The sequence below is a fragment of the Canis lupus genome, chromosome 9 (assembly GCF_011100685.1).
Source record: "Canis lupus familiaris isolate Mischka breed German Shepherd chromosome 9, alternate assembly UU_Cfam_GSD_1.0, whole genome shotgun sequence".
In the NCBI taxonomy this organism is placed as follows: Eukaryota; Metazoa; Chordata; class Mammalia; order Carnivora; family Canidae; genus Canis; species Canis lupus.
Window position 1 is genome coordinate 49,805,236 of NC_049230.1, and position 251,451 is coordinate 50,056,686.

Here is a 251,451-nt window from a genome sequence, read left to right on the forward strand (position 1 = left end):
ATCATCTCCATGCGGTGCATGGACACCTCCTGCCAGCTCAGGGCGCCGGGAACCTTGAGGACCTCCACCCTGCGGCCCTCCCTGAGGGGCACGTGGGGCACATCGGCCGGCCGGTCGGTGAAGACGTAGTAGGTGACCCTGTGTCCCACCATGAAGTACTTCTCTGCCGTCTGCAGGAACAGCTCCAGGAAGACCATGTATCTGCAGGGCGGGAGGACGGTCACTGCCAGGGGCCAGGAGCCGTGGACGTGGGGACCTTCTTCAACCCTGGGCTGCTTTAAAGCAACAGCTCCTCTCCTGGCCTGTCCTGAGCGATCTGCCACCAGGGCCTCCCTGATTCTACTCCCAGAGATGGGGTCATCGGCACCTCACAAAGGGGAGCCTGAGGCTTAGGAGGCTGGACACACCACCGCCCCACACTCAGCCTCCTGGAGCCAGGAACACCTCCAACCCTGGTGCTCAGCTCCCGGGCAGACCCTGAAGGTGCCCTCCCTGGCCAACCACCCTGCCCATCCTGTCCCCACCTGCCATGAGCTCCTTGGGGCACAGCCTTCCTTTCTATGCCCCACGGATGGGGTGGGACAGCAGGGCCACCTGTCCCACGCTGCTCTGAGTGGGCTTTCTCCAGCCCACAAACTATCTCCACCCCTGAGGTCCTCCCTGGAAGCCTACTGGGCATCTTGTTGACAAGGCCCCCAGTAAACCACTGGTGTGCCTTGGAGCAGTCACCCTTGGACTCTCCCAGATCGGGGACTCAGATCCAGCACACGGGTAGGGAAGGCAAAGAGGACCCTTGGAATAAGAGGGGGCTTGCTTGGGCCTCAGCCTTGGATCCCAGGGTGTAAGCATCTGGGTCCAGCCCCAAGAGGTTGGAAGCCTTGTCCAACAGCCTCCCACAGGTGGGCCCCCTTAGAGGGGGCAATCTGCTCCCCACTGTAGGGACACCAGCTCCCCCATCCTCAGGCAAGGGCGCTGAGCCTTCCTGAGGCTCAGAGACACCAAGCCACCCAGCATGTTCACCGATCCCCTGACCCTGATGTCCCAGGCCTCGCTGGTCGGCTCCCTCTCGGGCTCTGGGTCTGGCACTGAGCGCTGGGCCTGGCCTGGCTGTCCCCCTCAGGATCCTCATCTTACAAATGACACACAGGAGGAGCCAGCTCTACAGGCGATGCCTTTGTCGCAATCCAGGAGGCACGCGTGTTTCCCCCCTTCCACTTCTCAGGGTGGGCGAGGGCTTCCCGGTGGTCAGGATGTAGGGGTGCTCTGCCCCTGGGCTTAGCAGGGGAGCGGCCTGGGGTCAGTGCTGTGTCTGCCCTGAGGGGGGCAGTGGGCTGGAGGTGCTGTCCTCAGTGATGGGCAGCCTCCTGAGAGGGAGCCAGATGGTGTCCACTCACTGGGGGCCCGAGAGCCCAGGACAACTGCTGAATGCAGGCACTTTAGCATTAATCCCTGGGATGGGCTGGGGGGCAGGGGTCCCCACCCACCCTGTGTGAAACATACACATGCCTCATGTCCCCTCACAAAGGGGACATGTGAGATGTCTCATGTCTCACGTAAGATGGTAACCTTACTTTCTGATAGCAAACACGGTGAGTCCGATGGTGGCGTTCCAGAGCCGGAACTGCTCGTTCAGGACATCAGTGTTGAAGGTCCCTTCCCAGACAACGGGCGCCAGCCACGGGGTCAGGACCAACACATCGCTCCTGCTGCACCACAGAGATCCACACGGCAACATGTGAGCCGGTGGGGAGGGAGGTGACACTGCCAGGGCCCCGGGGCTTACCACCCTAGCTGGGCCCTCCCTGGCCCCAACTCCATCCCTCCAGGGACTCCCAGGCCTGACCCTCCTTCCAGAAGGACTTCACACTTCCAAGGAGCCCCTGAGATGCAGATCCACACTCAACCTTGTGCATGTCACGTGCAGCTCTTACCACACATCGGAGCCCCCTGGGCCTCAGGGTGGGAACTGGGATTCACCAGCAAGGAGAGGGGGCCTCCCCGGGGAGGGAACAAGGAAGCACCCCTCACAAGTTCCCCAGTGGGCAAGACACACAGTAGGAAATGCAGGCTACAGAGGAGAAAGGATGGAGAAGAGTGTGTGGGCTCCATGCTCAGATCTCAGAAGGACAGGGAGGAACAGAACCAGGCCAAGCAAGCACCAGCTGAGCTCTCAGTGAAACTGCCCTTCCCTGTCTACCTCAAATTTCACTAAGTTTGGGGATGCAGGGAGGGAGGGGCAGGGGGAAGTGGGGATAGGAAGGGAGGGGAGTGTGGGGGGGGGGGAGGAGGGGAGGACAGGGGAGCAGAGGGAGAAGGAAAGAGGAAGGGGAAGGAGGAGGAAGGGAGGGAAGGGAGAGGGAGGGAGGGAGGCAGTAGTGGAGAGGGAGGGGGATGGGCAGAAGGAGGGGAGTAGAGGGGGGGAGGGAGGGGAGGGGCTGGAAGGGGAAGTTTCAATAGATTTACTTACCAGGGTGTTAGCACCTTGGGCTGTCCATAAACCATCCTGAAAAAAACACCCTGCGATGTGAGTTTGCAAGAAGCTGGCAGGCTGTGCCCAGTCCCTGGGGCTGGGGAGTCGCTGCAGGTGACAGAGCTTCTGGGTCCTTCCAGGAGGACCCACCCCACCAGCTGCACTGGGGCTGCTGCATGATCTTCTCCAACACAGTCCCAGGGCCTGGAGGGGGGCTGAGCCTCTGTGACTCAGCTTCCCCTCAGGTGAGTGGCCTCCCTCATGATTTAAAGGACAGCCCTCAGGGGCGGTGCTCTAATTCACAGTGGTGGAAAGGGCTGGAAGTGGCCACTGTCCCCGGCATTTCACCCAAGGAAAGGGCCTGGTCAGGGGCACCGCAGTCAGACCCACAAGGTCCCCCGGGGCCTGCCCCTGCCTGGCTGCTCCCAGGCAGGGTGATGCCACAGCTCTGAAGCTCCTGGAACCCAGGCTTCTGTCTGCAAATGCAGAGGGAGGTGGGCCTCACTGGGTGTCTCAGGCCCCACCCCATAGTGCCCTGCGCTCCGGGGAACATGCGCCCTACGACCCTGTCCCAGCAGAAGGATCCTGAAGCCCCAGGAGCAAAGAGCCAGCGGGCATCGGCCAGGGTGCATGCTGCCTGTGCCCGCCTCCTGGGTGGCATCCCAGGGTAGGGCATCTGCCTGGAAAAGGCAGGAGACAGCAGCAGCGACCCCTGATGAGCCTGCAGACAGAAGCCAGGTGCAATAGGACAAAGCCTAGGATTCCACTTGCACAGGGAGCCGGAGGCAGCAGTGGAAGACGGGCACCAGCGCTGGGAGGGGTGGGGGTTAGTGTTTCCCAGCCACAGGGTCCCCTTTGGGAAGTGGAGACAGAGACAGACCTGGGGATGGGTGCACCACACAGTGAAGGCCCCCTGCCCTGAGTTGTACACCTAACGATGCTGGAGATGGTAACCTTTAGGGTGCAGGTATTTGGCACGATTAAGAATTGGAGGAAAAGAAAACTCGGGCACCACCAGCCAGGTTGCCTGACCTTCCAGATCTCGACTCCTTTAAAGACCCGTTTCCCAGGAACCCCCTGAGTCCAGAGGAGCCAGGCCAGTTGGCGACCCTCACTGAGAACCACATGCTGGGCAGTGGGTCCAAACAGAAGCACCAGGTCCACCCAGATCTTTCTGAGGCTGCAGGAGGAAGGGCAAGTTCGCCCTGGGGCTCAGGAAGAAAGGCTGTCCCTGTATGAGGCCCAGGAGGAAAGGGAGCCATCCAGGCAGCTCCCCTGTGCCCTGGGCTGGCGGGCAGAGATAAGAGGCAGAGGTACCGGGAAGACGTCCTACCTGGAAGGTTCCACGGCCTGCAGGCCATCCAGTTCCCCCCTCTTGCTGTGAATGAGAACACACAAGAGGGCTTTAGCAGGAGGGTTCAGGGCACAAGGTCAGGGATCCTGCCTCGGGTCCTGGAGAAGGGACAGTGGTGGCCTGGAGAGTGAAGACGGAGTCTGTCTGAGACTTGCTACAATAGCCGTCACTGTGGGCAATGGGCCTGGAGCTGGCCCGTGTCCCTGCACGTCCCAAAAGGGGACTTCAGACACAGTGGTGGCAAGTTTGCCCTCCGCTCAGCCACAGCCCCTGTGCTCTCCACATGCTCCGGAGCTGACACCAAGCAGCTGGTGGTTTCAAACCGTGTCTGTATCCTGAGGCCACTGCCCTTGGGAAGGGGTCCGTCCCCAGCTCTGCACACAGCGGGCCTTGGTCTCGGGGTTCTAACTAATCTAGTGCCACCAGCTGGTGCCATGGGTCTTCTGAAACCATGCCGTCCAGGGCTACACACCTCTGTCTGTCCTGGAGACACTGATCCTGAGCCTCTGAACTCGCTGAGAAGGGGGGCCGAGGGGATGCCCAAGTAGTGTCTCAGGCCAGAGCCAGCAGCGACCCCACAAATGGGAGGAGGCCGTCAACGGCTCGGCCCAGCCTCCATATGTCTACACTCTCAGGACAGACCGGGGCCTGAATGCCCAGCTGGGGCCAGTCAACCCCAGGATCCGGTGAGATGTGGGGTAAGTGACTGTGATGATTCATACTGCAAACCAGGGGGTGTTTCTCAGCAGCAGGTGCCTGATCCAAGGGGAACAAGCCAGACATGAAGCAAAAGGAGAGAAGAGGAGTCCTGGCAGAGGGCACAGCACGGGCAGAGGCTTGCAATCAGGCCTATGGGGCACGTGCAGGATGAGCACAGACCCCTGTGCTCACAGACCTCAGAACACAGAGAAAGGGGCCGTGGGAGGAGAGGTGAGGCCGGAGAGGACAGGCAGGCAGAAAGCAGACCACAGAGGGGCTTATTGATTATGTTCTGGAAAGATCACTCTGGCTATCAGAGGAGAATGGGTTCTGTGGAGTGGGGGATGGGAGACAGCATGGAAGCTGCTGGAAAGATGAGAGGCCCTCACAGAGAGTGGGGCTGGGAGTGCAGAGAGAAGCATGTGAACAGAAAAGTACCTAGAGGCAGGACTGGCAGGCTTGTTGTGAGCAGGGTAGGGGTGAGGAGGAAGAGGCAGGTATGATCCCCAGGCTTCCACCTTGGGCTGGGGGAGTTGAGGCCATTCACTAAATCAGGGACTTGAGAGCAGGAGTGGCAGGAGCAGGGGGTCACTGGTGGGACACACAGGTGACTCCAGAGGCAGGAGATGGGAGGTCAGAAGAGAGGTTGAGGCTGAAGCTGGACAGGTGGGGGTCAGTCCTGCCCACATAGGGGTCAGTGCTGCCCAGATGACCTGACAAGGCCATGGAAGTGGCCTGGCTGCTCTGGGCAGAGCAGAGGGGAACGGGGGTGAGGCCCAGGTCACCGATGCATCAGCCCAGGTGCAGAGTGAGCCCGTGAAGCAGCCATGTCTGCCACCCAGCACACAGCCCATCCCCAAGGCTGTCAGGCACTGGGACCCTGCCTTCACCCGACTTACCCTACCCCTGCTTGCCTGCTCCCTAGCATCGAGTTTCCCAGGATCCGGAAACCAGTGCTGTGGAAAGAGCCACCAAAGTCACTGTTGAGGAGGGTCACCTGGGCTGGCTGTCCATCCATCCCTGGGAAAACAGGAGCTGGAGCCCATATGGGGAGCTCAGAGCTCCCTGGCACTGCTGCAGGGGCTTGGGCGGGGCCAGGAACAATTTTCCCCAAAGCACGGGTGACACATCACAACCTGTGAGGTGGCAGGAGGGCCGTCATTGTGGACATTGCTCGCATCTGAGCTCCTTCCTACGGCAGCCAGAGTGGGTCCCTGTGTGTGGACAGCACAGCCCTGAGGCTGCCCCAGGGAGCAAATCCTGGCCGTGTCCCCAACCCCCAGGAGGGCAGCCATGGGCCTTTGCTCCTACTTCTAGAATCTTCTCTATCTGGAAGCTAATAGCACAGCTCCCCTGCTGGCCATCCCTACTCCCCAGCCACGTGACTCCCAGTCGGGGCAGGGGGGAGACAGCTCACTGGCAAGGCAGGGTTCAGTGGGAGGGTGTGTGTGGAGGGGCAGCGTATCATGCCTGTCGTTATGGCGATGGTGCTGGGGTGGGGGCTGCTGCTGGTGCTGTCTGGAAGGTCTGGATGGGGTGCATGTTTCTTACCCAGAAAGGACCAAGAAGAGCGTTACTAGGAGGAAGGTCACCGTGTGAAGTGAGCAGCATTTTGTTTTCCCTGGAAAACAGCAGTGGGACCCCAATCACTCCTTCCTGCTCCTCCCATCCTGCCCACATCCCTCAAGTGTGATTCAGATCAGCTCCCCTGGTGGCTGCCTCCCCTCTGCAGGTGGTTTGATCATTCCACTAACTTCTGGAAGACTGCATCGGAGACTGGCTTCTCTCTCATTCACAGAGAGGGAAGTGGGTGGTTCCTCCCAGCACATCACCCAGGGGTCCCCTTGGATCCCAGAGCTATGCAGGCCGCTCTAGGTAGGGCCTCTTTCCACCAAGCACCTCCTTTCCTCGGAGTCTGAAATGAGCACGAGATGAATGCTGAAGATACGACAAACACAAACCTGCACACACCTAACAACCTAGCCCCAAAACACACGAGGCAAACACAGACACGATGGGAGGGAGAAATGCTCCATTCGACAATTGTAGTTGGAGATTTCAAAATCCTGCTCCACCACCAACAGTGGATGGATATTTAGACAAGCCCAGGTACAGAAGGCTTGGGCCACACAGCAAACCAATGAGACCTGACAGCACCGAACAACACCCGGCCCCCAACAGCAAAATGCACACTATCCTCAGGGGAACACGAAACATTCTGCAAGATGCACCCAGAGCTGGGTCACAAAACAAGCTGGGATACCTTTAAGAGGATTGTTCTCACACAAGCATGCACTCTGACCACAGCAGGCCGGCCAGAGATTAGAAGGGCAATGACAAAGGCACCTTGGGAATCCCACAAACATGCACAAATGAAACAGACTGCCCCTAAATAACCCACGGGGCAAGGAGGAAAAGCGAAAGACATTCTGAAGCTGAAGGAAAAGGAAAGCACAGTGTGCCCACATTCATGGGATGGAGCCAAAGCCACTTTTCGAGGGAAATGGATAGCTGTAAATGCCTAGCATAGAGAAGAAAAGTCCCAGCTCCATGCTTAGGTTTTGACCCTAAGGAACTACAAGAAACAGAAAGGGGAGAAAACAATGATACTGAACCCTAGTTCTTTGCAAAGAGCAAAGACAAAGTTGTAGCTGACTGGCAAAATTTGGGGGATGGGGACAGAGCGGGTTGGGGGACACACAAATGACTATAAAATTAGGAAGGGAAGAGGAGGCACCGACACCAGGATATTACTGAGAATATAAGCGTTTTAAGGGAACACTATTAACTACTGCTTGCTGACAACTGAGACAGCTTGGATAAGATAAGATGCACACATCCTTGAAAGACACAAACTAGAAAACTTTAATTTTTCAAAAAGATTTTATTTATCTGAGAGAGAGAGAGAGAAAGAGAGAAAGAACAGGAACAGGCAGAGCAACAGAGGCAGAGGGAGAAGCAGACTCCCCACTGAGTAGGGAGCCCAGTGAGGGGCTCGATCCCAGGATCCCAAGATCATGACCTGACCCAAAGGCAGACACTTCACCACCAGAGCCCCCCATGCATCCCTGGACTACACCTTTGTGACATTCGGTCAAGCAGAGATTTCTTACCTATGACAACAAAAGTACAAACAATTAAGAAAAAAACTACGTGGAGTTCATCACAATTAAAACTTGTGCATTCAAAACACCATGAAGAAAGTGAAAAGACAAGCCATAGGGGAGAAAAAATATTTGCAAATCATATATCTGATAAAGACCAGGTATCCCCGATTAAAGAACTCTTAATACTCAACAAAGGAGACAAATACTCCAATTTCTTAAAAGACAAACATTTTTTTTACTAACCTTTCACCAAAGACACCCAAATGACTAATAAGCACACGGAAAGGTGTTCAATGTCATTAGCCATCAGCTGAAGCAAATCAGAACCTTGGGGAGACACCATGATCTCTCCCCAGGTTTGGCTGGAACAAGTGCTGGTGAGGATGCGGAGAACGGGGAGCCCTCTACACTGCAGGCAGGGGCGTCAGGTGGCAAAACCACTTTGGAAGACAATTGGGCAGTTTCTGAAAATGTGAAACACATGTTTACCTTATGAACCAGCCAGGCCACCGCTAGGTGTCCCCCCAGAGAGCCATGAACACCTACGCCCCCACAAAGACTTGTAGGCAATATTCAGTGCAGTGTGGTTCCCAGAACTACAGAGTGGAACCAACCACAATGTCCATCCACTGAAGAGTGGGGAAACACACCATGGAGCGGCCCCCAGCGGAAGGCCCCAGCAGGAAATCAGATAAAACACTGACCAACAGGCTCCAGCGTGGATGACCCTTGAAAACATTTACTTAAAGGGAAAGGAGCTCCAGGCAAGAGATCTTATAAGACTCCGACTCTATGGAAGTCCAGAAAAGGGAAAGCTACAGAGAGATGGTGGTTGCCTGGGGTGGACAGGAACAGAGAGGGGTGGCAGGTGGGCCCCAGGGGATTCTGGGGCAAGTGCCAAAGTCTCTGACACACCTCTGCAAGCTGATGAAAGACCTTTGAGGGGCACACTTAGAAAAGGTGACTGTCGCGGTCTGTAGGTGGTACTGAACTAAGCTGCTGAAGACGTGGTGGCCCGGGGCGCAGACACAGACTGTCCTGGAGTTAGAGTCCCCGGTGCTGCGGGCCACTCCCCGCCCCCGCCCCCGGGGCCACAGCCCCTGGGAGCACCCCCTCCCGCCGCGCCTACCTTCCGGCTGCCCCCCCAACCCAGTGCAGGGAGAGGCCGCAGCGGGGCAGGGGGGCGCGCGCCAACCCCGAGGCCGCGGGCGTGTCCTCTAGGTCCCCGCCCTCCGCGGGACCAGACCACCGACCCCGGGGGACGCCGGCCGGCCTGCTGGGTCCCAGCTCCAGGGGGGCAGGAGGCTCCCGCCGCGTGGCGGCCCGGGGCTGGCGGCGCCCTGCGGGCCCTATAGGGCTCCCCTGTGGCCCCTCCCGCCAGGGCCCGGGACCGCCACGCACCCGCCTGCGCCCGCCGCATCCCGGCCATGGCCCCGCGTCCCACCGCGGCCTGCCCTGCGCGTCCCCTGGGCGCTGCCGACGCGCCACCCCCTCCGCGACCTTCCCGCGCGGCCGCCCGGCTTCCCGGGGGCGGGCTGGGCTGCTCCTCCCCTCGAGCCCCGACCGCGCCAGGGGAGCGAGGAGCGGGGGCCCTGGGGGGCGATCTCGGGTCGGGCCCCCCGAGGACCCTGGCCGGGTGGGCGCCAGCTGACCCAGACCTACACCAGCCGGGCGCCCCGCGCCCCCCGCCCCCCCCCCCCCCGCCCGCTCGGCCTTGGCCCCGCCCCCCGCCCCGCCCCCGAGCACCGGCCCAGGACCCCTCTGGGCCCTCTAACCTTCTGGACAGAAGGGGCCTGGGCAGACCTGACCCCTGCCCCGCGGAGCGCGCCCCCCCCCCCGGCGACCCCGCCCAACGTCCGGTTTCCATGCCCCCCAGGACCACCCCGACCCCGGGGCCCCTTAGCGTCCACGGATGCTGGCTGAGCGCCCCTCAGTGCCACCCAAGCTGCGCCCCAGGAAGGCTCACCAGGACCCCGTGTCCCCATCACGGGGGCTGGAAGGGCCATCCTGAGGGTGGGCGGGTCACCACGATAGGACACTGGTCTCCAGCTAGTCCGAGCCGGGTGCTGTTCTAGAGGCTTCTTTCTAGTGTCCTTCCCTCACCCCAAACATGTCCTGGTGCCCTCCTGATCCTCCTTTTACAGGAGAGGAGCCGAGGCCCAGGGAGGGAAGCGGGCCTGAGGGTGGACTCCCAGGCCCTGCTGCTCCGCTCAGTCCTGGATCGCATGGCCCCACGCCCCTGGCCCCTATCAGGTAGCCAGATCCTTTCCTGTCAGTTTCCCCTTTGCTTTGCCTGTCAGGGAGCAGCGCCGCCAGAAACCCAGTGGCCTGGGCTCTATGCTCGGGTTTCTCACCATTAGGTGCCTCCATCAGCCCCTCACCCCTTCTCTGCCTCCAGGCAGATGGGGACATCGCCCCTGGCCAGGCCCACCCTGGAGGGGCGGCACATCGCTGAAGCTCCAGTACTGCAGAGAGCCCTGCACACGGCCTTGGGTGACCTCTGCTGTGCCCTCAGCCCCTCTGGCTACAGAGCAAGGAGGGAAAATACAACCCAGTGGGCTCAAGCAGTGGCTCCCTGGGGAGACTGAGACACCAGGACACCTCAGACACAGTGGGACAGGGTCACTGGTCACCTGGAGGATATGGCGGCAAGCAGAAGCTGTGGACAGGGTGGCCCGAGGCTGATGACAGCCTTGCACACACCAGCCCAGGCTGTAGAGACAGCTGACAAGCTAGACACAGCAAAGGGAATACAAGTCCATTCCAGAGCAGTGTCTCGGACATGCATGGAAGACAAGTTCACCACAACCAGGGGTTGGGTGAGGCACTGAAATACCTGAACCATGCCAAAGGGTGATCCCAGACCTGGAAACAAAGACCCCAAGTCCCTTTGCACAGTGAATACATGAGGAGAAAAAGCAGGAAACAGAAGAGATGTAGGCCGTGATTAAATTAGCGATGTAGGGGCCAAGAGACAGTCACCATGAGTGCAGGAGAAGAGGCTAAGGGTCACGGCAGAACCATTAGGATGACAAACCAGAGAGCTCAATAGTTACTGCTAAACAGAAAACAGGATATGGGCTGGCAAGAATTAGCCCAAAACACACTGAGGATCATGGCATGAAGAGAGTAAGTTCCCCTGGTGAAAGATAAAGATGCACAGACTGTGTGACGTGCTTTTTAGAAGAGAAATGACTACATGACAGCTTGAAAAACATTAGCAAGGAACCAAAATATTATAGGAGAATGTCAATCAAAAAGAGCAGGTGTGGAGGCACCTGGGTGGCTCAGTGGGTTAAGTGTCCAACTCTTGATTTCCGCTCAGGTCATGATCTGAGATGGAGCTCAGCGCAGAGTGCGCTTAAAATTCTCTCTCTCTCCCTCTGCCCCTTCTCCACAAATAAATAAAATCCTATATATATAAAAAAAAAGCCTACCTCCTATATGATCTCAAGTCTGTGGCATTCTGGAAAAGGCAGAGCTGCGGCGATGTGAACAGAGTGGTGATTCCTCAGGCTGGGTGCGGAGGAGGGATGAAGGAACGGAACACAGTAGATTTTTAGGTATTTTTAGTTAGGGAAACCACTCTGTGTGATGCTATAATGGCAGGTGCATGTCATTCTATATTTTCCCAAACCCATGGAATGTCTAACACCAAGAGTGATCCCTAATTTAAGCTGTGGACTTCATTTAACATGAATGAAACAATATTGTCTTATACATCACATATAAGTGTACCACCCAAAGGCAAGATGACAGCACTAGGGAAGGTGTGCAGGGGAGAGAGGGAGACAATTCTTCTGTGTGCCTCAAACTGCTCAAAAAAAAAAAAAACCTATTGGGGTGCATGCGTGGCTCCGTCAGTGAAGTGTCTGCCTTTGGCTCAGGTCATGATCCTGGGGTCCTGGGATCGAGCCCCCAGGTCGGGCTTCCTGCTCATAAGGGACCCTGCTTCTCCCTCTCCCTCTGTTTTTCCTTCTTCCTCTCCTGCTCCCCCTGCTTGTGCTCTCTCTTTCCCTCTCTCTCTCTCTCAGAAATAAATATCTTTACCAAAAAATAAAACCTATTAATTAAAACAAAGGAGGCAGTAGACATATACAGCATTTGAACAGAAGGCTGATTTAATCCATGGTTTGGGTAGAATTGTGTCCCCTCCACTACTATAGGGTGAAATCCTAACCCCTAGGGCGTGTGAATGTAACTTGATTTGGAATAAGGTATTTGCAGGTACAATTAAGATACAAATTAAAGTGAGGTCTTAGCAGAGTAGAGTGGACCTTTTATCCACTTGGTTGATGGCCTCACACAGAGAATGGAGGAGCAGAGGGATGGGCCACGTAGACACAGAGAGGAGAGACAAGCCTGTGCCAGGCAGAGGCAGGGACGGGATGGGGAAGTTGCAAGCCAAGGAAGGCCAAGGGTGCATGGTCACCACTGGACGCTGGAAGGGGCAGGATTCTTCTACCCAGCATTTCAGAAGGAGCGCAGCCCTGCCGACACGTACATCTCACACTTCCAGCCTCCAGGACTGGGAGACGACAAATTTCTGTTGTCACCCACTCAGTTTGTGGTACTTGGTTATGTATGACAATCCTCAGACACTAATCAAATTCCAATATTTGGAATACTATAACTGACAGCAGGGAGAGTCCTGGTCTTCTTAATTGGTAAATCATCTACATACAATAAATCCACGAAAAATATTCAGCAATTGCAATACACTCTGAATCACCTATAATAGGGCACCTCCTGCTTCTTTTCCAGACAACTACCACCACCTAGCTCTGTGGCACCCGCTCAGTCCCCATAGAGAGCTATTGCCCCTGCTTGGATATGACACACGGAACCGGACAGCCTGTGTGCCCTTGTGTCTGGTGTCTGGCCCAGCGTGATGTTTTGGAGACTCATTCACATTCCTCCTGCATCAACAGTCCATTTCTTTCCTGTGCTGAGAATTTGTCCATTCTGTGAATGTTCCTTCCACTTTGCTTGTCTGCTCTTCTGCTGGTGGACATCTGTTCTCTTGGACAGATACCAGGGAGTAGAACCAAAGGTTTATACAGTAGGTAGATATGAACTTGACAAGAAATTGCCAGACACTCTCCAAAGTGTTTGTACTATTTTGTGTACATTGTTTGCAACTGCCCATAACAATTTTTTGAATGACGCATCAGTAAGCCATTAAAGAAGATCAACCAATTCCCCAGAGTTAAAATTGTGCACTCATCTTATTCTTGCTATAAAACTATACATCCAGAAAGAAACAGCTAAAGGATAGCCACAGGAATCACAACCTACACTTTGGTGTTTTAAGATTTCTTCTAAATAATGTTGAGTTAAAGAAGAAATAAAAGCAGAGTATTTAGGAAGGAGTGACAGTGTGCACACTGGTTATAAGCGCCCAGGGCCACAACCTACTTACGCTGTACTCAAAGGGAAGGTCCCAGCCACATGCTGTTCTTAGGAACAAGTAGCATTCCAAACAAATGACCCTGTTAACTAAGCATTCCACTCAAGAATGCTAGAAAAGAATAGACCAAACTAAAATTAAAGGAATACACTAATAAATATAAAGCAGAAACCACCATTTAATAGACAAACCAACAATAGGCTAGACGCTTCTTTCAAAAAATAAAGTGGATTGTCTTCATTACTCGCATAAGATCAGAAAGAGGGATGCCTGGGTGGCTCAGCAGGTTAAGCATCTGACTTGGGCTCAGGTCATGATCTCAGAGTCCTGGAACTGCGCCCCGTGTGGAACCCCATGTGAAGCCCTGGGTGGAGCCCCAAACCAGCCTTGTGAAGGGCTCCCTGCTCAGTGGGGAGACTGCTTGTCCCTCTGCTCCTCCCCCATTCATGCTCTCTCTCTCTCATTCTCAAGTTAAAAAAATAAAATCTTGAAAAAAAGATCAGAAAGAAGGAGAAAGAAAGCACAAATAAACAGCATTAGCACTAAGACAGTATGATTTTAGGTTCTAGAGATTTAAAGTCACTGTAAGCCTAAAATGCTGTTCTTTTTCCAACAAATTTGAAAATCAATATAAAGTGGAAGCTTTTCCAAGAGAACGTAAATGATCAAAATTGATTCAAGTAGAAAACTTGAGGGGCGCCTGAGTGGCTCAGTTGGTGAAGCATTTGCCTTTGGCTCAGGTCATGATCCTGGGGTCCTGGGATCGAGTCCCGCATTGTTGGGCTCCTTGCTCAGCGGGGAGCCTGCTTCTCCCTCTCCCTCTGCTTCTCCTTCCTGCTCGTTCTCTCTCTCTCTCTCTCACACACACACACACACACAAATAAAATAATAAAATATCTACCAAAAAAGTAGAAAACTTGAATGTGACTCTGATCTACATTCCTATCATCGAAGGAACAAGAAGACCCCACCAGGTGTTTACCGCCATAAATGTCAGTAGGCTCCAGGCGTTTTGAGCAAAAACAATCCTGAGATGACTCAAATATCCCAGGGCATAGAAGATAAGGTTCTGAATCCAATCTCCCAGACTATCTGGACCATGATGCCAACGTCTCCCGGAAAGATCCCAAACGGGCGCCATAGATGGGTCTTCCTGGTGAATACGGACAAAAGAAAGAATAAACCAATATGCCAGAGTAATATGCCCTGACCAGGTAGGGTCAATTCAGATTTGTGAGGGTAGGAAACCCAGATATAAGGACTTGGCATTTACAAGTCACTTCTATTAACAGGAGGAGAGAGATTATATGATCCTCACGGTCGACTACAAGTTTTAACCAAACTCAAAATCCACTCCTGATTTAAGGGGAAAAACTACAGTTCTCATTAAGCAAGAAGAGAGGGAAACATTCTCACTGTAACAAGAGAGGTCACCAGGCCGCAACCATGGGCACAGTTGTGGAGGCCGAGAAAAATTAAGGCCATCCCACCTAAAGTTTAGCATTAGCACAAGTACAGCCATCTTAGGTCCCTGAGAATAAGAGCTGAACTTTAAGGGGAAAAACTGCAGAATGTCCTCAATGTCCTCGGCAGATAATCCCATATCAGAAAGACAACAGAGCCCATGCCCATGGTAGAAAGTCCCATCTTAGAATCCTTCCATCCCTTCTGGAAATCCCCTAGACCAGCCTATAAAAAAACCCAGCTGTAACCCACTTCGGGGTCCAAGTCCCTGCTCCGCTGTGTCGGGTATACTTGGACCCAAGCTCGAGCTTGCTAATAAACCCTCGTGTGCTTGCATCGGTGTCGGCTCCTTGGTGGTTTCTCGGATTCGCGATCTTGGGCACAACACAGTTTCCTGCACTGACTCCCCAGAGACGTTTCACTGAAAGTCAGAAAGGCAGCGGGGGTGCCCTGGGCCGGCTGGGAAGCACTGTCCGGGGGTGACTCCGGCTGGACGCCACTTGGGGAGCTGATCTTGAATCGTCATTCCACTTAAGATCAAGGGAGTGTAAACAGTCTACACCAGAGGACTGGGGATCCTCAGGGCAGCGTGCTCCAAGGCATGAGAGCACTGGACAAGAAGTGGGAGAGAGAAAGTGAAAAGAAAATGAAACGCTCAAGCTTGGATTGGTTTTCAATTCCAAGAGTGATTTGTTCATCAAGCGATTTTTGCGGGAAGTGTCAGGACTAGTTGGACAGCTAGGTAGTCAGGACAGGAGTCCCCAACGAGAACATATGGCCTCAGGACAGCTAAGATAAAACAGCACTGACTTTGTCCCTATCACAGGTAAGGGGCAGTGTAGACATAAGCCCCCAGGTGTCAGCAAAAGACCATTGACATGTTGACATTAACCTAACAGACAGATGCGTGACCAAAGCTCTGATTGCTTAGTTAAGATAGTTCTGCAAAAGAGCTCATAAAAACCTCTAAACTTAGAAACTCTGGGGGCAACCCTCTCGGGACTGTGGGACCCAGGAAATTGAACAAAATCCCCTACCCCTGGACAAGCAGAGCAGGACTATTTTGGGCTGCACCTGCCGTGCTGACCTGCTTATTACTTAGGGCACTGCCCCGCCCTAGTCAGAGACCAGGACACACCCTAATAGGAAATCCAGCTCAGGGGACCACCATGACTGTGCAACTTTCTGTGTATCCCATTGGCCACTGGCCCCTATAAAGTTGCTAAGCCTCTTAGGCTCGGGGTCCAAGTCCCTGCTCCACTGTGACCGGTATACTTGGATCCAGGCTCGAGCTTGTAAATCGTGTGATTGCATCGGTGTCGGCTCTTGGGCACAACATTGACCCCTCCCTCTCTGGGAGCCTTATACTCTTGTTCAATAAACTTTCTTTGCTGCCCACCACTCTTCACCTGGTCTATCTCTTCATTCTTCAAAGCAGCATGACCAAGAATTACAGCACTAAAGGCAGAGAATCCCTGCAACAGAAGGATCTCGTGTGTTGTGTTCTGTGAACTCTCACCTGTTTGGGAAGGGCCAGACACGCACACAGGGAGGATGGTGTACAGAGATGCGGGCAGACTTAGAGGTGGCACCCCGACACCTGAAGAGCACCCAGGGATGCCAGCTGACCCCGGGGCTGAGGGAGAGGAAGCGGTGGTCTCCCTCCCAGCCTCAAGAGGACCCAGCCCTGGCTTGTGAGCCTTCTGGCAGAGGGGAGGGGCACCTCCAGCAGCCACTGATCAGCTCGGCTCTACTGGTCACAATTCTGATGAAAACTTCAGCCAGGGGCACCTGGGAGGGGCAGCCGATAAGAGTCTGACTCCTGATTTTGGCTCAAGTCATGATCTCAGGGTTGTGAGATCGAGCTCCTAGTGGGTCTCTGCACTGGGCGTGGGGTCTGCTTAAGAGTCTCTCCCTCTGCCTCTGTCCCTTGCCCACCACTCATCTGCATTCTATCTCTCTCTCCAAAAAAAATAAATAAAATAAAAAAATAAAATAAAATAAAATAAAATAAAATAAAATAAAATAAAATAAAAAACTGCAGCAGGCTCCTTTGTGCAATTTGACGGAAGATATAAAAGTCAGATGGAAATGCAACAGGTCAAGAGCAATAAAACTACTTTTAAAGAATCAGCGGAGAGGACTTGCCAGGCCAGATACCAAAATTTGATTATGGGGCTAGAGTAACTAAGATGATGTGTTATTGCCACAGGGACAGACCAATAGACCAACAGAACAGAACAGAGAGCTCCAAACAGATTAGGCACATGGGGACAATTGACAGTATGAGGCCCATAATATTCCAAGTCAGGAAAAGAACTTTCTGGGTAAGACTGCAACAGCATTTTAATAGGTGGTGCTAAGATAATGGTTATCTAGAGAAAGGAAAACTAAATCAGATCCTTACATTAAAAGCAAACACAAGTCAGTATGAGTGGATTAAAGACTTAAGTGTGAGGCAAAAACAAAGCTTCTGGAAGATAACATAAAACACCATCTTCATGATTTCAAGGCAAGGGATGAGTTGTTAAATTTACCTGCATTATGGGACAGCCCGGGTGGCTCAGTGGTTTAGCGCCACCTTCAGCCCAGGGTGTGATCCTGGAGACCCAGGATTGAGTCCCCAGTCGGGCTCCCTGCATGGAGCCTGCTTCTCCCTCTGCCTGTGTCTCTGCCTCTCTCTCTCTCTCTCTCTCCTCTCTGTGTATTCTCATGAATAAATAAAATCTTAAAAAAAATAAAATAAAAATAAATAAATAAATTTACCTGAATTAAATGAGTTGAAGTGACAACATAAAACTGAAAAGAGATTTTTAACATGTGTCTGAGGAAAGTACTAACAGCCAAAACACATAACAAACTCCCACAAATCCGTGAGGAAAAGACAACCCAAAGCAACAAGATACCAATATGCACAAACGAAATCAGGAAAAGTCTTGTAGGCTGGGCAACCCTCCCCTTGCCTGTGTGCACGGTTCACTAGGTTTTTATGGATCACTTAGGCTCAAATGGGAACAGGTTTTGAGAGTCTCTGGGCATAAGGCACCATGGTAGGTACTGCCTCTGCCCTCGGGAGCTCATACTTAATGGGCATGGCCAACAGGGAATGTGAGCAGAATGGCAGCACAGCTCACCCAGGGATTACACCAAGTGCTACATAGATGCAGAGTGAAGCACGGTGTGTTTCCACAGCAAGAGAAAGGGACAATCAAAGCCCTTCCTGGAGAAGGTGACCTTATGGGCAGCATGAAGGATGAGCCCAGCTTTAATACAAGGATGAGTGATGGGCACCTCTCCAGGAGAGGACACTGAGGCCCAGGGACTCAGCCACACCATCCAATCTTTGGCAGATCCCTTGCCCGGGGAAGACCCGCTAAGGAGGCAGCCTGAACAGAGACCTCCCCGGGGCTCCACGCTTGTCACTGCCGGATTTCTGCAGGATTCTTGGGCACTGCCACGTAGCGCAGTTTCCTGAGGAAAGGTGGCCTCTGCTGCATCTGTTCGTCCCACAGGTACTCCGGGGACAGCACCTTGGTGGGCTTGTGGTCCAGCAGGTACCTGTTCAGGTGGCTCTCATCGGGTCACACGGCCTCGAGCCCGTTGGCCTGGTCCACCACCATCGCCTGGTGACAAGCTGTGGTCAGCTGGAGAACCTCGACCATCGACCCCCCGAAAAAGCCCCCTGCATAGTAAAAGTCACCCTCATCTCTCGGAATGTAGGCCTGGGACTGCGGCCGGCGCTCATAGGTGAAGGCCTCGCGGGCCGCCCCGTAGAAACCGGGGTGCAGGGTGCCGAAGAGGGGGGACAGGATCTCCACGCCCACGTGATCGCAGAACTTCATGTCCACATCCATACACACCAGGTAGTCCACCTCACGGAGGAAGCGCTGCTGTGAGAAATTGCTGATCATCTCCATGCGGTGCATGGACACCTCCTGCCAGCGGGCATAGTTTCGCACCTCGAGGACCACGATCTGCCTCCCTTCCGCAAGGGGCACACGGGGCACATCGGCGCCGGTCAGTAAAGACGTAGTAGATGACCCTGTGTCCCACCATGAAGTGCTTCTCTGCCGTCTGCAGGAACAGCTCCAGGAAGACCACGTATCTAAGACCAACGACAGGCACCCCAGAACAGAGACGGTGGGTGTTAAACAGATCAAACAGCAGCAAACAGACTAGGGCATAGACAGCTTATGACCCCATAGTCACACCTGGAGGATGTTGTACTGAGTGAAATAAGCCGATTGCAAAAGTCAAGCACTGTCTGATTCCACTTAAAGGGAGTATCTAGAATGCGCGAATTCCTAGAAAGAGACAGAAGGGTGGGTGCCAGAGGCCGGGGAGTGGGGAGCTTGTGTTCAGTGGGCACAGAGCTTCAGTTTTGTGAGGAAAACGCTTGTGAAGATGCGCGGCCCTCTGGTGGCACCGAAACACAAATCTAACACTACCGAACTATGGTGTTTAAACACAGCTAAGATGATAAATGCTATGTGCATTTTAACACAATTAAAAATCAAAAACCAAAAATAAAAACCATAGCCAATCTACTAGCTAAAGACAGTGAATCAACTGTAGAGTAGCAGAGGCCTTCAGATTGGTATTGAGAGCGTGTAGCCTCAACCATAACGTATTTTCTTAATCCATGATGTTGATAAAAATCAAATGATGGATAATGTCTAAATGATAGCTCTCTCCCAACTCATGACCCTCTGATGGCTTCTCATCTTTAAAAAAAAGAAAAAGGTAAATCCAGATCCTACAGTGGTCTACCAGAGCCTACAAGATCTGCCTCTGACCTGGTCTCCTCCCCTCTCTCCTTCTTTCTGTGTGGGCAGGCCGTCTCCTTGATGTTCCTGACACATGCCTGCCATGCTCCTATGGGCCTTTGTGCTTCCTCCTCCCTCAGGCTGGGAGCACCGGGAGCCCGACGTGGGATTCGATCCCGGGTCTCCAGGATCGTGCCCTGGGCCAAAGGCAGGCGCCAAACCGCTGCGCCACCCAGGGATCCCCCGAAAATACCAATTTTTATAATCCTTCCAGAGGGCATATGAGAAAATCCATAAAAACTTTAAAGATTATAGTTTTTTATTTATTTGAGAGATGGGGGTGGGGAGAGGGAGAGAGACAAGCAGACACCATGCTGACTACAGAGCCTGATGCAGGGCTCAATGCCTGCAGGCAAAGATCATGACCGGAGCTGAACTCAAGAGTTGGACACCCTACTGACTGAGCCACCAATATATCAAAACTTTAAATTTCACTTCCAGGACTCTACCACACAGGTCGACTCATAGGTGTGTATAAAGACCCAAGTATAAAAGTTTACAAAAGTTATCAAGGATTTACTGAAAAGTGATTCACGAGCCACGAAATCCACACCAGCCCCCTGCCGGTCTTGTGCGTCTGCAGTGGTTCTGCTGCTGGCAGGTATGCGTGGACTTCCACCACCTCACTGGGCATCTTCCATAGCCTCGCTGAGTCCTAGCTTCTATCCCTCCTCATCTCCTGCCTTCTCCTGGACTGACACCCTCCCACCCACCCCGCCTCTCCCTTCCTCCCAGCGTCCTGTATACTGTGCCCATCTTCCAGAAGACAACTTCCCCCTCCCAGAAAATGTATTTATTTTAAAATGAGAGACAGCAAGAGCAGGAAAAGCAAGAAGGAGAGTAAAAGAATTTCAAACAGATTCCAAACTGAGGATAGAGCCAGACATGGGGCTCAATCTGAGGATCCTGAGATCAGGACCTGAGCCAAAATCAGGAGTCAGGCCCACTTAACTGAGTCCCTCAGGCACCCCCCACCCCCAACCCAGCAGGCACCTGAACATTTTTCATGCACATGTTTACCCTTAAGCTCTAATTCTTGCTCCTCTTACAAGTCAGCTCAGGATGATTCCCTCCCAGTCTCAGCCAAGGTCAGCTCCACCCTCTGCCAGTCCCGAGGCCCATTCCACCTCTGCCTCAGGGTACAGCAGTTCTGAGTTTCCTCCCTTCCAGGTGAGTTTTGGACTGACATGGGCAGTTCCAAAGGCCATTCTTTCCCAGCTTATGCCAACACGGTGGGGAAGAAGGGCCAGTGACATGCCCCCCAGAGCCCTTGCAGCCTCCATTCATCCCTCACCCTGCAAACGTCCGGGGAGCTTTACAACCTCCTAAGAGAAGGCTGGACCCCGGGCCCAGTCACAGCTTTCTGGGCTCTGGAGGATCCAGGCCTCCATTGTCAGCAGCACTCCTCCTTTGACACATTCGAGCTGAGCCCTGAGAACCCACTGGCAAGGTGAGCCCACGGAGCCTCCTGCTGGCCAGGAGCTCCTGCTCAGTGTCCCAGGATGTGGGAGGGCAGTCCCAGGTCAGGGGCGTGGTCTGGGTACCCGGGCTGCAGGCCCTCACGCCAGGCCAGCCCGCTCCAGGTCCTGGGGAAGGATGCGGCCCTTCCTGTGGGCCTTCTCCAGGCGCTGCTCTGCCCGGGCCGCCTTTTTCTTGCGCAGGTTCTGCCGCCGCTTATCCTGCCGCCGCTGCATCTTCTCGACCACGTGGGCGGTGCGCTTCTCCCACTTGCGCTTGCGCTGGGCGCGCCGCTTCTCCTTGCGCTTCAGGGCCTCCTGCAGCAGGTGCTCATTGTCTCGGATGCGCACGCCCTCGGCCTTGTACAGCAGGTTGGTCCACTTCATCTTACTCTCGAGCTCCCGGGCCTTCCCTTCGTCCTGGTCCCGCAGCTCGTCCAGCTGAGCCTGCCGTGCCTGAAGGCGCTCCAGCAGCTGCCGGTAGTTCTTGCCCGTCAGCGGCGTCAGGTTCCCCTTCAGCTTCTGCCTCTTCTCCTTCCGGCGCTGGGCCTTGCTGCTGGCTTGCTCCTCAGTCACCTCCACCTCAGGAAGAAGGGTTGCAACCCCAGTGAATTACAGCTTTTCGGAACCTTTCCCATGAATGCTCCCGAGCACCCCTGTGGGCAGGCACTGCTGCCACTCCACTTTGCAGATGGGCAACCACAGGCTAGAACCACATGGCCAGCTAGGGGAAAGCCAGAGTCCCCCATGCCCCTCACACCTTGTTGAAGAGCAGCCCTGACTGTGCCTCCTCAGGAGGTGGCTCGTGGGGCTCATGGGGCAGCTCAGCAACCTCCGCAGCCTGTGCCACCTTCTCCTTTGCCCTCAGCTCCTTTCGCTTTCTCTTTTTCCTGTCCCGCTCCTGTTTCCTCCGCCGTCTCTTCTCCAAGGCGGCAGGAGACAGCTCGGTGGTGCGGCCCTGGAGAGGAAGAAAGGAAGAACTCAAGCCTAAGGTCCTCCCAACTTGGGGCCCCCGAATCTGGGATGAGGAATCAGGGCAGAAAAGCAGGTAGGAGATTGCTGTGCAGGACACAGTGCCCACTGACTTCAGTGCTCGCCTGTGAAATCATCTACTGCCCAGAATGCAAAGGACCCACGAATAAGAACCACAGCTTTCAGTTCCTAGGGACTTATATACCCTAGGACACTTTACAAGCATAGCGACTGTAACTTCCTAAAGCTCCAACAGATGACATATCCTGCATCATTCTGTAGATGAAAAGCACAGGCTTAGCAAAGGCCACCAACTGGAATGTAGCATCAGGTCAGAATGACTCAGTGCCCGTGCTGACCACAGCAGCGTTCTGCTAGTGACATGTCTGACCTCTGCTCTGTCACTGATGGCCTTTTCTTCTGGAGGCAAACAAGAAAACCCTGGACCAAGGTGACCCAGACCTGTGTGTAGGAAGGCCAGGCTTGGAGCCTGGACTACCCCTTGGGAACGACCTCCTAGCTTGACCCATGGCAGTACACAAAGAAGGTAGGGGACCGTCCCCACACAGCCAGAGGCTCAGGGGACATCCCCTGGGAAAAGGCAGGTGATGGCTGACCAGGAGGACTACACCACTAGCGGAAAAGGCCCAGGCTGGTTCAGGTCTGTGCTCCCCGTGGAGGTCTTCTCTCCAGCCCTCGCCTACCTCACAAGGCTGTCATGACACTTCTGGGGACCCAAGGGCTGCCCGGTGGGGTGTTCAGCAAAGGGAGCTTCCCACTTCCCAGGGAGAGGAGGCTGAGCCTCTCTCCAAGGGCACAAGGAATCTGCAGCTCAGCACAGATCATACAAGGCGGGTAAACCTGGGAACACAGGCCCCCGTGAGATGCCGCAAACCATACCTTATCTCCTGCTGATCAAAGCTGCTAAGGCCCTGGCAGGACCCACTATAGGGGTGGCAGTGGCAGCTGAGGCCTCTCCCACCAGCCCCACAATGGCTGGCGGAGCTGGGAACCAACCCCACAGAGAGCAGCAAGGCACCTTCTCCAAACAGAGCAGGGAAACCACCCTAATAAACCACACTGCTCCCCACAACCGAGAGGCTCCCGGGTCACCTGATGCCGGGCCTCCTGAATTTTTTCATGTAGCCGCTGTCGCACAACCTCCAAGGCAAAGAGAGAGTCAGGCTCTGTAACCAGGGCATCTACAAGGAAGAAAATAGACAGCTGAGAAGACACCCCCTCCTTGCCTCCTGTCCCTCTTCCTAAGGCCCAGCTTCAAAGCCTGAACCTCCCACCACTACCACCACCAGGTGGCCACTCATAGATCTGTACGGCAGCCTCAGTAAGTTCTACTCCACCTCTTCAAGCTGGACTGGCCCCCAGGACAGCCTCCAGAACAGAACACCCCCGTGCGGTATGACAAGGCACTTCCTATGGGGCAAACCAAACCCATCTCTCATTTCTTCCAACTTCTGCAACCTGGGTTTCCCTACATCTCCCCACAGGTCAGCTCTCACGAATTCCCTTCAGACATGTGCAGGCAGTGAGGTTCCTCAGGGAAAACTGCTCCAGGTCCTCAGGGGGACATGACCTTGCCCCCCACCAGACCCAGTTGCCAAATGGCCTGGAACCATCCACCCTCAGAGCCCCTGGGGTCTGTCCCTGGAAAGCTCACTCTCTGGGAAATCTCAAGCTACCCTAGTGTGCCTGGCACAGTGTTTTCTTATGATCGCGAGGACCACATTTTCACCTGATCTCAGCTGGCCCTGCCCGACATCCCCACCTGCTGGGGATCCCGTGGAGCTGAAGGCCTCTTCCTCCTTGGCTACTGCTGGCTTTCCAGCCCTGGAAGCTGGGGGAGACTTCTCCAGGGCCTGGGACTTAGGCTCCACAGCCTTCTCCTCCCGCCTCTGGGATTTCTTCTGCGCCGTCTTCCTCTTCTTTTTGGGAGGCCCAGCAGCTTCAGAGCTTCGAGCTTTACTGGCTGAAATACAAAATTAGAAAGAGCTGCTGTCCCAAGTTTTGTGACCCATTTAACTGGCCAAAAAAAAAAAAGAAAATCTTGTAAAAGCTCAAGTCCCCAGAATAGGCTGAGAATGAATCAGGAAGGAGGACCCAGAGACCCGTATCCATAGAGCTCAGACCCACAAACCCTAGAAGACTGGCCACACATATCAAAACCCTGAAAAATCAACATCCACATGACCCAGCAGTCTGCTTGTGAGAATCCATCCGTGGTGTGCATGAAGCCGTGGCCTCAGGTATTTTTATTACAACGTTTTCTGAGGGAAAAACTAGGCAAACCCAAGAAAACCTAAATACCCACCTACAAGAGCAGCGTAAGGCACTGCTACCTGGCAAAGTGCTGTGCGCCCGTAAAAAAAGAATGACACCAGCTTTCGTTCTAACAGGTTAAGTAACATTTATGTTTAAGGAGGCAAACGAGCACACAAAAGACGTTTTCAAACGTAAAATACGCTTGTAGGAAAAATACAAACCTAAATGATTACCAATTGCTTAAATAACTCGCTCAATTTTTGAACTCCGTCTAAGGATTACGTCCGCTTTTTGCGTGAAAACAGGAGTCCGTCCTCTCCCGCCGCTGCCCCCGCGCCCCCTCCCGCCCAGGCGGCACCCACACGTCCCAGCCCCGGGGGCCGCTTCCGTCCCACCTGCTCGCGGGCCGGCCTCCCGGGCTCCCGGGCTCCCTGCCCCGCAAGCACCCGCGTCCCCGGCAGGAGGCACCGCGTTCCCCGCCGCTCCCCCCGCTGCCCGCTCCACGGGGTCCCCTCCTCGAGCCCGCAGGCGCTGCCGGCCGGGGAGCAGTCCGCGGCGACTCTCTCCGTCCCTCGTAGGTGCCCCCAAGCAGGAGGCTGCGGGGGCGGGGGGGGGCGTCCGGGCGCCGCAGCCGGGGTAGCGCCCGCCCCCCGAAGCCCTCCCAGGCCCGACCGCGACCGCGGGCTGCGCGTTACCGGACGTGCGCTTCTGCGGCTCCAGGCTGGGCTGGGAGCAGATCTTCCTGGCCAGGCCCTGCAGGTAGGCGTCCTTGGCGAGCAGCGAAGACATGCCGGCGGGTCCGGAGACGCGACCAGGGACCGCGCCGCCCTCGCCCCTCCGGCCGCGCGGGAAGACGCACGTGCGCAGGCGCCGCCGGCCGAGCGCCGAGCCGCCGGCGCGTGGTGCTCGACTAGTCCGGCCTGGCTCCGCCGGAAGAGGCGCGCGGGCCAGGCGCAAAGCGTTGTGGGAGGGAGCGGGGGTCCCGCCCCTGCCCGCCGCGCCCGGCGCGGTGCCGCGTATGCAGTCGGCGCTCGGGACGACCGGCTGCGCTTCCAGGGGCTCGGGCCCTGCGGAATCTGGCGAGGGCGTGTCGGCGCGTAGGGGACCGCGCGGGTGTCGTCAGCGGAGCGCGGCACGGCCTGGGCGAGTCGGACAGTGCGCAGGGGGAAGGGTGGGAGGTGCCGGGAGGGACCGGGACCCGCCCGTGCCCCGGCGCTGCCCTCGCCCTCCCCGCCCCTCGCCCTCCCCGCCCCGCCCCGAGGGTCGGGCGGCCCCGCACGCCGGCGCCCTGCTGCGTGGCGGTGACGGGCTCCGACGCCTTCGGGGCCTTCCGAGGGTCGCCTGGGAGACCGCGACGTTCGTGGAGGGCGACGGGGGCCCGGTCTGGGTGACAGGGTTGCTGGGAGGTCATGCCTGAAGCACCGGCTTGGCTGCGCGGCCCAGCCTCCGCTGTGGGGTGGCGCTTGGAGGAGACGGTGGCCCCCGTCTTCCCGCACGGTTCCAGCGCCCCAGCCCCAGCCCGACCTCTGGAGCAAACCCCTGGGCCAGAGCGCGCCCTCTCCGGCTCTGTCAGTTCCAACCGTCAAAGCCAGGGGCGCCGAGGGACCGCGATGCATGCGGGAAGGTACAGCAATGCCGGGCCCTCTTGGGCCCTCTTTCGGGGCGACTCTGGCCCGCACCGCAAGGCAGGCTTCCCCGTCCTGCGTCACCACCTCCAGGGAGGCCTTTGCTGACGGGGTGACACGTGCCCGCAGAACTGCCGCAGGGAGGGAAAAGTGGAGTAGGGCCCGGCGGCCCGGCCCGGCCCGTATTAAGTCCCCTCTTCTGTGAGAGTTGCCTGGAGGGTCTAACCAGCTGATCCTACCTCCTCCCTGAAATCCTGTTCCCAGAGGACTCCAGGGACCCCAAAGGACAGGCCTTCCTCCTTCCCCCGTCTCTCTTCTTTGAGCCTCACTTGCTTTTTCTGTCAACTCAGTGCGGTGACCCCCTTCAGGGCCTGTGACCTGGTGCTGATGATTCCCCCGAACTCCACGCATCTCCGTGGGTATGTAGAGAAGAGAGGTCTGCCCCCCCCCCCCCCCACACACACACACACACACACCGGGCCTCCTGCCACTGCCTCCCATGTGTCAGTTAAGGCCGCCATATGCTTGGAGGCACACAGGTCAGACCTGGAAGCCACCTTGCCTCCTCCTCTCATTCCCCACATCTAGTCCTTGAGCAAATCCTGTTGGCTCTCCCTTAAAAGTATATGCAGGGGGCGTCTGATTTTTAGTTTCGGCTCAGATCATGATCTCGGGGTCTGAAGACCTAATCCCACATCAGGTACCTGCTCAGGGAGAAATCAGCTTCCTCTCTCTGCCCCTCCCCCTGCTCATGCAGTCTCTCTCTCTCTCCCCCTCTCTCTAAAATGAGTGAATAAATCTTTTTATAAAATAAAATAAAATTTTATTTTTAAATAAAAATAAAACCCCAAAAGTATATCTGGGACTAACTCTAGATCTAGCCCAGACCACCACCTTGATCCTGTTCTAAATTTCAAGAGACTATAAGAAATAATAAGCAAATGCAATGCAAAATAAAAATAAGTATAAAAGAAAACAGCTGGAGAACTGGGTAAGTTAGAATGTGTCATGATCCTAGAGAATATTATGGAGCAATTGGTCATTTTGGGCCTGATGCTGACATCGGGCCATGAAGAAGGTTGGTCTTCTTACACAAGCTGGCAGGTATTTAGAGGTGAGGTGTTATGAGGCATGCGGCTGACGTTCAGGTGGTTTTTAGAAGTGAGAGCAAGTAAAGATGCAAAAGATGAATCCAGAAAAGTGTCTCTGTGGGTGTTCTTTATGCAACCTTTATGCCTTCGCCAGGGGTTTGGATGGTCTCAGAATAAAACACTTGGGATACAAAGGGTATGACTGAGGACCACTCATGGTTTAGCGACATGGAGGCCACTGGGTACCTTAATACGTGTAGCTCGGCCAGAGTCCTGGAGACCAAACCTGCCGGAAGCAGGCTCAAGGAAGAGTTGAAAATGGTCCGTGAGTCCAGTAGGTTCTGCTTCCAGGGACATGGGCTGGAGAGGAGGAGGTGCAAAGAGCTACCTTGCTTTAGGATGAGGAAAACCATTTCATTTTCCAATGGGAACAGTATCCCGAGCCCAGGAGAGCGTCACACCGATGGTCCAGAGATCTTGCCCCTCAGGTGTTTAGAAATTGAAAACAGTAGAAACCCCATCAGGTTTGGTCCAGTCCTTCCAGACTTTTCCTCACAAGGGCTTCCACTGGTTGCATTTCCTTTTAATTTGTTAGCAATTAAGGTTTGTCGGAAAGAGATCACCTGTTTTCTCGACGGAAAAACAACTTCCCCAGGCCGCCCCAGAAAACCAGAGCCAGGGCCGGGCTCCATGTTCCCACCTGTGGGATGCCTCTGCCTGGCTGTAGGGGGTGGGGGATCTGTGGGACCCAGCATAACTCAGCTTGTGTCCCTCCCTGCCCTTGAGGCTGGATTGTGGGCTGGCCCCCCCTCCCCCACATAGCCACTGAGAGAAGGCATGCCAGTGATGGCACAGGGTTGAAGTCCCAGTTCTGCTGGTGTTGGCACCGCAGCACCTGGCCTAGCACCCCCTATAGGTCGAGTCCTGACTTCTGCTGCTTCATCTCCCAGCTGGGTGACTGCGGACACAACACTTCAAGCCCTTCCCAGCCTGTGGCCACTCCTCCCAACAGTGCAGGGGACTCCAGGGGCAGTGAGGGCTCGCTGGGACCACAGGTACAGGCACCTGGATCTTTTAATGTGAAGGAGAGGCAGCCGTTTTTCACTTGCCAGATATTCAAGACCTAAGTCCCAGGCAGTTCTAGGCAATGGCAATGCAGCCACAACCCCAAACTGGCCAAGTCCCTGCTCACCCAGAGCCCCTACGGGGGGGCAGGCTTCCCTGGAGCCCAAGGCTGTCCAGGCTGAGCCTGAAAGCTGCTCTCCCGACAGTCACTAGGAAACCAAGGGTGGTCCAAGAGACCCAGGACTAGGAAGAAAGAGCCAACCAACACAAAAGGGCAGTGCTGCTTTTATTCAACGGTCTCATCACAAAGGTACCAGAACATATACGGCAGAATTAGAAGGTCCCTGTCCTAGCTTCTGTGAGAAGGGCAGCATCCCTCTCCCTGTCACAGCCCCCACAGGGACAGTCCGCTTGTGTAGGGACCCTTGGGACAAGGCAGCAGGTGGGGCTTTGCATGGGAGGCCTGCCCTAGACAGGGAGTCTGGAGTTGGCTAATACTGTCCACTCAGAGCACCAACTGCAGCTTTTAAAACAGCAGGACATCCTCCTGCCCCACTACTAGGGCCTCCCAGGACACACTGGCCGGGAAGCTTCTGCCCAGCAGGCCAGGAGAGCTGTGAACAGAGGTGACCACTCAGGGTGGTGGGCCACCTTGGCAACGGCCCTGGGGGGACTCATCCTTTGTCCCTGGGCTAAAGTCCCCAAGGAGGCAGGCCACCACAGCTCCCCAAGGGAAGGCAAGGCTAAAGGGGTCACCAGCCTTCCTAAGAACCTAGGGGCATGGGGAGGGGAGCCCTGGGAGGCTCAGGCGTGCTCCGTGGGCCCGGGGCCACTGGCATGGGAGTGGACAGGGGCTGCAGCCTGCAGGGGGCCAGCGCTGGGCTCCGGGGACGCCAGCACGGGGGCCGAGAGGCCATCCGCAGAGTCTGTGTCCGGGTCCAGCCTCCAGTACGCTTCGCACAGAGGCAGGTCATTAGCTTCGCAAAGACTTGAGCTTTTCCACCACCAGAAACCCAGGGAGAGACAGGAGCAGGCAGGGCGGGGGCAGGGGCAGGGGAAGCAAGATAGAAGCAGAGTTAAGGAAACAGACCACACCCCAAACTTGCCTTCCCCTCCTCTGGGTTGGCCTGGCTGCGGGTGGGTAGGTGGGGCTGCCCTTGTTTCAGGGTCCAGGGTCCTCAAGGGGAGGCCCTTCCAGGACCAGCCACCAGCAGGCTGTGTGACCCTCCCAGCGGTCTCCTCCTGCTGACCAGCCAGGAGTACTCCCCCACTGGGGGCCACAGGGCTGAGCCCACCGAGCCGCCACCTCCCACCCCGGCTCCAGATGCTCTTGCAGGCCCCGGACACGTGTCCAGAGCTCACTAGGGTCTCTCCACAGTCACTATATTTCGCAAGGATCCCGAGAGCAGACCCGGTCTTCTTTTTGGATTCACTGGCCAGCAGGGACTCTGCCTGAATGGGGTCACAGAACCAGAAGCCCTGGCATTCCCTTCTGCACCACTGGACCAGCTGTGTGGCCTCCAGCAGGCTCAGAGGCCCCTGGAACTCAGTCTCCCCACCTCTAACATGGGGTCGGCAGTGTTGGCCTCCCTGGGCATGGGAGGAACCTGGGTGAGGATGCAGGTGAGGGGCGTGGCTCACTAGGGCCATCAAGGGGTGGCTAGAGCACAGAGGTCCCACACCTATCTGACCTGCCCCTCATCCTACCCCACCCCTCACTCCCTCCTTTGCTCCTGCCCTCAGCACTTTGGGCCCAGAGTGGCATCCCAAGGAGAGCAGAGGGCAAGAGGCAGAGAAAGAGCAAGTCGTGAGCAGAGAGCAGGCGAGCGTGGACACGGGCATGCAGGGCATGGCAGTCTGTGTCGGGGGCTTTCACGGAGGAGCACACAGCCTGCCAGCTGTGACTCAGCTGAGCCCTGGCCTTACACAGGTCTTTACCATGAGGGAGGAACTCAGCCTCCCAAGGCACCAGGGGCAGCAAGGAACCCCTTTGAATGAACCAGAGACCGACAGGGCAGGACGTGGGAAGCCTGGCACTTGGGCCCCTGGGTTCCCTGCAGTCCTGTCCAAGTGACTTTGGGCAGGTCCCTCAGGCCACCCCTAACCCAGGCCACAACGTCAAGAGGCAGGGCTGAAATGTTGTCCGTAACCACTTAGTACACAAGCCCAGCCCCGGAGGCAGCAGGAAACAAACACAGGGACGTGAGGGTACTCTGCAAAATGCAGTGGGGCTGTGAAGCCATGTCCCCGGCGACACAGACACCCCCCAACCCCCACCCCCAGGGACCCACCCAGGGCCCTTCTCTGAAGGCCTGGTGTGCATGAGGTGCTTCTGCATGTCTACTGAGCTGATAGGCACCAGGCACCAAGGGTGGCCCCAGAATTTCTGAAAAGTCTAGAACCACTCCAGTTGGAAAGTGGCACTGTCCCTTCCCACAGAGGCCAAGATAGCCAGGGACAGTGAGGGCTGGTATTGAGTACAGGGCAGGGAAACCAAGGCCCAGACCACAGACCAGCCTGGGGCAGCTGGTCTCCGTGGGGCAGAAAGGAGCATCTGAAAGCCACCACAGGAGGAACAGGTTTGTCTGGGCAAGGGCACGCGGGCCACTGACTCTGTGTGAATTGAGACTTGACTTGGGGACAGAGGTGCAAGGCCTTCTGGTCTCCAGCCTGTTCCCGCACATAAATCACACCTGGACTCTGATTCCTCTGGACTCCTTGAGATCATACAACTCCAGTTTCAGGATTCAAAGTGGTGCACATGGGCTGGGGAGACAGGTCTTGCCCGCTACCCCTGCGGCCCGGCGTGGGCCTAGTGTGTAGGAAGGCTCTGGTTTGCGAACCAGGCTGAGCTGAACAGGAACTCAGTAGTGCAGGCACTCCAGGCCCAGCTTTCGAAGCCATCCTCTGCTCTGGATCCCCCTTGCCCCCACCGCTGCAATGTGGGCCCTGACATACACTGAAGGTTTGGTGATACCCAGTTGGAACTACATCCCTAGGCAACAACTAGTGTCCTGCATATCCTGGACACGAACCCGGGCTGCCAAGAGAAGCTAGCCCAGGCCTGGCTGGAATGTTTAAATCTTGATAAAAAGCTAAGAAAAGCACACAGGCCCTGAGTGAGACAGTCAGCAGCCCCAGCAGGGAGGGATGCTGGCTCTGCGCTCCCTTCTTGGGCTCAGCCCACCCATCCCCTGAAGTTCTGTGATTTTCATCCTGCTGCCCCGGGCCTGGTAGTCGGTGTAAATTGTCCATCAATCACTCTGACCACGAGCTCTGCTCTGAAACCAGAGCAGGCGTCTGTGCTGCCACGACCAGGAAGGGTTTGCAAAAACAGGGCCTTCGGGGCTGCAGGCCGGGCCCGGGCCCACAGGTGTGCTCTGCGCAGGATCCAGCCCTATCTGTACCTGGACGAGTAATACTCCTCCTCCAGCTCGTACAGGTCGATGGAGATCTCGTCCCGCAGGGCGATGAGCTTCCGGTCACATTCCTCCTGCAGGGCTCGCAGCTGCTGGTTGCGCTGGTCGATGGCCTCATTCACCGATGGGAAGTCATTGAGGATGAGGAACTGCTTGAGGTCAGACACCAGCTTCATCAGGGACTCACCGGCTCGGACCTGCAGCCATCAGAACCAGGGCAGACGTGGGTGGGGAGCCACAGCGGCCCTGCCTCCATTTCCTTGTCTGTAAAGTGGGACTACAGCGATGACGGGGTCATTGTAGGAAATAAGAACTGAAAGTGAGCCACGGGGGACAGGGTCCATGGCACCGCCCTGACGGCATGACACGCTCCCCAGTCCCTCCCCTCACACTGGCTGCTGCTCCACGAGGCGCTGACCTCCCATTCCAGGTTATGCAGGTACATGGCCTGCTTCTCAAAGCCTCAAACCCCAAGATAAAACTACTGTCCTGCTGAACTCCTGCCCCTGCACTTCCTGGGGGCAGTGTGCAAGCCAGGTGGGCAGGATATCTCCGGGGCTTCTCCTATGCATCTTCACCCGTGGGCATTAATCTATGGCAACATTTGGCTGACGTGCCTGTTCTGTGACCTCAGAACGGATTAAACCCCACATCGTGTTTTGTTCGGCAATGTGGTTTTGTTCTCACAATGAATCTCCAGGAGCCTTCTCGTCAGCGAGACAGGATCAACCTCTTTCCAACCAGTGCACAGCACTCTCCGTGATGGATGCAGCGACAGTCTGCCACCCCTTGCACAGCTGCCAGGCAGCCCCCCGCCTGGGAGGAGTCTCCTGAGAAGTAGTTTGCCCCCCACCCAGGAAGCCCCAGTGGGACCATGAGGCTTGCACAGCTGGGGCTGTGCCCCCCACCTAGTGACTCACGATGTTGGCAGCTCGAACATGCATCTCGTAATTATCCTGCTCGCCCTGAGTGGCTCTCGACACTTGTGTCTCGTCCTCGATCTGAAGGGCGAACAAAAAAGCCCAGAATTGGCAGGTGCCCCAGCCCGCGGGTCACTGGACGGCTGCAGCACACCCACACCCGCTGCCTCTCATTCCCCTTCGCCTTCTCTGCCAGGCCCTGTTGGCCAGACCTTGGACAGCCTTCAGCCTCATGCCTTCTAGTTCTGTTCTTAGGAGCTAAGGGGCACCTTCACCAGGAAGATGGGTGTCCACGTACCCTGACTGCGGTGCCACAGCCAAGGAGGTCTAGGTCTCTTTTAGAGCCCTGTTCAGTATAAAACCAGGTCACTAACTCAGATGCTCGATAAATTACTGAACGTGTGAAGGCTCGTCGTATCTCTTTTAAGCAACCATCTATCGAGTGCCTCCAGGGTGCTGGGCACCACGGTCAGCGCTTGACTGTCATTACCTATCTCACGGGTTTGTCGCAGAAGCCTGGAGTGCCATCCCGGGTTTCCAGGGTGCAAACCTGAGTTAGGGACAGCACAGAGGGTGCACTCAAGGCATTTCCGACAGTAAACGGAGGAATCAGAAGCACTGCCTGGCCTGTCTCGTCCAAAGTGCAGGCTATTCAGGCTCCATCCAGCCCGTCCATGGGGACAGGGCTTCCACAGGGGGCCTTGCCAGGCCGGGCTGGGGGCAGGGCACTTTAAAGTGAGGAGTTGGACTTCCTGGGTTCAAATCCTGGCTCTGCTGGCTATTCGCAGAATGACCTCGGCGAATTACTAAGTCTGAGCCTCAGTTTCCACTTTTAAACACGGAGACAAGAAGTGCCTGCCCCACAGAGCTCTCGTGAAGGTTAAACGCATTAATATACGCCAGCCCTAGCCCTCACGATAGAGCTCAATGAACACATGCTTAATGCAGGCTAGCTTTCCTCATCACGGTGCTACCCGGCCTTCTGAGGTCTACCGCGGCTCAAGATCCACCCGCACCTGGTGCAGCGCAGCCCCGCAGGTTTGCCCGACCCCACCCAGACACCTGGAGGGGCCTTCCCAGCTTTTCTCCCTGATGGCACTTGGGCAAAAGGCGCCTTGGCCCGCATCAGGCCGCACGTAACCACTTTACACAAAGTCACCCAGTCACCAGAAGGGCCTTAGGATGCAGGGAAACCAAGGCACGGAGTCCACTCCCCCCCAGATCCATGCTGCTGGTAGGTGGTGCGGCCCATGGAAGCCTGGCCACCTCACCGCAGCGGGTAACCGACCGGCTGGTTCGGTCACCGGGTGACCCGTTGCCTTGGGGTGGGGGGAACAAGGCCTGGCCGCGTCGCTCACTGCTGCTCCGCACCACCGGCTCGCAGCCTCACCCCATCCCATCCCCGCCCCTGTCTCCTGTCTCGGAAGGGCAGGAGCCGGCCCACCCGCCCTACCTTGGCGGTCTTGATGATCTCGGTGAAGTTGTCCATGATGGACTTGACATCGTCCTTGAGCCGCTTGTTGTAGGACTGCAGCAGCGTCTCCTTGCTCTGCGGCAGGGCTCTCTGCTGGGCCATGGCCGGGCCTCGGGCGGCACCTGCGGGCCGGGGTCCGGCGTGAGCGGAGCCACCCCCGGCCGCCGCCCTCCGTGCCCCCGCCTCAGCAGAGCCTCGGCCTCGGGGAGCCCCGTCCCGGCCAGCACACGTGCGGCCCTGGGCACACGGACGGGCCGGCGCGCTGGGCCAGCGAGCGTCGGCCGGAGGCCCGCAGACGCCCCCCGCGCCGCCCCGGGGCCCGCTCGCTCCGCACAGGTGACCCCGCGCCCGCGCCCCCGACCCACCCAGCTCGCGGCCTGGGAGCCACCTGGCAGCGGGGCAGGGAGGGTCACACCGGGGAAGAGACGGCGACCCCGCCCCGACGCGCCGACGGCCCACCTACTCCGCGGAGCCCGGGGCGACCCGGCGGGACGCAGGCGGGAGGCGGGAGGCGGCAGGCGGCAGGCGGGAGGCGGCAGGCGGACGAGCGCGCGCCCCTCCCCGGAAGTCCCGTCCCGGCTTCCCGCCCGCTCAGACCTGCCGCGGCTACCGCGCTAGGCGCCGCCTCCTGCGGGGGCGGGGTGAGTGGGTGGGCGAGAGCGGTCCTGTCGCTTTAAATCCGAAATCCCGCGCGGGCTCCAGTTCTCGCGATCTCCAAGGTCGCCTACATATTGCCCACAATTCCCTTTTCTTTCTCTCTTCTCCGCAAGCCAAGATGGTGAGTGATGTCGGCTTTCGTCGTGCCGGCGTCGAGTCCGGCTTCTATCCGCCGCCATCCTCCTCGGGGCGTGGCCGTGCGGGGGTCCCTCCACCGCCGGGCGCTAGGGGAGCCCCCCGGGGCCTGGCAGGGAGGCGCTGGGCCGTGTGTAACCCCAGTGCTGCCCCCGGGAGTGCGGGGCGAGGGCCCGGGCGGGGAGCGCAGCGCCGCAATGCGGGGCTCCTCGGGCGCGCGCGGTTCCGAGTCCGGGGCGGCCGCGGCTGCCGGGCTCACGTCGAGGTGTTGAGCGCCTGACGGCTGGCAGCCTGCGCGGGGCCCCGCACGGCGAGGCGCGGGCCGGGGCTGACTGGGTCCCTCCCTTCTCGCCCAGCCGAAAGGGAAGAAGGCGAAGGGGAAGAAGGTGGCCCCGGCCCCTGCCGTGGTGAAGAAGCAGGAGGCCAAGAAGGTGGTCAACCCCCTGTTCGAGAAGAGGCCCAAGAACTTCGGCATCGGTGAGTGCGGCCGGGGCGGGAGGCGGCCGCCTGGAGGGCGGGGGCGGGGCGGGGCGGGGGCGCTCCCGGTGTGCGTGCAGGTGATGTGAAGGAATATTTGCTATCCGAGAGTTGGTGATGACGCTTGAAACCACCAAGATCGCTGATGCACCCGCACCCTCGGGGGCCCTACCGGCAGCGCCGCCGGAGCTTGAGCCGCGCCGACCGTGTTGCCCTCCCCTCAGGACAGGACATCCAGCCCAAGAGGGACCTCACCCGCTTTGTCAAGTGGCCGCGCTACATCCGGCTGCAGCGCCAGAGGGCCATCCTGTATAAACGTCTCAAGGTGCCTCCTGCCATTAACCAGTTCACCCAGGCCTTGGACCGCCAAACAGGTGAGCTGCTGTGGACAAAACCTCCTGGACGGGGGGCTTCCTGGGCAACGGGGTGGTGACCCGGCTGGACCCGCAGATGTTTGGGGGGCGGTGGGTGTTTTCGAGTACGTCAGGTTATCATAACGTAGGAAATCTCTAGTTCCTGGGACCCGAGGGTAGGGGGTGGTGCCGCTGAAGGGATCACTACACAGTGTGAGGGGACAGTGGCCTAGCGTGAGGTCAGGTGGCACAGACCAGAGCCTAAAACACAAGCCTAAACCGTGACTTTTCCAGCTACACAACTGCTTAAGCTGGCCCACAAGTACAGACCAGAGACCAAGCAAGAGAAGAAGCAGAGGCTGTTGGCCCGGGCCGAGAAGAAAGCTGCCGGCAAAGGGGATGTCCCCACTAAGAGGCCGCCTGTCCTTCGAGCTGGTGAGTGGGCCCCTTCTCCAGGGGTGAGTGGTGGGGCCGGCTGTTGACAATGATGCAGGAATTTCTTCACCTGGAATCTCTGTGAAGAGTAAAATCGAGCTTTTTAACCCTGAGTCACAGCCGGGCCCAGAGTAGTAGGATGGCTTTTGTGAACCTAGCAGCCCCCACGGACTGCTCAGGCTAATGGGTTCTGTGTCCTAGGGGTTAACACTGTCACCACCTTGGTGGAAAACAAGAAGGCTCAGCTGGTAGTGATAGCTCACGACGTGGATCCCATTGAGGTACGTCGAAGTATCCACTATCGAGCCTAGATTGGGTCTTTATGTTGGTATCGGGAAGGCTAAAGCTGAATGTTGTCCGGCACGTTGGGCCAAGGTGGGGTGACCGCTTTCTATTGAGGACGGTACTGACGAGGGATCCGCGTGATAGCCATTACGATGATGTGGATTTCTTACTGAATTAAACCTTGAAGTGCAAATCCAGGAGTTTAATCCTCAGCAGTTGTTACAGAGTTAGGTTTTAAGTTACCGTTTCGGTCAAAATACACTCTAGAGCTAACTCTGTCTTCCAGCTGGTTGTCTTCCTGCCTGCCCTGTGTCGTAAGATGGGGGTTCCTTACTGCATTATCAAGGGGAAGGCCAGGCTGGGGCGTCTGGTCCACAGGAAGACCTGCACCACTGTCGCCTTCACACAGGTTAACTCGTAAGTATGCAAGATGGCTCCAAACTCCCAACAGCCAGTGGAGGTCAGGGACCCCCCCATACACCCAGTTCCCTTAATTTCTTTAGGATTTTACCTTAAAGATCAAACGTCATACTTTTCTAAAGGAGCGTGTCTGTCTAAATCTTTGCCAATGATGGTTACGAATTTCTTCACCTGAACCAGCCATGTGGTCATACTGTATCTGAGGCAAAGGGCTTGTTGGGTCAGCAAGTCCTCCCTGGTTTTTGGAAGGTAACTGAGAAGAGAAGCTAATGACCCAGATTTTCCCCTGCCTTTTTAGGGAAGACAAGGGAGCTCTGGCTAAGCTGGTAGAAGCCATCCGGACCAATTACAATGACAGATACGATGAGGTAAGTCATTGGTGAGAGGACTGGCTGACTCTGCCCTCCTAAGCACTCCAGTAGAAGACCGCATGAGCTAGCATAGTGGGAGCCTCGACGGCAGATGCTGACCCCTGTGTCTTTGCAGATCCGCCGCCACTGGGGAGGCAATGTCCTGGGTCCGAAGTCAGTGGCTCGCATCGCCAAGCTGGAAAAAGCAAAGGCTAAAGAACTGGCCACCAAGCTGGGCTAAGTGGACGCTGTTGAATTTTCTGTACATAAAAGTAATAAAAGGTTCTCTTTCAGTGAGAGTGTCAGTGGGTATTTGGGGTTGAATATACTTGATCTTGTTACTTAAGTTAGAGTTGTTAAAATCCAGGATTTGGATTTGGTGCAGGGCGGGAGTTGGGGGAAGAAGACGTGCTATGTGGGGGGGTGCAAGGTGATGGTTCTGAACAAGCAGCTCACCCACACATTGGTACATGGTACTTGAACCCACTGATTATGATCAGATCGTTGCATAGGTAGAAAAGGCAGGCACGGCATGTGTACTGTATGGATTTATTCATACCACTCATACCTAACCCACGTAATCTTTAAAAAGAAAGCTTAGAAAATCTGTGACTTAGTGATTATTCAGGAGAGGAGCGGAGCTACTTCAGTAGATCATACACCAGGAGTCCGACGTAGGAATTTCTTAAACCATAGGTAGGATGTAGCTGCACAGAGGCCATACCTTGGTTGGGTTGAAGAGATGAGCAGTCAGGGTTTAGAAGGGGAAGAGGAGGGAACAGCCAGAGGCAGGGACTTACCAGGTGAGGATGTACTGCATGTGTTCATTCCTCAGAGTGACTCGCGTTTGCCCTCCAATGGGTCCCCCGGGGACTGTGCTCTCTGCAGAGACGGTGGGTTTAGTGTCCACAATCCCTAGGGCAGTTTGGCCAGCTGTCTCCATGGGGCCTTCCAGAGCTCTTTAGAGCTGTCAAATTCAGTGAGGCCTTGGACCTGTAACTAGACCCTGTGGCCTCCTTTCCTTAGTGCCCACCAGACACTCCTCCCACACGCTAAAATGCAGACAGCAGGAAGTAACGGCCATGTCCAGGGCTGAAAGAAAGGCAGGCCGCCCACAACGTACGGAAGTCTGCATCGATGAAGATGGGGTCTGCGCCTGTGAGCCTGGCCATTGCCTCCAGGTCCCGGTAATGCCAGTGGTTCCTTTCTGGGTTGTTCTCTGGGACAAAGGGCTTCCTGGTTTCTGTCAGCCTCACCATCCCAACTAGGTCCACTTCTCCCTCAACCTACAAAGGAAACCAAGACTGTTCTTCAGGGCTGGCGGTTTCTAGACAGCCCTGCTTACAAGGGAAGGTTCAGGCTCCTCACCTGGCCTCTCTGCCGTGTATCAGGATTCACTTTCTTCCTGGGGACAAACCCTCTGTTGACCAGGATGGTGACTCTGGAATAAATAGAAGTATGCTCTCAGGGCGGGAAAGGATCTTTGAATAAAGATTATCACTGGTCATCCCTATGAGAACAAGGATGGTGTCTGAGATGGTTTAAGACGAGGCTAGCCTGCAGGTACGCCACTGGGAAGGTCTTCCTTTCTCATGCAGGTGTGCCCACCCCCCATCTCCACTTCCCTGTGCCTCAGCCACTGCAACACCCAGGTTTCGGATAGCAGCTTCTCTGAAGAGCAGCTGCCTTCTGGACCTGCCTGTGGGGTCGCAGAGACCCTCCCACACCCGAAGCCAGGAAATTGCTCTGGCTGAGCTCACAGTGCCCCCTTGCTGGACAGGTTGTTTCCCTGGACTGCCCTTCCCCTCCTGACTCCATTTGTGGCCCAAGTGGTCACCTGGGAACCCTTCCCTGATTCCACCCAAGTGAGGGTTTGGTTCCTTTCCTTTCCCTTCCCTCAGTCCTCACACAAGCCCCCACCTCGTACTGCACTATGATCATTTAGTGTGTTGGCCACTACACAGTCTCCAAGGTGGCTGATTTCATTTGCTTCAGAGTTTCACACAGATGAATGACTCAGGAAGAGCTGAAATGAATGGGCTTAGCGAAGTCAAGTACTAATTCCAAACTCTTAAGGAAACTGAAACCTTCTGGGTCTCTTAGATTTCCCCAAGGTTGCTTCATCCCTGCATGTCCCACTCACCCCAGGTCAGTGCAGTGAAAGGGGGTAATGACATAGGCACCACTCTCGGGCGAGGAAGAGAGACGGCCGGCCTCCCGGGCCTCCCTGGCTGGGTCCACCATGGTCCGAGGCATCATGTACAGCTCCTTGGAGTGGTCGAAGTGCCCCCTGACCTTCACCGGCCTGTACTCCAGATTTTTCAGTTCCATTGGGCTACATGGGAGTGGGGAGAAGTGAGGCTGAGACCAAGCAAGTTTTGGCAGGACATTCAAATCCTTCCAGGCCTGCACACTATTACAAATACAGCACACACGTCTGCTCCCCTGAATGGGAAGCTCTGTGGACTGTTGCTCCAAGACAGTGCATTGAAACGAGGGGTAGACGCTGTAGAATCATTTCCAGCACTCTTTCAAGATAACGCTCTGATGTTAAGACATGACATGAGGGTACACTCTGCCCTCCTTCACCTATCAGGTAAGAGTCACTGCTATAGGGGGCCCATCAGCACTGTGGGGGATGCCTCAGGTACAATGCATCTCAAAAAAAAAAAAAAAGGTAAAATCCAGGATCAAAGATATTTTTCTAAGTTTGTCAGGACGCCCAGTAAGGTAACTTGATTTAGGGGCTCCCATGTGAGGGTCAGGACTACAAGCAGAAGCCAGGCCCCCACTGCTGACCAAGTGAGACCAGTTACAGGTGGGCAGCTGCACACTCACTCTGCTGGCAGAGGGATGGGCTCAGCCATAACTCGAGACTCCAGCTCTGCTATCAGCTGCAGCTTCCACTTTCGACGCTGGACCTGTGGGAACAGTACAAACCCGAGCAGATGGCAGCAACGGCAAAAGCTCAGAGCCTCCAGAGCTAGAAGTCAGGCTTTACCTGCCATGTCCCCAGGCCAAAGGCTGTCACAGGAATGAGAAGCAGGAACCACTGGAGGAAGGAGTCCTCTTGTGCTTCTGTGGCAGGTGCTTCAGCTGCAGAACTGCCACACCTGCTTGGCCTCCAGGCCAACCCTGGGAAGTTCAACACCACAGGCCCAGGGTCAGAAGCCCTTGACAAATAGAATGGGAGCAGCCAATCCCTCAAGGAGACGCCACCACTACTGCCAGACAGTAAACAGGCCACAGCCTGTGGCCAGCAGCCAACCAGTGACACCTGCGTCCAGCCCAGCTTCTAAACTGGGGCCACACGCTGCACACTCGGTGATGTTTACTGACTGAATAAACACGGCCTAGGGCTTAGTCCTGCTGTGCCACCAGCTGTGACCCCGGGTAACTCCTGTAACCACCTGCGCCTTTTACACAACAATTCCCTGCGCACTATGTGCACATGTATTACATTGTGCACGACATTGTGCACAACAATACATTGCACTAAGACGCACCCGCGCAGAGGCAGAACCGTGAAAACCCGGGATCGCGGCTCACGGCTCACGGCGCTCGAACACCTTCCTTTCCACTGCTCGTAAACTTAAAGCTGGAACAACGTACTCAGAAAGTATATTTTAGTTGTCGGAGCGTGAGTCTCAAGTCAGCAACACGGGCTTTGTGGACAGTTTAAAAAAAAAAAAAGGCTGCAGCGCGCTGACGAGCACCCTTCCCCCTCGCGCGGCGCCCCGCTCCCGGCTGTCGGTGCACGCGCAGCCCGCAGGCCGCGGGTCCCAGGCTCCCGGCCTTCAAACCCCATCAGGCGCTGGAAGGGGGCAGCTCCGAGCTCCCCTCAAGGCCGCGGCCCCCGGGCAGAGCGGGGGACGGGGGCGGGGACGGGGGCGGGGGCGGCTCTTCCCGGGCGCCCGGGGCACCCGCGAGCCAGTCCTCACCTGGGCGCAGGGGGACCGCAAGGACGCTCCTCCTGACCGCGCGGGGCGGGCCCTGCGGAGACCGGGACACAGGCTGAGCTCCCCAAGCCGGGACGCTGGCCCCCAGCCCGCCCGACGCGCCCGCGCCGCTCACCCGCCCCTCCGCCGCCGCCGCCGCCGCCCGCAGCCCCAGCCACCGCACGGCCGCCGCCATCGCCCGCCGGCACTTCCGGGCCGCGAGGCATCTGCTTCCGGGGCACCGCCGAGCCCCGCCCCCGGCGCACGGTCCACGCGGTGCGAGCGGCGCCCGCCTGCGGGTCTGACCATGGGCGAGCCTCCGGCCGCCGTGCGCGCCTTCCTGCGCCAGCACCCGAGTCTGCGGCTGGAGCCCGGCGCGCACAAGGTCCGCGGGCCGGGGGAGAGGCGCGGCGCCGCGCGGCCGCCCGGGCCCCCCTGACCGCCTCGCCCGCCCTCCTGCCCGCAGGTCAAGTGCGTCCTCACCGGCCACGAGCTGCCCTGCCGTCTGCCGGAGCTCGAGGTCTACACCCGCGGCAAGAAATACCGGCGGCTGGTCCGCGCCAACCCGGCCTTCGACTACGCGGAGTTCGAGCCGCACATCGTGCCCAGCACCAAGAACCCGTACGTGCGCGGGGCCGCTGCGGGCGGGCTCCGAGGGGACGTGCCCACCGTGGTGAGGTACCGACGGCAGCCGACAGCCGGGGGAGGCCGGGCCCCTCCCCGCGGCCTGTTTGCTTCTCGTGGGGCCGAGGTCTGTCCCTTCGGGTTCGGAATGGGGCCAGTTTCACATACCTAGGGAGGACTTGGGTGGAGCCGCCGCTGTTTGCGGGCAGGGGCTGACAGGAAGAGGGCGCTGGGGGCTGCTGCTTCGCGCTCGGCCGGGCCGCCGCGTCTTCCCGCATCCCTGGAGCGGGGGCGGGCCGCTGAGGCTGGCCAGGCCTGGGTTCCAGGCCAACCGCGGGAGGTCACAGCCCGGCCGGACCAGTGCTCGTCCGCCTCGGCTGCAGAGGGGACCGCCTGCTGCCCAGGCCCCATCCTAGGCCTCTGCTGTCAGGCTGGCTGAGATCCTCATGACTGTCCCTGTCCCCCAGGCACCAGCTGTTCTGCAAACTCACCCTGCGGCACATCAACAAGTCCCCAGAGCATGTGCTGAGGCACACCCAGGGCCAGCGGTACCAGAGAGCCCTGTGTGAATGTAAGTAGCCGTGGGTGGACACGGCCTGCTCTCTCCTCCAGGACAAGCGCCCTTGGAAGGCAGCAGCGGCGTCTCAGTCACCCACTGGCAGCCGCTGGTGGTGCCCTGGGCCCAGCCCTGGGGAGGCATGGGGCTGGAGGTGGGGATGAAGCAGGCGGCTGGTGACTGCTACGTGCTGTGAAGGACGGGTGCCGAGGGCTGTCTGTGGAGAGTAGAGGCAGGGATTCAGCCAAGGTCAGAAGAACGCTTGGCTGCCGCAGCTCCTGAAGGACGGCCTCCATGCCACCATGCAAGGGGAGGTCAGTCAGCAAGGGAGGTGGAGACGACCACAGGGGGTCTTGGAGGCCATGGCCTGGACCACGGGAGGTGGAGATGCATTGAAAGGACAGAAGCAGGGCTGTGGCACCACCACTGTGGGTAGGGAAGATGCGGACAGGCAGAACTGTCTGTGGCTAGAATCAGTAGGTGAGGGAATGAGGTCAGAAATCACCTGGATTCCTCAATTCCTGGCTCAAGACCGGCGGTTTGGAAAGTGGCCTCTGGATAAGAGACCCCCTGAGGAAATGAAATGTTCCTTTCAACCTGTGTCGGGGGACGGTGGCTATTGAAGTCGGGCCAGCGCTCAGAGGGTGCACATCACCGACACGGAGCGAAGGAAGAAGGGATGGGGCTGGGCCTGACCACGAAGGAGCCCAGAAGGGTGAGAAGAGCCAGGTGGAGGGGTCAGGGGCAGAAGTTTTAGGAGTGCTGGGACGACCAGGGGCTTTGGGGACAGACACAGAGACAGGATAAGGAAGAGAACTCTGAAGGCGGGGTTTCTCCCAGGAAGAAACGAGGCACAGTCTTCACCTCAGGACAGTAGTGAGGGATGCTGTGGACAGCTGAGAAGCAGGCATCCTACGCGGGTGCAGAGACTGAGGGCTGCTTGGTGTGGGCGGGAAGGAGGTCCTGGGTTTCCCCACAGGCTAGACTCATCCTATGTTGGGGTAGGTGGTTCATAGGTCCAGCGGCTGGGAGTGCAGAGAGGAGACCCGGGTGCAGAGCCCAGTGGCCACAAGGCCCTGTGGGGCAGAGGTGAGGCAGAGGATATGTCCTTGGAGGAGGGCAGAAGCAGACATCAGACCAGGGGGCCCAGTCCCCTCCCTCCTCTCTGAGGGGCCTGCATGGACAGGAGCCATGCCCACACAGGGCAGGGTTCAGAAGCCAGGCTCGTCGGTGCCACCCTGCTCCTCATCTCGGCTCAATCTGGATCTGCCACGCTGAGCTCCTGGCCTCACTGAGTCCTCTACATGGGACCTTGTGGCTCCGGCGTGAGGGCCCAGCAGCCCTCCCTGGGGCTCCTGAGGCCAGGGAAGGGCTGGGGGGTTCAGTGCTCAAGGCCCCACCCCTGCATGGCCCTACACTGGAGGACAGGGGCAGGCACAGAACCAGGCAGTGTGCTGGTCTGTCTTCCAGATGAAAAGTGTCAGAAGCAGGGTGTGGAATATGTGCCCGCCTGCCTCCTGCACAAGAGGAGGAGGAAGGAAGCCCAGATGGACGGCACTGGGCCACCTCACTCAAGAGAAGCCTTCTGGGAACCTGCATCCAGCGAGGACGATGCAGCTGCCAGTGACAGTGAGGACAGCATGACAGACCTGTACCCACGTAAGTGGGACTGCCCCCCCCACCCCACTTCCTGCAGATTTGGGTCCTGGCTGTCTGGTCTATGCCTCCGTCTGTTCCACTTCGAGTCCTGGGCCCTGGCTGGCCACCCCCTGCTCAGCCCTGTGCAGACGGTGAAGCTAAGCTGAAATTGCCCGTCCCTCCGTGCCTTCCAGCCGAGTTGTTCACCAGAAAGGACCTGGGAAGGACTGAGCCTGGCGACAGCAGCAGTGACTTTTTGACAGAAGACGAGGACGGGAAGCCAAGGCTCACACCAGGGAAGGGCCCTGGGGACAGAGAAGAGATGGAAGTGGCCCAGGCACTAGTTCACAAGCGTGGGAAGGTGAGTGTCACCTCCGGGGCTGCTGGTGTGGCAGCAGCTTCCTCTGGGGGTAGTTTTCCATTTCCTTAAAAAAAATTTTTTTAAAGAACCTTGTTCTTGCCAACAAAGTGCCAAGCTAACAGTTTGTAAGTAAAACAGGAGCCAGGGCCGCTCTGCCCTGACATGTGGGGGCTGCTTCCGCCTGAGGGAAGGACTTGTTTCCCTTTGCCATCGCCAGTGCCATCATCCCTGGTAGCTGAGCAGAGCCGGGCTCAAGGAAGTTGGGGACACGGGGGTGCCGGGAGGCCAGCAGCAGAGGAGAGCGGCCACAGAGAGCTGGCCTATCTCTGCAGCCGGGTGTCCCCATGGGGCCCTTTCCTCTCTGACGGGAAAGGCTCATGACCTGGAACCCTCTGTTCGTGTTCCAGAAGCAGTTGAGTTTGTCAAAGAAGAAGTTCAAAAGTCATCATCGTAAAGCTAAGAGCTTCAGCTCTCTTAAACACTGTGGTTAATAAACGGCTGCTGGAGAAAGCACATGTAGAGAGCCTGAGAGTCCTTCAGACACTCGACCCCGTGTTCCTCTTCATGCCGTCTGCGGTGCATCCTCTCAACTGCTGGGGTGTCCCAGGCCCTTCTCCATCCACTCCATGTTGGTGGGCTGGGGTCTGGCCCCCAGGCTCAGGGGCACACTCCCCCGTCCCCAAGAAACAGCAGGGACCCCGAGGGAAGAATTATGTCTGGACATGGCTTCTAAGTGGTCCTCAGTGAAGCCTAGGGGTCCGTCAGGCTCACTCAGCGTCTGAGGAGAGGCCTGGCGAGGCCTCACCCCAGCTGGACAACACCAGAGGACCACACTGCGTACAACAAATGCCATTATTTATTTTGATGTTTTCAAAAATCAAAACGTTTTCAAACACAACTAAGATATAAAATACAGCATAAAATGAGATTTATACCTATTTCCCACATAAAGCAAAAAAATTTTCAGAAATTGTTTTGCCAAAGCCAATTGGTAGTATTTTTTTCTCCTCCCTGCAAAGGCATCTACCCTGTCCCAGGCACCGGCCTGCGCAGGGCCCCAGGAGGCCAGAACACCCCCTAGCATTGAGGGTGTCCTCTGACCACACCCGTCAGCCTCCTGGGGTCCACCTGTTTCTACAAACTGACAAAGAAAAGGTCTTGCGAGCACAGGGTCAAGAGGGACCCGTACCGTCAAATACCGTGTCACAGAGGAACGGACCTGGCTGAGTGTCGATTGATAGGACTGTCGTGCTGTGCTGATGGGGGAGGGGGTAGGCCAACAGGTGGCCCCAGCAGGTAGAAACCCCTTTGTGTGGTAAATGTCCTAGTGTCGGGAAGTAGAAAAAGCCTCTGTCCGATAAGCCATTGCTTCATCTTCAGAAGGCCAGAGGGGCATGCAAGTGGGCCGTGGGGGAGGGTTTAGGGACATCTGGGGGTGAGCCTCCACCAGGGCGGGGGCGTCAAGAAGGTGTGCCATGTGGCCCTCAGGTTTGGTGGGTCCAGGCTATGGAGCCAGTAAAGGTTCTAGGAGCATAGGTAGGCAAAAGCGGGGCAGGTTCCCCACCTCACACTGGCTCTGGTCTGGCTGGGAAATGTGGATCCTGGCTCAGGACTGGCCCCAGCATCCCTGAGCAGGACCCTGAGGCCTGCACACCTCGCTGATGAACCAGGAGAAAAGAAAAGCTCTGATCAGTCCTCACTTGAGTTTGGTCAGCCTGCCCCCAAGAGGTTCTGGGGGAGGACTGGGGGGAAGCACAGAGATGTCCCACTCTCCCCTCGTGGTGTTCGCTACAGCCCAGGGAGCAGAGAAGAGTCACAGGCGCTCACTCCCCCAAGAAGAGAAACACAGTATAAGGCAATGTTAGAAAACTTTAAATACAGGATTAAGATCCAATCGGTAAGGCATCACAAATCGTAAAAAGTAATTTGGGCTGCATTCAGCATAGCAAATAGACACTCTGAGCAAGCGACAGCCTTGAGAAGATGGTAAGTCACGGCCACTCAGCCTGGGGAACTGCTCCCTCCCGCCAGAGAACCAGGCGGGTGCTCAGCCAGGCCAGGCCCGTGGCTCAGCAGAGGCTGTGTAAAGGTCGGGGGTGAGGTAACTGGTCTGAGAGGCCGCTTTGTTGCCGCCCTGCCCCACGCGGCTGCCACTCAGCCCATACCCCTCATGGGGGAGCCAACTTGCAGGCATGTGGCCAGGCCAGGGTTGGAGCTGGGATCCCTACGGGTTCTGGGGCGCCGGAGGACCTCGGGCCCCTCCGTCCCCACCCTGAGCCACTAAAGCTCTGGGGGGATTACTCTCTAAAAAATCTACCAATCTGAGCTGGCTTTCTGATGAGGGACTTCACCATGAGCAGCGGCCTCGGCCACCCCTTCAGTACAGCTTCCTTCTTTGGGTTTGGGTCTCGAAGTGCTGTCACTGTTCCCACAAGTAATATAACGCAAGGCAGGGACAACTTGAAGCCACGGGTGCAGTTTAAAACCGGGGCTTTGACAGTGTATTTGATGTTGGGCTGGGCCGTCCCGAATTCTTTTGTTTTGGCTAAAAACGTAAACTTAAAAAATAAGAAGAGGGAGACCACTTTGAATGATACACCAATGTATCTGCTTACGGTACAGCTTGAGGCCCCCACCCGCAAAACAAAACAGGAACTGAGGCCACAGCCCAGCCGGCCACTCACTCCGAGGCCGAGGCCTTGCCTTGGTGGGGGAGGTACTGCCGGCCAGCTGGCCAGCCCCGATGGCCGATACTAGGGTGTGGGTCCAGAGCAGATTTAACCATCAATTTTCAGGTGTCTGCAAATAAATTCTCAAAACATCTGTGCCTTTACCAAGGGAGAGAAGGGAAGAGGATACATAAATGCTGGCAGTTTTGTCGAATCCACCCCGAACCAGTCCTCGATGGCCACGGGTCTCAGCCAGGCAGGGAAGGGGTGTGTTACCACTCTTTCTTCTTTTCGTCCATGGAGACGCCCCCGGGGCCCAGGGCCACCACCAGGAGCAAGCCTCCAATCACCGACATGGTCTGGAAGAAGTCATACTTCAGGAAGTCGTGCATAGGCTTATAGACAGGAATGGTCCAGAAGGCGTTGAAATACACGTTGATGGCAAACAGCCAGACGACAAGAGTCAAAGCAGCCAACTTGGTTTTAAAACCAATGGCCACTAAAATCATCAGAGCTGTGCCCACGATGTTCTGAAGAATCTGCAAAGGTCGGAAGGCAAGAAATTCAGAAAGAGGTGAGGAAGAAAAGACATACTCATACTGTGTTTTATCAACAGGCAAATGCCAACTTCCCTTGTCAGTGTCGGGGCGATGTCACAGAAGGGCGTGCGTCCAAGTGAGAAGTAAAGACCGGTGCAGGGGGCGGTACACAGAGCAACACTCTGAACACCAACAGTCAGGAAGGGTAAAGGAAAGCCTCCACTGCACAGGCTGTGATTTACCAGGACCCTGGGAGCCTGCAAGCCATTGAGATCTTCCCCAGTACTCTCTTAGGGCTGGGCTCCCCCTCCTAGGGCGCCGGGAACCCCTCCTGGGAACCTCTCCTGGCCAGGGCGCCCAGCCGGCTCAAAAAAGGGGCACTGTAAGCTCCTAGGGACAGGACAGAACTTCAGCTCTGTAGCCGACACCTGGCGCACATAGAATGCCCTAAAGGTGGGAGCGGTGGGCAAGAAATAAAGTGAGGGTCTGTAAGGAGCCTGAGTGGGCAGCCCGGAGGCCAGCACGCTGGGTGCCTGGTCCTCCTGTAAGCTCAGGGAGACTCTAGACCTCGTGTGCCCACTCTGGGTTCACAGGACTTGACGGGTCTTCATTCCTTTTCGTAGGATCAAAGGTTTGCTTCCTTTGAGCCAACTCATTGGAACATCATTCCAACAGCCCCTCAACGAGGCTGAGTATGCAACCAGGGAAGGGGATGGGCTCCCAAAGGCCAGGAGACCTGACACATCCAAGCAAACAGGAACACTTACCGAGAAGAAGCTGGCATCAAAGTGGAGGAGGGTCATGAACATCAAGACCAGCAGAACCCGGCCTCCCAGCTGCATGTACTGCTTGGGAGAGCTCTCGCGCATGGTGGGGACCCCTGCGAACATGCTCTTCCCCTCAGAACGGGACTCCGCCAGGAGCAACAGCAAGCCTCCTCCCAGGGCCAGATTCCTGACAACAAACACCAGGTGAGTCACTAAGGCTCATCGGGCATGTGCCCCTCAGACCAGGTCACAAGGCCTTGGCGGGAACACAGAAAGGGCCCCTAGGTCCCTCTCCACACCAAGCTGGACCAGCCAGGTGACTGACTGATAGCTCCAAGGGCCTTCTGTGGCTGTTGTGCCAAATGGCGACAGGAACCTGAACACGCTCGGGACCCATCCTAGTCCTGGCCCCACTGACGACCAGTTGGGTCCCTGTGAGCTAGTGCGCTCATTCTGGCCTCCTTCCCTCCCTCATGAACACAGGGCTGGGAGAAAAGGCTGCCTTGTCCCCTGTGCTCGGGGTGGGGAGGGGGAGCCTCTGCCAACCCCCCAGACTCCAAAGCCACTCGGACCTAAAGAAGTTCACCCCGACTGCTAGTTACAGGGTCTAGAGACGTGAAAAGAAAGCTCACCATCAGGAGCACACATACCTCATCAAAAACTTCAAGTCCCATAGGATGCTGTAAGCAATGGTCTGAATGGAACAGAGAAGAGAGACAGAAGCTTAAGTCTCAGCATTTTCAAACCCATTCAGACTCCTACCGAGGCAACTTCTCTGCCATGAGTGCAAACATTAGGAGGTACAGAACAGCTTGGACCCCAGAACAGCGCCAAGTTCTACAACCTGGCTCAGCATCTCTCGGGGCATGCCGCCAGCCTGGACCTGCTTAGCACACACCTGCTCACCAGAGCTGTGCCCAAGGTGTGCTAGAACAGGTTAAGATGCACTGTGTTATGCAGCCCGCGCAGCCCACAGGCACTCCTTAGGAGATGAAATGATAAGATAATGTCCTGGCCTCAGCCAACCTTATGATTCGTCCCCCAGTCAAAGGAAACTCCGGAAGATGGCAAAAACGTGGGTACCCAGAGCTCGGGGCCTTCTCGGGGCACCATCTTCTCCAGCTCTCCTGAGCTTGCTTTGAGGAAAATCCAGTGATTTCTCAGCAAAGAAAAGGAGGTTCAGCCAGAGGCAGAAGGCTCAAAGGGGAGTGAAGCCAAATCCCCAAAAATGCCTTTTTGCAGAAGCTCAGGAAGAGAGAGACCCGGACCTCACGCCCCATGTACCTGCAGTGCTATGATTCCAAAGAGCCCAAAGCAGGCATACTGCACGAAGTTCCTGCTCAACACCAGGATGCAGCCAGCTGGAAAGGAGAAGGGCGAGGGTCAGGGGGCTGTGGGCATGTCCCAGGTAAAGGGACGCCACCGGGTACCCGGGTACCTGGCCACCTCGCCTGAGCCCTGTGCAGCAGCAGCCTAACTACCCACCCCAAGGAAAAGTGACTTCCAGGAGAACCAGTGATAGGCGCAGACCACACGCCTCAGCTGGACCTCGCTTATTGGAAACTTGGTTCTAGAAAGTAGATCCCTTACACCAGAGAAGGGGCCTCTCCCAGAGTGTGTGGTCCCTCAGAAACTCCATGGACAGACTAGAAAGCCCCACGAGGCACAGGGAGGGGGGCTGCCACCAGAAGACAGCGGTCAGCAAAGGGAGAACCCAGGCCCACGGGAGCTGAATGCCCACCTGATGCTCTTCGTCTTCTGTGTCCTTTCACTCATCTTCCCCTGACACCCAGGGTTCCAGCTCGCCCATGTGTCCCTCTCCAGGTGCTTGAGACAGGGACCATGTCATCCCCCCCAGGTCCCCCATGTGTCCCTGTCTAGGTGCTTGGGACAGGGACCGTGTCATCCCGCCCAGAGGCCTGCTGCCCGGGAAGGAGGGGAGGGGGCGCAGTGACCACCCCGGAAGACCCCCCAGGTGACACTGTCTCCAGCCCCCGAGCACGCGCTTCAAGGCCACTCACTCAGCTGTCCGAGCAGGTTGAGCAACACGAAAGCGGAGGCCAGCGCGTAGCCACAGCCCCACGTGGTGTCGATGTAGTCGCGCTGCTCGCCCCACTGGAACCACATGCGGACGCCGTCCTCCAGGAACGTGCTGATCAGGCACAGGCGCGCCACGTGTGGCAGGTACTGCTTCGTGACCCGGAGGAACTGCAGGCACAGAAACCACTGAAGTGGCTGCGGGCCTGACGTCAGAGCCCTGCTGGTGCCCCTCTCCGCCCAGCCCTGTGGGGCTGGCTCAGGCCCCTGGGCCCCGTCGTCTCACACGCGCGTGTGGGCAACGACGGTAATCAACGCGGAGCTGACTCTCAGGCTGGGGCCTTAGTGGATGAGGGTCACGGCATGAAAAGGCCCCACGAGCCCACCCAGCTGCCTCCCTGCCCACCTGTGGGCCCCTGCATTCTCTACCATGGGCCGTCCCGCCCAGAGATGGGGGTAGCATCCCTGGCCTCTGCTCACCAGATGCCATCAGCACCCGCCCCAACCGTGACTGCCAAAAATGCCTCCAGACGTTTCCATGTGTCCCAGAGGTTGGAGGGGGAAACCTCTCCCACTCCCTCGAGAACCTGTCGTTTTATAAAAGGGCAAAACCTAACCCCACACCCGGGGGGCCCACTCAGTGCTGCACCCACTGGACACTGCTGTGCCGAGGCCTGACCTGGCCTGCTGGTCACAGCCGGCCAAGCCACGGCCTTCCAGACCCAGCAACACTCAAACCCTCTCTACATGGAACAGGGCTGAGCACACTTGAAATGACAGTCCACTTGGGTGATGGCCAGGGTCCCAGGCCTAGAGGGCCTTCTGGGGGCCCTAACAGGATGCTCACGTGTCTATACTTCACTGGAACCTGCAGAGCAGCCAGGAGAGGCCAGGCCCTGGCAGCCATGCGTGCATGTCCCAGGCCCACACTGGGCAAGAGGGAGCCCGGGCAGGTGTTTGCGAGCACTGAGCACACATGTGTAACTGTGTGCCCAACAGCTGGAAAGCCCTGCGGGTCTTACAAACACACACTAACAAATGGAAGGCGCACTGTGTCAAGGGCAGTGAAATTAGAAAAGTTTCAGAACTCGCTGGCAAAGGTCAGAGAGACAAGAACAGGTGGGATGGCACGGTTAGGAAACAAGTAACTCGAGTTGAATTGAGGCACAAATGTCGCTCAGGTACCCAGCAGCCACTTTCTCTTTCCAACCTTCAAACCCAGTGCAAAGGGACACCATACCACACACAGTAACGGCGGCTGCTCGGGGAAGACAGCCCCACCCACAGGAGTGACGTGTCAGGCAGAGTCTAAAGGGCATCTGTGGGTCTAGCCCCCACAAAGGGATGGTCAAACGAACGTCACTGCTCCTCTTAGGGCCGATGAAAGCGTACTGGCACCAACGAAGGGGTGTCTAGTATCGAAGAGCATCTCTTAATTGTTGGCGTTTTGAAAAGTTGCCGTCAAGTTCTAGAAACAGCTGATGCTCGCAGCCACAGGTAACGAGCCTCTGGCTGTTTAGATCAGCCCTCAGTTGGCCAACTTTGGCTCGGTCAGCAGAGAAGCCTCCCCACCGCCTGCGCCTCCACCTGGACCGCGGCAGACAGGCTCACCTGGGAGGGAGGGAGAGCGAGCGAGGAGAGAGATTACAAGCCGAGTGTCCTTTCTCTTCAAATCTCCTGAGCCTGAGCCCCAAGGTGGCGATTCTGCACACGCTCACTCAGCCCCTGACCCTCACTGAAGCGGTGGCAGAGGTCACAGTGAGAAAACAGATGCCCAATCAACCAGGTGGATGTGGGCAGATGATGCTGTGAGTCCTGCCAGCCTGTGTACTGTGGCGGGACACGGAGGCAGGGGACAGCTGGATTAATGGCTGCTAAGATTCTTCCCAACTCCAATAAGCAGAGGAAAAGGAAGGAAAAAGACCCTTATTTAGAAAAAGAGAGGCCTCAAATGTCCCACCAACTTTGGAGTCTACATAAGAGCATGTGTAGGATGTACGCACACTCGGTGTACACACCCCGCCCCGCCCCCCCCCCCCCCCCCCCCCCCCCCGTCGGCAGATGCCACCAGCCCTGCCACTTCTGCCTCAAGGCCCCCAAATGCTTTCATAAGATCCAGCGACAGTCACTGGTGGCATCACTCCCAGTCCAGTCATAGAGACACAGAGAGCGGGGCCACGGCAGGACTCCGGGGGAAGCTGAGACCAAAAGGCCGGCAGGCAGACATTGGAGGTTTGCTGACCTGCCTCGGACCTGGAACTGAAAGGTGCTCAGTGTGCTCTGAGCCCGGGCCCTTGGGCCTCACTCTGAGCCTCCTCACCACCAAGCACCCCCGTGTAACACATGCTCAGCTCTGCCGCATGGCCCAAGAGACATAGGCAGTGTTTAAAAGCCTCTGTGCCAGTCTGTACTCCTAATTTGAGTGTCTGGGTCAAGAGGATTAAAGAGCAACAGGGAGACTCCTCCCTGCCCCATGAGACATGCTGAGGAGACAGCTCCAAGCTTGGGGGGAGGGGGGGGAATGCCAAAATTCAGGTTATCTGTGCTATGAAGTAAGCATATCTCTGATTTTCCAAGTCAGATGTCGTCTAGGCTTAGGGCCGACTGTGTTTTGTTAAGTCAGGCTGCTCCAGCGCCTTTTAAACCAGCCAGCCTCTAATAAGCACCTGTTTGGACTCAACATGGGGAAAAAAAAACAAAACAACCCTGTTTTAAACATAAGGCCAGGGGGATCCCCGGGTGGCTCAGTAGTTTAGCGCTGCCTTCCACCCAGGGCGTCATCCTGGAGTCCTGGGATCGAGTCCCACGTCAGGCTCCCTGCATGGAGCCTGCTTCTCCCTCTGCCTGTGTCTCTGCCTCTCTCTCTCTCCTCTCTCTCTCTCTCTCTCTCTCTGTCTCTCATGAATAAATAAAATCTTTAAAAACAAACAAATCAACATGAAGCCAGGCCCAATTTTACTGATTCCCTGAATGCATGTTGCTCACAGCAATTCAGATGTGGCCACTGAATCCACACCATGCATCTGCGGACAGCATGCCCTGGGCACAGCAGAGAAAAGCTCCTAAATCAGGCAGCCCAGCAGCACCCACAAGCCCAGTGGTTCCCTGGCTGGTGTGGAAGTGGTGGTGCCCAGAGCACCTGCAGGCCTTGTGGGCCTTGCGGGCCAGGTAATGCCCCCTCAGGATGCTGAGACCCAGACTGCCTCGTACGGGAGAGAATCGTGGCAGGAGAGCTGGAGACGGACACGGGGCAGGGACAGACGGCAGGAGAGGACAGTCAGCCTCTGTGGGGCCGGCTTTTCACCGGCATCTCCAAGAACCTCATAGTCAAGCCCGACATGGCTCATGAGCAGTGACAGCACCTGAAGGACTTCCAAAATATGGAAAGCAGGGATTTCTTTATGAGGGGTTATTATTCTAGAGGGGATTTAAGAAACATACCCCACCCGAAACAGAACTCTGAGCACACAGCAATCAGGTCCCAAGCCACCTGCAGCTCCCACGCAACACAGAAAAACTCACTTTCTCGGAGTATTGGGGACAGAAAGGACTGGAGGGAAACAGTCTGCAATTTTTGGTTGAGGACTTTGAGGAAGTGGAGAGGGCAAGTCAGGTCTGATCACCAGGGACTGGGGCTGCCCTTCTCAGGGGCCACCTCAAGCCTACACGTCCCAGATAATTAGAGCTTGCAGTAGGGTAACTTCCTTCTCATCAGGCTGAGTCAGGACTGGAGCAAGAGTTTGGTGACTCACACGTGTGCATCCATCATGACCCCAGAACTCCCCCAGCAAGTCTCCCGGAGTGCCACTCTGTGGGTTCAGGCTGCACCTCCAAGAACAGGAACAAGTGTCAACTGGCCCTGGAGACGACCTGGCTTTCCGTACCCAAAATCCACGTGACCAAGAGCCTAACCACAAGAGAGCAGCAACAGGCCACATGGAAGAGAACATAGCTGTGCCTCACTTTCCAGGAGAAGCCTCACTAACCACAGTTCCCCCCCGCCATGGCCCCACCCCGCTCCCCAGAAGAGGTAGGGCCCCTCTTCTTAACCTCCTAAGGCAGGCAGGTGGGGAGGAAGGAGCCCCCTCTGCCCTTTCCCCTCACTCCTGGTGGCGCAGGGCAGGCAGCCCTGGGAGGGCAGGGGTCACAGAGACACGGAAGGAAAGTGATGCTGAGACCCCATCACTGTCACCAGAGCCCCACTCACACCCAATGGCCATCCATGGCTGTGTATCCAGAGTCCTAACACCTGTGGGCCAGGTATGCCCAGTCACTGCTGTCAAGGCCATCCCAGCTACCCAACGCTTGACCAGGGGCCCAGGGGCGCTGCATGGGGCAAGAGCTCCTAGGACTGGCTCTGTCACACCCAAGATAGGTTAAAACCAAAGGCCATCATGGAGAGCAAGGCCCCATGCAGCTTATCTGTCACTCAGGTGATGAGCTGTCACACTGAACCTATTAGGTGCTAATACTCCTGCTGGCTGGCACAGATGTACTCGGGAGCTACATTCTGCTGCACGGCAGCAAGCACCAGCTGCAGGACACAACATAATTTTGGACTGCTGAGTTCACTGGTCTCTGGCTCCTTCCAACCTGGTCTCAGATGGCTTCCGAATGCCTGGCTTCTGCAGAGGGCACGCTCAGCATTTTCTCTAGCGCCTGGCTTCCTGGGAGCAGGACACTGTCCCTGGCCGCCCGGGGCGAGGAGCCTGACGCCAGAGATGCAGCTCTGAAGAGCCTGCCAGCCAGAACTAACCAGACAGCTGACCCTGTACTCTCACCTCTGCAGGCCCGAAGGAAAGGCTGCCGGACAGCCAAGAGGTGAGGAGCCCAGCCTCCGATACGAAAATGTGGATTCAGAATTCCGGCCTACCACGTGCCATACAAGACCACTGCCCCACAGCTGAAGATGGAGGTACGTGGCCGGCCTCACCCGCTCCGGAGGGTAGCACAGCGCCAAGTGTGGAGGACCTGCCCCAGAGTTAGCAGTTCAGGATTCTTGTCCTAAGTACTGGGGGAACACAGGCCTTTTTAGGTCCCCTTCGAGCAACCCAGACTTTCTGGTCAAATCCTGTCACTTGGTTTTTGCTTCTGTTCTCTGAAGACAAGGTTAGAGAAAAATGGATATGCTACCTAATATTTCCCCATTCTTTTCTTTTGAAATCATTTTCATTTTAAAAGCCTGGACTCAGGACGCCTGGGTGGCTCAGTTCGTTAAGTGTCTGCCTTGGGCCCAGGTCATGATCTCAGGGTCCTGGGAACGAGTCCCTGCTAAGCAGGGAGCCTACTCTTCCCTCTGCCCCTTCCCCTGCTCATGTTCTCTATCAAATAAATAAAAATCTTCTTAAAAAAATCAATCAATAAAAAGAAAATCCTGGATTCCCAGCACTTTTATGATTGGTTGCCTTCTTTTAATATTATGTGGATAAACGTTAAAAACAAAAATGCCACCGCGGTGTGGCCAAATTTTGTCCATGGGAAGCCGTCACTTTGGCTCTGCCCTCTTATCTGCCCACATCCTCCTGCGTCAAGCCTGCCTGTGGCAGAAGAGGCTCCTGACTTTGGTTCTGAAGAGCACGAGGGCCACTGCCCTCCCCAGTCACCCATCAGGGGGCATGGAGGGGTCTTTTGACATCTGCTACCACCACCCAGGTGGGCCTTGGTGCTGATAAACCAACAGCAGGAGCCCACACTGCCTGACAGACAGCCCTGGGCCACTTTGGATGCTGGGTTTGATGCAGCATGCCCTTTTTACAAGAAGGGGTCCTCCCCCCCACCCAATTTATGCCAGAAGAACACCAGGCCTCAGAAGCTTATGGTACGTGGCACTAGCCTTGGGGCGAGGCTGGAGTCTGGGTTTGCCCCCACGCCCAAGCCCCGGGCCAGTCCAGAAGCTCCCGCAGGCCCTGCCTGCCTTCCCAGCAGTAACTTGGTACAGGCAGACCCCGTGTGCCCTCCACAGGCCTTTCCAGTTCCACGATTCTGCTTCTTTCATTTAATACAGAATACGTGGAGGAAAAGAAGAAAAAAATTACATAAAGAGATTTTTAACTTTTATTTTTTTCCCCTGTAAGAAAGTTTATCATTTGATCGTTGGCAGCAGCTGGGGTAGAGACATTTTAGCTAGCTCCGGTTATGAAATGCACTTGCAAAATCAGGGTTCTTCAGGCTGAAGAGTGAGTGTACAGAGCTCTCCCGGTCCCCTTGGCTGAGAGGAGCCATGTTCTCAGGGAGTCGCTACTTGGGAGAAATGAAATCAGGTCACTAAAGCCATGACAGTGAAAACTGGCGGGGAAGGAAGGCCTACTGAGCTCTCGAGAGCTCTCAGCATGAATTGTTTTTGCAAAGCACACGATTTTTACACTGCATCTGTAAGCACAGAATCGTGACCTTAGGAAAAACTAGGTCTTCAAGCTGATATACTTTTTCTCCCCCGAAGCGGTCTTAAGATAGCAGCTCGCAGGAAAGTGGTGGAATGAGGACCCGATGAGCAGACCGCACGAGGCAGATTCACCCCTTGAGGGGAACAGTGGAAAATCTCGCTCACCCACGCCCAATCAGAAAACACTCATTTATCTCTCCTAAAATCGCTCAAACAGCACACAAGCCTTCTGATGAACCTTAGCTTCAGAGTTTGATCACTCAATTATCACCTCCCTAAAAATGAAAAATCTGACCTCACTGCTGTAGGCTCTGGTGGGACCACAAGCACCTTAAGTGAAATAAGGAAAGAAACTCACTTGGGTCAGACGCGGATCTGCCTGGCAAAACAGAAGGCTGTTAGTCTGTAGGCATAACGGGATACTTTCACAGGTAAAAGGCACACGAAATCCTCAAAAGCTTAATCAAAAGCGGGCGGGCGCTCTGCCCCGGCCCTTTCCGGGACCTGGTTCTGTCCATCCAGTCTGTCGCCAACCGCCCGCTCCAGGGCTTCCCTGTTGCTCAGAATGCCACCTGTGCAGTCGGCAGGGAGAGGGGAAACCCGCCCGGGAAGGGACGGGAAGGGACGGGAAGGCGAGGCAGGCTTCCCCTCCTCCAGGCCGCGGCGCGGCAGGCGCCCATTCCCGTCGGTCCGGGGCAGAGTCCAACCGGGCAGGGCAAGTGCGGGAGGTCGGAGGGACCCCCGGGCCAACACGCGCGGGACAGAGCAAAGCGCGGCGTGCGGGGGCTGCGGGCGGCCGGGGTGCCGAGCAGGGCGCCCCCTTCCCCGCGGGAGGACCCCCGGCCTGCAGCCGGACCGGCCGCTCAGGATCAGCGCTCCGCACCCCGCCCCCCGGTGCCGGTGCGAGCGGAGCGTGCGGGGACCACCCCGACTGTTCCGAGGGAGGACGCTGCGCGGCGGCGGGCGGCCCCGCGCGTCCCTCTCCCGGAGCGGCCCGGGCCGGGCGGGGGGCGCGGGGGCGCGGGGGCGGGGGTCACGGAGGGCGGGGGTCACGGAGGGCGCGGGGCGCGGGGGGCGCGGGGGGCGCGGGGGGCGCGGGGGGCACGGGGCGCGGGGCACGGCTCCCCGAGCTGGGCGCCCTGGCGGGCGGCGGCGACAGGCGCAGGCCGGGCCGGGCGCCGGCTGCGGGAGTCGGGGCCGGGAGGCGCCACGAGCCGCGGGGGGCATGCCCCGGTTGGGGGAGGGGGCGCGATCCTCGGGCGGGGGCCGCGGGAGGGGCGGGGGCCGGGGCCGGGGCCGGGGCCGGGCGGCGGGCCGCACCTGGTCGGCGAAGTCCTCGGCCGTGCCCATCAGGTCGTTCTGGCCCATGGCGGCGGCGGGAGGCCCGGCTCGCTCGGCTCGCTCGCTCGCTCGGCGCTCGGCCCTTCGGCGCCCGCGCCCGCGCCCGCTGCGGCCTCCACAGGAAGTGCCCGGCGGCCGGCCTCGCTCCTCGTCCGCGGCTCCAGCGGCTGCCACGTAGGCCAAGCCTTAAAGGGGCCGCGCCGGCGGGCCCGCCCCGGCCGCGCCTTAAAGGGGCCGCGCGCCGCACGCAGCCGCCCCGCCCGCAGGCCCGCCCGCCGCCCGCAGGCCCCGCCCCCGGGGTGGGGGCTGGGCCGCTCGGCCGGACGCGGTCTCTGCTGAGCGCGCTCAGGGGAGGGTCCGCGCGCCGGCCAGGGGGGGCGCAGCCGCGGCCCCCGCGGAGGGAGACGAGGCTGGGAGTCCCGCCCCCCCCGCTGCAGCCGCGATGGAGAAGTACCAGGTGCCAAGTTGTTCCCTGGCGGGGGGGCAGGGGCGACGAGTACGCGCCAGTTCGGTGCGAGCCAGGGACCCGGACCCCGCCACCTCCCCGCCCCCGACTGGTTTACCGGTCACAGCCGGGTCACAGCCCCACAGCCTCCCGGGGACCCGGACACACACCCCCTCCCACCTCCCCACCCGCCTACTGGTTTACCGGTCACAGCCCCTGGAGAGGGCCAGGGTCAGCCATCAGCGCGTACGGTGACCTCGGCTACCTTCGGAGGTGACCTCCCGGCTGCCCTTTGGTCTCTGAGCCTGTTTTCCCCCTCTCTAGAATGATGGATGAAATGAAGGACTGGCCATCCCCGTCTGTCTGAATAGCTGATGGAAAAGAGCTCCACCTCTCCCACTCATGGGTCCCCAGGACTCCGTAAAGCGTCCAAAATTCAGTATCAGGAGCCCCCATACTCCTAATACAGCCCATCAGTAGTCCTGGGTAGGAGGACTTTAGCCTTTTCCAGGGCCTGCGAAAATGTATGAGACTTGAAAAATTCATAAAACAAAAGGAAAGCTGCAAAATAAAAATGAATGGATGTTTAACTGCTTCTATACATAATGGCAACTTTATTAAGTGTTGTAAGATTCAGTCTTTGTAAAAATGTCATTAATTTGAAAACAATCTGTAGATTGGTTTTTTTCTCACTTTGTGAGCACTCCATTTGTGTGGGAGGACTCCCAGGAGTCAGCTGGTGGTAAAGGAGACAAGTTTCTGGGGCCCAGTGAATTGTAAAGGCAAAGTGACCTTTTCAGGAAAAAATAACGACAGACCCTATCTGAGATACAAGTGTGTTTTACTGTTTAGCCCGCCGCTTAAGAGGGCCAAGGTATGTGCATTCATAGACTGGCTTACGCTGCTCAGGACGTGGTCCCCAAAATTCCCTAAGCGGGATTCGGACTGCAGAATCCAAGACTTGCCTGGCTCTGAGAGCCCCTAGACTCCGGGTTCCATCTCCTGCGTCCACTCCCCTGTATCTTGCCAGGCTTCCTCCATCCTCCCACAGAAGTAATCCCAGCAGCCACCCCACCCCATGGCCCATGGGCTCTCTGCACAGAGTTCTGACATGGCAGCTGTCTCTCTGGGGGTTTGGTCCAAAGCACAGGCTCTGGAGTCAGACCCCAGAGTTCCAGTCCAATCCAGGCCATCTAACTTATTAGCACTAGCACCTCAGTCCCTGTGTGCCTCAGTTTCCATCTAACTTATTAGCACTAGCAACTCGGTCCCTGTGTGCCTCAGTTTCCTCGGTGTGAACAATGGCGATAGCAATAGTGCTGCTCATAGGCGGTGGCTGTAAAGTGCTTGGCCCAGTGCCAGGCCACTCATGGCTGTGACTATGCACCAATTATAGACCATTTAGTTGTTTGTTTGGATGCTCAGTTTGGAGGTGGGTGCTGGAAGCTGGGGGAATAGGGGAATAGAGTGAATAAAGCTCTGCCCCAGGGAGGTGCTGGCTCTTGGGTGCCCACTGGTCCCTGCTGCAGATTGGAGAAGGGTGTGGGGTGGAAAGAGGTCCAGAATTGGCACCCGAGAGATGGGCTTGGGTTCCTCAACCTTCTGGGCATTTCCTGCTCTGAAAAATGTGGTGGAGATGCTTGTTCTCCCGGCCTGCAGGAGAAATTGGGGCCTGAAAAGGTGTCGGGGCTAAGCATACTTTGAAAAGTCAATAGCCTGTGCGTTTCCTGAAAGCTGCTCTTTCTCTTGCTGGTAGATTTTGGGCCGGCTGAGTCCTGGGGCCTTGGGGGTGAACCTGGTGGTAGAGGAAAAAAAAAACAAAGTAAAGCACGTGATAAAGCAGGTAAGAGGTGGCTCCTGTGTGGGTGGTCCCCCCAAACATACACGCATCATCCCCATGTTAGGGAAAGGTTTCCTGACATGACAACTGGTTCCTCTCCACCAGCAGTCACAGAGGCAAATCCAGTCAAGGGTAGACATGGGGGTGGCATGAGGCTCCTCAGGCTTCCTGGCACATCTGACTCTCTCACCTGGTTGGAGAAGGAATGCTCATTTGTCCTTCAATGACAACAGCAACTATCCGTATGGTTTATTCAGTAGGTGCTTCATGCCAGGCTCATATTAATCTCCCACCAGCCCTGCAAAGCTGGGATAGGGAGACTTGGGGAGGCTGCAGGCTAGCCAATGTCACACAACTCCCAAGAGGATTTGAACTCAGGCTACCTCAGGGGGGCCACCATTTTACCAAAGGGGAGCCACGACCAGGGTGGAGGAGGGGTGGGCAGGGACTTGCCCAAGGTCACTGGACGCTAAGGGCAGGACTGGCATGGCAGGGTGGGGTACGGACCTGCAGGGGGACAGCCCTTTGTGCATCCGAGTCAGGGTGGTCCAGATGAACAGAGTGAGTGGGAGAAGAGAACTGCCATAAAAGAGTCCTTGGTATCCCCTTGTGGTGCCCGGCGCTGGCTGGTAGACCATGGGATTGGGGGTGGCTGTGCACATGGAAGAGCCTTGTTGGCATCAGCTGCTGGGGTCGCTTCTGTGCAGCCAGGCCTCTTGCCTGTGGAGCCACTCAGCAGCCTCTACCCCAGGAGGCCAGGCCCAGAGTCCTTACCTTCCTCCCACTCCATGGGCCCATGGCGGGCTGGCTGTGGGGCCGGCCCCATTGTGTCATGGGCCAGTGGGGCAGGAGCCCACTGCCTTCTGGGCAATCAAGGAGCTTTTTAAAAAGCCAGTCAGTCTTTCCTTATTAAAAAATAAATTAATTAAATAAAGATGGGGATTGGCTGCAGATAGGGATTTATGTCTCCTTCTAGTCTTTTCCCTAAGCATTTATAAACTTTGTTTTGACAAGAACACCACAGAGGTTGATAATGTACCTTTTCCCACTTAGCATATGGCAAACACCATTTCATGCCACTGACACAGCTTCCTCCTTTATTGGCTCTGGTGGCTGTGTGACCCCATCCGCTCCATATGCTGCCACTGACCCAACCATCCCCTTGTGTATGATAAGCACTTAGCCTGTTCTTGATTTTTCACTCTTTATAAACAACTCTGATAAGCAAAATTTTTGAGGATCCATTATATCCTTTGGGATAAATTCCTAGGGGTCGGGCCTGTAGGTCAAAAGATGTGACATTCTGAGGGCTTTCGGTATGTTTTGGCTAGATTCACCTATAAGCATGAGTCCTGGAACAGGAGGAAGGGAAGACAGACCCACAGTGCTGCTGTGTCTGGGGTCTGTGAGGATCTGGGAATGAGCCACCATCTCTGCATTTTCATCTACGATCACCCTCAACTACAAGAGTTCATTGTTTGGAAGTCTTATGAGCAAAAGCTCTGGGGGAGGGTCTGGTAGTAGATGTGGTGCTAAGATGCACCTGCAGTCTATGCCACCAAATATGTCAGAGACTGGATGCTTGATGCTCCCCTTCCCACCCACCACCCTTTCTCTCTCACATTCCCTCACTGCCCCACATTCAGGGACAGGGACAGTGTTCCCAATTGGGGTAAGGAATGAAGTGGTGAGGTTGATGCTTTGCCAACCAGAGCAGAGCTGTTTGGCTCTAGGGGCAACACATTTTTTTCTTTCCTGCTTTCAAGATGGTCTGAGAATGGATCCTCTAATGATTGCTCAGAGTTTACAGTTTGCTATCCCAAACTTATCCTTGCAACAGGATCAAAGATGTTCTCATTGCCCAAAGCATGGCCTCATCTGGTGCCATGTGGTAGAAGCCTGGCATCCCTGTGAATGATGGTGGTGGTGATGGTGATGGTGGTGAAGGTGATGATGATTGGTAATGATGGTGGTGAAGGTGATGATGATTAGTGGTGATGATGAAGGTGGTGGTGATTGGTAGTGATGGTGGTGAAGGTGATGATGATTGGTGGTGGTGATGAAGGTGGTGGTGATTGGTAGTGATGGTGGTGAAGGTGATGATGATGAAGGTGATGATGATTGGTGGTGATGGTGGTGAAGGTGATGATGCTGATGGAGATAGTGGTGATATTGATGGTGATGTTGATAATGGTGATTGTGGGGATGGTGATGATGGTGATGATGGTGGTGGTGGTGATGGGCAGACTACATGTTCACTGAGTTAGTGCTCTTGCACCCCTACAGGTGGAATGTATTGATGAGCATCATGCCAACAAGGCCCTGGAGGAGGTAATTCACTAGGTAGTTTCTCTCTAAAGGACATGAAGCAGAACACACAGAGATGGTCCCATCCTCTCCTGTGGGATGACTGGATAGAAGCCTTGGTGGAGGCATGGAGGGTCAGAACCAGTTCTTGCCCTATTCTATGAAGCCAGAATCCCCCAGGTCACAAAAGGAGTCTGTGCCCAAAACATTCATTTATAAATCAAGGTGCAGACAGCTTAGAATACAGGTTCTCAGAGATGATAAAGTTCCAATGCTGGCTGGATCCCCAGGCTAATCTACCACAAGCCATCTTTTAAAATATTGTTCCTTCAATTATAAAAATATTAGTCACAGCAGAAAATTTGGGAAGTACAGAATTGTCTACCAAAGAAAATGTACCTTCTTTTATATTCCTTCAATCTGCCAGTCAGAACCAACAAGAACATCCTGCTTTAGAGTAACAGCAATGCCAGCTGCGTGCACTTGGATTTGCTGGACAAAGGCTTGGAGTAGTTTTTCTTTGCTTCCTTCAAATCTCCCAGGAAGCAAACATGACCCTCCTATTTAATGGTTACTTGTTTGCCTTCTTCCCAGAATCCCCGGCTCCTGAGCTTTGCCCGCAAATGGCTGTCCGGTCCACAGTGCGACTGCTATACAGGGAGGGACCCAGGCTGCATCCTGACAAAGTGGAGAGACAGTGGGAGACTCTCCCCACTTATCACGGCTGTGTGCCTCCCTGTTCCCTTTCCCAGCCCACGAGGCGACGGGCTCTCGCAGCCAGCCTGCCCCCAGCAGTGACCGTGCCCCTGGCTCCCGGTGGCCTCTGCAGCCGTTGCTGCAGCCCGACTGTGTGCATCCTCCAAGCACCTCCAACCAGGAGCCGGGCCTGGGGCCTCAAGTGTGCGCACCCAGGAAGCCAGCTGGGCACAAGGGCACCTTCTCCAGATGCTCCTGACCATGATTTCTTTCCTCTGTGTCGGGCACTTTGCCTGCACCAGCTCCCGTTAGCCTTCTCGACTCCCCTGTGAGGCAGATACCACAGTCACTGCCATTTTCAGATGAGGCTAGAGGCTCAGAGAGGTTGAGAAGCCTCTGCTCAGTCACACAACACAGCTGGCACAGGCTGGAGAGATGGGCCCCCCGCCGGACTGTCTGGCTCTGAAGCACAAGGCTGCACGCCCTCCTCATGCTTACCCCACAGCCCTGTTCGAACAGGAGCTTGTGTTTGGGCTGGGAGGCCTGACCTAGAAGCACTAGCTGAGAAGCGGTGTTTCTGGAACATCTTCTACTTCCTCTGCTCTCTCCCCACAGCTGATGCCGCTGCTGAAGCTCCGGCACGCCCACATCTCCATATACCAGGAGCTGTTCATCATGTGGAACAGTGAGGTGGGTCAGAGCCCATGCCTTTGGGCTCGGCTGGCATTCAGTGCCCCCAGGACCAAGCGAGCTGAGCACAGGGCACCCCAGCGCTGTTAACCCCCTGAGCAGTTGTGACCGTGACTCTAAATGTGGCTGCCCCTGACTCAGCACTTCCTGGGGCCCCCGGGGGCTCTCTGGGGGTCATCTCACATGAGCCTCCAGTAGTCTCAGCCTAGGGGGGTTGGTGTACGACTTTAAAGAAGAAATAGAAGCTAAGAGAAAGATGTCCGTCCTGGTTACCCACCCAGCCCTTGGCGCAGCCAGGAGGAGAGGCCTGGCAGCCTGATGTCGGTGCCCTGTGCGTTCAGCCTCTGAGCTCATTCTGCAGCCCGAGGCTCAGGGAGTCTAGTCCGCCCTCTGAAGGTGGAGCTTTTGACTTTTGTAGAAGGAGCAGCCCTTAGGAAGCCAGTCCCCGCTTTTCCCCCTTACGTGCCATCAAATTGTCCTGGGTCCCTGGACCCCCGACTTCTGCAGCTCCCGTAGCTTATTAAGCTGCATGGTTATCCTCAGACCCCCGGGAGATCTGCAGGGTTGGAAGTACTATCCTCATTTCCCTGGGGCTCAGAGAGGTTAAGGAGCTCTCTAAGACCACACAGCCAGTGACAGCTGAGTGGGGAAAAATAACAAAACAAACAAATACAGCTAAGTGGTGGGATTCAAACCAGGATGTTGTAAAGCCCCCATGCCCTATGCTTCACCCCATAGGCTGTATGACTTGTCTTTACAGGGATCCAGAATGTAGCAAATTATTCCAAACGGGCCTGAGATGCAGGGGGAGGTCTAGCTGGGACAGTGCAGGCAGCCTAGAGGTGAAGAGAGGCGGCAGGGCTTCTTGGCCAGTGTTGGCCCATCATGGGAGCTCTACATTAGCATCCTTATCTGGGGTGCACAGCCAAGGGTTTGAGCAGGAGTGGAGGGTCCCCTCGTACACGTTCTCCCTCTTCAGCTGGACCCTAAGGAAAGCCGTAGGGAGGGGCCATCTCTGTGTGCACCCCGGGTATTTTTTGAGCACCCATAACACTCTCAAGGAGGCACAGAAAAGCCAAGAAGACATTTCACTGTGGAAGAAGCAGCAAGGTCCGCTGCGAGCCCTGAGTTGAGGCCCCTGACCTGGTCTCCTGGAATTCCATCCGGGGCCAGCGCCTCTGGGGGAGGAGACGGAACAACGCTGAGCCCTGAAGAATGAATAGTTACCCTGGGAAGCGACGGGGTCCCAGGCATGGTGGCCAGAAGCCCCGGAGGTCCAGGCTGCTCTCAGAAACGTCTGAGGGGCTTAGTGTAGACGGAGCTGGGGTGGAGGCAGAGGAGAGGACAGATGAGCCAGAGGCTGAGCACCTCAGGAGCCGCTCTTGAGGGGCGCTCCTACCTCACCGCTGGCAGTGCTTCCAGAACCACCACAGAGGGTGGCCCAGTGGAGGGAAGCCCTGGACCAGGTAACCTGGGCTTCTGGGGGCCAGGACCGCGGCATCCGGCTAAGGCTTCATGTCCCCACCAGATCTGCTCTCTGTTCCTCTGCCTGGTGATGGACTATAACGATGGAAGCTTCCAGGAGATTATCCAGAAGAAGAGGGAGACAAGGACAATCATTGACTCTGAGGTAAGACAGGCTCTCTAGGACACCAGGCCTGGGGACCACCTGGGTCTTGTATGTCCCAGGCTCACTCGGGTGCCAGGGGGGCAGAGGGCAAGGTAGACGCTACTGGAGTCTGGCTTTATTTTTTCTTATATTTACCTGTGGAGGTGTGTGCATAGTATAAAGTGCACAAGACTTAAGTGCACTGCTTGGTGCACTGTACCTGGGCATACACTCATATAACCTCCTGCAGATCGAGATGCAGAACACTCCAGAGGTCCCTGTCCATGTCTGCGGTTGGGTTTCTGCCTCCAAAGGTCCTTCTACCTGCCCTGAAGTTCCCAGCACTGGACTCACACACATGTCATCATTTGTGTCGGATTTCGTGCACGAGTGTATCAGGAAATCATCCCTGCTAGGGCTACGTGCCCCTAGTCTGTGCACAGCCTAGTGCTGTGAGCGTGCAGCCTGTTTCCGGGGACTCATGAACAGGGTTGCCATGAACACTGCTGGGTGTGCGCATCCTTTCTGGATGCATCCCTAGGTGTGCAGTTGCTGGGTCATAGAGCTGGTGTATGTGTAGCTTTAGTAGATATTCCAATTTCCAGGATCATTTAGTTCACTTGGGGTTACTCCCAGCACAATTTGTAAGCATTCCAGTTCCTATTTCCTGGCCAACACTTCAGTCTTTCTCATTTTAATTAAAAATTGCATTTTAATTTGAGTTACTTTTTACAATTTTTATTTATTTGAGAAAGACAGAGTGCGCGTGAGAAAGAGTGCAAGTGAGAAAGCACGAGCAGGGGGAGTAGCAGAGGGAGACAGAGAAGCAGGGAGCCTGATTCAGGGCTGGGTCCCAGGACCCCAGGATCATGACCTGAGCTGAAGGCGGATGGTTAACCAAGTAAGCCACGCAGGCGCCCCTTTCATTTGAATTAAATTCACCATTTAATGGTGCTTTTTAGCCATTTGGATTTTGTGTCTGTTCGAGTCTTGTGTGCATTTAAACATTGGGGTTGTCTTTTCTCACTGGTCTATAGGTTTTGTTCACATATTATGGATGCGGGCATCCAGACTGCCTTCTCCCAGACTGTGGTTTGACAGTTCATTTTTTTTTTGACAGTTCATTTTTTAAACCATATCTTGATGAAAAGAACTTCTTAATTATAACAAAGTCCGTTTAGCAATGCTTCTTTATTTGACAGCGCCTTTGACCTCATGTGAGAGCCTGTTCTATCCCAAGGTCATGAAGATATTTTCCTGTTGTCTTTTGACCTTGGTCATTTCTGCTTTCACGCTAGGCCTATGATCTACCTGCTTTTGCTCTTAGCACCCCTCTGCTGGGGTGGGGGTGGGTCTCTGTGCACCACCTTGCCCCCCTGAGGGCTTCTGAGGGGCATGCAGCTCCCCTCCCAGCGTGGACCTCAGGGTAGGCTCTCCCCTTAGTGGGGTTTCAAACTTTGTTAGTGGTAGAACCCTTACAAGCACAAAATGTTCTCAGAAACCCAGTAAGGAAGGCAAAGCTACTGTAATCAGGGGCGTGGGAGGACTAGTGGAAGGTGGAGTGGGAAGAAGCCTGGGGTCCTGTTCACTCAGCCCCTCTCTGACGTGCCTGGGTGGAATCTAGGGTTCCTAGGAACGTGGTTTGAAAATCACTGTGCTGGAAACTAGACGGATCTCATGTCTGACACAAAGTGTTTCCAGAACGTTCTTTGTCAGAGCTCTTCTCATTCTGATGACATAGAGAGGCAAGCCCAGAGTCAGCAATAAAGGCTTCGATTATCTCTGACACCCACAAGGCCCATTGGCCCCAAGGGGTGGGGCACAGGCTGGGGTGTCTCTGGCATGGAGACCAGGAGTGTGGGGTCTGGAAACTGGGGCATTGCCCTGGCTAAGATGACTGTACTGCCTGGAGAGCTGCGTACACTTTATTTAGCCTGAAGGGAACCTGAAGTACAAATGTCTTGCACTGGCTCTGAGCTTTTCTGTAGCTGTGGACCTGTTTTAAGAAGTGAGGAGAGAATGTGCTGTGACCTTGCAGGCTGCTTTGAGGGGTCACTGTCCTGCTGCTGGGAGACCCCTCGCATCCTGGCATCTCTCACTTTTTCTGCAGTGGATGCAGAACATGTTGGGCCAGGTGTTGGACGCTCTGGAATACCTGCACCAGTTAGACATCGTCCACAGGTGACCGGGGGGTGGGGTGAGCAGGCTGCTTTGGGACAGAGGGCACTGAGTCCCCTTGGTCGTCGGTACCCCCCGGGCAGGGCCGGGGGAGAGAGGTGTGGCTGGGGTCAGTGCAGCACCTTCGCAGAGCACCTCCCAGGCTTGAAGAGCATGCCACCCCCTCCACGTCACCTGCAGTGATTCACCAGCTCTGTCCAGTGTACACTGACCCGGGCAGGTGGGTTCTAAAGTGCAGGGAAAGCAGCCAGATAACAGCGCTCGGAGGAAGAGATTAGGCTGCGTGCTGTGGCCTCCGGTCTGAGCTTTAGACCCACCTGCAGCCCGGCTTCAGTCGCGCTCTGGCATCCATAGTCCAAAGGCGCTGGGAGTGGCTTTGGTTTGGGTGAGTATCAGACCTGCAGGAGGACAGAGAACCACGTGGACCATCCGGGCGAAGACAACGCTTCCAACTTAGTGTTAATGTCAGTGAACAATACAAAATGGTTGGGAACCTGGTCCCAACACAAATGCACCCCCAAGAGGTGGAAGGGAATGAAGGAGATGTTAATGGAGAAGCTGCAGGATTGGGTGTCTTCCTATTTGTAGTTGGCTTATTGTCTTGCCACTTAAAATAACCGAGTATATTTTATTTCTGTAGGAAACGCTATTTAAAAAGTGGGCTGCAAAGGGGGCGTTGTTGAGAGAGGAGCAGGGCTGGATGGGGTGGGGCACAGAGTGTGAGGATTGAGGGGTGCTGGCCCCCAGACCAAAGTCCTGCCTTTTGGTTTCAGGAATCTTAAGCCCTCCAACATAGTCCTTGTCAGCAGCAACCACTGCAAATTACAGGACCTGAGCTCCAACACAATGATGACAGACAAAGCCAAATGGAACATCCGTGCGGAGGAAGGTGGCCAGGGGTCCTCCCAGGCTGCTGGACAGCAGTGACTAGGGAACAGGGGGTGGGGAGTGGTCACCCGGGTGGGGTCAGTCACTCCTAGAGCCCAGAGGCAGTGACCCAAGCTGGAACAAGGCAACCTCAACCTCCACTTGCTCAGGAGGCCCCCACAGACCCCCATGGGCTTATGTGGGCTCCAAAGGGACCCCCTTTCCCAAGTTATAACTGAGCAGGGGGGTGGGTGCAAGTGGGGCTCAAGAGACACCCAGAAAATGTTAATCTTCATATGGAAGGAGAAGAACGGCCTCAGAAGGAGATGGGGGCTAGTGGGTGCCAGGCATTGGTAAGAGCCAGATTACCTTACTGAGTCCTAAAGGTCACCAAGGAGATGGTAGACGTGGGGCAAAGGGAGCTGGGCTTGAAGCCATACCAGCTGTCAGAAAGCAGAGAGTAACTGTCTTGAGAATTTCAGAGTCCCACGTGCACAGAATAAATGGACGGATGGATGCATGGACAGACAGACAGGTGGATGGATGGATGCACAGATGGACAGACAGGTGGACAGATGGGTGGGTGGATGGATGAATGCACAGATGGACAGACAGGTGGATGGGTGGATGCATGGATGCATGGACGGACAGACAGGTGGACGGATGGGTGGGTAGATGGATGGATGCACGGAGGGACAGATGGGTGGGTGGATGGGTATGTGGGCAGACCTCCTAGATGTGTGCGGGGGGCAGGGGTCCCTGGAATCCACCCCGTACTATTTGGCTGGGGAAGGAAGGTCCAGAGAGAGGGGGCTGCCTGAGGTCTGTCAGGCACTAACACTGATGGCCCCGCCCTTGTGGCTCGTTGTCTGGGGTTCAGGTTTAGGGACTAGGATGGGGCAGCTGGCATCTTGCCTCCGGGTTCTGGCCTTTGGAGGAGCAAGGTGTTTGAAGAGCGTAGAGGTTCCAGCCTCCCTGGCACATGCCCCTCTGGACCATGTCTGCGCCCTCCTGGGCCCATTGAAGAGTGCGTGCCCGCCCGGGCCAGCCTCACTGGCTGAAGACCTGGCCCTCTTCCTTTGACTCCATAGATAGCAGCTCCCTACTTCCCCTCGCTTGCTGAGCCACTCGCTCCCCCAGGGGCACGGGCTCACCCATCCGACACCTTCTTCTGCCCACAGACCCTTTCCAGAAGTCCTGGATGGCCCCCGAAGCCCTTGACTTCTCCTTCAGCCAGAAAGTTGATATCTGGTCCCTAGGCTGCATCATTCTTGACATGGCCAGCTGCTCCTTCATAGATGTGAGCTGCCTTCTGTCCCCCATGCACCCGGACTCCACACCCCACATCCCCAAAAGCCAGCCCTGCCTACTTTGCCTCAAAGGGGCTCACTCTCTCCACCTGCATCCTCCTGCCTTGCTCTATGCCTCCAAGGGGCTGTGAGGACCACCCCACCCCACCCCTGCACCATCCAGCTGCTGTGCAGACCCCCCCACCACATACAGCTGCTGTGCAGACCTCCTGCCCTATCCCGGCTGCTGTGTGGACCCCCTGGCCCCATCTCAGCTGCTGTGCAGACCCCCCCCCCATCCTGGCTGCTGTGTGGACAACCCCCTGTGCCCCGTCCCCACTGCTGGGGCACCCACACTCACCCTTGGCATGGTGATGACGTCCATGGTTGAGACATTTAGGCCCCAGGGCTAGCCCTCACGGGTGGGGGAGGAGGGGTCCATCCCTGTGCTCTCCCTACCTCCTTATGGGTGAGAAAGTGAGTTGAGGTGCACAGCGGCCCCGGCAGGAGGTAGGCCACGGGAAATTGCACCTCGGTGGGCCTGACCACACAGGGGCTGTTTATAGTCACCCAGGGACCCCAGGTGGCTGTGCAGCCTCCCAGCCTCCTGCCTCTGGCCGTCTTGCTGGCTCACCCTGGGGCACCATTGGGTTGGGCCAACGGGGCAGTGTTGTGTCTGTGCAGAGAGCAGAGGGCCTGCTTCTACGGAAGTCCATCAGGAGCCACCAGGACAGCCTGCAGGGCGTCCTGAAGACCATGGAGGAGAAGAAGATCCCGGATGCGAAAACCTTCGGGTCACTTTTGCCTTTGATGCTGCAGATCAACCCCTCAGAGCGAATAACAATCAGGTGAGCTCAGGGGCCAGCGGTTCTCTCTGGCCATCTCTCCGGCGGAGTACCTGCCACCTGGCATTTTAACGCCACAAACACACCGGTTCATCCGTGGACTGCCGGCTTTTCCAAGCATGGGCATCCCGAACTGCAGCTGCGGGTGACCTGGCACGCACACCTTTGAGCCCTGAAGCCAACAGAACCGATGGCTCTCCGTCGGGTATGGAGACACGGCCCTGAGGGCCAGGAAGACGTTCTAATTGTATGTTATCCTAAAATGAGAAGCAAAGAAGGAACATACGACCGTGAATCCAGCCTGGGTTGGATTCACCTTTATGCTAATAGAGTTGTACAATCTGATTTTTCAATATATTTTAGGGAGGAAGGGGCACACACGGGCAGAAGTGCAGGCGCCTCAGCCCTGCCCAACATCACCCCACCCCCGCCCTGGGGAGCAAGCCCGGGGCCCCTCCGGAGGTAGGGCTGCTGGGGTGCCAGCTGGGCGTGCTGGCAATGGTGGGAGAAAGGCTGCCTAGTGGAGGCCCAAACAGGAGGGTGACGGACCTGCATTGGCCAGCCTGCCTGCGAGGGGGCAGGGGCCCAGCAGAGCCCAGCGGCATGTCCCCTCCCCTCCAGGGAGGTGATCCACATCACCTTCGTGATCAGCAACTTCCAGTCTTCCAGCATAGCTGTGACCCTGCACCGGCAGGTGGTGCCCGCCTTCATCACTGACCTGCTGCTGGACAGCAACATCGCCAGCATTTTAGGTAATGGCGGGGATCCAACGGGGGAGGGTCTCAGCTCCGGGGGGCGGTGCTTGCCCCCCCAAACCCAGGCCCCTGGACTGCTCCTGACATGTGGCCAGGGGGTCAGAAGGCTTCCGAACTCCACTGAGGGTGCTGCCAGTGACCTGGCACCCTACTCGCTCACCACACAGCCCCATGTCTCCACTGAGTGCCCCCGCCGGGGGGTTCCTCACAGCTCCCAGCACCATGACCACACAACCGCCACTCCCCAGGTCTTGGGTCTCGGGGTGGGTCTAGAGGCCACCTTCAGGCCCGAGACCAGCTCCTTGCTCACCCCTCCTCTCCGTCTGTGGCTCCCTGCCTGGCCACCTATGACAGGGGACCCTCCCCGCATCTGCCACCTCCGCCCCCACGTCTGGGGAGGGGATGCTCACAAGGCCCTAGCTTCTGTTTCGCTGGGTCTCATGGCCAGGGCTTTGGAGGCAGGCAGGCAGCTAGGCCAGTGGAAGCTCATCACCCATGAATGAGTGGCCTTGAATGAGTCATTTGCTCATGTGGAGGAAGGAGCACCACAGGGCCCATTTGTGGGATGCTCCGAGGTGCACGATGCCCAGACATGAGTGGAGCAGGGGTTCTAAGTGGGACGAGGAAGGGATCTCCAATGTGCACAGCTGGACACTGCAGCTTGTTTTGGGGGCTGGAGTCATTTGTTATAAGTCAAAGGCCAAAGGCCCTGCAGGGAGGCTCAAGAGGAGCAGCAGAAAGAACCTGGGCTTAGGGGAGAGCTCTGGCCATCTTGAGCCTTGAGTGAGGCCCCAAGATGGGCTTGGGTTGGACTCTGGACCAGCTGCTAGGCCTGCAAAGTGGGGGTGGTAAGAGCCCCACTCACGCCCTGTCACATAGATGTGTGAGCAGTGTGGTGCCTGCAGATAGGCGCCAGGTGCCCAGCCCTCAGGAGGGTCCCTGAGCCAGCCGGGCTCCTCCCATGCTGTCCTGTCTCCTGCAGAGGTGATGCAGAGCTTCTCCAGCAGACCCGAAGTCCAGCTCAGAGCCATGAAGAGGCTCCTAAGAATGCCTGAGAATCAGCTAGGTAGAGACCCCGTGCACCCACTTTCCCCAGCTGCTCCAGGGCACACCCTGCGGGATGGCCCTTCACACCAACCTGTCCTACACCTTTGAGCCTTATGTCCCCACCTGCTTGAATGGACAACCTGGAATTCACGTCACCCCTTTTACCCAGCAAAGGGAGGATGGGGTGGCTCGGTACCGTTTGTTTGGGAGTCTCCAGGGCATCGCACACGGGCCCCCAGACTTCACATGGTTTTCACGGATTCTGAGTAAGGATCCCACATCTCCCACCATTTCTATCGATGGCTGAGTCGTTGCCAGTTGCCCGGGATTATAAATGGTACTGTACTGACCACCCCGGAGCATAGGATGTGTGCCTAGATGCTCAGGGTGTGAGCATTTCATAGTTTCACAGATACCACAGATTGCTGACCAACTTACCCACCTATCATATCAAGAGTGCAGGACACGCTGTCTTCCCCATACTGTCCAACAAGGAAAACTCCTTTCTTTTAAATTTTGCCAAAATAGGGTTTCATAAAATCTCTCCATTCAACTTGCCTCACCAGCCTGAATATTCTATTTACTCATCCATCCGTCCATCCATCCATCCATCCGTTCTCCCCATCTAACTATCTACCCATCTGTCCATCTGTCCTTCCACGGAGGGTCTACTCCTGTGGCTGGGGCATCGGAGATGGCAGAGGCGCACACTGGCCACTCGCCTTTCCCCCTTTTTCATCCTTGACCCCTCCTGGAGCTAGGCTGGGAGACTGTGCCCCAGAGCCACCATGCCCGCCCCAGCCAGCCTCGTTTGGGGGCAGGTTAGCTGAGCTGGGCCTGCAGGTGCCAGTGTCCTTGTTCTGGCTGTTCTCACTGCAAGCCTGTGATGGACGGCTTGCGCTCCCCACTCTTCCAGGGTGCAGAGACCAAGGGAGGCAAATGAAGCAGCAGTGGGGAAGGAGACAGGACCCTCAGCCAACTGCCACTGCCTCCCACCCCCTCCCCTGGGCAGTGGCAGAGGAAGGTCCGCGAGACACACAGATGCCCACACTCAGGGCAGTTAGGGCCACGGGCTTGAGGCAGACCGGCTGGGTTCAGAGCAAGTACTTTCATGTTCCTGACCCTGCTTGTTCACCTGTAAGGGGGTGATGGGAAGCTCCACCTGAGAGAGCTGCTGGAAGATGCCCGTGGCAGACACATAGTGAATGCTCATCGAGCATGTTCTTTCCTCACCTACTCATCCGTCTGGGGGCCCATGTGCAATGCCCTGGAGACGCCCGGCACTGTCAGGTTCCCTGGCCTGGTCCGTACACCCTTCCTGCCCACCCCACTCCCTAGGCCAAGGCTCACCTTGGTATCCCGCCCTGGCAGGCCTGCCGTGGCCCATGGAGGTGGTGGAGGTGCTGGTCACCATCATGAAGCAGCACGAGAGGATCCTCGACATACAGCTGTATGCCTGCTCCCTGCTGCTGCGCAGCCTGGGTCAAGGTGGGTGCCGAGCCGCGTGTTGACCCTGCATACTGTTCCCAACCCAGCTGCACAGTGCCACTTACTCACCAACTGTGTGGGCTGGGTAGATGCCTGCCCCTTCTGTCCTTCACCCTGTCACATAGCAAGCCCTTCCCGGGACCTGCTCCAGAACAAGGCTGACCTTGGCTTCCTCCGTGCCAAGTGGGGGCCCTGCCCCCCCACCAGGGAGGGAGCACACCTACAGGTTACCTGCCCCATGATCCCCAAGTTTGCGAGGTAACCTTCCCTTGGCCCGAGCAGCACTGGCGCAGGACCCGGCAGCCGAGGTGCTGAGCAACAGCTCCGTCATCTCCGTCCTTCTGAGCATCATGCAGAGCCACCCCAATTCAGAGCCGCTCCTTGTCATGGTCTACAGCCTGCTCACCATCATCTCCAGCCAGGGTGGGTGCGCCTGGCCATCCCCACTCAGCCAGGGCTAGGGCACAGTGGGGGGACTGTGTCTGCTCCCCAGATGGCACAGGTGCACTGCCTTTGGTGGGTCTGTTCCACATGCTTGCTTTTTTTTCTCTTGATGGAAAGCTTCCGTGTGACGGTCAATTGTTCTCCACAAATGTGCAGACATCAACCGGGTGCCAGGGACCAGTGTGGGCTTCACACTGCCATCTCCCGCCTTGTTCATCTCCATTTCTCAGAGCACTGGGGCTCCTGAGGCCACTGGCCTGGCAGGCAGTGGGTCGTACACAGCTTACATTGCTCCCACCCAGCTCCTCGGGCCCAGGGATACTCACCTGGAGGCCCGTGGCCAGGGAGACACCAGCACTCTGCTCCTCCCCACACCTGACAGGAGCCGACTCTGGGGGCTAAGCAGGGGCACAATGAACTGGCATGTTAGAACAGCAGGTGTAAATGAGAGCCATCAGGCAGGAGGCCCAGGCCTGCTGTGTGTGGCCCCAGCCCCATGGAGGAATGGGCAGTACTGGGACTGGTGACCCCAGGGACGGACCACATTGTCTGGCTTTGGGGCCCCACACTGGGTATGAGCCCAGAGTGGACACCCAGACACGAAGGCTGCACGGGCCTGCTGTGAGCAAGGACAACAGAGGGAGGTGATGCACAGGGAAGGCTTCCTGGAGGAGGGGGTTCTCCATGAGCCTAATTACAGGGCTCGCCCACAGAATCAGCCTCAGAGAAGCTGCAGAAGGCTGGGCTGTTTGAGCATATCCTGGAGCACCTGAGCACCTTCCCCACGAACAGGGACGTGTGCATCAATGGCCTGAGCCTGCTCTGGGCCCTGCTGGTGGATGGTGAGGGGCCCTCCTCCTGCTCTCCTGCCTGGGGCTGCTGTCCTCGCCATTCCCTCATCACCTCTGAGACTTCAGGGCCTCCACGGCCGCCCCTTCCATGCTTCAGGACCAGGGCCCACAAAAGGCTCTTCTGCGAGCCTGGAAGCAGACAAACAGCAAGGAGGGGAGGAGGGTGGGCTGCAGCCAGTGGAGCAGGGCCTCCTGCCCTGGGGGGTCCCTCTACTGCCATCCATCCTGGGGTGGCCTGGGCAGCCCCTGGTCTCTGAAGGCAGCTGGGCATTAGCATCCCTCCCAGGCTGTGCTGCATCCTCCCCTCCAGGCCCCGTCTCCCCAGCAGCCAGCTGAGCGTTTCCCCTGGGAAAGGGAGCTCCAGCCACCAAGAGCCTAGGAAACCAGAGAGTGCTGCCCACACCCAGCAGGCACAGTTCCCAAGACCCTTCCGGCCAGTAGTCTTTCCCCTCCCCCACCAACTTTGACTCTTGTTCTTGGTGGGGGAAGGAGGGGTGTGGGGCCATGTATACAGCAGGCACTTGGCAGCTAGGTGTCCCCTCCTCTCTCCCGTCCTGGTTCCAGCTATCATTGTGGACAAGACCCCTTTGGAGAAAGCTCCAGCCCTCGTTGCTGAGATGCTGGCCACCTACCCCAAGGACGTGGAGATGGCGGAAGCAGGCTGTGCAGTCTTCTGGCTGCTGTCCCTGCTAGGTGAGCAGCTGGGCTGAGAAGCGGGGCCCACCCACAAGGCCGTGACGCCTGAACGAGGCCCCCTGCAGGTTGCATAGAGGAGCACCAGTTTGAAGACGTGGTGGCACTGTTCCTGCAAAGCATCCAGCTGTGCCAGGACAGAGTCCCACTGGTAAACAACGCCTACCGGGGACTGGCCAGACTTGCAAAGATGTCAGGTGAGCCTGGTTGTGGACGGGGTACCACTAGGAGCTAGGGGCAGAGCTTGATAAAGCATGTCCAACCAACCCCAAAGCAAACACACATGTGAAAAATCAAGAAAAAGTCCCTTCATCCAGAAGTTGCCATGGAGACTCGTCATATACTTTTTTCTTAATGCTCTACTGATAGTCTTTCCCTGTTCATGAATACATATTTGGTCTGCGCAGGTAATCCTGTAAGTTTAGCTTATCAAACACCCCAAGAGACAGGTCCCACCTCCTTAACAGCTGGTTACTTGGTGCACAGCGCCTGGCACTGTGACTGCTTCATGGCACCACAACCCCTCAGAGACATTTGGGGCCTGGGCACTGGGCAGGGTTGCCAGCTGGTGTGTGAGGGGTGCTTCAGTCCCCCCAAGGTCCAGGACAGGTGTGCAGGGTGGGCCAGGCCAGGCTGGGGGCCAAGGGCCAGCCAGGCCTCTGTCCACTTCTCAACCTGAAGCTGTCTGGGCCCTAGGAAGGGAGCACAGCCACCCTCACTCCTGGGAGGGAGGTTCCAAGGAACTCGGGCAGGGTCTTCCTTCCTGGTTAGACACCCAGGGCTCCAGACCCATTCCCCAGCCTGAGGTCCTACCAATGCAGGTGTGTATCAGCTACTGAGGTCCTGAGGAACCTGGCTTAGCAATGGAGGAGGGGTGGTCAAGCCTGGGACCAGTCTGGGAAAGAATGGGCTTTGCCCCCTATTGGCTGGGACACTCAAGTTGTCCCACTTGAGCATCAGATCCCCAGGCCTCCAGCCCTCAGGAATTGGTCTAACCCTAACAGGGTGTACGTGCAGCTTTGGGGCTCCCCTGGCACCCACCCTCTAGGCACTCTCTGCAATGCGTCCCAGCACTTCTTGTGCCCACGGGCTGGGACCACCCCTCTGGCAGGAGCCTTTTGCTGGGAGAGGGAGGTGGGGACATGCTGGCCTCAGATGTCCCTAGGGGATAGGAAACTGTGGCCTCCCCTGCCAGTGGCTGAGGTCCCTGCTATCCTAAGCGTGTTGGGTTTTCTCAATGACCCTGAAAACTCGCTACCACCGTCACCCCACTTCCCTCCAGAGCTGGCAGCCTTGCACGTGGTAGCAGCAGAGGGCAGTAGCGGCCTCAACCTCATCAAGGAGACCTATGAGCTCCACAAGGATGACCCCGAGGTGGTAGAGAATGTGTGCATGCTGCTGGCCCACCTGGCTTCCTACAGTGAGAACCCCCTCTCCCCACCACCCCTCCCAGCTCTAACCGAACTGCAACATCCTGTCAAGAGAACTCACTAGGCACCAGGCACCGTGCCCACCCGCTCCTGAGCCCCCGAGACAGAGCGTGGGGCACACCGAGCCTGAGCCGGATAGGCCCAGCCTTGTCACACTGGCCTCCTCAAAGTGCCCCGGCCGGGGTTGGGGGTATCAGGTTGGCTGTGCCCTGACCTAAGGACCCTCTGCTCTGCCCACAGAGGAGATCCTGCCTGAGCTGGTGTCCAATGGGATCCAACCCCTGGTCCAGGAGATCAAGGAGCGCTTCACCTCCAGCCTGGTGAGTATCAGCAGGGACCCACAAGCCAGGGCTCCCACCTGCCCCTCAGCCAGATCCCAGGGGCACTGAATCCAGTGGCTCAGAATGAGAGATTTTGTGTAGCACAGACTCAAATCTGTATATGTGGTTTTTGATGACTCCTTCCCTAGTAGTGAGTCCATGTCTCTGACTCTGCCCAAATGCCCCAAACCTAAAGGGTGGAGACTTTCAGACCTCTCCACTGAAAGGCAGATCATCACAAAAATACCTACTCCTAGGCCCCCAGAGTGTCCACAGCAACAGTGCCTGCTGGTTGTCTCTTCCCAGGAGCTGGTTTCATACGCAGAGACGGTGCTCCTCAGCCTAGAGGCCAACACGCCACCAGGCTCCGCGGGAGGAGAGTCAGGCCTGCCGTGAGGCGGCAGGCCCCCCGAAGCCTCCCACCCCCTGCCCCTTCTCTCCTGTCCTTTCTTTCCTTGTACATCCCTGGAGCTGCCCAGTGAATGGTTTTCCTTAGGGTTGGGGGGGGAACGTCACTTCACTTTTCTTGGGGATGAGGCCCAAGGCTGGAGCCTGGTGGGGCTCTGCGGGCTCGGATTGGCAGGCGCCACACAGGCCTTGGCCCTGGCCCGCTCAGGGAGGCAGCTGGACACAGTGGGCCTTTGGGGCCATCCTAAATGAGGGAAACAGTAACCTCCACAAACTTCACCTCCAGTAAAAACCTGCATTTATGTTAAATGTCCTCAGTGGGGTTGGGCCTTCGTTGTGCAGCGGTCAGGTGGCCCAGGGTTTCATGCACCAAGTGCGACTCGTAGCCCCCCGATTGTTCTCAGAAAGACCAGCACACCTGGGGTCAAACCCATGGGATGCTCCAGCCCAACGGCTGGGGGTCGGATCGACACGTCCATCTTAGAGGGGGAGAGGCGCCACCTCTGGGAGTGACTGCTGTCACTGAGCATAGACAGCCTGAGCCTCGCCGCCACACTGTGGGCCCTGCCCTTCTGTTTAAACTTGGTAGGTCTACACACGGGCGGGTGGGGGGGGGGGTGCACGGGGGTGAGAAGGGGATGGCGCTCAAGTCCAAAGGCAGCCATAGCCGACTCCGAGACAGGGCCAGGTCCAGGAGTCCAGCAGAGTTCTTTACGTGATCGGACTCAGAGGGAAGAGGGGCCTCCTCCAAGGAAGGCGCTGCAAACCCAGGAGTGGGTACTTCCCACCCCTGGGACCAGGCAAGTCCCTGGCAAGGCTGCTGCCACACTGCAGTGGCAGCAGGTACCTCCCTCCATCAGTCCCCATCAGCCACCTCTGGCTGTGCCCAGGACAGACGCTCCTGCCCATGCTGCCCACCCTAAGTCCCGGACTACACGCCCTGCCACCAGGACAGTGAACGTGTTTCGACACAGCTGCTGCTCTGGGGAGACCCAAGCTGTCCCATGCTTGGTCACAAGCGCCTGTGGACGGAGACACTGCTGCTGTCTGGAGTGGGGGCTGTGGGGTGCCTGTCCTGGGCCGTGCTCTCCCACTCCTTCTTCACCAGGATGTACAGTCTCATTGCTGCCTGGGCATCCTGAATCTAGGGGACACAGAACATTACTGTGACTGTCTGAGCAGGTGACACGCATGGCTACAGACCACCCAACCCCACAACTGCCAGGCCCGAGGACCAGACACACACACGAAAAAGCCAAGCCAGGCAGCAGTTTAGGGACTCGATCTTGGCCAGGCTTTGGTGACCCTGGTGCCTCACTTATGGGGGAAAAAAGGAACCCAAGGAAGGGCAAGGACAGACACACGGACACGTAGGCGGGAGGACATCTCTGAGTGTAATGCCATGATGTGGGGGCTGGATTCCAGGGGCCAGCAGCCTGGCACCAGCACTCCTTAGCCCCCACACTGCAGCCTGTCACCAGGCCCAGGGACTAGCTGGGGCCATGTCACCCTAAAAGACCTTCAACCTAGGTTGGGGACTTTTTCTCCAAAAAGCTGCAATGATGGTACTTTTTTGTGTTCAAATGTTAATTAACTAAACGTAAACAAACATTCAGAATTTAAGAACGCTCTGTGAGCCTGCTGTGCCATCTCACTTTTAGGGACCAGAGGCCTCCTACAACTAAGTTATCCAGGCCCCTGACAGGGCACCTTGGCTGTATGGTCAGGGATGGCCCCTGATCCTGAGGACAGTCCCCCCAGGTCACACTTACCGAACAGTGCTCTGCCTGCTGCACCTGGATCCCCAGGATTCTCTCTGCAAGCAGCTTCAGAGATGGCCGCCCACTCTGCCAGGGGAGAGGGGAAAGCACACAGCCACACTGGGGTGCAGGCCTTTGCAGGCTCTGCCCTAGGGCTGCTGGGCACTGCACTGGGCAGGGAGTTAGGGGAGTCACCTACTGAGCCCCAACCCAGTGCCCCTCGATGTGCCTTCACCAGAGGTGCCGTGGCCTCCAGGGCTGGTGACACCTGCAGTCAGCCCGGAGAGGAGGACCCAGGCGGAGTCTGCATCTCTCTTCTAGCCTCAGGCCTCCTGCTACAGCAGATCTGAGGGCGGCAGCTCCCCTGAAATGGTGGGGGTCTTCTTGCAGAGATTGGGGCTGGAAGAATCTGCTCCTGCTCACATGGACCTCTGGGGGCAGCCCTCAGCAGAACTCTATACTTTTTTTCCTTTTAACCTTTGAGTTTCAAAACTTAAGACAACCCCAAACCAAAACCAGAACCATTACACAAACCAGGAGAACAACTGTGACGTATAGAGCCCCACTCATTGTAAGTACCTTCACTTGACTCTTGAAAGGTTTGTATTTCTGTGTGTCCCGAATCTTCTTTTTTGGGTGATCAAGAAACAGTACCTGGAAGAAGAGAAGAAGGATGGTCACTGTTGTTTGAGCGTGGTGGCGGGGCTCCCTCCTGTCAAGGTGCCTCTCAAGGGACCCTGATGCAAAACACACTCAGGTAAAAGGGGACTGATATGAACTCGGACTTGTGATAGAAAGCTATCACGCTGTCTGAAGACCATGCCCAACCCTAAGAACCCCATTAATAAAGCCTCAGTCTCAAAGCCAGGGAAACAGGAGACCAGCAGCCACCACTTGACCAGCGAGCACAGTGTTCTTGCATTGTCAGCGGGTGTCACACAGGCAGGATGTCGGGGGGATAACAGATTGTAGCAGCTCATCCTACGACCTCAGGAGAGGGCTGGACACAAGTGCGCCCACGTCACCAGAGATGGGGCAGGCACAAAGGGGCTGCAGGACCAGTAGGGAGGTGGCCACTAAGGGTCTGTAGCACCGCATTGCAGTGGGCAGAGGACCTGCCAGCAGTTTCAATACTTCAAAATTTCAAAAGGCAACACAGGCTGACATTCCAGCGTGCCTGAAATGTCTGAGAACCCCAGGGTTCCATGGAAACGCCATGCCCAGAAAGGGCAGCCTCCCACTCTGCCTGCCCTGCTGCTTTCATCTAAGGTGGCTCAGTTCCTCCCATAGCAGAGACCCTCAAGGAGCAGAGGCTGGATGTCACAGCCTCTGGGGCACCAGAAGTGGCCCCTTCTGGGGAGATAAGAGGAGCCCCAGACGGCCCAGTGGCTGTGGGGGGAGTGGCCCTAGGGGACGCTTCCCCACAGACGGCGCTCTGACCTCTGTGGAGTCCCAGGCCTGGCCAGTTGGGTGGAAGCTGCAGAGGCAGCAGCCTGGCTCCCCTCCATGTAATGTGCTTGAGCAGTGGGCATGTCGCATAACCCACAGCACCTTGCTTCCAGCGCCTACAACAGGAGCATGAAGGCCTCAGACGCCTTTTAAAGAACTGAAAAATGCCTAGCACTACTCCCAGGACGGGGGAAGAACTCGCTAAGTTGCACCTGGTACTGTGACTATGGCCTACAAGCCCCTCCACGGCATGAGGCGTGCACGCAGCAGGCGGCAGTACCTTCAGGTCGTTATGCAGCGCATGTCCGACCAGAATGCGGCCCTTCAGCATGTCTGCCACCTCCTTCTGAACGACTTCGAATTTTTCTCCTGACAAGCAGAACGAAGAAGTGGTTTTTAGCAACGTGGACGAGGGTGGGCTTTCAGAAGCACTCAGGGCCACCCAACAATAATTTTAACTGTTGAATCTTGTAAGAATCAGGCTGGGATTTCAAGCTTTCCAACTGGAAATAAAAACAAAAATGGTCCTTTACCACGGATGGTGAGGAGTGCTGCTCCAGACACTCAGCCCCACAGGGAGCAGCGTGCCTGCTCTCCTAGCAGATGCCCTTGGGGTCACCCCGCCCCCTCCTCCAAGGGAAGGGTCGGGTCACCCCGTGACCCCGCCTGTCCCCAACAGAGGAGATGAGATCAGGGGCAGCCCACCTTGAGCAGGACCTGTCAGGGCCTGGAGCTGAGGGGCTGGTCAGGCTGCAGCACCACTTGTTGGTTGGATGTACAGAGGGAACCTGAGAGCTGCAGAAAGGAGACTGCATGGGGCAGAAGGGACAGTGACCTCGATCCTGAAAGCTTCCAGGACCTCTCCAGGTCCCTAACCTCGGAGTCACCCTGGGGGCCTTTCTGTTCTTCCTCCCCCACACCCAATCCATCAGAAAACCTACAGACTCTGCCTTCAGGGTGCATCTGGGTTCGGGCCGCCCCCCCACCAGGTCACCACTAGCACATGCCTCCTCTTCCTATTTCCACCCTCATGGGCCTAGGAGTCTATTTTCGACACCACAGCCAGAAGGAACCTGCTAGAAGCTGAGCTGGGCCTCTCACTGCTCAGACCTTTGCATGGCTTCCGAAAATCCTCACAAAGACGAGACCCTGTAGGGTCTACCTGCTCTCCTGCCCCCCTCACCAGCATATACTCTCTGGGTGACACAGAGGCAGGGACACAAATGTGCCCAAGAGCCATCTGAAAATGGGTCACCCCTCGGGACTCTTGCTGTGGCGAATGCTCCCAAAAGAAAGGGGACATAGAGAAAAAGAGGGGGTACCTGGCTGGCTTGGTTGCTGGAGTGTGCAACTCGATCTTGGGTTCGTGAGTTTAAGCCCCACACTAAGTAAAGAGGTTACTTAACAAAATAAAAAGGGAGAAGGGAGGGCAGCCCGGGTGGCCCAGTGGTTTAGCGCCTGCCATCGGCCCAGGGTGTGATCCTGGAGATCCAGGGTTGAGTCCCACGTTCGGCCCCCTGCATGGAGCCTGCCCCTCTCTCTGCCTGTGTCTCTGCCTCTCTCTCTCTCTCATGAATAAATAAATAAAATCTTAAAAAAAAAAGGGAGAAGGGACTCAGGCATTGCTTCTCCTCTGTGCTCATGAGCTGGGAGGACCCACCCTGCTTGAGGTTTTCTGGCCGGATCCCGCTGACCGCCGTCCTGTAGTCCGTCACCGGCTGGGTGGGCTTGACGTACTTGTCATAAACACACTTCCCATATTGGTTCACAATAGACACTCGGGCAGCGACGCTCTCTTCCCCCTTGGGGCCCGCGCCCACCATCTCACAGTCCATGGCTAAGGCTCTCGTCAGGCTGAAAGGAACCAAAGATTCCAGTTTAACCAACACGGCAGGACCCAGCAATCGGCACCTAAAGTTCTCCGCCCCTCACCACTGCTCGAGGGACCAGCTCTCTGCGCTCAACGCTCCTCGCAGGACAGGGTGGCGCCTGCCTGATTCAAGTCGGGGAGGACAGAGCTCCTTCCCCAAACCCTTGCCCTTTTGGGCTCAGTGCTGCCAGGGGCCCCGGCCCTGTGTGCATACCCGCCGAAGGCCTGCTCCTTCACCAGCGTGGTGCTGCTCTCGCTCTGCCCCAGCTGCTGTCTTGCTATCCTGGCTGCTTCTGGGCCCATGGCTGCTTCAATATCCGCGGGGTCAACATCATCAAACCAGATGTCTTCTCTAAAAGGCAGAGAACAGGGACGTCTGGGTGGCTCAGTGGTTAAGCGTCTGCCTTTAGCTCAGGGCGTGATCCTGGAGTCCTGGGATGGAGTCCCACATCAAGCTCCCTGCAATGGAGCCTGCTTCTCCCTTTGCCTATGTCTCTGCCTCTTTCTGTGTCTCTCATGAATAAATTAATAAAATCTTTTAAAAATAAATAAATAAATAAAAAGGCAGAGAACAGGCCAGGCACGCTGGTCAGTGGAGGTGCTGGTACAGCTGGGGGTGGGGGGGGGGCACCCAACGGCCCAGCTACTCCTGCTGTTTGCCCAGCATGGCACCCTGCTTTTCTTTTTAGTTACAGGATGAGCTCATTATCCAGAAATTAAGAACTACAAGTAAACAACAAGGACGTCAATTACAAACATACAACCCAGGTATAATGAGTACTAACTTTTTTCCCCCCATGTCGAGGAAGTAGTAGGTTCATCATGGAACATTTAGTAAGGAACATTTCCAAGGAGTAGGAAATGGAAACCCAGACATCCCTGCCCAGCTCCCCCCACTTCGCCCACCAGCAACCTCTAGTGTCGTCACATCGAGGCCTCAAGGCTAGATTGCACACGCAAGGGTGACCATTCCCACCTGGGAAACTCGGTCTCTCGGGCTCAGCTAAATGCCTTTTCCTTATTAGAAATCTCTTCCTGACCCCACCTCTGGCCACGTTGCTCTGGCCCTTTGCTCCCAGAAGCTTCTCCCTCCTTGAGTTTATCCTGACCACACTTACAGAATCACTGGAGTAATTTCAGTTTGGTGGTCTCTCCTGCTTGACTGTCAGCGTCAAGGGGGAGGGCCCTGTCGCACCTGCTCCATTTCCAGGTATCCCTGGCACAGTGACACATGGCCGGCACTCAAACCCCTCCTTCCTGGAACCTTCAGCAACCCAGGCGACTCACCACCAGCCTGACTTACAACCATGCCACTTCCAGCCAAGCCACGCAGAGGCAGCCACTGCTCTTGGTCTGCCTGCCCCACGTGAGTGATCCACACAGGGTCTACTGAGTAACCACCAGGTGCTGAGCCAACACATTGCATCTCATACCCGTCCCCCACCCCCAGTATCACAGATGACCATACTGAGGTCATGGGATGTCAGGAGCTTACACCAGAGCATCTGACTTGCAAGACGCAGAAATTGGTTTGAAACTCAGGTCTTTCTGGCTGTGGCATTCATTCATCCCACATATCTTTACTGGAGGCCTACTAAGGGCCAAGCTGCTCTAGGCCCTGGAGATTCAACAGTTATCAAGCAGGGCCTTTCCTCACTATGGCTTTATCCTAGGGGAAATGAGTGATAAGCCAAGAAATAGCAGTGGGGTAAGGTGATGGAGGGAGTGCAGAAGCCACCAGCCTAGGCCTCCCTGAGGACACAGGCCCCCCCTCTGCAGCACAGGGGGGTGGAGGTGACCAGCTGGGTCACCAGAGTTTGGCCCAGGCAGACGCCACCTGTACTTACTTGGTGGGCAGGGCCGGGGTCAAGGCCACAGGCACCTCCTTAGCTTTCCATTTCCACTTTCCACACTTGATGTCTCCTCCTCTTGGAGAAATGTCACTGTTTGTCCTTTTCTTGGCTCCTTTCTCACTGTGCTCTGCTCTGCTGGCCTTTGTGGGAGGTGCTGGCACCTTCCTTTTCCCTGGAGATCCTGAAGCAAGAGAGTCACTGCCAGTGGCCCCTGGGTCTGTGGTCTTCATCTCCACCTTACTTCTCTGTGCTTTATCTAGGATCGCTTTTCTCTTTTGTTGGGTAATCCCAGGCTGCTTTTTGGAATCTGTCTGAGAGACGAGAGGCTTTTCCGGGGCTTGTGTTTTTTGTTTCAGGAGCTAATAGGACCAAAAATAAAATACAGGACACATTTAGATTTGGAAATCACAAACAAGAGATTGAAAAGCCTTACGTGTGTACATACACTCGTATGCATCAGTCACATCTACGTATGGCTGCTTCCACCATCACTGAGATGCATTTCCAAAGGGTCTGGGAAAAGCCCCTTATCACTCCCATCTGAAGTTACACACGGTGAAAGTTTCCTGGCTTATCTGACTCCAGTGCATGATTTGAAATCTGCTTCCTCGTTCCTACATTTCAAACTGTGTCTGCATCTTAAGTACCTATTGAAGGAACAGAGACTTCAGTCTGAGCCCAAGGGGACGACAAGCAACCTGTTTACAGTTACTTCTCCCACAGACCGGGCCAACCAGCTGCAGTATGGAAACCACTTCCTTAACAGGATCTCTCGGTTTGCTCTCGCCAATGGGGTCTCAGGAAGGGGAAGGGGCGTATGTTCCACAGAGAGTGTCTGTCAAACTGGGGGAGGCTGATGAGCGGCCAGCGGCCTTACTGCTGCTGTTGTGCAAGGAGGGCTCTCGGGGTTCTTCCAGCCCAACCTCCCGGCGGTGTTCCTGTCCCCAGCACGGCTGTTCTCAACCACAGCGACGCTGGTCACGTGGCAGTGCGCTGGGGCACGATGACCTGGGTGCCTACTCACTTCTACACACGTTTAGGAACGGAGGATTTACTTTCTTATAGGAAGTAGAGAAGATACGATGTTTCCCCCATAACCACCATCCTTCCCCCTCATTCAATCTTGCTTTACTTTCTTTGCAGAAAGAGAAAGGCAGAGTCACACCCCAGGAAATTGCACAGAACCCGGGGGGTTTCCTGAAGGAAGCTCATTAGGCCTGTCCCCCGAGGCAGGCGGTCGGGGCCTCCCATCCCAAGACACCGGCCGTGGAGGAGGCTCCAGAAGCCCGGAGGCTGTAGAACAGAGTCCAGGAACCCGTGGAAGGCTCTGCAGGTCACCAGTAGCGAAGCACACACGACGCCGAAGTGTGAATCTGCACCCCGGCGCCCCGTTTTCACTAGCCGATCCCTTAAGCTCCGGGCCTGTTTCCTCAGCAGCTAACTCCAAGGGCGGCCTAGCGAATTTATGACTGAACTACAAGGAACAGCACGCGGCGGAAAGGAACATCCACGGGGGAGCTGGGCCTGGATGCCCAGAGGCGGCAGGCTCGCGGGAAACGGGCACGTGCAGGGGCGAGGCCGCGGGTCCACGCCGTGCGAGGGCTGGGGGCTGGGGCCTGGGGGCACCCTCGGTACCGCGGGGATCCCGCCCGCCCGCCCGGCCGGGGCCCCACGTCGCCCTGCCCTGCCCTGCCCTGCCCTGCGCCCTCCGCCCTCCGCCCTCCGCCCGCGGGGCCGCCCAGTCGCACCTCCTGCAGCGCCCTCCAGTTTCGGGAGAAGTCCTCCGGCGCCTCTGGAGGCCGCCCCGCGACGACCCTGCGGCCGCCTCCCGCCCCCTCGCTCGCTGCTCGCCGTTTGCTCTTCCAGAGTCTCTTCTTCCTGCTTTTCTTCCGAGGCAGCTTCAGGCCGAGGCCCGGCTCAGCCTGGGGGTCGCCCGGGGCGCGCCTGGAGGTCAGCGCCTTGGCCATGCCGGGGGGGGGGGGGGGGGGGCCGGGGCCTCTCCGCCCGGGCCCGGAGCCGGGCTCTGCCCGCCGAGCGCAGGCCCGCGCCCCCGGCTCCCCGCACGCCGCCGACGCCGGCCTCCCGCACCCCGGAAGCGACCCCGCGCGCCGCGGCTCGTGCGCCCCGGGCCCCGGAAGCGCTCGTCTCTCCCCGACCCGCTGGAAACCCGGCCTCCGCCCCTGGTTCCGCAGGGCCCGGGGCGGGGCGGGGCCTCTCCGCCCTCCTGGGAGAAGGCCCACCGCCCCAGCGAGCGGCGTCCAGGCTCCACGACCGAGGGCAGGGCTCGGGGTGGCCGAGGACCTTACCGAGAGCCGGGACGGGGATGAGAAACGAGGGCGCCGGAAAGGAACTGGGGGGCCGCCGTCAGTGTAGCGCCGCGACTGGGCGGCCGAGCGCGGGGAGGGGAGGCGGACGGCCGCGAGAGGGCGCTGGCGGGCCGGACTGGCGGGCTGGGCGGGGCGGGGCCGGGGGGCGGGGCCGGGGGGCGGGGCCGGGGGCGGGGCCGGGGCGGGGCCGGGGGTGGGGCCTACCTCAGGGGGTAAACTGAGACTCGGGGCTGCCGAGGCCGCTGAGCCGCCACCGAGAGCACCGAGGATGCCTTGTAACCACGCAGTGTATGACCTTGCGGCGCCGCGGTGACTTTCAATCCCCAGCCTGGCCCCGCGGGGCCCTGGTTCATCCCGCGGAGGAGCCTCGGCTTCGAGGGCCTCCAGCTGTGTGTGCGTGCGGGGGTGGGGGCTCTCGCGGAGGGGGACGCCCGAGGTCCCGGGGACCAGGGCGGCCCTGCAGGAAGGGGACGAGGTGCGGGGGGCAGGGCCGGGGCGGGCAGACGACCTGCGGGAGGCCGGGGGAAGAACAGTTTTCCGTGTGAATGTGCCCCATTCAGTAGTTGCAACGTTTGGGACATACTGACACGAATGTCGACGGTGTTCGGTGTTTATCCGAAATTTAAAAAAATTTTAAAGGTTGTATTTATTTAGTCATGAGAGACCCAGCGAGAGAGGCAGAGACACAGGCAGAGGGAGAGGCAGGCCCCATGCAGGGAGCCCGACGTGGGACTCGATCCCGGGACTCCAGGATCACGCCCCGGGCCAAAGGGAGAAGGAACGCTCGACCCCTGAGGCACCCAGGTGACCCCCTAAATTGAAATTTAATTGAGCGCACCGATTTCTATTTCTGAATGAGCAAGTGACACGTGCGTGCACACTTGGACAGGAAACCGGGACTCAGAGGGGAGACAGCAAGACCCTTGGGGTACCTGAGGAAGAGGAAGCCAGTGTGGCTAAGTCTCTGTGTGCCAAGGGGACAGGCCTAGCTATGCGGGCAGAGCGACAGCAGGGGCCAGTCTAATCTGATTACAGAGCTTCCCAGGCTGCCGGGAAGTGTTTGGACATCTTAAGGGCAAGGGGAAGCCATCGATTGCTTTAGAGCTGGGGGGTGATGCAGTCTGACTTGAGTTCTTTAGAGAACACTGGCACTGTGAGAAGTGGAATGGGGAGGGCGTGTGAGAGAGAGAAAAAACAAGCATGCATGCAGGGAGGCCAGGCAGGAGCCAATGACCCATGCCCAGGGCCCCGGTGATGAGCTTGGATTAGGGCAATGTGTCCATCTGGGTCTCCAAGGAGCAGTCAAAGAGATGGTCAGGAACGCATGGCATAAATTGGGATGGTGTACCTGGGAAAGGTGAAGGAAGAAGTGCAGGATGGGCAGGGAGAGCCTCAGGCAATCATGAAGATCCGGCCTGAGAAAGGAAAGCAGACTGGCCCAGGATGGAATCCTGCAGCTCCCGCCCCCAGCTAACAGAGGACAAGGAGGCAGGAAACCTGCACAATCCCCCTGCCAGCTGCCAGCTGGGTTTTGGGTGAGGGGGTGTCCTGGAGGTGTAAGGGAGCATGAAGAGTGTGACCAGGAACCTTCCAGAAAGTGAAATGGGCTGCCAGGCGATCTGTGATGCTGAGGGGAGCGTGGTGCCACCTCACCTGGTTCTGTGACTGTCTTTCAGGGGAGCAGACACAGAATAGTAGCTGAGAGGAAGGAAGTAAGACAGAGGAGTGTTTGTAGGACGTGAGTATAGAGGGGGACCCAGAATCTGCACTGGGTGAGAAGGGTGAAATGAAACACAGTACTTACATCGAGGGGTTTTTAAATGGAGCCGGGAGGGGATCCCTGGGTGGCTCAGCGGTTTAGCGCCTGCCTTCAGCCCAGAGCATGATCCTGGAGTCCTGGGATCAAGTCCCACATCAGGCTCCCTGCATGGAGCCTGCAACTCTGCCTCTCTCATGAATAAATAAAGTCTTTTTAAAAAATAAATAAATGGAACTGGGAGTCCATGAAGGAGATGGGCCACATGCACATCTTCCCCATTCTCACCAGTGGAACTGTGAACTTTTGGACTGGGCCAAAGTGCAAATGCTGCAGGGACCTACAGGGACCTATCCTGACCACTTACAACCATCCTACGGTGGGTGGAAGACTGCTCACTGAGGGCCTTAGTCGAGATTTATAACATAAAGGTTTCCCATCTGTTGCCAACACCAATACAAAATCCTCTGTAAGCAGTGTACACAGCCGGCCTATTTTTGCTGTGAATGCTCCCGAGTTTTGCTCCCTAGTGGGGCACTGTTTGGATTGTGATTCAAATCTCTGTGCTCTGAACTGCAATTGTTGGATCCCAGATAAAGGTGCTTGTGTAATTGTTGCCTCCCGACAACAATTTTAGATCGACAAAGGGAATAAGTAGTGGAATGCAGGACGGATCAGGGGTGTCAGTGGAAGAGCAGTTTGTCAGAGGCTGGAATGTACAGCCTCTCAGTCAGGGGACAGTAACCCAGCCCCAGTTACAGAATCACACCTGAACTCACTTCTGCAAGATCCCTGGTCCAGCGCCGTCACCTCCTGGCCGTGCTGCCTGGCCCAGCCCCGTCGTTGGGGTAGAGGGTGGGGGTAGGATCTGGTGCTCTGGACCAAGGAGTACAAGAGCTTGCAGGCTGCCCACTCTTTGGCCCCTGCCCTGGGAGGAAGCTCCCAAGAGTAAACACAGCCTCCTCTCCCCGCCCACTGCCCCGTGGGGTCTACCACACTCCACCCCAGCCAGATTTCCAGTCAAAAGGCTCTCTCCCTCTGCTCCAGGCTGGCTTTCCTGAGGATGAGGGAGCCTCGCCCCTGGGGGAGATGTGTGGGGGCAATTCTCACATCTGTCTTCTTTCTCCTGGGCTGCTGGGGACTCTCCGATTTCCAGCAGGTGGGTGAGTCTGCAGGAGCCCTGGGGCTCTTCTGGGTGCTGAAGGAGGGTGACTGGGGAGGGAGGGGGCTGCCTAAGCAGCCTTTGGGCAGAGTGGGGGTGTTCTTCCAGCTTCGGGGTGTGCACTGGTGGGGGGAAAGATCTGAGGGGGGAAGATCTGAGCTTGGGATTCCAGGGGATGAAGTGTGCTTGCTGCTGAAGGAATGGGCTTCTCAATGTGTCCCCTGCAACCGCCATGTCAATTCCTTGCTTCTCTCGTCTGCTTGCCTTGCCTCTCTCACTCCCTCTTCCTCTCCCTCTCCCTCTTCTCTTGTCCTTTTGGTCTTGCAGCAATTTCTTCAGGCTTTGGACCCGGAGGAAGTGACTTCTTATTTTGGCCCTGAAGCTACCCTAAAAGGTACGTGTCCTAGTCTTCTTAGCAGGGGGTGCTCCCCAGAGCCTGCAGGGCATGTCCTCCTGGAGTCTGGGCTCTGCTGGGAGGAGGTCCAAGGGGCTGCCATCATTCCTGCTAATTAGCTCCCGGCTTCTGCCAAGGCCATAGAATCTGGTCCTGGTATTCTGACCCCAAGCTTCTGCTCAATATCTCAAGGAAATGGTCACTAATTAGCTGGTCCCTTTTACCCTGGGGCCTCCCGCAGGCTGGCGGAGCTGCAGGAGCTCTGGAGGTTTCTGGTCATGGATGGAAATATTTATCCCTTCTGTGAGAAACAAGATAGGCGCTGGCTCAGGCTCCAGCCAGAGCCTCTCTGTCGTTCTCGGCCCTGTCTCTGGGCTACTGTGGGGTGCCCGCCCCCTTCTCCAAGTTGGGCCACTGATCTAAAGGCTGCGGGGAACCAGAGGTGGGGGTGGGGCTCGTGATTAGGGTGGAGAGAAATAAGGGGTGTCCCGCTTGTGACTGAATTCTCTGTAGCCTGGGCCAAAGGCAAACAGAGCCCCTCTTGTGGCTGCCTAGGTGTGGAGGGTGGGGACTGGACACTGTTATCAGGACCCCAGGTCCCTGCAGCTGTGCCCTTCCTGGGGCCTGGTGTCCCTAACGCCTCCGGGGGGCTACTTAGGAGTGAGGCACATGGTGGAGAAGGATGGTGAGGCTGGCCTCGGGCGCTTGCTGTTCATAGAGGCCACAGAGGCTGTGCTCGTACCTGCTTTGCCTGTTAGGGTTCATGCCACCATTGGTGAAAGCCTGTCATGGGGTGAGGCTAGGGCACTGAACGCCGGTCTTCCCCTAGGGGTGAGGCCCAGATTGGAGAGGCAACTTGCAGTCTACCACCCTGCAAGCTGGGAGGAGTTGGATTTGAACTCAGGCTGCCCCCTCTCTCCCTGGGCTTCCAGGCCAGCCCTCATGCCCACTCACCAAAGGGGAATGAACTGGGGCCTCCTGTCCCAGGCAGGAAGACCCAGAGGGCTCAGCAGGGTTGGGCCAGGCAGCTTCCTCTCTCCTGCAGCACCCCCATTTGACGTGGCCCCGCTCAGCTGCATCTGTGAAGATGGAACCGGGGTACCTCCCTGCCGGGCCCTGAGCTGCTCCCTGCACATCTGGGGACAGCTCTTCACCATCTCCTTCCCGCCTGAATGGAGCCTCTTTACCACCTCCTTCACCAGTGAGCTCGTCCTGAACGCCTCCCTCCAGCTCCTGAGGCGGCTGCCCCATCTCTGCTTCTTGGGGGGCCGCCCCCTGCTGCCCCTGGGGGCCGCGGCCAGGGTCACTTACTGCTCAGGCCACTTGGTGAGCACCAGGGCAAGACCACACTGAGGTTGGGCTTGGTGGTTACCCCGTGGTGTGAACAGGCCCTCCATCCGAAGGTGTGAGAGGACAACAACATCAGGTCTTTGCCACATGCCAGGCCCTGCAAAGGCATGTTCCGTCGAGGCTCAGGAGAGCTGTCTGGGTTCCCCAAGACCACCGGGCTGGCAGGGGGTGCAGAGCCAGGTGCGAATACAGGGGACTATGGGATGGGAAGAACCAGGCCCTGGCAGTCATCCACATGGCCATGGACCAGTCACTCCATTGGATCTCAGGGCCTCCACTGAGAAATGACGAGCTATCCTGGGTTGTCGAGAGGACTGGTGTCAAGTGTCCATGTAAATTTGTCACCATGTATCAGTCAAGCTAGACCCATCCACGTCATTCTGGGGAAAGCCCAATGCCCCTCCGTGGTTACTGCCTTGGGTGGCCCAGCATGGGCTGGGACACGTGCTACTCGGGATCAGGCTGCCGACTGCTGTGCTGTTCATTAGCACGGGCCTCGCTAGTCCTTGAGACCCCCTCTTGTGTCTGTACACGTGGAATCCCACCGGTGTCTTTACCAGGCCTACACCTTGGGGCCCAGAGGCCAGGACGTGAGGGAGGCCTGGAGAGTGGGCAGTGGGGGGCTGGTGGCAGGTGGAAGCAGTAGGCACAGCCCCAGCAAGGCATGGATCCCTAGCTGTCCCACAGGGATGGGCCTGGGGACGTCACACTTGGAGAGAGCTCAGGGCAGGTCTGTGGGCCCAGGGCTGTCACGTCCCTGGGAGGCTCTGTCCTGAAGTGGAGCACGTGGGCTCCATGCCAGGCTGCTCTCTCTTCTCTAGGAGGGTGACATCCTGGTGGGTGCAGACCTGTTCTACATCCAGCCAGTGAAGATGCAGCACCGGGAGCTGGTGCCACCCTGGGCTCTTGCCCAGCCCCACCTGATCCACAGGCCTTTCCCCAAGGCCCCCACGGCCCCCGAGGCCCTTAACACCATCCGAGGTACAGCTCCTGGGAGAGAGAGGGTAGTGCTGCCCTTGGGGACAGCCCTGGGAGATGGCCAGCTCTCCCCAATGCCCAGGTGGCCACAATCCTGACTGAACCATCTCCTTCAGGATGCTGGGAGCGGGTAGGCCAGGGGAGCACATGGCCGGTCATCAGCCATGCCACCCACTGTCTACTTGGTGGCCAGGTAGATGTACGGACAGCTCTTCATAGTTTACAAAGCACATTCATGGACACGTGTGGTTGGCAGGAAACCGCTTATTGGCGTTAGTTACTAGTACAGATGGGACCATGGAGTGGCTGCTCAGTGCTGATATGGTGGTGCCAGGGCATGACCAGGATTGGAGCTGGTAGCTGCTGCCTCCCAGGCCCACTCGTCCAGTACCCAGGTGCAGGCAGGGTAGTGGCTTGGACTCTCCTTGTCATCTTGGAATGACCCTGTTCTGCTCTCCAGCGTGTGCCCAGAGAGATGTCAGAACCAGGGCCTGGGGCTTTGGGGAACCCAAAGGACAAAAAGGCCACCCAAGAGCTACCTCCTTGGGCCCTGCACTGCCACCTGGCCCTTCCAGATGCTCCGGAATACCTAGTCACTAATGGGATCTGGCCCTTGGGGCGGGGTGGAAACCAAGACCGGCAGCAGCTTGGACCAGCCACCACTGGTCATAAGACTCACAACAGACAATGACTTCTGGGAAAGTAAGCTTGGGACCCTCAATCCTCCTGAGGAGCCAGGAGGCCAGCTCCTGGAGGCACAGCATAGGCCCACTCACTGGGTGCTCCCCCGCCTGGGAGGCAGGTATTCCCTGCTCCCTACGTTCCGCATGAGAAAGCTGGGGATCGCGCCCCCTGACTCCCTAAACCCATGGTGGAAAATGGCAGGGACAGGACTCACATGGTGTCTCCAAGCCCAGAAAGATCTGGCCATGGGGCCAAAGCCACGGATTATCTGTTTTCTAGAAGCTTCGCTGTCAGCCCCGCTTCCTCCCTCACCAGGCCGTCCTCGGTCCCCTCGCCTCCGGAGATGGGTTGCTGAGAGTGTCTTACACCTGGAGCTGCTGGTGGCCGTGGGCCCCGACGTCTATCAGGCTCACCAGGAGGACACTGAGCGTTATGTGCTCACTAACCTCAACATGGTGAGTGTTCCTTGGGCAGGGGACTCCATGCATGGTGCTGACCATGAGGAGTAGAGTGCGGGAGCCTCTGCACATAGCACGCCACACCGGGGACTTGGGGCAGAATGGGAGTGGCCCAGCTTACGTGGTGGTTTGAACTCCTGTTGAACTCCAGTGTAAACCTAAGGCTGGGGTCATGCTTGGGGCCCAGGGCCTTGGGGTACAAGGGGTGTGGTCTGCCCTTTGGTTCCTCCTCCCCTCCCTTACTTGGAGTGGAGGTGGGTGAGGTCCCGGGTCCCCTCCTGGCTCCCTAGTGCACCCCACAGCCTCTTGCTACCTGGGTCTCTTCTCTCTGGGGGACTCTCAAGTCTGGCCTCTGTCCTGAAGTCCATTTGCTCCCCAGGAACCTCAGCCAGCACTGCCCTGGCACCAGCAGGGGTGCCCCACACTGGCCTCTCCCAGTTCCCTTTCCCTTGGGCACCCCCATTGCTGTTGGCCTCTCCTTCATTTGGCTCCTAGGGGTGAAGGTGGGATGAGAAGTATGATTCCCACTGGTGGGCATCGAGAGACAGAGTCAGCAAAGAAACAGGTGTCTCCATAATCAAATGCTCACGTGTAACATACTGTGATGTAAGGGACTACATGAGAGCCCATGCCTGCAGCTAGGCACGCACGTGTGACACGCACACACAGTGACTGCCCTAGGCTGCCAGGTAAGCTTCCACAGTGTCAGGAGCTTAATACCAACACTGCATGGAGAGTGCCACCTTCTTGGAAGCTGGCCCCGGAGGCAGGCTGCCCCCAAGAATGTGGGGTACTTAGCCCCGCATTGTGCCCAGTCTTGGGTATGTCCACCTATTTTGGGCCAAAGGAAAAGTCCCCCCAGGCTCAGAGCCCCAGGCCATCCACGCCGCCTCCCCCCCCGCCCCCCGCGTCCCTATGTGTTCTCTGGGTCCCAGGGTCATACCCACATGGTCCTGCGGCCTCTCAGACCCAGCCCAAGTCCACAATAAGCCTGCTCAGGTGTCTGCCTGCAGCCCCAGAGGTGAAACACATTTCCTTTGAGCCCCTTAAAATCTGTTTTTGAGTATTAGGGGTGCTACCACCTCCAATATGCTGACATCTCATAATGGAGCCATACTCTTCTCTGGTCATTTGATGTGTCATGTGAGGATCTAGGATGGTGGTAGATACCAGACTGGCTCCTCGGTAATGGCCGTTGTCATGACCGGACACCCACCTTTGCCAGCTGTGCTGTTCCTAAGTCTGCCAAGACCACAGGAGGCTTTCCCTCCATTTTACAGATTATGAACCTGAGCTTCCCCAGTCAGTTAGTAGGATCCTGGGCGTACAGGTGGGAAGCAGAAGAGCTGGGATTCAGGCCCACTGAGGCTGGGGACAGCAGAGTGCTCTCTTGGACACCATGTGTAATTCAGAGGACAAGCTGGTGCCAACAACCACACTACACGTTGGCCACGATTGGCATCTTGACACATGTGCCGAGAGAGAGCCAGGAGGCTCGCTGTGGGGGAGTCTTCTCTCTGGGGTCCCCAGGAAAGGCCTTGTGGAGGGCAGGGAGGCCCTCATGCTGCCTCATGGAGATGCAGAGGTGGAGAGAAGGGTGTTTTGAGTGGGTGATCAGAAATGAGAAGGGAGAGGGCAAATCTGGTGAGAGAGAAGCAATGTTGGAGTGGAATATTCTAGGCTAATAACAGTTATTTGCATCCCGTTGTTTCAGGTTTTTCTTCCTAGTGTTGGCTGGCTTTCTTGAGTCACGAGCAAGGGGAGGACCAGAGCCCATCTGCCCACCCCTGTGGCTGGCTCCCAGCCCAAGGACTAGCCTTTCCCCCCCGTGCTGATGGAGCATCTTCTGTGGGCCCAGCTCTCTCTGCCCCCCCACCCCCAGCTAGGCCACACGAGCCCACATGAGTCACCTCTCCCTCCTGCTCTCCCACAGGGGTCAGAGCTGCTGAGGGACCCATCCCTGGGGGCTCAGTTCCAAGTGCATCTGGTGAAAATGGTCATTCTGACCCAGCCCGAGGTAGGCATCAAGCTGGAAAACCCATTTCTATCCTCTTTACCTCTTCCCGTGGGTCTCCCCCTCTGTAGCATGCACAGTAACAGGGCTGTGGTAAGGACCCCGTTGGGTGCAGTTCCCATAAACATGGACTTTATACTGATCCCCAGGATGCTCCGAACATCACGGCCAACATCACGGCATCACTGCTGAGTGTCTGTGAGTGGAGCAGGACAGTCAACCCTGAGGACGACACAGATCCTGGCCATGCCGACCTGGTCCTCTACATCACCAGGTAGCTGAGCTCCCCAGTGGCCCACCAGCCTGCTGGGGGAGCTGCACCCTTTCTCTGCAGAGGCTGCCTGGCAGCAGGCAGGGACCTCAGCATCACCCAAGTGTCTGTTCTCTCTTCCCAAGATTTGACCTGGAGTTGCCTGATGGTAACCGGCAGGTTCGGGGAGTCACCCAGCTGGGGGGTGCTTGCTCATCTTCCTGGAGCTGCGTCATCACTGAGGATACTGGCTTTGACCTGGGGGTCACCATCGCTCATGAGATTGGTCACAGGTAGGCATCTTGCCCTCTAGGCTGAGGCCCAGGAGCTGACCGGGGTTCTCAGGAGGGAATGTCGAGGCTGGCAGTGGGCCCTGGAAGAGTGTGCTGGAAGGAACCTGTACCTTGGCCCCGGTGGACTTGGGGCTGGGAGTGGGGGACAAGAGCTGGGAAATCTGATACCTCTTGATTAAAAAACTTTTTCACCCTAAGATAAGCAAACTTAGCAATTAGAAAATAAGTTTTCTAGAAAATTCAGGTAAAGAAAAAGCAGGCTGTCAAAATTATCCCAGGTCCTACCGCTTAGAGGTAACATCTGTTCACAGTTTATGTTTAATTTTAGTCATTTCTTACCCACACGCATAATTTTTTATTTGTAAAATTGGGATTATACCGTAAATTGTTTTGTTACTGTTTTTTTTTTTTTTAATGGAACGCTACATCCCAAACACTTTTTCCCCGGATCTTTTATAATTTTTTGTATGAGCTGTAATTTAGTTAATCCCCTGTTGTTGGCTTTTTAGGTTGTTTACAAATCTTTCCTGTTATGAACATCCTGCATTCTGTAGGCAAATCTTTGTTCCTGTCTATTGTCATTTACCTAAAGTGGCGAGCTTCTTTTATGATTTTTAGTCTTTTCATTATGACAGTAACACCTGTTTGCTGTAGAAAGTCAGACAGCACAGAAACCCATAAAGTAAAAAGTGAGTCTATGCTCCTTGCCCAATGGCCCCCACCTGCCCCCAGGCCTTGCAGCCTTTCTGAGTTCTGCTGTGGAAGCCCCACATCCCCATCTCTGTGGGTGGCCCAGGTGCCCAGCGAGGCTGGGGTCCTCACCCCCATATCAGTTCACAACAGCTCTACATTTACAATGACTTCTGCACCTGGACATGACCCCCCGCACACAGTGCCTTCATTCGCCTGGTTTGGAGGGAAAAGAAGGTTTTGAAAACCACTGCCTTCCACTGGGATTGGAAACAATGGCCAAAGGCCTGCACATTTTCTCGATTTTTTTTGTCAACCTCTCTATACAGGCAGTGGATGAATTTTCCTACTCTGAGTGGCCACCAATCAAAAAGTCATCACTGGCAGCCCCGCCCCCCAGGGCCCCTTCTTGTAACACCACAGATTAGCTTGGTCTCAATGTTTTTAAAACGTTTCAGTATTTATTGGCCCAAAGAGGCAGGAGCTCCCTGGCTGACCCAGCGCTCTCTCCGGTGGGAAACTGAAGCAGGGCTCTCTGGTGGCAGGATCAGGATGCCCTTTGGTCCGAAAACACCCGGCCTCTCTGCCGGCCAAAGGATTAGTCAGACCTGAACTGGGTGGGGGGGCCGTGAGGAGACCCTCAGTGTTGCCTTCTGCGCACAGCCTGGGCCTGGAGCACGACGGCGCGGCTGGCAGCGGCTGCAAGCCCAGCGGCCATGTGATGGGCTCCCAGGACCGAGCGGCCGCCCGTGGGGACCTCTCGTGGTCTGCCTGCAGCCGCCAGCAACTGCTGCATCTGCTCAGGTAGCTGCATCCCTCACCCCACCCCCATCTATATCAGGGGGCACCCCTGCTTGTCCCTCAGACCCACCCTCCATCTGCCCCAGCCCTGCCCAGCCCTGCCCAGCCCTCTGTTCAGTCCCATGGTGTCCCGCGCCCCCTCCCCAGAGGCCCCCATCACTGCTCCGGGGCAGCCTCCATCCTCCCTGGTGCCCTCGCATCCACCCTTCCATCTGCCCCTCCACGTGTGCGCCCGTCCCTGCATCCATACCTCCCCACGCAGGCTCCCTGGTTCCCTCCCACCCCTACGCACCCCCTCTTCCATCCCACCCGCTTCTGTGCCCACCCCTCAATTCTACCCCATCCACGCCCATCCCTCCACCCATCCCACCCTTGCATCGACCCCTCGGCCCCACCAGCTTCCCAGTCCAACCTCTGTCAGCCGTGTCCTCCTCTGGCTGCATCGCACGGGGTCTGCTTCACCCCCACCGGCTCCGGCCCCCACCTGCTCCGCTCCCACCTCCCCTTCTCGTGGGCTCTGGCCTCAGGGCGGGTCCGCGCGCTGAGGACTCCCCTCCCCACCTGCCGGCTCCTCGTCCCACGTCCCACTCCCGCCCCGTGTCCACTGGGGGCCTGAGCAGGGGCCTTGTCACAGCGCAGGACGGTTGCGCTGCCTGGGGGACCTGCCAGAGCCACAGGCTGGGGCCTCCGGGCGCCTTCCCCAGGCACAGCCTGGCCTCCTGTACAGCACGGACGAGCAGTGCCGCGTCGCCTTCGGCGCTGGGGCAGTGGCCTGCACCTTCACCAGGGAGCATCTCGTGAGTCCCGCCCCCCCACTGTGCACAACCCTCTGACCCTGCCCTGCTCCCTCTACCTGGGCCTGTCCGCCCCGCAGTCCAGCTCATGCCCCGCTGTGCACTGAGTGAAGTGAGCACCCGCTGTGCCAGGCTGTCGGGGGCCCTTCTTCTTATATTTTTTTTGTAAGATTTTATGTATTTTTTCATGAGAGACATAGAGAGGCAGAGAAGCAGGCAGAGGCAGTCCTTCGATGGGGGACTCCATCTGAGGACCTCGAGATCATGCCCTGAGCCCAAGGCAGATGCTCAACCACTGAGCCACCCAGGTTCCCTATATATTAACGATACACATTAGAATATCTTCTTTGACCTAAAAGATATTTTTTTCTTTGGATAAAATAACTGAAACCATATTTGTGAGCCCATAAAATGACTGTGGGCCCTGGTCATGTCCCTGTTCTATGGAGTATGCCGTGCCCATTCTCCCTGGCCCCTGTGCCCACGGGACCCCGTATGTGTCACTGTGTCCTGTGGTGTGTGGGGAACCATTAAGACTGGACGCTGAACAGGCTGTCCCCCCTCCTAGGACATGTGCCAGGCTCTGTCCTGCCACACGGATCCCCTGGACCAAAGCAGCTGTAGCCGCCTCCTCATCCCTCTTCTGGATGGGACAGAGTGCGGTGTGCAGAAGGTCAGAGCAGGGAATGAAGAGATGCCAGAGTGTGTGCGTGTGTGTGTGCATGTGTGTGTGTGTGTGAGAGAGAGAGAATGAGAGAGAGAGAGTGCATGCACATGCACACGGGCAGCCTGCATTCCCAGGGCAGAGGACCTTGGTCACCTGGTCAGGAGAGATGGGCTGCAGGATGCCCTGTGTATCCGGTGACTTTTGGACGATGGGATGTGTTTTCTAGGTCCATGGGACCTACAAAAACTGACAAAGGGCTTGCTGATAACTCTGCTGAGGCGTATGGGGGGTCCAGAGCCACAGCCAGCGTGTATTGAATGCCCTGCCCCTCCCCGCACAATTGTTGAGTCTCTTTCCCCCTTTCCCTGGGTCTGGAGACGGGGCTTGTGCTGTCACCCCTGTACCACAGAGGAGATGAAGGCTTTGAGTGACAGTGATAGCCTGGCCCAGCTCCCTAACCCAGACTCCCTCTCTGGCCATACCAGGCACTCACCTCCCTCTACCCTACAGACCTAAGTGACTCCGCCTTTCCCCTCTGTGGGGCATGGCCAGACCCTTCCTGGGTCCTACAGCCTGGGCATTGTCCTCTTCCATCTAGTACTGTCTCCTGAGCAGGATGGGGGTGGGGGGTGCCTGCACATGTGCTTGCCTATGTGGGTGTGGGTGCCTTGTGTGTGTGGTACCATGTGGTTATGGGGGATGTGGGGTGCCCTGAGTATGGGATGGTGTGTCCTTCTCTTACAGTGGTGCTCCAAGGGTCACTGCCGCTCCCTGGCAGAGCTGAGCCCAGTGGGGGTGGTGCATGGGCAGTGGTCTAGCTGGGGTCCCCCCAGCCTTTGCTCCCGCTCCTGCGGAGGAGGTGTGGTCACCAGGAGGCGGCACTGCAACAACCCCAGGTACATGTGGAGGGAGCACTGCCCTTCAGGTCTGGGAGGGGATGGAGCCTGCTCCACATTCCCTGGTTGGGAGGGCAGTGGCTCACCTGTCACCCCTCATGTCTTGTGGACGTTTTCAGGCCTGCCTTTGGAGGGCGTGTGTGCGTGGGTGCTGACCTCCAGGCGGAGATGTGCAACACCCAGGTAGGCCTTCCCTTGGGGCAGGACGAGAGGCTCAGGTGGGCAGCGCTGGGCCCTGGAATCAGGAAGGATCCCAAAAGATCAGGGCAGCTGAATTTGTGGTTCACACCAGGGCACTTTTGAGATTTGGGGGTGCTGCTCCACCTCCCCTGGGACCACGGTGCGTACTCTAGGACTTCCCTCCCCTCCAGGACCTCCTGAAACCATTCTTTCAGTTCCAAATGCTGGTGAAATCTACATCATATAAAACCATTTAAAAGTATGGGATCCAGGGACATTTGGTACATTTACAGTGTGATGTGACCACCACCTCTATCAAGTTCCAGAGCATTTCCATGACCCCGAAGCAGAACCCCAGACCCATTAGCAGTCCCTGACCCTGACATCCTCCAGCTCCTGGCAACTACCGATCCCTGCCTCTGGATTTGCCTGTCCTGGACATTTCATAGACATGGAACCCCACAATATGTGGTCTTTTGTGACTGGCTTCTTTCACTCCGTGTCATGTCCTCCAGGGTCACCCGTGTCATAGCCGGTGTGAGAAGTTCACTCCTTATTAGGGCTGACTAGGGCTATATTCCATCGTATGGATGGACCACATATTATCTGTTCATCTGTTGACAGACATTTTGGGCCATCTTGACGTTTTGGGCCATCTCCACCTTTTGGTTATTGAGAATCATGCTGCTCTGAACATGTGTATATGCACACTCGAGTACCAGTTTTTATTTCCTTTGTAATGCACCTAAAAGTGGAGTCATTAGATCACATGGTATTTCTACACCCAGTCCTTTGAGGAACCTGCCAGCCATCCTTCACAGCAGCTGAGCCATTTGGCTTTCCCACCTGCAGTGTGCAAGGGTTCCACTTTCTCTCCATCCTCTCTATCCCTGTGGTCCGTGGTTTTGATCATGGCCATCGTCCTGGGCACCAACTGCTAGAATGGTGCCTGTGACACTTAGTTAAGATGTGCACCTGGTGAGAGACCTTCCCTCCCGCCTTCAGGCAGACCCAGCGCCTCCCCAGACACAGAGGGCCGAGTTCTCACCTGGAGCACAGGCTTGGGGGAGGGAATGAGCGAGTAGGGCTCTTTACCTCTTTGTTGCCGAGTGGCAGTTCCTGCCCTGTGTCCTTGCAGATTCTTCTGGATCCTCCCATCAGCAGAGGAAGGCTCTGGCCTCCCCCACTTTACAGAGCAGGGAACCGAAGTGTAGCCAGGAGCTGGGCTCCAATCCACATTTTGATCTTGTGCTGCAGGGTGCCTTGCTGTCCCCAGGGGCAGAGGCCCCTGTCCTAGGTCCCCTGCCCCCATCCCAGGGCCCCTCCTGTGCCTGTCCTCTGCCTCCTCCCGGCCAGGCCTGTGAGAAGACCCAGCTGGAGTTCATGTCTGAGCAGTGCTCGCAGACGGACAGGAAACCGCTCTACCTGACCCCGGGGAATGCCTCCTTCTACCGCTGGGGCTCCGCTGAGCAGTACAGTCAAGGTGGGACTGACCACCATTACCCCGATGCTGTAGATGGCAGGGCTGTGCTCAGGCTCTGCATCAGTCGAGTCACATCCTGGCAAGGCTCCTGGCTAACAGGCCTGAGTCTTGGTTTTCCCATCTGTAAAAATGGAAATGAGAGCAGGGCCTCCCTGCTTGGCTGTTTAGGGTTCAGTGAGATGATCCCCGGGCAGCACCAAGGGTGCTCCTTGGTTTATAACTCAGTAACAATCACTATGTCCTCAGGAGGCAGGACCCTTGCCCCCAACCCAAAGGATGAAGACAGATAGCCCTGGCAGGGAGGTGGGCCTACCTGGGTCATGCCTTGCAGGGTTGCCGCCTTCCCCCTACTCCCTGTCCCCCTCATGCCAGGGTTCCCTGTCCCTCTGCCTTCCCAGGGGATGCCCTGTGCAGACACATGTGCCGGGCCATTGGCGAGGCCTTCATTGTGAGGCGTGGGGAAAGTTTCCTAGATGGGACCCGGTGTGTGCCAAGTGGTCAGCGGGAGGACGGGACCCTGAGCTTGTGCATGTTGGGCAGCTGCAAGGTAGGTGCGTGTGGGCAGCAGAGGTGCCCTCCCATCTAGGGTGGCCCTGAGGCCAGTCACCTCAAAAGCCAGATGCTGAAGGGCTCCGAGGGGGCCAGTGTGCAGGGGCTGGCCCCCCATGAAGCTGCAGCAGTCTGCACGGGGTGATGCCAGGGTGCTGGACTGACCTTGGAGTCATCTGGGTGTTAAGACCCCTGCCATGACCTTGGGTGAGTCACACCTGCTTCCTGCATCCGTGTCAGATGCTTGTAAAATGCCTCTAATTTGTGGTGTGATTCCCAGAGCCTCAGAGCTATGGGGTGAGTGGGCCAGCACCCTCCAATGACACCTGCCTGGGTGTCACCTGCCACTGCTCTTTGCACAGACATTCGGCTGTGATGGCAGGATGGACTCCCAACAGGTGCGAGACGTGTGCCAGGTGTGCGGAGGGGACAACAGCACTTGCAGCCCACAGAACGGCTCTTTCACAGCTGGAAGGGCCAGAGGTAGGGGCTGCCCTAGGGATGGATGGCCAGGCTCCTCCCAGCCTCTAAAATCACCTGCAGCCCAGAGCCTCGACACTGAGCCCTCATGGCTCACAGTAGCTGTGATGCAGATAAAGCCCAGACACTGGGCAGTCTGCGGTCAGCTGGCCTCTCCATTCCTCCCCAAGGAATCCCATCAGAAGGGATATTATACTTCGGTAACCCTTGACTTTGATCCATTTATAAAAGAAGTCAACTCATTTGCCAAGTAGGCGCTTAGATGGTCAGCCAAGGAGTGGAGTCCCACCTGCTGAGCCCTTGGATTCAGTCCTTCCTCCTGGCCAGGGCACACCCTGGAAGCTGACCGTCCCCCCAGCTTTGATTACCCCCCACCCCCGACCCATGACAGGAGACTGTCTACTGCTCAAGGTGGTCCTGTTGTTAGCTTTTGGTGTTGAGGCACTGCTTCCTGGGCATCTGACATTTGCTCCCTTTCACTGTGATGTCAGTGATCTGAGACCACCCACCATGTCTGCTTCCATCTAGAATATGTCACGTTCTTGACAGTTACCCGCAACCTGACCAGTGTACACATCACCAACCGGAGGCCTCTCTTCACACACTTGGGTGAGCTGACCTGAGGACGCTCCCCCAGAGGTAGCCAAACTGAAGTTTATAAAGCACAGTCCCCAAGATGCCCTCACTACTGGTGCCACCTGCAGGTTTAGGGGGTTCCCAACTGCCAGGTTGGGTATGTCACTACCAGGGCCCCCAGAATGCTGAGAGCTTTTATACCCGCACTTATGGCTTATTACAGGGGAAGGAGACAATAAAACAAGCCCAAGCAGGAAATGCCTAGGGCACAGTGTGGGAGGGCTCCATGTCCACCATCCCAAGCATGGCAACGCACACAGAGTATTGCCCACCCGGGGAACTCCCTCAGGCTCAGTGTCCAGTTTTTTTTTTAATATAAAGATTTATTCACTTATTCATGAGAGACAGAGAGAGGCAGAGACATAGGCAGAGGGAGAAGCAGAGAGCCCGATGTGGGACTCGATCCCAGATCCCAGGATCATACTCTGAGCCAAAGGCAGATGCTCAACCGCTGAGCCACCGAGGCTCAGTGTCCAGTTTTGATTAGGACTTTGTTATGCAGACATGAGGCATGACTGATTGATGACTCACGTGGATGGCCTCAGTCTCTAGGTTCACAGATGAGATCAACTCAAAGCTGCTGTCCTAAATCACATATTTAGTCTTTCTGGCTTGGGAAGTCCCCACTGTAAACAAAGACACTCCTATCAAGTGTGACGTTGGTCCCAGGGCAAAGGCCACATCTGTGCTTCTTGATTTCCAGAGGGCGCCTATGCCTGTCCTCTGACTCTGGAGTGGGGGTGCTGGCCCCAGGTCCTTGAGCCCCCAAGCCTGCACATGAACACACTTGGTGAGAGGCAGGTCCACAATGCTCACTAGGTTCTGGACAGAGCCACAGAGCCACTGACATGCGGAAGCCTTCTGAGGGCAGGCGCCTGTGTGCCTATGGGAGGATGTGCCTTGCTTGTTGCGCGGATGGCCTGCGGACTGAGGTGCTAGGCAGACAGGTTCCTTGGGGAGGGCTGGGGCCTGGGGCGAGGAGATTTATCCGACTGTTGCTACCACCCCTTTCCATAAGTCAGGATCTGTTCTGGTGGGTGGCTGGTGCCCACCTGCCACAGCTGTGGAGGGGGTGCTCCCCTGCTCACAGCCTTGCCCCCCCCACAGCGGTGCGGATCCGAGGGCACTACATCGTGGCTGGGAATTCTAGCATCTCTCCCAGCACCACCTACCCCTCCCTCCTGGAGGACAGCCGTGTGGAGTACAGAGTGACCCTCACCAAGGACCGGCTGCCTCACCTGGAGGAGATCTCCATCCGGGGACCCACCCAGGAAGACATGGAGATCCAGGTGACCCAGAGGGCCTAGGGGACCCAGCAGGGCCTCCTCCTGGTATCACCCGCTTATTCATTCAGCAGCCCCTGGAGTTCTGAGGGTGGGTGTGCAGGGGTCAGGGGCTTGCCTGAGGTTGGGCTGTGTGGCTGAGGTCTGAGATGAGCTAATGCTGCTGGGCCAAGCAGGGAGTGGCGTGTGTTGAGGGAAGTGGGTGTGCACAGGGTGGGTAAGTAGGAGGGATAAGGGAAGGGGAGAAGGCTGGAGGGCTTCATGATCTCCAGGGGTTGGGGAGGGAGGCTGGTGAGGGGGCTCTGTGGAGGGTACAGGGGGGATTGGGCCTGTGTCAGCCCTGGCTGAGGGAGGGTGCGGGGAGTGAGACAGTGGGGTGCCCAGATTAGAGACTCTTGTAGCCCAGCAGCTGGAAGCAGGGAAACCCAGAGGTCAGGGGCCAAGGCCTAGAGACTCAGGTAGACTGGACTTTGAATCCTGGCTCTGCAAGAACTTGGGCAAGGGAATTGACTTTTCTGAGTCTCAGTTTTCCCATCTGCAAAATGGGGCTAAGCACACACACATTATGAAGTTATTATAAAGGTTCATTTTTTAAAGATAAGTTGCGTTAGGCATGTGGTGGTGTGTCTGGCACCCTACATGTGCAAGCACCCTGAAAGGTGGCTGCTGCGACAAAAGTCCTCGCTGGCTTAGATCTTGAAAGTACCCGACACTGAGGATGCCCCATCCTAAAGGTGGGAAAGTGAGCCCCCTCCCACCAGAAGTCCTGAGGCAAAGGGACGGGCACAGCAAGGGCCTGACCTGGAAGCTGAATGCTCTCCCAAGCCTCTCTGTCCTCTGCAGAGCATCCTAGGCTCTCAGCCTGACTCTGCCACCACCCTGGACCTCAGGCTTCCTCTGTAGAATGCGCACGAGCTGCTGGCCTGCCTGCTGGGGTTATGGGGTGCATGTGCCAGGCAGTGTTGGCAGCCATTGCTGGTACCAAGGAAACTCTGAGTGGATGTTGACTCTCACTGTTTCTTGGGGACAGAGGTACATGGGAGCACATGCTTTGGGCGCGTCATCTGCACGTGAGCTCCTCTGCACATGTCCCCATGCGTGCTTTGCTGAGGAAGGCACTTGGAGGGAGAGATGGATGTTAGCATGTGTGTAAACAGCCCTGAGGCTCTTGGGGAGGGAGCCAAGTCTCAGTGATCTCTGGTCTAGCCGCCCTAGCCTCTGCCCCCACAGCTGGAGGAGACAGTGGGGCTCCCCCAGAGTCCACCCAGGCCAAAAGGAGCCCCCTGGTGAGCCACTCACTTCTTCCCTGCCTGCCCACGCAGCCCAGTTCAACCACTTCCCTGCCCCCAGGAATGGTTCTCAGGTGGTAGCAGCCAGCTGAGCTGTCTGCATCCTTTGCAGACATGTATGTATAAAATGTATGTATTTGTATGTATAAAAATACACATTCTTGGGCCCCTCCTAGAGCCACTGAATCAGGACCTACCAGGCTGGGCCCGAGAACCCCCATTTTTACAGAGGATGGTGCTGTGTGGCTAGATGAGGCATCGTGGGGGCAGGTGCTGGAAACTTGGAGGCCTCCAGAGCTTAGCCTTCAAGCCTGGCCCCTCTCTGGGGCTGGGCTAGGGGACGGAGCCCAGTGTGACCCTCAGAGCTCCTTCACGGAGCCCACTGGACAAGGACCCGAGCTCTCTGTCTGTCTCGTGAAGGTTTACAGGCGCTACGGGGAGGAGTATGGTGACCTTGCACGCCCAGACATCACCTTCACCTACTTCGAGCCTAAGCAGCCACAGGCCTGGGCCTGGGTCGCCGTGTGGGGGTCCTGCTCGGTGAGCTGTGGGGCAGGTGAGGCCCGGGGCAGGGCTCGCCTGAAGCATGGTTTGCGCCCTGCAGGGAGGTGGCCCAGCCTCCCTCTTCCCTCCCAGGGCGGCGCTGGGTGACCTACAGCTGTCTGGACCAGGCCAGGAACGTGTGGGTGGAGGCTGCCCGGTGCGAAGGGAGCCAGCAGCCAGCAGCGTGGTCAGAGTCCTGCACCCCCAGGCCCTGCCCCCCACAGTGAGTGCTGTTGCGCTAAGCCATGGCCGCTGGGCTCTCACTGGCTACGGAGCCCATGTCACGGGCGCTCAGTGAGGCCACGTCCAGGCATGTTCTCCGTAGTCTTGGATGCTGCCCTGGGAGGTGGGTTATGTCAGTACCCCCATTTTGCAGGTGAGGACATGGAAACTCGGGCAAACACAGGTGACAGCCTAGTGTGACCCATACCTGCTGCACCTCGTCTGTGGGCACATGCTGCAAGGTGGAGGTGACCGCCCTCCCCAGAACGGTTGTGGTGAGGGTCAGAGAGGTGACGGGAAAGTACCTGGCCTGTGCAGCTGGTAGGAGTGTAACGTTAAGAACAAGACTGTCCTTGTTGAGTGCAGAGCTGATGCAGCTACCTGCCAGCACTTTAAAAAGTTGATTGATTGTAGGCTCCACACTGGCTGTGGAGCCCAACATGGGGCTTGAACTCATGACCCTGAGATCAAAACTTGAGCTAAGAGCAAGAGTCTGATGCTGAACTGACTGAGCCACCCAGGTGCCCCTTGCCAACACTTTTATACAGGTGTCCTCTGGCTCAGGTGCAGCTTGGAGATATCTGGAGGGCCCCTGGGCTGAGGTGGCTGTATGTGTGCAGTGTCCAGGCACCTGCAGGGACCTGGGGCCTGGCCCAGCACAGGGAAGTGAGTCAGTTGGATAGATCTGCCTGTCTCTCACCGCCTCCCCCAGGGGATGGAGGCCAACACTCTGTTCCCTTCCTCTGCAGCTGGGCAGCTGAGGACTTTGGTGTGTGCCGGGCCTCCCATGGGGGAGGCTTGCAGGAGAGGGTGGTGCATTGCATGGAGGCCCAGGGCAGCCTCCTGAGGACATTGCCCCCTGCTTGGTGCAGAGTACCGGCCCCACAGCCAGCAGTGCTAGAAACCTGCGACTCTCATCCCTGCCCCAGGAGATGGGTCCGGGGATGCAGGGAGGCAGTGTGCCTGGCAGGGCTTGTCCCTGCACTGAGCCCTACCCTGAGTGTCCCCTCTTCCCAGGACTCTGGCTGGGTCTGGAGTGGCCAGCTTCAGAATCACTATCCAAGAGACCCTGGGCCGGCCATTTCCCTCTCTGAACCCCCTAGTCCCTGCTTAGGAGGGGTTGTGAGGACCAAGTGAAGCCACAAATGTAAAGCAATGTGTCACTTTGCCATTGCTGTCCCCAGGGCACCTCCCATCCCTTCGGTGTCCAAGCTGACAGTGGCTTATTCTGATTTGCCACTAATTGGCTGGGTGACCGGGTCAAGTCCCTTCCCTCCCTGGGCCCCAGTGGGGAGAGGGTTGGCCTAGATCACTGGTGGCACACGCATGGCTTGGGCTCCTTGTCCCTCTCCCATCCTTGGCGGACCTGGGAATCCTCACCCTTTCCCACATAGGCCCACTCCTGCCTCAGGACCCTTCCTGCATCAGCACGGCAGGAAGCCACCACCTGTCAGGGTTGGCACACACGAAACACAGTGGCCATCCCTGATCTGGGTGATCTGATTGTGTTACAGCACCCACTTGGATGCAAGGAGTGGTGGTACTCTCTGGATGGAGGCCCACCTTCCTCTCTGGATGGCAGGAGGATCAAGGCCTGTGTCACTGTCCCTGGGGTGCTGAGTGGAGTGCTGGCAGTAGTTCATCCAGCACTTTAGGGAGCAGCCTCTGGATTTTGTTTCTTTGTGGGGCTTCTCATTGAGCTCTTGGACACCAGGGTGTAGGTTCACTGCCTCCTGTCCCAGGAGTGAAGCTGTACCTACAGCCCAATGAGAGGCAGGGCCTTATGTCTGTCCTGTGCCATCCTTAGGCAGGAGGCATCGGATGCATGCACAACAGCCTGTGGAGCAGACCTGGCATCACAGAATGTGACGTGTGTGCACAGGGTAGCTGGCCTGGAGACACTGGCCACGGCTGGACCCTGCTCCACAGATGAGAAGCTGCCTGCCCTCAAGCCCTGTGTGGCCACGGCATGTCCTCCGGGACAGGGTTATGTGAGTGTCCCGGGCATGAGGGTGACCCAGGCTATTGGGGGTATATCTGGTCAGGAGAATGGGGAGCACTGGTTACCGTAGACCTCCTGGCCAGAGCACAAAGACCGTCCTTCTGCAGTGCTACTGTGTGCAGGATCCCCCTGGTCAGAGGATGGACCTAGGGAAAAAGCACAGGGACTGCTGGGAAGCCCGCCTAGCCTTCCCTCCAGCTGGCAAGCAGGGCCAGGGACCCAGACCTTGTCAGAATGCTGCCAGTTCTCCACTACACAGAGAAACCATGCCACAGTCCCGCCTGTGTCCTGGGGCTTGCAGACAAGGGTACTGGCCAAGCCTGTGTCCTTGAGGCTGGTAGTGATTGCAGAGCCAAGTGTGCCTGCAAATCTGGCTCTTGAGCCCCAGCCTCAGCCCTGCCCCCCCAGCAATAACTCATGCCAGTACAGAGATCTAGGTGGGTAGTGGGGTGAGGACATCCTCTGGTAGCCAGAGCATGCCTCCCTGGAAAGGAGTAGCAGGGAGGGGCAGGCTTTGGGTGTTGGTGACCACATCTGCTCTCTCCTGAAGAGATTGGGTTGGAGGAGGGAGGACCAGGTGCTCAGGGATCTAGAGGGGGCAAGCCGGAATGCACCAGCTTGTTGCTTGTCCCTTGCAGCCAGACCTCCAGTCTCTGGAGGAGGAGAAGGAGGCCACATCCCCATCAGGAAGTGCTGGGCTGAGGGCTCGCACCACACACATGTGGACCCCCCTGGCAGGGCCATGCTCTGCCTCCTGTGGTCAAGGTGAGGTGCCCAGGGCTCATGAGCTCTTCCCTGTCTGCATTTTGCCTGGTTCTAAAAAGCATGTGAATTGGCTTACAGAGAATCCACACTATGGAGGAACATGATGTAATACACGAGGACGTTGGGGCAGAGTAAGGACCACCATGTAAACTTGTTCATTGCTTGGCTGAAAGATAGAAAAGATAACAAAACTCAGCTATTTGTCAAGATCTAGAAAAGCAGCAAGAGAAGGGCCCCAGTAGCTCTGAGCTTCCTGGCAGCCACACCAGAGGAATGAGATTTTTAAGATACGCTGTGTCCTTTCTTTCTTTCTTTCTTTCTTTCTTTCTTTCTTTCTTTCTTTCTTTCTTTCTTTCTTTCTTTCTTCTCTTTCTTCTCTTTCTTCTCTTTCTCTCTTTCTCTTTCTTTCTTTCTTTCTTTCTTTCTTTCTTTCTTTCTTTTCTTTCTTTCTTTCTTTTTCTTTTTTCTTTTTTTTTTTTTTTTTTTACGATTTTATTTATTCTTTTCATGAGTGACACCAAGAGAGAGAGGCAGAGACACAGGCAGGGGGAGAAGCAGGCTCCCCAGGGGGAGAAGCAGGCTCCCCGTGGGGAGCCCGATGTGGGACTCTATCCCAGGACCCCGGGATCACGCCCTGAGCCAAACGGGTCCTAGGCACGCTCAACCACTGAGTCACCCAGGTGTCCCAAAATTTGTGCATGTTTAGACTCAAGACCAGAGACTTTTTTTGAGGATACTCCTAAAGGGGAGGTTCAAGGAAACGAGCTCTAGTAGCATATTTGTTATAAACACGGTAAGATGGGATCCCTGGGTGGCGCAGCGGTTGGGCGCCTGCCTTTGGCCCAGGGCGCGATCCTGGAGACCCGGGATCAAATCCCACGTCGGGCTCCCTGCATGGAGCCTGCTTCTCCCTCTGCCTGTGTCTCTGCCTCTCTCTCTGTCTCTCTCTCTCTCTCTCTCTGTGACTATCATAAAATAAATAAATAAATTTTAAAAAAAATAAACACGGTAAGAGATTTTCACATGGCAATTCTCATAAAATAACAGTAAACAACAGCAGCTACCACTTGAGCACCTACTATGTGCCAGGTAATTTGTATCTCCATTTTAAAAATCTATATAAATATCCCTGTAAGTTAGGCACCATCGGGTGAAAAATCTGAGGCTCAGAGAGGTTAAGTCACTTGTCCAAGGTTACACAGCTGGTAAGTGGCCAAGTCAAGACTCAAACCCAAGTAGGCCTTTTCTGCTAGAGCTCTCCAGAGAGCTGGCCCCTGTAGTTCTTATTGAACCCTCCTCTTGGGGCTTGGGGGTCCCTGCTTCCTCCCTGCAGGCCTGACAGAGCTGAACTTCATGTGTATGGACTCTGCCCTGGGAACCCCTGTCCGGGAAGAGCTATGTGACCTGGAAAGCAAGCCTGGGAGCCGGCAGGAGGTCTGCCAGGCTGCCCCATGCCCGGCTTGGTGAGTGGTGGTGGTGGTGGGGAGGCTCAGTGCCTCAGTGCCGCAGGGGGCGTTGCGGCAGCTGGGTCCCCTACAGAGGAAGGACTCTTACCCTCTGATTGAGTGCTGGCCTTCTTACTGTGGGTGGGAGACCCAGGCCTTGGCGGGGGTGGGGGGGTGGGGGCAGGTGCCACTTGATGTTCACTGTGTGGGGCTGGACCACAGCCACCCCATCCCCCTGCCTCACTCCAAGAGCTGGCCGGCCCCCAGGCCCCATCCCATCAAGGACTGCAGTCCAGAGCCCTGCCCTGCCAGGTGGGCCCCTTCCCAAGGAGACAGGTAGTCCTAGGCATGCATCCTTAGAGGTGGCATCATCACCTTCCTGTAAGCTCCTGACCCCCAGTGCCCTCACCTGCAAGAGTGGGTCACACCGGTGTCCTAGAAGGCTGTGGGGGATGCTGTGGGCACACGTGGCCGATGGTTCACTTGTCATTGCTTGCTCTTTACTGAGGGCCTGCCATGCCCAGGTGCGGTTCTGGCAGTGGGGCTGCAGCAGTGAGCACCCAGCCCTACCCTCCTGGACCAGACACCAGGGGTAGTGGAGAGATGGAAGAGAAATCAAACAGACAGGGAGACAGAGTTTGACAGGTGGTGCTGGTGTGATGTGGCAAACACAGTGGGAAGGAAGATTGGGAGTGCTGGCCAGGCCCTGTCCGGGCTGGGATCCCTAGGGGAGACAGACAGCTTTGCAGTCCCCCTGGGGTGCCCTGCCTTTCCCCCGTCTGACCTTTGAAGACATCAGTTTGCCTTCAGCTTTCTGTCTGTAAAACAGGCCCTTCTGAATGTTCTCCGTCCACTGTGCCCAGCTGCTCCATGGAGATGTAAGGGTGACCCTCAGAGGAAGGACCCCTCCAGACCCTCTCCAGTATGGGGAGATGAGGGGAAGCCCTGTTCCCTTGGGTCCCCCCTGACTCCAGTTTGCCCCAGGTGGAGGTACAAGCTGGCCGCATGCAGTGTGAGCTGTGGAGGAGGGTTTGCGCAGAGGATGCTATATTGTGCACGGGCTCACGGGGAGGACGAGGACGAGGAGATCCTGCCAGATACCCAGTGCCAGGGGCTGCCTCGTCCAGAGCAGCAGGAAGCCTGCAGCCCAGAGCCCTGCCCACCCAGGTCAGCAGCCCCGAGGTGTTGGGGAAGCAGCCTGAGGTCCTGGAGTGTGCAGACACCAGGCCAGTTGCCGTGGGGCTTATTTTAGGGTGGCTCTGGCCAGGGAGGCAGTCCTTGGGAAGCAGGACTACTGGCAGGCTGTACCAAGTGTCAGAGGTGACATTCCAACAAAATGCAGGTGGCATGGCCCGCTCTGATTGGGGTGAAGGTGTGGGGAGGGCTGGAGAGCTTCCCTGGGAGAAGGCAGGGTGTCAGCGGAGCCCAAGGATGGTCCCAGCTGGGGTGTGGGACAGAAGAGCTCAAGCCAGCAAGGTCCAGAGGTGGGGTCCGAGCCTCCTAAGGAAGAGTAGACAATCACCCACCTTGTTCACAGCTCCACGGCTGCGTCCTTGTAGTTTTGCACTTTGACCAATGAAATGCCTTTCTGTATCATCGAAAGAGGCAAACAGACACCCATGTGCCACCACCAGGTTTAACAGATGTGCTTTATTGCCACATTTCCTTCATGTCCTTGGCTTTAAAAAAATACACCATTCCAGATAAGAATTCGTTTAAATTAGAAGCCTTAACTCATCTATGATATCTTTGGGGGTATGTTGCAAAGTAGGGAGCATACTTTATTTCTCCAGATTGCTAACAGAATTTCCCCCAGCCGGCTCCATTATCATGTCTTCTTAGATCCTTGTGTGTGTTGGGATCTGTGTCAGGGCTTTTGACCCGATTCTGCAGTTCGCAATCCCCCATTGATCCCCATCCCCATATCAGGCTGTTTTAAATACCGTAGCTCTGTGGTCCATTTACCACCCGCACCAGTGTCTCTTGGCTTCTTTGCTTGTGCTAAAGTCCCTTGGCCATGCAGCACATTCATTTATATGGGATTTTATCTGGGACTTGTATGGGAATTTGACATGCATAAGGTCTAGCTCCTCTCTGGATGTCACTGTAGCCGTGTCCTCCTTGATATTCTGGAACACATGCTCCTGCCTCAGGGCTCCTGCGCCTACCTTCCCATTGTGTGGATGCATCTTCTCTGGATATCCTTGCAACCAGGCTCTGCTCAAAGCACCACAGCAGCGAGGTGGGGAGTCCTGAACAGCACACCCTACTTACCTCAGGACTCTCGGCACTGCCTGACTCTACCATTTAGCATTTATTTCTCTATCTGCTGTCTCTTCCTTCGAGCCTGTGGTTTCTCCACGAGGGGTTATTCTGCCTCCCAGGGGACATGTGGCAATGTCTGGAGACATTTTAAATGTCATGACTAGGGAATGGGGGGGGGGTGTTAGTGGCCTCTGGTGAGTGGGTGGAGGCCAGGGGTGCTGCTGAACATCCTACACTGCACAGATGGCCCCCATGACAGAACCACTGGCCCCAAATGTCAGTGGTGCCGAAGTGGAGAGGCATATGTGTTCTGAAGGGTGGCGTGGGAGGCTTGGTTGGTTCACTCCATTTTCCTAGCGTCTAGAAGAGTGTCAGGCCCACGGAAGGCATGTGTTTGAGAGGTGGCATCCCAGAGCCAGGAGGTGGCACAGTGTCACCATTAGAGCCTCAGGCTCCAGCACGGGCTCCCTGGGTTCGGTCTCAGCTCTAAAAAATGTCGGCTGTTATCATTCATTGAATGATTACAAGCTAATACGGGCAGAACTGACCCACACCAAGATTTGTTTTCCCTTCTCCTGGGGCATGTTTTCCTCCATCCCTGTTACTTGGAATCACCAACCAGGAATGGTGAGCCATTGATAGGAAGGGCTCGCTCTTCCTGGGCTCAGGGCTGCACTCTGGGTCTTTTCTTCTTGCAGGTGGAAAATCATGTCCCTCGGCCCATGCTCAGCCAGCTGTGGCTTTGGCACTGCCACACGTTCTGTGGCCTGTGTGCAGCTCAGCCAAGGCCAGGACATTGAGGTGGATGGGGCAGCCTGTGCGGCTCTGGTTCGGCCTCAGGCCAGCATCCCCTGCATCCTCGCCTATTGCACCTACCGGTGGCATGTCAGCACCTGGACACAGGTAAGTTGTGTGGTTGGGGCTGGGGCTGGGGCTGGGGCTGGGGCTGGGAAGTGCATCTGCTGAGGGTCCTCACACACGGAACCCTGGGGGCTCTGATTGTGATTCCCTGAAAGGAGGGGGCTAGTGGGGTAGGAGGTCGTTGGGGCACCCAGAGATGGAAGACACAGCAGGGCCTTGAGACCCAAGGGGCAGGTCTAGCCCAAGGTCCAGAGACACCAGAAGATGAAGGGGAAGGTAACTCTGTTCCACACCTTGCTTTTCTGGTGTTGTCCTGTGTCCAGCACCTCACAAGGTACTAGAAAGACAAAGGTAAATAAGGTTAGGTCTCCTGATGGGTAAGCTCACTCATGATGTAGAGGGGGAGAAGAGGCAAAGTAGCCAGCCACCGCTGGTGTCGGTCACAGGACTCTGGGCATCCAGGTTGGGTAGAGGTGGGAGCTCAGACGAGGACAGGGTGGGAGCCTCAGTCTCCTCACCTGTGGAATGGAGAAACATGCTTGCCTCCTGGGCTGTGCAAAGATTAGATGGGATCATTCCTGGCCAGTGGTCACCGCTGCCCCCGATGCCCTCTGGCAAGGTCAGCCTCAGCTTCCTTTCCTCTTTCCTGGCAGTGCTCTGTCTCCTGCGGAGATGGCATACAGCGCAGGCGTAAGGCCTGCCTTGGACCCCAGGCCCAGGCACCTGTGCTGGCTGACTTCTGCCAGCACTTGCACAAGCCAGCCACTGTGCGGGGCTGCTGGGCCGGGCCCTGTGGTGGGCAGGTGACTCCCAGGCCAGCACCCAACGAGGAAGCCACTGCTCCAGACCAGGCCACTGCTGGTGCCTCTCCGGAGTGGCCTCAGCCCCAGGCCCACCTTCTATCCCCAGCACCCCCGCTTCAGAGGCTTCTGCCTGGGTCTCAGGAAAACCCAGCTGAGTCCAGTTATGTTCTTCAACCTTTCTGTCTGGGTGGCTGGTTGGCTGGCTGCAGGAGGGGTGGGCAAAGGCACCACCACTGGGAGAGCTGGGACTAGCTCCTTGTGGGGACCCCTGGGGCTGTCCTGCGGAGCAACCCTCAGAACCCTGGGTTGTGTGCGGCTAAACTGAAGGGATGGGCTCTGGAGGTGGTGCTCTGGGCTGGCCCTCTTCTCCCACTCTGTATCCACCAGCAGGGTGCAAACTCACTTTTATTATCATCAAGGGAAGGAAACCTGTGTTTTCAGAGAGTCGGCCCCAGGTCTGTGGGACTCAAAGCCAGGCCCTACTATATATGCTGCCTCCCTCTGTCTGGAGCATCTTGGAAGCGGCTCTGTGCCCTGGATGGTGACACTTGGACCCATGCAGCTCCCTTCTCTCCCCTCAGCATGGTCTGGCTGGGCCTAGGAGGATGCCAGCCACTCCCCTGCCTGTCTCCCACCCAGCATGGAAAACTCCAGGCCCCACCCTGCTAGGGATGCCCTGCCCACCCAGAAGCTCTGTTCACCGGGGGCCCCTGTCGCCTTTCCAGGTGCCTGTGGCCGGCAGCATCTTGAGCCAATGGGAACTATTGACATGCGAGGCCCAGGGCGGGCTGACTGTGCAGTGGCCATTGGGCGGCCCCTGGGTGAGGTGGTGACCCTCCAAGTCCTCGAGAGTTCCCTCAGCTGCAGTGCTGGTACGTCTCGGGCCGTGTGTGCAAGTGCTGCAAGTGCCAGGCCGCCAAGCACCAGTGAGCGTGAGCCCACCCCGTTCGGGGCCAGATGTGCCACGTGCATCTCCATGCATAATCCTCATGGCCATCACGCGATTGGCCTGGGACGCCCCAGATGATGAAACTGAGGTGGTGTCCAGTGACTTAGAGTCATACAGCCGGGAAGTGGGAGGGCCCTGCCCACAGCAGTGGGTCTACCCCAGGACACCTGGAGTGGGGGTGCTGGAGCCTCACTGCACTGCCGCTTCCTAGGGGATGTGTTGCTGCTTTGGGACAGGCTCACGTGGAAGAAGATGTGCGGGAAGCTATCTGGCATGACTTTTAGCTCCAAGACCAACACGCTGGTGGTGAGGCAGCGCCGCGTGCGGCTGGAAGGTGGGGTTGTGCTGCGGTACAGGAGCCGGCCTGCACCGGGAGCCCCCCACCGAGGTATGGCAAGGTGTTTGAGCCTCCCCCACATCCCTGCAGGGTGGCTGGGTAGGCGCTACTGTTAACTGGCTGGCCTGGCCAGGCAGAGAGGGCACCCATGGAGATGGAGGAAGACACCCCTGGCTCCTCGACCCCAGGATGAGGTCCCAGCATGTGTGCTGTGCCCTTCCTCGCTGGGGCCTGGCAGTGACATGGGTGGACATGAGACCTGACTTTGACCACAACACCAAACTTTCCCCCTTCACTGCTCCCCTGGTGGTCCACACCCAGTCCACATCCAGTTCATCCACCTGCTCCTCTCTACAGAGTGTGACATGCAGCTCTTCGGACCCTGGGGGGAAATCGTGAGCCCCTCCGTGGGTGCTGATGGGAGGAACTCAGGGGGCTGCCGCATCTTCATTAATGTGGCCCCACAGGCCCGAATTGCCATCCATGCCCTGGCCACTGATGGCACAGGAACCGGTGCCAGCTATGTCTTGGTAAGGCCAGGATGGGGACAGGAACAGGCGGACTTTTGCTATGAATCTAGACAGCTGTCTCTGGGGATGGGAGCCAGGAGTACTCTACTAGAGGACCCCCTGAGTTTGCTCAAAAACCCCAAAATCATTAGTGAAAGAATGAGAGAGAATTTCCTCCAGGTACATCAACAAATGTTTCTTGAGCTCCTCACAAGAGTGAAATAGGAATACACTTTTTCTGGTGTAGACTGTCAGCTAGCCCAGGACTAATGCATAATTTTAGACCCCAAAAGAACTTTTCCAGAAGAGCGGGCTCCCCCAACAAAGTTCATGGGGGACTGTCCTCTGCAAGGTGTTAGCTCCCCTGTTGTAGGCAGCCTGGCTTCTGGAATCAGACAGACCTGAGCTCTGATCCCAGCTCTAACACCCTGGCTGTGTATCCTTGGGGAAGTAGTATAACTTCTCTGAACCCTAGTTTCCTGGTAGAGTAACAGTGCCTTCCTGATAGGGCTGTTGTGTGAAGATTATATGTGATCCTGACTGTATGATCCCTTGTATATCAAAGGCTCCCCGAATGCTAGCTAGTTATCATTTGTGGCTGGCCCTCTGGGGCTGGCCCTTTCCCTTCAGATCCGGGACATCCACAGCCTGAAGACGATGACATTCCGTGGGCAGCAGGCACTCTACTGGGAGTCGGAGGGAAGCCAGGCTGAGATGGAGTTTAGCCAGGGCTTCCTGGAGGCGCATGCCAGCCTGCGAGGCCAGTACTGGACCCTCCAATCTAGAGTGCAGGAACCTGGCTGGGCTGAGCCCTAGCTTCCTCTCTGAGCACATACCTCCAGTGACCTGTGGGCACAGGGGGATGCCTCCTCCAGACCCCAGAAGAGAAAGGAAGGAGCCTGACATTTATGAGCACCTCTTAGGTGCCCGGTGAGGCCCGGAGGGTTGATTCTGGGCTCTGAATGCTCTCCAATTTGGATTCCCTCCAATCTCTATCTCCTTTAGGACTTCCTCCAACATGTCAAAGGCTGGGCGGTGGGAGGCAGGGACTGGACTCGCTGGAAAGGCAGTCTCCAGCCTCTCTACCAATAAACGGAATGTGCAGTCTGAGTAGCGTTTCCTTCCCCAAACCTGTCCAATCTGGCTTGAAAACCTATCCCAAGGCATTGCCTGGATTCCCGGGCAGCGGTCGGGCTCCAGACCCATTCTTGAGCCGCGCCATCCCAGCGGTCTTCCCCTTTGCCACCCAGGGTGGAGGAGCGGGGGGGGCTGCGGAGTCCAGAATGGGCCAGACCCAGCGCACCTGTTAATTGCGCGCGCCGCCCGGCCGGGACGCGCGTCCAGCAGGGACGATCTGAGCGCCGAGAGCGCCCGGGGCGCGCCGCCCCGCCCCCTATGCTAATGAGCACGAGCCCCTCGGGCGCACCTTGCCCCCCGCCCTGCGGGCCCCGCCCCCTATGCTAATGAGAGGCCGCCTCTCCCACAAGGCAGCGCGCCGGGCCGACGCGGCCGGCTCCGGAGCGCTTTGTGAGGGCGGCGGGCTGCGCCAGACGGCGGCACCATGAGCGGCTCGGGCGGGGCGGCGGCGGCGGCTGTCAGCTCCGCGCCGCCGGCGCAGGACGAGGGCATGACGTGGTGGTACCGCTGGCTGTGTCGCCTGTCGGGGGTACTGGGGGCCGTCTGTGAGTACCCGGCCCGGGGGAGGGGCCGGCCACGTCGCCCACCGCGCATGCGTGCCGGGTCCTGCCCCTGGGCGCGCCCCCGCGGGGAGGGGCTGGGGGCGGGGCGGGGGCTGCGGGGCGCGCGCGGGGCGCGCGCGGGGCGGACGCCCGGTGGTTGCTATGGTTACTGGCCCTGCGGCCCAGGCTGGGGCGACCCCGGGCGGGGCTGGCGGCTCTGGGGACGTTCCGGGAGGGAACGCGAGCTCCCGCGGCCCAGTCGCTGCCCCCGCCGCGTGTCCCTGCGCCCGGGGCTTGGCGGGTCCTCCCAGATGGCGCCCGGGCCGGGCGCGGCTTCGCCCGCTGACCGGGGCGTGGGTGGGGGCGGCAGCCGCCTTCACCTTTGGGCGACGGTCGTTGATCCGTGGGACGTGCCAGGGGACGGGCGGAGAGGGGTCCTCCCCGTCCATCCCTCTGCCGGCCGCTCTGCCGCTTCTCCCGCCCCGACGCAATGCCCCCAGCGCCATCCCCGACGCACATCCTGACCTCCAGTTGCGGGGACGCCGGGGCACATTCCCCCTCCCCGAAGGAACACGAATAGGAGGCAGACCTGCCACGGAAGTAAAGCAGAGATCCTACGGCGGGTTCTCCGAAGGCAGAGGCGCGTCTGAGTGGTCCGCTCTCCTCTCCTCTTCCCGTGGCCCTCAACTTTGGGAATTGCTGGAGCCGAGAGGGCACCTGGCACAGAGGGTGGGGCGGGGCAGACCCCCATCCAGTCTGCCGGGGGAACACCTTTCAGGGTCCCCTGCAGGTCCCGCAGCCCTGCCGGGTGGGTGGATGCGGGAAGTTCGGGAGTGCGAGGTGGGAGTGTGCGGCTCAGGCAGGGCGTGCCCTTATCCAGAGGTGGCCCCTGCGTCCCTGTCACTGGTGTCAGAGCAAGCACGTTTTTGCCTCCAGAGGAGAGACTGGTGGTTTGAGGTCAGGCCTTAGATAAGACCCTCTCCAGTTTGGTTAGCTATTTTCCTTGCAGATCAGAGTAGGGGGGCCTGGAGGGAGTGACAGTGGTCAGTGGGGTAGAAAGGAAGGGTTCCGACTGTGGCCTGTGGGCCGTCACCCTCCCACTGTCTTGGATTCACCGTTTCTGCTGATTTCTCTAGGTCCTCAGGCAGTTCTGTGCCTCTCAAAGTGGGGTACCTGGGTCACCCCAGGACTTCATGGTGTTGGGGCTACAGATGAAGCACCAGGAGAAGCTCATGCCATTGCTCTCAAATGTCAGTTTCACTCGAAGATTGTGAGGCAGGGGTTGTTATGTAAATACCACGTAAGGTATTTGTGTGCACGGGGTAGAGTGCAAGGCACCCAAGAGTTTTAGGGATGAGGGACACCTGGCTGGTGCAGTTGGTGGCATGTGAGACTCTTGATCTTGGGGTTATGAGTTCAAGCCCCATGTTGGGTGTAGACATCACTTAAAAACAAAATCTTTTTTTTTTAAGATTTTATTTATTCATTCATAGAGACACACACACCGAGAGAGAGAGAGAGAGAGAGAGAGAGAGAGGGAAAGAGGCAGAGACACAGGCAGAGGGAGGAGCAGGCTCCATACAGAGAGCCTGACGTGGGACTCCATCTAGGGTCTCCAGGATCCCGCACTGGGCTGCAGGTGGCGCTAAACCGCTGCGCCACCGGGGCTGCCCAAAAACAAAATTTTAAATAAAAAAAGCTTAGGGATGAAACAGGAATTCTGATAAGGGTTGCACTCTGGCTGGTCTCTTCAGTGTAGGGTTGCCCTCCTCGTCAGCAGGCGTCTTGGAGAGGCATTTATTCTGGGTCCCGACAGTCATCCAGAAGCTATAGCCTGGGATCAAAGAGGACTGTACAGGATGCCTCCCTCACTTAGCAAGAACTGGAAACTTCAGGGGGACGGACATCTTCCAGCCTAGATTGTCCTAGGACTCCTGGCTGAAGCTTCTGTCTGGGTTGAAACCTGGTTCTCCCCCAAGGTTGGCTGTTCGCAGGACGGTGGGGGGAGGGTGGGCCCTGGAGGTGAACTGCTAGCTGCCACAGGTGTAGGCCTCTGTCAGGTGAGTCCAGGCCCAGCTGAAATCAGGGCAGAAGCAGGACTGTGTTGGGGGTGCTCACATTTGTGGCCCTGGGGAACCTCGCTGCCTGAAAGCATACATGCCATGTCCAAGGGGAGTACCACCTTCTTAGTAGGCAGAACATACCTCTGTCATTCTAGGAGACCTTGGGGACACACGAGGGCAGTCCCTCTGCAGTTTGGGCTCACTTCATCTGGTTTCCTCTCCCACCACGGGTAGTCTGCATTGGGTTACCAGGGAAAACAGCCCGAGAATTCCAGGCCAGTCAGGGATCAAGTGCAGAGGAGCTGCTGCAAGTTTAATGAACTGGTTGCTAATTGCTGCCTGAGTGCCGAGCTTCCAGCCCCACCCCAGCTAAGGCCCCAGCTGGGTGCTGGGCTGGGTGCCAGGCTGGGTGCCAGCTGGGAGCCAGGGCCCAGAAGTGTCTGGCCAGCTCTGGGAGTTCTGGGTGAAGCAGGGCCCAGAGGCAGCTGGTTGTGTGCAGAGGTGGAGGCGAGTGTGGCACACCCTGCCTGTGGGGCACAGTCAGAAGCCCTGGGCTAGGCTCCACATTTGGGGCCTCAGGGCCTGATATTCCAGGGGTCTGTGGGCTGGGCTGTGGCACTTGCCTGTGTGCAGGAGAGAAAACGGACCTACAAAAGTAACAAGAACATCCCCAGGGTTCCTTAGCTGGTGTGCAGGTCACAGCCGGTGTGGTGATCCAGGTCTCCCTGATCCCAATTTCTGTTCCAAGAGAGGAAAGGCAGCCCTTGACCCAACCAAAATCCAATCCATGTTTCCTGCATCAGAGGGCTTCTTATGTGGCTAATCCTGTGAGTGGTGGTGCCTGCCTGACCTGAACCCCCTAGACTCCTCTCTCTCTTCATCCTCAATACCTTGAGGTCGGTAGGGGTTCAGCTGGGGTTCAGAGGCCAGCCCTCCCAGTGGTAGATTGGACAGAGGGTGACACGCCCTCTGAGCCCACCAGCCTCCAGCTGCACGCACACTTGCTCTGGGGCCTGGGGCAAGCTGCTTCACCTCTCTGAGCCTGCATCCTCACCTGGGGTGTGGGGCAGTTACATTGGTCCCACTTGTGTCCGCTGGCAGAGAGGAGGCTTGCGGGTTCTGCGGGGGGGAAACAAGTGCTGGGTGTCGGAAGGAATCCTTCCTGGCAGGCTCTGTCCCTTCTTCCCCGCTGATTCCTGCTCCTGTCTCGCTTCCAAGCTTGTGCCATCTCGGGCCTCTTCAACTGCGTCACTATCCACCCTCTGAACATCGCGGCCGGCGTGTGGATGATGTGAGTAGCCTTGTGACCTACTGTCTTGCCCGGTGGGGTTTGGGGCATGTGGATTTCTGGTCGCCGGGCAGGTCTTCACCTCCTTCATACCCTGCCATGTTCGGTTTTTCTGATTCTCATTAGGGCCGGGCCCTGGAAGGCTCCTACCCAGGCCTTTATTGTAGGGCCAGAGTCACAAACATTTCCCGAGTGCCCACTGAGCCAGTCTTTGCGGGCACCATGTCCACTACCATGGGCCTGGCCTCTGGGAGCTCTGGGAGCCATCAGAGCCAGTCAAGGGCTGAGTTGGAGGCTTGGTGTCTGGTGGGGTTGGAGTCAGGTGCTGGGATCAGGAGCTCCAGCTGGGAGGTGGGCAAGCCACAGACAGGGCAGGTCAGAGCTGGTGTGGGACCAGGTAGTTAGAATGCCCTAGATGAATTCCCTGCCCACCTCGTGTCAGGATACCTCGATCCCGTGGGAAGGGAACGCAGGGGTGAGCCCTGACCAGTGCAGCTCTGGCTGCATCTGACCAACCCAGCGCATGCGCCAAGTGGCTGTGCACCAAGCAGTGCCTGTGCCCGTATGGGACTTGGCCGGGGAGGGGCACAGAGATAGACGGGGGGCCCTGCCCTCAGAGAACTCAGGCCAGGGGTGAGGCTTGCTGTGGTGGGGCCCAGAGGCCTGTGCTGGCCACAGGCAGTAGGGATGGGGGTGGGTCAAGGCGCTGGGCCCAGGCGTCAGTGGGTAGAGTCAGGAGACTGGCTGGCTGGGTGTGGAAGGGCTGGGAGGACTAGGGAGAGCCAGGGCGAGTGTGGGCTGTGCAGAGTCCCTGCTTGGGGCTCAGGTGGGCACCTGGGGCACCCTCAGCTTGATTCTCTGTAGGTCATGAGGGCCCAGTGTCTGTGACGGTGACCCAGCTGTGGAGAACACGAAGACTGGAGCAGACCCTCAGTCAGTCCCCACGCCCTAGTTGTTCCCAGCCCGAATATAGGAAGGCGGGCCGGGGTAGGGGGTGGCAGGGGAAGAATACTGCACAAAAGGGCTTGCTAAGCTCCCTCCTCCCTACGTGGGCTTTGTGAGGGGCAGCCTTCAGTGACTGTGGACGGACTGACCCACTCTGGGCTGTCCCAGTGGGTGAGCCGCTGCTGCGGACAGCTTTCCCAGGGCTGATGGCCCTGTGGGTGACAGCAGTGATCATGCTAGTAGCTGAGTGGCAGTCCACGCTCTGCAAAGTGCTACTGACAGCAGTGCCATGATGGAGGGGGTCTTGTCTCCTTCAAATACAGGAGGATAAAGGGAAGACCAGAATCTCCCTCTGGAGCATTCAGTTTGGTTAGGGAGGCTGGCATGTGGGCAGCGGTTCCGCAGAGGCCCCAAGAGGAGCCGTGGGGGGCCATTGGGGACCTCCTGCTCTCCAGGCCCGTCAGCCTGCCACCCTCTCTCCCTGCCCTCCAGCATGAACGCCTTCATCCTGCTGCTCTGCGAGGCACCCTTTTGCTGCCAGTTCATTGAGTTTGCGAACACCGTGGCGGAGAAGGTGGACCGGCTGCGCTCCTGGCAGAAGGCTGTCTTCTACTGCGGGTGAGGGGCCCCAGGGGCCGGGACGGCTCGGAGGCTGACCCCCAAACTCAGGAACCCCAAGGGCAGGCGATGGGTAGCAGCCAGCATGCGGGGCTGTTGGTGAGGATGGGCCTGGGTGAGCCTGGTGCAGGGTCCTCTGCGCCACAATGGTGGCCATTGTGAAGTGGGACCAGTGGTGCAGCGGCCGGGGAGTGAGCTCAGCGCTGCAGTCACCTGCGCTGCAGATGTGAGGGGCGGGAGCCCTGCCCTGGGCTGCGTCAGAGAGAAGTGTGTGCCTGCAGCTCTGGCCCAGCCTCGAGGAGTTGTTAAGTACATCTTGGTAGGTCCACAGGACGCGTCTGTGGGCAGCCTTTGGAGAGAGTACTGTCCTTACAGGTGCCCTGACATGAGGGCAGGTTGCAGAACAGAAACCGTCACCTTCCAATAGGCTTTCCTTTGATTTTCCCACTTCTTTTTTTCCCCAAGATTTTATTTATTTACCCATGAGAGACAGAGAGAAAGAGAAGCAGGCTTCCTGTGGGGAGCCCGATACAGGACTCGATCCCAGGACCCTGGGATCATGCCCTGAGCCGAAAGCAGATGCTCAACTGCTGAACAGTTGAGGCACCCCTGATTTTCCCACTTCTGACAACAGATTTGGTACACAGCACTGCCCACCTGAGTCATGAGGTTGAACCAATTTCAAGATGTCTGGGACTCCAGGACTGTGCCCTGGGCTGAAGGCCGACGCTCAATCACTGAGCCACCCAGGGGGCCCTTGATCTTTATTTTTAAGAACTGTGTTTTAAAAATACTAACAGAGATATACATTCATTAAAAATGATTTGGAAAATATTAAAGCCCCATTGCTTGGAACGTTTAGGTCTCTGTCCACTTCTGCATGGGGAGCCTTTTAAACCTGTTTCTTGGGACACCTGGGGGGCTCAGTGGTTGAGCATCTGCCTTCAGCTCAGGTCATGATCCCAGGGTGCTGGAATCGAGTCCCACATCAGGCTCCCTGCAGGGAGCCTCCCCTTCTCCCTCTGCCTGTGTCTCTGCCTCTCTGTGTCTTTCATGAATAAATAAAATCTTAAAAAAATAAAAAATAATAAACCTGTTTCTTACACAGTTAGCTCCATCCTAAGTAAATATGTATCCTGCTTTTTTTCACTTAATATCGTGATATAAACACTCACTTTCAGTACTACCACAAAGGCTTTATAAGGTTACTTTTAATGATGGGAATACTCATTCCACTGTGGACGTCGTGCTTTTCTTAAGTTCCAAACTGTGGTGCAAATCAAATACACAGTGATGTGCCAACACGTTTTCTGTGATGCTTTCCTTGAGATATGTTTCCAGGTATGCACTTATGAAGTCAGAGAGCACAGTCATTGAAAAGGTTTCAGTACGTGACTGCTACTTTCCAAAAAGGTTTTCAGCATTTCCACCACCTCCATGGCCCAAACCCTCCCGGGGCCATGCACCGTTTTACAGTTGTGTCCGTTGTTTAGGAACTGACCTGTTCTTCCAAATGTTTTTGCTAATTGCATTTTCTTTTTTGAAAATGGTCTAATTTACTTTTTACCTATTAATGGGAGACATTCATTAATGGCATCTTACTGTTTTACGTTGCAAGTTCCTACATTTCCTGCAGTGAAGATTTTTTAATCCTTTGTTATATTTCCTGCAAATATTTTTTCAGCTGGTTTGCCTTTGTTTTGACAGAAGATTTTCCTCTGTGCTCTTCTTGTGTGTGTGTCATTTCTATTATGCTTTTACTTAGAGATTTTATAACCACAGTAAAACCTCACGATCACTTACTTGTCTGTTCTGGATAGAAAGTCAGGTGGAATTCGACTGGCCAGTCTGGTGGCCCAGTCTGACCTTCTTTGTGTACAGGGTGTGTGAGGGCAGGTGGGGCTGCTGGGGAGGCAGCCTGGCCCAGGGAAGCGACAGGACGGAGTGCTGGTCCTCTGGTTCACCCTAGCCACTGCCCCTGGTCTGGGAATCCCAGCCAGCGTGTGGAGTCAGCCCTAGAGACATTGGAGCCCGAGTGGACACCTGCCACCAAGTGGCACCAGACTGTGGTCAGGGGACAAGATGGAGCCAGGGCTGCTCCTGCTGGGAACCTTGCAACTAGGAAGCCCCACGCCTTCTGCAGCTTAAGCTCTGGGATCTTTCTTAGTGAGACGGGGCTGGCTTTTCTGCAGCATGAAGAGCTACCATATGTTTGGTGCTGATGTTGCTGATCCGGGCATTGTGTTGTGTAGTTAACAGGGAGGAGTTCAGGAACTTGCCAGTCGCTAAGCCAGTAGAGGGTGAACTGTTTTAGGAACAGGGAGGGTGGATTGTCCCAGGGTTGTTTCACCCTTTGTGTGCCACAGACCCTTTCAAAGATCTGATGAAGGCTTTATGTCCTCTCCCCAGAAAATACAGAGAATTGTGCGGACAGGTGCATGGGTGTTTCTGAAGCCTGCTGGTGAACCTATGTCCAGACTGATTTCTAGGGACCCTTCTTGTACCTGGCTGTCTGGGAAGGGGGCCGGGGTTGGTCTGGGGAGCCTGGAGGTGGGGTGGCAGCTTCAGGATGGGGGTACCCCCTTGACCTCTGCCTCTCTCCTAGGATGGCCATCATTCCCATTGTCATCAGCCTGACCCTAACCACGCTGCTGGGCAACGCCATTGCATTTGCCACCGGGGTACTGTACGGGCTGTCTGCTCTGGGCAAAAAGTACGTATGTTTTTCCCAGCCCCTGGGAGGAATCTGAAGTCTCTCAGGGAGGAAGGTCAGAGACAGGCCCCCCTTAGCCGTTTGCGGAAACTGAGGCACAGAGGTTGTCAGTGACTTTTGTCAGTGTTCCCAGGGTGTTCAGCTCTAGGGAATGAGAGCGAGAGGGTTCATGGGCTTCTGGTGGCCCGGCTGTACCTTGCCGCAGCTGATAGTGGGGATGGCAAGTCTGGCTTGGGGGAGCTTCTTCCTCTGCCCTCAGAATCAAGACTGCAACTCTCAGTCCTTCTCCACCCACCATCCCAGGCAGCCTGTGCCACTCTTAGAGGTGATATGTGTGCCATCGTAGCAACAGGGTCTCTGGGGAAACCAGAGGCCCAGTAGTCTCTTCTGCAGGTCATGCTTTGGTCACAGGCCAGGAATCTGGTGGTGGCTGGGAGGGCTGTGTGCCTGGGGTCTGTCCTCACTGTGATGTGGACTCGTTCTCTCCCAGGGGTGATGCAATCTCCTATGCCAGGATCCAGCAGCAGAAGCAGCAGGCAGATGAGGAGAAACTCACGGACACCCTGGAGGGGGAGCTGTAATGTGAGCTTCCCGCTCGCCCTCTGGTTCTGTGTGGACACATCCTGCAAGGACAAGGCCTGGAGCATTGACCCCGAAGGACAGCCTGGAAGAGGAGGAGCCCCTGCCTGGCTCCCAGCAGTCCCTGTACGCCTGTCCCTACACCTGGAGTCCTCTTCTGTCTTTTCCTCTCTATAGCTTGGTATCTCCTGGCCCTGGACCGCAGCCAGCAGCAAGGAGACTGGCAGGGACAGCAGGTAGCCTCAGGGGTGACCCAGGCCACAGGACTGGAGGAAGGGCCTGCAGTAGCTATGCAGACAGCCCATCTGGCTCCACTTCTCACAGCTGGCCTGGCTTGGCCAGAAACAGACTGCTGTGCACATTTCCAGAATTACAGCACTAGCAGAACCACCGGGGATCTGCTGAAGGCTTGGGAGGAACTTCCCCTGGAGATGCTGGGCCTGTGCTCAGATGGGAGGCACGTCAACCCGGGCCTGGGCATTGGTCAGAGGGAGCCTCCTCTTGGCTCTCCAGGCAGGAACATACCCTGTAGGTTGAGCCACCTGGGCCCCCTCTGTTCACCTGCCATTGGGACAGAGCTGTGCCCTGCTGCCCAGGGTCTCTTACCACTGCCCAGGCCCCTCCCGATCTCTCTCTTCTCTGTGGAAGCCCACAGCACTCCCAGGATGCTCCTCGAGTACCCAGAACAGCAGCTTTGGCAGCGGGTAGACAGTTGGGTACTTGTCTCAGTTCCCTGGAACCTTGGACAGGCCATTCCAGGGACTTCTCACGGGCCTGGCCCATGCTCCCAGGTTCTCCCCGTAACCCCCAGGGCCTTGGTGCTAAGCAGCTGGGGAGGGCAGGCTCTCCTCTGTCCCATGGGGCTCTTTGTCCGCCTGTCTGATGCGGTCCTGCCATGTTAGCCGTGGCCCAAACCCGGTTATTAGGGCTAAGCTTGACCCACCAGCATTCCTGCTGGCCTGCCCCCTACCGTGCCCTCGGGGAGCTTCTTGCCTTTGAGAGCTGGGCAGAGACCACAGCTGCCTCCACCACCATAAGCTGTCCCCACTGCTCCAGGTGCCAGGCCATCAGGGAACAAGGCCTATGCAGAGGGCCCAAGGAAGCAGCCCTACCCGGGATGTGCGCCATCTACCCCGGCCACCCTCCATGCCGTCATTACTTGTGTCCCCTACGTGTGTCTGCCTTAGCCCGCTGCCGTTCTGCTCCCCAGACTGGCCCCCCAGCTGCTAGGCCCATCCAACGGGGCCTGGCCTAGCCCGGGGGGCACTGGGGAGAGACGGGCTGGTGTGGACAAGTCTCCCTCTGGGGCCCAGCTCCCGCCCATTCTTCCCCTAGGACCTGGCTGTGCCTGCTCACAGCTGGAGCTCAGCCCCAGCCCTGCTTTGTTGAAACCCCCCTCAGGCTGTGTCCTGATCTTTGCTTCCCAGAGGGAGCTCTCTGGGGGCTTGTCAGTGTTGGACAGTGAGAGCAGCAGTCACTGCCCTGGGGACATGTCAGAGGGCTTCTGGTCAGCAGAGGGCCCTGCTGCCTTCCAGAGCTGGCCAGGCTGAGCCCTGTGGTGGCCGGCCAGGTGGGACACGTGCCTTCAGGTGTCCGCTGGGACCACCTTCCTCAAACAAGCACTAGGTTCAAAGGGCTGTGAGCTCTAGACTCTCCAGGCGGGCGGGAGTGTGTGTGTGTGTTCTGTGTGTGTTCTGTGTGTGCCGTGAACAAGACCTGTCTACCTCCCAAGAGGAGCACTCTTGGCTCATTCTTACCCAGGGAGTGGGACTTGGGGTCACCTGGGCCCAATCCTCCTGCTCCTTCTGCAGGAGACAGGCTGTCTGTGATCCAGGAAGGATGCACCTCCACCCTGTCAGGAAGTGGGGTGTTGAGTGGGCCCTAGAAGCAGGGGACCGGGGGGGGGGGGTGCTCCAAACCCTCCCACATGTGCCCGAGGTTCCCAGCGAGTAGAGCTAAGCAGTCCTGGAGTCGGTGACCATCCCTCGGTGTGAGGTGCTTCCCCATGAGGAACAGCCATCGGGGGCAGAGGGGCTGGGCCGCCAGGGTCCACCCTGCCCCCATGGGTCTGCACTGTCTCCTTGGGGGCCTCATGTACGCTGTGTTTAGCTTGCATTTTGAGCAATAAAGCCTGGTCGTAGTTTGTATGCTTGCTCGCATGCTCTGCCTGTTACCTTCTCCCCTGGTCTCACAGACAAGCAGGCTGGGACCCCTGGCCTGGGAGTAAGTGCCATTTTATTGAGGACATTCTGTGCTCCTGGCTCGATCCCAGTCCGGTTCATGGCATCTCAAACCAGGGAAGTGGCTTGCCCAGGTCACATAGCTGGTAAGGGCCAGGGCCTGAGGGGCAGAGCCAGGCTCTCCCTCACTGGCCACCTCGCCCCTCCTTGCTGCCTTACTGTGGACAGGAAGGGGGTGGCCACAAAGAGGGCCTTGCCTGGGGCAGCAGGCCCTGGCGGCCTTGGCCTGGAGTTTGGGTCTAGCCAAACCTGGCTGCTGGGAGGCACCCCCACCTGCAGCAGACCCCAACCTTCTACTCCAAGGCCGAGAGCCTGATTTATTTTTACAAATGGGGTGAACGTGGTTTGCAGATGGGAGCGCTGAAGAGTCCCATATTTCCAGAGGCCAAGTGGGTGCAGGAGGAAGTGTCTGTGCTGGGTCTTGTGCCCTGGCCTGGGTGGAGTCCAGAATGTTCCCCAGTGCAGCCACAAGCCTTCAGAAGTGCAGATCTGTCTTCCTTCCCGGAGTCAAGTCGTTCTGTGGTAACTCAGAGGATCAGAACAAAACGGTGTGATGATGGCCCCGTGTGCCTGCCCCACGTCTCTCCTGGTTACAGTCCTCTGTGGGGGTGTCCTCTGTGTACGAGTAAGGAACCGGGCCCCAGGTCACCCAGCAGGGCCTTGTCCTGGCCCATGGGCCGTGTGCTGCCCTGTGGCCCGTGGCTGCCTCTTCTGCCCCAGCAGGTCTTAGCAGATGAGCGGCAACACGGCAGGCCGCCTGAGCTGGGACCCAGGCTGGTAGAGGTGGTGCCTGACGGGAGCCAGAATGCACACCTGTGGGGGTCCGTCCTGCTGTTGTCCTGTCCTCCTGTGCTCCGTCTGATGGCGCGCGGCTGCCGCCTCCCGGCCTTGGTGTGCAGGCTCCTGGCCAGCGGAGAGGCCCTGCGGCCAGTGGTTTGGCCCGCTGTGGGCGGGGACCCTGACCTAGTGCAGGAAGGACCTCCTCCCGGTGCGGAAGAAGGACTCGATCTGCTCCAGCGATCGGCCCTTGGTCTCCGGCACACAGCAGCCGGTGAACACCAGGCTGGCCAAGCAGATGGCGGCAAAGAAGAAGAAAGGCACGTGGAGGCCGAAGGCATTCTGGGGACATTGAGGGGACGCCTGGTCACGTGGAGGTTCCTGGCCCTTCTAGTCCAGCTAGCCTTGGGGGCCTTCACCATATTCCTTCACTGCCTCCCACAGGAAATGCAAATGCTTTAGCATGGCCCTGAGACCCTCGAGGTCTGGAGCAGCCTCCCTGTGGCACTGGGTCCTAGGACTGCCTCCCCTAGGCAGTGGCCTGCCCTGGCGGGAGCTCGCCCTCAACTCTCTCCCTGGCTGCTTCATGCTGCCACCTGCAGGAGGCCTGCCACTACAACCCCACAGGACCAGGCTCTTGTGCTGCTAGAGCCACCCCACATGTCCTCCTGCCTGGCCCCCACCTCACCCGCGCCTCTGCTGGGGCTGGGCACACTGCGAGTTCCTCAGCCCTGCCCTGCCCCACTGGCTACACCAGGGTAGGCGCTGGCCCCAGAGGCCTGTCAGGTTTCCCTCCTGGGAGCAGGGAACACGATTCTGGCTGGCCTCAGGGCCTGCAGGGACCCCGGCTGAGAGACCCAGACAAAGGCCCAGCTGGGTGGGCAGGGTGGCCCCGTGGCTGTGCTCGTCCTGGCCCAGAGGGCCTGTGGGATACCCAGAGGACTCGGCCGAGAAGCCTAACCCTCGTTACTCACCACCACCAGCAGGAAGGACTTGGTGAGAGCAAAGGCGGTGAGCCAGCTGACTAGCACGCAGAGCCCCGAGGCCACGCCACGGGCCTGCAGGGGCAGGATCTCCGACATGAGGAGCCAGGTGATGGGCCCCCAGCCCATGGCGTAGCCTGCCAACAGAGGGGACAAGGGGCCTCTTCTGCCTCCACTGAGCTGCCGAGACTGCCCCCCTCCAAACACCCTGACAAAGCAGGACAGCAGCACCCCACCCCTGCCCTAGTGTGTCCCCCACACACCTAAGCAGCAGATAGCCCCCTGCTAGCTGGCCATCAGTCTCCCAGAGCTCCATCCCCGTGGTGGCACTGCCATACCCACCTGTGATGAAGAGCATGGTGGCCACCAGGGGCACCAGGGTGAGGTAGCTGGAGGGTGTGGCCAGGGGCTGCTCTGTGCCCCCCAGGGGTATGCTCTCTAGGCCCATGGTGCTGTTGGGGGTCAGAGGCTTCGGGCCAAAGTGGACGTACAGCCCCACCGTCAGGTTGGCAGCAAACATGATGGTGGCTGTGGACACACAGGTGGCCCTCGGGGGCCAGGACCCTCTAAGCCAGGGGCTTCCTCTGCAGAGCCCCTCAGCACCCTGCACCCTGTGGGGGCCAGCAGGTGCAGGGGACAGGCCGGTGCTCACCTGAGACGAACAGCAGAACCTTGCGGCCAGCCAGGTCCATGGTGAGGGCAGCGATCAGCACAGAGAAGAGCCTCACGGCCCCCACAATGGCTGCGTCATCCTTGGGGGGCTGCAGGGAGGAAGCCACCAGGGCTGAGGGGCTTCACCTGCTGTGCTCATCCCACCAACACGGCCCCCAACAAGGGGCCACAGGGTGCTCAGGTCCTAGGCCATGGCTGCAGCTCCTTTGGAGTGCTGGGCTGCTGAGTGCAGACCATGTGCCAGGCTTTCCTCTGGTCCCCTGGCCTCACCTGTGGGCCCTTCGGGCAGGGCACAGGTGCGGTGCCCACCATCGAGCCCAAGGCCAGCACAGAATCCAGGCGCCACAATGACTGGGACTGTGCTGTCACTAATCTTTCAATCTCCTCTCCCGCTGAGCCCGGGACTGGCCAATGGGGGCTCACCCTGTTATCTCCCTTCTACAGAGGCGGAAACTGAGTTTTGGAAGGAAGCGACTTCCCCAGTGAGTGACCGATACCCTGAACCCGGGGTCCGTGGCCCCCAAGGGCTCTGGGTTCCTCTGTGATTCTGTATATTTTCAAACACCTAAGTTTACTTACAGACGTTATTCTGAGAACAGATGCAGGGGACAGAAACAAATTTAAGAGACTCTAGGGTGCTCCCCACGGCGCATGCACCCCTGACACGTGCTCAGTGAGGGCCGGCCTCCATGGACGCTGGGGGCAGAGCTGGGGGTGTGGGGCTGGGCTCTCACCAGCAGGATGGCAGTGCTTTCGAAGATGGGCTGCAGGTAGACAAGGATGGGCGTGATGCCCATCAGCTGCTGCAGGAAGCGCATTACCAAGGCGATGAGGATGGGTCGGTACATGTGGGGGTTCCGAGCCTCAGCCCACGACATGTGCGTGCTCTAGAAACATGAAGCTGCCACTGAGGGGGCTGTGCCGGCCCCTCCAGCAGGTACCACCCTGCCCTGGGCTGTACAGGGCCGGGTCGGAGACTCCCTCCTCCCTCCCCCCCCCCCCCCCCCCCCAGGGAAAGACCCCTGCGCATGGAGGCAATGTGGGCCACAGACTGGCCCGGGGGACCTCCGCCCGACCCCAGGCACTTGGATAAGCGGGTGGGACAAGGCAGATTTCTGCTTGTCAGTATCTCTGGGTGCCCAGAATGGCGGAGCACGGAGCTCGCGCTCTGGGGCAGGTGTGGCAACATCTCCATTCCCCCTCATTCTTGGAGGGGAGAGCCGCTCTGACCCATTCCCTCCCCAGGAGAAGCAGCCAAGGCACAGACAGGCCTAGAGGCTGGCCGCAGCCATGCAGACCTGCGCACCTGCCCCCCCACACCTGTCTCCGGACGTTGTCCTGGATCTGCTCGAATTCCCAGCGGATGTCGGCGTCGGCCCCACGGAGCCAGGCCAGCGCCCGCAGTGCCTCCGTGTCCCTGCCCCGCGAGAGTAGGAAGCGGGGTGAGTTGGGCATGAAGCTGAGCAGCAGGATCATGATGAGCACAGGCCCTTCCCCGGCCACAGCCAGCCAGCGCCACGGCAGCAGGAGGCCTGGGGGCGAGGAGGGGGTTAGGAGCTGGGATCTGGGCTGGACAGAGTCCCCTCCCACGGAGCCCTCTGAGCAATGCATCTGTCCTCAAGGGCTTGTCCCAGGGCCACCTCCTAGAGGAAGTCTACCCTGGTTGCCCCAGAAGGGGCCATGGGGATTGCTAGGCCCCTAGCACAGGGCCCAGCACACAGAAGGAGGTCCTTGCAGGGTCTCAAGGGCCGTGGCGGGGTGATGGAGGGGTAGCCTGAACAGACAAGGCCCCAGGCTTCTACCTCCAAACCCCCACTCCATCTCAACCATAGGTGCTCTCATCTCCTTTCTAGATGGACTTCCCATTCGACCAGAGAGAGACAGGGTATTGCCTGGAGGTACACAGCACAGCGGTGGCTAAGCAAGTACCTTGTCTCCCAGCTCAGCGTTTGTTTTGGGGCACGTTCACTCCCCTTCCACCCCCGTCTGCTCAGTAGCGCCCTGTCACTCCCACGCCTGCAAGCAGGAGAGGCTCAGTACTCCTCTGGAGGATACTTGCCAAGTGCATACAGGGACAGAGATCCGAACACGGCCATGAGCTGGGGTGTGGCCCCCAGGGCCCCACGGACTCCTGGAAGAGCAATCTCAGACACGTATACCTGCAAGACACATCGGCCCACCCGGGCCGGGCTGAGATGGGAGAGGGGGCCCTGCTGAACCTTGGGAAGTGAGCAGTCGGGCCTCCTGGTGGCATTGTGGTCCTGATTGTGACTCAGCCCACTTCCCTGTCAGGTGGGCAGAAGCGCTTAGCTGTGAAGTAGCCTGAGGCTGGGAAGTGAGAGGCCCATGGGCACCCAACTCTACTCCTCCCAGGCATCTCTGGCCCCTGTTAGCATGTGTGTAGCTACGGGAGGAGTCCTAGGGAGGGGAGAGACTTCCCCTTCCCTCGTTGCTCAATGCAGATTTTCTCCTGTTGAGCAATGTGCCTGAGTGTCGGGAAATGGGGTAGAAACCTCAAGAAGTCCAGACTCAGGTCAGCTGGAGATGGGACAGGTCAGCCGCCCTACTGCAGGTAAGCTGAGGCTCCCGGGCACACAAATCCCCCCCGGACCAGGGGCCTAGAGGGCCAGGAGACTTTACTGCATGGTGGTCGGCATGGCACTGAGGCAGGGAGGGATGGGCAGTCCTGGCCTTACCGGGATGCAGGCCGCTGTGAGTCCCCCAGCGAAGCCTGTCAGCGTCCTCCCCAGCAGCAGCATCCAGAAGCCGTGGGCACCTGCCATGAGCGCGTAGCCAGCTGCTGACGGCACAGCTGAGAACATAATGCTGAGCTTCCGGCCCAGGAGGTCATTGAGGACCATGGCGCTGAGGCCCCCCGCTGCTGCGCCCAATGTGAACACAGACTGCAGGAAAGGGGTGCAGGGGCAGACATGTGTGGGCACCCATCACTCCTACCCACCCCGCGAGCCCAGACTCAGCTGCTTTTCCTGGTTGATCATGACATCTTTGCTTGTGGGATCAGGCCCTGAATAGTAGGGAGCCTCCTGTCTTTAGAGGTGTGCAACCATCACGTGCACAACCATTTGTTACAAATGCCACCCTGGGGAGTCTCACTCTGAGGAGTGTGTGGGGCTGTGCGTCCACAGTGATTCTGTTCAACTGAACGTTTAAATGTCTGACACTATAATAATACAGCTGTCGGGAGAATTCTGTGACCCAAAACCACTGGCATTTTTAGATTTGGGGGTTCTTGGATTCCCTGTGGAGTGTAGTGAGTAGGGTCCTGTCAGTGACTTGGGCACATCACTTGGCCTACCCAAGCCTCATTTTCTCTAGCTGTTTTATGGGGAGAGAGGAGTATTCACCTCATAGGGTTGGCCCTGGACTCAACCAGCTCCCACACCCAGTGCCCAGCTGCACCCCCGGCTCACACCGAGTGCTCAGTACACACTGGGTGTCATCTTAGCTACTCTGTTGGGTTTGTTTGTTTGAAGCCCCTAAGATCATCATTCTAGAATACTGGGACTCCTGGGGCCTCTGCTCTTCCCTTCTGTGGGCCCATGCTCTGTCCTGGAACCCTCCTTGCCCTAGCCACTGCTTCTTTCCATTGGCATCTGATGCTCCTGCCCCCCCCCCCATCATTCAGGGAGGTGCCTGCTGTGCTGTGGCTGCCCGGCTGTGCGTGTGGGGGGCCTGGGGCAGCGGGGAGGCCTGGAGGGCCACCTCTCCACTCGCTCCTTCCCATGCCTTCTTAGCTATCACTTCCTCCTTCTATTTCAGAGCAATCATTTGGCCTCACTCACCCACTGCCTGGCCTGCAGCCTGGCTGGATGGAGGAGGGGAAGGACCAGGGCCCAAGAGGGCATCCCAAGCTCAGTGGGGCCCTGTGCACCCTGCTCTGCCCGTCTCCAGCTCCAAGCGTGGCTCTTACCCCAAACCAGGATGCCTGGGCTTTGGTCAGCTTCAAGTCAGGGTCCAGGGAGTGCTCCAAGGCAGGAATGACAGGGGACGTGTAGACCAGGGCATACCCGAAGCTGAAATTGCCCAGCACGGCAGCAAAGGTGGCCAGGAACACCCTCTTGTTCTGTGGGGCCCTAGTGGGGGTGGGGAGCAGAGGGATGAGGTTTGGAGTCCCTCCTCCCCCTGCGGCTGAGAGGCTGCCTGTCCTGAGCCCAGTGGCCGCCTGGCTCAGGCTCTGAGGGCAGCGCTGGGCGGGACTGAGGGCTCCCAGGGCTTGAGTGTCCTTTCACTGGGAAAATCCCCAGGACACTTCCCAAAGCCCATTCCCATGGCTGAGACACCAGGAAGGGGTGCTTCTCTCTAGAAGAGGAGCCTGGGTTTCTGCTGCCAGCTTCGCCTCTCAGGCCAGCAAGCCCCTTGCTCTCTCTGGGCTTCCCTCTCTCACCCCACCTGAGTCATGTGGGGGCTGGGCCTGGGCAGCGGGCGAGCACGCCTTAAATAGGACTCGGGTGTCCGGGGTTAGGGGAGGCCAGCGGGCCTCTGCCGGACACTCACGGAGGTCGGAGGAGCCCCCACCCGCAGCCCGCATGCCCGGCGACTCTCACCTGACCCGCGTCCTGTCCCCCGGCGACGGGGACGACTTCTCGGGGAAGGTGTCATAATCCGGGCCCTCGGCTCCCAGCAACGGCTCCTGCATGGCCGGCCCCTGCTCGCGGTGTGTCCGTGCGGCCGCCGACGGCCCGGGTGCCGGTGCCGGGTGCCGGTGCCGGTGCCGGTGCCGGTGCCGGGGACAGCGCGGCCGGGAGACGCTCGGGGCAGCGGCGGCTCCGAGCATCCGGCGCAGGCTGAGCTCCGCCCCTCGGCCGCGATTGGCTGCGAGGCGGCCCTGCGGGGCGGGCGCCAGCCAATGGGGACGCGGCGAGCGGTGCGGATGCGGGATGCGGGATGCGGGATGCGGGATGCGGGATGCGGGCGCGGCGCGTGGCGGCCGGGGCGGGGCGGGGCGGGGCGGGGCTCGGCGTGCGGGGCGCGGGGCGGGGGGCGGGGCTCGGCCGGGCTTTCCCGGGGCGCGGGGCGCGGGGCGCGGCTCGGCCGGGCGGGGCTCGGCCGGGCGGGGCGGGGCTCGGCCGGGCTTTCCCGGGGCGCGGCGCGGGGCGGGGGACGGAGCAGGGCGCAGGCTGGGGCGCGGAGCCCTGCGGGGCTTTCCTGAGGCTCCGACTCTGGCGCCCAGCGGGCGTGCCGCGCGCCTCGTGCCCCCTGGGGACCGGTGGGCTGGCCCTTCAGAGGGGAACCCCGCGCCTGAAGTAGGAGGCGCGACGGTCACGCGGAGCACGTCCGGGTCCGGGCCGGGTCCCAGGGGGGCACCAGCAGCGGTTGCTCCTGCAGCCCCACCGCGGCCCAGCGCCTCTAGGCTGGGGGAAACCGCCCGGGGAGGCGAAGCCGACTCCCAAGGTCACACGGAGAACACGTGTCTCCCACCGAAGGAAGGCCTTGCTTCGCTTCCTGGACTCCCTCCCTGCCACATCGTGTCGCCGCTGGGCCTGCCCCCTTCCCTCCCAGGGTGACGTGAAAGCATCAGACAGCCCGAGGGTGACAGCCTGACGGGGTGTGGGCTGAAGGCCCAGGGAGGAGGGGGCGGCGGTCCCAGTGGCAGAGTTGTATTTTCCCCACTTCTGGCCCTGACTGCAGAAATAAACTGGGCTCGTTGGGAATCATCCGTGTAAGATAAAATTAAAATATAAGAAAAGCCGAAACTGAAGATTTCCTGGAGGCTGACCCTCAAACAATAACACAGTCACGGTGCCAGCTCTACTTGCGACCTTTTCAGAGAGGGGCTGCCTCACGTCCTACTGTGCTGCATGATGTGCCACACGTGCTTTGCTTTTTTAACTGATCCTTTGTTGTTGAGCATTCAGGTTATTTCCAAATTGTACCTATTAAAACAGTAAGTCGTTTGAAATATTTTTTATTTTTAGAAAAATTTATTTATTTGAGAGAGAGAATATGAGTGTGGGAGCAGGGAGAGGGGCAGAGGGAGACTCTCAAGCAGACGCCTGACGCCCCACAGGACTTGATCCTACAATCCTGAGATCAGACCTGAGCCAAAATCAACAGTCGTTTGTCCAATGGACTTGAGCCATCCAAGTGCCCTCAGTAAATTGTTTCTATTTTTATTTATTTTAAAAAAAATTTTAATTTTAATTTTATTTTTTTATTTGTGTTAGGCACACAGTGAGAGAGAGAGAGAGGCAGAGACACAGGCAGAGGGAGAAGCAGACTCCATGCAGGGAGCCCGACGTGGGACTCGATCCCGGGACTCCAGGATCCAGCCCTGGGCTGAAGGTGGCACTAAACTGCTGAGCCACCTGGGCTGCCCAGTAAATTGTTTTGAAAAGGTATTCTAGGGACACCTGGGTGGCTCTGTGGCTGAGCATCTGCCTTCGGTTCAGGTTGGGAGCTCAGGGCGTGATAGTGGGGTCCTGATATCGAGTCCCACATTGGGCTCCGCACAGAGGCTCCTCCCTCTGCCTGTGTCTCTGCCTCTCTCTCTCTCTCTCTCTGTGTCTCATGAATAAATAAATGAAATCTTTTAAAAAATGGTATTCTAGAATTCTCTTTTACTATCACAATACAACTGTCCTCCCTGGTGGCCTTCTGCATCCATGTTTTACAATGGAGAAAGCCGGTTCGGGAAGGTCTCACGTCCATTACCCTGCAGCCTTCCAGTGTCCTTCCCCACATGGGTCCCTTCTGCATATTTCCCCATTGTGTGTGTGTGGACACCACTGTGTGGCCACTTTATATCACTTCTGAGGCATTTTCTTGCTGTAAAGGACATGAGTTTTGGATCCAGGCACACCCAATAAACAGTGACTCCTAGTGCTAAGGGGGCACAATTCCTGGAACCATATTTTAACAACTGAGATATAACCTGGTCATGGGCATTACGGCTATCTCAAACATGTTTGCTTTAAAGATTATTGATTCGATGGCCATCTTTGTCCTTAAAAGATGATTTCTCTCAGCAAGGATGTGTCTCTGGTCTTCAGGTCTCTTTTATCCACTGCCTCCTACCCCCTAATTGGGTGGCTTGGGCCTTCTCTCCTGCTACCTGGGTCAGCCCCAGATGTGCTGCTTGGGAACCTGGACTCTGGAGTGGGCAGGGGCTCTCCTCTTCCCTGCCCACCTGGTGCCTGGTGCCAGAAGGCCCCTGGTCGATTTGAATTCGGAGCCCTCCCCTCTTCCTGCGGCTCTCCCGGCCCCCATCAGGGAAGCCTCTGCTTGGGAGCAGCAGAAAGCACTGGTCTGGGATTCGGGACACCTGGATCTGCTTCCCCTCTTTGCCCTGGACACACCCACAGCAGGGGCTGGGCCTCTCCTTTCCCCACCCCCCAGCTCCACTTCCTCCCAGAGGGAGGCGCCAGGGAGGGTGGGTTCTGTAGAGGAAAGGTCCCTGGTTGATCCACTGGAGCTGCAAGTGGTCTGTGTCTGCAGTGGAACCTGACAGCCCCCAGGGCGTGGCAGCTACCACCCTGCTAGAAGGTAAACATCCCACAGAGCTGCCAGGGTTGGGGAGGGGCTGGGCAGAGACCACCCCCGATGCCTGGGCTCCTGGACTGGCTCCATCCCCCCACTGATCCAGGGCACCAGAGCTTAGCAAGTGACCTGGTGCACAGTCTGCCCCCGTACAGACGAGGAGCCTGGGGACCTGGTCTCAGGCTGCTGTGACCATCTCTGCCAACCTCTGGGAATGCTCGAGAACTCTGCCCCAGGGAGTCACTTCCTTCTTTAAACCTGGGTTTTCTCAGCTGTAAAGTGGATGGAACCGGGTGCCCTCCTCCCGGGGGCCACTGTGTGGGCAGAAGGCAGCTGGCAGGCCTTGATGGAGCTGCTTCTGCAGTTTGACAAAGGTCCCTCCAGACGAGTCTGCTGAGTCTGCCAGCTTCCTAGAGTGCCCCAGGAACTGGCTGAGCTGCATTCCAGACCCCCTGGCACAAGGACAAAGTTCTTGGAGGGGGTCTGTGGCTCTGAACCTGACTTTCCAGGCCTGGTCATCTCAAGAGAGAAGGTAAGAGGGAGGGAGGAGATGCCAAGACCCTCCTATTTCATCTGGTCCCTCTCCTCCCTGGTGGCCTTCTGCATCCCTGTTTGACAGAGGAGAAAACCGAGTCTCAGGGAGTCACTGGCCAGCGTGGCCTGTGGGATACCTCCTGGCCCTGCTCCTGCTGTGTCTGGAGGGCCTCCCAAGGGAGAGGGACGGGAGGGACAGAGACCAAAGGAAACACTTCCCTTATGTCCTCCTTCTTACAGATGGGCCGACCGGAGCCCCAAGGGGAGAAGGTCTCGGACACTCAGCTGTCTGGTGCCCCTGCTGCCCTCCACCATGCCCTTGGTGATGCGATCCCTGGTCCTGAGGACTCGGACCTGGTGCCCTCCGTGACCCTGGCTGCAGCCCTGGTCCTGCTGTTCCTCCTACTCTTGGCCTGGCTGCTGTAGGACAGGCTTCCCAAGGCCCCTGCTAAGGTGGCTTCCCGGGCAGGGGGTGGGGTAGCCCTTGTCTGGGCCTGGCCCTGTGTCAGGAGTGATGCAACAGGACCAGAGCCGGGGACAGGGTTTGGGGGGTAGAGCGTGTGGGGAGGCCCCAGTGGGACCTGAGGAAGGTCCCAAGGCCCCCCGACAGTGGGGGGCAGGAGCCCAGATGGACCCTGGCCGCTGCTGGAGCCTCAGGCCTGCGGATGGCAGCAGGTGGTGGGCTGAGCCTGGGGCAGCCGCAGGTGCTCAGACCGGAGGGTTCAAATCCACCTCATGCAGGGTTGTTGCGGGGGTGGGGCCCCCATCTTGGCGCGAGCGTCCTGGGGGCTCCCCCTGGGATCTGTGGGATGAGTCAAAGTGACCGGGAAATGAGAGTTCCAGCCCAGGCCGTGTCCCTGACGGGTGGTGACGGTGGACTCTGTCCTCCGCTCTGGGCCTCAGCCTCCTCAGGCATCCAGCCAGGGTGACTGTGCAGCGTTGTGAGGCTAAGCAGCGGGCACTCTGGTCACCTGTGCAGCAGATACTTCCCCTCCCCCCGCCCCCCCCACGTCCCCCCTGTCCGGGGACCCTTGGAGGAGGCCCTAGCCCTGGAGCAGGGATTCGCTGGTCTTGGCCGCCACCTGGTGGCTGAAGTGGGAATGGCACCGCCGCGGCGGGATCCCCTCAGGCTTGGGGGGGGCGGGGGGGGGGTTGGGGGGCAGGTGAAGGTGTTTTTCTTTTTCTTTTCTTTTTTTTTTTTGTTTTCTTTTTCGAAGTGGGAACATTTGAGATTTCGGGTAAGCACAGGTCTGGTTACGTAGAGAGAACTTCTTTTAACCATTTGCTGTTTGTCGTTGTTCCCTTCATGTCTGTATCTAATACCCAAAATATTTCCTCAGGATAGGGGGTGGAGGGGAAGGAGGGGTGGGGGTGCCGATGCCGGTCACTGCCCAGGGTCATGGGTGTCCCTCTGCCCCACGGTGGTTCTGTGTGGCGCAGGGACCCATTTTATAAACATCACGGCTTCACCTCGGGGTGAGCTCCTACCTCAGCTCCCGCCTCTCCTCCCCTCTGCCTCTTCCCGGGCACACGGGTGCCCCAGGTTAGGAAAGTTCCAGGGCGGGACATTGCAAAGGGTGACAGGATGGGCCTGGGGACGTGGGCGGACGAGTCCCAGGTGGGCTGGAGGCTGGCACTGAGCTGGCTGGCAACGGGGCAGGCAGCTTGCCTGTGCACGTGTGTGAGTGTGGAAGTATGTGGGGCCACAGGCTGCTCTCTGTTTATAAAATGGGTCCCTGAGCCACACAGAACAAAACACTCCTTGCAGGTACAGGTCCTTCTGCAGTGAGCTGCATGCAGACGCCCATGCAGCCTCAGCCAGGGCAGTGGAAGCCCCATGGCATTGTCACAGGCACTGCCACGAGTGCAAACGGGCAGAGCAGGGCTGAGACCTCAGGCAAGGTCCAGAGGGGCTTCTCCCCCTAGAAGTATAAGTGTGTCCATGGGGGCACATGCGCCCATGCTCACGTGTTTAATCCACGCAGCCTCCCTACGCGAGTGCACGCACAGAGCCAGATGGGCGTCCTTCCTCGCAGCCTGGTCGTGGGCTGGTGGGAGTCTGCAAGGCCAGCTCAGGGGCCCTAGAGGGGCCGGGGAGCTTCTCTTGGCTATTGTTGAAGAGACTGGTGGGCCACAGGCTGCTCTCTGGCTGTGTCCCTGGGAGTCACACAGCCAGAGCCCCCTTCCACATCAGCCTGCAGGGACCATGGGGCAGCACTGCAGCCTCCATGCCCTTTGGCTCCTTCCTAGAAGGGTCTCAGTTTTTTGGGGGTGGCAGTGTGCGTAACCCAAGAAAACGCGGGTCCCCTGGCTGCCCTTGCAGCGAGGTGGCCGTGTGAGTCAGCTCTGATCCGGAGGTGTAGACAGAGGTGTCCAGGGAGGGCCGCACTTCCTGATGAGAGGGGTTTGGAGTCGGGCTTGGTCCGCAGGTGAGAGGCAGATGGCTCCAGGCCCCAGGAAACAGGGCAGTGGAGGGAGACCAAGCACAGGCTGGGACCACAGGGCCCTGTCCTGCCTCCTGCCCCCCGTGGGGTAAGAATGGAATAGCCTGGCAGCCTGGGTGGCTCAGCGGTTTAGCGCCACCTTCAGCCCAGGGTGTGATCTGGAGACCTGGGATCGAGTCCCTGCATGGAGCCTGCTTCTCCCTCTGCCTGTGTCTCTGCCCACCCCACCCCCTTCTCTGTGTCTCTCATGAATGAATAAATACAATTTTTTAAAAAAATTAAAAAAAAAAAAAAGAAGAACGAAATAGCGAGGCAGGGCTGGGGTCATGTGATGAGTGGAAGGGTCCCAGCCCGGTCCAAGAGACGGGACAGAGGAGCCCACAGAGGGTAGGCCAACTCATGGGCAGGTGTGCAGAGCACAGAGCATCCTTCTTCGTAACTCGGGGCAGCCAGTCCTGAGGGCCAGGCCCCAGTAGAGCCACACTAAAGGCCTGGCCAGACGTCCCCTAGGGCACATTCTTGGGTACCTTCCCTGGGTTTCAGCCACCCCACACCGTCAGGTGCCTCCTGCTTGGGGCATTGTAAGGAACAGGAAAAGGCTGTGGTGAGGCTGTCTCCTCCCTGGCCGGCAGCCCCTCTTCAGGCACTGCTGTGACCCGTGCCTCTTTTGCTCCTGGGGTCCCACCAGGGTAGACAGACAGCCTGGGGCCGAGTGCTTGCTGTGCAAGCCTGGAAAAGCACTCCCCTCCGTGAGCCTCCTTCTCCTCTTCTGGACTTGGCGGTGTGTGTGTGTGTGTGTGTGTGAGGGGGGGGATGGAAAGTTGCCTGACGCCCAGGGGCCTGGATGTCCCAGTGGCCTGGATGTTGTGGCTTGTTACCTTCGCAGGCTGCTTTCATCCCTCTTTGACAAACCAGCATCCGAGTGGGGCCTGCAGGAGGGGAGGGGGGGCATGGACGCAGGGGCATGGACCCAGGGGGATGGACGTAGAGGGATGGACCCAGGGACACGGAAACTGATCTGAGCAGGTGAAGTGAGTTCCGTCCTCGTCTAGGGCCAGGAAGGGTCAGACCCAGGTCCCCCACCCCGGCCAGACACCCTGGGATCCACGCCCCCTCCCCTGCTGGGGATCCGAGTGCCACCCAGCAGGCCTCAGCCAGCACCTACTCGGGGACCCAGCTGGCCAACTGTGGGCCACTAAGTAGCACAACATCTGCTTTGCTTGCTCAAGTATGATGTTACGTTTTTTTGCACAGCCGGACTCTTCCTGTCTTGCAGTGTGTCAGCGACAGTCTGGCTCTGTCCCGGCCGTCTCCTGTATCCCTTCGGCTTATCTCTGGCCTGTGGACTCTCTGCCAAAAGTAATGACTGAATTTTGAATCTCGTTTTGCTGACGGTTTAGAATATGTAAAAAATGTTCCACTGGGAGACCCAAGGGCACTGCGGGGGTTGGGGTTGGGGGCTTGGGAGCCGAGCCGTGGCCAGTCCCTTGCACCGCCCGGCCCAGGGTAGACCTCTTGGGGGCCTGGTGAGCTGGGGGCGGGCTGGGGCGAGTGAGGCTGTTTACTTACAGCTGTCGCTTGTTGATGCTTTCTGGAACACCAGTGTGTGTGAACGTGTCACGCAGTGACTTCGCAGGAGACGGAGCCGCTTTTACAGAGTGACCCTACTTCCTGTTGGACAGGCTGGCTTGGTCCCCATGGTCTTTGTTACGGTGCTCTCACTCCTAGGCACTCACTCCTACTTCTTGTGCTTCCCAAGCACACGCGGTCACTTGTTCCTACCAGGCGGTGGGATCGGGGCCTGCCTCCCCGCCTTGGGAGCTCCTGGTCCCCTGGGGGAGCCCAGAGCAGCAGAACTGCTCAGCAGGCAGGGGCGGGAGGGATATGCCCATGGGCTGTGGGGCACGCAGGGGAGGGCTCGGGTCCTGGCCATGGGGTGAAGCCAAGCTCAGTAAGCTCAGTGCAGAGGAACGTGGGGGGCCAGCCCAGAGGTGCAGCCGTTGGGAAGGGTAAGGTGGCTCCGAAGGCCCCAGGGTGAGAAGCAGCTTGGTGCTGGGTCTGGATGAGGCCCTAACCGGCAGGTGCGCGGCTGGAGCATGAGGCTGAGTGGGGCATCAAGGGAGAGCCGTCAGGCTTTGAAGGTTGTGGGGGGCGTCTAGCTTTGGATGCTCAGGCCTGGCCTGTGTGTGTGGTGACACCCATAGATGCCGTGTGCGTGCCCGAGGGTGTAGCTTTTGTTCCTGTGGCTACACGGCTTGGGTCTGGCTTCCAGCCAGTCCTGTCGCCCTGGACACCACATGTGTTTGCAACTATGGCTGCAATTCCAGGGGAAGGTGCTGATGGGGTGCTTGCCCTCACCACACCCCGTCTTCATCTCAGAGGTAGGTAGAATGCCTGTAGGAGGGGCTCGGCCCCCAGCAACCTATGGGACCTGGGAGGCCGGTGAAGACCTGGGGTCTCACGGGCTGCCCTTTGTGGGAACCACAGATCAGCTGCCCAAGCAAGCGGCTCTTTGGAGGCCTGGCTCCCTCTTGCCAGTAAGGTGTGGGATTTGCTTTTGCAGGCCTGGAGGGTGGACACCAGGCCCCTGTTGCCTGTAGAGGGGCTGGCTGGTGGGTGTGGACGCAAGGGAGGACTGTGGGGCTGGAGGTGAGAGCAGGCTGGAGGGTGCAAGGATCCTGCCCCCCTGGGGTTGGGACACAGAGCCCTCAGCGCTGGCCGGGGCCTCCCCGTGGCCACCAGGGGTGGTGGCAGGTGCACTACTGCTGCCTGCCTTTTCTCCTGTTGTAGCCCCCGGGGTCCTGGCTAGTGTCTCCTGGAGTCTCATGTGAGTGGGGACCCATCTGAACATAGGGTGTGGACAGAAGAATGTAGCAGCAAGGTGCCTTCTGGCCTGAGTGTGGCTCCTGCCCCGTGTAGGTGGTCTGGTGACTGGCTCTGGAGGAGGACGGCCCTCCTGCATTCAATGGGCCAGAGCTGGAAGGCTCCAGCAGCTGCAGTTACGGGGTGGGTGTGGGGGGAGTTCTCAAAGACCGTTCTGTGGCCAGTCCCAGCCTGCAGATTCGACGCTCTTCAGGGCCATGAAGCGAATGCCTCACATTGAGGACAGCTGCCTGGCTCTCTCTGCACCCTGAGCCATGTCCCCCTTTGCCGGGATTTCTGCAGGGACGACAGATTTCGTGCCCCTCTGTGTTGCCTGTTGGATGGCCTTGCCAAGTGCAACACTCCGAGGCACAGGGGCTGGTGTGCAACCCCACAGTGGGGGACCCCAGCAGGGCTCCCTGTGGCTGCCAGTTTCCTTGCTGTACCTGTGGGTCAGCCTAGGACTCCCAAGGCCCCTCCAGCTGCCATCTGCACCCAGGTTGTGCAGGGTACCCTCCAGGGCGGGGACACCCTCTCTTGCCTCAACGTTTTGCCTCTCACAGACTCGTTAGTGAGAATAAGCATTGAGTGCCTGTTGGGCCTCCGTTTCTGAGAAGCAGGCCCCCTCCCCAGACTGCCCACTCCAGCCATGGCTGTTTTCCCTCCTTCGTTTCAAAGCTCAGACCTAATGCATCCGAGTCCAGAGCTCTGAGCATGGGGTCTGGCCCCCAGAAAGGCCAGGCAGGTGGTCTTCAGTCCGGAGATGCTCTTGTATGTGCACTTGAAACCTGGGGCTTGGGGCGGGGGGGACAGCCAGCCCCACACCTGGCTCTGGCGGCTCCAGGTTATGGCCGAGGAGCCCCTTGGAGGCACAGAGGGCACGCCCCCATGCACGCAGCCTGCAGGAGCGTGGGAGCTGAGCATCCCGGGAGGATCCTGCTTCCTTCGCCCCTCCTTCCATGCTTGTTCACACCGTCCACAGGGAGGGCAGGAGGGGGTGTCACCTGCTTAGAGCTGCCCTGCTGCTTCTGTGGAAGGTCAGGGGCAGCACCCTCACTGTTAGGGGCCTCCTGACGCTCCTACCCCGTGTTGGCCAGCCTGAACTGCAGGCTTGAGGACCTGGCACAGGCCCCCCTGCCTCCGGGAAGCTGAGCTGCAGCCCACTCAGCCTTCCCTCGGGTGGGAGTTTGGATCCCTGGCTCAGCCTAGCCTGCTGGATGGAGCCGCATCCTGGCCTCTGGGAAGGGCTCCTGGGGCCCGGCCACAGACTGGGTGTGGGATCCTGCCCAACGGGGGCCCCCCCAACCTGGAGCTCCTGTCCACCCTATCTCAGCTGGGGCTGGCCTGCCGGTCTGGGATGTGACGGGTTCTGGAGAGAACCCCAGGCCCTGGTGTTTGAGAGAGATGGCACGGTGGGACGAGGATGCTGGACTGACCATTCCGGTTGAGAGACGGAGGCTGGTGCACACAGGGAGGTTGCGGTGCCGGTCTAGGGCCTGACCTGTCACTTTCCAGCTCACCCTGACCGTGGTCGTGGTGTCCACCTCCCTGCCCTTCCCTTCCCTTGGCTGGACGGTGATGGGACGGTAGCAGCACCGTGCGGGGCACCCGGAGGATGACAAAACTTCACACAGGGAGCCCAAACGGGGAGCCACAACCCCATGTTGGTGTCTGCAGAGGAAAGTGTCTTGGATTTCGGGTGGTTTAAAGGGTCTTTTTATTCATCTGCATGTTTGAATTTTTCTACAGTACATGTGAATGACCAGAGTCATTTGTGACAAAGTTAAATTTTTTTTTTTTTTTTTTTTTAACAAACTAGGCTTGTCACCTGTGTGGTAAATAAAAATTCCTATGACACTGGAAAGTTCCGCCTCAGTCACACTCTGATGGAATGGCGGCTGGCCGCGGGGCTGGGGATGCGGAGGGAAACTGAATCAGTGGGGCAGGGCGTAGTGGGGGCTCTGTCCGTTGGGGATACACATGCATGGCTGTGAGACACCTCCCAGTGGAGCGATGAACGGAGGAAGGGGTTCGTGGGAAGAGCGGGTGGGGCCCGTGGAAGGGCCAGCAGTGTCTTGGAGGGTGAGCATGATTTTAACAGGCAGGGGGCAGAGGTGAACCCAAGGGTGCTGCAGGTGTGGTAAACAGCCTGTCCCCATCCACACACGCACACGGAGCCATGAAGTATGTGCTGGGGGTGAGGGTGGCGGCTTGACAGGCCGGCAGCCTGATGCCACAGGAGGCTTTGCAGCTGAGGGTGGACGGTGACTGGGCCCCAGCCTGTCCCCAGGCAGCAGAGCTAGGAGGGCTGCAGTTTGACCCAGAGAGGTCTCCGTGCACAGTGGTCGGCATGCATGATGCCAGGGCCATGCGTCCCCAAGTCCTCCGGGCTCCGTGGTGGCTCCTGTGTAGCTGGTGAGAACCTCCGTGCAGGCTTCCAGAAGCCTTCCTCTGGGACGCCAGCACATGGCCCTACCCCGCAGAAGGCACCCAGCTTGGGAAGGCCTCCAGAGAAGAAGCTCACACATTCCTCTGGTTTGGGCTAGAGATATCTTCCCCTCCACGGGGCGGGAGCCAGGAGTGGGGGGCGGGGGGTACTGCTTTGTCAGGCTGGACGAGGGGCCAGCCAGGCCCCAGGACACGCCGTCCCCTGGCCTGGACTGGTCTCCTGGAGCAGGGCCTGTGCTGGGAATGGCGTCTGACCCTGCGTTCCAGGCGAGGCTGGGGCAGTGTCCTCAGGACACAGCTGTGCCCAGCTGTTTCCCAAATGACACTGTCCAGTGAGCCCACCCCCTCCCCAGCAGCTCTGCTGACCAAGGGACGCAGGTGTCGGGGCCCTTTTCGGGGACCTATGACCCTTGAGGTAACAGGACAGAGGCCAAGACCTGCTTGGCTTGCAGAGATGACATCCTGAGGCCTCCCAGGTGCATTGTGGGGCTAAGAAGTTTTGTCCACAGCCCAGTCCAGGGGATGCCCTCTGCTTGGCCTTGTAAAATTAGGGGAGGTGCTGTCTTCCAGTGGAAGAGCTCATAACCCACCTCGTCCAGGCCACCAGGGTCCCCTACAGAGAAAACCCACCCACTGCTGTGATCTTTGACCTGCCTAAATCCATAGGAGTTGCTCCCAGATGCTCTCACCCAAGTCCTTGTTGGGGCCTTTAGCACCAGGAGGGGAGACTGTGGGCTGGCCTTCAAACCCTGGGCTGGGCCACGGACCTCGGGCAAGTCACAAGGCTCCTCTGTGCCTTGGGGTTCCCAGGGCGGGTGGGTAGTGGGCTCGCTCCTGACTCACAGCTGCCTCCCAGAGGCATGGGCACTGGCGGGGGCAGAGGGGTCCCAGCCTTGAGGTCCGGCCTGACTGGCCAGGGCGGGCACAGGTCCCTCTGGAGACGCAGAGCCTCTGCCTGCTGCTGCTGGCCCCTGCCAATGGGGGGCCACAGGTGTCCTCTGTCTCACCTATGCCCACTCCCACCAGAGCATGGTGGGCTCCTGTGGGCAGTGGTGGCACTGGGCTCATTCACTGCTGTATTTGCAGGGCCTCAGCTCTGCCTGACACATAGAAGATGCTCAATAGATATTTGATGAATGAATGAATTCACCAATCGCTGACTTGTTTGTTGAGAATGGCAGACTTTGAGTGCACAGACCCCAGAGGCAGGTGGTCTAGGTTCTGAGGTTTGAGTCAAGTGACTTACTGGCCGTTGAGCGAGGTAATGTCCCTGTGCCTCGGTTTCCTTATCTGTAAAACAAGGGTGAGAGATTCCTGGTCTTATCAATAGGAAAAGCAGCTGCAAATTCAGGGTAGAAGAAAAGACATCCGTCTCGAGTGGTGTCTGCAGTTGGATAGGAGGTGCGGAGTCCTTGGGCCAGGGTGGGACAGGAGGGGGCCCAGAGAGGAGCGTGGCACACGAAAACTGGTTTCACTTTGAGATGTGGGGAGCTGAGGCCACCATGCTGCATCTGGAACTAAAGGCTGGATTTATTGTTTGCTAAGCCTGGGTTATATGTTGGGGCGCCCAGGTGGCTCCGTTGGTTGAGCGTCCAACTCTTGGTTTCAGCTCAGGTCATGATCACAGGGTCATGAGATTGAGCCCCCTGTTGGGCTCCACATTCAGTGGGGCGTCTGCTTCAGATTTTCTCTCTCTCTCTCCCTCTCTCTCTGTCACTCCCCCTGTGCTTTCTCTCTCTCTCTCCAAAATAAATGAATAAATCTTAAAAAAAAAAAAAAAAAAAAAAGCCAGGGGGAATGATAATTGTGACCACAGAGTTCTGTGAAGTTTGACCTCAGGCCCTGGGGTAGGGGGACAGTTTGGGGGCTGGGTGCTCTTGAGTGGAGGAAGTATAGTCCCCTGAGTGTGGCTGCTGCTGATTGGCTGCCTGAAGCAAGTCGTTGCCCAAGGTCAGGTTGGGTTTGACATTGGTTCCTGGTGTTTACCAGTTCCGATGGCCTAAGACCAGTCTGTCTGGGGAGTTGAAAGTTTCTGTTCCTGTTGGTAAATTGGAGCATCATTTTTTGGCTCCCTTTGGGGGTTAGGGACAGGGGACAAAGCACTGAGCCACGCCACTTTGGGGGTGCCACAGAAATCTACCTCCACACACACAGCATCCTCAATGGCCCCACTTCACTGCCAAGGTAAACTAGAAAATCCACCCGGACTCCAGGTATGGCATCAACAGTGCGAGCTCGAGCCCTGGTGCTGAGAGGGGGAAGGATTCTCTAGGGATTCATAATCACGAGTGGGCCTTCATGTGCATGTGCGACCTGAAGTCACAGTCCCTCAATTACCCCCAAACTTGTATCTCAGGCCTCGGAAAAACTTCCAGAAAGTTCTACTGCAAATGAGTAGTCCAGAGTAAAAATCCACTAGGTACACAAGGAAACAAGGCACCATGAACAAAAGCTGACAGAAACAACAGACGGTAGGATCGGATCAGAAAAAAAAAAAAATTGGATGTTAGAAATATGATATTTTTCTGATAAATACCATAATATTTAACATAACATAAAAGACAAAATGAACATTTATTATTATTATTATTATTATTATTATTATTATTATTATTGCAGGAGGGGCAGAGGTAGAGAGAAAGTCCTAAGCAGGCTCCACACCCAGCATGAAGCCCAGCATGGGACTCGATCTTGTGACCCTGAGATCACCACCTGAGCCGAAATCAAGAGTCAGACGCCTAACTGACTGAGCCACCCGGGCGGCCCAAGATTTTGTCTTTTTGTGTATGATCATCCCAGTGGGTGCCAAGTAGCATCCTGGTGAGCTTTGATTTTCATCTCCCCGGTGGCTCCTGTTGAGGTCTTCTCATGTGCTCCTTAGTCATTCATAAGCCTTTGGTGTAGTGTCTGCTGAAATCTTTTGCCAATTTTTTTCTTGAATTGTGTATATCATCACTGAGTTTTGAGAGTTTACTTATATGTCCCTCATACCAGTCCTTTATCACATACACGTATGTATGTTTTATAAGTATTTCCTCCCAGCTTGCTTCTTTCCTTTTTAATTTTCTTAATGGTGGCTTCTGAAGAACCAACATTTTAAATGTTGCTAAAATCCTGTTTATTAATGATCTTCTCTGACGGGTTGCCCTTTTGCTCTTCCCGCTAAGAATCTTTGCCTCATGGAAGGTCACAAGGATTTTCTCTTTATGTTTCCTGCTGGAAGCTCTCTGGGTTTAGGAGTTAATTTGGGGGTGCGGTGTGAGGGAAGGGTTGGGGTTCGTCCAGTTGGCGTGCAGACATCTGTTTTTGCTGGGGTCCTTTGCTTCAAAGGGGAGGTTTCATTACCTCTGTCTCTGTGACTAAGAGCAACCACTTAGTAGGGATACAGGAGACTGAAGCGACTCATGAGCTCGCTCGATCTGATGGATTCCTACAGAATGTGAGGAGCAAACACACTGTGCAGGCTCCCATGGGGACGCTTAGGAAAATTGACCCCACTCTGGGGCATAAAGTGTGTCTGAGCCCATTTTTATACATAGGTGTTTCATAGACTGATCTCGGTACCCATGAGAAATCGGCTATTGCTTGAAACCACCCGCACCAACTGCAAATTAAGAAAGAAGACATCATGGAAAGACTGGATGGCTCAGAAGTTGAGCATCTGCCTTCGGCTTAGGGCGTGATCCCAGGGTCCTGGGATTGGGTCCCACAGCGGACTCCCCACATGGAGCCTACTTCTCCCTCTGCCTGTGTCTCTGCCTCTCTCTCTCTGTGACTCTCATGAAGAAATAAATAAAATATATTTTTTTAAATTTTTTATGATAGTAAAAAATTCTTCACTCTCATGAAGAAATAAATAAAATATATTTTTAAAAATTTTTTATGATAGTCACAGAGAGAGAGAGAGAGGCAGAGACATAGGCAGAGGGAGAAGCAGGCTCCAAGCACCGGGAGCCCGGCGTGGGATTCAATCCCGGGTCCCTAGGATCGCACCCTGGACCAAAGGCAGGCTCCAAACCGCTGTGCCACCCAGGGATCTCAAATAAAATCTTTAAAAAGAAAAATAGAAAGAAAACATCATAATGAAGTCAGAACAAGGGCAGCCATAGCGCCTGCCTCAGAGGGCGACTGCGGAGAGGTCCGAGTGAGCACACACAGAACAGAGTAAGGAAGTGTCTGGAAGGTGCAGCGCAGGCTGGTGTCTGGCCTTTCACTCCCTCTGCCTCCTGCCTGTTGTGCTCCTTTGCTGACTCCTGCACTGGTTTATGGGCTGGTGCTGCCTGCACGGTCGGCCATGCCCCAGGCTCGGTGGGGTCCACCCAGAATTCCTATGCAGTGAGGGAGATGCCAGGTTCCCTGCATGGTCCCAGAGGGATGCAGCATGCCTGGTGGCTTGGATGGTCCACAGAGAAGATGGCATTGTGCCATCACACACAGGAGGACTAGGGGGACCCTGACAAGGGACAGTGGACAGGACTAGGAAGCCCACCCCAAGCAGGGTCAGGTCCCGGCACTGTCGGTGTGAGATCTCAGGCACCCTGACGCTTCACTGTACCCTGATCCTCAGTTTTCCAAGCTGCGCCATGAGGACAGCCCAGATGGCCAAGCTGCATTAGGATGGGGCAGTGATCACAGGTGTGAGAGCCCCTTCCTGCCTGTAATGGGGCTGATGCCACGGTTTGGAAGACCTGGGCGCCGTGGGGCCTGGTGCACAGGAGCCAGCATTTGCAGGAAGGACCAGCAGCTGGCCTCTGAATGGTCTTCTGTGTTGACATCATGGGTTCTGCCACTCGGTGAGTTCTGGAACGGGCTGGAGGCCCCCGGCCAGAATGGATCACCCCCATCCCTCAGCCCCTCCCGGCCCGGCCCTGGGAGTCAGGGCTGTTGGGCCGAGGCCGGCAGCTTCCCGGAGCCCAAGCTGGAGCCGGCAGCAGGCGCTTATCAGCTGCTGCTCTGAGGCCCGCTACTGCGGGGCAGGGGGCCCGGGGCTCTGCCAAACATCTTCCAGATGTGGCCACAGCTACCCGATAGCCTGGCTCTGGCTGGGGCCCACAGCCAGCGGTCTCCCGTTAGCCGAGCTGTTAGGAAAACAAAACCCAGTGAAGGCACGAGAGGCCCAGCTTCTCGGAAGGGAGAGAGGGGCAATTGGGCTGGACACGCAGTTCCAGGCGCTTGTTGGCCTCTTCCTTCCCTGCAGCCTTCAGGCGGGATGGCCCGGCCTGCCCAGCCGGCTCTGAACGCGAGGTGGTCCCAGCCATCGACTGGCTGCCTCCTGGGAGGGGATCATCTCAGTGTTCCCGGCCCTTGGCTCCCTGGAGGGCACCTGCTGAGCACCTGGTGGGTGATGTGGAGCTTGCGTTCCTGCTCACCCCAGCCGAGATGGCAGCTGTGCTGGTCAGACAGAGAGTCCCATGTGCCCCTGCCAGCCCTCCTGAGCCAGGACGTGTTTGGGCAGCAGTGGGGTGGGGCGTGGGAAAGGTGCCAGCCCACCCACTGCCCTGCCAGGCGGCCCCAGCAGGATAAGCAAGCATCTTGACTTCTAGAGGCGTTGGGGGAGGAAGGGAGCCCCGGGTCACACAGCTCTGGGGAGTGGGCAGCCCAGAGCCGTTTCCTTTCCAACACTTGGCCTCTCCATCCTGCTCCTGGTGTGCAGGTCAGCAAGGGGTCAAGGCCAAGGCTTCTGAGGTTACGCACTAGCTGTTTATCAAGTGCGGTCCCTTCAAGGAGCCAGGACTCTGTCCTTGCCAAGACATGGAGAAACCCGCCCATTCGTTTGTTGGGAAATATTTGTTAAGTGTGCGGAGAGTCGCCTACATCCTCCCTCGCAGCCTTGGCCCCTGGAACCCCCCCTGACCTGCCCCCTCCCCCACTCCTGGGCCACAGACGGACCCTGCTCGACCTTCACCCTCTCCTTGGACGGCTGCTCCTGGGTCCTCCAGGTGGCCAGCGACAGCTGTTCTGCAGAGCCTTCCCTAACCCCCATGCCCTCACTCAGCTCTGTCCCCGCTAGCTTATGGGGCTGGCTGGCTCCCTGCAAAGCCCCGAGGTTGGGCAAGCCACTTGGGATGGGTGACCCCCCCAGGAAAGGGGATGTTCAGGGGAGTCCAGGGCAGATATTGGGGAGATAGAGACCCTAGGGAAGAGCTGCTGACAAGAACGCCAGGGCATGGATACCCCATGGCCCCTTATCCACAAGGCTGTACCCAGCACACGCTGGCTCTGAGGTCCTGTTCACATGCTCAGGCGACTGCAAGGCCGCCCCCCTGCCCCAAGAGAGGCCAGGTGGGGAGCCCTGTGTGGCCTCCTGCCCCCTCCACCTTTGGGCCCTGAGCATGCCAGGCCCAGCCCATCCAGCTCCCTCTGGGCCTGGATCACAAGCCTGGGACAGAAGACAGGACAGTGGTTCCTTGGTTCTCTTGAGGCTTTGACAGGGAGGAGGCAGGAGGTTGGGGAGGTTCAGGGTACGGAAGGCCATCAGCTCAGAACCGTGGCTCAGTGCAGCCTGTCACAGGCGAGGCTCCGGGGCTGGGCGTCCGCAGGCTCACATGGCTCAGTCCACTTTGCTTTTCCAGTTTCAGTCTCAAACTTGCCTCTTCCAGGTAGCCTTCCTTTTTAATTATTTTTTTTAAAAGATATTATTTATTTATTCATGAGAGACACAGAGAGAGGCAGAGACACAGGCAGAGGGAGAAGCAGGCTCCATGCAGGGAGCCTGATGAGGGACTCAATCCCAGGACCCCAGTATCATGACCCGAACTGAAGGCAGACACTCAACCACTGAGCCACCCAGGTGCCCTAGCCAGGCAGGATCCTTGCTTACTTCCTTGATCCATAATTCTCAATCCACAATCCACAATTGGTTTGAAGTGTTTTGTTTCCTCAGCAAATGAGGGCATTTGGTGAATGTTCCCTGACGGTCAGGACCCCTATACTTGTTCCCCCCTACTCCCCTGCTTGCCCATGACCACGGGTAACAAAAATAATGATGCCATTTCTTAAAATGCCATTGAAACAATGCCATGCTAAGTGTTTTGTATTCAGTGACCTCATTTAATCTTGGCAACACCCGTGCGAAGTGGGCGCTAGTACAGAGGGGGACGCGGGGGCCCAGGGAGCCAGGAGGGAGCTGGGGGCCTGCCTGCAGTCACAGAGGGAGAGCTGGAGCCCGTGCCTGTTCCCTCACTTCTATACCTGACCTCCCAGCCCAGCCTCCTGCTTCCTCTCTCAGCCTGTTTTACTTTCCCGAGACCAGTCTGGCCAGACTCTGACTCAGTTTACCCCATCGGGCCTGAGTGGAGCAGTAGGTGAGGCCTCTGTTCCCAAAGGTGAGGAAGCCTGGTGTGGAGATGGGACAAAGGGGGCCCCAGGGCGCTGAGCCGGGAGGGGTCCCTGAGGCGTGTGCCCTGCAGGGCCGCTGAGCAGCGTGCTTTGGTGACCAGCTGACCCTCTCCCGGGAGGCCGTGACGCCCTGGCATTCCTGCTGCCTCTGCACAAGCACAAGTGGTCTCGCCCACATACCTGGCGCTCCTCCCTGCAGCTCCCTCCTCCCTGAAGCTCTGGGTTGCTTTCTTACGGGTCTGGGCCAAGCCCCTGTGGCCTAGCCTGGGGCGGATTCCTGCCGGTGCTGGCTTTCCCTAACTACAATCACAGCCCCGCTGAGGTAGATGGGGAGCTGTAAAGCCTTTTTAAAAGGGGCAATAAAAGTTTTGGGTTTCAGATGGTCTCACTGAAGAAGAGAGTAACAGAGACGGGAAATGTCAGTAGCAGACAAAGGCCAAAGCGCACAGGCTGGCCTCAGATGAAGCACCTCCTTCTGAGCAAACAGGCGGCGGCAGCCCTCACCCCAGCCCCAGCCCGGGAGGCAGATGGGCCCCTACAACACACATGTGTTGTCCTAAGTGTTCGTAATACTTCTCTGCTGGCCACGGAGGAGGTGTGCACTCCAGCTCCATCTGAGCCCTGCATGCGTGGTGTATGTGTGTGTGCACTTGCACGTGCATGTGTGTGCATGGGAGACGGCGAGTGCCTGGGCCTGGGGTACATGTATGTGTGTGTGTGTGTGTGCACGTGTATGTATGTGCATGGGAGACGGTGGGTGCCTGGGCCCGGGGTACACATGTGTGTGTGCATGTGTGTGTGCATATGTGTGTATGGGAGAGGGTGGGTCTCCTGGTCCTGAGGTACACGTGTATGTATATGTGTATGCGTGGAAGATGGCAGGTACCTGGGCCTGGGGTACATGTGTGTGCATGTGTGTGCATGGGAGACAGGGGTGCCTGGCCTGGGGTACACGTGTGTGTGTATGCACGTGCATGTGTGTGCATGGGAGACGGCGGGTCGCCTGCACCTGAGGTACACGTGTGTGTATGTGTGTGCATGGAAAATGGCAGGTGCCTGGGCCTGGGGTACACATGTGTGTGCATGTGTGTGCATGGGAGATGGGGGTGCCTGGCCTGGGGTACACGTGTGTGTGTGCACATGCATGTGAGTGCATGGGAGGTGGTGGGTACCTGGGCCTGGGGCACATGTGTGTGTGTGCACGTGTATGTGTGTACATGGCAGATGGTGGGTGCCTGGGCCCGGGGCACACGTGTGTGTGTGCACATGTGCATATGCATGTGTATCAATGGGAGGTGGATGATGCCTGGGCCCGGGGCACACAAATGCTCCAGCAGGGGCATCGGCTGCGTCTGCTTCTTGCTCTGCAGGGTCCAGGGAGGCCTGTGCCCAGCCCAGCCCCCAGGTCCTGGGGCGACCCAGTGGGAGGGACAACATCCTGCTTATGTGTCTTGTGCACTGCAGCCCCTCTGCCGGTGTCACTTGATGTCACTCAGGACGCCCAAACCCGCATATCAGGGAGCTGCCTGGTTCCTTTCGTTTCTGGTGGATGTGCTGTCCCAAGCCATAGACGCTAGCCATAGCCACAGGGAGAGGGTTGCCCCATAAAATCCAGGGCACCATTTCAAATACAAATTTCGGGTGAACAGTCAATACTGTTTTAGTGTAAGTATGTCTCACATAAACAGGTCCCAAATGTGTGAGAGCTGGGCAGGCAAAATCATTATTTTTTATCTGAAATTCATGTGTAACCACATGCCCTGTATTTTATCTGCAACCTTACACATGTAAACGTAAATTAATTAAAACAAACTGATATTTAGCACCTCTGTAGCACAAGCCACATTTCAGATGCTCTAGAGTATGTGCGGCTGGAGAGCAGGGTGGCCCCAAGCATCTCTCTGTCAGGAAAGCAAGTTCTGCCCACTGGCTGCTCTGGGCCTGTGGGTGACCTCTGGGGCTTGGCATTTGGCCCGCGCTGGAGGGCCAGCTCAGGGCCCCGGTTCCCTAGTCGTCATCAGGGGTGAGGTAAGTCCTGTCCAGAGCCCACGGGGGTCGGAGAGGGCCCTGGAGGTTCTTCCTGGCCCCAGGAGCCGTGACTTTCAGATTCTAGGGCAGGAAGACCCCGGCGCATCCCCCTCACCCCAGCCCTTGGCCTGAGCCCCCACGATGTCAAAGTGGGCCTGTGAACCAGAGGAAGATGGCACTAGGAGGAGAAGTAAGACGCTGGGGACAGCCACTGCCCAGCGCCTGGTGTCCAAGGGACCAGGCCCAGCCACCCGCATCCTGGCCCTCGGTGTTCTCGTCTGCACAGTGGGGTCTCCACGGTGCTGACCCTGCTTGGAGTGGCACAGCGGGCCGTGAGCCCGCGCGGCAGACGGGGCTGATGGCTGGAGCGCGCCTCCTAATTGTCCATGACTTACAGACTTGGCTGGGCTCCCAGACAGCCTCATAAATCAGCGCAGCCACAGTGAGTAGCCTGTTAGTGCGGCCCTTATGCGCTTGGCAGGCCCCTCACCTTCTCCCTGCTCGGGAGCATCCCACTGCATCCAACTTTCCATGTGCTGCTGCAGAGCTGGGAGCTGGGGATGTGCTTGCGGGGCATGGGGGGCCAGGGGGAGGGGAGGGGTGATGGGGTGGGGAGGCTGGGGAAGGAAGGGCAGAGGCTGGCCACTTTGTGGATGCCTTTTCCCCAGAGTGAGGCCCTCAGGCCCCTGGCATGGCCCCCAGAGCCTCCTCTTTCCTTCCCGCTCTGTCTCCCTCTGCAGACGTGGGAGACAGGCTGGATGAAAAGATGCTGTTTCCAGGGTGTCCTGCCTCTTTGCGGGGTGAGCATGTTCCTGTGGTGTGCACATGTGTACGGTGCGTGGTGCAGGTGTGCCTGCGTGCACATCCTCCTCCCCCCGACCAGACAAGAAGCCACTGGAAGCACATCTGCCCCTTGCTACGGCAGGGAAGGGCAGGGCCCCGTCCGTCTGGGGTGGCTGGCCCTGAACCTGTGCTCATCTGGGAAGAAGAGTGATAATGTACCCCTGCTCCCTGGGCCTGCCTGGTCGGGACTCTGAGGGGCAGTGGGGAGAACTGAGTGGCTGTTCTGGCGTCCCTGGGCTATCAGGAGAGAAAGAGGCTGAGCCAGGTGGAGGCTGTGGGGGTCCAGGCACCCAGGCTGGGGACCTCCGGATGGTCAGGAAGGCTGACAGACCTTGTCCCCGGATCTCTCCTGGCCCCCCAAGGTGAGCAAGAGGTGACTTTAGGACAAACAGCCAGCTGCCCTCCCAATGGGCTGTGGGAGTGGGCGTGCACCGCCTGGAAACACAAACAGGCCCCAGACAGGTGTAGGTAACTTCCTGCCTGACACATGTGCCCACATCATTCGGGAAGGCGGGGTGGGCCAGGCTGCTGGGGAGGCTCAGGTTTGTGAGGTGATGTCTGGGAGGCCTGCTCCCGCCACCCCTGGGGCCCAGTGCGGACAGGCTCTGTGCCAGAGCTCGCTGACCTCCCCACGCCCTGCGGCAGTCTTGCCCCATGTGCCCGGCCCGGGAGGGCCCACTGGCCTCTGCTCAGGGACCCCCTTCCCAGGAGAGAGTGCTGTGTGCTCGGCGCATTCAGGGGACCGGCCATGCGGCAGCTCCTGGACCAGCAGATGTAGGCTGGGGCCTAGCCTGGTGCTCACCTGCTTGGGGCCTCGGGCTCCTGTCTATAGGATGCAAGGATCACACTTTGCCATGGACTTGTTTTAAGAATTAGAGCAGGGGATGAGAAGACAGGGCACACAGTGGGGTCAGGTATTGAGGACCCGGCTGGAGAGGTGGCCACGCAGGCCTGGGCCAGGGACAGAGCTGCCCCGCAGACCGCGGCTTCCTGATGGGTTTGCACAGAGCCTGAGGCATGGGACAGAAGCAGCGATGCCAATTTCCAAGAGAAAACAGATGTTGTGAGGAGGGCGTGGGCAGAACCCCTCTGGCTGGGGCTTGGCCCACACTTTTGGGTGCGGAGGGAAGGGCCGATATGGGGACACGTGCTGGTTCTGGGCTTCTGCAGACACCCATTGGGCAGGACTGGTGGAGGGGGCCGGGGGAGGGAGTGCGCCTTTTTCCAGCATGGTGTTTGGCACTCGGGGGAACCCTAGGGAGTGGGCAGGGTGCTCCCCAAATCCCCAGGGACCCGTCAGGCTCAGAGGGGAGACGAAGCCCCTGGGTACTCCGGGGTCAGGAAGGGCAGGAGGCCTCTCTCTGGGGGCCTGAGATGGGGGCGGGTGGGGGGCTCACGGCGGGCAAGGGCCAGGGGGCCTTGCAAGGTCAGATGCAAGCACAGCAAAGGGTAGAGCAGTCTAGCTTGGCAGGGGGCCCCGCGCTTCCAGCCTTCTTGTTGACCTTGGGGAGCAGGAGGACGAAGGACATGGCCAGGGCACAGTGGTAGAAGCTGTGGACATAGGTGTAATCCCAGTCCTGCAGGGGCGGGGAAGGGGGATCAGTCTGCGGCCCCAGGACACCCCCCCTCGCTCTGTGCCTCTGCTGGCACGCCTGGCATGCCAGGGCACCTGCCGGTCACCCCCCCTCAGGAATCTGGCCACATGCCCTCCTCCAAGGGGCCTCTGCTCAGTGTGCAGCCCACGGGCCGTCCTCCCTGACATCAGAGCCCGGGAGCACAGAGGGTACAAGGTGGAATGTTGTAGCATTGGCATTCGCTGTTGGCAGCGAGGCTGGGGCTCCTCCTTGCCTCCCTTCTCCCCCTTCCTCCCTCTCCCTCCTCCTCCTCCTTCCTCCCTTCTCCCTTCTTCCCCTCCCTCCTCTTCCCCTCCCTCCTCTTCCCCTCCCTCCTCTTCCCTCCCTCTCCCTCCTCTCCCCTTCTTCCCTCCTTCCGCCCTCTCTCCTCCCTACCCCTCCCCTTCCTCCCTCCTCCCCACCCCTCCCCACTCCTCTCCCCCACCACCTGCAGGTACAGACTCCAGCCCCAGGCCCCACATGGGCTGTGCACCTCATCCTAGATACACGCAGACAGTGATAGCCCTGTTCCTGTGATGGACGATACTGTGGTGGGAGGGAGGCACCTCTGCACCCACAGGGAGCGACAGAGGAGGTGGGATGTAATCCTGCTGAGGCCACCCCCTAAGGAGGCCCAGGGCCCCATACCTCAAAAAAGAAGCGCAGCATAAGGGCCAGTGCCCCAAAACAGAGGCCAGGGCCTATCTGCTGGGTGTAGACACTCTTGTCCGGGTACAGACTCTTCTTCTCCTTCATCTGCTGCAGCTGCGGGGAGAGTGGTCATGCAGAGAGGTCACACAGTGGGCACTCTGTGCAGAGTTGGCTGGGGAGCTGGCCCTGGGCATGCATGCATACCTCGCTGTCCTCGGGCAGGAGGTGGGGCTCAGGGAGATGCCCACACGCCTGGTCCCGCTGCTGTAGGACCCAAGGGAGCCCCAGCCTGGATGCCTGAGCAGGACACCCCTGGGCCAGTTTGCCTCATGAGGACCCCCCACCCCTGCCTGCCTCTTTGGGACAGAACAAGACTGCCCTTGCACCTGCACCTCTGCCCACCAGCAGGGACGCCCAGGGGATCAGACACAGCCCACCACAGGGTCCACTGGGCTACCCATGGGTTGGTCCACGAGAACCTTCAGCTGCTGCTAGATAATGACCTATCCTAGCACTTATGAGACAACCTGAGCAGCTCGTGAACCTTTGCTTGCTCAGGTACCCATGTTAGTGGAAGGCTCGAGCAGGCGTGGATGAGTAAAAAGATGGGCTCAGGGGTCTCTGAGGGCACAGCCAGTTGAGCCTCTGACTCTGGGTTTGGCTTAGGTCCTGAACTCACGGATCATGGGGTCAAGCACTCAGGGGGGAGTCTGCATAAACATTCTCTTCCCCTTGCCCCTCCCCCACTCGCTGGCTCACTATCTCTAAAATAAGTAAATAAATCTTAAAAAAAAATTTAAAAATGGCTCCACATACACAGAAAACGTGCATAAATGTAGGTTCACCTCCTGGATCCCCAAAGCCCTGGGGCCAAGGTGTTTTGGGGGCACAGGACATTTAGGATGGCAGCGACAGAACAGCTGTGTGCACCATGTGCCCTGAGGCCCCCATGGGCTGGGGCACTGACCCCCACCCCGGCTGCAGAAACCCACCAGCTGGAGCACACAGAGACGGTGTATAGCCTCGTGCTGGGTCGGGGCTCGGCCACCGGAGTCTGGTGTCTAGTTTTCTGGAATTTGTTGTTGCCGATAAGACATCAGTACCTGCTCGGGCACTGTCAGCACATGGGTGCAGCTAGGGGGACCCCGGGGGCCCGGGGTCATGCCCTGCAGCCCCCACACCCACCTCTCTCTGCTTCCTCTCCCTGAGGCTACTGCTCCCCACCTCTGGCTCAAGAAGGGACGAGCCTCCGGGAGAAGAAAACCACCCTCATTCCAGGAAACAACTGCCCTTGGAAATCCAAAATAAACTCCATGTTAAATGGTCTGAAAAACACCATTTGAGCCCCAGATGCAGGGAGCCAGGCAGACCTCCTGGTTCCTGCGGCTGGATCCACAGCCCGGGGGCTGTGGCGCTTCCCAGGGACACCTGTAAGTGTCACCCCTTTGGGCTAATCACCATCCAACTCCAATTCAGACCTGCCAGGATCTGTGGGAGGAATGGACCCTCCAGCACAGACCAAGAGCCCACCCTACTTCCTGCCGGGGGTGGGGGGGGGTGGGGGGGGTTAGCACATTATCGAAGCCCAGGGCTCTGTGTTTATGCATTCCAGCGTGTTCATTAACTGGTCCTTCTCTGGGGCCGGACACAGCAGACCCCACATGCCTCCTCAGCTCTCACAGGCAGCTCCAAGGGGCCTCTTGGGTCAGCCCCGGGCCAGCCCTGCGTCCCCAAGTTGGAGTGAGGAAGAGGCTACTCTCCTTCCCTTTTCTTGAGAGAAGTCAAGGCCTGGCCTTGCCCGGTGCTGTGTGACCTCTCGTTGATTGTGACCTCTTGAGCCCTCCTTCCTTCACCAACGGAATGGCGACACAGATCCTTCACTCCCCGGCTGTAGGAGGAACAGGGCTTTCCTTTCCCTCCTGCAGCCATGCAATGGGGTGATGGGCATGTTCTGTCCTACTGGCCCAGCCTGGCTCCTCTTCCCAGAGAACTGCCTTCCTGCTCCCCCAGGTGGCCTGGCTGCGTCCCCATCCCCTGAGGCCCTACATCTTGGCCTTAATTTTGGGTCCTTGAGGGGTGTGTGGCTTGGGCAGGGTCAGACCACACCAGACTAAACCTGCTGCCAGAGCTTGGAGTTGGGACACCTCGAGATTCCAGGTGGGGCTCCAGAGGGGCGAAAATGTGGCAGAGGGATGTCACCCTCGGGGCCCAGGCTGCTGCAGGGCTGGACAATGGGCCCCGCCTCAGGCCTGCCCACAGCCCAGGCCTCTGGTCTGGTCCTTGCAAGGCTCTGCGGCTTCCCTTCTGGGGAAGGGAGTGGCCCTGGGTCCACCCTGCTCTGGCATCTCTCGTCAGCTGGGGGAGTGTAAGTGGCTTTCAGGCCCCACAGCCAGGGAGGGCCTTGATACAGGAGAGGATGCAGGGAGGCCTGGAGATCGCATTAGGGTCTAGTGTGTGCCAGGCCCCAGGGGGCCCAGGGAAGAGACGCCAGCGTTGCAAACTTTGGCCCAGGCTGCCTCAGTGCTTTGGGGCAGTTCCATCGTCCTGCCCACCGCACACCACAGCCTCCCTCCTCACCAGAACCAAACAAACTCAAGGCTCACGGCCTCCTTGAAGTCTTCCCAGATTAACCCAGGCCATTTCCAATTGCTTTTGCATCTCTGAAGCAGTCATTCTCTGCGAAGAATAATACCACTAGTAGTAATAGCTCCTAGGCACTGAGCACATTAGAAGCTAGAAAGTTCTATACTAGTACTTTTAGATGCATTAACTCAATCTTTGAACGAATCCTATGAGGTAGGGATTGGACTGTTCCTGTAACAGCCACTTTTCAGATATGGAAACTAGAGGCAGAGAAGTAGAGTCACTTGAGTTAGGTCCAGAGCTAGTGAGTAAGGATGATACGGACCATGTAGGGGGGTGGGGGGGCTGATGCTCATTGTCTCTGTTTTAGCTGCAGCCCTGAGATGGGAAGTAAAAGGGAGTCCTGGAGGTGGAGGGGTCACAGGGTACAGCTGCCCCCGTCCACTGAGGCCCACATGGTACGCACCCACTTTGTGGCGATGATGAGGACAGCCGTGCCAATGGGGCCCGAGTACACCCCGTAGCCCCAGCGGTCATGGTAGATCCGCACGGCGATGGTCAGGACGCCAAACATCACAAAAGTCGACCTCTTGGGTTCGTCGAAGTCAGCCAGTGCTGGGGTGGGAGTGGGGGTAGGGGGAGAGGAACCGGGAGTGGTGAGTGGCCTCTCTGCCCCTCCAGCTACTGCTCCCCCAGAGGCATCCCTTAAGGGCCCCAGTGCGGGGCGCCCCCAGCCTGCGACAAAACCCCATGGCCCAGCCCGGTCCCCCGAGGTCTGAGTTCCGGCTGGCTTTAAGGGACAGACATGGACAGAGTGGCCCAGGCTGCATTTGTGGGAAGCTGCTTTCATGAGTGGGTCAACGTGCACCTGCCTTGAGGGATCCCTGCGCCCAAGACAGAGACCCCTGGGCTGAAAACAGCCAGGTACGAGACAGGAACGATCTGGGTCCTTCCCAGGGCCTGGGCGAATAGCAGGGAACCCCGTGCCATGGGGACCAGGTGCCCTGGCATCGCCGCGAGATAGCGCTGAGGGAGAAAAAAGTTGCAGAAACAATGTGCTTCTGAGCGATTCCATCCTCGTAATCACCCAAGCTGACAGTGAGGTGCATGAATGCATGTATGAGCCTCTAGAAACGTCTCAGGGGCAAACCCTGACAGGTGAGCAGTGGTCTCCTGGGAGACGGGACAGAGGGGAGCCCTTCCGCTGCTTCCTCCGTGTGGCTCCACCATGTGTGTGTCCAAATGAGCCTTCATGAAGGTGAACGCAGAGAGGGTTGTGAGGATGGGGATCAGGGCACTTAGGGACTGGGCGTTCCTTTCCGTCCCTCGAAGCCCTCCTGGGCCCTCGAAGCCCAGGAGATGGGGGAGGTGCTCCAGATGGGGGATGGGGGGTGGAAGTCGGGGGGACAGGGCTGTTTTAGGGAGCCGGCAGGTGGATGGTGGGGAAATGGAGGCCCGGGGCGCAGCCACTCACCCATCAGCGAGACCCACATGCTCAGTGCCGTCCCATAGACGCTGAAGTACTCCAGGACGTCGTGGCGCATGAAGCAGAGCACCGATAGCCCGGGCCCGTTGCACGCGTGGTGGAGCTGCCAGACAAACCCACGGCCTCAGGGGATGTAGGGGATGGCACCCCAGTCATGGGCTGGCACCCCAGCACCCCAGCCCTCAGCACCCCAGCCACAGTCCTGGCCAGCCCTGGCCTGCCCACCAGCTGCGAGGCTCGAGCAGGGTCACTTCATGCCTCAGTTTCCCCACCTGAAGGACGGATGCGCTGCCCACTGCTCCCCTCCTGTGATCTTGTGGGGAATTAGAGGAAACAATCCACATGAGGTACGGGGTGGGTGGAGGCACTGGGATGCCCTCTAATGTTCTCTGATGCGACCAGGCAGAGGCCAGGCATTACTCAGGTGAAACCTGTTGAGGTGGGGAGCCCTGCACGTGCTGTCAACACCTGGGTTTGCCAACAACAGGTGCGTGTGCATCCCTTCAATGCTCGCTGGTGTGAGTGGCGCCACGGCCTATCTTTAGGATGCCAGTCGGCTCTTCAGGGGCCTGCGGGGGCCTTTTTTTTCCCCCGACTGCTGGCCCCTGTGGTGACTAGGGTACCCCCTCCTCCCCGCAGAAGTCCTCAGACCTCAGTGGGCACCAAACCCCGGGCAGGGGCTGGGGCAGGGCAGGGGGCGTGTGAAGACTCGGGTTGCTGAGCCGGCCCTGACTTGCTAACTCAGCAGGTCTGGGGTGCAGTCAGGGATTTGCATTTTTAAGAGTTTCTCAGGCTGATGGGAAGCCTGGGGGGCTCAGCAGTTGAGCCTCTGCCTCTGCCTCAGGCCCAGGTCCTGGGATCAAGTCCTGCTTCGGGCTCCCTTTGGGGAGCCTGATTCTCCCTCTGCCTGTGTCTCTGCCTCTCTCTGTGTCTCTCATGAATAAATTAATAAAATCTCAAAAAAAAAAAAAAGTTTCTCCCTGGCATCTGATCTACTCACGATTTTTAAAGCGAAACGCCCCCTGAGGAGTATTCGCCAAGTGGCCAGCCAATTCCCTCCCAGAAAACAGCAGCTCTCTCCTTGCATGCACACGTTTTATCATCTCAAGTAATAATTTAATTACGGAGCATGATCATTTTGACAAGTTCCACAGGTGATGCACGAGCTTGGGAACCTTCACAATTGACTCTGGGTGAGCCTAGCTCAGCAGGTGGGAGGAGGCAAACAGGAGAGCAGCCCTGGTCTGGAGGACCAGGGGTGTTACAGAGGGAGCAGGAGCCCTGGAGCACCCGGCGAGTCAAGCAAGTAGGGGTGGATTTAGAGCTCCTACTGGTTACAATTACAGGTGACCCACAGTTTGGGTGCACCTAGGAGGCATGAATAGAGGTATAGTGTGCAGAACAAGAGAGGTGAGTGTCCTGGTTCTCTCTGTCCTGGATCAGACCCACCTAGAGAACTGTGTTGAACTCTGGAGGGCACACCATTTGAAGTGACACAGGCAAAGAGGATAGAGGAGAGCAACTAGGCTGTGGACAGGTCTGTTTAGCTGGGGAAACAAGAGCTTCAGGTGGGGCCTGATCAAGGTGCTCAAGGCTCTGTGGGATACAGTGGGGAGAAGGACACTTGCTCCACACGGTTCTGGCAGGCAAGCCCTGTGAGTGACATGGATCTTGTCCTGCTACTTCCAGAACCCCACCTGGCCCTGGCCCCACCTCCTGGCCCCAGCATCTGCTGCATTTGCACCTGCATCTCTCCTGTGTAGCACGGATCACCAAGTATAATCTCAGACTTAGTCACTCTGAGAGCCTTGGGAGTGTCCCCCCTGGGCCCGTTAAGAACAGGAGCATCCAGTCTCCACCTGGCCGTGTGAATGCCGGCTCAGGGAGGCAGGGTTTGCCTTTGGAGGACAGCTGACCCAGGAGGGGCTGCTCCCACCTTGGCTCATCTCGGCTGAACAGGTGGGGAAGCAGACATTCAGGGCAGCGCTGCCTGCCAGGGAGGCTGGGCAGAGGGGTGGTCGGTGCCCAGCCACTGTGTCTGTGAGGCCTGCCTCCTCTCCTGTGCAGGGGTGACTTGACCCTCCCAAGGGTGCGGGCAGGGCTGGAGGGCTGCCGGGGGCTGCTGAGAGACCGCGCAGCCTCCAGGAGCCCACCTAATGGATCCTGGCTTTGTGAGCTCCAGCAAGCAGCTGACTGCCTGGGGCCTCCCCTCCGTCAGACAGGATGCTGTGGGGTGGGCCAGGGGACTCCACATGACAAAGCACATGGCACCATGTTCGGCACAGACACGGTGATTGTCATGGGAGGGTTGTGACCAGAACACAGAAGAAGCCACGTGGGCGGCAGAGGCTGCCATGGTGTTGCCTGGGGCTTGGGGGGAAAGCGGCTGAGTGTGGCTTTGAGGTCGGAGGACATTTGTCCTAGGAGGCAGCTGCCTCTGCCACTCCGGGCAGGCTAGGGTGGGACGGGGTGAGCCTCTGAGGTCAGGCTGGAGGCAGCTGGGAGCCAGCAGGGACGGGTGGCCTGGCAGTGTCTGGGCCCGGCTCCTCCTCCCAGCCCCAAGCCCTCTGTACCCAAAGAGGGGTCCCCAGTCTGCTCTGTGCCTGGGCTTCTCATCTCTCAAACTGGCTTCCTGGAACTCACCCAGACAGGGCTCCCTTCTGGAACTAATGAAACGGCATCAGACAAGATGCCTTCAATGAGCCGAGAGCCAGGGCACATCCCGTATGGACCATGTGATTCGCCTTCTGTGGGACTCGGTTTCTTCATCTGTCAAATGGGCCTGTCATAATCCCAGGCTCATGAGGAGCTGAGAAGACTACATGAGACAGTGTATGCAGAGCACCCGGCACACCCCACAGCCCGGGTGCTGGCTTGTGGCCAGCCCCACTGCAGCTAAGGTCCATCCTGTGCCCATGTGTGGAGGCTGAAGCCCTGGGCAGCCCCCAGCCGCAGGTCCCCTCGCTGCCTATGGGAACGCCAGCCCACGTGCACATGCAGCTTCTCCTGTTGCAGGTAAGCATGGGTGCGGCTAGCTAGGACATTGGCATGACAGGTGTGTGCTCACAGACCTCAGTACCCGGAGCTGCCTCAAGGACCCTGATGCTCACCCGCAGAGGCCCTGCCGCTGGGGAGCCAGGCCAGCCGGCAGCAGGAGGCATGCAATTTTTCACATGTCTGACTCTGCTGTCAGGAGGGGTCTGGGGGAACACTTGCACCCCTGGTCCTTGCTTCTCAAGGGGAGCTGGGCTCGGAGAGGGATGAGTCTGATGGGAGCGAGGGAGCGAGTCCAGCCGTGAGGGTGGGGGACTCAGAGGGATGCTGGTCGGCTCTGAGACACAGATGGGTGATGGGTGGAAGGATGGGTCATCAATTAGGAAGGTAGAGCAATGGTCGATTAGAGAGAGAGGTCCATAGGAGGGTGGGCAGACAGACAAACAGAAGCTTAGGGATGGGAGATACAGCCACAGACATATGGGGGGCCAGGGGAACCAAGCCAGACAGGGAAAGACCAGCAGGGTTGGGACAAGGGCACGTTCTATGGAGACAGAGCTCCAGAGACCAAGAAAGACCTAGACACAGACAGAGTGAAAGACAAAAAAAGGCAGATGCGGAGAAAACCAGTAGAGGAAAACACAGGGGGAGAGAGACCCCCAGGGAGGGGGAGAGGGAGGGAGACAGTCATCCAGGCATATAAACGGAGGAAGAAGGACTCAGAGAGAGACAAGCAGACATGAGCAGGCCCTCCTGAACTGGGGCCAGCTCCGGAATTCTGGAATCAGACTCACCCAGGCCCTACGCATTCCCTAAACCCCACTAACCCCCTCTGGGGCCTGGCTTGGCCCTGTCCTCCCTGCTCAGCCGCCCTGTGCTTGTGGCTGGGACGGGGTGCAGGCGGTGGGCGGCACGGGTGGCCTGGGGTCTGCAGACGGCAAGAGAGGGGGGGCCCTGGAAGCTGGAAGGGCTTGTCCCGGACTGACTCTGGCCCCTTGTGGGCTTGGTCTCGTGTATACCGATCCTGGAGTGACTTCCTGGCACAAATGGGGAAACTGAGTTCCAGAGAGGATGAGGAGGTCCCCCCACCCTCTCTCCCAGTCTCTGGGCTCTTGCTTTCGCCTCCAAATCATTTTTCTTCCTCACCAATATAGGAACGTGGTGTCTCTTCCGCCTTTGGGGAGCATGCCCCGTGTGGGTCCTCCCCCGGGCCCCAGACTTACTGCCACGAAGAACATGGTGAAGAGGTAGACCATGGCCTCCATGTGGAACCGCCGCTTGGCGGCGATGCTGACGGTGGGGAGGAAGGCCAGGCTGCTGAGGGTGGGCAGGAGCAGCTTCGCCGCGAGCGTCCCCATGGGCCAGGGAGGAAGGTGCTGGCTGGGGCTGGGGAGGACGGGAGGGTGCAGGCCTCCCGGGGCCCCAGGGCAGAGAAAACCAAAGGGAGGGGCCTGCTCCTTTCAGTAGGGGCTGCGATGGCAGCTGTGGTCTGAACGCCCTGAAGGGAGGCCGGGATGGGAGCGCACATGTTGAGAGCACATGGACGGGGTCCAACAGCTGATGTGCCATGTGATCAACACTTGTCTCTGATTTTTTTTTTTCCCTGAGGCCAGAGTTGTTGACTCAAGGAGACCCTGCTTCTTTTCTTTGAGGCAACAACTTTGGAGTAAAGTCCCGGTGTGCATAAGCCTTAGCTTCTAGCCTCTTTCCTTCCTGGTCCCCTCCCTGGGGCACTCCTGGTCCCATCCCAGGGAGCCCCTGGTCCTCTTCCCGGGGTGCTCCTGGTCCCCTCCCTGGGGTGCCCCTGGTCTTCTCCCTGAGGAGCCCTGGGTCCCCTTCCCAGAGAGCTCCTTGTCCCCTCCCCAGGGCACTCCTGGTCCTCTCCCGGGGGCGCCCCTAGTCCCCTCCCTGGGGTGTTCCTGGTCCCCTCCCCGGGGCACCCCTGGTCCCCTCCCCAGGGAGCCCCTGGTCCCCTGCCCGGGGTGTTCCTTGTCCCCTCCCTGGGGTGCCCCAGTCCTTTCCCCAGGACACTTGGGAACCCAAATTGGGCCCATCAGCAGCCTCTGCTGCTCGGGTCATGTGTCCACTGGCGACCAGGGGTGAGAGAACCCAAGGTTTAGTCAATTCCTAATCACTAAAGGACCTTGCAGACGAGCATCATGTTTTACCAGCCCACACCCATGTCCCGTTTGCCTGTGCTCCCCCCCATTGGGCTTCCTCTGCAACCGGACTAGTGAAATGGCCTTTTCTACTTGGTTACATTGTTTTGCACCTGTAGTAAACAGCAGGATGAACTTGAAAGTGCTCCCAGGATGAGGCGGAGACCTACCTTCTCCAGCATCCCTCCTCTGGCCCTTGGGAAATGACCTTCCCTTGTCCTAGGAGGTCTCAGGGGAGCCATCTGGCAGGTGCCCCCTCAATGGCCCAGGAATGACGGGAGTGGTGAGCTAGGCGGGCAGACTCTCTCTGGCCTGATGGCCTGCTTGTTTCTTGATTGATTGATTTGTTGTCGGCCAAAGAACAACCTTTACTTCCATCGATTTTTCCAACCTGATACAGTTTGCATGTGACAAAATGCACGGATCTGAGTACAGTTTGATGCATTCTGACGAGTGTGTACAGCTTGTGTGGCCACTGTGTATCCCCACCACCCCAGGGTGACCTCGTGCCCTTTGGACTGTAAGCAGGCGTTGCTCTGGCTTCATCTGCATGCCTGACTGTGCCTGTTTCTAGAATTCCTCACAGATGAGACCATGCAGTATGCAGGCTTTGGGGTCTGACTTCTTTTGCACCACCAATAAGCGAGTGGTATTCTCCTGTGTGGATGTGCTACACTGGAGTGTGGAGTGTGATCGCCCAGTGACAGCAGGAGCCCCTGGTGCTGCTGACCCATCTCAGTGTCCCCACTCTGGGCTTTCGAGACCTGCCTGCACCTCCTTTCCTTCCATAGGGGAGCAACCAGACCCCCTTCCCATAGATCTCGTTTTTGTCTTCAGCTGCCTGGACCCCAATCTCTGCCGTTTGCAGCGAGGCCTTTGGTCATGCCATTTTTCTGCTTTCATGACTTCCAAGGCACCTGCATCCTTGGGGTGAAGCGCAAGTGTTGAGGAGACCACCGGGCACACCCACCACACCCCTGGGTCTCTGCCATCTCCCCAGACCCTGTCTCTCCTCCTAGCCCCCCACCTCCCCTGCAAGAATGTGCTTCCTCCCCCTCCTCTTTATGGTTGCTGGCTAAACAGCACCGTCTGTGGGGAAGGCTGCCCCCCGGCCTGGCGCCCAGGCAAGCCGAGGTGCTCCTCCTTGGGCCCAAGCCTGGCACACGGTAGGTGTTCAACAAACACTGGCTGAATGAATGGCTTTGTTCAAGGAATGAATGAAAGTCCAAGGAGGCCAGGCTCCTGCACATTGCAGTCTGGCACTTAGGAGGCCCCTTCCCTCTCCAAATGGGAAAACCAGATCCTGCTGTGTGTGCAGCTCTAGGCAGGGCAGGAGGCAGGCGACCCCATGTGGGCTGTCACGCAGGCCGGCTCTCCCTGTCCACCTCTCCAGCCCTTGGCTCCTACTCGCACCCAGCCCCCAGCCCCAGCTCCCAGGGGGAATACATACCCTGTGGTGTGGAAATGCAAGGAGATGTCAGGTGCTCAGAGAACTCTCTGGAGCCATCAACCCTGCTCAGAAGCAGGAAAACATTCCACAGTTGGTTTTGTGCATGAGTGTGTGTGTGTTTTCTTTGCAGCTGTAAACTCCAGGGCCAGGGCTGTAAGCTTGGGGAAGGGAAAAAGAGAAGGGGGAGGTGTTGGAGGAACGCAAGGGTGGGGTTGGCTGTACATGTGTTGCAGTGATTAAGGCAGAAGGGGGCCTGAGGGGGGCTGCCCCCGAGGGGGAAGACAGGTGACCAGGCCTGGGGCAGCCTGAGGAGCCCCTGCAGACCGGCAGGAAGTCCAAGTAGAGCGGAGAGGTGGGGGCGGCCCACATGTGGCTCCCCTCCGAGACCCAGCCGCCTGGAGACCGACCAGCTGGCTCGGGGGAAGGCGTCCAGCTCTGAACAGGACTGAAATGACCCTCGGCTCTCCCTGCAGCCGGGGAAGCCACAGGCCTGGGGGCTGGGGATGGGGAGGCAGAGTGGAGGACACTGGCTAGCTGCTTTGAGGGTGGTGTCGCCCTGGGTGGTGTGCGGGCTGGGACGGGGCTGGGCTGGGAGCCCACTCAGCCTGGGGAAGACTCAACCGGGGGCCTGAGCTGCGGGTGTGCAACCTGTCCCCATCCTCCCTACTGTCCTGTGGCCTCTGCCTGCCAGCCTGCCATGGTCACCCCCTGCCCTGCCACCTGCTCATGCTTGGGCCGCACCCGAGCCCACAGGCCGCACACCCTCCTTCTGCCCGGACATCGTCATGGCTTGGGCCTTCCCCATTCGTATTGTAGCCCTCAGCCTCCCCTGACCCCCACCGGGGTGCAGTCTCTCCCTTCTAACCCCCCGCCCCCCCCCCCCCCCCCCACACTGTATGCATCTTGAAAACTGCTCGTACATACAGACGCTGCTTCAGCGCCGGCCATGTGTAGGGCTCTGTGCCAAGCACTCTTCCTACTTTGTCCTGTCGGGTCCCGTCAGCAGCCGGGGGGTGGGGGGCGCTGTCTCTGCTGCCCCTATGTCACAGGGCAGGAGACTGAGGCCCAGAGAGGAGCAGGGCCTGGCTCCTGGCACATGCTCCTGTCACCGAATGTCCCAGGATGGCCTGGCCTCCCTGCCCAGCCCCAGGCAGCATCCCCCCTCCACCCAGCAGATGGCGCCGGCCCCAGGGGGACGCTGCGGAGGTAGTGGTGGGGTGGCTGCAAGGGGAGCCCACTGCCCGCACCCCCTTCCCTCGCCCCCTTTGCTGCTGTGGAGAAGGGCCGGTTTTATAGAGGTGCTGAAATGCCTGGAATGCCACACAGCTCCCGCCTCCCGGACAGCTGTCTGTCTGCTTGGTCGGGCCCAGAGAGCCGAGCCAGCTGCTGCGCCTGCGTCCTCCAAGTTGGGAATACCCGGCCCACAGCTCTCGGGCGCCCCAGAGCACAGCAGCCCTGCACCTCGGCTCTTTGAGCAGGGCCCATTGAGGCACCCCTGCCCCTGGCGGGAGGGGGTCTGGGCTTTGACACTTTCCAGCTCGTCCCTCGGGGGCCTCCCTGCCCCCCCCGAACGCCAGGCAGGGCGTCTGCTCTGGGCACATGTCTATATGTGTCTACAACGGAGCTTGCGATGGCCATCCTGTGTTGTCCTCAGCTGCGGGCTGAGAATTAGCAGCCTCTCTGAGCACCTGCCAGGAGAGCCGAGCCGGGGCCTCCCCCCGTGCCCCACGGGGTTGCCGGAATGCTGATGAGCGTGTGGCGCTCTGAGCAGTAGCCCGTCCATCTGTCTGGCCCTGGGGCTTTGTGTCCCTGGAGCTCCAGTGGCAAGCTCACTTCCTGGCCATGGCAAGGCTTCTCGGGCCCCTGACCTTCTTCTGTATTTGGGTGGAAAGGAGCCTCTTGTGGAATCTGAGAACCAAGGAGGCCCACACGCTTCCTGGGTGCCCCTGCTTGAACTTTCAAGCTTTGGCCTAACAGAGGATGCCAGTGCTTCTGGCTGAGAAAGGACAAGGAAACAGAGAAGCCCATGTTTTGGTTCAGACTCCCACCTGCTGACCCCCAGTGGTCCAGACTCCTACCTGCTGACCCCCAATGGTCCAGACTCCCACCTGCTGACCCCCAGTGGTCCAGACTCCCACCTGCTGATCCCCAGTGGTCCAGATTCCCACCTGCTGACCCCCAGTGGTCCAGACTCCCACCTGCTGATCCCCAGTGGTCCAGACTCCCACCTGCTGACCCCCAATGGTCCAGACTCCCACCTCCCATTTCTCCCAGTGGTCTACAAGAGGAAGCTCTTCCTGAGTGTCCAGCCCCAGGGCCCAGGGCAGAGAAAGCTGTCCTCTGGGGCCAGTCCTCTTCTGGGTCTGGCCATTCACCTCCAAGCTGGCCAGATGGCCCTTCGGTGGCCCAGTGCCTGCTGGGTGGGAAAGCTCAGAAGGTACCTGGCACGCCCTGGGCCCTGGACAGAGAGCAGACAGGAGGACAGGCAGAACACTGAGGGAGATGGTGCAGGTGGGCGGCCCTCGAGACTGTGTCGGCTGGCCTCTGGGTGCCAGGGGCGAGGGGCCACCTCACACAGGCTTCTTCCCTCTACAGGACAGCACCCGGCTCCCAGGGAGACTGTTCCCCCGCCAGCACCCCAACTGGTCACCCTATGGCCCACCCGTGCCCCTCCCGGGCCCTGGATCTATTCTTTGCTCTGAGCCGCCTGTTCCTTGCTCTTCCGCCTGCTTTCCCAGGCCCTTGCCCAGCATTCAGTAGAAATGGGCCTCTTCTGTTTCCAAGCGTCTCCCAGAGATCCAGAAGGCTCTGGTGGAAAGACAGTCTCCTTCTAAAACACAGGTGTCTCCGGCACCCCTGTCCTGGGCAGGGCCCCAGGCGGCAAACTGTGTGGGTGGTGGGTGGGGACGCTGTCTGTGGCAAAGGGCTGGGTGGTGTCAGCAGGCCAGCAGGCAGCTCTGCCTCAGGACAGTGGAGGACTCCCACAGGACAAGGAGGTCCTGGCTTCAGGAGCTGCCGCATAAGCCCACCCCTTTATTTATTGAGCACCTACTACGCACGAGGCCCCACAGAGTGGCAGTGTGAACCAGGAGCAGCCCCTGCTCTGTGGGGTCCTAGCTACCAGTCAGGAAAGATCATTCTGGCCAACGTGGGAAGTCTCAACAAAGTGCTGGGGCAGAAGATCATTGGGGGGCATTGAGCATGTCCAGACGGGTACAAAAGAAGGGCCCTGAGAGTGGGGACCAGGACCCGAGGTGGGGGGCTTGGAATCACTTCTTGCAGTGACTCTCTGGGGAGCCCAGACACAGTTGGAATCACAGGAGGGACGGAGGAGGCAGTGACTCCACTAGGTGATTGTGGGGCTGGGTGCCAAGTGGAGGGACCTTTGCTCAAAATGCAGGATGGGGTTTTTCTTCCCTCTGCAGATTCTCTGGCCTGATGGTGCTATTTTTTATTCGAGGTTTAGTACCATGTTCCTTTGGGCGCAAGGATACTCCTGGGATGAGCGCTCAGTCTTACATGTAGCCAGGACCCCACCCTGAGACTCAGCCTCACCCCAGCCCCTTGGTGTGCAGAGGGCGGCTGCGGTTGCCGGGTCAGGGCTGGGGGGCCAGGGTGGGTGGTCAAGAAGAACCTGGGAGGTGGAGAGAGGCAGATGGTGCGTGAGCCGAGGCCCCATCGCTCCATCTGGTGTCACTTCCAGAACACGGACTCCAAGGTGACATTGTTCAGACTTTCACACGGTGACGGCAGAGCCTCGACCCCAAACGGGGTCCCTTGTGAGCAGGGGCTGGGCTGCGGTCCTGGTTCTGTGTGGTGCAGCCGGCTGGAAGGCTCCTCCTTTGGGCTCCTGCTCCCAGAGCCTGGCCGGGACCCTGTGAGGTGGGTCCTGGGGCACCCGATGTCGGCTGGCCCAGGAGCTCTACCCTTACCAGTTCCACACTCAGAGCACCATGAGGCCTTCAGGGAGGTGCTTCCCGCCTATGCTTTATTCATTCATTCTTCACCCCTCCCCAAATTCTTAGGGTCTCTGGGGCCCCCAGAATCTTCCCTGGCTCTTAAGGTCCCCCCCCCCCGACATCCCCACGCCACCAGCAGATCAAGCAGCAGCTGTAGCTCCCCTTGAGTCTGGAGCCTGGGGGCTCAGCAGGGTCACGAAGGGGAGAGCCTTGGCGGGTTCCTTGAGGTGGAGGGGGGTGGGGTGGAAGTGTGGGGGGCCCTGGGTCACACACCTGCAGGAGGTCACGAAGCCGGGGGTGGGGGGTGTGCGGGGAAGGGGGTGGGGTGGCAGGCCTGGCTCCCAGGCGCTGTCCTGACCGGCTAAGAGAAGGCGCAGGGGGTGTTTATGTCGGTTGGCTGTGGGGTCCCTCCCAAGGGAAACCATTAGTCACCCTGGCGCTGGCTGGATGCAGAGCCAGAAATGCCAGGAGTTTGGGGACCGTGCCAGGGGGTGCAGGGCCCTGGCGCTTGGCTGCAGGGGAGGGGATGGTGGCTGAGGCCTCCAGCAAGCACTGGTGTGGTCTGTCGCATGTCCATGAGGGGCCAGGGGCTGCGGTGGGGGGCGGGTGACAGGCCCTGCCATGTCTGTGCTTCTGTGCACCGACTGCAGGGGACAGTGTGGACCCGGGTTCAAGTCTCGATTGCACTGACTATCCCAGCAGCTCGGAGGGGAGCTGAGGTGAATAAGACCCGCCTCTCTCTGATGCTCTGGGGAGCACGCACACCTCCTAAGAACCCCACAGATGGAGAGGATATGGTCTGTAAGAGTGGTGGGGTCCCCAATGTACCGCCAACCGGACATGTGACCCGGGCTGTCACTCAATAGTCTCGGAGCCTCAGCCTCTCCATGTGCAAACCAGGGGTGGTAAGGTTGTTGGCCTCAGAGCTCTTGGTGCACAGGGAGGGTGGCGCACAGGGTAGGAGGTGGTGTGGTTTTATGCGTGTTCCGTCTCAGCTCTTCCTGTTGGTGGCCAGATGTAGATCAGAACTTCCCGGGGGGCTGGAATGGCGCGACACAGCCAAAGGGGCTCAGCACACGGTCCTGCCCCAGGGAGGACAGAGGGGAGAAGGAGGGTTTTCCAGCTGCTGCTCTGGGCCTATGACACCTGTATAGCAGAGGGGTGGTGCTCAGACGGCCTTACCCGCTGCTTTCGCCCCCACTCTGTGCTCTAGGCAGGGGGCTCGGGGCAGGGGGCTGCTGATGCACAAGGGGAGGGTGCCGGACCTTGCTGCGGTGTACGGCTCGCCAGGACTGGGGTCTGCTGGGCTCCTGGGCGGCTAGAGCGCGTGCTGCTTGCTCCGTCCTCGGCTCCGTCCTCGGCTCCACGCTCTGACTCAGCAGGAACACAGGCCCGGAGCACCACGTCTGGCCCGCCTGGGGCTGCCCAACTGGCCTGGGCCCAGCCAGGCCGCTGTGCCCTGCCAAGCTGGTGCTGAACATCTGCGCAGAGTTCCCCATGTGCCCCCCCACCCCCACAGGCCGTGGCCACTCTGGCTGTCTGGTCAGTAAGCCATGGGCACTTCTGTGCCTTCCCTGGAGCCCCAGGCTGAGCCCTCCCTGGATCCCCCTTCATGCCTCCACCTTCATGCCCCTCTCAGGGGAACCTTTCTGAGGCCGCCTGGGTGACCCAGATGTCACCTTTCCCATCTGTGAAATGGGGCGATCAGATTGGACATGGCACATGGCCCGGGACTCCATTCTCGGGCGGGCCAGAGACTGGGGGGTGCCCTTCTTGAGGCAGAAATCAGGCAGGCCTGGGCTGGGGCCTTGGCACCCCCAGTCTCCGCTGTGACCCCGGGCCCCCAGCTGCTCTGTCTGGACACCCCAGCACACAGCTCCCGGCGGGAGACCCGGGAAGGCGGCCTCCCCGCTTGTTGCTCTGGGCCGCCGCCGAGGCAGCAGTCAGCAGGCAGCTGGCCGGCCTGGCCGGGCTCCAGAGGCGCGGAGCGGGTTAAAGTGTGCGCCAGGCCGGCCGCGGCGGGCGGGGGAGCAGCCTGGTGGGAAGTGTGAGTTCCTCCCTGTCTGCCTGACAGCTATAAAGGCCGCCCCGCTGCAGAGCCGCCACTGGGCTGCGCGCCTCCCTGGGAACCCCCTCTCGTGGGTGCTCTTTGAAGTGGAGCAGGGAGGCGGCGACGGGGAGGAGGAGGAGGAGGAGGAGGAGGAGGAAGGGAGTGAGGCCGAGCCCACGGCTCCCTGCACTCTGAGCCTCCCCCTGCTCCGAGCACCTGGCGCTGCCTGCCCACAGCAGCTCTGCCCCCTTCCCCAGGAGGACAACCTGCTGACCCCGGGGCCAGGTAGGCCGCCCGACCTTCCCACCTCCCACCACAGCCCTCCCCGGGCATGGGGGCAGCTCGGCGTGGGCCGGCAGGGAGGGGGGGCGCAGAGCATCCCCCGGCCCCCTCGGGGGAGCTGTTACATAACAGGAGGAGGGCTCCCAGGGAGGGGTCGCGACGGGCAGAGCACGGCGAGGGTGGCCCCTCAGCCCCCAGCCTCGGGCGCCTGAAGCTCTTAGCGAGGCGAGCCTCTCCTGCTGGCCGGTGTCTGTTTTTGGACCCCAGGGAGGGATGGATCCCGCGTGAGCCGGGCCTGGCCCAGGGCCAGCGGTGTCTGGGAGTCTTAATGAAAACCAAGTGTGGGGCCGGCTCAGCACCTGTCTTTAGCCCGGCAGGCAGGAGCTGGGGCACCGATTAGCCAATGGGACCGCTGAGGGGGGCTCCAGGCTTGTGCGAAGCTGGCGGGGGCTGCAGATGGGGGCCCGCGGGGGAGGGGTGGCAGACGGGGCGGGAGGTGGCAGCAGGCGGCTGGCGAGGTGGGGGTCTCAAGGACGCTGGCTCCAAACTCGAACTGAGGGTGTCCTGCTGCCTCGTCCTGGCACAGACATTCTGAAGACGAGTGGAAGTTGCTGGCACAGCTCCTGGAGATCTGCAGGTGCTTGACCTGCAAGGGCTGATGGAGGGGACAGGGGGCAGATTTGGAGGTGGCCTGGGGCTGGCGGGCCTGGCGGGCGGGGGTGGGGGACCTTCACACCTCCTTCCTTGGAATTAGCTGGGCCTACGTTTCCTTGGGTCTGGCAACTACTCAGGCCACTTTGCTGCGTGGCTTGGGGCAGGTTGGCTTCCTCCTCTCGTGCCTGACCACCAGGGGACGGGCTGGGTGGCTTCTGAAGCCCCTTCTTGTGCCTTGCTGGCAGGTGACACTCCAGACATGAGACAAGTCCTGGACAGAGGCTTGCTGGGGCCCTCGTGCCTCCCTTCTAGGAGGCAGACGTCCACACAGGGAAAGCAGATGGGCAAGGCTGAGAGGCCAGGAGGCTGGAGAGTCCCCTTGATCTGACCCCTGGTGGCTGGGGGGTGGTGACAGTGCCCGTGCATTGGGACACAGCCCTGCAACCCCTGGCTGCCCCCTGGCTCCACACTCTGGGGGCACGAGCTGTGCATCTTGGTTAGGGTGTGAGAGGCCCAGACGCTCAGCTCCCTCAAGGGCAGGGGTAGCGGTGGCCAGGGTGGGGAAGGGCCTGGCGGAGTGGGTGGTGTCCGCGGCCCTTCCAGCAGCCCCACGTGGCTGGCAGGGTATCACTCTCCCACGTGGGTGGCAAGCGCCCAGCAGTGAGAATCCTCAAGAGCTCTTGCTCTGGCCAGTTCACCCGCTGAGGTGGTAGCCCGAGCTCTGGTGCTTGGCTCCTTCACCCGATGGGTGTGGCCGGGGCCCACAGCTGGATTCCTCCATAGGCACTCACTCCCTGGGCAGCTTGGCGGTCGGGCGAGCACCCCTGCCCGTCCTTAGGTGGGGGTGGGTGGGGAAGACAAGGCTCAGCAAACACACCACCACCTGTGGCTCTCGTGCCCATGGCAGGCATCTCTAATCACTCACCGAACTCTCCCATGGGACCACCAAGCAGCCACTAACCATCAATCCCAGATAGCCCCAAGGGCTCTTCCCTAAAGTGGACCCTCGTCGGCTGTCAGAGGAGCTGGGCTTGGCCTCGCAGCAACAGCGGCCTTGCTTCCTAGGATGGATGGTCAACGGCAGCCTTCGCGCTGGGTCTGGGCCCTGCTGGCGGTGGTACTTCTGGCGGGGGGTGTGGCATCTACTGGGGCCACGGTGAGTGGGGAGCAGGGTCCCTCACCCAGAGGGGGTGAGGTCGGAGGGGGTGTGGCCGGTTCAGGGCACGTGTCCAGGGAGCCCCGCATGCATTCCCAGGCCCCGCTCAGGTCCCAGGAGCATGTCTCACAAGCCAGTCCTACCGGCCCCTATGCGGGGACCCTGGCCACTCCAGATCCCTTGCTGACATGCAGGATGAGGTCGGAGGGGTCTGAGTACCTCCTTCTGAGCAAAGGCCTGGAGCGAGGGGTGTGGGTGGTTCTGTAGGACCCAGGACCCAGGCTGCTTGGGAGCAAGGACGTTAGGTGCAGCCTCAGACACCCCCTCTTGCCCCCAGAATGCTCCAGATCTCAAGGTTGGGAGGACCCAAGGCCCACGAATTCTGGGGAGCTCCCTCCAAGACCACCCTGGAGATCTGGGCCAGGGTGTGGAGCAACCCAGCCGGCGAGCGTCCATGGGCCGTGTCCTTCTGACCAGGGCACAGGGGTGGCAGGCCAGTCCTTCCCCAGGGCTCAGCCTTCTTCCAACCCATCTGTGGGGAATTTCACCCAGGACAACAGCCCAACCTCCAACAGCCTGGAGGGGGGCACTGACGCCACTGCCTACTGGTGGGGAGAGTGGACCAAGTGGACGGCGTGCTCCCGCAGCTGTGGGGCCGGGGTGACATCCCAGGAGCGGCACTGCCTGCAGCAGAGGTGCGGGCCTGGGGCAGCAGGTGATGGGGTGAGGGGGTTCCAGGCTGGGAGAGGTCTTCCTTTGGAGGCAGCACAGGCCAGGTGAGCGACAGTCTTTTCACTGGCCTGTCAGGGCCAAGGTTCCTCATGGGTCCTGGGTGATGGTGACCTGGGTTTCATCCTGCTCCAGGGTGCTGGGGACAGCTCTTTCATGAGAGACCAGGATCCTTTTCTTTTCTTTTCTTTTCTTTTTTTTTCTTTTCTTTTCTTTTCTTTTCTTTTTTCTTTTCTTTTTTCTTTTCTTTTCTCTTTCCTTCCTTCCTTCCTTCCTTCCTTCCTTCCTTCCTTCCTTCCTTCCTTCCTTCCTTCCTTCCTTCCTTCCTTCCTTCCTTCCTTTCTCTCTTTCTCTCTTTCAACAAGCCCTAGACCCAATGTGGGGTTTGAACCCATGACCCTGAGATCCAGAGTGACATGCTCTACTGACTGAGCCAGCCAGGTGCCCTTTCTTGGGATTTTTTCAATGAAGGGTGAGGTCCTCCCTGGCCTTCTCTTCTGAGGACTTGAGTTGAATAAACACGGAGAAAAACATGATACAGTGGTTACCATTGGACACACCTGGGTTCAAGTCTTGCCTCTGTTGCTCCCTAGCTGTGTGACCTTGGGCAAGCCCCTGAATTTCTCAGAACATAGTTTCCTCAGCTGTGGAGTGGAGATGAGGCTGACCTGCCAGTTTGGGGCTGGGACATAGTAAATGTTGTTGGTATCTGTGTATAAAGACCTTGTGCCTTGTGCCAGGGATACAGAGGTGAATTGGATATCTTCCCTCCCCTGGGCTGTGGTGGAGCAGTGGGGGTCAGGAGAATTTTTTCAGGAGGTCAGGAGGGGGGCTTCTGGGGACCCCAGAGACCATTTGGAGGAGGAACATGGTTGGTGCCTGCAGCTTGTGGCTCCCACCCCCAGCCCAGCCCGTGTCTTCCCACAGGAGGACATCTGTCATGGGTGCTGGGAACAGGACCTGCACAGGCACGTCCAAGCGGTACCAGCTGTGCAGAGTGCAGGTGAGGCCCCACCTGGGGGGGATGGCGAGCCTCCCCCCAAGCTCCTGAGGGATCTTTTTGGGGCCTCCCAGGCCTTCCAGACACTCTGTTCTGGGCCTCCCCCTTATTTCCTGTCGAAGAGAAGGATGGTGAGGGGTCCTGTGCTCAGAGCTCCCCTTATGCCTCAGATCAGATCTGTCCTGCCCTCATCGCCCCCCTCCCCCGTGTGTGCCACACATGCAGGGGTAAGGACTTGTCTTTATAGCCTCAAGGTGTGAGAACTCTGGCTGCAACCCCCACTCTGCTCACAAGTCCTGTGCCAGATGCTCACCGGAACATTGACAGTCACCAGGCATTCCCGTCCCCACCTGTGAGAAGTCCCACTGTGGCCCACTCCAGCTCCCCAGGCACTGGTACCCCCAGCCCTGGCAGGATGGGGCAGCAGACAGTGGCTCTAGCTCTCAGTGGGGCCCAGGCCAGTCTGCACCCTGACTCCCAGGCATGGGACAGAAAGACAGCAAGCCACTGGGGTCTTTATGTCCCTCTGACCCTGCGCCCACGTGGCTATGTCTGCACACGCACAGGTAGTTAGGGCCTGTGTTGGCGTCACTGGATGCTAGTGAGCTCGGGAGGGAGACATAGTGAGGTTATGGCCCAGCGTGACCAGCTGTGCCCCACTGCCAGGCCTCTCCCCTCCACCCCAGGGGTCCCTCTTCTATGAACTCAAGCTCACCTTCAGTCAATGGGCTGTGTTCCAGACACACGCACAGGTGGGCCTCAGCCCAAGGATGCAGGGTGAGCACCGCTGAGGCCGGGTGCCCCCTTCTCTGCCCCCCAGTACGTCTGGGGAGAAGGCTGGGCTGGAGGCAGCATGAAAGGATCCTGCCTGGGGCCCAAGGATGGCCAGTGCATGGAGGTCCTTGAGGGATGATAGCTGCCCTTCTGCATGTCCTTGCTCCTTCCAGAGAGCGAGTGGCCCTCAGGGAGAGCGAGAGGCCGCCGCATGGGCCCCAGCCGGGCCATCCCGGCTGCAGCCACTTCCTGCTCAGCCTGGACAAAAATGCCTTTGTCGGGCCGAGTTCCCCTGGAACCTCCCATCTCTCGCCCCGCAGGAGTGTCCGCCGGACGGGAGGAGCTTCCGCGAGGAGCAGTGCATCTCCTTCAACTCCCGCGTGTACGACGGGCGGACACACCAGTGGAAGCCCCTGTACCCCGGTACCAGGCCCTGGGCCACCCTGCGGGGAATCAGAGAGCAGTGGGGGGCCCTCCACACCCTGGAAAGACCCCGGCCTGGCAGCTCCCTCCTGGGGGCAGTGGGAGGGAACGTCCTTCGCCCAGGGTGGGCAGGCAGGGAGGCGAAGCCCAGAGGGATGGGTCTTGTCCAAGGTCATAGGCAACAGTGACGGTGAGCTGGTCTCTCCCACTCATGGAGTAAGTGCTGGGGTGCCCAGGACCCATAGCCCAGGGCTGGCAGTTGGCTCAGACCTGCCGAGGAGGGGGAGCTGCCCCGTCCTCACAAGGAGGCAGGGGCTGGACCTCACAGAGCCCAGGCTGGGCCAGATCACTAGCATCTTGTTTTTTTTTTTTTTTTGCCACTGAGACCCTGGGCAAGTCCTTTGCATGCTCCAGGCCTCGGTGTTCCTATCTGTGTGATGGGCACGAGGAACTCTCCCCCACCCCCAACCCTGAGACGGCTCTGTCTCCCCATCAGATGACTATGTCCACATCTCCAGCAAGCCATGTGACCTGCACTGCACCACTGTGGACGGTCAGCGGCAGCTCATGGTCCCCGCCCGCGACGGCACGTCCTGCAAGCTCACCGACCTGCGAGGGGTTTGCGTGTCTGGAAAATGTGAGGTTGTTAAACATTGTAGCAAAAGTCCCACTGGTCTCATTGCACTGACCGCCCCTCCTATCCACATGTGACAGCGGCGGCCCCCAGGGCCCGGGCCTCAGCGCCCTCCCAGCGGCCCTCTCTGCCTCCCTTCCTGCAGCCCATCGGCTGTGACGGGGTGCTCTTCTCCACCCACACGCTGGACAAGTGTGGCGTCTGCCAGGGGGACGGTAGCAGCTGCACCCATGTGACGGGCAACTACCGCAAAGGGAATGCCCACCTTGGTAAGAGCCCCCTGCGCCCCTCACCCAGGGCCCTGGCAGCTGAGTGCCTCTGTGTGAGATCCGTTCCCTCTCGGGGCCCCCCATCCTCCTCCCCGTGCCCAGGTGGGCCAGCCAGGGACTCTGGAGGACCCCCTTTGGCTAGGGGATCATGTCTGACCTTTGCAGCAGCACCCAAAATGGGGAAATAGAGGCACGGGTCCCATCCCCACAGCCGATGTGAGATTTGAGTCTGGGCTTGAGGATTCTGGGGCCTAAGCCCTTGAACCTGAGTCTCAGAGGGCTGAAGGGGCACAGGGACCAATGCCAGTGCAGAGCCAGCCCCTCCCTTCCTGGGGCAGCGGCATGTCCGTCCACCCAGTGTGCCCATTTGGCCTGGCTCAGCTAGGGCTGGTAGGGTGTGGTGGGCGGGTAGGGGGTCTGAGCACCCGGCCGGACTTTGCACTCCAGCACTTGGTGTCCAACTGCCTGCATTTCTGGGTCTCCGTAAATCCAACGTGGATTAGCACAGCCCTCAGACTGCGGAAGGCAGGGCACTTGAAACCCACAAGGCAGATGGGGAAACCGAGGCCCACCGTGGGATTTCCTGCTCAAGGTTCCCGAGGGAGGCTGGGCATGCCTGGACTCATGGGAGCCACCCGGGATCCAGCTGTCGGGACCCTGGCCGTGTCCTGGAGGTCCCACCCCTGACAGGAGGGGTAATTTAGGAGTTAATGATAGGGCGTGGACGTGGGACCCAGGGATGGGCATCCTGGACTGAGCAGGGAGTGTCTGAGACCAAGGGCCCAGGGCAGAGCTGCCCAGGGGGTCTGAAGGACACATGGCTAGCGAGGCAGGGAGGCCAGATCCGGGGGCCTCTCCCTCTGAGCGGCCATGTGCTGTGTTCTGTGGGCTGCGCTCAGGCCCCGGAGATGAGGTTCGTGCCCCATGGAACAACCCCTGGGGTGCTGGGGCTGACATTTCCCATCCTACCTACATTGCCACATCCTTTCTGCATGCGGGGCCAAGGCTTTCACGCCTCAGAACATTGCCGGGCAGATATAGTCACGCGTGCCATGTGGCGGGTGTGGAAACAGGGAGGTGAAGACAGGAGCCGGAGGCCACGCAGCCAGAGGTGGCCGAGGTGGCCAAGCAGGCTCTGGACCCAGACAGCCTGGCTCCGGGCTCTGTGGTCCTAAGCACCGAGCCACACTGGTCCCTGATGCACGTGTGCATGCTCACCATGGCGCCAGCCCTGCTCTGTGCAAGAGCTGTTATCAAATGCACAGCAATCTCGTGAGCCAGTTGTGAATTTAAACATGGATGTATTTAAACCTGCACGTAGATAAACGACAGTTATGCCGAGTCCTCATTTCCTGCCTGCTTGGCTGCTACTTGTACTGCGGGTGTGCGGCAGAGACACCACCGTGGAGGCAGGCGGGCCCCATGCACCTCTCTCCCCACCTCCCCTCCGCCCCCCTCTGCACCCAGCCTGGCACGCTGGGAGCCTAAGTTCTGCCACTGTGGGGGGCTGACACCCCACGTGAATGCCCCCCAGACCCCCACAGAGCCTCTTAGCACACTCTGGCTGGGACGACGAGCTCAGAGCCTTCCTTTGGGGACCTGCAACGCAGCAGGCAGAGCTGGCCTGTAGAGCTGCTCACCCATGGGCAGGCGCCCAAGGACTCTGCAATGGGTGTCCCCCCACCCCCACCGTCCCCCAGCAAACCTGATTTCAGAAAGCACTGTCACCATTCTCTCCTGGAGGCTTTTCCATCTTAGGGCTTTTAAAACCTCTCTTCCTCCTCCTCAGACCACCTGCTGCTGGTAGCATCTGTCCCTTCGTCAGAGGGCTGCCCCCTAGACCCTTGATGCCTTTGTTGGGCGTCTCTGTGGAGGTCCCCATGGCTACCTCCCCGCCTTTCGGGACAGGCCCCCAGCTGTACTTCCTCACCCACATCTTCCAATGCAGCCAGTGTTTGATAAAATCCTCATGATGTTGTGATAATACAGGTTTTAAAACAATAATAGTAGTGACTGTGCCATTGCCAGGAGGGAGGCTCCGTGCCATGCGGAAACCTCCCCACATTGCCTAGAGGGGGGGCAGTCGTCCCTGTGCCCAGGTGAGGACCCTGAGTGAGGCCCGAGGGCTCAGGACCACCTCGGTGATACGTGGCAGAGGCAGAGAAGGACCCAAGTCCGCTTGACCCTAGCAGACTTAAGGTCCCTGTGGCCAACGGTGTCCCTCCGGAGTAGGGGTCAGGTGCTGATGAGCGTCACCCATGACCTTGGTGGGAGAGGGTCATGGAACCAGGTTAGCCTGGGTGCGTCCCTGGGCAGCAGCCCAGCCCTCCAGACGCATGGGGCTTTTTCCACAGGGCCGTGGACTCACGTCTTGAGCTCAGGTGTAGCTGTTGGGAGGTGGGGGTTGGGGGATGCCTCAGTCCCCCCCCCCGCCAACCAGGATCCACAGGAGGGTAACGACTTCCCAACAGAGAGGTGGTGGCCACAGCCGACTGGCCGCTCACTATCTTATTATCTCCCCCAGGTTACTCTCTGGTGACCCACATCCCGGCCGGCGCCCGAGACATCCAGATCGTGGAGCGGAAGAAGTCTGCGGATGTCCTGGGTATGCGTGTGGGGCCTGAGAGAGGGTGGGCTGCCTCTCGTGGGCTCGTGCTTTTTGTGTGGGGTAAAGTGTATGGGGTTGGAGAGGGGCGCTTGACCCTGGATCCATCCTGCGGGAGAGGGTCGGGCCCTAGAAGCCAGAACTTGACCTGGCTGTGTGTATATGTGTGTTGGGGGGTGTGGTCATGGGGAAGGTGACCTCACCCCCACGTGCAGAAGGACCTATACTGAAAATTGCTTGACAAAGGAGGGGTAGGTGCTGACAGGTAGTGAGTTCCCTGTCCCTGGAGATCCTGGTACAGGCAAAAACCGAAGGTGCTGGCAGTGGGGTCTCTGGCTCCCCCCAACCCCTACAGGGTACAAGAGTGAGACTCAGGAGGCGAGAAAGTTGAGTTGGAACAAGAGCACGTAGGTGGCCACTTGGAGGCCACGGGGGACGAGGAGCAGAGGTTAGATTCAGACTCAGGCCTGGTGGCTCTTGGGTGATGTCCTGCCACTGGACAGCTCTGCTGGCAGCGGGACCATGGTTAGTAGGGGTCCTTTGACATGACAGTTCTGGAGCTACTTGCATAAGTGGCTGAGGCGGTGAGGCCCCGAGTTGGTGACAATTTCTAGAAAGGCTCCCTGTGTAGCTGGAGTGTTGGCCCGCAACCTCCGTGTCTACACCTGCGGGCAGCAGCCTGAGGTACTCCTGGCTGCGGTAGGTGGGTGTTGAGGCCGATGAACTGCTCTGCCCCTGGCCTCGTCCTGTGGGGGGTGATGGGCAGGCCAGGGACCCCAGCAGGCAAGCCGGCCCTGCCACCTGGCTCCCCTCCCTGCATCTCAGGGTGCTGCGTGAGAGCCAGGACTGGTCCCTGCGTGGGGACGCCGTGAGTGGGGCCTCCGAACTCCAGCCCTCATGCCCCCAGGTCTGCACACTCAGGCCCCAGGCCCCACTGCCCAGGCTTGGGAGCCGGGCCTCTGCCAGGCCGGTGGCTGTGTCCCCCGCTGGGAGGGTGGCGAGGCCAGGAAACACCGTGTTCTCAGACCCGGCGGCACAGTAATCGCTCTCGAACCAGACGCGTGGAAACAGCAAGGACAGCCTGCGAGCAGCGGGGGAGCCGCAGGAAGGAAGGTCATTACTGTCAGGAAACAGGCTTTGGACGCCAGCCGGGGATTTAACCCTGTGCACATACCTGGCGGCCGGGCCCCACCAGCCGCACCCCGCACGCGCCCCACGGTGCGCAGCCTGCACAGCCCGGATGGTCGTTCCCGCGACTCTCCGACGTTTCTGTAGCAGACGTGTGTTGCGTGTTGCGTCTGCCTGATAATAAATGAATGGCCCGACTCCCCTGCTCCGATTGCATCAGGAGCTCTGGAAACGGAGCTCGTCCCCGCCCTCAGACCAGTTTCCGGCACTGGCTCTCCGGACAGCCTCCGAAAGGCACGCTGTGGCCCGGCTCGGAGCCCGCCTCTTCTCTCCCACCCCTGCGCCCACGGCCCCCAGCACCTCTGCTCGCCCTCCACAGCCCCAGGGCGGGCCAGCTGCCCCGCACGGTCCCCCCGAACCCCCAGATCCGGGAGGCTGTTCTGACCTCCGGGGCTGGCAAGAGCTGGGTTGCCGTGGGTTGCACGCACGTTCCTGCTGTCTGGGCGTCATCAGGCTCGGGTCAGGCCCTGGGAGTGGCCGTCCTTCGGAGGTCCTGTGTTCCAAGTGTCCACTCACACCCCGTCTCAATGAGAGGGTGACTAAGCATGTGCCCGGGCCTCCCTCAGCCACGCCTGGGAGAATGGGTTGATGGGGGGAATGGTCAGTCTGGTGGCAGCAGCCACGCCCCAGGATGTCAGGGCTTCCAGTGACAGCACGGAGCTGGTCAGCTCAGGGTGGTCCGGCGGGGCCTGCGGAGGCCGCGGGGACAGTGTTCCGGGTCAGTCAGGCCAGGGCTGCAGCGTTGCTCAGCACAGGCCCTGGAGGGACCCTGGGGTCCCCATGTGTGGTCCCTTTTCCAAGGTGGGAAGCTGGGAGGGGTGCAGTTCACCCAGGGTCACACGGTGAGTTTTCAGCAGGGCCGGGTGATGGGAGAGTGTGTCCACACTTTCTGAGCATCCCCAGGCCAATGCTGGACGTGGCAGGATGCCCAACTCCCCAACGACAGGGAGTGTCCCGTCTTGGGGTCCCAGGGCTGAGCTGGCCGTCGCTGCCTGGGTGGGCGCTGCTGGCCGCTCCCTGTCCCTCCGCCCCTGCCCAGTGCGGCCCGCACAGGTGACTGGCTGGCTTTGCCCCTTCAGCTCTCGCGGATGAAGCTGGCTACTATTTCTTCAACGGCAACTTCAAGGTGGACAGCCCCAAGAACTTCAACATCGCGGGCACCGTGGTCAAGTACCGGCGGCCCATGGACGTCTACGAGACGGGCATCGAGTACATTGTGGCGCAGGGGCCCACCAACCAGGGCCTGAACGTCATGGTGGGTGAGCGGGGCCGGCCCTGCAGGGGCCCCGGAGCTTGGGCCACACGCTGCACCCCCCCCACCCCGCCCTGGTCACTCCCGCCCTTGTCTCACAGCCCCGGGTCTCCTTCCTTCCCTTAGTCTCCGAAGCCCACATGTGTGTGACCTCATTCCCAGTCGCTTGTCCAGCCAGCCACCCGCTGTCCCAGCCCTCGGCCCAGGAGTGGGTGCTTTGGTCCAGCACTCGTAGTCATTCGTTCACTCATTCATTTCACTTATTCCCTCATTCATTTGCACTCATTCATTCACTCATTCATTCTCATTCACTTATTCACTCATTCACTTGTTCATTCATTCACTCATTCATTCATTTATTCCTTCATTTACTCATTGCTCTCTCACTCAGTCATTCCCTCATTCTCACTCATTGACTCATTCATTCTCATTCATCCACTCATTCGTCATTCACTCCCATTCATTCATTCATGCACACATTCCTTTTCACTGATTCATTTATTCACTCATTCATTCATTCATTTAAGATTTTATTTATTTATAAATAATAAAGAGACACAGAGAGAGATGAAGAAAGAGACACAGGCAGAGGGAGAAGCAGGCTTCCTGCAGGCAACCCGATGTGGGACTCAATCCTGGGACTCCGGGATCACACCTTGAGCTGAAGGCAGACACTTAACCACTGAGCCACCCAGGCATCCCCACTCACTCATTCATTAACTCATTCACTTACTCACAGTTCCTTCACTCACTCATTCATTCACTGACTCCTTCACTCCTTCTTCCTTCTTCCCTCCCTTCCTCCCTTCCTTTCTTCCTTTTTCCTTCCCCACTGCTATTAGTGACCCTGGTGGGCCTGCATAGCAGGAAGCTGCAGCCATCGGATCCTGCACTAGTCACTGAGGCCAGGAAGCTAGTTGGGGATGCAGGGATGCGGGGATGCAGGCCTCCTCCCCATTGCACAGTTGGGGTGTTTACACCCCCACCTAGTTCCCTGCCCTTGGCCCCATTGACACTGTGGCATTTTTGCCTGGTCCTCAATGTTGGGGAACCTGCCCCTACCCCTTACTGCCCTTCCAGGGTGCTCACGGCTTCTGGGTTGGGGGGGTGCAGGGAGGTGAGCAGAGGGCAGGAGAGAGTTTGGGCCTGCTGTGTCAGCTTGCCGGGACACAGCTGGTGTCTAGAAATGAGAGCCATCGCCACTCGGTGCCCCAGTGCTGAGAAAACAGAAGAGGACTTGTCAGTGAAAGCAGGTGATATCCAGATGGGAAGTTCTGATGTTTTCCAGGGTCTGTGGACCCAACCCCCCACCCCACCTGACCTGATTTGATTTCAATTCCACCATTCATATCCTCACTCTGTAGAGGAAAACCCTGGGCACATGGAGCCTGTGACTTGCCCCTGCCGGGGCTGCTACATGGCAGGTCAGCTGGTGCCAGAGCCAGCTGTTTGTTTAAGTGCTATGCTGGAGGGGTCTCTAACTGGGGGGGGGGTGCCCCCTCCCCACATTGCTTCTTGGCTGAAGAGCCTCCTTGGATGGCCCCAGAACCTAATGGGGGCCACATACCTCTCCACCTTCCCTTGGAGCTGCCCCTGAGGCACACCAGCTGCCTGGCTTCAGCGTCCCAGGACCCAGACTCCTGGACAGAGGACAGTGTGATGCAGGGTTTGGGGTGTGGTCTCAGGAGAGGCAGCTGGGGTCGGGGCTCTCCTGAGGGCGGGAGGGGGGGCCGGACTAGACAGAGGGAGATGTGGAGCGGTATGGCCGGAACCTCAGCTGATCCCCTGGGGGCTCTGGGGTTGCAACGGCTCCTCAGAGTCCTCTCCAGTTGAGGCAGAGAGGCAGAGCCTAGTTGCTGGAAGCCACAGGTCTGGGTGTGACCCTGGGAGAGGCAGTTCTCTTCAGCTGAGGATGACTCCTGGGGCAGGTCTCTCTGGGAACTGTCCACAGAGCGTTCCAGGCTGCTCGTGGAAGGGCGGGGACTGGAGGCAACCATTTGCTTTGTATCACGAGTTTACCTTGGCGGGAAGAGCTCCTCTAGAGTTCTGGTTGGCTTCTTCCCAGGGAGCCTCACAGAGAAGGCTGGTGGGATGAACAAAAGTTCGTCAGGGGGCTGCAACCCAGTCACATTACTTGTCTCCTCCACTGGTCACTCTAGGTTCCCCTCTGCTAGTCTAGGTGGCTTACCTGGCCAGGTAAGCTCACCTGAGGGGTCTGGGCTCCTGGGCTCCAGACTCTGCCCCATTCTTATCCAGTTACCATCGAAAATGGGCAGGCAGGTACCAGGAGATGCCCCAGGGGGAAAGCAGGGAATCAAATATATTCCCCAGGGTTGACACGTCCCTACACACGCCTGGTGGTCGGGGTCAATTCCCCTGCCAGGGCGGTCACTCTTGCTACTCTCCTGACACAGGCACCCAAGTGGACCAGGTGACAATCAGAGCCGAGAGTTTAATGAAATTCTTGCCATGTCTCCTGGTGCAAGTGTTCCCCGTCTGGCAAGCAGGACCTGTGGACCTGCAGACCCTAGAGCCACAGGGACCAGAAACCCCAAATGCTCCCTGGGGACCTGGGAATGATCGCCACAGCAACTTCCATTTTGTGGTTCCCAGAGCCACGCGGCCTGCCCACTAGGCCCCTGTACTGTGTCAGGGTGATTCGTCATGGTTGTGTCATGGAGGGTGCCCTGGCACCTCATCCTCACACGGTGCTGCTGTCTGCAAGCCATACCACCGCTTTACTGCGTGCTGTCCCATCAGGCTGGCGATTTCTGTGTGCGGCAGCCAAGGGTGGGTCCAGCAGATCTCATGGTCACGTGCCTGCGGTGGCCCCTCCTTTGCTATAAAGTGGGTCTCTTTGGCCAACGCAATGTCATGTGGTATCCTGTCTCGGCGGATCAAATGCCCTGTGAGCCCTTGGGTCTGAGGCCCAGCTGGACTTCCATTGGTGGAAGTAGCTAGAGAAGCCTTGGCCCACACCCTGGGGCCTGTGCAGAGATTCCAGCATCGCCTGCATGGCTGTTCCATTCATGTACCCACTGTGCCATCAATGGGTGGACTGATGGTGGAGGCTGGCCCCTGCCGACAGGCTCAGTGTCCCTCTCATGGGGGATGCTCCCTGCTGTGCTTTAACAAGTGACACAAGTGGGGAGTTGGGGGGTGGTTGACACCGCCCTAGGACTAAACTGCAAACAGGGACTGTTGTCCATCCCAGGGGAATAGAAACTGCCTCTACCCAGTAGGGGTGGGAAAGATCGTATTTGCCACGTTGGTGGCCATGTGTGGTCAACTTGAGGTCATGTTAATCTGCTCTGGAAAAAATGTTTATCTGGAGCTCCCACGCCATTGGGTTTGGAGGGGCTCCTTGTCACCCTCCTGGATCTATCTTGCTTATATAGCAGCCAAACTGTTGAGTTAGGCGTGGGGCATGGGGGTTACCACCTCCCATCCTTCAGGTCACCAGGACTGACACTAATCTCTGTAACTTCCCCAGGATGCAATACTGTTTTTGATTTACTCTCTTGGATGGGGTGGGGGTCAGGGGTCGGGACCATAGGCTTGCATTTAGCTCCCCCTGTGATGGTCGCCCCTCCCCTACAGGTTGAGGAGCCAGCTACCACTGTGCACGTGGGAGCTGGTCAAGCTTTGCGTCCAGTGCACATACTGCGAGCCAGACCTGGGCTGTAGTTGGGCTGCTATTTGTCACCCACACGCTGTCTCACTAACGGGGTGCATGACAATGCTCTAGGTCCCTGACGGGCAGTGACAACCTAAACCCTGGCTACCAGATGTCCACCCATTTCTCCAGCGAACAGTTAACCAGGTCAATGACTATGTCGATTCTGGGGGAGAAAATCTAGGGGAATCATTACCATATAAACTTGTTGTGACTTCTTCTTCCCAGGGACCCGGCCGTTCCATCATTCAGTGTATTATGGGTCTGGATGCTGACCCAGGAAATCGGGTGGGGCGGTGAATTTTCTGGGGCAGCTGCCCTCCGCCCCTGAATATCCACCCTTGATTTCTTTTGATCTTACAGATGGAGAGGTGCCTTTTCTGGACCCATCTATATGTCCCCTGGGGTCCTTTGTCCTATGGGCCATGTGCGGAGGTCTCTGTGGGTCAGGCTTCCTGGCTACCACGTCAGCCCCCTGGGTTCTGATGATCTTGGGAAGCCTGGTTCCATGACAGCTTGTTCTGGCATCTGTCTGGCCTGGGGATACTTAATGGTGTCCCTCCAAGTGTCCTTCTGAGTGATGCTACTGCTTCCTCTTGGGCACATTTCCTTTCACTCTGGTGAATAGAATGTCCTCCAGGGGGTCTTGCCAGAAACGGTCACCTGGTGGGGTTTCCAGTCTCTCCTTACACTCCCATTATCTGCCATGGCTTTATCCTTCACTTAGTGTTGGCTCCCTTTCTCCAAGGTTCCAAGAACCACCCTGGTGGCATGTTGGCACTTTGTCCCAGAGTTACCCCTGTGGGATTTCTGACTCGTGGTGAGAAGAAAATGCAGATTGGGTTTGAGTCAGCTTTATTACTTGTAGAACATCCTCTTCATGCCCGCCGTGGCCTGTGCCCGGGGTGGACACCTTCCTCCGCCCCCTCCCTGGGCATGCTCCTACTCACCAGGCTTCAGATGCGGGCTGCCCTAAGGGGTGAGGTGCAGCATGAGTGGAGGCCCCGTTCTTTGGTCAAGGCTGAGTCCCTGGGAAGGAAGGACTCAGCTGTGCACCATGGCTGGGACCGCCTCTTGCAGCTCAGGACAAACGTGTGTCTTCCCTCTAGGGGCTGGTGGGTGACGAACCTCGGCAGCCACCCCAGGTTTGTGCGGAAGGGGTGGGGGTCCCACTTCTTCTCCTCCCCAGGTATGGAACCAGAACGGCAAAAGCCCCTCCATCACCTTTGAGTACACGCTGCTGCAGCCGCCGCACACCCACCGCATCCAACCGGTCTACTACAGCTTCTCCGAGCCCACCTCCGAGAGCGCAGAGAGCCAGGAGCTGGATGGGGCCGCATTGCTGGGCTTCCTTCAGCACAACACCTCCTTCTACAGCCAGGCCTCCTCTGAGCGGCTGGGCCTGGACAACCGGCTGTTTGGCCACCTGGGCCCGGGGATCGAGCTGGGTCTGAGCAAGGGCCAGGAGACCAACGAGGTGTGCGAGCAGGCCGGGGGCCGGGCCTGTGAGGGACCCCCCAGAGGCAAGGGCTTCCGAGGTAACCAGGAGGAACGGGATGGGGCAGGGGCTTCCTAGGGAGACGGGCCCTGGGCAAGGGGTCTTTGGTCTCCTGCAGCTTGCAGATGAGGCTTGCAGACGGGGCTGATCAGAGGCTTGCAACGTGCAGCTTCGGGGACAGGACCAGTGCCACCACTTCACATACGTGCTGTTTCTCATCTGTTCTTTGAGGCGGGCATAATTGTCCTCATTTCAGTTGCGGAGGCTAAGGCTTAGATGTGGGCTTTCCCATATCCATAGATGAACTGGGAGTCGAACCCAGGACAGTCTGACCTTCCAGCCCGTGCACTTGTTCATTTGGTAGAGACAGACAGCACACCAAGGTGTGGCCAGTGATCTGGAAGGGGTGACCGGTCAGCGAGAGGGCATGGGAGGACCTCAGGTCCTCAGAGAGGGTGGCTCCTGACCTGAGGGCTTGGGAACAGTTGTGGGCGAGGGGTGGGATGAAAGAGAGAGCCAGTGAGAGCCAGCCTGGGCAGGGCAAGGTTCAGGGGAGCAGCGGGAGGCGTGGCCAGAGATGTAGGGGTGAGTTAGGGTCCCCGAGAGCCACACCAGTAGCTTGGCCGTGTTCCTAAGGCCCATGCAGTGGCTTGCCAGGGTTGGTCTGGACCATGCCTCCGATTTTTTTTTAAAGATTTTATTTATTGATTGATTGGAGACACAGAGAGAGAGAGAGGCAGAGACACAGCAGAGGGAGAAGCAGGCTCCATGCAGGGAGCCGGATGTGGGACTCGATCCTGAGTCTCCAGGATCACACCCTGGCTGAAGGTGGCGCTAAACCTCTGAGCCACCGGGGCTGCCCACATGCCTCCAATTTTTAAGACCCTGAGAGTCTTCAAGTAAAAAGCACTTTAGGAGTTGTTTTAGTGCCCTGGGGCTGCTGTATCAAACCACCCCAAACCAGGAGGCTCCCCACAGCTGGAAACTCATTCTCTCCCAGTTATGGAGGCCAAAAGTCCAAAATCAAGGTGTCAGGTGTCAGCAGGCCCACACTCCCTCTGGAGGCTGTGGGTGGTGGCAGGCAGAGGGGGGTCTTTCCTGCTTCTTCTGGTTCCTGGGGGCCCCAGCCTCTGCACTTCCGTGGTCACATGCCTTCTCCTCTGTGTCCGTCACATGCACTCTCCTTCTTATAGGGACAACAGCTGTCGGATATAGTCCCCCCCCGCCCCGCCCACAAATCCATGATGACTCAACTCTAGATCCTTAACTACCTTTACCAGGATCCCATTTCAAATAAGCTCACATTCTGATGAGGTTCAGGGCAGGCATGAGTTTTGAGGGGACCCTCTTCAATCTGATTTCCCTGCAAGAGATAGTCCAGGCCGGTGGGCACTCCTCCACGTGGTGGTCTGTGTCCTCTCCCTGTGCAGAAACCTGCCTCTGGGAACCTCCCAGTTCAGGTCTTTGCTGCCAGCCACCCTGCGTGCCCGCCCGCACCCCCACGGGCAGCCCTGGCGCCCACACAGGGGAGCATCTGAGAGTGAGCCACCTGTCTCCCTCGTAGACGGCAATGCCACAGGGACGGCTCTCACAGGGGACAAGGATGAACAACAGGTGGATAAACGTCTCACTTCCCAGCGGCTCCTCTCTGCCAACGTCATCTCTGATCAGCTCCTGGGCGCAGGCTCCGACTCCAGAGAGCTCCCCTTCAATGAGACGGGTAACAGCATCTTTGCGCAGGGTGCCCCGAGGCGCTCCCCGGCCGAGAGCCTCTACGTGGACTATGAGGAGAATGAGGAAGCGGGGGCTTATCTGCTCAATGGGTCCTACCTGGAGCTGAGCAGTGACAGAGTCACCAACTCCTCCTCGGAGGCCCCGTTCCCCAACGCCAGCTCCAGCCTCCCTGCCTTGGCTGGCAACAGGACTCACAAGGCCAGGTAGGAGATGCTTCTGCTGCCCTGTCAGGGCTGCTGGGGCAGGCCTGGGGTGGGGGACAGGCCCGACCCCGTTCCTGTCCCGGGCCCCAACCCTGGGTCTGAGTGGAGAGCTCAAACTCTGGGGTTTAGTGACTTCTTGCCACAAGTTTGGCTGAGCATCCGTGTGTGGCCCTGACACCAGTTCAGGGGGAGGAGGAGGTGAACGGTTCCTAGTGCTCATCGTGAGCCCAGCTCGGCTGAGCATCCACGTGTGTGGGAACAACCCCCCTTAGTGGTAGGGCAGTTACGGGGGCATGGAAGGGGTCAGAGAGCCTGAAGGCCTGGGTTCCCAGTCTGGATGGTCACCGCACACAAGCTGCCGAGCGTGGGGTGGGCGCTCCAGGCTGCACAGTGGCTCAGGCCCGACTTCACTGAGGGCCAGACAGGAGGTGGGGAAGGGTCCACTGGGGTCCTCAGGCAGGGCCAGAGCCCAGAGTCAGGCACTGGGAATAAGGCCTTCTGTTTCTGGGGCTGGAGCTGCCTCCAGGATGGGTCGAGTAAGGGGCTACCTGGGGCTAGGTGTCCAGAGCCAGAGAAACACCTGGAGACCCCTGGACAGTCACATCTGGAGATGCCTAAAGAGTTATACCTGGAGATGCCTGGACAGTCACACCTGGGGAAACCTTGTCAGCCACACCTGGAGATGCCTGGACAGTCACACCTGGGGACTCCTGGACAGTTACACCTGGAGATGCCTGGACAGTCACATCTAGGGATGCCTGGACAGTCACTCCTGGGGACACCTGGACAGTCATACCTGGGGATGCTTGGACAGTCACACCTGGGGACACCTGGACAGTCACACCTGGGGACACCTTGTCAGCCACACCTGGAGGTGCCTGGACAGTCACACCTGGGAACACTTGGACAGTCACACCAAGGGACACCTGGACAGTCACACCTGGGGACACCTGGATAGTCACATCTGGGAACATCTGGACAGGCACACCTAGAGACACCTTGTCAGCCACACCTGGAGATGCCAGGACAGTCACACCTGGGGATACTTGGACAGTCATACCAAGGGACACCTGGACAGTCACACCTGGAGACACCTTGTCAGCCACCTGGAGACACCTGGACAGTCACTCCCGGGGACACTTGGACAGCCACACCTGGAGATGCCTAGACAGTCACACCTGGAGATGTCTGGACAGTCACATCTGAGGACACCTGGACAGTCACATGTGAGGACACCTGGACAGTCACAGCTGGCTCTGGGTGGGAGGCACTTGGGAGCAGTGTGGCCTGCCACCATCCCTACTAGGGGAGAATCCCTGGTGACAAATCCCTTGGGTCAATGACAGCCACTATGGAGGTCCCTGCACTGTTCCCCAGAAGCTCAGGGGGCAGTGAGACTGCTTCCAGCAGAGCGAGTCACACTCAGCAGCCACTGGTGGGGGGTGGGGGCTAGAGGTGGGAAGGACTCAATGGTTCTTGTTTTGTCTTTGAAGACCCATCTGAACTCCTTGACTTTAGACACCAAACATGAACGGAGCCATAGGCGGGCTGAGGATGCTTGGGACCCTGGGTCACTGGGTTTAAAAGAAGGTTTGGGTATCCCTCATAAGGTGAGGTGGTTGGGGTGACCCTCTCACCCTTGAGCTGGGGACAAGAGTGGTGAAGCGCCCCCCACCCTCCACCCAGTCTACCAGGGTACCTGATCCTTCTCTAAAGCTGCTTTCTAGAGGCCCCTAGTCACAGGGGACAGCTGGGGCGTCGGGCTCCCTGGGTACATCTGGGACGCCTCTTACAGTCTCTGGGTGGAATTCTTTGCAAATGTGGACCCAGTGAAGCTCTGGAAGCTTCTGTGGCTGCCCTTCTTCCCACAGGGCCCACCAGGGCTATCTGCTCACCTTTCCAGGGGCCCAAAGGCTTTCAGGGTGTGGGGCCTTGGGAGCATGTGGGACCCAGCGGCTGGGAAGGGTGGCAGGCTTTGCTTCTGGGTGCAGGTCAGAGCCTGAGAGCAGGATTCACGGGCAAAGGACCAGTGTTCACATCGGGCCCGCACTTGCTGGTGTGACCAAGCCAGTTATGGAATGCTCTGCACCTGGTCCCCGCATCCTTGGCCTGGTCCCTTCTCAGCTCCAGGACTGCCCAGAGGATGACAGTCTATCTCAAATGGAAGCACTGAGTTGGGGACTCAGCAGATAGAACCCTCAGTAGGACCTGAACCTCCAGGTTGGGGTGGGGCCTCTTGCAGATGCCCCAGAAGCTCGGCGTCCCTCTCGGAGTGGCTTGATCAAGGTGTCCCAGAGGCTCTGCTGCTTTAGGTGGCTTACAGCAGTGTGGACACAGTTCAGGAAGGGGCATCAGGAGACCCAGGGCACCATCCCAACTTTTCGAGTGACTCACACATGTCTCCCACCCACTCTGAGCTTCAGTTTGAGTCCCTGAGAGTGGGGCCAAGAGGATGCCAAACGGCCCACAGGTCCTGCAGCCCTAGGATTCCCAGGCCAGATCACCCACAAGCTTTGGGGTCCTTAAGCCTACGTTTGAAAGCATCTCTCCTGCCCCCACCCCAGCCGACTCTCACCCCACTCCTCAGTGCCCCCCCAGGACCCCCTGGGCTGCAGGAATCAATACAATTATTGATTGTCCACACTCAGAAAGCCCTGGCGGGTGTGGGGAGAGATGGGGCGGTGTCCCCCGCCATCAAAGGATGCTGCTGAGGAGAGACCAAAGATGGTCTTTGGAGATAAAGGGCCCAGGGAGGCGGCGGGGAAGCCACCAGGCCAAAATAGCCCGGCGGCGCGTCTCACTGTCCAAACACAGGAAGTCGCGTCTGCTCAGGGAGAGGCCAAAATCAAAGGGGCGGCCCAGAAAGGAAAGGTTATTTTCATCTCTTCAGAGCGGCCTCAAACAATCACGGGAGGCCCCCGGTCACCAGAGGCAGACGCTGGGAACCGGCCTGGAGACGGGGAGACACAGGCGCGCTCTCAGTCTCTCTCTCCCCCACTCCTGGAGAGGGAGAGGGGAAGAACAGCAAAGAGGCCTTGCTGGTTTATTTGCAGACCAGCAAGGTCGGTTGTGGCCAACCGAGACTCTCCCGGCCTGATTGTCGGACCCTCGAGCCCCACCGAGTCTGGCTGAGACGGGTGCTCTCTTCCTTCCAAAAAGGAGGCTCTAGAGGGCTGGTGGCCCCCAGATTCTGTGAGATTCCGTGGGTGTTTTCCTCCTGGGTGCTGGCTCCTTCCAAGAACAGAAGCTGGCAGGAGTTGCATTGTTGTGCAAATATGGGCTGGTTTTTTCGAGAGGGGCTCTGCTGGGCATGACGTGGAAGAGTGAGGTGTGGGCAGCCCCTCCAGAAATACCTTTTGTGCTTAAACCCCGAAGGGTTATTTTGAACCGGGCCGCGTGCGCGCTCTCCCGAGTCGGGAATGAGTCACGCAGCCTGCTGGCTGAGGAGTGTGTAATTAGTTGAAGATGGCGCAGCTTTCCCATGGGTGGGGCGGTGGGACACGGGTGGGATCTTTGCATCTCTTTTTGTTCTTGGGGAGAATTTAAAGCCGGGGAAAGGAGGGTGGGGGACCCTATCGGTGAGTTGCGTTTTCCAGATCAGGCATTAGGTGGTAGGCTTCTGGGCCCTTTCTCCCCAGGAGGCCCTGCATGGGGTTGCTGGGTGCTCTCCCTGGTTTCTACGGGTCCTCTGCTGTGAGATGACAAGGTCTTGGGGGCTTGGGAGAGCCCCATTCAAGAATTTCTCCCCACTCTTAAGGAGGAGGGAGGGGGAACCTTCCTCTTCCCTCCGAAATCTGCAAAAGCAAAGGGCTGGCTCTTGGTTGTGAAGCCACCAGGTCAGGGGCTCAGTGGCTTCGAGTGACCCTAAAACTGGCCACCACCAGCTCAGGGCCTGTTCCCCGGGCCCCTGCTTCCTCCTCCTCAGCCCCCCACCCCTCTCCCTGTGCCCTGGGTTATGTGGCGCGTCAGTAGATTCATTACTTAAGGCCGTGGGTGGATTATTTCCTGGTTCTCAGAGTGAGATGAACCGCGGCTCGTCCATGTGTGAAGCCCCTGGGAGGGGAGCGAGCTCTCAGTTGAATCCAAACCAATGTCTTGGCCACACAGAGTCGCCTGGAAAGCCCTTCAGCATGTACACCCTGGGACCCTTGCTCAGCCTGGCCGCTGAGGTGGCCACAGGTCCCCAGGAAGGGACGCGTGCCTGTGCCCACAAGGACACCTCGTGAAAGGGTGGCAGCCGTGGGTGGTCGCCAGTCAGCCCCTCGGGAAGCGACACGAGGCAGTGGGGCAGGGTCAGGAGTCAGAGGGACGCCGGGGACGGGGTGGGGGACTGAATGGTGTGCCTTTGGCCAGGCCATCGCCCCACGTCCGCTTCCGGGGGGACCCCCTCCAAGCCCCGGTGGCTGCGTCTCAGAGCAGATCCTGGGGCTCCAGGAGGCACTGCCGCTGCCGCCACTGCTTCCCTCCTCCCCTGCTGGGTCCAAACCCAGCCTGCGCGCTGGATACTGAGGCTGGGCCCCAGCACACCAACTGGTTCAAAGAAGCAAACAGTCCTAACAATAGTTGGCTTCAGCCACCCGGGCTCCGGCCAAGAATCATAGCTGGTTGCTGGCGCCGACCCAGCCTGCTTTCCCCTGCACAACAGCCATCGCAGACCTGGGCAGAGGCGTCTGGAGGGGACCGGCCACTCCCCTGTCTGCAGCTGAGCTTTGCTGTTTTGATACTTGGAGGCTGAATGGCTAGCGTCCTCATTGAAGCAAGAGAGAATTCTGGCACATTCTCAGCATGGAAGGTGCCTTCTGAGGTCCCTGCTGGGGGAGTAGAGCAAAGGAAAGCACTCGCCTGGGGCCAGGAGGCAACAGTGGGAACCCGGCGTGTGTGCGGGGAGCCGTTGCAACGCCAGTGAGCCCCGAGCTGGCCCCAACCCGGGAGCTCGGGCAGCGGGACTGCCACCTGTCCAGGCGAGGGAGAGGCGGACGTCCGTTCCGTCGTACCGCGTGCCTCCCTGCGGTGCTCCCTGCTGTCCTCCGTTCTGGACACTGGGCGTGCTGACTCCAACAGTGTGGACTCTGCCTGGGGCCCTGGGCGGTGCGCCCTCCGGGGAGCGAGCGCTCATCCCCTTTCTGCTTCTCCTCAGGACCAGGCCCAAGACACGCAAGCAAGGCGTGAGTCCAGCGGACATGTACCGGTGGAAGCTCTCGTCCCACGAGCCCTGCAGTGCCACCTGCACGACAGGTACCTATGACGGGCTGCTGACAGGTGGCACCTGCTCAGCCCGCCTGTGCAGTGGGGCTGGGGCCGTGGGGCCCGCCGCTCACTGGTAACCCCGGATGGCCCACAGGGAGAGTGTCTCGTGATTTCCTGGTCAGGGCAGTGCTGTGAGGTGACAGGAGCTGGTGTCCTCATGCTCTCAGCGTGCAGGACCTCGGTTGGGCCCAGCCTCCTGGGAGTCACTCAGGCTGCCCCAAACACTCCCTCATCTGCTGCTTTCGGGATTATATCTTATTAGGGCAAATGTCCTTTGGGTCGAAAGTATGACCTCTCAAGTGGGGAGGGTTTTACTTTCATTCACAGCAGCCTAGGAAGGGAAACTAGACCCACAAGGCAATGGGACAGATTCTAGGACCCGGTCAGGGGAGCAGGTAGGAGGGGAACAGAGACACCCCCCCACCCCCCAGCGGGCCCTAGACAGACACATTTGGTTAGTTAGGAAGCGTTGAGCTGAGATTCAAACCCGTGTCTGTGCACATGGCTGGCCACCACCACGTGGGCATGCTGGCCGCGGCCACCAGAGACCTGGGTTCCATCCATGGCCAACTCTGGCTCCCTCCCCTGGGGGGCTGCTGCAAGCTCAGATGTCAAACCCAGGGCCAGCCCCCAGGGCAAACATGGCAGGGAGACCACAGGAGGGCCGCCTTCCTGCACTTGGGACTTCATGTTGGGGTTTGGTCAACATCCGGGGCTGCTGCTCACAATGTGTGCTGCCCCCACCCTGCCCCGGCACCCCCCAAACTGGGCCCTGCAGCCTCTGGCCAGTGAGGAGGATGAGGCAGGCCGCTGCTGAACCTTAGCAGCTGGTGGTCTGGGCTGGGCCTGCGGCCCCAGTTGGCAGCGGTGATGCCTGAGGGGGGAGCTGGGGACACGGCCCTGCAGGGTTCTGAACCCACTATGGGTCCCTATGTCTTGCTCACACCAGGACTTGCCCTTGGTTAGGGGGCTTGGGCCCCTCGTGCCATCTCAGGAGCCTCCTGAGTGGGCTGTGGGGCAGGCCAAGTTGCCCCCGGGAGTCCATGGAGGGCATGAGGCCAGCTTTGCAGGGTGTGTGGTGAGCACGGGAGCTGCACTGTCTGGCTGACCACACCACGTGCCCTCAGCAAATTGCTTAGTCTCCTTGAGCTTCAATTTCCTACCTGTAAAATGGGGCATGCACCTCTGCCAAGGTGGTTGTGAGGATGCAAAAACAAGGCCACTGGTCTTGGGAGTGAGCCGCAGGGGCCTCCCCACAGGGCACTGGGCGAGGGGGGGGGCACAGATCAGTCTGACAGAGCCCCACAGTCTCCCCGGGACACCGTGTCTGCTGGGATTGTTCTAGAACATGGGAGAGTCTCCTTTTCCCCTGACACAGTGCTACCTGGGGAGGTGACAGCGCTCGAGGTGGTGGCAAGGGGCCTGATGCCCGGCCCTGGGTGGAAGACAGTCCCCAGGTTAGAACCCAGAGCCACCTCTCCTCACCTGCAGAGTGGCCAGGCAGGGGGACCACATGATTTGCCTCATGTGGCCCAAGGGTCCCAGGAGGATGAACCAAGAAAAGGAAGCGGGAAAGACAGATTTGCGCTCTATCAGCAGAAGAGCTCTCCTGAGCCAGGGCTGTCCGGGAGTGAAACCAACAGCCCCAAGAGAGGGTGAGCTCCCTGTCACCCAAGCTGGGCCCAGGTGGCAGGTGGCAGAAATGGTGGAGCTGAATGGTCCTCCTGCCACCACCTCCATTGAATTCGAAGCTCATGACTGTGGACCTACTACTCTCAGAATCCCATTTTGGGGGGTGCCAGGGCCAGGCCGGGCGATGGTGGAGTTGCAGGGCTTCTGGGGCACGTGGAGTCCATGCTATGCGGTGGGCACCCTGTGCTTGGCTGTGAAGTCACATGAAGGACAATTGGAGCAGGGAGTGGACCCTCTGCCTCCCGAGCTTGTGCAGGGTCTCTTTCTTTTCTTTCAAGACACCCTTTGGAGCGGTAGAAATGCAGCTGAATGTGGGCCAAGGGCTTGAGCTCAAGCAGTGCTTTCGAACTGTCCCTCAGCATCTCTGGGGACCCCGGCAGGCCCTGAGCCTGGTCCCCCACCAGCACAGCACCCCGATCCATGTTTCATGCGCTCGGGCTCCCTGCACGGTGAGGCCCCTGTGCATACAGAGGCTTGAAAGGCACTGTGCTCAAGGCTGATGTAATGAAAGAAATCAGTACCTCGACTCCTCCAGCATCTCGGGGTGGGGAGGTCCCAGCGTGGGGATGACCAAGCTGGGGCCCAGCAAGGCTGACAGTGCTCACATGACTCCGCCATGACCAGGGAGACACTGAGCTGGGTCTTGAACCCCAGTTTCTCTTGCTCAAGACCTGCCGTGTTTCCAGTCCATGGCGAGGTCTGAATGGATAATCCGGCACTTGGCAAGGGTCTGGCAGTCCCCAGGCCTGGACCTCCCTGGGCCCCAGAGCTGGTGTCTCTGAGGCCTGGAACATTCCAAGCAGACCTGGCCAGGAAGGCAGCCTCCCCCTCAGAGAGAGCTAAAGACGACACAGCCCAGTGCTGGCGCAGAGGAGCCGGTGATTGCAGCCTGGCTCGTCCTTTACGGAAAAAAGAAAAAAAATCCCTGTGTAGGCTGCTTCCCAGGCTGTTACGTTCCATCCAGGGCTGGGCTTGGAGAAGCAGCAGCTTTCAGACACACGCTGCTGGGAAGGGAGGGCTGGGGTTCTCCATCAATGGGGAAATGGATTTCCTCCTGGAGGCCTGGCAGCCCCATTGAGGAGGGTTCCATTGTCTCCATCACTCAGGGAGGCTGCCCCCCCCTGCCCCCATCTCTCTCTCTTTCTCTCTCCCTCACACACACACATCAGCATCCACAAACCCTGACCTGGGCCTCCATCGATGCTAACAAATCTCCCCGGGGCATCCTGCTTCCTTGGCACGGACCTAACTATGGTTCAGTGAATTTGGCTCAATGTGCCCACTCGGTGCCAGATGCAGGGGTGCAGGGGCAAGAAGACCAGAGGAGTAGGAGATGAGGGGGGCATCAAGGAACTAACGACACTGGGTGAGGGCTGGCCCTTAATGTATCATCCCCCTCATGGGATTTATGGAGTACTGGTGGGCCAAGGAAGGTGAACATGCATAGTAGTGATTAAAGAAAGTTCAAAGAGAGTTGGATGAGGATTAAGGTGTGTCATGGGAGGGCAGGGAGAGTCTGAAGATGAAATACAACACCTGGGGGCGGGGCTGGAAAGGGCTGGAATGGCGAGAGTTTCCAAACATATCCATCCACCCACCCACTCACCCACCAACTTACTCATCCTTCCATTTACCCACCAAACTGTCTGTCCATATCCACCCATCCATATCCACCACCTACCATATCTGTCTGTCCATATCCACCACCTACCATATCCATCCATCCATATCCACCACCTACCATATCCATCCATCCATATCCACCACCTACCATATCCATCCATCCATATCCACCATCTACCATATTTGTCCATCCATATCCACCATCTACCATATCTATCATCCATATCCATCTATTCATGTTTGTCCAAATCCATCCATCCATATCCATCCACCCACAACCTGCTCATCAACACATTCATCCATCCATTTACTCACAATCTGTCCATCCATCCATCCATCCATCCATCCATCCATCCATCCATCCATTTATCCATCTACCTATTCATCTACTTACCTACCCTCCCGTTGACCCAACCATAGATGGGTAGTTGCTGAATGAATGAAAATTAGTGACACCTGGCTGTATTTGCCTCTGTACCCCTGTAAGGACCAGTTTGAGTTTATTCAAAGCCCAGGGTTTGTGATATACAAAGCAGGTGCCCAGTCTGAGCTGGATGGGGTAGGAGTGGAGGTGGGGCTTCAGAGAGTGGTCAGACCCTAAGACATGGGCAGGGGGAGAGTTCAAATCCACAAAGCTGTCCTCACGTGGCTCTGCCTCTGTTCTGTAAGCTGGTTACTGTCATCATCCTCAATTTAGACCAGGAAGCTCTGAGAGGTCAGGTGACTTGCCTGTGCACACGGTCCATCTGCTGGTCTCCAGGGGACTCGCTTGTGTCTCATGGGCCCTTCCCTTGTCCTGAACCAGGGGTCATGTCGACCTACGCTATGTGTGTCCGCTACGATGGCATCGAGGTGGATGACAGCTACTGTGACGCCCTGACCCGTCCCGAGCCTGTCCAGGAGTTCTGTGCCGGGAGGGAGTGCCAGCCCAGGTACCTGCCCCCCAGCACCCTGGGCAGCAGTGTGGGGGCAGCTAGGCTCTGCTTTGCCTCTGCTCAGGGGAGCAGCAGGAGTTAGCAGGCACCCTGCTCCTTCAACGGGCTTTGTGGGCGGGATGTGGGGCCTGCGGGGTGGGGGCACTGACTGGCCTGCCAGTCCTGCCGTATCCTGCTCTGCCTCACAAATGGTCAGAGACAGAGCCCTAAGCACGTCCTCTTCCCGGTTACGACCACGCCAGGGTCTCCAGAGGAGCCCGAGGCTACACACCCTGTTCTCTTGCTGCTTGCTCCATTGGGTCCTTGGCTCCATTGGGTCCTTGCTCCCTTCTGAGGAGCTGGTCATGTGGCCCTAGGGGGCCTGCCCTTCCCCCTGGGGGCCGCCCTGGAGGGCAGCGCTGGCTCTGGGACATGGAAGCCTGATCTCGGGTGGGAGAAGGAGGGAGGGCTTTGGGAGGGAGAAACAGCATGAGCAAGGGAGCAAGGCCGGGACACGGCTCCTCAAGAGGCTGGAAAGCCAGCTGGCGTGTCTGGACATGACAGCAGGTGGAGGCCACCTGGATTCCCAGACAGGCGGGCCAAGCACACGGTCTGGGCACCAGCGGGGCCTCCTGCCCCCAACCTGGGGTGCCTCCCAGGGGGCTCTGGGTCATCAGGTAGCAGCCTCCACCCTGGGGCCTCACCAGCTTCCTGGTTGGCTTAGCCCCGTGTGATTTGGGACACTGTCGGGGGGCAGGCCCTCTCACGGTGTGGGGCTGCATGGGGTCCCTGCCGCAGGGGGTAAGGTGGGGTCTCTGAAGGCCGGCCCCTCCCGAGGCAGGTGGGAGACCAGTAGCTGGAGCGAGTGCTCGCGCACCTGCGGCGAGGGCTACCAATTCCGCATCGTGCGCTGCTGGAAGATGCTGTCTCCCGGCTTTGACAGCTCCGTGTACAGTGACCTGTGCGAGGCGGCTGAGGCCGTGCGGCCCGAGGAGCGCAAGACATGCCGCAACCCTGCGTGCGGGCCCCAGTGGGAGATGTCTGAGTGGTCTGAGGTGCGTGTATGTGGCCGGGCCCTCGTGGTCGTGTCCCCGCACGTCGGGGCGGCCCTGACCCCTCCCTCACTGCTTCCTCACAGTGCACGGCCAAGTGTGGGGAGCGCAGCGTGGTGACCAGGGACATCCGCTGCTCTGAGGACGAGAAGCTGTGCGACCCCAACACCAGGCCCGTGGGGGAGAAGGACTGCACGGGGCCCCCCTGCGACCGCCAGTGGACCGTCTCCGACTGGGGCCCGGTAAGGGCAGGCCCGGCTGGGGTGGTGTGCGTGGAGGGGTGACCCATGCCCAGTGACAGTGGGTCCCAGGCTCTTCCCCTTGCTGTGCTTCAGTCTCCCTGTTTTTCTAGAGTGAGGAGGTGGGGTTAAAAGACCCAGGGGGCTGCTCTCCCCATTATTCTGAGGAATCAGGACCTTTGCCCCAAAGCAAGTGGCTCCTTCACAATCCCTTTTCATGACTTCCCTGCTTGTCTGCGCCTGTCTCTGTGTCTCTCTGTAAGACAGACGCTCAGATGCTCACCAGGGTCCCCTCTGGGTGCTGGGTACACAGATGACCTTTTTAGGATATTTTAGGTGTGCTTTTCTGTGTCTTGTTTTTCCACTGAGCATGTAATATTTCTGTAATTAGAACAGAAAATGTTATTTAAAACGTGGTTGCTGTGGCAACCGCTCCCTCCCCCACACCGCCTGGGGAGCCGGTTCCTCTCTGGGAATGACAGCAGGGGGGATGGCATGGCTAGGGCCCTGCCTCTAACCCCCCCCCCCACCCCCCGGGCCTCCCCTTGCAGTGCAGTGGAAGCTGTGGGCAGGGCCGCATGATCCGGCACGTGTACTGCAAGACCAGTGATGGACGGGTGGTGCCCGAGTCGCAGTGCCAGATGGAGACCAAGCCTCTGGCCATCCACCCCTGCGGGGACAGGAACTGCCCTGCCCACTGGCTGGCCCAGGACTGGGAGCGGGTGAGTGCCCTGGGCCAGTGGCTGGGCTGCCCTCTGCCTGGGGCAGTGTTTGGCCGAGAGCCAAGTAACCAGGAGGACCGATGGGTCACTTGGGGAATTAATTGCAAATTATGATGGCACAATTCACTAAAAATTAATTGGAGATAGAAAAAAGCCCCAAAGGTAAGAAAACCCCTTAAAACTTGCCAAATCTAAGTAGCCAAATGCCCCATGATGCACGCAGATTGGTCATGTTATTTTCTTTACGGATTTATGGAGAACCAGGGCTGGGGGCCCTCAGGCTGCACTGGCTCTCGGCTCCCCCCGGGGGCCTCTGCATCTATTGGTTTCACGACCATGTCGTCTGCCCACCGACCGGCCAGGTGTTGACTTGTCACTCCAGACCAGTTGTTCTCAACCAGTTCCTTCAGGCAGACCGCTATTAGTCAAGTCATCTCGGGACAAATTGTCATGAACCATTTTGTTTCAAAACAGATGGTTTTCTGTGAAATTGCTTTTGATCAGATGTGTTTTGGGCCAAATGGTTATCGACCAAAGAGTTCTCAGCCAATTTGTGGTTGATCCAAACGTTCTCACCCGGTTGTCACCGACCAAGCTGTGTCACCAGAGTCACGTGTGCTGTGTGCTGGTCCTCCTGGCCTCTGGCCTCTGACCCGGCCCCACCTGTCCCCGGCCTCCAGTGTAACACCACCTGTGGCCGAGGGGTGAAGAAGAGGCTGGTCTTGTGCATGGAGCTGGCCAACGGGAAGCCACAGACACGCAGTGGGCCTGAGTGCGGGCTGGCTAAGAAGCCCCCCGAGGAGAGCACCTGCTTCGAGAGGCCCTGCTTCAAGTGGTACACCAGCCCGTGGTCCGAGGTGAGCACCAGCTGGCCACTCTGGGATCTCAGGCCAGCCCTGAGTTCTGGTCCTGCCCCACGTCCCCACAGTGATCATGGAGCATCACTTGAGTGGGGTGGGGGTAGGGAACAGGAGCCCCGGGGCCAGTGCAGCTGTGGGCAGGCTGTGTGACCTGGGGTCCCAGAGCCTCCAGCCTCAGTGTCCTCATGGGCCAGCTCTGAACTCTATGGGGATGACAGAGGGGCATTGCATGGGACGGGGAGCCCTGGAAATTCCACTGTGATGTTCTATAGTGTACCCCAGACACACCCCTGTACCCATGGCTTCCGTGGTCCCAGTCGCTAGGATGTGAAGGCCAAATCCCTAAATCTTAGAATTCAAGGTGAATATTCTTAGAATCTGTAAGGCAGGGTGAGTCCCCCGCTCGGGGTTCCCAGTGGAAATACTTAAGGTGACCAAGTCTTGTCCTAGATGGGACCTCTGCTTCCTACAGCACACATGCTCGTTCAAGAGCAAAAACGTGCATGTTTACTCATTCTGAGTTGCCCACAAGAGGACTGACCTGGAGGGACAGAGGGGCCAAGGGTATGAGGGTGGGGTGGAGACTTCCAGAGGAGGCGTGGGCAGGGCCAGGGCCTGAAGGATGAACAGGCATCCAGGGACCAAGGCTCCCTGCCCACCCCAGCCCCCTCAGGGAGTCGAGGGCTCAGGTCCCAGATGTGCCTGGGTGACGTGGGGTCACCCATATCGGGGAGGGGAGCAAGAGGGAGCCACCGCCTGTGGGATCTTGGCAGGAGGTTGATGGGGCAACTGGGGTCAGCAGATGTCCCTGGTGTTCTGGGAGCTCAGCGGGGTTTTCCAAGGGGAACATCTGGATGGGGGAGCCTCGGGTGGGAGTGGTGACTTTGGAAGATAGGTCTAATTGGCGCGCGACAGTTTTTTACTGGAGTGGAAACCAGTGCTCTCGCTCGGCCATGGCCCCGTGTGTCCTGAGCATTCTGTCTCACAGGCCCCAGGAATGCTGAATCCAAGGACCCACCCAGGGACAGTGAGAGAGGAGGGGGCCCCCGCTTCACTGTGCATATGGTGAAGCCGAGTGGCCCTGGGAGAGGGTGGGCAGCAGGTCTCCTGTCTCCCATCAGCTGAGACTCAGCAGCCTGGTGGGAGGGGTGGGACGCCCCCTCCTCTGGCCAGACTCCTGCCCTGCCAGCTGGGGGCTCTGGCCACGCTGTCTCTCCCATCAGTGTACCAAGACCTGCGGGGTGGGTGTGCGGATGCGAGATGTGAAGTGCTACCAGGGAACGGACATTGTCCGTGGCTGCGACCCGCTGGTGAAGCCCGTTGGCAGGCAGGCCTGTGACCTGCAGCCCTGCCCCACAGAACCCCCAGGTGAGAAGGGGAAGGCCGACAAGGGTGGGCAGAGCCAGGGCCTGGGGGATGAGCAGGTGACAGCCACGGGGACCGGGAGGATCCAGGGCCATGAATACCAAGTCCTGTAGGGGAACTAAGGCTCCCCCCACCATGTCTCCTAGAATGGCTGAGCCTAGCTGGGAGGTGCTAGGTGGGAAGGGTGGTAGATGAGGCTTAAATGGAGTCCAGGGTCCCTGGAAGCCATGCCAAGACCTGCATTCGGCTTCAGAAGACGGGGCCAACCATGGGCGGGGACCAGGAATCCAGGATGACTCAGGCTGAACCAAGCACACAGCTCAGGAGCCGGGCCCACAGGAGGCTGGCGGCGAGGGCTGCCCCAGGGCTCAAGCGACTGGGACAGGGGCAGGGGCACCAGGGCAGGTGGCAAGCTGCCTCACACCTGTTCCCCGGAGGGGACACCTGTGGGCCTCCTGGGAACATTCAGGCCTTCAGGAGTGAGGTCAAGGCCTCCTCCCAACCCTGGCTCTGGGCATCACCCTTCAGACCACGCGGGAGACACCGTGACATCCCAGGGAGGGGCGGGGGGCAGGAAAGGGCTGGCGGAGCCATAGCGCTCATGGCCCCGAGGTGTGGTGGGCGGCCTATTGTCCCTGTACCCAGAAATGAGCATGTAGAGGCCACCTGTCCACAGGTGCTCTGTGGCCCAGGACCACCCCCGAGTGGATCAAGCTCCCGTAGTTAAGGAGAGGAGTAGCAGGGTGGGGTGGGGGGGGTCCTGTCCTGTTGAGTTGTCCTCCTTGGCCTCCTCTGATGTCCTGTTACCACCCCCCCCACCCGCCCACCATGTCCCTCCCCCAGACGACAGCTGCCAGGACCAGCCAGGTACCAACTGCGCTCTGGCCATCAAGGTGAACCTGTGCGGCCACTGGTACTACAGCAAGGCGTGCTGCCGCTCCTGCAGACCCCCCCACTCCTAGGCCCTGCTGCCGCCCCTCAGAGACCCGAGCGCCCCACCCCCGGGGCCCCCCCGCAGCTGCTGGGGCCCCTCCACGGACACCCTTCCCGAGGGCGCCCAGGCTGTGAAGACATGACACTGAGCCTCTGCTCTCCCCACTCCCACCCTGGGGAAGGAGAGCCCCCCAAGAGCGCCGCTGGCCCCCGCCCCCGACAGAGCTGCCCCTGCTGCCTGGGAAGGTGTTCTTAGAGCTATGAGGATGGTTTGCTGGTGGCTCCCTCCCACCAGCACCCGGCTGTGCACCCGGCCCCACCCAAGGGGCTGGGGACTGTCCTCTCTGCCTCCAGGGCCGTGGGGTCGAGGAGGGCTGGGGCAGCCAGGAGATCCAGGTGCCACCTTGGACCCAGCTCCTGTTCAGGGGCGCTCCTTCCAGGGGAATCGTATCTCACAACTAGTGTCCACTCGCCTCGTCACTCAAAGCTCTCACACACGGAGGGACCTGCTGCACTTTACGCCCCGGAAGGAGGCACGCTAGGATATGGTCCTGTCAGCACCTCTGTATGTTAATAAAGTGGTCGTATTTATGGCGGCATCGTGGGCTCCCAGTGGCTCTGGCAGGAGGGCTGGGGTGGCCGTCAGGCTCTGAGAGCCAGGCTGTTCACCTCATGAGTTCAGGAAGGCCTGGGCTGGTGGCCTGGAGCCTGGGGCCAAGCTGCAGTGTCCCCCTCCCCCTAGAGGAAGTGACAGTCAGGGGGAGACAAATGGAGATGGGGCACCTGCAGGGGTGAGGGGGACGGAGAGGCTTTGGGACTCTAATGTTGCACCCAGAACTGAACTGATCTCATGCCTACTCGCTGGTGTGGAGCCTAGGGAGGGGGCTGGGGGCTGGACAAATTGCACACCCTGAACCTGTGGAGGAAAGCCCCCACCTGGGGGTGTGGGAAGAACAGAGTAAATCAGGCAGGTGAGAATACCGGTGGGGGGCCAGGATGTAGAAGATGCTGAGAGCAACTTGCTCTGGCTTTGGAGGAGGGAGGGAGGACCTGGGTGTCCCCCCAACCTTGGGTAGTGAGGCTGCCACAGGGCCGAGGAGGCTGCAGGTATTGTGTCCTTTGGGGACAGGTAGCAAGCAGGGGGGCAGGTGGCTGCCGGGCTGCTTCCCTGGGATGCGTGGCCAGCCGCTCCCCAAACTGGGGCAGGAGCAGGGTCCCCTCGTGGAGTTCAGGTGGCATTGAGGGGGCTGCGATTGGGGCTAAGGTTGAAGGTCACCAAGGCTATGGGGCGGGCTGGCGTGAGGCCCCTGGCTTGGTTCCAGGGGAGGCAAGTCCTGGCGATCCCGGGCCTTCTTGATGCACCCCACTGCCATGCATGCGCTGTCATCACCCCTCATCTCCCTGCCCCACCTGCCTTTCTGGCAACACTCACTGTACACTTGCTGTATGCCAGGCTCTGCGCCACATGCTTCCTAAGAGCCCTGTGAAGCGGGCATCGTTATCACCCCACTGCATTGATGCTAGGCCCAGAGACCGTCATGTACTTGTCCCAGGTGACTCAGCCCGTCATCTCCACCCTGCTCTCCGGGAGCCCAGAGTTTAGGCTGGTGGCTCCCAGCTTTGGCAGACAGACATGGCCCCCCTGGGAAACACCCTCGAGACGTGGCGTGCTGTGGCCGACCCCCCGAGATGGCAGAGGAAAGGCAGACTGGGCCTGGCACTGGGCTGGACACGGCCCCCTCCCAGAAGGTTCCAGGGAAGGATCTGGGCTGGCCTGGAATCCCAGGCTGACCAAAGGCGACCGCGGCATGGTGGCGGTGGTGCTGGAGACGAGTTTTATTGGCTTTTGCTTTTCTCGGGGTGGGGGTGGGGGGGGGCGTGCAGCTCCCCCGCAGTGCAGCTGCGTGAACTCACACGGATGGGTGCTTATCTCATTTTGAGTGGATCTAAGAATCTATACAGAAAACAGAGACCAGAGGAGGAAATAGGAAACGGGAACAGAACCACCACAGGAGGTGCCACCTCCTGGTGCTCGCCCCCCACCCCAGCCCACCCCCCCCAAGCAAGTACACAAAACAAACTCATGGGATTCCACAAAGGAGGGAGAGCTGGGCCTTGGGGAATTCAGGGATGGATTCCATTCGCGTGTCCAAACTGAGGCAGGAGGAGAAAGAAGGAGGAAAAAAAATCCAGAAAGCTAAAAATAGTAAGTGTTCCTTAACTGCTCACGTCCAGACGACTCGACTCTTCAGAGCTTTCAGCGAGAGGCAGGTGCTCAGGCTGTCTGCGGCTCAGGGACCCTCAAAGATTTGTTTGACTTTAGGAAGGTGGCTTAGCAGAGGAGCTTGTCTCCCTGGCAGAAAGGAGCTACCTTCCCCTGGGGGCTCCACAGCGGGCCCTGAGAGGGAGGGGGCTCTGGGGCCCTGCTGCCTCCAGCCAGGTCAGGAAGCTGCGTTCCCCAGGCCCAGGCCTCTGGGTCTGGCACATTTCCCAGAGGTGGCCATTGGGCGTCACCTTCTCCGCCAGAGAGAGGGAGCTGGAGGTGGGCTCCCAGGAGACCCTGGCCCTGCTGGGAGCTGGGTGGACAGTGGGCTCACTGAGGTCTTCCATGGAGCGAGGGCAGGATTTGGGGCCTTGCTCTGGGATTCTCCTGAGAAACGGGGCGGGTGGGAGGGCTCGGGTCTGTCTCCCCTGGGAACCAGAGCCTGAAGGCCCAGTGGGTAGGAGGGCCTGTCCCAGGCTTCATGGGGAGGCTGATCCTCACTCTGTCTGCCTATACACCAGGGCTTCGGAGCGGGGCACGTATTTTAGCCTGGATACTCCTGAAGCAGATGGTTGGCACGTGGCCTCCCTCTTCCACCAGAAAGTCAGTTGGGGCTATGAATCTCAAGGGCCTGGCTGCCCCCGAAACTCTTCTAGGGCGTCCGCAGAGAGGCCAGCCCAAAGAGTGTCTCAGCCGCTTGGCACCTGAAGCCAGGGGTGCATGTGTGAGGGGGGCCGGAAAAGGCAGTGGCCCCCTTTCCGGGACAGAACACTGGTCTGCGATTGCTACTGGGCCAGGGGCATCGCCGTTGCTACCTCTTCCTTGAACAGGGATGGGGAGGGGGTGTCGGGGTCCGGCCTTGCAGCCGGGGATGGCGATGTTACCGGGGCCGAGGTGGGGGCCACCCTCCGCTGCAGCTTTACTGGACAGCAACTCCGGGGTCAGGAGCCTGGTACCCCCGCCCCCGAGCCCTGCCTCGCCTGCCGCCCCTACCCCCGGCGGCCAGGCGAGCGCTCCCTGGGTGCTATCCCTGTGGGGGGCTGCGGAGCTTCCCAATGGGCCCCCATGGCTGGCAGGGAGACGAGGAGGGCCGGGCTGAGCCCCGGTCCTGGCCTGGCCCCGGGCCGACGCGCCACGGGGACGCCCCCCTCCCACGCCACGGTGTGGGGCTCAGACATCGGTGCTGATGCTGCGGCTCCGGGAGAAGGCCTCCCGCATGGCCGACAGGCGGTTGGGGTTGAGCGCCTGCAGGCCCCCCAGCCCCCCGGGCGGCAGCTCCGAGTCCTCCTGGCCCACGCTCTGGTAGGCCACGCGCTCCCCGCCGTTGCGCACGCTCTCGTCCTCGGGCTCCTGCAGGAAGAAGGCGGGCGGCTCGTAGTGGGAGCAGCTGCGGCACAGGGCGCGGGCCTGCGGGGTCTTCTGGCTGAAGGAGGTGGAGGCGGCCGGGTAGAGCGCCGGCCCGTTGGTGAGCACGAGGTTGCGGCCGCCGGGCAGCGGGGGCAGGTGCGAGTGCACAGCGAAGTCAGGCTCCTCCTCGTCCTCCTCTGACTCGTCCTTCTTGCAGCAGTAGTACTGTGGGCAGAGAGCTGGTGACGCCTGGCTCCCGCCCGCCCCCTACCCCAAGCGCACGGCGACCACCCCGTGGGACCACCACGCGGGCCGGCCACCCCGCCGGGTGCTGCGGTAAGAGGCCGGCTGGTTTCATCCCCACGGCCACTGGAGGCCAGCGCCAGAAGCATCGCCATTTTGCAGGTGGGGAAACTGAGGCACAGAAGGGTCAGGCAGCCCAAAGATGGGTGCTGGGCTGGGCTGCCTTGCCCTGCACTTAGGGCTCCCTCTCCCCTCAGGGACACCTGTGTGTTTGTGGGGGGGCGGTTTGGAGGGCCCTATGGTGTGGGCAGGGAAGGAAGAGTGCAGGGGCGGGGTGGGACTGGGGCAAGGAACACTGTCTATGTGCCACTGGCTAAGACCCTTACCCCCCCGGGCCTGGGCAGCCTCTCCTCGCAGGGTGTCTGGGAAGGCCCGGGTCAGGTGAGCCAGGTGGCCACATCCTGAGCCCCCAAGGTGGGACCCAGGCCAGGGTTGTGCACTTTGCACCTTCCTCAGGACCCACCCCTTCCCCTCCTCCTGGGCCCCAGCCCTCGCGGGGTCCCCCCTCGCACCTCCCTCAGTGCCCCGGGAGTACCTGAAGCCGGCAGTAGCACAGAACAGCGATGATGCAGAGCAGAATCACAGTCGCCAAGATGCCCCCAGTGATGACCACCGTCCCGGCTGTCATCCGCCCCTTTCTCCATCAACAGCCTGCAACACACACCACCAGCATTATGCATTGTTGCTTCCTCACCACAAAAGCAACCCCTTCTGGCTTGGAAAGTTGAGGAAACTGGCTGCAAGAGGCAGGAGAGACAAACCCCCCGCCCCCCCCCCCCCCCCCCACCCGGGGCATGCACGCCAGAGGCAGGAGCTGGGCCTGGGCACGGGGGCAGGAGGAGACCCAGGCCGGCTCTGCCCCTCCCTCTCCGGGGCCTGGCTTCCACATGTGGAGGGGGTGATGCTAGCGGCGTGCCCCACCCTGGCTCCCGGGGCTCCAAGAAGATTTCATGAGCACGCACTTCCCTTGAGTGCTCAGCGTATAGCTCACTCTCAGGGAATGGCGCCCTTCCAGCCTGGCTCTCCAAGCTCACGCATTTTTAAATTCACCCAAACACAGTCAAGCTGAACATATGGTTTTGTAACCTAACGAGATTGTCCTTATTTTTCCATATCATTACATTTTCTTCCCGACATCATTTCTAAGCATGTTCCATTGTATAACATATCCGATCGGTTCTCTTTAAGATTTCTAGTTGGGGTAAAATACATATCATGCAGTTTGCCATTGTAACTTTGCTTAGTGTACTGTTTGTTGGTGTTAGATACTCCACACGATTGTGCAACCAGTCTCCAGAACGTTGTTACCTTCCTCGACTGGAAACCAATCCTTTTTTGATAGTTAGGTCATTTACTTAAAAAAATATATATATTCAAAGTGGATGTCTTTCCATACGTGTTTCTGAAGCTAAGCGATGGGAGTCATCTGAGCCATGGCCTACTCCAATGACTCTTTTCAGATAAATTCTTAGAAGTGGGATTTCTAGGCCAAAGGACGGGCCCTCATGTAAACTCTCCATCGTGGAACATGTCACACAAACAAAAGCAGAGTGAACGTGCGTCACTGGCTGCACTCTTGTTAGCTTTTCTATCTGTCCCACCGGGCACCCATAAACCCATTCTGGCATCAAAGCGCCCTGCCTGTAGCAGTCACTCATGCCCATTCTCACCGTGGCCTGGTTCAAGTTACAACCGCTTGACAACTGGTTTGCAAAACTCCTTGATGGCTAACAATCATCTCCCACAAACCAGTAGTCGTTGGCTCGACCATACCCTGCTCCAATTCACTATCCCTCATTTTCTTTTGCAAGGGGCATGGCGTGGCAGGGGGGTGGGGGTGCGGCAATTGAGTACCTTAAAGGAAATCCCAGAGGGTATCAGTTTACTCATAAATAGTTCAGTGCAAAATCTGACAGATGAAGACTTTAACAAAAATACACAGTCTGTGCTCCGCTTCCTTCAATCGGCTCCAAAATGTCTTTTTTACAGTTTGGTTTGTTCAACGTAGGATCCAGTTGCGTTTGGCTCTTTCCATTCTAGAACATTTCGGTTCCCTTCATTCTCCTCGCCCACTCCCCGCCCCAAGTTGTTTATAGAAGAAACTGGGTCATTTATCTTACAGAATTTTCCATGTACGAGAGCTGGCTGGGTTTCCTCCATCACGTGATCCTCCATCATGGTTTTGTCGTCTACACTGGCATCCTATCACATCGCTTTCAGGGGCTGAGCCTCCGGGCCTCCTGTCGACATGCCCAGGATAACCGGTGGGCTTAGCTGCTATCAGTCGAATTCCTTCTTTGGAAAGTTCCTTGCCGACCCTCCGCCTCATCGATTTAGTAGCCTTTGGGGATTGTTCCTTAGATCGACTATTTCATCAGAGGCTGCCAGAGAGACTTTTCAAACACCATCATCTCTTCTGCATTTATCAGCTCTGGTCCTCTCTTAAAAAACATTCCCTAATACCGACACAGTTATCCTGAAATGTAGTCTGCAGAGGAAAGGCCCAGATGCTCAGTTCTTAACCAGTTTTCAGAATAGGTGGGCTCCCCAAGAGATTTGTGGTAGTTTCCCAATATCACTGTGATCCCACTGATTATTACATATTTAATGTACTTATTGATTTCCAAATGATCCCACTGGGACTATGGGCTTGGAGGCCCTTCATGTCAGCTCCTGTGTCATTTTGATGGGACCCCCCACTAATGCTTGATAACATTTTGCTTTTAAGCACAAGATGTCCCAGCTCATCTTGGCCCTGGGATGCACTGTTGCCCTGTAACAGCCTGGGTCTCTTAGTGGTAAGTGGTTTGTAGAGAACATAGTCTGAGCACTAGGGGTGCTAGCTGCTCCTGGGTTTTCCTTTCCCTTTTTTTTTTTTTTAAGATTTTATTTATTTATTCATGAGAGACACAGAAAGAAAGGCAGAGACACAGGCACAGGGAGAAGCAGGCTCCATGCAGGGAGCCCAATGTAGGACTCAATCCCGGGACCCCAGGATCACACCCTGAGCTGAAGGCAGACGCTCAACCACTGACCACCCAGGCATCCCTACTCCTGGGTTTTCATTGGTTCTATGCTTTTTCAGACACCAGAGCCAGGGAATACTTTCTTTTCTAGAAATAGAAAAATAAAACATGAGCTTATATTGACCTGATTCCTTGTTTTTCCCTATGATATGTAATAACTTAAAAATAGCATTACCAATATTTTTACCAACGTATCTCCTGAATGGAACATGATGCTTACTCATTACTCTTTTTTGTTCTTACCTCCTCAGGGGTGGATAGTAAAAAAGACTGTCTCACTTGAAATAATTCTTAGTATGGTTTTTCCACCAACTCGATCCTCAGGTTGATTTATTCCAGTTAGTTCTTATGGGATTTTGTTATTGTTGTTTTTAAATTTGATTTAGTTTTGCCTTCTAGTTGTAGAAAACACTTGGTTCCAAAGTCAAAAGCCTAAAAGCAAGGGCATTCAGAGAGGTCTCACTTCCTGCCTCTCCCTGCTCTGCCCCAGAAGGAACAATTTTACTTCCCTCTCATTGCTTCTTTCTAAAAATATAAGCAAATACATACTTCCTTCCTTCTCTTAAGCTAAAATGGCATTCCGTATATGCTTTCCACACCTTCCCCTGTCTCACCAGGCGGTCTAGCTCTGCATGTACCATATGCGCCCTGGTCACACTGAACGTCCCCAGGGACCCCTGCAGAGCCTGGCTTCTTTTCCAAGCTGCATCGTGCTCCATAGCGTGGGGAAGCCCAGCTTACTCAGCCAGGCTGTATGGGTGAGCATTTGCATTATTTCCTACTTTTTTTACGATTACAGGAATGTGCAGTGAAGAGCTTTATGGTGTGCACGTTTCTAAAGTTTTTGATAAACCTTGCCAAAGACTTGCTGGAATCTGCGGCTGTTTCTCCCCTTCCAGGAATGTGTGAGAACTGACATGGGATTTTCATTCGGAGACTCAAGAGCTGAGCAGTTGGTGTGTGGGGAGGGAGGGGCTGGGCCCCTGCCCCAGGGCAGCCGTGTGGGAAGGGGGTGGTGAGGTCAGAGGTCTAGGGGTTTCCCTGCAGACTGTACAGCTGGGCTGGGAAGGGGGTCTGGGGGATGCGAAGACCAGCACCCCGTCTGTAGATGGACATGGAGAGTCCTTCCCGGAGGCACTGTGTGTGCATCAGAGGTGAGTCTGGGAGGAGAACCCAGACTCTAGACAGACAGACAGATCTGTACAGACCCCAAGTGATGAGACAACAAGACACGGACTCACAGACAGCTCCGAATTCAGATGGAGGTGCAGACAGGCAGACGCAGACAGGGCCCAAGTCAGGAAGACACAAGGCAGGCCACACAGACAGACAAAGAAGGCGCCCCGGGGACCCCCACATTCCCGGGCGCCCTGCCGGGCACCTCCCACCCGCCTTGGCCCCTGGGGCGGCTGAGGCCAGCTGGCCTGCTGGTCCTGCCAAGGGTGCAGGCCGACCTGGGGCCGGATCCAGGGAGTTGGGTGTGCAGGCGAGGCGGCTGGCGGGGGGATGCTGGGCGGGGGCCAGGCCTGCTGTCCAGATGCATTTCACGCTTTTCGCTGAGGTGAGGCAAAGCAAAGCAGACGGCTGCTGGCCTGAATCCCCCACGCCCTTCCCTCCTGTGGGGCTCGTAGGATACCACAGCCCACCTCAGCCTCACTCCGAAGTGGCCCGGACGCCACAGCGGAATGCACCCTGGGAGCCCTCCTTCGAGTCCCTGGCACGTGGGAGGGCAGAGCAGACCCTGGGACTCTGACTTTGTAGACGAGGACTCAGGGTCAGGAAGACAGGGCAGTTTCTGGCGCTCTAGCCAAAGCCAGTGCCCATTAGGGCGGGCCGGTCCATGTGCACCCTTCTGGCAAACAGGACCCCATCACAGCCCAAGGCCATCCGTGCCCCACGGCCTGCCCGCCACCTGGAATCCAGGGCCGCCCAGGCCTGGGGGGCATGAGCATCCCCGCCGTCCCGCCCAGCACTTGTCCACATGTCGGAGACCCCTCGGGTGTGGTGGTTCCCACGTTTGAAGATGAGCAAACCAAGGCTGGCAGAGGTCCCAGCACTAGGAGTTCTGGGGTCAGGGCCCAGGTTAGACATGCCATATCGTCACATCTGGGGGCTGAGATGTGCCCCCGTTAACCCCGCTGTGCAAAGCCCTGCAGCTGTGGGTCTTGGGGCACTAGCCAGCCCCTACCCTCCTCCCTGTGCCTTGCCCTTACAGTCCATTGGTATCCTCCTGCCAGCCCTCCGGCCACAGCTTGCTGGAGTCGAAGTGGTCATGTGTCGCAGGCCGAGCCGATCCTTCCCTCTTTCCCAAGAAGGGGCTGAGACCCAGCACCAGCCAGTCCCTGCTGGTCACTTGACCCGAGGCAGAGACACAGGTGCTCAGGCTGCAGCCAGGGTGGTGCTTTCAGCCATGTGTGTGGACAGCCGGAGGGGCTGGTCTGTGTGTGGGAGAGAGGAAGGATGCCGGTGCCCAGAGAAGGCCAGGCTGTGGTCCTGACTGGCGGGATTGCACTTCCCTCCCTTGGCCTGCAGCCTGACTCATTCTGTGAAGGTCACCTTGCCTGAGTTTCTGCCCTTTGTGCCCCACAAGGTCACTGAGCTCTGGTTTCATCAGCGAGGGAACTTACTCAGCTCGAGGGAAGTCAAGATTAGACTCTGCTGGGCATTGAGCAGCCCCAACATCCCGGCCCGCGGCAGACCCCCTAGGGCCGCCCTGGCTTTACCTCCAGGTCATGGCAAGCATGGGGCTCGCCCACTGTGCCTCAGTTCTCCACTCTGTACAGCAATGAGGACATCAAGGATCGCCCGCCAGACGGCCCGGGGCCTGTGCTAAGATTGCTGCTGCTAATCTATGTGTCCCTCTCTGGCTCTAACTCCCCTATCAGGTCCTGGAGGATGTTGGGGAGTGGCCATGGCGGCCACAGAGCCTGTCTCCCACGTCTGAGATACAGGAGGCCCCTGGCTCGGCCTGGCTCTCGGAGCCCCTCCAGCAGCAGGCAGCCTGGTGGCGTGATGGGAAGGGTGCCGGCGCAGGCCAGGCGCCCAGGGCTGTCAGCAGCCACGGCTCTGACACCAGGGCCACGTCCAGCTGGAGTGTCTCAGCCTCGCTCTGCAGATACATGCACGCCGAGGGGCAGGACACCCGCGACGGGCGCCAGTCCTGAGGCTCGGCCCGGCCAGCAGACGCACACGCCGCTGGCAGCTCCGTTGGCGCCCCAGCCTGACCTCCGTCCACGGTTAACTCCGAACAGGCCCTACGAGTGACATGGCCTCCCTTGCCCCCTACCCCTCCTGCCACCCCTCAGCCCTGGCTGTGCCCACTCCCTGGATGCCCTTCTCTCTGCCCTTCCAGGGCTCACACTGCCATCGGGGCACCCAGAGCATGCCGCCTCCTCCTCCAGGAAGCCTTCTTGAACTTCTCAAACCTCGAAATGCTAATGCTGGCGTGTCCCACACCTTCTCTTAGTAGTGGGTCCCGGGGTCAGAGAGGCTGAGGCCAGTGTGGGGAGCAGGCATGGCTCATCCATGACCTCACACATGAGTTAGCAGAAAAAGAGCGGCCAGTCGCTTGCTTCTGTGACTCTCACACCTGCCATCCTTTCTGGCCTGTCACCTTCCAGACCTCCTTCTGGTGCCTGGGGACTCGGCCCAGCCAGGCACCATGGTGACAAGTCTGCGGGGCCCTTGTCCTGCCCAAGATGGGAGGCAGGCGAGGAAAGCCCTGCCATATGCTTGCTGGTCACCCTGAGTCAGAGGCGTCTGTCTCTCGTAATCGGGCATGGTGGGGCTCACACACCAATTCCCGCAGCTCTGGGAGTGAAGGGTCGACGTTTACATCTTTAACCAGCCTAGCCTGGCAGCCACGGGGATGGCTGAGATGCGGGATAGAGTCTGAGGATCGCAAATGGGAACAGCGCCAGCCACAGGTGCAAGCGATACGGCATTGCCCGGGGTGTGCAGAGCAGAGCTGCAGACAGGCATGTGCACGCTCACCCAGTGGCAGGGGCGCAAGGAGGGGGGTGGGAGGGGACCGGGCTGACCCGGTGGCCCCTGGACACTTGTGTCCCTAGCCTGGCTATGCTGAGGACCCAGGAGACCCACCGAGGGCTTTGGGAGGCAGGGCTGGGGGCAGGCGGGATGGCACTGAGGGGCCTCCGGGAAGGACGGAAGGGAGGGAGGGGCGCTGGCAGGGAAGGGGACAGCTGTGCGGGGAAGGACAGCAAAGCAGAGGCTGGGAGGCAGAGAGGTGGTGGCAGGCCCCGCAACAGGCCGACAGCCCGACAGCCCGGTGGAGCCCGCTGACACTGCCCGTCCTCGGCTCTCCCTGAAGTCTTTGCCGCCCTGCCAGCCAAGACGCTTTGGCGGGGATGGTGCTGAATTGTTAATCTGCCCCCTGGGACCATAAACGGTTTTAAAGCTTTATAAACGGCTTTGCTTCCCTGTCCCCACCCTGCAGTTTTACAGGGACAAGGCAGTGAGCTGGGGCCTGTCTGGGCACCCACCCCCCGCCACCTGCAGCACTAGCGTCTGTGCGGAGGGGGCCAGGCAGGGTCCCCTTCTGACGGCCAGTCCCTGGAAGGCAGGGGAGCCAGCTGCTCTATGAGCCCCGAGGTCTCCTGCGCAGGAAGACCCAACCGGGAGGTGTGGGGGACGTGGGGGGGAGCAGGAAACACCTGGCGTCAGAGCCAGACACCAGCCTCCACCTGCCTCCCCACCCCGCACAGGGCCCTCTCCCCACAACCACCTTCCCTTGGCAGAAGGCCCCCCCCTCCCCGGGGCTGCCATCTAGACCACGTGTCCTGCCCCGGGTTTTGGACCCCTATATTTCTCTGTTCCTGAGCTCCGGCCTGCCCTCCCAGCCCCAAGCCTCGCATGGCGCTGGGCACACCACAGTGCCGCTCACTGCGTTTGCCTGAGATGCTCAGTGCTCCCCTAGGAGCCAAGGAGAACCCCAGCCCTGCATCCTATGCCCTTGGCTGCACTCTGGCTCTTCTGGACCAGCATCTCCCAAACCTGCCAGGCACCAGCACGTGGGGGCATCTGGATACCCAGGCCTCCATGAGCCTACAGCGGGGCCTCAGAATCCGCTTGTTTAATAAGCAGCCCTTCCAACCAAGTGAGGACAGTGCCACTCGCTTCCAGATGGCAGAACGGAGGCTGGGGGAGCCAGGCTGAGGGTCCTGCCTCCCTGCGGGTCCTTCCCCAGCCCACTGTCTCGTCAAGGGCTTATGGAGAGCCAGCCTGCCTTTTCCTCCACAAACACATCTGTCTGGTTACAAAAGCACTCCTGCTACCTGGAAGCCCAAGGGCCCCGTGGTCCGCGAGGGAAAGAGGCCGAGGAGTTCCTGTCTAGACCTCCTCCACATTTGTTCCTAATTTCACGCTCCACGGGCTCCCAGATTCCTGTGTTTGGTAATAAATAGACAGGGAAGTGCTCAGCAGCACTGTGGCTGGTCTCAGAGATATTCTCCAGAGCCTGGCTGGGCTGGGCTGGGCTGGGCTGGCGGTGCGGGGACCTGGAGGCCTGGAGGGGCACTTCCCGGGGGCCCATGGAGACTCCCCTCCAGGCTCCCAGAACCGCAGGCCCAGCTGGTGGGGTCCCAGCAAGCCAGGCCAGTGCCCGCCAGAGAACGCTGGCAGTGGGGGGCCAGATGTGCAAGAAGCCAGGGATGTGAGGACAGTGGTGGCGCTAGCATGACGGCTTGGCCATGTCTGTCCATCCCACGATGTGCCCCTGGGTGGGTGGCTGCCCAACCTGCACTCCCCAAGCCCCGCGGGAAGCAGGGAGCAGATGCACCTCTTCACAGGATTGCCCCAGCCACACAGTCCAGGGGTAAACCGAGGCTGGAAAAGTGAAACCACCCACCAAGCAAGCAGGAAAGCCCATCGGGGGACACCTGGTCTCTGTGTCCCTTCCCGGCCTACTGTGGACATGGCTGAGGCTGCAGAGGGGAGGCCATGGCCCAGAGGGAGAGGATTCGGCACAGACCCTGGCACGCACCCCCCCCCCCCCCCCAGTGGCTGGGGAGGGCAGGGCTGGGCCACTGCTAGGGAAACTAGAAGGACTGGCTGGGCAGCTTGGCCTCCCTACTGCCTGTCAATGGGGCACCCCCAGGTGGGTGGCCCTCCTGGCCCCTCTAGCTTGGCCCCCAGGCAGCTGCTGTCTCCTTCCTCAGAACCTCTGGGAAGGCCAAGGGTGGCAGAAAGAAGCTCCCCCTGCCTCTGTCACGGAGCCACGCCAAAGTCACCCAGAGCCCCCTGGTCCTTAGGGGCAGTGGGCGACACCCAGTCGTTCCCACAGTGGGGCCCTTCCATGAGGCCGGCTATTGCATCGTTCATTGCACTCAGAGCCTGCTCCAAGGTCAATTAGAGTCTGGGTTGTCACTGAGATGGGTGGTCCCAGGGCCCCCCCAGCACACTGTCCTGCTTATCCAGGGCAGGCACCGCTTGGGGTGCACACAGGCATGTGTCCAAGGCTGATTACCCTGGCTCTGCAGGGACCACGCTGGGTGGTGTGTGTCGTCGTTCCCTCTCCGTGCAGACACGTGGCTGCATCCTAGAGAAGGGTCCCCCTGGACACCTGCCACAGAATGAGGGCTGCGCACAGGCCAGTGACCCTGAGCTGCCTCCTCGGGCCCCAAGGTGGTTGGGAGGTGGGGGTGGGGGGTGCGAGGAGGCGGCAAGGTGCTCCCTGTTGGACGTTTAGCTCAGCAGGGTCTGGCCCTGGGCCCCAGCTGCCCCTGGACCTCTCCTGTCTCACCTCCCGAGGTCTTAAAGACACAGTTCATCCCATGCGACTCCAACACAACAGAGAAATCCGCCTTCAGCAGAGCCTCCTGCCCCCATGGCCCCGTTGGGCTTCTTCAACCTAAGTCTGCACGCTCACTGCCTCCTGAACACACCCCAGTGGCTCCCCAGGACCCCACACTAGGAATCAGTGCCCTCCCCTGTCCTGAGCACCCTCTGTCCGTGCCTGGCGGGACATGCCGCTCTTCACTGTCTTTCATCCTTAGGACAGCCCCGAGCAGGTTTGCCATCACCCCAGTTTACAGACAGGGAAGCAGGGCCAGAGAACTGAACGGGGGTCATGGGGTTCGGGGCAGGGGATGAACTTGGGGGTGCCACCCCAAAGCTGCCATCTCACCTTTTCCCTCCTCCCAGCTGCCCCCTGGGCTTGCCTAAAAGTGGGAGGCCTGGGACAGGGGTGCATTCTCCTCCTGCCCCCTTCAGACTACAAGCCCCATGAAAGTGAGAACCTGGTTTGCCACGTTTCTGTCCCCCTTCTAGGGGTTCTGCACAGGGCATGTACGGGCTCCGAAACAGTGAGAATTTGAATGGGGTTGGGGTCCTGTTGGCAAGCAGGCCCTGAGGTCGGAAGGCAGGAGCGGGGTCTTGCCACTGGGGATCTCACCTCCTGCACCTGTCTGCCCCCGCATGCGTCCCAGGAAGGCAGGGAGGGTGAGGATGCCACGCAGGCCACTGCCCTGGCCTGGTCTGGGGACAGTGGCCTGTGGACACCCCTCCCCCAGAGGCATCCAGCTGGGTTAGCCACACCTGCTAACTCAGGAGGTTTGTTTCTTTGACAACGCATTGTCTTTTATGTGTCAAGGGCTGACCCTGGGTGCTTCGGACTCCTGTCTGTGGGCTGCGGGAGCAGCACCTGTGGGTTTGGGGCGAAGAGGACCTTTCAGCCCCCTTTCAGAAAGTGAACCTGCAGGCATCCCGAGAGAGGCGCCAGCCCTGAAATGGTCTTGCCCTCCATCCTGCAGATGCAGTCCAGGCCCCAGCAGGCAGGCCTCCAGGAAAAGCAGGGCCCAGCCCCTGGGTGTCCTTTGTCCTCCAAAGGCCGGTTTGAGGGTCTCTTACCTGCCAGGGGCCTGCTGGGTCTTCCCGCTCTGCTTCCCGCTACCCCTGGGTGAGGGCGGGCACCATGAGGCTGGGGCAGCATCTCACACTGCTCCCAGCGCCTGCCGCTCTCAGTTCTGGCCCCTGCCCCACACATCTCACCCCCTCCATCCCTCCACAGAAGCTTCCTGTCTGTTTAAGACAAGGTGCCCAGAGTGCACCAGGCTCCCCCCAGCGCTAACCTGGGTGTGTGCACAGGGACAGCAAGCCAGCTGAGATGAAGCCCCAGGGCAGTGCCAGGCCACATGCCCCTGCACTTCAGCCCAGGCCCAGTGGGCTCCTCACCACATGCCAGACCCTCGGGGGGGCCCACCAGCTGAAGATTCTCACCTGGGCTGCATCAACAGCCCGTAGGGGCTCTGGGCCTGGGTGTTTTTGCTCAGAGGCCCAGGTGCACTAAGGAGGCACACGGCTCACAGGTTCCCAGGGATGCTAATGTTCCTGGCACAGAGGCCACATGTGGGGAGTGGCTGTCCTCAATGTGGCCCCCCCAGAATAAGTCTGGACCAGACGTCTCCCAGTTCCTATGAATAAAGTCCACAGTACGCAGGACCAGCCCTGACCACCCACCTCTGCTTCAGGGTGGACATAGACGCCATCTACCCTACCATCCCTAGGCTTGGGTGCCCCTGGGACCACTGCCCGCTGTCTCCCAGTGGCTAAGACCTCCTGGTCCTTGGGGACAGCGTGCAGGCCCTGCCTTCTGCAGGGAGCCTCACCCCCTCTTCCGAGGGCCTGGCCCGGGAGCTCGGTGAGGGACACACCATCAGCCTCACCTTGACGCACAGGCCCTGGCAAACAGCAAGGGCTCTGTATATGCCTGTGGCGTGAGTCACCAGCCAAGGTAGAGCCTCCGGGAGCTGGACGTGGGGGGAAGGAAAGGGCAGGGGAGACGTCGGGGCCATAGATGAATTTGAGGGGAGAAGATCAAGCTGTGGAGGGGCTCCAGCCTGAGGACAGGGGGCGGAGGGGTGTGGCCCAGGAGACCCTGAGCGCATCTGCTTCTGCTCCTTGCTTGGGAGAGCAGTGTGTGGGAGCCTGTTGGGGGAAATGCACATATCACCCCATTCAAGCCTCATCTTCATCCTTCGGGTTCACAGACGAGAAAACTGGAAGTCATGGAGATGGTGTCACCCGCCCGCAGGTGCACAGCCCGTGAGAGGCAGAACTGGGGGCTGGGCCGGGGCCGTGCGGGGCTTTTTCAGAAAGGTCAATCTCGGCAGCCAGCTGGGTCCTGGTCCCAGGGCCCGGGGAGGAGCTGGGGTGGTGGTGGTGGGACTCCGCCCTCTGTCCCATGCTGGGGGAACTGAGATGGGGGGTGGTGAGCGTTTATGAGGCAGCTCAGGGCAGAGGGTCAGTGCCGCAATCACGAAGGCTTCCAGAAGGCGGAGAGGCCAGCTGCCCATCACTCACAGAGAGCTCAGCTCTTGTAGAACAGAGAACCAACCTCTGCCCCCGGGGGAGGGAGGGCTGCCTCTGCCCTCCTCAGCCACCACCTTGCAGCCTGCAGACAATCAGCTCCCGGGCCTGTGACTTCTTTGCTCAGAGCATCCCAGTGTCACCTGGGAAGCTGGTGAACCCAGAATCCAGATCCCTCCCAGACCCACCGATGCTTCAACAAGCCTCCCAGGACAGCGATAGCCTGGCCTCCCTGGGCAGCCCATCACCCACCTGCACCCCAGGCCAAACACGTGAAGGTCTTGGGGGGGTTGGGGACCAGAACCAGGACTGCGTTTTGTACACCCTGAACCTCTTTACCGATTTCTCAGGAGCCAGGCCTGCTGGGCTGGGAACACAGACCCCCGTGGACGCCCCATGCCGCTTGCCACGCTGGGGGTGCATTCAGAAGCTCATGATTGCCGCCTCTGCTGCAATCCGAGGCCCAGCCCCTCTCAGCACCCAGCCCCAGGGGCTCAGTACGAGCCTCTCAAGAGATGACTGCAGACATACAGGGTGAGGCGGGGGCTGGAGGGCCAGGGCATTTCTAGCAGTATCCTAACAGCTATTATTTTGACGATTTTTTTTTAAGATTTTATTTATTTATCATGAGAGATGCAGAGAGGCAGAGACACAGGCAGAGGGAGAAGCAGGTTCCCTGTGGGAAGCCCGATGCAGGACTTAATCCCAGGACCCCAGGATCACTCCCTGAGCTAAAGGCAGACGTTTAACCGCTGAGCCACCCAGGAGTCCCTGACATTTTTTTTTTTTAAACAAGACGAGGCTCCGCATGCAGACTGCACTGTGTTTGTTCTCCCGTCATGTCTCGTGTCTGCGCCTTCAGAACCCCGTTCTCCTTTGCAGGCACCCCGGGCACTCCAGCCAAGCATCCCTTGGGAACTCAGGCCTGCATGAGACTCTCCAGGTCTAGGCCCCAAACATCCAGCATCTGGGCCCTCCAAGCTTGTCCCTGACTTACTTCCTCACCTTGGCACTAGCTCACCCCACCATGCTTCTTAAACCAATCTGGCTAAGAGGTTTGTCCCTGGGCCTTCCCCCGAGCACAGGCCACATGGTCTTGCCTCTGAGACTTTGCTGATGCCATTCCATGGGAGCCTTGAACTCCTTTCCAATTCTGCGTACTGAAATCCCTGGCGATCAGTCAGCATGCAACTTGAGCAAGTCTTTCCTGCTCTCCGGACCCTGGATATGGCTCCCTCTTCTGGGATCTAAGAGCACTCACTGTCCACACTATGCACTTGGCATTTATAGCTTATCAACAATGGGACAGCAAATATTCATTAAGTTCTGATAGCATCCTGGTTTCTGCCCTCGGTCCCCGCCTTTGAAACAGCAAGTGCAAAAGCCCAGAGGCAGGCAGAGCAAGGTGGGCTCTGGGAGCTGAAGCATAAGAGCAGCAGGGAGGAAACAAATGGCACAGGGTTGTAGGGGTGGGGGTGGGGGGTCAGCAGAGACCTGGCTGCACAGCAGGAAGGGTCTGTCTGCCACCCAACAGCCTTCACGGAGTGCTGGTGCTCATCTTCCTGCCTGCTGCACCTTTCCTTGTGCCCTTTCCTTCCTGAAATGCTTTCTGGATCATTCATTCTCACCTCGGGATGTGCAAGCCCACCTGAGGTCAGACAGAGAACCATTGGAAAGGATGCTAGATACTCACACAGGTCCAGGTACAGTTCCTGCTCCCACCTATGGGAGGAGGAGCTCGTAACTCAGAGGGGCTGTGCTGAATGCTGCTCTGGTCCTGCCCAGTGAAGCCTATAATCTAGAGAGGAAAGAATCAAACTGTTTGCAGATAACAGCCACATCCCAGAACGGAGCCAGCAAAGAAGCACTGGGGTGTGGCACTCAACGAGGTAAAATTCCCAACGTTTGGCATCGGGTGGAAGGTCACCAGACTCCCAGTGGAAAGCCCACAATATGACCCATCATGAGGAGGGAGGTCAGTGCATTGAAATGAACCCAGAAATGGCACAGATGATAGGATTAGGGGGCAAGGACATTAAAGCAGTTCTGACGGCAGTCACCCCTGTGGTCCAAACATGGGAGGAGAAGTTGGGCACATCAGGTAGAAACACAGATGAGGAGTGCCTGGGTGGCTCAGCAGTTGAGCCTCTGCCTTTGGCTCAGGGCGTGATCCTGGAGTCCTGGGATCGAGACCCACATTGGGCTCCCCGCATGGAGCCTGTTTCTCCCTCTGCCTGTGTCTCTGCCTCTCTCTATGTGCCTCTCATGAACAAATAAATAATATCTTAAAAAAAGAAAGAAGAAAGAAAGAAGAAAGAAGAAAGAAAGAAGAAGAAAGAAAGAAAGAAAGAAAGAAAGAAAGAAGAAAGAAAGAAAGAAAGAAAGAGAATGTTAGAAAGAACCAAACCACATCTCTAGAGATTAAAAAAAGCTCCAGTTCCGATGACAACCACACGGGACGGGATTCATGTCAGATTAGATGCTACGGAGAAGTGGGCTTGGAGACAGTGGTGGGGAGAAACCACCCAAAATGAAACCACAGAGAGACAAACCCAAGTGAGGAGCAGGGGTTCGGGAGGCATGGAGAGCGTCTGGGGCCCACAGGGGACCCGCGTCCCCACTAGAAGACGTGCAGACAGACGACCCACAAGAAGAAACGCCGGTGGAAACTCAGATCTGCAACACTCCACAAACCAGAAACGTCAGGAACATGGAAGAAATGCTTTGATAAAATTGTCTAGAACCAGCGATGACGTCGAAATGGAAGGAAGTGACAAAGGCATGTGAGGAACAAAGTGGGAGAGCCGTTCACGGATGTGGCGGTGAGAGACGGCGGGCGGTGGGTTTAACAGTGGGGAAAACACACCAACCTAGAATCTTCTATCCAGCAAAGATCTCTCTGAAATTAAGATGAAATAAAGAGTAGCATGAGCACCGTCTCTTCTTCTTGACTATGAAGTCCCCCTCCTGGCCAGGGAGCACCGCTCAGGTCTGTTGCTGGAAGATTCTTATTTTCTCACTGGGTCTGGGTCTCCAGCAGCCCAAGCTGGGCACAGGTTGGGGAGTTAGGGCGAAGGACTCTGTTCATTGGGGACTGGGTGGAATCTGGCTTGTTTTGGGGGGAGGCCCAGTGGAGGGAGCAGCGTTCTTCATTCTTCGGGGGCTCTCCCTACAGGGAACCCCAATTTCCTGGACCCGGGCCCTGCAGATTGAGTGTAGGGGGTGGGAAGTGCGAGGCATGTTCTGTAGGACAACCTGGTGCTTTGTATTCACCTCCCCTATCCCCACAGGAGGGCAAAAGCAAAAGAGAAATCCAAATAAGGTCTTTAAAAACAACAAAGCAAATACACACATACGCGTCCTAGCGTTCACAGGGTTTCCACAGTTTCCATGGGCACGGTCTATGCTGCATGCACTGGGGTAACGAGGTGGGCTCTCCTTAACCCACCAGGTTAGGGTATTTGGGCGAGCCAGGCGCCTGGTAGTGAAGGAGTGAAGGAGGGAGTGAGTGAGAACCATGGGGCTCCCACCCACCCCCCCCACTCCTCAGGACGGATCCGGAGGCTACCTAGAATACACCTGTGTCTTGACAGTTCCCTGCTGTTTAAGATTGGGGGGGCGGGGTTCAGGCACAGTGTTTACCCCGAGAGCAGCCCTGTGAGTTAGGAAGACAGGAGTCCTTATCCTTACTCACAGCCGGGGTCTTTCGGGGAAGGGGGCCTTCGAAGTGAACAGCGGGGCTGCCCTGAAATTGCTGCCGCAGCCAGGACAGTCCCACACCTGGTGGAGGAGCCAGGCCCAGCCTTGCACTGCTGAATTCGGGAGCTGCCCCCTCCTCATCCCAGAGCTCTGTGTGTGCACGTGTGTGTCTGTGTGTGACACTGCTAACCTTAAAAATAAAAGAGCCAGTTATTTCACCAGCAAAATGGGTATATTTGGGAATATGTGTATATATATACTGGGAATTGCAATTTGGGACTTAACCTATGGTTTTGCTGTAGCTTGCACGTCTCGAATGGCAGTTTTTTCTTTGCTATCCCTGAATAAATACACGTGTGTGTGCATGTATATGGCACGTGTCCACATGTACCTGTGCATGCATGTACGTGTGCATGCATATCTGCATGTGTGTGTGTGCGTGTGTGTGGTACTGATGATGAAGAAACAACAGGTGAGCCCAGACAAAGGTGAGTCTAGTGACCTGGTGGTTCCAGAGGGACTGGCTACATGCCCCAGCAGCCTGTGGGTGGGGGGCCTGTGGCAGCCACTGGCCCTGGCTGGCACTCCCCTTTGAGTTCAGATGTCCTTCCAGGGCACCTGGCACCTGCTAGAGAGACCCTGGGTCCCTGCCTTTGCCTGAGGTCAGTGCAGCTCATTCAAGGCAGGCCCACCCTCTGCGCTGGGGCTCCAGGCAGGGTCTCCAGTGGGATGGGTGGGCAGGGGGGTGGACAGAGGACCACTGCGGCCTGGGAAGAGAGGTCAAGCTGAGGCAGTGGGATGGGGACTCCCAGAAACCTAGAGTCGCATGGCTCAGGGAATCAGAACATCTGAATCACAACGCTTAGAATCTGAGAGTCCCCCACTGTCCCCCTTAGATTGGAAGGGACTTTGAGTGTTACCCGGTCTTATCACCTGCTCAGTGAACCCTAACAGAGCTTTTCTCCCCCTCTGGAGATGGCAGTTCATCCAAGAGGGTCAACCTGAGTGGCTGAGGGAGAGGGGGACACCACCTCTGGCTCCTGACCACGGCCCAGGCTTCGCGTTCTTCCCTGGGGGGTCACCTCAAGTTCTCTCCAAGTACAAGCCGCCAGGGCCCCCAGGAGGTCCACCTGTCGGTGCACCTACCATCCTGGGGGCAGAGGCCTCCAAGGGCAGCTGTCAACCCTCTGCCCAACCCCCTGCCCACCCATTTCCTCGTTGACCTGCTGCAGTTCCCGGCCAGGTTGGCACCGGGCACCTCTGCACCGTGGCTAACTCAGTGGCTCCATCAGGAACCTCTCAGGGCACCTCTGCCACCCGGGGCAATCTTTGGTGGCCCGGGCTTCTGCAGAGACCCTGCCTGAAGCAATCTGTTTTACATCAACTTTCCCTTGTAAGAAAACCGGGCTCAGCCATTTTTCAGTGAGTGTAGGCGTGTTGTTGAAAGAGCGCGTCTTACAGATTAAGTGATTTTTTTTTTTTTTTAACGGTAGTTGTTGTCAATGAAGAATGGCAGCATGAACCCCAGAGCCCTGGCCGGGAGCCGAGGCCGACGAGGGAGCCCTGCCAGCCCCGGAACTGCCCCCGACCACCACATCCTTGCAGCTCGAAAAGGAGCGGCATCACACGGGGCAGACCCCGCTGACCCCCCAAACTGCTTTGCAGCTGGCCATGCTCTGGGCATGCTGGCTTACTCCCGTTTCTGGAACACTCTGAGCCCCCTCCTCCTTGAGGAGGTTCTGAGTGTTTGGAGTGGAGCTCCTGATGGGAAAAGAGATATCTGTGGCTCTAAATGTGGGGTGTCTCAGTCCAGGGAGAGGCCAGTACAGCCCCTGGCAGACGAGGCTGGGCCTCAGAACGGCCCAAAAGCTTCCAGCCGTCTGACAGCTTTCTACTGAGAGCTCCTATCTATGTGTCAGGCACCGGGCCGGGCACTGAACTGGGCTCCCTGATGAACAGCATCAACAGGTGCTCCCCGTCCTGGGTACAGATGGAGACCAGTCGGGAAGACCCACAGAGCCAGGGTAACAGCGGGTCTGAGGGTGTGTGCCATGGGGCTGACCTCCAGGGAGGTGACGTGGGGTCAGGGATGCGATCCTGAAGCACTCCATGGACGCCAAGACCTCCCCCCACTGCAGCCAGGAGAGATCTTTCAGGCAGAGAGGGGTGTAGGCGGGAGGACCCCCAGGAAGGAAGGTTCAGGGTGTGCTCCAGAGTGGGAAGTAAGCCAACACATGGGAGCACAGCGGGGCAGACGGGCCAGTGAGGAGGGTCTGTGGCACATCTGGGCTGTGGCAAAGGTCTGGGGTCTGCCCTCAGCTGTGACGGGACCGACACGGGGTACCAACCCCCAGCTGCCCCCAGTGACAGGGAACCTGAGTTTCACCACAAGTACCATGCAACAGGCCCTGCCTCCCACATGCTCAGAGACCCCCCAAATCCAGCACCAGGCTCCCTGGTCATGCTCCTACCAGGTGTCCAGGCTCTTACATGGGGGACGAAGAATCCTCACCACCACCCTGCAAGAGGGGTAGGACCACCTCGTTTCTATGGGCCAGGAAACTAGGGCACAGACTGATTCAATGATGCATCTCAGCTCACCCGCTGGGGCAAGCCTGCACTGGGGTTTGGGCTGAGCTGGGGGGTCCTAACCCTTGCACCTGTTCGCAGCATCCTGTAGGGTCTGCAGCTGTGTCGGACTCCTGCCCACCTGCTCCCACGCCTCCCTCCTGCCCCTCCTGTTCTAGGATGGGGATAGTTCTGGGGAGAAGAGGGTACACAGGGAAAAAACGAGACAGCCAGTGGCAACAAAATCACCCCCCCAAAGTGATTATGTAAGACACTGCGTTGTAAAGCAAAAATTTTCTTGTTGAAATAGAAATCTGTTTAGTAATTAGAGGAAACTCTCGTGTGGGAAGTTCCATGAAGGTAAAATTAAAGTTGACTATATTTTTAATTTCGCAAATGGGTTCGCCCAGAGCCAGGAGCCTTCTGCATAATGAATGTTTGAACCAAACAAACTCTAAACACAGGTAAATACCAGAAGCTCACGATTTGACAATGTTACCAAGAAGCTGCTGTTCTTCTGCCAAATATTAGACTTTTTCACTGTCCTCCCTCACACCCAAAATGGATCATTGTATCCCAGAATCAAGCCCCTCAAAGCCACTGCCGGTTTTGCAACATTTCGAGAGGAGACCCTGATGGCAAAAGAGACGCGGGTCCCGGTTCTAACTGTGGGTCCTTCTCTAAGCCAGCAGGGTCTGCTGGGCTCTGGGAGCAGTGTGGGGGTGGCGGGGGGGGGTACCCTGCAGAGAGAAGGGGCGTCCGGACCAGGTGCTTGCCCTGGAATCTGAGAAATGAGCACGTCTGCTTGAAGAAGGTTTCCCAAAAGTACCAAGTAAAGTGCATTCACCAACAGCAAGTGGAAGAATTGGGAAAACAGGGAAGAAATGTGACATTCAGACACAGCGAGGCAAGCCCCCTCTTCCCCCCAACACCCCATGTGTCAGGGACACACTAATGATGCTTCCCAGCCTCTGCCTCCACCCCAGGACACGCACCCCTACGGTCCCAGAGCCAGCCCAGCAGCCCCCATCCCTGCTCCCAGCGGTCCCAGTGGTTGGGCAAAATAACCTGAGCCGACGCTAGGGGGACGTGCTGGCAGGAAGCACAAAGCCAAAGACGCCCGGTGCCCTGGAGTTGAGGCTGGGCCATGGCAGGGGTGGGGGCTCGGCCGCGGGCCCCTCACTTGTCTGCAGCAAACCAGGACGTGGCAGAGAGGCCAGAGGAGGAGAGGGGGTGAGGTCGGGGAAAGCCGGCCTCAGTCACAACAGACTGGAGGCTCAAAGCCGATGATGCTGTCAGGAAGTGGCCAGCTGGACCCCCCTACCCCCCAACCCCAGGGAGTAGATTGCTGGAGAAAGTCGGGGTATCTTTGAGTCACTGAGGATCAGCCCAAGTCAACAGGCAGGTGTCCCACATCCCCATGATGGCAGAAATGCCCCATCTCCTCCTCCTCCCACTCCATACTCCTCCTTCAGGGCTGAGTTCAAGTTCCACCTCCAGGAAGCCCTCCCTGACTGCTCAGGCCCATGGAACTATCTTCCTCCGAATCTGGAATGCTGGCTGGCCTCACACCTGTGTTATCATCCATCAAGAGCTGCCTGTGCCCTCTCATCCTATTCATGTGCGCACACCACCACCCCCAGGCCCCTTCCACCATGAGATCCTCTCCTGCTGGGATCATACCAGGAAACAAATCAATAACACTCCACAGCACAAGCAAAAACCCGGGACGCCCGGCACGCCGGCTTACTAATGCGGGGCCAGGTGCGCGGATGAGAAGATGGGTGCCAACACAGGGAGAGGATCCAGACGGGCCAAGGAGCCCTCGATGATGCCCAGGTGGCCGGCACACAAACGACTGGAAGGTGCCGAGGCTGGGGACAGGCGTGGGTCACCGCGGGGACGCCTGGGGGCTTTTACTTCATGAAAAACAAACAAACAGATTTTTCTTTGAGCCCCAGCATAAATGTACTTTGTTTAAAAAAATCCCTTCCTTCCATGTGTTAAAATTTAACATACATCAGCTAAAAACACGCGTGGCTTGGAGGAGAGACAGTCACCCGCGGTGGCTTTCCGCGGGTGGAGTTGGCTTTCTGTTTTGGTGAACAGCATGTTTTCTGGAACAGTGTGTCTCCAACTTCACTGAGCATAGGAATCACCCGGGGAGCCTGTTAAAACAGAAAGTCTGGAGGGGGTCTGAGAACCCACGCTCCCGGTGCTCCCGTCGCGGACACACTGGGGTGGTCCTGCTCCGAGTGTAAGCGCGTATGGGGCGCACGACAAAGTACAGCAAATGATGATGAACAACAACAATAATAATAACACGAGGGAGGATTGTTCTTCAAGGACCGGGCCCAGCAGAGAGCCCCACAGGCCAGGGCCAGCCTGGGAGCCCCAAGGGGCCACCCCTGCCACTGCTGTGGCCTGGTCGCTGCTTTGCAGAAACGGTGGATTTAGGGGCGGAGAGAACCCAGATTCAGGCGGTGGTCAGGGAGCCAGGGTGGCCTCAAGGCCAGTCTGCCCTGAGGTCACTCTGGGGGCTGCCCTGGGGGTGGGCCTGGCCTGGAAGAGAGGTTTCTGCTAGCGCTCAGCATGCCTGGACTCCTCTCCCCAGTCAGCCAGCTGGGACGTAATCTGGCCCATCCTATGAGGTAGAAGTTAATATTATCACCCACAGTAGAACCCAAGGCCCAGAGAAGCTAAGTCACTTTACTAGGGATGCACAGCTTGGGCAGAAACACGGCTCTGGTCAGCCGCAGTGGCCTTGCTCTCATCCACTCAACCACACCACCACTTGTGGCCAGGGAATGAGTGGATGCGGCTGTAGCCCTGGGAGCCTGGCTTGTAGTAGGGCCACCGCGTGGGCCCCTGACCAGCCTCCACGTGGGCCTCCTGAGCGGCCCAGGCTCCTTCCACCTCTGCCTGGGAAAGCTGAGCATGGACAGGGCAGAGAGGGACGGCATAGTAACCTGGAGATGCAGCCAGGGTCAACCCTCATGGAAACCCCTCAAGGGGGGCAGGGACCATGTGCAGAGGACGGGCGGTAACACGGAGCCAGGGTGTGATGGGCACCTCAACACTGTGCTGCTGCTGGAGCAGAAGGCCCTCTTCGGGGCACCCAGGGCTTCATCCTCACTGCCCTTACCGTTTGCACTGGCCTGTCCTGCGTGTCAGACTATGCCCAGGTCTCTGGCCCGGCCCCATTCGGGAGAAGGGTGCTCCAGGACCACTATTTGCTCAGTCTTGGGCCTTCCCAGTGCCCCTCCTCCATAGGATGGCTGTTCCTGCCCACTTCTTACTCTCCTGGTCCAGGCCTCCATCGTTTCCCTTCGGGCTGGGGGCAGGACTCTCCTCCAGAGCCTTCCTGCCTCCAGCCTCACTCTCCAGGCTATCCTTCATGCTGCAGCCCAAGGACATCCTCTAGAGGCCAGATATGGCTGTGTCCCTCCCAGGCTCATAGTGCCTGTGGTTTCTCTGGGCCCCTGGAGAAACCTACCCCCGGAGCAGGGCTTACAGCCTTACCTTATCTGACCTCCTCCTTGCTCCCCCACTCGGGAAGGCCCAGGACCCTCACCAGGATTGTTTGTTTAATCCTGCAGGACCCCTGGGAAGTAGGGGCCACAGTCCCTGGGAGGTAGGGGCCACAGTCCCCATTTCAGAGCCCAGCAGGTCCCACAGCCAGGAAGCAGCAACACCAGACTTGGAAGCAAACCTCCGTGTTAGCTCAGGGCTTTTGCTGCAAATCCCCCTCCCCCTGGGACAAGGGGGTGAGAGCCCCTAGAATTCCTCCCACGGCCCCCCAGGCTCCCCAGCATCCTAGACAGCCCCAGCCAGGGGGGCGGGACCAAGCCTGTTCAGGGAGGGGCTCTACTTCCAAAGGGAAGAAAGAGCTTTGAGAAGAGAAACAAGTGCACCCGCACCCAGGAGCCTCTCCGCTCAGCAGGGGAAGAAGGAGAGGCGCTGGCAAACACTCAAGAGGCCAGGCTTGTCAAATCCCCTTTGGAGCAAATCCAAAGGAATCGAGACACCGCAAGGAAAAGTGGTGCCAGGAGGAGTCTGTGGCCAGGCTGAGAAGCCCCCAGTGGCCCCAGCCTCTGTGGAGCAGACCCCGGGAAGAGATTCAGGGCATCCAATGCCCGCCCCGGGCAGGCCCGGTTTCTCAGGCGCTGCCGTGTGCTGGCGGGGAAGGCAGCAGTTTTGCACATGAGGAAGCCGAGTGATTTGCCCAAGGTAGCCCAGAATCCACTCTCTCCACCCCACAAACCGCCTCTTACTGGTGTACAGTAAGATACAGATACAGACTTGCCACTTTGGAGAGTGGCTGGGCCAGGAGCTCCCGGGAGGACAGGACAGCGGCCCTGGTGCCACTGTGCGAGCCTCCTGCCCAGAGTCAGACGCAATTTACAGAGATGTAATAACTCTCCCGCAGCCCCGCCTGCTCCCTCACCCCTTCTGAGCACTGTAATCATTCCTCACTGGATCTCTCTGCTATCGCTCTATGGAGCAGGCCCAGGGGCCTCCCTGCGGGAAGGGGGCCCTGCTGTAGCCTCCAGGCTGGCCCGACCATATGGCTCACCCAGCACCAGCACCAGCAGTCGGCGACTTAGAGCGGGCCCCAAACATGCAAGAGTGGGGTGATCCCTGGAGTGTGGGGGGGCTTGGGCTCAGGTTTGCCTGGAGATTTCAAAACCCTTCTGTGCTCCCTCCATACTGCAGCTCCTCCTAGCCTCACCGGCTTAGTCTGGGGCTTAGATGAACAGAGTGGTAATGGCGCATCTGGGACCTACCATGAGCCGCCCCATCATTTCACAGCTGACAGACCAAGGTCTACAGAAGGAGAGTGACTTGTCCAAGGTCACCTGGAAAGGTGGACTGAACGGGACAGATAAGTCTTGGTCCCCTCAGCAGTGCCCATCCTTTCCCTGAGCGCCTTCCTCATGTTTGACCATTGTGCTGGTGTAAGCAATGTGCGTCTGGGAGCTTGAAGCCTCGGAGGCTGGGAGGGGCTCTGTGGTGGATGCCCTCCCCTCTCCCCTGGAGAGGCCAGGGTGGAGAAGCTGCGACACTTTCATAGGCCAGCTCTCTCAGCAGAGAGTGCCAGTGAGCTCCAGAAAGACCAGCTGATGCTCCCCAGAGCTCCCCACGCTGCCATCCCCATGCACCCCGAGGGTACCCAGGCTGAGAGAGCCTGCGGGTCCTTCCCACACCACCAAACCCTTCAGGAGACCGGTTCCAAGCCTTCCAAGTGAATCTGGACCAGGGAGCCCCACTGGGAATTCAGATGGCAGGGAGGCCAGAAGTCAGGAGGATCTGGGGAGCAAGGATCGCCCTGGTTTTTTCACCCTGTCATGCAGGTGCCCAGGAGCCACTGCCAAATGAAAAAAATGAACAAAACCCCACATTGCCTGAGCCCCAGTCTCAGGAGCAAGATGAATATGTCACTAGTTCCCAGCACCCAAGCTCTTGAGGAAGCTTGCAATCTGTGCATGAGGGACTCAAGTCAACCCCTCCCCTGGGCCCAGGAATTGCTTGGACCACCTGCTTAGGTAAGAAGAGCCCCGGTCACCTAGGCTGTATCCTCAGTGATATCAGCAGAGGGGGAGGGATGCTGTCCTGGCAAGTCAGAACTTTCTGGGGTTGGAAGTTCCATTGGGTCTGGAAGTCCCCCCCCCCACCCCCAACCAAGAGGTTGGCCTGGCCTGAGTTGAGGGGGCTGCTGGGGGAAGGCTGGCAGGTTGTCTCCTCTGGCTCTCCTGAGCTCCAGTTTCCTGAGGAATGGGAAGGTAGGGTGTGTGGGGGCTGAGGCCTGTGGGATGCTCCCTGGAGAAGGGTCAATGAACTTGACCTTTGAGGTCCTTGTCCCAGAGTCACGGGGGCTGCCTTGAGATGCACAAGGGCAGGACTCTGTATCCACGTGGTCCCTGGGTTTGGGAGTACTGGACACTGGGGGATGAGGTGGCAGGGCCAGGAGGGTGCACAGGCAATCTCCTGGGTTTTTGATGTTTGGAGAGAGTCCTTTTATTCCTGGCTAGGAAAACCCAAATGCCAGTCTGGTACTCCTTGCCTCCATTTAAGCTGAGATTCCAAACAGACAAAGGTACATGTGAGGCTGGCAGCAGTGACCCATGGGATGGGGTGTTGGAGGTCAGCTCTACCACTTACTGGCTGTGTGACCTTGGACAAGTGACCAAACTTCCCCAAGCCTCAGTCTCCCCATCTGTCAAATAGGGCCAATGACCCCTTCGTCATGGGTGTTGGGTGAATTGTGCCCAGCAGGTGTCTGCTAGCAGGCAAGCCTCAGTCAATGAAAGGTGTCAGCTCCGGGCACCAGAAGGAATGGAGGCCAAGGCTCCTCTAGGAAACTTTCTCTTCCCGATTTCCTTCATGCCCAGGCCGAGAGAGAGACCAGGTGCCCTTTGACACAGTGGGTCCCCCGCCTCCCTCTGGCCCTGGCCGCCTGCCTGGGTCCTCGTCCGCAGCCCACAGCCTCCTCCCCAGGGGCGCACTTCCAGGGCACCTCAAGATGGGACAGGTGGTGTGGCCGGGCAGCTGCGTGGGGCAGGGACCCGGCTCCGCCTGCCGGGCCGGCTGCAGTGGGCGCTCCAGCCCAGGGGGGCACCGAACCGGGCTTCCCTGCCTGAGTCCTCGGCGCCCTCGGCCCCGCGCCCCGCGCCCCGCGCCCGCCCGGCCGCTCGGCCCTTACCTTGAACCATGGGAACGGCGCTGCCCCGGCCGGCCGAGGACTTGGGCGCACGTGACGGGGCGGTCCGGCGTGCGTCCCGGGCAGGGCGCAGCTGGCGGGGCCGCTCCTGCCCAGGCCACGGGCTGCGGCGCCTGCTGGGGCCGGGCGGGCGAGGCTGGCGCTGCGGAGGCCCGGAGGCCCGCGGGAGGCGACTGCGTGCCGGGCAGGAGCCCCCTGCCAGCTCCGGCTGCGGCCGCGGCTCGGGACGCGCAGGATGGCTCCCTGCGAGCGGCACGCGCGGCTCCAGCCCAGTCCCGGGCGCGGGGCGCGCGCTGGCGGGAGGGCGCGCGGCCGAGCCGGTGGGGAGCGCGCCGCCAGCCCCGCGCGCGCCGCCGTCGGGGGCTGCGGGAGCGATTCGGGAGCTGTCCCCGGTGCTGACGGCTCCCGCCTGGGGCCCAGGCCGCGTGACCTCCCGCCCGCCCGCCCTCCGGGGGGCGCCCCCGCCCCCGCCCCGCGCCCCGCGGGGGCTCCCGTGGCTCTTTGCCTGCTTTCCGGCGCTCCCCGTTTCCACAGCGTTGGCATTGGGAGTCAGGCTGAAGCCGCTGCTGCTTACCCACAGGGCGACCTTGGGGCAAGTTCCTCAGCCAGGAATCTCTCTGGTTCTCATCTTTGCAATGGGCCATAGCGGCGCCTGGAGGGTCGGGCTAGAGGCAGAGCAGGGAGGACGTCCAGGGCACACAATGAGTGCGCAGCTGACTCTGGCCTCTGGGATGGTTTGTTTCCATTTCCTGGGGAGCAACCACCCAGCCAATGAGAGGAAGGGCGGTGCTTGTCCCACTCTGGGCTGGCCGGGGGTTTGGGGCCTGGTAGCTGCCTTCCCATCTCTCAGGGCATCCCTAGAGGAAGGGAGCAGACGTCTTCCCTGGGACCAAAGGGCAGAGCTAGGACCAACGGCTGCATGAGAAGCAGAACAAACAGATGGGGCTGCTTCCTTCCTGACATAGGGTCCCTCTACCCGAAGTGCTCCACGGGGCAGTGAGTGACCTCCATCCCTGCAGACAGATACTCAGGAGGAGGCTGAAACCACTGACTACTGGACTCAAACATTAGCTAGAGTATGCAAAGCACTGAGAACCATGCCTGGCACGTTGGAAGCGTAATATGAATGTGTGCTTTTTTGACTCTTGAGCTCTTTAGAAGAGGCTATAACCTGATAGGAAGAACCTGTTACTTCACTCCCATCCTCAAGATGAGAATACCGAGGACATATAGAGGGAACCAAGTGACTTGCTTGGAGGCCATGCCCGCCTTACAGTAAGCAATGTGCTCAGAGTCACACCACAGGACCGAGAGGGTGAGTACTTCTTAGAGCCCAAACAGGCCCCACATGTCCAGCCTGCTGCCTTGCCCGGGCCGGTCCCCTAGGCACGGGCACTGCCCGATTTCCCAAAGCTGTCCAAGCCATTTTGACCCGGGAGCATTTCCTTACGGCAAATCGGGCAGGTACCTCGTTGCTCTTCAGTAATGGAAAGAGCTGGTGCCTGCCCCTATGAGCACCTCTGTCCCTTCCAAATGGGATAATTAAACGTCACCTGCTTCTTTTCCTAGGGGTTCGGTGATGGTGCTTGATGCACTAATTAACTGTGCTCAGTACCTGCTTCCACCAGGCACTTTATTTCATGATAAACATCACTTATTATGTGCTCAGTACACCCCAGACACAAGGATAAACACATTGTCTGCATTGTCTTGTTGAAATCTTCACGACAATCCAGGGAGAAAGACAGTGCTATTGCCCTCACTTTGCAGGTGAGGATTGGGGAGGCTGAAGAGCCGTAGACCAGAGCTGGGCTACACTAAATCCCAAACATGTGCACCTTACACCCTCCTTCCAGATTTTCAATGTCCTCCCCAACCTAGAAAACATACAGAAACATTAATAGAAATTCCATTTAAAGGGCGGTGGGGCTGGGGGGGGGGGCGGGGAGTGCATGTGCGTGCAATGCAAGCCAGTCAGCCAATCGGTGCCCTAGGAGTCAGCTTAGAAATCCTTTAAATTGACATTTTCTGTCAAAATCCCCATTATGACAACTGAGCCACTCTTTCTCTCTTTTTTTTTTTTTCCAGGATTGCTTAGATCCTGGCAAATGTGTGCCAAGAATTTTAAAAGGAGCATCACTGCCAAATCCTCTTTACCAACCAGCTCCCATGCCCTTCCACTTCTTCCCACGCCTGCTCTTCATTCACACGCTGCAGAATTCCCCAGCCGTGGTCTGGGTGGCTGCAGACCTCTGGAGCTCCTGACCTTGTGAAGCACTGGTTTCTTCCCCAGGCCCTACAGACGTGGGCTCCTGGGGCTAGTGATGCTGCAACCTGAGCCCATTTTATTTAATCCCGGGTTGAAAATACAACATATAAAGTAGAGACCCTTCTTAGTCTCACTTTACTGACAGTAGCAGAGGCCTGACATGGCTTTACCACTGGTCACATGGGCAACAAGAGGGTGGCTGCACTGTGCGATTTCATTTGGAGAATGGTGCTCGATGGTCAACACCAAACGCACTCTTTGTGTGACCAAACCATGGCCTGGTTTTAAGCAAAAACCCCATTTCCAAACATAAAAATAGGGGGGAAATTGAGGAGTCACTGGTCTGATCTCGTAGAAATAATTCGCCGTCACGTTTCCTTAAATAGCCGGCTCTCCTGGTTCATGCAAAAAGAAAGGATTTGAGCTACACATAGTTCTTCCAGGTTGGCCAAAAACAGTCCTGGGGGTGGAAGGGACGATTCAGCGGCCTCCCCTCCCCCGGTGTTCCTTTCACTACCATATGCTTTCGACTTCATGGCAACTTCAGTTTATGGCGGCTACTGTGGCCCCATCACCAGCATCTCTCCCCAGCACAGAGCTTCGTGGATATAACTCAGATCCAACAGATGGCTGAGTTGGTTGAAAAAGCCCCAACACGTTGGAACATGTGTGGCTGTTTATAAGGGTTCATTTTCCATTGGGGGCAAATGGGGCTTTTGTAAGATCACCCCTGGGCTCTAAAGACAGGACCTTTACGTCCATCTGCTTCCTGGGGGCGAGGGTGGATAGCTCGTAGGGGAGGGGCTGTGATGACCAATGCCTGCTTCTCTCTCTCTAGGGCCCCATAAACGTATGTGTTCAACATGCACTCCCTGACTTGACGAGCAAGAACAAATTATGCCGGTGACTGTAGGGGCCTCTGCCCTCCGATCATAGCTCAGGTGACAGGTCAAAGATAGTCACGTATCAGTTCAGATGGAGTGGATTCTTTTTTTTTTTTTTTATAAATTTTTTTATTTATTTATGATAGTCACACACAGAGAGAGAGAGAGAGGCAGAGACACAGGCAGAGGGAGAAGCAGGCTCCATGCACCGGGAGCCCGACGTGGGATTCGATCCCGGGTCTCCAGGATCACGCCCCGGGCCAAAGGCAGGCGCCAAACCGCTGCGCCACCCGGGGATCCCGATGGAGTGGATTCTTGGAGGCAAAGGGTATGTGCCCAGCTTGCTGCTTCTGACCAGAGTCTCATCTGGCAGAGAGGCAGAGGAGCCAAGTGCTTGAGGAGGGAAGATTCAGCCAGGACATGGAGAGTAAGGGCCCAGAGACTTTCTCATTCCCCTCTGGGAACCTTCGAGAGGGGGAGAGTTCACCATCTCCAGACGTGTCCAAACAGCAGCTGGCCGTCCACTCCTGGCAGAGACAAGCTGGCTGAACTGGCCCCCAGGGAACCCTCTCCAGCCTAGGAAGTCCCTGAGGTTTCAGAGGGGGTGGCTGATGGCAGCTCAGAGCGGACACCCCACTCCCACTGCCTGGCCCTCGTTTCAGCTGCCCAATGGCTCTCAGGCCACCCAAGGGAGCTCCACGTGGAATCCTCCAAGGTCTTCTTTTCCCAAATGGGCACTGGGCCTAATGACCCCAGTGGCTGCTATTTGCACCAGCGCTTACTCGTGGAGATTGCCAGTGCCTATGGGCAATTACTGAATTAACCTTTGTTTGGTCTTTGAATTGTTCCCCACCCCCACCCCCGTCTTCACTCTTGAGGGGTTTGCCGTTGATTGAATGGGCTCTGTGGATCCACTTATGGCACTGAACCTGTGTCTACCCAGTTCCAAAATATCCATCCATTTAGAGAATAGGTTTGTGGTGGTTTTGTGTTTTTTTTGTTTTGGTTTGTTTTTTTTTGCCTTGGGAGATGAGCAAAGCCATGACATTGCGATCGTTTTGTGATGTTAGCTGGGCAGGGTGCACTCGCATTCTAGATCAAGGGCTTTGGATTGCTTGTCTTTTGGACGTGACCAGGAGAATAACAGGGCATCAAAGCGTGCAGGAGAAAGTAAGAGAGTTAGACACGGAGCGGGCAGGGGGACGGGGGTGGGCGGGGTGGGGGCGCCTGTGGCTGCTCGGGCACCCGTGGCGTGCGCGGTGTTTCCACTGCGCTGGTTTGAAAAGGCAGCCTCATCTGTTTGAACAGAAATTACTGGTGGTTTCCAATGACTGCAACATTTTACAACGTTGTGACAGCAGCTTGATATGCTCATTCTTCAGGAATCTTCAGGGATGATGGATGAGGACAAGGTGGAGCTGAGCGAGGTGCTGTGGAGCAGTCAAAGGTCCCTCAGGGTTCCTCAGGTGAATCACAGTTCACGGCGACAAGTCCCGCCGAGGGTGGGGCGTGAGGCGGGGGCTCCGGAGGATTCTCGTCTCCTGCATTTCTGGGGATGTTTCTCTGGAGAAGCATGAACAAGAGCTCTGGTGATCTCATCTTCCCTTCCCAGCCAGCCCACTCTCCACAGCTTGAGCGAATCCAGGCAGCGGGCGCACGCACTCCTTCATTCATTCACGTGCCACACACTGTGGGTGCGGAGACGGCGCTGAAGGCCCCGGGCGTCGGGGAGCTCGGAGTGGGCGAGGTTTCCAAAGGCTGAGGAGACGGGGATCCCCGGCCACGCAGAGCTGGCCCCAGGACTGTGCTGTTGGCAGCTGACACCTATTGTGGCTCTCCTGACAACTCTGGGGACACCAGAGCTACTCTCTGGTTTTACCCATTTGGAACTAAGGGACCTGAGCCATGGAGAAGGGGAGCAGCCTGCGCCGGACCCCTTCTGATTCCCAAGTCTGTGCCAAGCGCATCCTCTGCTGCCCCACGGCCCCGAGTCTCTCTTGCTGAGAAACAGGAGATAAAAATAAGACCTTGCCTGTTTAGACCGAGGGATCCTAAAATGGAAGCCATCTCCCCGTAACCTGTCTGTTTCTATCAGCCCGGGCTTGTGGTGCCTGCGGAATGCTGTTCATTTGAACAGAAGGGTGAGGATGGATGGTATAAGTTGTCAAGTGGGGTGGAACCCTTTTGCAGCCCCCAGGGGTGAGCAGGGCCCTCCCGGGTGTAGCAACGCCACCCAGGGCCTGGTAGCACATAACCTTCTCTGGGGCACAAAAGTTGAAATTAAGGGCTTGGCCGTCCCTCCCTGCCCCAGCTCCTGATGCCCTGGCAGATTTGGATTGGGGACCAGGAGGAGGGAGGGGGAGGGGGACCCGTGGGGCTGAGTGTGGGGAAGCACAACGAGCATGCAGACCCAGGACATGGACGGGCCTGGTGTCCCCAGGTGGCACAGAGTCCCGAGGCTCCCTCTGGCTCCACCCCCGCCCCCACCGCACGGTGGCCTTGAGGTGGCTCGAGAGCCTCAGCTAGGGTCTGTGCTCCAGCAGATGACCCCTGCTGCCCCGGATATGCCCATGGCCCTCTCAACCTCCCAAGGAAGCATGGAGGACCAATGTCATCCTCAGGCTCCCCCTGCCCCCGCCCCATCCCTCTCCATCCAGCATCTCAGCCTGTCATTCTGGTCCCGATTATCAGGCACCGTCCCACATGTGGGCAGCCTTGTCCTTGCACCTCTGCTCTGGGTTGGAGGAGCCAAGAGGACAGAGCTGTGTCTTTCCTGTTCTCTCCCAGTGCCAGCCTTGGTAGGAAGGCACCGGCTGGAGGCTCTGTGCTGGTCCTGGATTGTGGCCAGAAGTGCAGTGTCCCTCAGCTCCTCACGGCCTCACTAGAGACCGCTGGCCACTGTGATTTTTCCCGTTGGACTGATGAGGGAGTGCAAGTGACCGGCTGGGCTACAGAGCTCACGGGCAAATCAGGAGTGACTCTTGCTCGAAGCACCTCCTCCCTTGGCCTCCCAGGCAGAGCCCATCTGAGTCCATTAGCCCTGGGGACTCACGGACCACAAGACCCTTCAGCAGAGCTTCCGTCTCCCTCGGTCCACCCCACACTCGACCAGGGCCCCTCTGCTGCAGCTGTCACTGGACGGTCCCCTTTGCACCCTGGTAGGGGGGTTGGGGTACAACCTCCGCTCTCAGTGCTGGCCGGGCCCACCGCCCTTCCCCAGGCCGCCAACCTAGTCACCCCCCGACTGGCCATGCCCAAGCACACGGTCTACTTCTCACCCCCTTTGCACGCCCTGGTCTCAAGATGCCCTTTCTACCCTGTCACCACCTGACAAACTCCTACGCACCCCACAAGACCCAAGCTCGAGTGTGGCAGCCTCCTGGACGCCAGGAAGGTCCAAGCTCTTATGTCTTCTGTGCTCACACAACACTTTGATCTATGTTCTAACCTCACCTTTTCTGCAGTTGTTGAACTCCATTTGAGCATGAGCACCTCAACCCCCAGGGGCCAGGTGAGGCTGCCTCACTTATTGAGCACCTACTTTGTGCAGGCTCAGCCCTGCCCTCTCAGGTCAGAACTGATGTTCTAGAGGGTTTGACCCGCAGTCGGGGCTGGTGGTAGCCATAGAGCCAAGCTCTACATGGCTGTGGGGCAGAGTGGTGGAGCAACCAGGGCTTGGAGGCAGAAAGGACTGGGCTGGATGCTGGCCCTGCTCACTGGGTGGGTGAATACAGGCCCTTTGCTCAGTACCCCTCGAGCCGCAGTTTCTCCAGGTGAGGTCCTGGGCTACACAGATGTGCTTACCTCACAGGGTGAGGGTGAGGTGACTCTGGCTCACCCAGGCTAGGCTGGGTGTGGCCATGCTGGCAGCAAGGGCTCTGACCACCAAACTGCACCTCCTCTCCTGACCTGGGGCCTGGGGGCCATCGTCTGGAGCTCCCACCCTGCCAGCCTCCTCCATTCTGAGTGGATGGGTGGGTAGGGGCTTTGGCGAGATGGTTTCCTACCTCCAATGGTGCCTGGAGTGGGGGCTGGCATTTCCCTGTGACCCTTGCCTGTGGCCGCTGCCCCCTGATTGCCCCCTGGCAGACCTTTTCCCCTCCCCTGAGTGCTGCAGAGGCCTTTGCATTCTTGTCTTTCCCTTGGTGATGCTCTGGCGCATGAGGTTTGGGGAAAACATCTGGAGGGATATTAGGATGCTCCTCCAAACCAGGGCCCACTGATACCCGGATGCCTGACCACCGGCCCATGCCAGGCGTTGTGCCACTGATGTGCTCCGAGAAGCACCATAGGAAATGTGGTGGGGAGGGGGGAGTGCTAGCCGCAAGGCCTGCCCTCCCTGTGCCCCCCCTCCGCCACCATCCCTGGAATCGTCGTTGGTCCCTGGCACCCCGAAACAGGGTCAGCACATGGCAGAGGGGAACGGCCTTGCCTGGGAGCCCTCCAGGTCAGTGGTCCTTGCCCCCACTAAACCCTCCAGTCCCCCTCCCCATGGCTGAGCTGAGTGTGCAGTGCTGCTCATGGGTCAGGGAAGGGCCCCTGTTGTCAAACCCTCATCACACATGAGGGCACTGCCCTTCCTGCTGCAGCAGTGCCCTCTGAGGGTCCCCCCCATCCCCGACGTGCCCCCTCCCCACTGCGCTGGACAGGGGCTGCCTCCTCCCCACATCCCCACCGACATTTGGTGTCAGTAAGCCGTTCTATTCCTTCCCACTTGTCGGCAGAAAACTGCATCTCACTGGTTGGCGCTGCATTGTCCTGCCCACAGGTGAGGCTGAGAACCTTCCATACATCTTCTCCTAACGTCTGCCAGTTTCTCCCATGACCCTGCCATGCACGCTGACATGTGCACACTCCACGCACTCAGGATAGGAGTCCTGCAGCTCCTTCCTTCAAGGCTGGCGTGGGTCCGCACCGTGGTGGAGGGGCGGCCACCGGGCCAAGACGGCCAGCTCGCACGGGCCACACCGGCCGGGCTTGCTGGGAGGCTCAGAAAAGTAGCTCGATGCCTTCCTTACCGGTTGTGCCTTTGCGATGTTCGTCTAGTGTTTAACCTGTGTCAAGTTTTTGTGGATTGTGAGTTAGGGGATTCCCAGTTTGGGTTTTTATTTTGTTTTGACACACAAATAGCCAGCTGCCACCCGTTCCCTGTTGAAGTGGAAATTGCATCCATCCAGATACGCAGGGGTCTGGCTCTGGAGCCTCTGCCATCCTGCGATCTACTCCCCTGTCTCTTCACGTCTGTTCCCCTGCAATCATGACAGCTCCGCAGAGCCACTGTCACCTAGGGGAGGGGCGGGGGGGTGGCACATACATAAGATGCCTGTCAATACCCTCTTATCCTGCGGTCACAATTTTCTTGAGCTTTTTTCTTCTGAATGATCTGTATAATCAGTTTGTGAGATTGGGACCCCCTCAGGGGCCCTAATTAAGATCAGATTGAACTGTAGATTAGCTCAGAGAAATCTGACACCTGGAGCCAGTAGAGCAGCGGGAGATACTAGGACCAAATAGCCTGGGTTCAGATCCTAGCACTGCCTCCCCCATTCGCTGTGTGGCCTTGGATGAGCTGCTTGACTTCTCTGTGCTTCAGCTTCCTCAGCTGTAAAATGGAGGTACCAGTGGCGCCCATACCCCTCCAAGGGTCAGTGTAAAAAAATAAATGAGCTATCATGTGAAAAGCATGTATGAAATCAGACATCATCTCTTGTAAGATAAATGGTTATTGTGCTTACTACCAGGAAGGGAAACAAAACCAGTTGGGCTGCCATGTGCCCTTGATTGTGAGGTCTACCCCTGGTTCAGAGATGTTCAAAGACGGAAGGTGTGTTTATTAGAATCAATATGGGAGAGTATCGTCTTTATGCTGTGACGGCTCCCATTTGGAGGCTGGGGGTTTATCTTCGCTTATGTAGATTTTTCACTTTTTTATCCCACAGGAAAACTTGAGAATCTTCCTCGTACAAGCTCCTTAAGGTCTTCAGAAATTTTTAGGAGGCTAAAGAGATCTCGAGGCCCCAGACTTTGAGGAGCACAGCTCTGCATACTTAGAAAGGCAGGGACAGCTTGGGATGATCCGAACGGATGCTGGAAAAGCAGCTAATCGAAGTCAATGGCTCTTGCTGATTGAAAAGAAAAGGGGAGAACCTTGCTCACCTATCCAAGGGTACTGACCACGGATCGATGGGCAGCAGCCGGCTCCCCACGTGTCCACAAGCACAGGAAGTGCTCGCGGGGACTGGGCTAAACTGCCCGGTCCCCGCGTCCCCAGGCCAGGAGGCCTGGCGAGATATAAAAGACACAGATATTGAACCGGGAGAGTCTGCACTGTGCCGACTTCCTGACCTGACACTTGGAAAACTCTGCTTGGTGAAGTCAAGCGGACCCAGCAAAGATATATCAAGACAATTATGAGTTGAACAAGGCGGCCAGCTACAAAGTAAACATTTTTTTAAAAATTGATGTTTTTGTCCCGGTGACCATAACCCAATTAGCTCTGTGATGAGAGGCTGATTTGATTGGACGGGAGGTAAGGGAGCTTAACTGAATCCGTGATTGGTCTTCATGTTGAAAAAACAAAGCAGATGTGGCATGACAGTCACACAGGAGGTCCGAGCAGCGGGCATGTGGGCATTTTCAGGGTCAATGTCTGTGTTTCTCTTGTGTTTGAGACCCGTCCTGATGCAAAGATGATGACAGAGCCCACTCCTGACAACAACAAAACCACCCAGGCTCCCTTTCACGTTCTATTAAATGTCACGTCCCCATTGATTCTTGTGTCCCACCCTCCACCTCCTCGGGTTAAGGTTTCCGTGTTTGTTGTCAGACAGAGTCACTTGACATAAGGCTTTCAGAGAGGGTGGTCCCGGGTCCTTGGACACCCAAGGGTTCTTCTTTCGCTCCCATGCCAGAGCGCCGGATTTGGGATGGTGAGTTGGGATCGAGTACCATCTTCTCTCCAGACGGGGAAGGAGACACCGTGCCTCCCACCACCCAGCTCTGCTGCTTCCAGAAGGGACAGGGGTCCGGCCGCCACCCCTCCTTGGGAGCCATCCTTCCCTTCCTCGCGGCGGTTCCAGGTGCCAGCGCTCTGTTCTGTCTCCGGGAGCGCAGGAGCCTTCGCTCTGCTTCTGCTGACCTAGAAAGGGCCACACGTCTCGACAGCGCCTGGGGTCGTTGGTTCTGCTCAGCACCTGGCAAGTTCCTGGAGCCGGCAGTGGGTGTCTCTCTGGCTCTGGGTCTTTCGGTGGCTCCACTTTCTTCCCCTGTGTCCCGTGGTGCCCCGTGGGGAACATCCATTGATGGCCGAGGGGCATCCGGAGCTGTCCCCAAGCCCCCGACGTCCGCCTCGTGCTTTCTCCATGACTTTGCCCTTTAAGACCAATTCCTTGCGCGGCACCTGGCCCAACCCTCCAGCTCACTGATTTGCTCCCCAGATGTCTCCTTTCTGCTTTCAGCCCATCTATTTTAAATTCTAAGATATCTAATTAGTTCCTTTATATAAAAGCCCATTCTTGTTTCACAGATCCGATAACCCCTCTTATCTCTCTAAAGGTAGTAATTAGGCGTATTTTAAAGTCTCCTTCTGTTGGCTTCCCTGGGTGTCAGGGTTTCTGTTTCTGAGGTGATGGCTCTCTTTTAGGGGGTTGCTTTTCCTCACATGCTTGGTCATGTGGGCAGTGTGCCTATATCAGCATTAGATGCCCTGTCTATCTATCCATGGCGCCGTTTCTGTTCCTGAGCCTCTGATGGAAGATGGGGGAGGCTGTGCACCTAGGCGAGATGGGCGGGGAAATCTTCCCTTGGGTTTAGGGTCCCTAGCTTCCCCGAGGTCTATGGTGTCCTGGTCACCGTCCTCCTGTGGTGACCACCCTCTGCCTTAATCTGGGGACTCAGGGGTTCCCTGCTGCTCATGGCACCCTGACTGTCCCATGCCACCCCTGTGCCTCGCCTCCTGGGCTCTGGGATGGGGGGCAGGGTGGGCTCCAGCCCCATCAGCAGCTGCCCAATCTGGACATCTTCTGAGATGTGGTTCCCTCCAACTCTGTTTCTCTGCATTTTTCTGTGATTCCTACAGAATTCGGATCCCTTGAAAAGCCTCAGAGGAACATGTTCGCCCTGGATGCCTAGTCCCCTCACCAGAACAGGGAGGTCCTGGGCGTGTGCCAGCCACTGAAGCGCATGGCATCCCCTTTCTGCAGCTGGTACTTTCAGGTTGAGACAAAAATTTGGGTCTCCCTGGCATTCTGAGACTGCACAACAGAAAATACCAAAATGCTGAAACCACAAAACTTACTGGTGGCTTCCAGGGCCTTCCTGAGGGTGAGGGATGCTCATCTGCTCTCTGGACGGAGAGGCCAGCCTCCCTGGAGCTCATTTGCCCTTTGAGGTCAGTTGGTGACTTGGTTTTAAAAGACTGGCCTTGGGGCACCCGGGTGGCTCAGCAGTTGAGTGTCCGCCTTCAGCTCAGGGCTGAAGGGACCCTGTGGGTCCCAGGATGAAGTCCCAAATCGAGCTCCCCACAGGAGCCTGCTTCTCCCTCTGCCTGTGTCTCTGCCTCCCTCTCTGTGTCTCTCATGAATAAATAAATAAATAAATAAAATCTTAAAAAAAATAAATAAAAGACTGGCCTCCATGCTGCAATGTTGTCCGTGATGGCAAACAACCAGGAGACCGACACCGCGGACTCTGTAAGACGTGTTCCTCCACAGGCTCCAGAATGGACCTGGAGCCCTCAGCAGTGACCATACAGGGACAGACACCCCAACCCTGTGGGACTTCCGTGCAGACCTGTCATCTGGAATGACACAGCCCTTTGGCCGTGTGACACTCTGCATAAGGCTAGCCCTTCCAGGACAGCCCGTCACTCCACATATTGACCAAGCGCCACCAGAGAGAGGCCCCCCTCCACATGCCCTCCAGCTCATGCCGCCCCCTCGCCTCCTACGTGGGGCAGATCTGTGTCCTGGTCGTTTTAATTCGCCTCCCCTCGCCCCCACAACTCCAATGCGATACTGGACGAGTCTGTCCCTAACTCGATCAGCGGTGGGAAAATCGGATCAGAGTGGGCAGATCGCTGTCCCCTTCTTACCACGTGAATGTCAGAGGCCCCCAGGCGTGGAGCCCTGCTCATTTCTACAGCTTCCTCTCTGAAAAGCAGATGGCGAGCCTTGGGCTTTATTGAATTTGTGTTTGTGTATGTGATGCATTTGATTGTAGCCGGAGGGCAGCTGCCTGGCCCAATAGCAAATTTGGCCCATCAACGAGGCCGAAACCTACTTACCTGTAAGAAACTGTTTGTTCCAGGGAGGCGGTTTTGTCTTCCGTGGGTGGCAGAAAGCAGCCTGTGGCTGAATGGTCTCCTTGATCAAGGCCCTCGGAAGTGTCTCCAGTTAGGAAATCCAGCTGCCCTTGCCCTATCCCCCCCCCCCCCCCCCACTGAGGGTCCCACTTCCAGGGATTTATACTGAAAAATGATAGGTCCGAGGATGAAGGATAGCCGTGCACGAGCACCGTGCACCACTGCCCATCCGAGTTCAATTCGAAAGCAAACAACCCAAATATTTACCAACAGGGAGCTGGTCACATCGATTGGAGCACAGATATGATGGAAAATCACTGACACCTGCCACAGCGGGGACCAACCTGGAAGACATGAGGCAGAGTGAAATAAGGCAGCTAGCCCCACGAGGGCAGATCCTGTATGATTCCGAGGACCTTGGAGTGGTCAGATCCGTGGACGTGGAGAGTAGAGGGTGAGGCCAGTGGCTGGGGGAGGGGAGGGGTCCGTGTGTCATGGGGATGGGGCTCAGTTTGGGAAGATGGGAAGTTCAGGAGACAGCCGGAGGGGACGGCAGCACGACAGTGAGAATGTGCTTTGTGCAAAACGAATAAAAGTTTAAAACCTATTTCAATGGTGAAAAGGGATTCTGGGGGCTCTTACTTGCCCTGTGACCTATTTGGGGAGCGTGTGCCCTTGAATAA

The 251,451-nt window shown here is 58.2% G+C and overlaps 15 protein-coding genes, 2 long non-coding RNA genes, 2 other non-coding genes and 3 pseudogenes across 35 annotated transcripts in view; 11 read left to right on the forward strand and 11 right to left on the reverse strand.

Moving 5' to 3' along the window:
- ABO (ABO blood group (transferase A, alpha 1-3-N-acetylgalactosaminyltransferase; transferase B, alpha 1-3-galactosyltransferase)) overlaps nucleotides 1-9,059 on the reverse strand; it is a 9,549-nt gene extending 490 nt beyond the window's left edge. The window contains 7 exon segments of the mRNA NM_001284436.1: nucleotides 1-201; nucleotides 1,572-1,706; nucleotides 2,468-2,503; nucleotides 3,804-3,848; nucleotides 5,423-5,479; nucleotides 6,075-6,144; nucleotides 9,032-9,059. The exon segment at nucleotides 1-201 is cut by the window's left edge and continues 490 nt beyond it. Of these exon segments, the coding sequence (NP_001271365.1) occupies nucleotides 1-201; nucleotides 1,572-1,706; nucleotides 2,468-2,503; nucleotides 3,804-3,848; nucleotides 5,423-5,479; nucleotides 6,075-6,144; nucleotides 9,032-9,059 (572 nt within the window).
- Nucleotides 9,060-17,261: 8,202 nt separating this feature from the next.
- On the reverse strand, nucleotides 17,262-20,033 carry LOC119876661 (annotated as a pseudogene).
- Nucleotides 20,034-20,042: 9 nt separating this feature from the next.
- On the reverse strand, nucleotides 20,043-24,904 carry SURF6 (surfeit 6). Its single transcript, XM_038548819.1, has 5 exons — nucleotides 24,732-24,904; nucleotides 23,543-23,743; nucleotides 22,873-22,961; nucleotides 21,548-21,745; nucleotides 20,043-21,369 (listed from the first exon to the last, which is right to left on the reverse strand). The coding sequence occupies exons 1-5, from the start codon at nucleotides 24,823-24,825 to the stop codon at nucleotides 20,890-20,892; spliced, it is 1,062 nt and encodes a 353-aa protein (XP_038404747.1). The 5' UTR covers nucleotides 24,826-24,904; the 3' UTR covers nucleotides 20,043-20,889.
- A 3,182-nt stretch (nucleotides 24,905-28,086) lies between these two features.
- On the reverse strand, nucleotides 28,087-34,257 carry MED22 (mediator complex subunit 22). 5 transcript variants are annotated; one of them, XM_038548827.1, is made up of 5 exons: nucleotides 34,228-34,257; nucleotides 33,610-33,752; nucleotides 32,157-32,237; nucleotides 31,225-31,433; nucleotides 28,087-28,811 (listed from the first exon to the last, which is right to left on the reverse strand). In XM_038548827.1, exons 2-5 carry the CDS (start codon nucleotides 33,730-33,732, stop codon nucleotides 28,622-28,624), a joined length of 603 nt encoding a protein of 200 aa, XP_038404755.1. In that variant the 5' UTR covers nucleotides 33,733-33,752; nucleotides 34,228-34,257; the 3' UTR covers nucleotides 28,087-28,621. The 5 variants fall into 5 exon arrangements, with proteins under 5 accessions (XP_038404755.1, XP_038404753.1, XP_038404752.1 ...); XM_038548825.1 differs by lacking the exon at nucleotides 34,228-34,257 and adding an exon at nucleotides 34,090-34,216; XM_038548824.1 differs by lacking the exon at nucleotides 34,228-34,257 and adding an exon at nucleotides 33,996-34,193.
- Nucleotides 34,258-34,349: 92 nt separating this feature from the next.
- Nucleotides 34,350-37,040, forward strand: RPL7A (ribosomal protein L7a). The gene is given in 8 exon segments (NM_001286939.1): nucleotides 34,350-34,408; nucleotides 34,779-34,899; nucleotides 35,124-35,273; nucleotides 35,547-35,687; nucleotides 35,889-35,968; nucleotides 36,259-36,389; nucleotides 36,691-36,760; nucleotides 36,879-37,040. Coding segments are annotated over 8 exon segments (801 nt in total). The 5' UTR covers nucleotides 34,350-34,405; the 3' UTR covers nucleotides 36,984-37,040.
- Nucleotides 34,975-35,049, forward strand: LOC119873476. The gene has a single exon (XR_005365065.1). It is a non-coding gene; the product is annotated as a small nucleolar RNA SNORD24 (small nucleolar RNA).
- On the forward strand, nucleotides 35,732-35,805 carry LOC119873472. The gene has a single exon (XR_005365064.1). It is a non-coding gene; the product is annotated as a small nucleolar RNA SNORD36 (small nucleolar RNA).
- On the forward strand, nucleotides 36,120-36,189 carry LOC119873473 (annotated as a pseudogene).
- On the reverse strand, nucleotides 36,154-40,729 carry SURF1 (SURF1 cytochrome c oxidase assembly factor). 3 transcript variants are annotated; one of them, XM_038548822.1, is made up of 8 exons: nucleotides 40,684-40,729; nucleotides 39,744-39,877; nucleotides 39,581-39,663; nucleotides 38,886-39,077; nucleotides 38,111-38,183; nucleotides 37,866-38,028; nucleotides 37,543-37,624; nucleotides 36,154-37,449 (listed from the first exon to the last, which is right to left on the reverse strand). In XM_038548822.1, the coding sequence occupies exons 3-8, from the start codon at nucleotides 39,607-39,609 to the stop codon at nucleotides 37,428-37,430; spliced, it is 561 nt and encodes a 186-aa protein (XP_038404750.1). In that variant the 5' UTR covers nucleotides 39,610-39,663; nucleotides 39,744-39,877; nucleotides 40,684-40,729; the 3' UTR covers nucleotides 36,154-37,427. The 3 variants fall into 3 exon arrangements, with proteins under 3 accessions (XP_038404750.1, XP_038404748.1, XP_038404749.1); XM_038548820.1 differs by having other exon boundaries at nucleotides 37,275-37,466; XM_038548821.1 differs by lacking the exon at nucleotides 40,684-40,729 and adding an exon at nucleotides 40,249-40,382 and having other exon boundaries at nucleotides 37,278-37,466.
- On the forward strand, nucleotides 36,535-36,601 carry LOC119873475 (annotated as a pseudogene).
- Nucleotides 40,730-40,928: 199 nt separating the features above from the next.
- On the forward strand, nucleotides 40,929-44,829 carry SURF2 (surfeit 2). Of its 2 annotated transcripts, none has more exons than XM_038548828.1 (6): nucleotides 40,929-41,065; nucleotides 41,147-41,358; nucleotides 41,772-41,875; nucleotides 43,331-43,519; nucleotides 43,693-43,859; nucleotides 44,267-44,829. In XM_038548828.1, the coding sequence occupies exons 1-6, from the start codon at nucleotides 40,988-40,990 to the stop codon at nucleotides 44,348-44,350; spliced, it is 834 nt and encodes a 277-aa protein (XP_038404756.1). In that variant the 5' UTR covers nucleotides 40,929-40,987; the 3' UTR covers nucleotides 44,351-44,829. The 2 variants fall into 2 exon arrangements, with proteins under 2 accessions (XP_038404756.1, XP_038404757.1); XM_038548829.1 differs by having other exon boundaries at nucleotides 41,147-41,301.
- A 1,836-nt stretch (nucleotides 44,830-46,665) lies between these two features.
- SURF4 (surfeit 4) lies at nucleotides 46,666-57,746 on the reverse strand. Of its 2 annotated transcripts, none has more exons than XM_038548831.1 (6): nucleotides 57,574-57,746; nucleotides 49,856-50,042; nucleotides 49,119-49,195; nucleotides 48,485-48,528; nucleotides 47,835-48,021; nucleotides 46,666-47,067 (listed from the first exon to the last, which is right to left on the reverse strand). In XM_038548831.1, the coding sequence occupies exons 1-6, from the start codon at nucleotides 57,619-57,621 to the stop codon at nucleotides 46,801-46,803; spliced, it is 810 nt and encodes a 269-aa protein (XP_038404759.1). In that variant the 5' UTR covers nucleotides 57,622-57,746; the 3' UTR covers nucleotides 46,666-46,800. The 2 variants fall into 2 exon arrangements, with proteins under 2 accessions (XP_038404759.1, XP_038404760.1); XM_038548832.1 differs by lacking the exon at nucleotides 57,574-57,746 and adding an exon at nucleotides 56,612-56,950.
- Nucleotides 57,747-57,904: 158 nt separating this feature from the next.
- Nucleotides 57,905-78,105, forward strand: STKLD1 (serine/threonine kinase like domain containing 1). The gene is made up of 20 exons (XM_038548833.1): nucleotides 57,905-58,051; nucleotides 59,796-59,882; nucleotides 62,166-62,210; nucleotides 63,498-63,572; nucleotides 65,101-65,202; nucleotides 67,292-67,362; nucleotides 68,133-68,248; nucleotides 69,408-69,526; nucleotides 70,200-70,363; nucleotides 70,724-70,822; nucleotides 70,982-71,112; nucleotides 72,098-72,181; nucleotides 73,501-73,650; nucleotides 73,933-74,073; nucleotides 74,808-74,936; nucleotides 75,510-75,638; nucleotides 75,707-75,835; nucleotides 76,921-77,058; nucleotides 77,309-77,388; nucleotides 77,695-78,105. The coding sequence occupies exons 1-20, from the start codon at nucleotides 58,037-58,039 to the stop codon at nucleotides 77,782-77,784; spliced, it is 2,094 nt and encodes a 697-aa protein (XP_038404761.1). The 5' UTR covers nucleotides 57,905-58,036; the 3' UTR covers nucleotides 77,785-78,105.
- Nucleotides 78,072-86,733, reverse strand: REXO4 (REX4 homolog, 3'-5' exonuclease). Its single transcript, XM_038548834.1, has 8 exons — nucleotides 86,477-86,733; nucleotides 84,723-85,087; nucleotides 83,090-83,227; nucleotides 82,666-82,859; nucleotides 81,286-81,374; nucleotides 80,136-80,210; nucleotides 79,569-79,643; nucleotides 78,072-78,940 (listed from the first exon to the last, which is right to left on the reverse strand). Exons 1-8 carry the CDS (start codon nucleotides 86,693-86,695, stop codon nucleotides 78,809-78,811), a joined length of 1,287 nt encoding a protein of 428 aa, XP_038404762.1. The 5' UTR covers nucleotides 86,696-86,733; the 3' UTR covers nucleotides 78,072-78,808.
- Nucleotides 86,734-89,764: 3,031 nt separating this feature from the next.
- On the forward strand, nucleotides 89,765-117,950 carry ADAMTS13 (ADAM metallopeptidase with thrombospondin type 1 motif 13). Its single transcript, NM_001242712.1, is given in 30 exon segments — nucleotides 89,765-89,970; nucleotides 90,301-90,367; nucleotides 91,413-91,693; nucleotides 92,539-92,698; nucleotides 93,659-93,834; nucleotides 95,771-95,854; nucleotides 96,001-96,125; nucleotides 96,248-96,394; nucleotides 97,748-97,888; nucleotides 98,520-98,682; nucleotides 99,248-99,352; nucleotides 100,091-100,242; nucleotides 100,362-100,425; nucleotides 101,779-101,905; nucleotides 102,304-102,452; nucleotides 102,817-102,937; nucleotides 103,463-103,543; nucleotides 104,678-104,859; nucleotides 106,563-106,698; nucleotides 106,779-106,908; nucleotides 108,715-108,898; nucleotides 109,548-109,674; nucleotides 111,008-111,137; nucleotides 112,104-112,286; nucleotides 114,083-114,287; nucleotides 114,899-115,208; nucleotides 115,774-115,920; nucleotides 116,209-116,385; nucleotides 116,692-116,864; nucleotides 117,474-117,950. Coding segments are annotated over 30 exon segments (4,509 nt in total). The 5' UTR covers nucleotides 89,765-89,874; the 3' UTR covers nucleotides 117,660-117,950.
- Nucleotides 117,951-118,349: 399 nt separating this feature from the next.
- On the forward strand, nucleotides 118,350-128,880 carry CACFD1 (calcium channel flower domain containing 1). The gene is made up of 5 exons (XM_038548850.1): nucleotides 118,350-118,525; nucleotides 121,804-121,876; nucleotides 123,311-123,436; nucleotides 126,042-126,149; nucleotides 126,640-128,880. The coding sequence occupies exons 1-5, from the start codon at nucleotides 118,405-118,407 to the stop codon at nucleotides 126,728-126,730; spliced, it is 519 nt and encodes a 172-aa protein (XP_038404778.1). The 5' UTR covers nucleotides 118,350-118,404; the 3' UTR covers nucleotides 126,731-128,880.
- Nucleotides 128,881-128,943: 63 nt separating this feature from the next.
- On the reverse strand, nucleotides 128,944-136,164 carry SLC2A6 (solute carrier family 2 member 6). Of its 2 annotated transcripts, none has more exons than XM_038548845.1 (10): nucleotides 135,966-136,164; nucleotides 135,332-135,494; nucleotides 134,097-134,303; nucleotides 133,460-133,559; nucleotides 132,721-132,932; nucleotides 132,135-132,287; nucleotides 131,381-131,489; nucleotides 131,071-131,256; nucleotides 130,720-130,865; nucleotides 128,944-130,087 (listed from the first exon to the last, which is right to left on the reverse strand). In XM_038548845.1, the coding sequence occupies exons 1-10, from the start codon at nucleotides 136,055-136,057 to the stop codon at nucleotides 129,932-129,934; spliced, it is 1,524 nt and encodes a 507-aa protein (XP_038404773.1). In that variant the 5' UTR covers nucleotides 136,058-136,164; the 3' UTR covers nucleotides 128,944-129,931. The 2 variants fall into 2 exon arrangements, with proteins under 2 accessions (XP_038404773.1, XP_038404774.1); XM_038548846.1 differs by lacking the exon at nucleotides 135,966-136,164 and adding an exon at nucleotides 135,811-135,952.
- A 22,090-nt stretch (nucleotides 136,165-158,254) lies between these two features.
- MYMK (myomaker, myoblast fusion factor) lies at nucleotides 158,255-170,475 on the reverse strand. Of its 2 annotated transcripts, XM_038548849.1 has the most exons (6): nucleotides 170,331-170,475; nucleotides 169,051-169,271; nucleotides 163,716-163,830; nucleotides 162,708-162,856; nucleotides 159,656-159,772; nucleotides 158,255-158,971 (listed from the first exon to the last, which is right to left on the reverse strand). In XM_038548849.1, the coding sequence occupies exons 2-6, from the start codon at nucleotides 169,120-169,122 to the stop codon at nucleotides 158,822-158,824; spliced, it is 603 nt and encodes a 200-aa protein (XP_038404777.1). In that variant the 5' UTR covers nucleotides 169,123-169,271; nucleotides 170,331-170,475; the 3' UTR covers nucleotides 158,255-158,821. The 2 variants fall into 2 exon arrangements, with proteins under 2 accessions (XP_038404777.1, XP_038404776.1); XM_038548848.1 differs by lacking the exons at nucleotides 169,051-169,271; nucleotides 170,331-170,475 and adding an exon at nucleotides 167,945-168,232.
- A 5,905-nt stretch (nucleotides 170,476-176,380) lies between these two features.
- On the forward strand, nucleotides 176,381-209,662 carry ADAMTSL2 (ADAMTS like 2). Of its 3 annotated transcripts, none has more exons than XM_038548836.1 (19): nucleotides 176,381-176,624; nucleotides 178,183-178,431; nucleotides 178,984-179,126; nucleotides 180,088-180,163; nucleotides 181,255-181,357; nucleotides 181,854-181,999; nucleotides 182,137-182,260; nucleotides 184,785-184,865; nucleotides 187,133-187,308; nucleotides 192,171-192,519; nucleotides 194,044-194,416; nucleotides 199,554-199,651; nucleotides 203,784-203,910; nucleotides 204,734-204,947; nucleotides 205,031-205,186; nucleotides 205,735-205,905; nucleotides 206,586-206,762; nucleotides 207,989-208,133; nucleotides 208,974-209,662. In XM_038548836.1, exons 2-19 carry the CDS (start codon nucleotides 178,342-178,344, stop codon nucleotides 209,090-209,092), a joined length of 2,868 nt encoding a protein of 955 aa, XP_038404764.1. In that variant the 5' UTR covers nucleotides 176,381-176,624; nucleotides 178,183-178,341; the 3' UTR covers nucleotides 209,093-209,662. The 3 variants fall into 3 exon arrangements, with proteins under 3 accessions (XP_038404764.1, XP_038404763.1, XP_038404765.1); XM_038548835.1 differs by having other exon boundaries at nucleotides 178,341-178,431; XM_038548837.1 differs by having other exon boundaries at nucleotides 178,341-178,431; nucleotides 204,836-204,947.
- Nucleotides 183,545-186,565, reverse strand: LOC119876663. Its single transcript, XR_005364825.1, has 2 exons — nucleotides 186,439-186,565; nucleotides 183,545-186,167 (listed from the first exon to the last, which is right to left on the reverse strand). It is a non-coding gene; the product is annotated as an uncharacterized LOC119876663 (long non-coding RNA).
- Nucleotides 209,663-210,875: 1,213 nt separating the features above from the next.
- Nucleotides 210,876-239,079, reverse strand: FAM163B (family with sequence similarity 163 member B). 5 transcript variants are annotated; one of them, XM_038548851.1, is made up of 3 exons: nucleotides 238,889-239,079; nucleotides 213,512-213,627; nucleotides 210,876-212,898 (listed from the first exon to the last, which is right to left on the reverse strand). In XM_038548851.1, the coding sequence occupies exons 2-3, from the start codon at nucleotides 213,602-213,604 to the stop codon at nucleotides 212,497-212,499; spliced, it is 495 nt and encodes a 164-aa protein (XP_038404779.1). In that variant the 5' UTR covers nucleotides 213,605-213,627; nucleotides 238,889-239,079; the 3' UTR covers nucleotides 210,876-212,496. The 5 variants fall into 5 exon arrangements, with proteins under 5 accessions (XP_038404779.1, XP_038404780.1, XP_038404781.1 ...); XM_038548852.1 differs by lacking the exon at nucleotides 238,889-239,079 and adding an exon at nucleotides 238,297-238,423; XM_038548853.1 differs by lacking the exon at nucleotides 238,889-239,079 and adding an exon at nucleotides 223,414-223,544.
- LOC119873347 lies at nucleotides 213,764-220,428 on the forward strand. Its single transcript, XR_005364826.1, has 3 exons — nucleotides 213,764-215,774; nucleotides 216,620-216,760; nucleotides 218,888-220,428. It is a non-coding gene; the product is annotated as an uncharacterized LOC119873347 (long non-coding RNA).
- Nucleotides 239,080-251,451: the final 12,372 nt, after the last annotated feature.

Excerpts from the sequence above, each read along its gene's own strand:
- MYMK (XM_038548848.1), bottom strand. The coding sequence starts at position 168,079 with ATGGGGACGCTCGCGGCGAAGCTGCTCCTGCCCACCCTCAGCAGCCTG. Across the intron at positions 163,831-167,944 it reads TCACCATGTTCTTCGTGGCA|CTCCACCACGCGTGCAACGG; the intron begins GTAAGTCTGGGG and ends TTTGTCTGGCAG. Across the intron at positions 159,773-162,707 it reads TCATCATCGCCACAAAGTGG|CTGCAGCAGATGAAGGAGAA; the intron begins GTGCGTACCATG and ends CTCTCCCCGCAG.
- SURF2 (XM_038548828.1), top strand. The coding sequence starts at position 40,988 with ATGGGCGAGCCTCCGGCCGCCGTGCGCGCCTTCCTGCGCCAGCACCCG. Across the intron at positions 41,359-41,771 it reads GACGTGCCCACCGTGGTGAG|GCACCAGCTGTTCTGCAAAC; the intron begins GTACCGACGGCA and ends CCTGTCCCCCAG. Across the intron at positions 41,876-43,330 it reads CCAGAGAGCCCTGTGTGAAT|ATGAAAAGTGTCAGAAGCAG; the intron begins GTAAGTAGCCGT and ends TCTGTCTTCCAG.
- SURF4 (XM_038548831.1), bottom strand. The coding sequence starts at position 57,621 with ATGGGCCAGAACGACCTGATGGGCACGGCCGAGGACTTCGCCGACCAG. Across the intron at positions 50,043-57,573 it reads CCGAGGACTTCGCCGACCAG|TTCCTCCGGGTCACGAAGCA; the intron begins GTGCGGCCCGCC and ends CTGTGCCTGCAG. Across the intron at positions 48,022-48,484 it reads GACTTGAAGTTTTTGATGAG|GAATCTGGCCCTGGGAGGAG; the intron begins GTATGTGTGCTC and ends GTTTGTTGTCAG.
- REXO4 (XM_038548834.1), bottom strand. The coding sequence starts at position 86,695 with ATGGCCAAGGCGCTGACCTCCAGGCGCGCCCCGGGCGACCCCCAGGCT. Across the intron at positions 83,228-84,722 it reads ACCCCGGCCCTGCCCACCAA|AGAAGACATCTGGTTTGATG; the intron begins GTAAGTACAGGT and ends TCTGCCTTTTAG. Across the intron at positions 81,375-82,665 it reads GCCAGAAAACCTCAAGCAGG|GAGAAAAATTCGAAGTCGTT; the intron begins GTGGGTCCTCCC and ends TCTGCTTGTCAG.
- STKLD1 (XM_038548833.1), top strand. Across the intron at positions 68,249-69,407 it reads GAACATCCGTGCGGAGGAAG|ACCCTTTCCAGAAGTCCTGG; the intron begins GTGGCCAGGGGT and ends TTCTGCCCACAG. Across the intron at positions 71,113-72,097 it reads CAACATCGCCAGCATTTTAG|AGGTGATGCAGAGCTTCTCC; the intron begins GTAATGGCGGGG and ends TGTCTCCTGCAG.
- FAM163B (XM_038548851.1), bottom strand. The coding sequence starts at position 213,604 with ATGACAGCCGGGACGGTGGTCATCACTGGGGGCATCTTGGCGACTGTG. Across the intron at positions 212,899-213,511 it reads TGTGCTACTGCCGGCTTCAG|TACTACTGCTGCAAGAAGGA; the intron begins GTACTCCCGGGG and ends CTCTGCCCACAG.
- CACFD1 (XM_038548850.1), top strand. The coding sequence starts at position 118,405 with ATGAGCGGCTCGGGCGGGGCGGCGGCGGCGGCTGTCAGCTCCGCGCCG. Across the intron at positions 118,526-121,803 it reads GGGGGTACTGGGGGCCGTCT|CTTGTGCCATCTCGGGCCTC; the intron begins GTGAGTACCCGG and ends CTCGCTTCCAAG. Across the intron at positions 123,437-126,041 it reads AAGGCTGTCTTCTACTGCGG|GATGGCCATCATTCCCATTG; the intron begins GTGAGGGGCCCC and ends CCTCTCTCCTAG.
- SLC2A6 (XM_038548845.1), bottom strand. The coding sequence starts at position 136,057 with ATGCAGGAGCCGTTGCTGGGAGCCGAGGGCCCGGATTATGACACCTTC. Across the intron at positions 135,495-135,965 it reads GGGGACAGGACGCGGGTCAG|GGCCCCACAGAACAAGAGGG; the intron begins GTGAGAGTCGCC and ends CACCCCCACTAG. Across the intron at positions 131,257-131,380 it reads GGTTCTGCTGTTCGTCTCAG|CCACCATCATGTTTGCTGCC; the intron begins GTGAGCACCGGC and ends GTGTGTCCACAG.
- MED22 (XM_038548827.1), bottom strand. The coding sequence starts at position 33,732 with ATGGCCCAGCAGAGAGCCCTGCCGCAGAGCAAGGAGACGCTGCTGCAG. Across the intron at positions 32,238-33,609 it reads AGATCATCAAGACCGCCAAG|ATCGAGGACGAGACACAAGT; the intron begins GTAGGGCGGGTG and ends TTCGCCCTTCAG. Across the intron at positions 31,434-32,156 it reads ATGTTCGAGCTGCCAACATC|GTCCGAGCCGGTGAGTCCCT; the intron begins GTGAGTCACTAG and ends TGATGGCTGCAG.
- SURF1 (XM_038548820.1), bottom strand. The coding sequence starts at position 39,609 with ATGGCTGAGCCCATCCCTCTGCCAGCAGA. Across the intron at positions 39,078-39,580 it reads CCCATCCCTCTGCCAGCAGA|CCCAATGGAACTGAAAAATC; the intron begins GTGAGTGTGCAG and ends ACTCCCATGTAG. Across the intron at positions 38,184-38,885 it reads TTTCACTGCACTGACCTGGG|AGTCACCATCCTGGTCAACA; the intron begins GTGAGTGGGACA and ends TATTTATTCCAG.
- SURF6 (XM_038548819.1), bottom strand. The coding sequence starts at position 24,825 with ATGTCTTCGCTGCTCGCCAAGGACGCCTACCTGCAGGGCCTGGCCAGG. Across the intron at positions 23,744-24,731 it reads GCCGCAGAAGCGCACGTCCG|CCAGTAAAGCTCGAAGCTCT; the intron begins GTAACGCGCAGC and ends TTTGTATTTCAG. Across the intron at positions 21,746-22,872 it reads TTCAGGAGGCCCGGCATCAG|GGCCGCACCACCGAGCTGTC; the intron begins GTGACCCGGGAG and ends CTTCCTCTCCAG.
- ADAMTSL2 (XM_038548836.1), top strand. The coding sequence starts at position 178,342 with ATGGATGGTCAACGGCAGCCTTCGCGCTGGGTCTGGGCCCTGCTGGCG. Across the intron at positions 179,127-180,087 it reads CGGCACTGCCTGCAGCAGAG|GAGGACATCTGTCATGGGTG; the intron begins GTGCGGGCCTGG and ends GTCTTCCCACAG. Across the intron at positions 181,358-181,853 it reads GTGGAAGCCCCTGTACCCCG|ATGACTATGTCCACATCTCC; the intron begins GTACCAGGCCCT and ends TCTCCCCATCAG.